Raw genomic sequence first — 283,402 nt, 5'->3', positions numbered from 1 at the left:
ACTCTACAGGAAGTGGGCTGGCTAGCTGACAGGCAACAGCAAGGGCACTGGCAGAGTGGCAGGGGTGGGACAGGAATGCTGTCACCCTGAGAGAGGACAGCAGGTTCATGTTCCATGGAACCACTGCCACTGCCACTTGCCGCCTCCTGTTATGCACCACCTTCTCCTGCAAGAAAGTGAGACGTGTGTCAGTGAGTGTCCTGTAGGATGTTTGGGTGATGGGCCTGTCATGGTTCAATAGCTGCCAGTGTGTGTGACCTGTGAATTGTGGGTGTGCGGCTTGCAACAGTGGTAACGTGTGAGGGTGAGAGAAAGCATCTGATTGGAAGAGTTGAGTACTCCTAGAATGAGTTTGTTGGTTTGTGGGTGATGGAGGGTGCAGTGCGAGGAGTGTTTACGGCTAGTGGTGCAGTTGATAGGAGATGCCACTTGACAGTTGGCCTCACTCACCTTAACCACTCGCGTCAAAGCATTGAACTTCTTCCTGCACTGCATCCATGTTTGCGTGCTATGCGCCTGGCATTGACTTCGTCCCCTACTGCCTCTTGAGCATATGTCTGGGGGGGGGCCTCTTGCTCCCCTGCAGATAGAGGATGTCCCTCCTTCTGTCCACCTCTTGTACCAAGGCCTCTAATGCATCAGCAGAGAACCTTGGTGCACGCACTCTCTTAGGCCTGGTACAAACTCAAACTGGCAGAATGGTAAGGTCTGGCATGCAGATTGGAGGATGTGGGATTTAGCAGTGTGCAACCTTTATTCAATGTTTTAACATAACTCAACAGTTTTTAAACATAGGGACAGAACCTGCATCTGTGTTTTAGTGTGTGATGTCTGATCTCCGTTCGGACTCCATGTGGACCCGTATCTTATATTTTGCAAATAAGAGGTGCAGGCTGCCTTTAAGATATGCTAACCACTCATGTGATATTGGCCCCCCCCACCCCCCTTGCTGGTGAGCAGCCACTCAACAGCGGAGCTAGGCCTGGCTGCTCGCAGATATCAGATAAACGAGCAGGCAGTACAAGTCCCATGTGCTGCCTGCATCTCAACGACGGGGCGCGGGTTAATCGCACACCACAACCCCCGCACCCAGATTAGGGGGTTATCGAATTTAACCTCCATGCATTCCCTAAATATGGAACTTTGCAATGAACGGCACTGCTTCTTGCACATGAATTCACAACATGCTGGGAGCTGTCATGATGCTTTTATGCTTCATCAGTCCAGTGCCTCAGCTCTATTTTAACAGCAGGGGCAAGTGGCAGGATGGCTGTTAGGTAACAAGCATGGCTCATGATGCCTCTTCATAGCAACGGTGCAGTCGCAGAGCGCTCCTGTGAAGCACACATGAAGGCAAGCATATTAATTGAGCAAGCCCCAGCGTTGTTCACAAGAATGTTCTGGTATGTGGATAGGTCCGGATGTGCCTTGCAGTATACGCCCAGCACCATGTCACAAATTGTGATAGCATTTTACAACTTTGCAATTGGGGAAGGACTGATAATGGATGTCTCAGAGAATGCCAGAGAGCCCGATGATGACACTAATGATGTTGAAGACCTGGCCCATGAGAAACAGGAAGCTAGACAGCTGAGAGACAGACTTAGACAGAAGCTTTGGCACAGCTTCACAGATGAATAAAGCCCATCAAAGATCTGCCTCCTGTCACCAACCTCTCTATGGTCTACGTATAATCCATTCTTCTCACAGCTAGTCATCACATCCTACTCCTGAGCCTCAACATCAGCACAAAACCTATCCTCAACAAGAGAACCAAACTCCAAGCAATTCTCACATAACATTTCTCTGTGATTTATTAGAACTATTTACAAAAACATTGCTTGTTTTTTTGTCACTGTGCACACCCCTTATAATCATCTATTCTAACATTCATTCTATGTGCCAACTGATGGCCCGGGGTCTAAGATGCAGACAGCTGCTGCAAAATACTATGAGCCTTTTGGGACAGAAGTGGCCCTCTCATGGTCCTCAGGTCCTGGGATGGATATGGGTTGCCTGGGCAGTCTGGTGCTGCACAAATGAAGGCTTCTGTGGGGAGTTGATGAGTGCTCACCACTGCCACCATCTCCATGGTGACCCCAGGAAGCAGCGGTAACACAGGTAGAAAGAAGGAAAATCCACCAGGACTCGGGCCCTGCCGCTCCCCCCCACCCCATTTTCCTGATGTTTCTACCTAATTTCAGGTAGGATTGTGGAGGAAAATTCACCCCCTCCCACACATTTCTTCGTTCATTGCCTCCACACCAAGTTGACTGACTTGCCTGGATCTCTCATGAAGTGGGGGTAGGTTTTCAGATGCTCTTGCAGCTGTTACTTTCTCCAGACTGCCCTGCAAAGAAGACCTTGCAGTCCCCTCTACCTCTGGCAACACTGGCGACCACTCACCCACCCTGCCATTGGGCTCTCCCTTGCACTCAGCAGCCCAGAGACACCCACTCATGCAGGTACAGATGGTGTAAGGCCGTGCAGCCCCCTCTATCTCTGGCAATCCCCCTCTGCCTCTTGGATGTTAGCACTCAGCAGGGCAGTGGAAAGGCCATGCAGATGCATCTGATGCTCTGCTAGTATCCTTTCCTTCATAGCAGGACCTGAGATCCTCATCCGTTTGCTGTGCAGCCGGGGGATAACATGTCTTGCATCTCCGCTCAACTACATCAGGTTCAACTTAGATATCCTCTGGCATCCTTGTGCCCTCTGCCTCACCATGTGTCAATTGCTCATTTACACTATCTGCGCCACCATGAGAAGGTGTCTCCGGGCTAATGGGTGCAAGGGAAAGGACGAATGACATGGTGGGTGAGTGCTCACCAGTCTTGCCAGAGGTAGATGGGATTGCAAAACATTCCCCTCAGCTATCCCCTGATGCAGCCTCTGGAGGCAAAAAAACCAGCACTGTTAGCATTAATGTGTTTGAGCAGCATTCTATCTTAATTATCTATTTTGTGAATTTCTTACGAGGAAAGCGGTGACTGGCGAAGAAATTGAAGAAAATATAGAAATAATAAAAAGGAAAGGTATTTAAATTAGGTGACCCCAGAATTTCTGACTCGATGAGATTCCTCCAATTCCAACCAGCATAAGTCCCACTCTGCCACCACATGAGAGTCCCGGGAATTCCCAGAACACACCATTTTCCCCAGTGGAATGGCAAAAATAGCCTTTAGGTAAATTTCTCAAATTCTATCTCCTGGTCAATAGGACCTCCGTGCCTGAATTACCCATATGCACTCCTGGTGCAGGAAGCTGTGCACTGGGAATATAAATTCATAAGATTTACCCTTATTTTTATGCAGGTGCTGAACTTTTTCTCAAAGAATTAAGAAGACCTGTGATAGATAATCTAGCACTTTAAATAACCTCATTGAGCTGCATGCTTTGGGCAATAATAATGCACCATTTTAACAAATGATTTGTTTGCTCAGTCCTTATAAGAACACTGTTTCAAGGATAGCTTGTATGAATAATTCAAAAGCAGTAAACTGTACAGTAGTTTATGAAGACTACAGGCATGCTTTGTAATAGCACTGTGAATAGAGTTGTTTTGAGTTATGTGTTAAACAAATGCAATATTTTGAATGGGGCTTTTGAGATTGCAGAGATTTACCGATGGGTATTTTATATTCTAGAAAGGCTTAACCTTACAATATTTTTATTAGCTTAATGCTGCAGAAATTCTGAACTCTGCTATATGTCTTCACAATTGAAGATACCCATATATTGATGCTCGCAATTACTACAGCAAAGATTACAAATCTTAAAAGACAAGCTTATGCACTGCTAATCATGACTGTGAATCAGTTGACCATTTAGTTTATTTGAATATATCTCCCACCACTTTTGAGAATGTACTTTGATTAATAACAGGAACTATTAGCAGGGAATAATACTGTAATAGATATGATGCAAGCTCATCAGTTGTACACTTGTTTTCATTTTTCTGTTGCTCTGACTGAGGTTATTTGTATATATAATTGCAAAGCTAAAGCTGGACAACATGACTACCCGTCCCTAGATTTTATTGCATTTTATTGTGTAAGATATGCAAAATGGTATATTATAAGCTGCCCCAAAATGCTTTTTCACACTGTCAAATAGTCATTATTCAGTTAATTAGAATGAGTTTCCAGCACAATTTCCAGACCATGAGGGCAGTACTGAAGATATTAATACTGTTCTTGAGAGATTATTTCATTCTTCAAGTGAAGGTACACCAACTAATAGAACCGTGCCATATTTACAACATTTATTATGTGGTGCAGAGACACAAGCACATAGGCCCCGAAAATGCCTGGGCAGCAATCCCAGCAGTTATATTTGGATTACACCCAGCGGTGCCCCCACAGTGCTGACCCTGCCAGAGTTTGTGTGGTCAGTGGGAGGGCACCCCACTTGCATGGGGCCAGCGGGTGCCAGCAATATTATTGGCTGCCTGCGTGCTCCATGCTGTCAGAAACTCCAAAGCCAGCTGCTATCAGTTGTGGGTGGGGGCGTTGCCTAGAACCCATCCTGAGACCCCATGCCATCCCCCCCCAACCCCGTGTCAGAGGGAAAATCCTATATATTTTTTAAAATGTGCATCTAAGGAGTCCAGGTCGCTTCACAGGTCTAGATCCTTCTCCGCCCCTTCCGGTGGGGACCACTTGCAGCCTTCTGGAGGGCAGTACATCTCATTTCACCTGGCATATTGGCATTCTATTTTTCATCAGGTCCCTCAGGACATGGGAAGTCCTATTGCAGGGATTCTTGACCCTTCAGACATAACTGGCCTTCTAAGAGGCAGGCAGAGGCTCTGCTCCTTACAGGGCCAACCAGGATTTCCCAACTAAGGTCAGGACCCGGCGCATCTGCAGGAAGGCAGCGGGGTCCCCTTTAAATATGCAGATTAGGGCCCGATGATAAAATCGAGATCCGATCTGCAATTTTAGTCCGAGGCTTGAGTGGGGGAGCAGTGCCAGCTTCCCCATCAGGTCAAACCTGCCGGGAGGTGGACTGTGGGCCAGGGAGGTAAGTAATTAAATTTAATTTTAGGTTTCCTTGGAGGCCACCCCACCCCCCCTCACCAGGAAGCCTCGGGTCTCCCTTGCCCCGGGTCACCCCGCCCCCCCCCCCTCGGAAAGTTGTGGGTTCAAGCCCCACTCCAGGGACTTGAGCACATAACCTAGGCTGACACTCCAGTGCAGTACTAATGGAGTGCTGCACTGTTGGAGGTGCTGTCTTTTGGATGAGATGTTAAACAACAGCCCCGTCTGTCCTCTCAGGTGGATATAAAAGGTTCCATGGCACTTTTCAAAAAGAAAAGCAGTGGAGTTCTATTAGTGTAATTGCCAACATTTATCCATCAACCATCACCACCAAAAAAAACCCTGATTAGCTGGTCATTGCTTTTTGCGGGACCTTGCTGTTTGAAAGTTGACATATTTTCCTCCATCATAACAGTGACTACACTTTAAAAGTCCTTAATTCACTGTGCAACCTTTTGGGATATCCTGAGGTTTTGAAAGGTGCTATATGAATGCAAGTTCTTTCTTTTTATCTGGAATCTCAAGGTAAAGTACAGTGCATGCAATTCAATGAAATTGCTATCAAGATTCTCTGAGAAAATGCTCAAGGTTGTTCCTTTTTTATAAGAATTTTGCTGCCCCATTTTGGATGTTCAATATGCATAGAAATAGCTGTTCGTAAGAAATGATTCCCATACTACTCTTATGCCTGCAGTTCCTGTAGCATTCGGGGATTCCAGTCAAAAGGTGAGGATCAACTATGCAGTGCATTCGTGATATTATACAACTATCCTTACCAAGAGAATATATAAAATTTCTGCGCCTTAGCTATTAATATTAAACAATTAAACTGACTAACATATGAGCGATTCATTTATATGTCACTACTTATCAAGATATATTGGGCGCTATATTGGGCCGTGTAGTGCCCGTTGTTTTGGCGCTACACAGCCTCTCCAACATCCAAGATGGATGCGCATGTACGTTGCCAGCATGATGTGCGCCGGACGCCATCTTGGTATAGGAGATGGCAGGGGTGTAGATAACGAACACTGGAATCATGTAAAGTAAGGAGAAAATGGATAAAATCAGTGTGCAACGCTGATTTAAAGTGATATATACCATTTTGCTCAACTCAACGCATAGTCTTAACCCCGACCATCTGAACATCTCAGAGTGCCTGGAGTACCCCCACCAGCACTATTTAAAGGGACCATGCAAGATTTACAGGTTAGTGGCTGGATTATTGTTTCTGGCTGCCGAGACATTTGTAACTGTTTTTGGAGGTCTCCTAGACTTGGCTACTAGGAGGCGGGGTTGTAGCCTAACATTTAGAGCCAGGACGTGCAGGAGTGAAGTTAGGAAATGCTTCTACACGCAAAGGGTGGGAGAAGTTTGGAAAGCTGTTCTGCAAACGACAATTGATGCTAGCTCAATTGTGAATTCTAAATCTGAGATTGATAGATTTCTGTGAACCAAGGGTATTAAGGGATATGGGGCTAAGGCAGGTATATGGAGTTAGGTCACAGGTCCACCATGATCTCAATGAATGGCGGAACAGGCTCGAGGGGCTAAATGCCACTGCCACTTGCTGCCTCCTGATAGAAAGAGGTACCTTCTCCTGCAAGAAAGAGGGACGTTTGTCTATCATGATTGAATAGCTGCCAGTGTGTGTGGCCTGTGAGTTGTGGGTGGGCAGCTTGAAACAGTGGTAATGTGTAAGGGTGCGAGGAAGCATCTGATCAGAAGAGTTGAGTACTGATGGAAAGAGTTCAGTGATGGAGGTGTAGTGCATGGAGCACTGGATGCAGCTAGTGGTGTAGTTGGTAGGAGACTCCACTTGACAGTTGACCTCACTCACCTTGATCACTCGTATCAAAGCACTGAACTACTTCCTGCACTGCATCCATATTCACGATGCTGTGCGCCTGGCCTTGACCTCGTCCCCACTGCCTCCCACTGCCTTTTGGATATATGTCTGGATGGCCTTTTGCCCCTCCCCCCCACCCCACTGCAGATATAGATGTCCCTCCTTCTGTCCACCTCTTGCATTAAGGCCTCTAGTGCATCAGCAGAGAACCTTGGTGCACGCCCTCTCGCAGGCCTGGTACAAATTCAAATCGGCAGATTGGTGAGGTCTGGCATGCAGATTGGAGGATGTGGGATTTAGTAGTGTGCAACCTTTATTCAATGTTTTAACATAACTCATCAGTTTGTAAACATAGGGACAGGAGCTGCATCTGTGTTTTACGTGTGCGATGTCTGATCTCCGTTCAGACTCCGTACAGACAGCAGACTGCTTTTTCAGCAAATAACAGGTACCAGCTACCTTTAAGAGATTTTTAAGAGACAGCCTGCCTTTAAGAGATTGGGGTTCCCCCTGCTGGTGGAAAGTATGAATTGCATTGAATCCTCGTGTCAACGGTGTTTCGGAACACTGCTTGAAGGTAAATCCTCAGGCCTCACGAAAGTCTCATCCTGCCTGCGGGGGAGCCAATGGGCGCGGGGTAATAGCAAATCGTGCTACCCCAGCCCAATAATGGGGCCTATTTTTCCCCCATTCTATTTCTAACATGTACAGCATGCTTTCAACTGAAATAGATTCACTTTAATAAGCATTTTAGTCCAAAATGCACAGGAAACAATCAGAGGAAATTGCCTGGTGCAGTCACTTTATCATTAAGATGTCAGACCTATTTGATTTTCATTTTCACTGGCATTTCTCCATGAGCTTTATTAAGATTTGTATTTGCATTTTCCCATTAAACAGCTTTAGTCTTTCCAATTTTAGAAAAGTTTTTTTTTAAAGTCGGAGGAAGTATAATGGTGCTACACTTGGACTATCAGAGCACCTTGCTTCAACCTCATACTCTATGAGGTGGAGGTTGGGCATCTTCCCAACAAGGACAAGAAAAAATCTGACATGTCTTCATTGGGTGGTGTCACATACCTGCTGATACTCAGTCAACAATGATACTGGCAGTGGGCTGATCAACTTCCTATTCAATATATTTAGATTCCTAAGCCTTGACTGATTCCCTGCATCGCTGAGCTTTATTAATTTGAAAACCTCAGTCTCATACTTTCCCCACTAGTCTTCTCTCCAATTAGAAGAGCCTATAATTCTGGAACCTATCTTATGTTTTGTTCTCTACCGCAACTCCCTCATCCAGGACATTGCTGCAGGAGTTCCTCAGGGCAGTGTCCTAGGCCCAACCATCTTCAGCTGCTTCATCAATGACCTTCCCTCCATCATAAGGTCAGAAATGGGAATGTTCACTGATGATTGCACAGTGTTCAGTTCCATTCGCAACCCCTCAGATAATGAAGCAGTCCGAGCCCGCATGCAGCAAGACCTGGACAACATCCAGGCTTGGGCTGATAAGTGGCAAGTAACATTCGCACCAGACAAGTGCAAGGAAATCACCACCTCCAACAAGAGAGAGTCGAACCACCTCCCCTTGACATTCAACGGCATAACCATTGCCAAATCCCCCACCATCAACATCCTGGGGGTCAGCATTGACCAGAAACTTAACTGGACCAGCCATATAAATACTGTGGCTACAAGAGCAGGTCAGAGGCTGGGTATTCTGCGGCGAGTGACTCACCTCCTGACTCCCCAAAGCCTTTCCACCATCTACAAGGCACAAGTCAGGAGTGTGATGGAATACTCTCCACTTGCCTGGATGAGTGCAGCTCCAACAACACTCAAGAAGCTCGACACCATCCAGGACAGAGCAGCCTGCTTGATTGGCACCCCATCCACCACCCTAAACATTCGCTCATTCACTCCCTTCACCACCGGTGCACAGTGGCTGCAGTGTGTACCATCCACAGGATGCACTGCAGCAACTCGCCAAGGCTTCTTCAACAGCACCTCCCAAACCCGCGACCTCTACCATCTAGAAGGACAAGGGCAGCAGGCACATGGGAACAACACCACCTGCACGTTCCCCTCCAAGTCACACACCAGCCTGACTTGGAAATATATCGCCGTTCCTTCATCGTCGCTGGGTCCAAATCCTGGAACTCCCGACCTAACAGCACTGTGGGAGAACCTTCACCACACGGACTGCAGCGGTTCAAGAAGGCGGCTCACCACCACCTTCTCAAGGGCAATTAGGGATGGACAATAAATGCTGGCCTTGCCAGCGATGCCCACATCCCATGAACAAATTAAAAAAAAACTGCATCTGCCAACTGACCGTCCACCTTCCCAAACAGTCTAAATCCTTCTGTAGCTTGTCTCCATCAATGTTAATTATATTAATCACTTTTGCTATTTTGGTGTCATCTTCAAACTTTGAAAATAAGCTACCAGTCCTCTCTTTCAGGTCATTTCTGAAAATGTTGACGAGCACCAGTTTTTTTTTTATTCGTTCACGGGATGTGGGCATCGCTGACAAGGCCGGCATTTATTGCCCATCCCTAATTGCCCTTGAGAAGGTGGTGGTGAGCCGCCTTCTTGAACCGCTGCAGTCCGTGTGGTGACGGTTCTCCCACAGTGCTGTTAGGAAGGGAGTTCCAGGATTTTGACCCAGCGACAATGAAGGAACGGCGATATATTTCCAAGTCGGGATGGTGTGTGACTTGGAGTGGAACGTGCAGGTGGTGTTGTTCCCATGCGCCTGCTGCCCTTGTCCTTCTAGGTGGTAGAGGTCGCGGGTTTGGGAGGTGCTGTCGAAGAAGCCTTGGCGAGTTGCTGCAGTGCATCCTGTGGATGGTGCACACTGCAGCCACAGTGCACCGGTGGTGAAGGGAGTGAATGTTTAGGGTGGTGGATGGGGTGCCAATCAAGCGGGCTGCTTTATCTTGGATGGTGTCGAGCTTCTTGAGTGTTGTTGGAGCTGCACTCATCCAGGCAAGTGGAGAGTATTCCATCACACTCCTGACTTGTGCCTTGTAGATGGTGGAAAGGCTTTGGGGAGTCAGGAGGTGAGTCACTCGCCGCAGAACACCCAGCCTCTGACCTGCTCTCATAGCCACAGTATTTATATGGCTGGTCCAATTAAGTTTCTGGTCAATGGTGACCCCCAGGATGTTGATGGTGGGGGATTCGGCGATGGTAATGCCGTTGAATGTCAAGGGGAGGTGGTTAGACTCTCTCTTGTTGGAGATGGTCATTGCCTGGCACTTATCTGGCGCGAATGTTACTTGCCACTTATCAGCCCAAGCCTGGATGTTGTCCAGGTCTTGCTGCATGCGGGCTCGGACTGCTTCATTATCTGAGGGGTTGCGAATGGAACTGAACACTGTGCAGTCATCAGCGAACATCCCCATTTCTGACCTTATGATGGAGGGAAGGTCATTGATGAAGCAGCTGAAGATGGTTGGGCTTCGGACACTGCCCTGAGGAACTCCTGCCCCGACAACATCCCAGCTGTAGTGCTGAAGACTTGTGCTCCAGAACTAGCTGTGCCTCTAGCCAAGCTGTTCCAGTACAGCTACAACACTGGCATCCAAATGACCGCGCCCTGCGAGAGCCCAACCTTAACACCCACCCCTCCCCCCTCCCCCTTCCCAATCCAAACTATTGCCCATTCACACGGGAGAAAAAAAGAGGGCATGTCCCCTTCTAGGAATGCACGATTTGATAAAAACAAATGGTTTGACCCAGATATCTACTGTGAGAAAGGTTTCCATTCAAAACATGGATTACAACTCACTGGAAAGGGAAACCATATTGAAGACGACTTCTTGAAGAGCTAGCTACCCATTTTAGTATCCAATCTTAATCGAGCTAGAGAAGTAGGAGAAGGAATTCATCCCAGGATATATTTCAGTTTTAATGCTAAGGGGGGTATAGGTAGTCCCAACTAACTTGTGCTTTTCGAGCTTATTTGAAGTAATTCCGTTCCTTTAGATAGGAATGACAGTTTTACAATACACAATATAATAAGCGCATGCTTAGCTGAACACTGTCAATTTTATTCAAAGCAGCCACATTCAGTCTACAAAAGTTTTTGCAGTTCAAACATTCATTTGAGCATTGTGTCTTCCAGTTAACTGTGCATGAGTAATGACTGCATATTTGTTCTGACAATGAAAGTTGTGAGACAGCATAAAAAACGTAAATAGCCTGTTCCTAGCTATCTTCTCCTCAGAGATAATTTGTCAGCTAATAGAACCAATTTATGTGTTGACATAAGTCTCCCTCTAGAATATTAATGATTTAATTCTTATAAGAAAGGGCTGCACATTGAACAAGAGGTACTTTGCAAATTGACAACTTGGGTGACATTTCCTATTGTTGCTACTAACCGCATATGGGTTGGGGGAGAGAGAACGCGATTTTCTATCTTCATCCACCACCTGCCTGGTAGCATGAAGCCAAACTAGTTTCAAATTCAGGCCTCATCTGCATTGGGCCAGCAAGTTGCCGAGAGGTGAATGAGTTCTGATGGTCAGTTTGCCGATCTATGGTGCAGTGGGCAGGCTGGGAGAGTGTGTGTTGGGGTGGCGGGGGGGGGGGGGCTGAAGTCCAGTGACTCCATAGCAGGATTCAGAAATGTTTTTGGTGTCTGTCTTGTGAGCAGCCTCCAGTGGTCCCTTTAAGGACCGCTGGTTAGGCCGCTCAAGGGGTGGTACCAATGGGTGGAACGTGCGTGGTACACGCTTGGTACTGAAAATTGCAAACGGGGTCACATAGCCGACATAGGACCCAAATTTGCATAATCAAGTAGGCTTCTGCCTCTTTTAGGTGAGAGTATCGGCTATCCATGTGCAGACTTGCCTAAAAATCACACTGAGCCGTTCTTTGGTGGCCAAGGGGTGGGCCACTTTTTAAAAAAATTCAACTGCTGGCTGCTCATTTTTCAGCAAAAATGGGGCAGCCGGGAGTTGAAAATTGCTCCTCAGAACATCTAAAATTTATTCTTAAATAATTCAGTACTGAGCTGTACTTGACCAAACTGTAAATCAGTCAAATCAAATGTAAAATATTGCGGATGCTGGAAATCTGAAATAAAAACAGAAAATGCTGGAAAAGCACAGCAAGTCAGGCAGCATCTGCGGAGAAAGAAACAGAATTAACGTTTCAGGTTGAAGACCTTTTGTCAGAACTCCCTATAGGTCAGCCAATCGGACAGTCTGTAAGATTTCTTTGTCACCAGTACCTGGTCAAACTGCTGCTTTCACTCACTGGCCTTGTATCTACATCAGTGAAGTGTTCAGTATTATTCTCACTGGCATAGAAGGTTTCATACATCACCTGTCCCTTTCTGTCAGATCTGCCACTGTATCTTGGTGCAGTCATGCCTGATGCCACGGCACTTACAAAAATTCAATTTCATTTGTGCTCCTAACATCTAAATTCAATATTACTGCTGCCTTACTGTCTCTCCAGTAGCTATTCCTTTGGTCCTTTGCCAAAGTTGTTTCTTATAATTGATGTGAATCTTCCTTGCTAGCTATCTTCTGTCCTGATGATACACTTGTTAGCTCTCAAAGAGCAAACTGACCTTTTTGGCTTTTTTCTTCAGATTTGAAGAATTCATTTAACACACTTGCCATTTCTGATCCTCCATAATACTTCTACTTAACCCAACTCTTAAAAAACATATCTGGTCTTTAACACGAGCTCCAATTTTCTTCTACTGGCACTGTCCATGGATAATTTTGGCAGGGCACATCAGAATCAGGCACACCTGGGTGCACTTGGGGGTGCATTATTGGGTGCAGCTATGAAGGGAACAGAAATCTGGATACTTCTGCAGATTTACATGCAGCAGCCTTGGCAACATAGAAAATAGAAGCAGGAGTCGGCCATTCGGCCCTTCAAACCTGCTCCACCATTCAATATGATCACGGCTGATCCTCTATCTCAATCCCATATTCCCGCTCTCTCCCCATACCCTGAGATAATTTGTGTCTAGAAACCCATCTATCTCCTTCTTAAATATATTCAGTGACTTGGCCTCCACAGCCTTCAGTGGTAGAGAATTCCACAGGTTCACCACCCTCTGAGTGAAGAAATTTCTCCTCATCTCAGTATTAAATGTCCTACCCCGTATCCTGAGACTGTGACCCCTTGTTCTAGACACCCCCCAGTCAGGGGAAACATCCTCCCTGCATCCAGTCTGTCTAGCCCTGTCAGAATTTTATATGTTTCAATGAGATCCCCTCTCATTCTTCTAAACTCGAGTGAATACAGGCCGAGTCGACCCAATCTCTCCTCATACGACAGTCCTGCCATCCCAGGAATCAGTCTGGTGAACCTTTGCTGCACTCCCTCTATGGCAAGTATATCCTCTCTTAGGTAAGGAGACCAAAACTGCTCACAATACTCCAGGTGTGATCTCACCAAGGCCCTGTATAACTGCAGTAAGACATCCTTGCTCCTGTACTCAAATCCTCTTGCAATGAAGGCCAACATACCATTTGCCTTCCTAACTGCTTGCTGCACCTGCATGTTTGCTTCCAGTGACCGATGTACAAGGACACCCAGGTCTCTTTGTACATCAACATTTCCCAATCTATCACCATTTAAATAATACTCTGCCTTTCTGTTTTTCCTTCTGAAGTGGATAACTTCACATTTATCCACGTAAAACTGCATCTGCCATGTATTTGCCCACTCATTCAACTTGTCTAAATCGCCTTGAAGCCTCTTTGCATCCTCCTCACAACTCACAATCCCACCTAGTTTTGTGTCATCAGCAAACTTGGAAATATTACATTTGGTTCCCTCATCCAAATCATTGATATATATTGTGAATAGCTGGGACCCAAGCACTGATCCCTGCGGTACCCTACTAGTCACTGCCTGCCATCCCGAAAAAGACCCGTTTATTCCTACTCTCTGTTTCCTGTCTGTTAATCAATTTTCAATCCATGTCAGTATATTACTCCCAATCCCATGTGCTTTAATTTTGCACACTAACCTCTTATGTGGGACTTTATCAAAGGCCTTCTGAAAATCCAAATACACCACATCCACTGGTTCTCCCTTATCTATTTTACCAGTTACATCCTCTAAAAACTCTAGTAGGTTTGTCAAACACGATTTCCCTTTCATAAATCCATGTTGACTTTGTCTAATCCCGTTGATATTTTCTAAGTGTCCTGTTATCACATCCTTTATAATAGACTCTAGCATTTTCCCTACTACTGATGTTAGGCTAACCGGTCTGTAGTTCCATGTTTTTTCTCTCCCTCCATTTTTAAATAGTGGGGTCACATTTGCCACCCTCCAATCTGCAGGAACTGTTCTATAATCTATAGAATTTTGGAAGATGACAACAAATGCATCCACTATTTCCATGGCTACACTGGGGTGCAGATTATCAGGCCCTGGGGATTTATAGGCTTTCAGTCCCATTAATTTCTCCAGCACTATTTTTTTACTAATACTAATTTCCTTTAATTCCTCCTTTTCACTAGTCCCTTGGTTCCCTCGCATTTCTGGGAATTTATTTGTATCCTCTTCCGTGAAGACAGAACCAAAGTATTTGTTTAATTGCTCTGCCATTTCAGTGTTCCCCATTATAAATTCTCCCGTTTCTGACTGTAAGGGACCTACATTTGTCTTCACTAATCTTTTTCTTTTTACATACTTGTAGAGGCTTTTACAGTCTGCTTTTATGTTCCTTGCAAGTTTACTCTCATTGTCTAGTTTTCCCCTCTTAATCAATCTCTTGGTCCTTTTTTTTCTGAATTCTAAACTGTTCCCAATCCTCAGGCTTGCTACTTTTTCTGGCAACTTTATATGACTCCTCTTTGGATCTAATACTATCCTTAATTTCTAGTTAGCCATGGTTGGGCCACTTTTTCTTTTGTGTTTTTGCGCCAGAAAGTATTGTATAATTGTTGCAATTCATGCATTCGTTCCTTAAATGTTAGCCATCTTAAAAGGGGCAGACACATTGGGAGCCCCATAAAAATCAATTTTTATGGATTTGAACAGTGTATTTTAAAACAGGCAGCAGCTGTTGAATTTTGAAATCCATTTTAGCCAGCCAGGAACTGTAATTTGCATTTATTTATCATATTGTTTATTTAAATGCATCATCTCCTGTGAATATGTACATGCTGCTGTACCAACGATTGGGATGGTAGGAACCCCAAGCAGGAGTCTGGGTGGCCCTGCAGACTGCCTCGGAGGGAGTTAGTCAAGCATTAAGTGGCGGAAGAGGAAAAAAACAAATATGGTATTAAGAATAATGGTGAGGCAATCAGAGGAGGGCGCTGGTTTGACAAGTGAGACTTGCCTTTCCATTCAAGGTAGTATGTCAGGGCGAGGCAGGATTTCCGCCCTGTTGCAGAGAAACAGTGGTTAGTGGTTCAGGGGATGGCCAGGTGGAATTATTCAGCAGCTGCCAAGGGTGATTGTCGTTGTTTCCCCTCATCTGCCTCCAAATAAGCCATATTGCAAAAGGTTGGAGGGGGAATAGTGCAGTGTCAAACATTGCCTCCATCACTGAGTATGAGACAGAATTCAATAATAGGCTGTGAATCAGCAAAACCATTTTTTAAATTCGAAATGCCAAATGTGAAAACATTTCTTGATAATATCAGCCTGCCACATAAAGCCCAAAACTACCTATCCAATAATTCAGGCAGCATAGCACCAGTTTCAAGGCCTACCCTTGTTCTGGACCTGGCCCTATTAGAGGAAATCTATGTGCAGATCTGACAACCATTTACATGTAATTTACCTTGGTGTACCCTCTGCAGGAACAGTCAGGTTCAGAAAGGTCTTAGTGGAAGTTTGGGTGCAGTGCTAATCAGGCACAGAGTGAGGGCCAAAGGGTTAGCATTTTCCTCTGTGTTGCATTTATTTTTCAGCTGCTATTTGAAAGTTGGGCAGAATAAAATTTAATTTCTGGTATCCAGTATTAACGGAGCTTAAAAAAAGTTGATTGGATCTCTTGTTTCTCAATTACTCTCGCACCACTTCAATACTTGCCACATTAATCTGTCGTTCTGTTTAGGTCTTGCAACATTTATCTTTTTTATAGAGATTATAGGGGCCAAAAATCTGTGGGTCTCAGCTGGTCTCAACTGACGTATCTCTCTACCTCTACCAATGACATGCCCGCTGACTGAGAGGCCAGGAACTCTAGTACTCCCGGTGATGGGAGACCCCACCTTGATTCCACCCCCTCCTACACCTGTGGTCTTATAAAGGGCAGACAGAGGCTCCACCCCTTACAAGGCCCTTCGAGATCCTCAATGTAAGGCTGGGACCTAGTGGCCCTGATGTTTACAGGGAGGCCGGGATGGGAGCGGGGGCGTGTGCCAGCGGCTGGGAAACCCGGAAAGACCGGGATGGCAGGAGGTCCTGCTGAATTTAACGGCAGGACCTCATTGAAATTTTTTTACTCCGTCTCCTGCACGGCAGCTGGCCAGATTGAGAGGCTGGCCGACTGGACGGTGGGAAAGCTTGCAGTATAAGGTTGCAGCTGGAGCCGGTTCCCGACAATCAAGAAAATTGGGGGTTGGTGGGAGGTGGGGGAGGGGGGGTTTGGACCGTGGCAGTGAGGGGGAGGGAGACGGGGACCGCGGCGGGGATGGAGATTGGGATCACGGAGGGAGAGGTGGGAGTGGTCGGCAGATCATGGGGGGGTGGGGGTGGGCCCGCAGATCACAGGGGCGGGGGGGCCCGCAGATCTCGGCAGAAGATGTACTTGAGGGGCTGGGGGAAGCACTCCTGCTCCTCCTGGTCCACAAGCAGCGCTGGAAAAGCACTTACTTGCTGGATCCAGCAGTTCTTGCCTCCCTTCAGTTGCTGGGTTTACCGAACCCTGGGAAACCCGGCCCGCAGCCGATAAGTTCAAATTGCTGCTAAAATCTGAGGAACGCAGCTTCATTTACATGTTCTAATTACTGACCCGCCTCTAGATTTGAGGTTAGGATCAGATCAACCATGATCGTATTGAATGGCGGAGCAGGCTCGAGGGGCAGATTGGCCTACTCCTGCTCCTATTTCTTATGTTCTTATGTTCTTACAGAGCAGGTTACTCGCACACCCCCCAAACCCACCGAGGTTAAACCGGAAGTAGACACGTTTGTGACGGGTTGGGGTTGGGTTTCACATTTTTAACAATTTAACCCCCTCCCACTGACCCACTCCCATCCATTGTGGAGGGGATTAAAATCCCCCCCACCCCCAGTGTATCCAGGAACCAGCACCCCATCCAGAGATATGGTAGAAATGCATCAGAGGGGCCATTGATTTTCAGCCCCATATATAGTATGTTCTTGCCATATCCTTTGGAATAGTCTGTATCATAGAATGATAGAATCTGACAGCACAGAAGGAGGCCATCTGGCCCACTGTGCCTGCGCCAGCTCTTTGAAAGACCTATCCAATTAGTCCCATTCTCCTGCTCTTTCCCCATAGCCCTGTAAAAATCAATTATTCTTCTACTTTATTTTATCTCATTTAATCCTTCCTACTATCTTTCTGTAGTTCTAAAATTTACTATCCTAAAGTTGTGCACCTCTGTAATGCCTTAGCCTTTAATATATCAAATCTAAATGATCCATGATCACTAAAGCCTGAAGCTCATGCTCTTGGAATTTTAGCACATGAATACTTATTTGTTCATCTGCTAATTTAAGGAGAAGTTAACCTACATAAATTATACAGGTTGGTGCCTCTTTAAAATAGTGGACAAAGAAATTTCATAAGAATGTGTTTTTTTTTTTTCGTTCACGGGATGTGGGCGTCGCTGGCGAGGCCAGCATTTATTACCCATCCATAATTGCCCTCGAGAAGGTGGTGGTGAGCCGCCTTCTTGAACCGCTGCAGTCCGTGTGGTGACGGTTCTCCCACAGTGCTGTTAGGAAGGGAGTTCCAGGATTTTGACCCAGCGACGATGAAGGAACGGCGATATATTTCCAAGTCGGGATGGTGTGTGACTTGGAGGGGAACGTGCAGGTGGTGTTGTTCCCATGTGCCTGCTGCTCTTGTCCTTCTAGGTGGTAGAGGTCGCGGGTTTGGGAGGTGCTGTCGAAGAAGCCTTGGCGAGTTGCTGCAGTGCATCCTGTGGATGGTACACACTGCAGCCACAGTGCGCCGGTGGTGAAGGGAGTGAATGTTTAGGGTGATGGATGGGGTGCCAATCAAGCGGGCTGCTTTATCTTGGATGGTGTCGAGCTTCTTGAGTGTTGTTGGAGCTGCACTCATCCAGGCAAGTAGAGAGTATTCCATCACACTCCTGACTTGTGCCTTGTAGATGGTGGAAAGGCTTTGGGGAGTCAGGAGGTGAGTCACTCGCCGCAGAACACCCAGCCTCTGACCTGCTCTCGTAGCCACAGTATTTATATGGCTGGTCCAGTTCAGTTTCTGGTCAATGGTGACCCCCAGGATGTTGATGGTGGGGGATTCGGCGATGGTAATGCCGTTGAATGTCAAGGGGAGGTGGTTAGACTTTCTCTTGTTGGAGATGGTCATTGCCTGGCACTTATCTGGCGCGAATGTTACTTGCCACTTATGAGCCCAAGCCTGGATGTTATCCAGGTCTTGCTGCATGCGGGCTCGGACTGCTTCATTATCTGAGGGGTTGCGAATGGAACTGAACACTGTGCAGTCATCAGCGAACATCCCCATTTCTGACCTTATGATGGAGGGAAGGTCATTGATGAAGCAGCTGAAGATGGTTGGGCCTAGGACACTGCCCTGAGGAACTCCTGCAGCAATGCCCTGGGGCTGAGATGATTGGCCTCCAACAACCACTACCATCTTCCTTTGTGCTAGGTATGACTCCAGCCACTGGAGAGTTTTCCCCCTGATTCCCATGGACTTCAATTTTACTAGGGCTCCTTGGTGCCACACTCGGTCAAATGCTGCCTTGATGTCAAGGGCAGTCACCCTCACCTCACCTCTGGAATTCAGCTCTTTTGTCCATGTTTGGACCAAGGCTGTAATGAGGTCTGGAGCCGAGTGGTCCTGGCGGAACCCAAACTGAGCATCGGTGAGCAGGTTATTGGTGAGTAAGTGTACATGATCTACTACTTGAAGGGTATAATTTCAAGGCATAAGTGCTTCCCACTTTCAGATTACTAATCAGTTTTGCTAGACTGTGTAAGGACAAACGGGGCAATGTGATTTTATTCTTCACTTAATTTGGGAATTATCTTTTTATATGCACACTAGGGACAAACTAGGGCACGGTAGTTCAGTGGTTATGTTATTGGATTAGTAATAAAGAAGTCTGGACTGACAATCTAGAGAACATGAGTTCAAACCCAACCATGGCAGTTTGAGAATTTGAATTCAGTTTTAAAAAAAACCTGGAATGAAGAGCTGGTATTAGTAAAAGTAACCATGTCGCTGTCAGATTGTCGTAAAAACCCAACTGTTTCTCTAATGCCCTTTAGGGAAGGAAACCTGCTGCCCTTACCTGGTCTGGTCTACATGTGATTCTAGTCCCACATCAATGTGGTTGACTCTCAGCTCTCTAGCAAGTTATTAAGTTGTATCAAACTCTACTACGAAGAATAAGAAGAATAAAACCGGACAGATCACTTGGCTGCGACCTAGGCATCGAATTAGGTCAAAACAAAGGTACACCCAGCCCAGTCGACCCTGCAAAGTCCTCCTCTCTATCATCTGTGGACTGGGGCCAAAGTTGGGAGAACTGTCCCACAGACTAGTCAAGCAACAGCCTGACATAGTCATACTCATAGAATTATGTCCCAGACTGCTCCTTCACCATTCCTGGGCATGTCCTGACACCCCCCCCCCTCCACCTCCCGGCAGAACAGACCCACCTGAGGTAAGGGTACAGTGAGAAACTGTCGAGTGGGTGTGGCCCTGGGAGTTCACAACATTGATTCCTGACCCCATTCAGTCTCATGTCTTCTGGTCAAATATAGGCTTGGAAACCTTCTGCCAATTACCCACCGTCCTCCTTCAGTTCTTCCATGTCAAACACCACTTGGAAGAAGTACTGAGGGTAGTAAGGGCACAGAATATACACTGGGTGGGGGATTTCAATGTCCATCACCAAGAGTGGCTAGTTAGCAGCACTGACCGAGCTGGCCAAGTCCTGAAGGACATAGCTGCTAAACTGGGCTTGCGGCAGGTGGTGAAAGAACCAACACGAGGAAATAACCGACTTGACCTCGTCCTCACCAATCTCCCTGTCACAAATGCATCAGTCCATGATGGTTTAGGAAGGAATGAGTACCTCACAGTCCTTGTGGAGACCAAGTCCCGTCTTTACACTGAGGACACCGTCCATCGTGTTGTGTGGCACAACCATCAAGCTAAGTGGGATAGATTCAGAACCAATCTAGCAGCTCAAATCTGGGCATCCATGAGACGCTGTGGACCATCAGCAGCAGAATTGTATTCCACCTTAATCTGTAATCTCATGGCCCAGCATATCCCTCATTCCTCCATCGCCATCAAGCCAGATGACTAATCCTGGTTCAATGAGGAGTGTAGAAGAGCATGGAGGAAGCACGACCTGGCATCGCTAAAAATGAGGTGCCAACCTGACGAACCATAACACAGGGCTACATGCATGCTAAACAGCAGATGCAGCATGCTACAGACAGAGCTAAACGATCCCACAACCAATCGATAAGGTCAAAGCTCTGCAGTCCTGCCACATCCAATCGCGAATGGGGTGGACAATTAAGCAACTAACAGGAGGAGGAGGCTCCATGAATATCCCCATCCTCAATGAAGACTGAAGTGTTTGTGATCATCTTCAGCCAGAAGTGCTGAGTGGACGATCCTGCTCGGTCTCCCCCTGACATTCACACCATCACAGATGCCAATCTACATGATATCAAGAAATGGCTGAGTGCACAGGACATAACAAAGGCTACATGCCCCGACAACATCCCGACTGCAGTGCAAGATCTGTGCTCCTGAACTAGCTGCGCCTCTAGACAAGCTGTTCCAGTTTAGCTACAACACTGGTATCTACCCAACAATGTGGAAAATTGCCCGGGTATGCCCGGTCCACAAAAAGCAGGACAAATCCAAGCTGGTCAATTACCACCCTATCAGCCTCCTCTCAATCATCGGCATAGTGATGGAAGGTATCGTCGACAGTGTTATCAAGCGGCACTTACTCATCAATAACCTGCTCACCGATGCTCAGTTTGGGTTCCGCCAGGACCACTCGGCTCCAGACCTCATTACAGCCTTGGTCCAAACATGGACAAAAGAGCTGAATTCCAGAGGTGAGGTGAGAGTGACTGCCCTTGACATCAAGGCAGCATTTGACCAAGTGTGGCACCAAGGAGCCCTAGTAAAACTGAAGTCAGTGGGGATCAGGGGGAAAACTCTCCAGTGGCTGGAGTCACACCTGGCACAAAGATGATTGTGGTTACATAGAATTACAAAGAATGTACAGCACAGAAACAGGCCATTTGGCCCAACAGTACTATGCCAATGTTTATGCTCCACACGAGCCACCTCCTCTCCACTTCATCTAATCCTATCAGCACATCCTTCCCTTCCTTTCTCCTTCATGTGTTTATCTAGCTTCCCCTTAAATGCATCTATGCACCTCAACTACTCCTTGTGGTAGCAAGTTCCACACTCTAACCACTCTCTGGGTGAAGAAGTTTCTCCTGAATTCCCTATTGGATTTATTAGTGGCTCTCTTATATTTATGGCCTCTAGTTCTGCTCTCCCCCGTAAGTGGAAACATCTTCTCTACATCTACTCTATCAAACCCTTTCATAATCGTAAAGACCTCTATCAGGTCACCCCTCAGTCTTCTCTTTTCTAGAGAAAAGAGCTCCAGCCTGATCAATCTTTCCTGATAGTTATAACCTCTCAGTTCTGGTATCATCCTTGTAAATCTTCTTTGCACCTTCTCCAGTGCCTCTATATCCGTTTTATAATATGGAGACCAGAACTGTTCACAGTACTCCAAGTGTGGTCTCACCAAGGTTCTTTACAAGTTTAACAAAAGTTCTCCGTTTTTCAATTCTATCCCTGTAGAAATGAACCCCAGTGCTTGATTTGCTTTTTAAAAATGGCCTTATTAACCTGCATCGCTACTTTTAGTGATTTGTGTATCTGTATCCACAGATTGCTCTGCTGGAGGCCAATCATCTCAGTCCTAGGACATTTTTTTTATTCATTCATGGGATGTGGGCATCGCTGGCGAGGCCGGCATTTATTGCCCATCCCTAATTGCCCTTGAGAAGGTGGTGGTGAGCCGCCTTCTTGAACCGCTGCAGTCCGTGTGGTGAAGGTTCTCCCACAGTGTTGTTGGGAAGGGAGTTCCAGGATTTTGACCCAGCAATGATGAAGGAACGGCGATATATTTCCAAGTCGGGATGGTGTGTGACTTGGAGGGGAACGCGCAGGTGGTGTTGTTCCCATGTACCTGCTGCTCTTGTCCTTCTAGGTGGTAGAGGTCGCGGGTTTGGGAGGTGCTGTTGAAGAAGCTTTGGCGAGTTGCTGCAATGCATCCTGTGGATGGTACACACTGCCACAGGAGTTTCTCAGGGCAGTGTCCTAGGCTCAGTTACCTTCAGCTGCTTCGTCAATAAGCTTTCCTCCATCATAAGGTCAGATGTGAGGCTGTTTGATAATGATACCGTTTGATAATGATACCACAGTGTTGAGCTCCATTCGCAATTCCTCAGACAACATCCAGGCTTACACTGATAAGTGGCAACTAATATTCGCATCACACAAGAGCCAGGCAATGACCATTTCCAACAAGAGAATCTAACCACTACCCCCGACACACAATGGCATTACTATCCCCAAATCCCCGCCATCAACATCCTGGGGGTCACTATTGATTAGAAACCTAACTGGACCAGTGGCATAAGTGCTGTGGCTTCTAGAGCAGGTCAGAGGCTGGGTAATCTGCAGCGAGTGGCTCACTTCCCGATTCCCCAAAGCCTCTCCACCACCTACAAGGCACAAGTCAGGAGTGCATGGAATACTCTCCACTTGCCTGGATGAGTGCAGCTGCAAGAACACTCAAGAAGATCGACACCATCCAGGACAAAGCAGCCCGCTTGATGGGCACCCCATCCACCAGGTTAAACACCCATTTCTTCCACCATCGGTGCCCTTTGACTGCAGTGTGTACTATCTACAGGATGCCCTGCAGCAAGCCCCAAGGCTTCTTTGGCAGAACCTCCCAAGCCCGCGACCTCTACCATCTAGAAGTTCAAGGACAGCAGGGAACCACATCACCTTCCAAGTTCCTCTCCAAGACACACACCATCCCAACTTGGAAATATATCGCCGTTCCTTTATCGTCACTGGGTCAAAATCCTAAAACTTCCTACCTAACAGCACTGTAGGGGAACCTTCACCACACGGACTGCAGCAGTTCAAGAAGTTGGCTCACCACCACCTTCCCATGGGCAACTAGGGATGGGCAATAAATGCTGGCCTTGCCAGTGGCGCCCATACATCGAGAATAAATAAAATAAAAATACAATTGAAATTTTATGTTTAATTTAGTGGGCTCTTTGTCCTAATAAGAAGTTCCAGGCATAAACCATGGCTTTATAATTTTAAAAAAAGGATAATTTTTTACATACCAGAAAAATACGGATGTAGAATCAAACAATATATACAGTCCATACACAATTGGGAGCAGAGAAAGTGCGAGATATTTAGGATTGCTTTAAGAAAAATGGAAAACTTTCCAACTCAAAAATGCATACCCTTATTAGAGAAAAAGGGTTGACTTAGGCTCTGAGGTCTGTTGAGGCCTTGAAGATGTCATGATGTCCATTAGCAGTGGAGTAGCACATGTTCTCGGGATAAGGACAGCTGTGGAGGTGAGTGGCTGGAGATGCAGCAGGGCAGAAACATAGAAAATAGGAGCCAGAGTAGGCCATTCGGCCCTTCTTCACCATTCAAAATGATCATGGCTGATTGTCTAACTCAGTACCCTCAGTACTCAGAGAGTACCTGGTCGTTTTATAGTTCCCTTTGAGGCGGTTGTTTGCCACCTCAGGAATTGGCTGACTCTCCCTTTATCCATTGTCTTTGCTGTGGTTCAGTTATGCAGGTTTCCATGGTATTTAGTCCTTTTGTATCAGCCATGAGATGTGACTCCTTTTGACTCGGCTGTAAAGCACTTTGGGACATTCTGAAGTTGTGGAAAGTGCTGTATAAATGCAAGTCAGCCTTTCTTTTTCAGCCAGTTTAGAAGCAATATTATTTTTCCCTTTTTATACAAAACTTTATTTTGTGATATATATTTTTTACTACAACTGCTAAATACTATGGATTGAAAGGACTACTTTCATGTGAATTTGTGTGTTAGTAATCAATTCTGATGGACTGTTAAACATTAAATTTAATATTAACATCTACTCTAGTACTCAGCTTTGCACGTTGTGTTGTCACTGATTACTTCAACGAAATTGGATATACATTGTACCCCTCCTTTTTGATTGTCCAAAGTTACTACTTTGCTGCCTAAGACACTGAAATTCCTCATGATTGGTCAATGGTGTCAAAGACCTTGGAGAGGTCGAGGAGAATGACGAAGGACAGACCACTGTTGCATAGCCCATTTGAATCGCAAAATTAAATTACAGATTTGAAATCACTTCCTAGTATTTATTTGTAGGCTGTATATGGTGACACCACTATTCCCAGCCAGAATGGAGATGATTGGCTCAATCATACCTGGAGACTGAGCTGCTGTAAGTGACTGGGATTGATTTTACGCACTTGAGTTCTGTTTGTTGCAGGTTGTAGAAGCACTTTTTAAATAGATTGTTAATAGACCTTGTTTGCTCTGCTGTTTGCTGAGTAAATAAACTTTGCTGTAAAGTTCACTGCTTGGCTGTAAGTCCTGCCCTGCCTCCAACTCATTGGCTGGCACAGTGGTGTCAATAGACACTGCCATTTGTATAATACTAGCTGATCTCCTGTAGTAATGCTCATGACAAGTCAAAGCATACACTGTGGGCACAGTGGATCACCCAGGTGTAGTGGATCACCCAGACACAATTGATCACCCGGGAGCATTGGATATCGGAAAAATTGGGTGGATCAGGGTGAACGCCTGTAACGAAACTGGCCTGATTTTCCTCGATAATTTAAATGGAAGGAAAATTGACCAGGTTCTTTTACAAACAGGTGTTCCAACATGCTGCATTTTCCAATATTCATTACGTCCAGATGATTGTGGTGCAGAGCCAAGAAAATCTCCCTAATTATTTCCAGGATAATATTAGTTTGAGGAAAATTAGAAATAAAACCCAAAAAGCTTTAAACTTGTTAATCCAGATTGTACTGCTCAGCAAGTTCACACTCACAGTATCTATATGATTTATAATAATTAATTACAGCAGAAATGATATCGTTTGATAATCAGTAAAAGGAATTTAACATTTATCATCTGCAGCTAATCTATTTTACTCAAACACAATGGCTAAATAACAAACTAGCAATCGGGCATTTGGAATGCTGTAATGTTAAATTTAATTAGCATTGTACAGTTGCAATTACAGTGCATAGCACACATTATATTAAATAATGGATGACAAGTGATAAATGAAATGGGCCCAGCTTATCCTATTAAATTGTAAGAACATATAATTATTATGCTCTCAGCCCTATTTATGTTATCTCTAATTGTTCTCCTGTCCTATAAAAACATGGAGGAATCGATCAGCAGCTCTAGCTGAACAAGGTTAAGAGAAGGTCTGACAGGGGTGTTAAGAATTATGAGGGGTGTTGATAAGGTAAATAGGAAAAAGTTATTTCCACTGATTGGTGAGTCGGTAACTCATAGGCATACATTTAAGATTATCACCAAAAATATATTTTGTTCAAAGAGGTATTTTCTTAATACACCAGCATGACTGGTATGAAGTTCCTGGATCATATGTTTCAAAATTTATGTGTATTTATCTTTAGTTATCTGGTCTTAACATTGCCTTCAGTAACCTCAGACTTCAGCCATATCCTTATTTTCAAACCTGTTTTACTTACACATCTGATACCCTGATTTTCAATATTTTCCAACTTTCTCATTTTCTTGCATTTTACCAGGCCTCCTTAGATATTTATATAGCCTTTGTTTCTTTACTGCCTTAAATCATAGAATCATAGAATCTTACAGCACAGAAGGAGGCCATTTGCCCCATCATGCCTGTGCCGACTCTTTAAAAGAACCATCCAATTAGTTCCACTCCCCTGTTCTTTCCCCTTAACTCTGCAATTTTTTCCTTTTCAAGTATTTATCTAATTTCCTTTTGAAAGTTACTATTGAATCTGCTTCTACCACCCTTTCAGGCAGTGCATTCCTGATTATTACAACTCGATGCATAAAAATTAATTCTCCTCATTTCCCTCTGATTCTTTTGCTATTTATCTTAAACCTGTGTCCTCTGGTTACCGACCCTCCCGCCAGTGGAAACAGCTTCTCCTTATTGACTATTAAAACCCCACATATTTTTTAAACACCTCTATTAAATATCCCCTTAACCATCTCTGCTCTAAGGGGACAATCCCAGTTTCTGTAGCCCCTCCGCATCCCTGGTATAATTCTGGTAAATCTCCTCTGTACCCTTTCCAAGGCTTTTTGACATCCTTCCTAAAGTGTGGTGCCCAGAATTAGACACAATACTCCAGCTGAGACCCAGCCAGTGATTTATAAAGCTTTAGCATAGCTTCCTGTTTTTTTTACTTCTTTTAAGCATGAGCTTTTAATGCTTGGTGAGTAGCTGCAGTGCATCCTGTAGATAGCACATACTGTCACCATACTGATTTGGTGGTGGAGGGAGTGGATATTGAGTTCAGTGGCAGACGTGCTGATCAAATGGTCTGCTTTGTCCAGAATAATGTCAAGTTTCTGAGTGTTACTTTGGTTGCACTCATCCAGGCAAGTGATGATCAATTCATCACACCCCTGACTACCCAGCCTCTGCCATTATCACATAGCCACAATATTGATATATCCCGCATTCCCTGCTCTGTCCAACTTGCTCTCTCTCCCCTCTCCCCTCCCCCCTCCCCCCCTTTCTACCTTTCCTCCACACCAGCTGGGTTTAGTGTACTGCTGTCATTGGTTGCTGCAGTGCAGCCACTTCTGCTGGGCTCCAGCCCTGCTCTGGCATCCTCCAATTCTCTTTCCATCCTCTTGGCTTCTAAACCCTGCTCCACCTTCACCCCCACCCCCCAGCTTCTAACCCTGTTGTACCTTCCCCCTTACTCCCATCCTCTATCTTTCTCCTCACCTCCAACCTCTAACCTTGCTCTACCTCCCCTGCCCCTCTCTGACCCCCCTCAACCTATCTCCACAGCTTCCAACCTCACTCTATCTTCCCCCTCGCTCTGCCCTGCTCCCCTCCGGCCGCTTCCAGACTCCATCAGCTCTGATCCTGTTACCTCCCACCCTCCAACCCCACTTGACCTGAAATTGCAATGGTCCTGACTCCCTATTTGCAATATTACAGGAGATCGACTGGAATATTTAAAAAAGGAAGGTTCACAGCTTAATAGTCGATATTCACAACCGTTCAATGTAAAGGCATAGTTTTCTCTCCAGGTGCAATGTGTAAGTAAGACGATAAACAGGTAAGAAAGATAGTCAGCAAGCAGAAACAGACGAAACAGGGAATTTCTAGCACAACTCTGCTTCTCGCTTCCATTGTGAAAGGTCTAAAAGGCAATTAATGAAAACAGATAAAAATGTAAAAATTTAAAATTGCAAATGCTGGAAATCAGAAAGGTAAAGTGCTTCGGAATTGACAGAAATCAGCATTTCTGACTTTTCATTTTTACCTATTGTTCTCTTCCCTCCCCATCCCTGTCACCCCCTCCCCTTCATATTATTCAGTCCCATTAAGGGGCTTGCTTATCATCCAGTTCTGATGTTTCAGATGTGGACAGATTTGCTTTGTATTTTCAAATGAAAACAATGGCTTGTTAAAGAATAATCATGATAAAATTGTACAGTTTACACAGCAAGAAATAAAAATGAAATTTGAATTCTGAACTCCCATTTCTAGCCAGGACTGAGGGGGAGTTTTAACCCTCAAGAACGGGTGGGTTGGAGGCAGGTGGGAGGTGAGACTAATAGGTTTCTCACGACTGCGACCACAACCCGGCTCCAACATGCCTACTTCCGGGTTTAACGTGGGCGCGTTTGGATGCGCGGACGGAACCGAATCACGGGGGTTGCACCCCCCAATTACAGCTGGCGGGCAGGTCATTAGCAGAGCAAGTAAAGTCGTTGAGATAGTTAAGCTGGGTTTTTTCCCATTGCGTCTGACACAAAACCGTCTCCAGCACGGGATTCCCGGGGCTTCTGAATCTCGCCAGTGAAACGGAGGTGAGATTCAGCTGCATTAATTTGGGTTTTTAAACCTGTGATTGCCCCATCTGAATAATAGGTCAGTTATTGCAGCTGGTGTCTCAGTTCACTCAGGCAAACATTTGGCTGGGAGTTCTTATATTAAGGCAGCTTTAGCAAAACTTTGGAGCCTTTCAAACTGACAAGATCAGGATGGCGGAGGGGTGGGGGGCCCAATGGATGTATTCGAGAAGACGTCTGAGGAGGAGGAAAATGACTATTCACGGTGGCGACCTCATGCAGTGTTGGAATCTGCAGATGCACAAGGAAGGTGCACAACAAAGATCTGGAGAACAGCAGAGAGGAGACCAAGAGAGGGACTGAGGTCGCAGGAGGCACTACCCACGTGAGGGTATACAGGCAGAGGCTGAGCTTCCTGGACCTGGTGGTCAGGCCACACTTGGAGAATTGTGCACAGTTCTGGCCTCCATATTGTAGAAAGGATATAGAGGCATTGGAGAAGGAGCATTAAAGATTCACAAGAACTGAGAGGATATCCTTATAAGGAAAGGCTGAACAGGCTGGGGGTCTTTTCTCTAGAAAATAAAAGGCTGAGGGGTGATCTGACAGAGATCTTTAAGATAATGAAAGGGTTTGATAGGGTAGACAGAGAAAATATTTCTGCTTGTGGGGAGTCCAAAACTAGAGGTCATAAATATAAAGTAGTCACTAATGAATCCAATAGGGAATTCAGGAGAAACTTCTTTACCCTAAGGGTGGTAAGAATGTGGAACTCGTTACCACAAGGAGTAGTTGAGGCAAATAGCATAGATACATTTAAGGAGAAGTGAGATAAACACATGAGGGAGAAAGGAATAGAAGGGTATCCCGCTAGGGTTAGACAAAGTAGGGAGAGAGGAGGCTCCTCCGGAGCATAAATGCCAGCATAGACCAGTTGGGCTGAATGGCCTGTTTCTGTGCTGTAGTTTCAATATAACTCGATGGCCTCTATGTGGAGTAGTGCCTACGCAGGCTCAGATTGAGTCGGCAGGTGGTCGCAGACATCTGCAGCCTCTTTGAGGAAGAGCTGCTCCCCACTGGACCTGGTGGCCACGCATTGCCCATCGTAGTAAAAGTCACCACTGCCCTCCATTTCTTTGTCTATGGGTCATTCCAGGGTGCCACCGGTCACATCTCCAGGGTGTGTCAGTCGGCTGCACATAACTGTATAAGGCTGGTGATGGATGGGTTGTTTGCCAGGGTGTCCGCTTACGTGAACTTCCCCCCCCAATGACAATAGCCAGAATGATTGGGCAGTCGGTTTTGCCTTGGTTTTCCATGAGTGCAGGACGCAATTGATTGCACACACATGGCAATACGAGGACCACCACATGAGTCAAGCGTTTTCATCATCCGAAAGGGTTATCACTTCATCAATGCACAGCTGGTGTGCTACCACAGGAAGAGATTTATGCAGGTGTACGTCAGATTCCCTGGCAGCTGTCAGGGTGTGGTCACACTGTGCCAGTCCAACATTCCAGATCTCTTCCAGGCAGGAGACAGACTTAAGGGCTGACTCGTTGGAGACAAAGGATACCCCCTGCAAACTTCACTCATGACACCTGTGAGGAATACCACCAGTGATGCACAAGAGCAATATAACCAGAGCTACATGACCAGCAGGTGTGCCATTGAGCAAGCGATTGCCATGGTGAAGATGCACTTTAGGTGCCTGGATAGGTCTGTAGGTGCCCTTCAGTAGTCGCCAGAGGGGGTCTCCAGAATAATCATGATGCGCTACGTCCTGCACAACATAGCGCAGCAGAGAGGTTTAGAGGTGGAGGAAGACGAAGGCGCTCGTCAATCATCCTCTGATGGCCACAACATTGAAGAAGAGGAAGAGGAGGAGCACTATGAAGATGGGGCACCCATCACCAGACCACCTGCGCACATTGCTGTCCGGGGTACCACGCATACATCCATTGCACATCCGATGGCTACCGTCATGTATTGGCATTCTCATCATGAAGCAAATGAGAGGGCCACTTAACACTCAGGACGCAATAATGACCAAGATGTGGAAGTGATGCTGATCAATAAATTTTATGTGCCAATATTAAAAAAAAGAAATTTCACAACATAACATTTCTTCAAACACCCTTGGTGAACTACAATTTCTTGAACTTATGCTTCCTGCCACTTCTATGTGGTGCATTCCCTGTGGCTTCAGCAGAGGTAGTGTCAGGCTGCTCAGATCACTGCCTTGACTGCTGCGATGCTCTTGGCCTATGACCTCTGGGTTTTGGAGCTTGTGAGGGCCCTGCCAAAGACTGCTCCACCTGCACCTGTTCAGGGGCAGACTCGGCCATTGAGACACGAGGCAGCATTGTGGGTACTAGTTGAGGGGTGGGGGGCAATGGATGAGACGTGGGAGTGCTTTGAGTGGAGTTTTCACTTCCATGTTCGCTCTCATTATCATCATTCTCTCGGGCCAACGCTACATCACTCCCACCACTCTGCTGGACAGCAGCTTGGTACACATCTGGGACATATTGTAAGGCCACGGATAAGGTATCTGTCATCATATTTAAGGTGCCAGACATCTCTTGCATGGCCATGGTCATAGCCTGCAGAGACTCATTTGAGAGCCGTGCTTGAAGATCCATAGAGGCGGCCACTCTCTCCATGGCAGACATTCTCGCGATTACCTGGGACAACAATCCACTAGTGTTGGAGTTGGACTCCTCCATCCTCTCCACTGTTGTGGAGAGTGTGCGTGGCACATTTTCCATTGCCTCGCAAAGGTGCAGCTGTACCTCAATCATTCTCATTCTCAACGATGGTCCCCGGGGTTCAGCATCTGTGTCCAGCTGAGCAGAGCTTGGAGAGGAGTGTGCCCTCAGACATTGACTCTCTACAGCTGCCCCTTCCACCTGTGTCTGCTCGTGATCACTTGTGAGTGGTGAATCACCAGATAACAACCCAACTATCTGTCTAACCTGACCCACTGAAGTGCCAGTATCTGCGCTGGTGCATGGATGTATGTCATGTGATGGTGCACCCTCAGAAGGAATGAGGTCCTCTGAGGAATCAATGTCTTCCATCTCCGCACATTTTGCTTATATGCGTGAAGGCCCTGGAAGACAACAGAAAGTGATAAGCATTAGTTCTGGCAAAGTAACAATCTTGCCAAACACCATACTCAGGTTTCTCATACTTCAGTCATTGATGAAATAAAGTCATCATGTGTGTGAAAGATGTTTAAGTTCTGCAAGTTCCCAGTCTCTCCAGTCTCTCCATCTCCGATAGGGATGCAGATGTGCCACTTATCTCCAGGGCCTCCTTTGCATTTGTCAGCTGGACTATTTGTGCAGGGCCTTCTCCGGTCCTCGCCCTCTCCCTTGCATTTTGTGCTCTCTTCTCCTACAAGGGGCGACAGAACAGAACTGTGAGTGACTGGCGGTCACGTATTCACCCGATGGATGCAGTGCATTGGGTGAGGGTGACAATGAGACAGATGGATCACATTGTATAAGGATTGAGGTGAGTGTCAGTGGTGGATGGATACATGGGAAGGTGAGAAAGTGCATAGAAAGTGAAGGATGGGTGCTGCTGAAACTTAAGTGGGTGTGAGGAGTGATGTGATGGAGTACGCTTGGCAAGACAGGGTGAGAGGGAGGATGTTGTACACCTCAGGATGCAGGTGAATCGGCAAATGTCCTCACTTTTCATGACCTAGTTGGGTCATTAAAATGCTTCCCACACTGCAGCCAAGACCTGGGCACCGTGCTTCTGCTGCTGACCTCTTCTGCCACCTTCAGCAACGCCTTCTTGGTGGCAGAACCAGGTTTCTTCCTTCCATTGCTTGGGTAAATTGTTTCCTTCCTGATTCTCACTGCACCCAGCAGTACTTCAAGGGAACCACCTGTGAACCTAGGTGCTGCCCTTGCTCTAGGTGAATCCCTGGCTTAATTTCTTCCTTTCTCCTCCAAAATCCACTTTTGCATTGGCCCTTTAAATAGTGGACTTCAGATCGGGTCGTGAGGGTGCACAGTACGGCCGCTGCGCAGCTTGGAGACGCGAAACCCTGAAGCAAAAATAATTGGCTTCAATTAAGTTGAGATCACAGATTCCGACGTCCTCACTTCACTTCCGGGTTTCCCCATGTGTAAATCTAACCCCTGCTCTCTTCCCGACTCCAGGTAAAAGTCATGCCCCAGAGGAGTCAGGCCGGGATGGGTCATGGCAACCAGCAAGAGTTGGGTTAGAGCATCATCTATTTCAGTCAAGAGTGTGAAATGAACATTGTTATGGGAGTGTTATTATTAGCTGGTTTTCTGTCATTCCATTTTGCAAACTTGTGGTGGCTGAAGTAAAATTGGAAGCAGCTGCCATTTTGAATTGTGTCCTTTTTTGTAGAAAGAAAGAAAGAAAGAAAAATATACTCATAAGAGTGGCTTTGTTCTTAGCTGTGAGTTAATTCATTTGAGTATGTGAGTTGCCACTCGGAGCTGGGTAGAGGTAGGGCTCCGATAGGAGCGGAGTCAGCCACATCCCCCCCCCCCACCCCCCGCCCCTGTTACCACAGCATCGTTGATTGTTTTTCAACTAAATGCCAGCTGTACTGGTACCTCCAAACCCTGAGCTTCAAAACTCAATATTCATTTCTATTTCTCCCCCTCCTGCCCAATTGCACAATAATATGAGATCTTAACAAGCTTTTCTTTTTGTTAATTGACTTTCAGTCCTTTTACAATTGGAGATACAGAATTGCACGAGAGATGTAATTTTTGGTCTGTTTCCCCTTATTACTGCTTTTACTGATTTCTTTACACATGTCTACTTTATACATTTTATACTTAGAGCAGAATACAAGCATATAGCTTTACCGATGAGAATTTACCTTTCTCAAACTGAGGGGCACAGGAACTCCTCCCTAAGCAATGTCACATGCTGATGCTATCAATATTCTCTCTTTAAACAAAATATATTAAAAAAATCAAAAGAAAAATCCAGAATACAAAGTAAACAGGATGTTGAAATTAAAAAGGCTAGATGTCTCACGCAGAATTAATTCCTCCCATCTGTGTTTCGGCACATGTGGTGCTCTTTTATCCTCTGAATATGATTTTTAAAATTTATGTGTACAGAAGGTGACTTGCCTGGTGCCAATTAAATTTTAAAACAAAAACTCGCATGGTGTGAAAAGTCTAATTATAACATTGTGCCCCATGCAAACAAACGTATCAAATAACGGTTTGAGAGCTGTTACGTTTTAAAAAATAGGATATTGCTCACAAAAATTAAAATGCATCAAATATTGAATCATATTGCACAAAAGGAGGCCATTTGGCCCATTGTGCCTGCTCTTTGAATGAGCTATCCAATTAGTCCCATTCCCCTGTTCTGTCCTTTTAGCCCTGCTATTTTTTCCTTTTCGGGTATATTTCCAATTCCCTTCTAAAAGTTACTACTGAGTCTGCTTCCACCACCTTTTCAGCAGTGCATTCCAGATCAAGACAACTCACTGAGTAAACAATTTTTCCTCATGTTCCCTAAGGTTCTTTTGCCAATTACCTGAAATCTGTGTCCTCAGGTTACCGACCCTCCTGCCAGTGGAGCAGTTTATCCTTATTTACTCCATCAAAATCCTTCGTTTTGAACACCTCTATTAAATCTCCCATTAACCTTCTCTGCTCTAAGGAGAACAATCCCAGCTTCTGCAGCCTCTCCACATATTTGAAGTCCCTCATCCCTGGTGCCATTCCAGTAAATATCCTCTGCACCCTCTTCAAAGTCTTGACATCCTTCCTAAAGTGTGGTGCCCAGAATTAGACACAATGGGCTCGATGTTACCAGGGCTGCAGGTTCGCGGCGGGGGGGCTATTGGGCTCGTGGGTAACACGCCCGGCGAAATCAGTCTGCCCCCCGCGCGATCGCAGCCTAATTGGATCCACTTACCTGGTCTTCCGGGTTCCCCACTGCTGATCTGCGCGTCGGGTGGACTGCGCATGCGCAGTAAGCTCTGTCAGCTGGAGGAGCTCTATTTAAAGGGGCAGTCCTCCACTGACAAATGCTGCAACAAATAGCAAAAATTACAGCATGGAGCAGCCCAGGGGGAAGGCTGCTCCCAGTTTAATGATGCCTCACTCCAGGTATCATTAGATGGGGTGAGGATGAAGGGGAGGACAGAGATCTTCCCCCCAGCGGGCGGGAGGAAGTGGCCTGCCTCTGCCACCAGGAAGGCCTGGCTCGAGGTGGCAGAGGAGGTCACCTGCACCACTAACATATCGCCCACCTGCATACAGTGCAGGAGGCGTTGCAATGACCTAAGTAGGTCAGCCAAAGTGAGTACACTTACTCATTCCCCTACACTCCGTCTGCCACATCACCGCCCCCACCTCACATCTCCTTCTGCACTGCCAACACTACTCAGTCACATCACCCCTCACACCCACTCAAACCTCACCCTCATCTTACCTGCACTTACTCACCTCGCCAGTACTCATCCCACCACTACCACTCATCCCAATCCTCATGGCTCTATCTCATACTCACCCTCTCATGCATCTCTTTCACGGTCAGCCTCACTCAACCTGCCACTACCTGTGCTGCAGCCACAGGGCATGCATCACATATGTGCAGTAGGAAGCGTAAGGCAAACGTGTCGTGAGCATGAAGGGAATGCACAGGGTGTTTGAGGGTTTGTCATGGTTTTTACTTATATTGAATTTCTGACCAACTCACATCACATATTATATTGGCACCACTACTGCCACGTCTTTGCGAACCTTGTCTGGTTTGTGCAATAATGTCCTTTCCTGAGGATCACAATGAAGACCCACAACTGATGACACCCATTGTGTCACTGCAGAGTGGGTGTAGGTGTATTTGCAGGGCTCTTTTATGCAGATGACTGAGAGACGTCGGCGATGTCCCCGGTGGCACCCTGGAAGGATGCGGAGGAGAAGTTGTTGAGGGCAGTGGTGACTTTGACAGCGACAGGTAAGAAGATGGTGCTCAGGCCAACTGGGAGCAGCTCGGCATGAAGGAGGCTGCAGATGTCCACGACTACATGTCGAGTGACTCTGAGCCTCCATGTGCACTGCTGCTCAGAGAGGTCCAGGGAGCTGAGCCTCGGTCTGTGGACCCTGTGGTGAGGGTAGTGCCCTCTGCGACGCATCTCTCTCTGCGGTTGCCCTCCCTCCTGCTCTGCAGGTGGATGTGTCACAGCACTGTGTTGTGGAGCTCCACGTGTCAGAGGTGGACGGCGTGGCCGGCGAGGCTGGTGATGCTGTTCGCCCTCCGTGGAGGTCATGACTGCAGCTACAGCGGCCCCCATCCGCAAGATGTACATCTGAGGGGGTCCGCAAGGTAGGTACATGTCTCCGGACCCCGGGGTAAGTGTGAAGTTGGTGAATTTTCTTGTCAGGAGGAGGGTGGTGGAGGCCAAACTTTGTCCCAAGTGACAGAGTGGCCTCCTGCAATGAGTGAGGGTCTCCCCCCACACCTGTCAAATAGACCTTTGCATCTGCCACAGGCTGACAGCTGCAACACGTCCATTTCAACTGGGAGTGTTTTCCCCAGTACGGGATACAGTCCCAGTTGTCTGTAAAATCCCACTCCTCCTCACATATTCACTTAATCAGGTCTGTTAATGACCTGAAATAGCTAGATAAATATTGTTAAGTGGCACCCCGCCGGCTTTAATAGCCCGCGGGAGACCCACCTGCGGGGGCTGCGCGCGCACGTCGGTGCGTCTGTGGGGAACCCGGAAGTGGGCGGGTTGGAGCCGGGCTCCGAACCCGCTCCAGGATTCCCCGATTTTCGGAGTCCCCCCCGCCAGGAACGCACCCGATAGCGAGTGCTAAAATGAAGCCCAATACTCCAGCAGAGGCCTACCCAATGACTTATAAAGGTTTAGCATAACCTCCTTGAATAGTAAAGAATACTGATAGCAACTAATAGCAAATTAAGATTAATGAAAAGAAGTCTGCGTTGAGTACAAATATCATTGTTACAGTGAGAAGTACTATATCCTGCTTCGGATCCAAACTACCAAAAAAAAGTGATATTGGTCTAGCTGGTGAGCTGATAAGAGCACAGTATCCAGCCTGAGTATCCATGGGCTGGGGATGGGAAAATCAGTCATTGTTCCAGTTCCTGATCTCATTATTGTTAACCTTACCAGAATATATATATATATATATATATATATATGCGCGCGCGGCGGGGAGAGAGAGAGCTAATGAGTGGCCTCTTAGCTAAAGTACTGGAGGGTTGCCAGTGCCTTGGAACATAGGAACAGGAGTAGGCCGTTCAGCCTTTCAAGCTTGTTCCACTACAACTCAGCAAGTGCCACTGCCGTCAGGAGAAGGGGGGATTTAGAAAGGGAGAAACATTTCCCTATGTTTAGATCGGTTTGCAAATTACGATCATTACATTTACCTCATGTTGACAGATATGCATGGCTTCTTTGTTTAAAACCAGTTCCTTCATGGGATCTCAAACTGTTGACCACTGACCCGAGCAATCTCACTAATGCCCCTTTGGATCAACATCTCGAATGCTTAATGAGAGACATGCATTGCTCCAGATGGTGGCTCCAGGGTCCCACATCAGAGTCTGTGGAGAATCCCCTTTATACACATAGCTCAATAATTTATAAAATTCAAATGATGGCACTAATTATCTGTTGCAACTGATTTAAAGAACATTATGTAAAAGATGGTTCTGACAGCAGCTCACAGTCCATCAGTGCCCTCTTTTATTGTTGCCTAAAATTCAGCCAAAATTTAAGTAGCAAAAGGCAATAGACTTGAGACCTACAATGGGCTGCTGTATCATGTGATTTTTTAAATAATGAATCATGATGTATATTAGTTTTTCAGCAAAGCTGGGCCATTCCAAGCTGTTGACATTCCTGATTGATAATTGTCTTTTCCATTCTCATTAGTGTAAATGATGCTTTTTTTTTATTCGTTCATGGGATGTGGGCGTCGCTGGCAAGACCAGCCTTTATTGCCCATCCCTAATTGCCCTTGAGAAGGTGGCGGTGAGCCGCCTTCTTGAACCGCTGCAGTCCGTGTGGTGAAGGTTCTCCCACAGTGCTGTCAGGTAGGGAATTCCAGGATTTGACCCAGCGACGATGAAGGAGCGACGATGAAGGAACGGCGATATATTTCCAAGTCGGGATGGTGTGTGACTTGGAGGGGAACGTGCAGGTGGTGTTGTTCCCATGTGCCTGCTGCTCTTGTCCTTCAAGGTGGTAGAGGTCGCGGGTTTTGGAGGTGTTGTCGAAGAAGCCTTGGCGAATTGCTGCAGTGCATCCTGTGGATGGTACACACTGCAGCCACTGTGCGCCGGTGGTGAAGGGAGTGAATGTTTAGGGTGGTGGATGGGATGCCAATCAAGCGGGCTGCTTTGTCCTGGATGGTGTCGAGCTTCTTGAGTGCTGTTGCAGCTGCACTCGTCCAGGCAAGTGGAGAGTATTCCATCACACTCCTGACTTGTGCCTTGTAGATGGTGGAAAGGCTTTGTGGAGTCAGGAGGTGAGTCACTCGCTGCAGAATACCCAGCCTATGACCTGCTCTTGTAGCCACAGTATTTACGTGGCTGGTCCAGTTATGTTTCTGGTCAATGGTGGCCCCCAGGGTGTTGATGGTGGGGGATTCAGCGATGGTAATGCTATTGAATGTCAAGGGAAGGTGGTTAGACTCTCTCTTGTTGGAGATGGTCATTGTCTGGCGCGAATGTTACTTGCCACTTATGAGCCCAAGCCTGGATGTTGTCCAGGTCTTGCTGCATCCGGGCACGGACTGCTTCATTATCTGAGGGGTTGCGAATAGAACTGAACACTGTGCAGTCATCAGCGAACATCCCCATTTCTGACCTTATGATGGAGGGAAGGTCATTGATGAAGCAGCTGAAGATGGTTGGGCCAAGGACACTGCCCTGAGGAACTCCTGCAGCAATGTCCTGGGGCTGAGACGATTGGCCTCCAACAACCACTACCATCTTCCTTTGTGCTAGGTATGACTCCAGCCACTGGAGAGTTTTCCCCCCTGATTCCCACTAACTTCAATTTTACTAGGGCTCCTTGGTGCCACACTCGGTCAAATGCTGCCTTGATGTCAAGGGCAGTCACTCTCACCTCACCTCTGGAATTCAGCTTTTTTGTCCATGTTTGACCAAGGCTGTAACGAGGTCTGGAGCCGAGTGGTCCTGGCTGAACCCAAACTGAGCATCGGTGAGCAGGTTATTGGTGAGTAAGTGCCGCTTGATAGCACTGTCGACGACACCTTCCATCACTTTGCTGATGATTGAGAGTAGACTGATGGGGCGGTAACTGGCCAGATTGGATTTGTCCTGCTTTTTGTGGACAGGACATACCTGGGCAATTTTCCACGTTGTCGGGTAGTTGCCAGTGTCGTAGCTGTACAAATTAACCAGACAACAATAATGAACGGCTCTTGTTTTAGCAGACTGGCGCCCTTTTGCGCTGTCCCGATCATAGGCAACGAGAGTTAATTACAAAATAAGAAAAAATTAACTCAGATAAAGGTACAAATATGATAATGATGCTTATTACAGAGTGTTTAGATCTACACTAAACAGCACATGATATGTGAGCACATTTGCCCCCCAACGCCATTAGTAAGACAGTTGTGCTTCCCGTGATGGGTGAATTTGCATCAAATTTGCTGATGAACTGAGTAGAATACACCACAGCGAACATAGCGATGAGTCAAAGGCGAACACAAGGTGCCAGGGCAGGACACAGAATGGAATAGGTTATTTAACGCTTCCATACAAGTAAAGGAGCTTAACAATTCGTACAGATTTCCCATCTTCATATTTGTACCTTTATCTGAGTTGATTCTAAATAGAGTTATTTTTTTTTCTTATTTTGTAATTAACTCTGGTTGCCTATGATCGGGACAGCGCAAAAGGGCGCCAGTCTGCTCAAACAAGAGGCGCTCATTATTGATGTCTGGTTAATTTCACTTCTGACAGACTGTCTCGTCAGTCAGTGAATCCGCCTGAGATCGCATTTATTTTCCACGCTCCGAACCCATTCTGTGCGATTCTAATGCCAGTTGAATTAGTTCAGTGAAAGTGACGATCGGCCTTCACATTTCCATGACCTGTTTTTAATTAATTTTTCTTCAGTTTTCTTTTAAAGGACTATAATTGGCTCCTAGTTTGCTCCTGAGTGGAGTGGGTTGCACGCTTTGCAGCCGACGCACAGTTTGATTTAATTATTCTCAGAATCAATTACCGGGGGGCACGTGGCTGACCCTGGAGTTTGAGAAACTGACACGAAACATTAGCTTCAAAAGTGATGCCGCCAAGTTTCTTAAATAAAGAGACACATCAAATTGAACAACAGAGTGGATCGGATCCGCTCAGGATTGGCCGTTGTACCCAGTACACAGGACCCTTGTTATGTAATTCAGGAAAATCCACTCTACCGAACTAAATCGGAACTTTTGAAAGGGGAGAGGGTGGAAATCACAGACTTTTGACCCGATCTTAATCGATCAACAATCTGATCATAGTGTTTTTTTGAGCATTTTGCTGCACTGCCTGGCTGTGTCAATTCCTCATCCATTTCTAAATCCTGCAGAACACTAGAACAATTACTGTACTATTCGGATGATGGTACAAATCATGAATAGAAATTGAATTCTGAGCCCATCAGCGCCAAACTGTAATGGTGTAAGTAGCAGCAGCGGTTAAAGTAGTGTTATTTCAGCAAATTCGCGATTGCCATTGATTTTCTTTGGGGGGAGGGACCAGGCGGAGCTATTGGGCCAAAATTTACTGTCAAAATAACGATGAGGTTAACAGCGCTCACCGTTATTTATGCGCAAATTGGACAGCAACTTCAGGCGAGCGCAGATGCACGGTTAAATGTGAAAATCCAGAAGTTACTGTCTGAGATGCTCCGCTCCCCCGTCAACTTCGTGAAAACCGCATCTCGCTGTCTGCCTCACCTTTGAAATACATTGAACGACGTGAAGCTCCTGTATTTTCACGGTGGATAGGAACTAAATTCATCACAGAAAGTTAGGGCTTGTCCATTTCAGCCTGAGTACCCTTTTTAACGGCCTGATAAGTCTTTATTACTGCCAAACAACCTCTCTGGCACTGAAAATTAATATTACAAGTATGGAGTCTCATTCCTTCAGCTTTTGATTGTTGTCCAAAATTTGTTTTTACGTTTTCTTTCTGTCTCTTTTATCTCTCTCTCTCTCTCTCTTAATCCAATCTTTCTTTCCCTCTCTTTATTTTGCTTCCTGTACCTGATTTGACTCTAATTCACTATTCTAACTTACACTTCCTGGTTCAGGCTCTGTGCTGCTCATTAACGATTCTTCAATCTGATTGGTGAAGGAGATACACAGTTGCTTGCCCTGTTCACACAGGTCCCAGATGCCCTGTAGAGGGCACCGCGCTGTTGGGATTTCTAACTTCCAGTGCAAAAGCTCATGGAAAGTATACGGGCAAGGGCAAGTCTAATGAACGGCAGGTACCGTATGTTCGCCGCGCACAGTAAATTCTGGCCCAACATAATTAACTTTCAACTCTTTCGGCGAGGGTCTCAGCAGAGCAGCGCAAAAGTCCCAGGATCTTGCCGTCTGGTTCTTTTACCAATTATCTTACATCCGTGTCCTCTGGTTACCGACTCTTCTGCCACTGGAAACAGTTTTCATGATTTTGAACATCTCTATCAAATCTCTCCTTAACCTTCTCTGTTCTAAGGAGAACAATCCCAGCTTCTCCTGTCTCTCCACATAACTGAAGTCCCTCATCCCTGATACCATTCTAGTAAATTTCCTCTGCACCCTCTCTAAGGCCTTGACATCCTTCCTAAAATGTAGTGCCCAGAATTGAACACAATACTCCAGCTGAGGCTAACCAGTGATTTACAAAGGATTAGCATAACTTGCATGTTTTTGTACTCTGTGCTTCTATTTATAAAGCCAATGATCCTATATACCTTTTTAACAGCCTTCTCAACTTGTTCTGTCACCTTCAAAGATGTATACATATACCCCCAGGTCTCTCTGTTCCTGCACCCCCTATAAAACTGTGTCAATTAGTTTACATTGCCTGTCCTCATTCTTCCTATTAAAATGAATCACTTCACAGGGTTAAATTTCATCTGCCATGTGTCTGCCCATTTCACCAGTCTGTCTATGTCCTCCTGAAGTCTGTTACTATCCTCTTCCCTCTTTACTACATTTCAGAGTTATTTTTAACTCATGGGGGCTGGGATTTCCAGGCCTGCTGATTCTTGCTGCATAAGGGGAGGCGAGAAGGCCCAGATCAGCAGGTAAGTGCCTTTATTGCACTGCTTGTGGGCCAGGAGAAGCAGGAATGTTTCCTCCAGGCCCAACAAGCCGACTTGCACACACACAATCGGCCGACCCCCTCCCCCATGTCTGACCCCCTGATGCCTCCCAACACCTCCCACAATGTCTGACCACCCCAAGATGACCGACCCCCCCCCCCCACCACCAATGACCGACCACCCCCACCTTCCTGATGACTAACCCCCTCCCCGATGTCCGGCCCCAAGCCTACTGACGTCAGGCTTTTCTGGCATCCACTGCCCGGTTGCTTTCCCATTCGACAAGCAGGCAGCCTGTCAATCTGGGTGGGAAACCTGCTGAAAAAAACGTAAAAGACATCCTAACGTCAAAATCGTCAGGATGTCCAGGAAACGCTTACTTCTGGGTTTCCCATCCGGACATGTGTTTAAATTGTCCTTAATTGTATAAGTCCAGATCTAGGTTAGATATCAGGAGGTGGTTCTTTTCCCAGAGAATAGTGGACCTCTGCAACAGGCTGCCGCCTTGTGCTGTGGACGCGAATTCCCTGAATTCCTTCAAGCGAGAGCTGGACTTGTTTCTGGCTGGGGCGGAGATCACCTCTTACAAAAGGTTGGTAATATAATGCATAGAATTATCAGGGCCAGAGTGATCTCCAGGACTGGTTTCACTCACCTAAGGGGTCGGAGAGTAATTTCCCAGTTCTTTTCCCCAAATTGGCCTGGGTTTTTATCTGGTTTTTCGCCTCCTCCAGGAGATGACATGGTTTTGGGTGGGGTGGGGAGTGTATGTATTGTGATACACAAGGTATCACAGTTGTGTGGGATAGGCTGGATGGACCAGAGGGTCTTTTCCTGTCCGTTATTGTTCATATGTTCACCTTCCACCCCACCAGCCTTCACATTCGAGGAATCATCCTCCGCCACCTCCAGCGTGATGCCACAACCAAACGCATTTTCCCCTTTCATCATTCCGAAGGGACCATTCCCTCCGTGATACCCTGGTCCACTCTTCCATCAACTACAAAATCTGCTCCCCTTCCCCCGGCACCTTCCCATTCAAGCGCATGAGATGCAGCACCTGCCCTTTCACCTGCAACCTTCCCCCCATCCAGAGCCCCAAACATTCCATCCAGGTGAAACAGTGATTTACTTGTTCTTCTTCCAACTTAGTATAATGTGTTCACTGCCCATGATGCGGTCTCCTCTACATAGAATCATAGAATGATACAACACAGAAGGTGGCCATTCAGCTCATCGTGTCTGTGCTGGCTCTACATTGGGGAGACCAAACGCACATTGGGTGACCGCTTTGCTGAACACCTCCATTCAGTCCACAGGCGTGACCCTGAGCTTCCGGTCACTTGCCACTTGAATTCTCCATCCCACTCCCACTCTGACCTTGGCCTCCTACACTGTTCAAATGAAGTTTAACGCAAGCTTGAGGAACAACATCTCATCTTTCTATTAGGCACTTTGCAGCCGTCCGGCCTTAACATCAAATTTAACAACTTTAGATCTTAACCACCGCTCCCATGTTCTCGGACAGCAGGTGCTGGTAATGGAGGATGGATACACGAGAGCCACTGGGAGAGGAAGAGATGTGGGCTGGTACTTGGGGTGGAGATCCCCTATTGTTACACAGCCAGCAGGGTGGTCCGCACCCCTGGGGTCTGCTCACCGTTCTCCGCCACATCTGTGGGCCACAGGAGCCATCTCCTCCTTGCCAGATTTTCCATGTTTCCCCCCCCCACCGCTATTCTGCTGTAACTATTTACACTTCCTCTGGACCCATCTTTTGTTTCTTTACTTGTTCCATAGCCACATCATCACTTTTGTCATTCAATCACTCATGTCCTCCATTCTATCCCCTTTATCCTTTCCTTTACCCCACCACCTTTCCCCTGGCTCTATACTTGCTTATTAACTGTTAATCTCTAACATTTCCCAGTTCTGATGAAAGGTCATCGACCTGAAACATCAACTCAGTTTCTCTCTCCACAGGTGCTGCCTGACCTGCTGAGTGTTTTCCAGTATTTTCTGTTTTTATTTTATATTTCTGAGACTACTAACTGGGGGTAATTTTAATTTCTGGCAATATATAAATGTGGCGATATTGGAATGGCCGCCCGTTTATTTGCCTCTCCTGATTTTCGGTTCTAAACGTAAATTGGAGGTGTGTATAACGGGTGGCCTATCCAATATCACCTCGTTTATACTGTCGCCAAAAGTTTATATTATCCCCACTATTTTTATTATATTATAGATAAATATTCTCAACATAGGAGCATACAAGGCTACGGACCAAATGCTGGAATATGGGATTAGAGTAGACAGGGCTGATGGCCGGCGCGGACACGATGGGCCGAAGGGCCTCTATCCGTGCTGTATGACTCTAAGACTCTATGAATATCAAAATTTGCTGATGACGCCAAATTTGGGGAGAGGAGGAGGAAGGAGTGTGGCAAATTTTGATAAGGATTGTGAAAGAATGCAAAAGGACACAGGGATAAAGGATGGGGTGATAGGTGTTGGGGCAGTTCAATGTAGAAAATTGTTAAATAAAACATTTTGGAAATAAGAACAAGGAAAGGTAATGATAAGATTTTAAATGGAGGAGAAAAAGCACTTTGTTGTGAAGATACATAAATAGATAAGGCAATAAATAGAGGCATAGAGTACAAAAGTAAGGAGGTAATGTTGAACTTATGCAAGAACCCAGACTGCTGTAGGAATATTTGTAATTCTGACTTTGTGCGATAGTGTAAAATGGGTGATAACGAATTGGCAGCTCGTATTACATCTCTCCCTATTATTATTTCCATTGAAGTCTCATTGGAAAAGTTTGGGCTTTTTTCACTAAAGTTGAGAAGGTTAAGGAGTGACTTCAAGATTATGAAATGTTGTCATAAGACAAGTAGTGACAGTTTCTACTGGTTAATGAGCTGTGAACAAGAGGACACAAATTTAACCCAATCACCAAAAGGATTAAAGAAAAATTATTACACTTCTTTACATGGATGGTGGTTAAAGTGTGGAATTATTGGCCACATACCATTATTGAAGCAGAGTTCATAAATTCTTTTACATCTCCATTACATCACCTAATTTATCTGATATTTCCTAAACAGTGGGATCAGCCAGATGGACTACAATGGTTCTTTCTGAACCTCCACAATGCTATATTCCTATGCTTCTATCCATTCTATACCTCTTTAAAAAGATATAAAACAAATAGTATAGGATAATTCTTTTTCTAAAGAGCTAACTTTAAAACACTTTTACTCACTTGCTTTCATCTTTTTCCTGCTGCCTCACACCTTCCATTTTGGAATTGGGAACAACTTCCATAAAAACTGCATTTTCTTTAGCACAATAAAGAAAACCCAAGGGGAAACCTACACCAAATGTCAGATGTTATGTGGTCAGGCATCACATGTCAGAATGTCATGTGGTCAGACTGTCACATGATCAAACCTCCAGGAAAGCCTCCAACCAGAATTGGCAACCCTAATTTGCCGACACTTCAAAAAGTAACTCATTGGCTACTTTGGGATATGCTGCGGACATGAAAGAAAACAATGGGGAAGACTTTCAATGGCTGCCCGCTTCTTGCCTGAAAAATGGGGGATGGCAGTTGAAAATCTGGAGACCTTGTGCACCCGTTCTCTTGCTCGAATTAACATTCAGGCAGGCATTTAAATGGGTGCCCAGCACTCCCGCCCAAAACAGGCGTGAGGCTGTTTAAGTTTGCAAATTGGAGTCCTTCGCTTGTTCTGGGTCTCCAATTGCAACTTTCAAGGAGAAATGGGTGAAGCATGCATGGTGCATGCAAGTCTCACTTTCTTCAGGTATTGGGAGGCTTCCCCCAAAAGGTAAGTTTATTTTGTTTTTTTAAAAAAATTTTTTGTGGGGCCAGGAGCGCTCTACTGGGCCCTACAAAAATCTTCTGGCCCGCTGCCAACCCATTCTCCCCTTCCGAACAGGCTGTGCCCACTGACCAGCTGATTATCCTCCTCTTCAGACAGGCACCTGTAGCTCATCGAGAAAATGTTGATAAGGCTCAAACCTGAAAGTGGTTCAGGGTCCTCCCGTCTGCTGTGTTGGGCAGGCGCACCGCTGATATCGCATCAATTCGGCACCCAACCCGAAGGTCTCCCCCATATATAAATGCACATTCTTTCCTTATCAATACTTAGACCCTCAGGCTTCCCATAGGGAGGAATATATTTTATCTTGTCTGAATTATCTGGGCAGGGGATAGAAACTAAATCCCTTGAAGCACAGTCTAAAGAAGTTCCTGATGTGTCAACCAATGAACAGAACTGATGGTGCCTATTTAAATGCCAGAAGATGCATCTTCTTTCTGACCAAAGCGAATACATTTGGATGCTAAAGCCAACTTGTTACAGGGAGGAGAAAAAAATCCAAAGGATCTATCGATCAATATCATTGAGCTAGCATATTTGTATGTACCCAATCCTTCGTAGACATTTTTTGAAAATTTCTGGCTAAGGCAAAATGAAAAGCATCACATGTCTGCTACTGGATTCTGTGGCTATCCAGAAGCAGAGCTATTAGACAAAGAAGAATTCTCAAGTGATTAGTTCTTTACACTTTCAAACTGCTGTTAGCTAATGTTAACAGCTGTGATTTGTCTTGTGTACAAATGGACCTCAAAGTGTATTAACATATTTATTGTTAGTAGATCTTTGGAACAATCGCCTGTCTTAATAAGGGATTTGTCCATAATTTTTAAAATATATTCCTACCAATTAATAAATCTGTTGGATCTTGTGGACAAGGCCAGAGTGAAATGGATCCCTTGTATTTGCAAGCAGGATATTAATCAGGGCCATCTCGCATAGATACTTAATACGTTCATACAAATTTCTTTTCTGTGCTATTTTAGCACGTGCTAACCCATTTGCAATAAATGCCCATGTTAAAATAGCACAGAGAAAAATTTTGTATGAGCACATTAACTATTTGTATGAGAATAGTGCCAATCAGAACTTTTACCCTATGCAGTAAATTTTGTGAGGCTCTGCTCCTGGCACAAAGTCTCACTTAGCAGGAGCGTGGATCAGAGAATCTAAAAAGAAATCTTGAGCAGCACATCACTGTCTTTCAACCATATTCATTTTCTTCAAAAAGGACCAACTGGTGTGTTAACCAACTGTGTCACAGAGTGATAGGATGTGGATTTTCACTCAGGATTTCTACACAGTATGTCTATCAAAGAACAGCATTGATTTAATATGAAACTCTTCCACAAAGAACTTGTGTCGATCAGAGGACGTGTTGCTCTTGCACATATCTGAGCAACCAGTTCAAGAGTAGCGTTGGCACAAGCCTTGGTACCGACTATCATCTTGGTCAAGTAACAATATATAGCAGGGGAGAAACTACAAAGGAGGAGAAAATACAATGTAATAGACAAAAAGGTGTTTGATGCTCTATTAAATTTTAATTTAAGGTTAGATATTACCTTTTGCAATTTTAACGTAAGAATACTTGATGCATTGATATGACATTTTACTGTTCACTGTTTTAATGGAAGCGTAAACTCATTTAAAATAAACAGATTAATATTGACATTAAATTGTGCAAAATATGAATGTATTATTTATAGACATTTACAGCATTGGAGATCATCACTTGCCCATTGTGTATGTGTTAGAGCAATTCAAAACTAACCTCAATGCTCTGCCCTCTCTCCATAGCCCCTATATCTTTCTCTGATTCAAATATTTATCTACCTTTCCCTTAAAAGGTACAAGGGTCTCTACCTCAATGATTCCCTGTGCCAACGTAATCCTTTCTGAGTAAAAAAAATTCTCTTAAGCTTCTTCCTCATTCTCTTAATGACAATTTTAATAACCAGAGGAGATAACTTTACCCTATTTACTCAATCAAAACTTTTTAGAATTTTTAAAACTTCAAATAAATGTCCTCTTATCCTCCTCTGCTCCAGCGGAAATAGTCCCAGTATCCCAAGTCTTTCCTCATAACTGTAGTTTTCCATTCCTGGCATCATCCTGGTGAATGTATTCTGTAAGCTCTCAATTTCTTTAATTTGCTTTCTATAATGGGGTATCCAAAACTACATACAGTACTCTAAGTGTGGCCTAAAAATTGTTTGTACAAAGTTATCTTTTCTCTTGTGCTCTGTGGGAGTGAACTTCCACGCCAGTTCTCCCAGTCATCAGCTGTAACTTCGGTGGTAGATCTGTGGAGGTGCCATTTACTCCATTTTTCCAGGGTTTCTGCGGGTCTTCCAGATGAGCAGGAGCTGGCCCATTGACATTCACTCCCAATAAAACCAAAAGTGCCAGTGACCTTTTTTATGGCTTTATCTACCTGGATTCTCACTTTCGAGCAATTATATACATTGAGACCGCAAAAAGTAATTTCATATTCTCAAGAAACTTTCCAAATTTTCCATTTTGTGACGTCACAGATCCTCTCCTGAAATTATTTACAATATATCCTACATTTCTAAAAAACTTATTTTCAGTGGTTGCTCTGTGACCCATTGATAGGGCAATTTATTAAAAGAAAATCAGCCTCTTCTTGTTCCAAAACTCCAATCAGATGTTCAAATATCTATTTAGAACAATGAATTCTCCTAAAGCCGTCTGTGAGATCAAGATGATTGGGGTATGGCTAAGGGTTACCATCAGTTTATAAAAGCAAGTTGGAACATCAGAAGTCTTTTTGATGTTTTTATTTTGGAAGGAAAGGGTAGTTGCCACAAGAGACTGTGCAGCCTTTCAATTCAATTAACAGAGATTGAATCGTTTAATGACTGCTGTTGTTCTTGTGATGGTTTTGGTAAGTAGGATTTCTGAAAAATTCAGTTAAAGTTCACCCTTTCAGACCTGTCAAGACTCATTTGTTTCAAAAATGTAATCTATTTTAGTGTATCTGAAAAGTACTCATAGCTCTATTTAATTAAACAGGTTTGCAATCAGTCTCATTTTTGTGATCATAAGTCTCACTCATTAATCTCCGTTGAGTTATTCACAGCTTCACATTTTGGGTTGCTGATGGCAACAATAGCATTGTTACTAATTAACTGCACACGATATTTGGATAAAAGGCTTTCTGTTTCATTATCCTTATTGTTTGTTGTATCACAGCTTAAACCAAAAAATGGTAAATGTAACTAAGCTGACAGTCCTTCTGTTTGAAGTCAACTAACTTTGCGTCCATCATCGCAGGGTTCCCAAAGCTTAATTGGACCGCTCAATGTCATAGTGAAATGTTAGTTTTTATAATAGTTTGAGGCTGATGTGATACATCCTTTGTGGGAAAATAAATTACAGCATCTCACAGTATTACCCTCTTGTAGAATGGTGTACTTCACGTAACCCTCCAACTGCTTCTCCATCACCAAGAAGAAAACATGCCCTGGAAGAACTACTCTGTCTTTACTCTCCAATATTTTGTTTAGGAATGGTAAGCATCTACACTAAAAATAGTACCAGTTTTTTTTCTCTCCGAGGGGATCGGAGGTGCATAGTTAGAAATAATATTGGCTATATCAACTGAGGTGAGATGAGAGGCCAGAGAACAGGACAACAAAATAACTTCAATGTGAGAGCCAGTTGAGTGGATGTTAAGCATAAGATAAAATCTCCATCCTTCAAGTACACTAATCTCCAGGAATCACCAGGTTCCTCTTCTTTGTCAGATCTTATCGGATCACAGATTTGTTTTTACCCTCACGGCTTCTATTTAATTGAGAAACGTCCCAACAGGAGATTCTCTAATACTGAAAATTACCATGCATAATTGCAACAAAATTGGAAACAAAAATATACTCATTTGAAGTTAGGAAAGAAAATGTAAATATTGGTACTTTGATATATTTTCCTTATTAAGTCAAAATGCTGCTGAATGAATACCTCAAAATATTAAACAAAAATTGAATTCCAAACTCATGTATTCAAAATTCTGTAACTTTATCCCAGAACATTAAAGATAGGAAGGGAATAGAAAATACAGGGTGGAATGAATGAAAATAAATACAAGTTAATTTAAACTTGTGTCAAATAGACAGGCTTTTTGTACTATTGAAGTTTAGGTAAATAATATTCCACTTCATTGATGTGGAAATTTAATCAAGACATTAAATAACAAGTTCTTAATCATAAGATGCCAACGGGTAATAACCGTTTAGTTTAATAACAACTCTTAGATATATATTTTTGTCATCAAAACAACAGTAGGTGAAACACTATCAAATCAACTTATAGTTCTATAGTGGTTACCACTAACATAATATGGGATCTGGTAAAATTTCTTCCCAGCAGGATTGTCAACAGCTCCAACATTTTGTTGAAAATTCATCAAGATTCACTAATTCACACTTTTCCCCATCACTGCTAAATGTTCCTTAGCAACAGTTTCCCCGACTGCCAATAAGGATACAACACCCATTAAAAAAAAAATCTGGATTGTAAGTAATCTATTTAATAACCTTGATTTTGATAGTTATTATTGCTTTCCTAGTATTGAGATCCATGGTTTCCTTGATGAAATGAGTTACAGCTCAGCTGTCTTGGGTTGTAAACACGGTATGTACAATGGTGTAATCACATCAATCATGCCTATTGGGATAACAGTGTATCAGCATAGCTTGAGAAAAGGCTCGTCAAGTCTGTTCATTCCACTGACAATGTGGCCTATAAAGTTTCTACTGAATGTATTTAGATTCCTGAGGAAAGCTTTAAACATTTTACCTAACCCTTGAACAGTGAAACTCCAGAATATCAAACAAACCTTCCAATCTACATTATTCAATCTTTGCTTTCCATAGATGACATTTCCATTTTCCCAGCAGCACAGGAACCCTTATATTCTGAAATGTGTTTGATCATCTCTGCTTGTTATTATAACCTTAAATTATATTCTTAGTCAGACATTTATCCAACTCTTTTTACAAGAGTTAATTGACACAGTTTTAACTGCTTTTGCTGAGAATCTGTTCCACATATTTGCCACGTAAGAAAAGAATAACAAATGGAAAACAGTGTCATTTTATTATAGACATGCAAAATACAATCCATGCATCTGCTGTTTTGAAAAATCCATCATTAGTAACAGATGGAGTCAATACTGCTCACTAGCAACTTTCCATAAATGTTCCAAAATGCTTTACAGTGTAAGAATATTAAGAAATTTAGTAAAATCTCAATAAACCTGTATAAAAAACAGATACTGATACGTTTCAAGGCGACATGCTGTTATGCAAAGTAGTCCATCTTGTAAAAATTTGTCAACAGTACAACAGCTTAAAGAGAATGCACGCCTTGTGGCTAAGCATGCAAAATGTTTTTCTCATTCATTTAAAAGTCACTGAGACGTGCTATACATCATAATTTGTACTAAGTAAAAGGTCACTAAAGTATTACGGTGCAAGTGTTCTGGAAGACTCGTAGTCTGACAGACATTTTGGTGGAATTGCTTTACCATTGTAGTAGTCTACCACTTGGTTGGGAACTTCAGCAAGGACGCTTTTTGCAAGAGCAGCGGGGGATGCCTGCAAAGAAAAGAAACAGATTATAGTCCTATCCTATTAAGGAATTAAAGGGGACTATTATGTAAGGGGGAAATTATACAAGGGCGGGGGGGGAATACTTTCAATGTGAAACTGTGCCCTAACGTATCAAAGTAGTTTAGAGCTTTTATATTTGCTAGAGGAATTCTGACTTTGTTTGACCTCATTACAGCCTCATGCAACATTTCAGATATGGCAGTAGGCAAAGAACTGTATAGCTAATGTTAGTAATGGATCTTTAAGTAACTGGCTTCCATCCAGTGAGTACTGATTAATCCAATTTGCATGCAATCCAAATGAATGAGATTTCTGAAATTTTATAGTTACAGTAATACCCATCGTGAAATTAAAATAGTCATTGAATGCTTGAGGTTGACATCCAGTACTGAAGAGGAGGCTAATCCCAGTGAGTAAAGACCTTAATACAAACTAATTCTCTGGAGTCTCTCAGAAATGAACCTGATGTTTGAGTCAGCTGAGTGATTCTTTACCATCTGTCAGGTCTCTAGTGGTCTCACATTTGTATTTTTCTTCCAAATAGGAGAGATCTTGAATAACTTTGGTATATTGGTTAAATGAGTGGAGTTCTTTACCTGTAAGGCTGCGTAGGACCCTCGATGCATGTACTGTGTAACCTACAAAGCAGCACACACTCAGTTTCTCTGTATTCTAACATGACCTGAGGAACTATATAAATACTTGTACAACTCAATAACAAAATAAAGTGAAGAAATGAGATTCGGCAATCACAACCCAGCTCTGCAGTTCAGCATGAACTCGTACTAAATTGTCACTGTCAATGGCAGAATCTATAAAGTTGACTGCTGCAGGAAATGTTAAAGTGTTGCAGCAGGGGGTGCTCCTTACGTGTTGGAAATAAGGCATGTTGTCAGGGCAGGATAGAGGGAGGATGTGCATGACACTGACACTGGATGCAAATATGGTCCTTAACTTAATTAGCACAAAAAAATGGGATTTGGAAACTTTGTAGATAGCTTTTTCTCTGAGTCACGGTCTTAAATAATTCCAAACTATCAAGACACATGCCCTTTGAAACTATACAGTCTGATGGGAAATAATGATGAATGGCAAATCAAAGTGCAAACATCAATAGCTCTGAGTTGGACAAGTTTTAAAATGTTTACACAATAGCTGGATTTACCTCAGACTAGATATCTCAGGTTTGGTATGGACTAGATCTAGATACACAAAGCTAGATCTGTATCTGTCCTGACATTTTACGTAGGGATTCAAATGATGATTTATAAAACAGATGCAAATAAAAGTTTGTCTCAGAATAGCAGACACAAATGTTTGATATAAACAATCATTTATTAATTACAACATCCTGAAAGGTGCTTTGAATATTCTGCAGGTATATTTATTACATTTTTTATTAATCAAAGTGGGAGATTCACATTCATTAGTCATGTATGCTCAAGGCAGTGATGTACAAATCATTAAATATTTACTTGTTCAGCATTATTAGTTATATGATTTAGTGCTTTAAATACTTTGATGTTTAGTTTTTGGAGGAAGCAAATATGGAAATTATTACTACAGTAACTTGCAAAACCTCATCCAGTCTGCAGTTCTGGGCCCCGATATTACCAGGGAGGCGGGATGGCAGCGGGGTGGGGGGGGGGGGGGGGGCGACTGGGCGCCTGGGTAACCCGTCCAGTAACATCCATCCGTTCGCCACGCGATCGCGGGTAAATTGAAGGCACTTACCGTGGCTTCCGGGTTTCCCGTCATCAACCTGCGCAGCGGGCGGACTGCGCACCCACATCACAGGCTGTCAGCTGGAGGAGCCCTATTAAAAGGGGCAGTCCTCCAATGCTGCTTCTGCAGCAACCAACCAAAAGTGCAGCATGGAGTAGTCCAGGGGAAAGGCTGCTCCCAAGTTTAACAATGCCTCACTCCAGGTCCTACTGGATGGGGTGAGGAAGAGAACGGAGATTTTCTACCTGGCAGATGGGAGGAAGTGGCCTGCCTCTGTCACCAAGGTGTGGCTCGAGGTGGCAGAGGAGGTCACCAGCAGCAGCAACGTCTCCCGCACCTGGATCCAGTGCAGGAAGCACTTCAATGACCTAACTAGGTCAGCCAAAGTGAGTACACTTACTCATTCTCCTACACTCCATCTTCCACATCACCGCCCCCCCCCCACAACTCCTTCTGCACTGCCAACACTACTCTGTCACATCACCCCTCACATCCACTCAAACCTCATCCTCAACTTACCTGCACTTACTCACCTCGCCAGTACTCATCCCACCACTACCACTCAACCCAATCCTCATACAATGTCATAGCTCTATCTCATACTAACCCTTTGATGCATCTCTTTCACGGTCAGCCTCACTCAAACCAATGCATTCAGCAGTTGGCCACGTCACCATCCCTCACTCACACCTCTCTACTTTCTTCCCTTATAGGAGAAGAGAGGCCAGAATGCACAGGAGAGGGCGAAGACCGGGTGGGGGGGGGCCGCAACATCAGGTCGTCCTCACGGACGCGGAGCAGGAGGCTCTTGAATTGAGCCACACCCTCGAGTGCCTGCCCATCGGGGACGCCGAGACTGCCACCCGACAAACGGCTGGTGACAGAACTTTAACATTGAGCACTCACAATAGCAAATGATGTTAACATGCCTTGCCATTTTCAGCACCTCAACATCTGTCATCATGCTTAATATTGGCTTCTGTTCTCTTACAGGGCCTTCAGCGACCGCTGTGATGGCAGAGGGCGATTTCTCAGAGGACCTGCCGGCCTCTGAGGGTGCACCGTCACATCTGAGTGAGCCATCCATCAGCGCAGATACACACACCTCGGTGGGTCCCCGTCCTCAGTTAGTTGGGGTTGCACGTGATGAGTCACCGCACACGTGCGCACGAGCAGACACTGGTGGCAGGGGCAGCTGTGGAGAGTCCGCCTCGGTGGGAGCATTCTTCTCCAGGCTCTGCTCAGCTGGACACAGATGCTGAACCCTGGGGGCCATTCTTTAAAAGTAGAATGGTCAAGGAGCAGCAGCACATTTGCGAGATGCTGGAACAGGTACCACGCGCACTCTCCACAATCGCGCAGAGGATGGAGGAGTCCAACTCCTGCATGAGTGGAATGGTGGCACAGGTACATGAGGGGATCTCTAAGATACTGTCACAGGGACATGAGGGCATCTCTGAGATAGTGTCGCGGGTAAGTGCGGGAATGTCTGTGATGGAGGGAAGGCTAGCCTCCATCGAGCTTCAAGCATGGCTCACCAATGAGGCCCTGACAACGGCCCTTCAGACTCAGGGTGAGTAACTTTCTGCCGCCTTAAACAGGCAGGCAGATACACTAGCACTGGCCTTACAAGGCTTCACACATGTCCTCCAAACTGTCGTCCAGCAGGGTGGTAGGAGTGATGTGGGCCTGGCCCAGGAGAGGGACGATGGTGAAAGGGGACATGGAAGTGGGGTCGCCACTCAAAGTGCTCCCACGTCTCACCTGTTGCCCCCCTTTCAACCAGTACCCGCAATGCTGCCTCCTCTCCAGGTGGCCGAGTCTGCCCCTGCACAGGTGGAGCAGTCTTTGGAGGGACCCTCACGGGCACCGGAACCTAGAGGGCGTCGGCCCAAAGCATCTAATCGGTCAGGGCATGGACAAGAGCAACCTGCCACTACCTCTGCTGCAGCCACAGGGGAAGCACCACGTAGGAGTAGTCGGAAGCGTAAGGCAAAGGTTTTGTGAGCACAAAGGGGATGCACAAGGGTGTTTGACGGTTTGTCATGTTTTTTATTTATATTTGATTTTTGTTAATGGCACATTAATTATTGTTATCGTCATCATTACTGCCACGACTTGGCCATTCTTGACTGGCTTGTGTAATAAATCCCTTTCATGAGGTTCACCATGAACACCTACACTTGATGCCACCCATTGGGTCACCCTACAGTGGGTTTATGTGTGGTTGCGTGACTATTTTGTGCAGGGGGTGGGGGAGGGGGCTGGAGTGGCCACTCCTCTGTCCAGGTGGTGAGGACTGGACTCTTCACACTGTCTGATTTTAGGAGAACCGTTCACATATCAGTGACTCCCTGGCCTCACAAGCAGCCAGGGGAGCCGCTGTTCTGCCCATGGTAGAAATGTGGCTGTAGTTATATTGACGCTGTTGCTCGGTGGTGGGGTTGCTCAGAGGTATCATGAGCCACGTTGCAGGGGGTATCCCTTGTCCCCGAGGAGCCAGACCTTGTGGGTGTTTGGTGCCTGGAAGAGGGGCGGGATGTTGGACTCTCGGAGGATGAAGGAATCGTGGCAGCTGCCAGGGTATCTGGCGCACACGTGAAGGAATCTCTTGTGGTGGTCACAGATGAGCAGAGTGTTGATGGAGTGATAGCCCTTCCTGTTGATGAACAGTCCTGGCTCGTGTGGAGGTGCTCGTATTGCTAGATGGGTGCAATCGATTACACCCTGCACCCGTGGGAAGCCAGCCACAGCGTGGAATCCCACTGCCCTCTCCGTCTGGCTGAGGTCATCCATGGGGAAATTGACATAGTGCGAGGCCCTGCGAAACAAGCCGTCGGTGACCTGCCTTATGCACTTGTGTGCAGACGACTGAGCGATCCCGGCGATGTCCCCGGTGGCACCCTGGAAGGATCCGAAGGTGAAGAAGGTGAAGGCAGTGGTGACTTTGACAGCGAAAGGTAAGAAGATGCTGCTCGGCCCAGCCGGGAGCAGCTCGGCATGAAGGAGGCTGCAGATATCCGAGACTATCTGGCGACTGACTCTGAGCCTCCGTATGCACTGCTCCTCAGGGAGGTTCAGGAATCTGAGCCTTGGTCTGTAGACCCTCTGGTTAGGGTAGTGCCTCCTGCGACGCTGCTCTCTCTGTTGTTGCCCTCCATGCTGTTGTGCAGGTGCCTGTGGTGCAGCACTGTGTTGTGGAGCTCCACGTGGCGGAGGTGGACGGCGTGCCTGGCGAGGCTGATGATGTTGCTTGTCCTTGGACGAAGTGATGAATGCAGCCATGGCGCCCTCTCATCCTGACGGTGTGAGTTTGAAGTGGTCCGCAAAGTAGGTAAATGTGTTTGCACAGCAGAGTTTAGGGTATAAATTAATAATTTTGAGTGGAAAGACAAAGGGTGTTGTAGCCAAAACTTTGTCTGAAGTGACAGAGTGCCCTGCTGCAATACATGAGGTATTCCCCCCACCTGTCAAATAATCCTTTGCATCTCCCACTGGCTGCTGGCTGAAACACGTCTGCTCCAACAGGGAGTGTTTCCCACAGCACGGGAAACACACTGAAGATCCTTCAAAATTGCACCCCTGCCAAAATCTCCAGTCAGTGAGGTCTCTCAAGTACCTCAACTACCTAAATATCTATCTAATTTATCATCCCGCCGGCTTTAATTGCCGGTGGGAGGCCTGCATGCGGTAGCTGCGCGTGCACCCGAACGTGTCATTGGGGCTCCGAACCTGCTCCGGGATTCCGCCATTTTCGGAGCCCCCCTCGCACCCGCTCGGCCATCCGAAAATTGGCCCCCTGGTGCCTTGCAACAATTGCCTCACATTTAGTCTATGTGCAAATGTGAGTTTGTTTTTAAATAAATTACAGCTTTTTACTTTTTTTTTCCCTCCCCTCTTTTGTAGGTTCTCTCAATACCATTCTCTCACCAAGAAGGCAGGTGAGAGACTTATCTCAGGCCAGTGCCAATGTTGCTTTATAACTAGTTGACAATGTGTGAGGAATGGTGAGCAAAATAACTTGTCCTCCAAACTTTCCCTCCTGTCTTGTAGGGTACTGCCTTGCTTTCCAATGTGGACATCTGTAGAATGGCATTAATCCCATTAAGACTGGGAGCTTGCTGCATGGAGAATCACACTTCCTGGTGCAAAAGGCATCAAGGGGTATGGGGAGAGAGCGGGAATTTGGTATTGAGATAGAGGATCAGCCATGATCATACTGAATGATGGAGCAGGCTTGAAGGGCCGAATGGCCTTCTCCTGTTCCTATTTTCTATGTTTCTATGCGTTAGTATACTAATATTGTGCTGCTTTGTGCCACCATGTGCAACATGGCCCTTTAATGAATAAATGCACTTATTAAAGGAATTAGTTAAGAAGGAGTATGCATCCCCAGCCTCGTGTAACCTTTGATCCCATCTCCCATAACCTTTAGTACTACTTTCTTTCTCTCTCAAGCATAAATGAATGCAAACACGCCTGTCTCTTTCCCCATCTTTCATGCTATCCCAAAATCTATATATCTCTCCATTCACATTTCTCTTTCAACCATAACTCTCCCCATCCCTTTTGCGACACACATTTCTCCCTCATTCCACTATCTCCTTCTCTCTACATCTCATTCTTCAATTTTTCTCTCTTCCCCCACTTTTCGCTATTTTTATTCTTAATCTCACTCTTTCCCCTTTTCATTTCTTCCTCCTCATCTGTCCCTTCCCTCCAACCCATCTCTCTCCTTTCTCACCATTCTGATCTATCTTTGCCTCTCTTTTTTTCCCCAATGTAACCCTAAACTCATCTTCCTCAGCTCTCCTTTCTGTCTCTCTTGCTGTATCTCTTTCTCTATCCCCTTCCCATCCTACATCTTTCATTCTGCATCTCATTCTTTACCCCCGCAGCCTCTTTATACGAACTGAAACCACAGCAGGCTCTCATCTAATGTTGCAACATATCACTCAGCCAAATGCAATTTTTAGTTGACTTTCTAAACACTTTTACCACCTAAACCCCATGTTAATTGGCGCCTGTAATATTGCAGGTGTGGCATGTGATTGGCTGTGTCCCTGTTTCCGTTTCAGGAAATGCATAGTATGGGTGCAGTGTTTAACAGCTACAAATGGGCTTTAGTAGGACTGCAGCAAATTTAAAAGGAATTGCAGTTTGACAGCAAGAGATCTCTGCACCTGGAGCCCTGATTGCTCTTATGCTCCTTGTAGTTAAAACACAGACTGCAAATAGCTAAATATAGTACAGACACTAGACGGGCGATTTTAACTCCCTCCTGATTGTCAGGAATCGAGCGGGGCAGCAGTTAAAATGGAATGGCTCCATGTCCCGCTCTGTTTCCGCCGATCTGCGATTTTAATGCCGTTGGTTTTGGTGGCGGATGAGGCTCTCGCTGGATTCCAGCAGGAGCCTCATTAATAAATGCAAATCAGAGTCCCACAACGTACATGGGACCCCCATGGAAGGTGAACCTGTCGAGAAACCAGCGGAGGCCACTTAAGGCAAGTTAAAAAGTCTGGGCATTTGCTGCTCCGCGTCTTCCCCCAACCCTCATTCCCCAGGAACCAGACTCTGCAAACAACCCTTCCCCTCCCGGAGTTATCTCGCTGCCAGCAGCATTCTGCCGGAAACAGCCGAAGCAGCTGACTGGCTGTATTTAAATGAGGCCCGGCTGTTAAAATCTGCCAGGCCTCTGACTCGTACTCCATGAGGGATTGCCATCCATTCCCCCCCGGCCTCCCACTGAGAGTTAAAATCGGCCCTTAGGTTTACGTGTCAGAATGTCACATGAGACTTTAACCACAAACAAGGTTGGCCATCCCACCCTTGGAAACTGACCACCCTGTCTTGCTGTCTGTCTTTCTGGCTGTTCTTATGCGTTAGAACCTGTCGAATATTGCAGGCAGCTCATATACCATCACAGTGACAAACAGGTACACATAGAGAGATATTGGGGGTGAATTTCAAATGCCAAATGCCTGTTTCTCATCTGAAAAATGAGCAGCTGGCAGTGGAAAATCAAATGGGTGTCAGTGGCACCTTGCCTGCTTGGAATGCTCCTCCTGGCCTCACAAAAACACTGCGGCCCATTGCCCACCGATGAACGGGCCTGTTCTCCACCCCCCCCCCCCGGCCGGTGGCCTCCCCCCACTTTTCCATTACTACTGTCTTCCAGCTTAGCTCGCCTGTGGAGCCGCTGGACTTCTCGACCCCCGGCGTGGCAAGCTTACCACCAGTGCTTATTGAGCGCTTGGCAACCTGCCTGAATTATGCTGGTGAGGCCTGAATCTGACAATGATTCGGGCCTCCGAATTCTGGCTTCAGGTGGCTGACGCGGCCACTCTGCCAACTTCACGCCTGTCTTGGGCGGCAGTTAAAAATTGCCCCCATTGAGCATAAACAGCTACATGCGGCTGCTGCTCCTGCTCTCCTTCCGATGTTAGCTGCCTGCTCCTGCTCTCCCACGATACTGGCTGGTTGCTCCACCTGTTCCCAATAAGGTGCAACATCGGAATGTCGGAGTCGTGCCATTCTGCTCTGATGGCAGAGAGGGGGGCTGGGAAAGCCCCAAAGAAACCTCTGGATCTTCTGCTCCCAATGGAGCAAACGGGCCTCTTTGGGGCAGTAATCAATCCCCTTTGCGATTGATTACCTTTCCCTGGTAAAGATTTGAGGCCTTTTTACAGGCTTCAATGGGAGTCGCATACAAAAAGGGACAATAGGAAAAGACCAGCTGGACTTTCTTTCCTCTCCAACCCCAGGAATTTTGGGGCCACAATTTTAATTTTTTTTCTGTCTGTGGTGAGATAGCAACTAGTATATTTGAGAGGTTAAAAGTAGACTTTGTTAACATGGTGCCTGACATAATTTGACATTCTTGATTAATTTTTATCCTTATTACTTATTACCAGCTATACATAAATCGATAATAAAGTCAACAAATCAGAACTAGCACAAACTGCCCCATGTTATATAGTCATAAATGCAAAAACTGAGCCCAACAGACTGTGCAATAATAGAGGACTGTGCAATAATACAGGGACGCTCCATATCATGGAGCCATTCCTGGGCCAAAGCTGGGGCTCCACTTCTTACTTACATGCTTGAAGTTCCTGAATGGCACAAACTGAACGATGTCTCGTAAAACGGGTTCACCCTTTGGCGATCGGAGAATGCCATCATCTCCATCGAGCATCTGCATGTCACTGAAGTCTGCGTTTCCAACCCCCACTATGATCACTGACATGGGAAGGTGGGAGGCATGAACAATGGCATCTCTGGTGTCAGCCATATCCGTGATCACTCCGTCCGTCAAAATCAGAAGGATGAAGTATTGCTGTTAAACAAAAGAAACATTCAGTAAAATCATTTGAGTTTCTTTTCCCTATATTCAGTATTGAGGAACATTCCCTCTGTGTTTTATGTATATCAAAATCATAAAAACTGTTTGTAAAGAATGCACTTATGATTTTTCTACACCCAGAGGAAATATTTCCCTTCAATCCATAACTAATTCCAGCCACACTCTTCACAGTTCTAGCTGTTCTTTTAACCTGTCTTTCTAAAATTATCTAATACAGGTTTAGAATGTTCCTATTTATCTCGTTTCCAACTGTTTGTACACTTTACGAACTGCAGTTAATTGTATGAAGTTCATAAGTGCTGCAGGAATAATGGCCCCGATTTTAACTCCCCCTGCCTGGCAGAAACTGGGTCGGGGGTGGGGGGAGGGGTTGGAGGGCAGTTAAAATGAGGGGAACAATTTAATCCCCCCCCCAACTGTTGAATTTTTATTTTTGATGCCTAATTTGACAATTGGAATTGTCCTATAAAATTGAATCAATTAGAAAGACCCATCCACAGCTCAGCTGCCAGCTGGAAGCAAGTACGGCACTCATTAAACACCATTTAATACTCGTCTCTCCCAAAAATTGGTGTATTATTACAAATACTTCACTAATTTTACAGTCATGGATAATACGATCGCCAATGTAATCATTGTAAACAGATTATCTAGGCTTCTGAATTGAAGATTAACTTGAGAGGTGTGTATTGATAGTAATTATAATTAAAGGAGATTTGAATTATTGAAATATAAACTGGGTTAAGGAAAAGTGCCCTAGCTGAAGATCTCCCCAGCATGCACCTGTTTATAAGGACTTGGGCTCCCACAAGGATCAAGGTGAGATGTGAACTACAACTCCCATGGTTCCCAGTGCTTTTGTGACCAGAAACCATTGGGGGTCATTTTAACTTTTATCGCCAGCGAACAGGTGAAAGCGAATCGTGAAAGAAAATCGGGCGAGGTGTAACACGTATCGCCGATTCGCTATCACCTGTTTTCCCCATTAATTAATAATTAATTAATACCCCCACTGTATTTTAACCCCCAAACATATTTATCATCAATTTATGACTGTCTCTAATACTGAAAGCTATTTATAAAAAAACTGTGCCTAATTAAACCAAGAATAAGCTGTATCCATCTGCTCCAGCTGTTTGGAATGTGGCATGAGGAGCGGTCACCTTGTAGTTGTGTTGTACGGTTCCGCTACAAGTGCCCAACTCTAAATACACAGGTAGTGATAAATGTTCTAATCATTATGAATTGTGGCCAGGAAACCCTTCTTCCTTTTGGGATTTTTGTCATCTTTTACTGAGAAGCTAGCAGTGAACATGGGACTTGGCCAAAGAGCCAAGTCATCCAACCATGGTGTGTTTATTAAAGTATGGCAACAACGCAGGCTTTGATCGGTGCAGTTAATTCTCCATTCAAAATGCGGGAGACTGGTTGTAGAATAGTTTATAAACTGTTCTTACATCTGTGGAATGAAAGTTTGAATTTAGCCCAGACCTATGAGATGAAAGTCTCCTCTCTTTGCTAGATGGAAGGGCTCTAGGGGAAATGCATTTCAGCAGTTTTAATCCCATATCTACAGGACACTGACTATAACTAACACTGAAAGAAAGCTTTAATATTGCACAAATAGCAATAAAATTTACAATTTCACTGAGGGACGACGTAAGAATGCCTGTTGTAAGAACTAGAACAAATCATTGTGAGATATTAGAGATTATTCTGAAGACAGATTGTCAGGGTAGGGCAGAGTAGAGGGAGCTTTACTCTGCAGCAAACTTCCGTACCAGGCCTGGGAATATTTGATGCTGACTATTGGAGAAGATTTCCACTTTTTACACTGTGTCGGGAACTCATCTGTGTGTTTACAAAGAACTTGTGTGTACATTGGCTACCCCTTATACCTAAAGGAAATCTTCCCTCAAAAGTCCAAAGTGGAAAGCCATTCCATTTTGCAGTGTTCACGTCTCTCCCCTTGGCAAGCACAACATATTGTTGTCCCCATCTCCCCCAAAAAGTTTACAATTAAAAAAAGTCAAAGTGCAAATGTTTCTACAAGTAGAAATATTATTCATATTTGTTATTCGTCATTGAAACTTTCCCGCTAACTACCCTGATGGCAAGATTTCCCGCTACAGGGAAATCTACTTTCCAAAAGCCGGGAAACTGCAAACCCGTTTATCTGGTGTGATTTTTATGCTCTCCATTTCTATAACCCCGATTTTAACTCGGGGTGCGAGTGTGGCGTGCGGTGCAACCTTGAAGCTCGGATGGCAGCGCTGGCATGAAGCCTGGGAGGTTTTAAACTTTGAGGCCTCATCTGCATCGTGGAGCTGAGTCTCCCGCCCAAACCTGGCGTGAATCACTATCTGGCCGGCGGGCGTGAGAGGGATTTCGGATGACAGGAGGCCACCGCCAAGGACCCAAGGGAATTGTTATTTAACATTTGGCAGCCTCAGGGACAACTGAAGAATTTTAAGCTGGGCAGGCCTAGCAACCTCTTTGCAAAAATTTTCAGAGGAGTCCTTTAATGCGGGGCTTTGATTGGTGCAGTTAATCCCCTAATTGGACCCCTAATTAACATATGCAAGGTCTGTTTTAGGCGGCCGTCCTGGGCGTCTACAAAATGGGCCTGATGAATTTAGCAGTGGCCCAAATGGAAGCGCAGATTGGGCGCGGGCTGTCCCACTACTGAATTTGTCAGCATTCTGTCCCTTAGCCAATTTTGTATCTATGCTGTCACTGTCCCTTTAATCTCATGGGCTTCAATTTTGCTAACAATTTACTTTATCGAATGCCTTTGAAAGTCCGTATACACAACATCAACCGCATTAGCCTCATCAACCCTCTTCGTTATTTCATCAAAGAACTCAATCAATTAGTCAAACATGATTTTCCTTTAACAAATCCGTGCTGACTTTCATTTATCAGTCTATACTTTTCCAAGTGCCAATTAATTTTGTCCCAGATTATTGTCTCTAAAAGTTTCCCCCCCACCGACGTTAGGCTGGCTGGCCTGTAATTGCCGGGTTTATCCCTCTCCCCTTTTTTGAACAGAGGTGTGACTCTTGCAATCCTCCAGTCTTCTGGTACCATCCCCATATCTAAGGAGGGTTGGAAGATTGTGGCTAAAGCCTCCGCAATTTTCACCTTTACTTCCCTCAGTAACCTAGGATGCATCCCATCTGGACCTGGTGATTTTTCTACTTTGAGTACTGTCAATCTTTTAAGTGCCTCCTTTTTATTTTTATCCTATCCAATATTACTACTACCTCTCGTTGCTACAGGTCATACATATAAATTCATAATTCCTTCCTCTTAAATAATGAAACCACATGGGCTTTACTCCAAGCCATAGGAACCAACCCAGACTTCAATGAGCTGTTGAATGTATTAGTTAGTAGCTCAAATCTACCCCCTCTCCTATTTCCCTGAGCACTCTTGGGATAAAAGGCATCAAATCCTGCAGCACTATCAATGTTAAATGCATTAATCGTAGCTGAAACCATTTATACGGTTACTTCTGATCAAGTAATTTTAGCTACACATAATAGTAGGACCATGGTGTTGTCTTTAGAAGTGAAAACTGATGCAAAATATCTTTTTGGTTATGAGCCATATCTTTATCTTCATAGCTAACCTGCCCTAATAAATCCCTCAAAGGAGTAATGTAGTCTTTAATTTCTTTTTACTTCTAATATAACTGAAAAAAGCCTTGCCATCGTCATTGCAATTGTCCGCTATTCTTTTCCCATTGTCCTCTACCATTCCTAATACTGGCTTTAATTATGCTCAGCTGCTTATTTATATTTGTCTCTACTTTTCTGACAATTGAACTTTTCATACAACGTGAAATACATTTTTTGGGTCCTTTCTCTATAGATCTCCCTATTTGTCCATTTGTGCTTGCCTTTACCTGATATACAAGAGTTTTGGAATGTGCGGATAGCAGGCGTAGTTCACTGTACATATCAGTCATGATTGGCCAAGGTTGATTTCGAATGGAAGCTGGATTGCAGTACAATGGGCTAGCTGTGCACTGCATGTAAAAAAACACTTCTCAAATCAACACTATTTAGCAGTTAGATAATTCAGAAACATAATTAACAGGTCAAACGGCGTGAGATAGAGTGGAGCCAGGAGAGATTAGTGAGAATGTAAAGCTAAAGGAGATACAATCTATTCTCTGAAGAATGCTGTCGACTGATTGCCTAATCACATTCTGTTCACACAAGGCCTTTTCCTACTCTTGGGGGTACAAACTCCTCTGTGCAGTATTTTAATAAAGCTATTAACTCATTCAAAATAAACCAAATCATTAAAATAGCGCATAGAATTTCCGCCCCTCACAGAGGGAGTTGCACTCTCTGTAACCTAATAGATAGCAGTTACAAAAAAAAAGATCATTAATTTTAACCATTGATGCACTTGATTTTCCTAAATCTGTCCCAGTAGGGGAGGAGCAAGTGGAATTAATTTTGGTGTGTGGGGCAAGAGGAGAAAATTGAAAACTCTGTTTTGGAGAAGCAACAGAACATTTCCTTTTGTTGTGTACTGTTTGAGACCCTGTGTAGTGTCCATGATGGTCACTTACCGTTGCCTCCTTGGTATGCACTTCCTCCGAGGCTGAACTGGCCACCTTCTGGATAATTGGGGCAATGTTTGTTGGTCCATAAAGCTGGATTTTTGGAAGGCACTTCTGATAGGCTTCTACAACTCCCTGTATACCTTGTAAAAAAGTATAGTTAAGAAGGAGAATGAGTATGTGGCAAAATCAATTGCTCTACACAATGGGCCCGATTTTAAAAGGAGGGCAGGAACTGTGCGAATGAGCCCCAAAGCGGGCGGCGCACCCACAGAGATCGGGAACGTGGAGGCTCTGCTGATCTTAATGGCAGAGCTTCTTTGACAATAAATGTTCCCAGAGTCCAACCCGAACCCATTACCTGGCTGGTGATTGGGAGTGGGAATTTGGCGGCGGGAAGCTGAAGCCGGGGACCCGTGGGAATGGTGCCCAGCAGTGAGTGGGAGGAGGGGTCTAGAGATTATCAGGGTGGGTGGGGGGGGGCACGGGCGATCGGGGTGAGGTCGGGGCTGAGGAGGCCCAAGTGCTCCGTGTGGGGGGAGCACTCCTGCTTCTCCTGACCCACAAGGCGTTCTGACAAAAATAATTTTTTTAAACTTACCTAGCCTCTTCTGGTCAGTGGGCGCCTCCCCCCGTGGGTCTGCTGTTGGGCTCCAGTGTGGGACTCCCCCAGACTTTTTGTTACGATCACATCGCAACGCCAATGGGTCACAACTTTTGAATATAAAGTAGGCCCCTGCCCTGCCTGTAGCGGGAGCATCGGCCGACTTGAAAGTTGGCGTAGCTGAAATAGGGATGGAGTGACCTCAGGCCGGTACGTCAACTCGGCTTAATCTTAACCCCTCCCACAAACCATTCTCATTGAGCGAAGGGGTTAAAATTGAGACCAATATTTTTCAGTACTTATCTACATCAATTTGAACTCTCATTCATAAAGTATTGGGGTGTGGAGATGGAAATTCCATCCGATGATACAAACATTTTGGACATGTATATCCATCAGGACACTGCATTTGGCTTTTGACAACTAAGAAAGATGCCAAAGGCATTTATAAGTATGTGAGAAGATTCTGCTGTTGGGGCTTACCTGCACATTCTGGGTTGTCTTCATTGAAGTTGATTGCAAAGTCATGGGAGACCTGGAAGTCATTAATTGAGAGGAAAAAAGGAATATTAAGAAGGTTGATGGATTAAAACTTAAGGTATTGTGAAATCTTCCAGTTAAAAACCAAGGAGCTTCATAGTTGCCTTAGGATTCCCCCTCCTCCCCCGATCGTGGACTTGCCGACCCCACCCCACCAATTTGTGCTTAACTTTCCAGGGACTGTTTCCGTGAGTCCCCGGCGGTGGATGATATCATTCCCGCCACCTTCGGGTGGGAGTCAGAGTTGGGGCACGTAAATGTGGCCCAGGAGTTAAAATCTCACAAGCTTCATGCTCGGTGGTGGGGGGGGGGTTCAGACGGTTCACCACCGGCTTCAGCATCCGCGCCCCGAGTTAAAATCAGCCCTTTAGAGATAGAATTGAAATATGTTTATTAAAGTTAAGGCCAAAGACAACAATGTGGTGGTACAAATCTTTGGAAGAGCTGGCTTTGGGAAACAACGTTTAAAAATAGAGCAGAAGAAAAATGGAATGTATTATATTGTATGAGGAAAGAGAATATATTGGGGGAAAAATTTGATAAGGGCCATTTTCGGGCGGGAGTAGTGTGATACGCTATTACCCCGCGCCCAATGGCCCCTATGCAGGCAGCACGTGAACTTCGTGCTGCCTACTAATTACCATATCTCCATGTAGCCAGCGCTACCTGTGCTGTTGAGAGGCTGCACAGAGAATGAGGAAGTTGGAAACGGGGCGTGCACAGCGCACGTCATCAGCAGCCTCCACCTCTTAAAGGTGCAGGTGCACATTTCAAATGGCAGGTACACAGTTTACTAGGAGAAGGGAAAAATGGCCACGAGGATAGCAGGACCAGCATGAGAGAGGGCTCCACGCTTCATCGATGATGCACTGGAGGCCCTGGTGGAAGGGGTGAACGAACGAAGGGCCAACATGTACCTGCAGGGTGGCAGGAGACCCTCCAGACTGCAGCTCCGGAGGCATTGGCAGGCTGTGGCGCAGGAAGTCAATGCCAGGAGCATTGCACCACGCACGTGGGTGCAGTACTGAAAGAAGTTCAATGATTTGACACGAGTGGTCAAGGTGAGTGAATGCAAGTGTCAAGTGGCACATCCTACCAACTGCACCACTGCTCCATGCATCACACTCCCCATCACCCACCCACCAACAAACACTGCCCATCCATACGCAATGCTGCACACGGCATGCTGCATCTCACCCGCACATAGTACCACACTTGCAGGCCACACAACCACCACTCACAGGTCACAAAAACTGGTAGCTATTCAACCATGACAGGCATATCACCCACACACCTTATAGGATACTCACTGACATACTGTCCCCTGTCTTGCAGGAGAAGGTGGCGCATAACAGCCGGCAGCAGGAGAGACCCGAGGGTGGACGGGCACGTTTACACGTCCTCACCCCTCTTGAGGAGACAGTGCTTAGGATCATTGGGCGGGCTGTCGCAGCAGCCATGACCACGTGCCATGCTGGAGGTCCCGATGAAGGGGGTCTCTGCATATCTAATGCTCCTTCTCCTTTCCCACATCTCGCTCCTCCCATAATCTTTTCTGACTCACGTGCTGCAGATGCTGTCAGCATGCACGTCTTACTTGCTCCTCTCCCCACTCCACAACTCAACCTGTTTCCCTTTGTCATTGTAGATCCCCAAGAACACGTGGCGGCACCGTCTGAGGAGGAGGAGGTGGAGGAGGAGGAGGAGGGGGACACTGAAGCCACACCGTCACTTGATCTGACACTTGCTTCCACCAGCTCAGAGGCTGACACTACGCGTCCTTTAGAGGCGAGGTTAGAGGAGGGATCTGCACATGGTGAGACACCGAGCACAAGTGTGCAGGAGTCGGGGCGGGGGGAACGGATACCACAGGTGCCAGCTTGCCGGAGGGCGAGGTCGCTCACTAGTTCTGCTGCAGAGGAGTCAGATGAGGACTTTGATGGGCCAGGCTATGGGCGTACACCACCAAATGCTTGGGGCACTGGAAAACCTGCCAGAAAGCCTGCGCACAATGAAAAGGGGCCTGGAGCAGTCCAGCTCCAACTTGGCACAGGGCTTTGCGCAGAGCTTGGAGCCCATCCTTTCCAACATGGAACGGGTGGTCACCTCCATCAGCGAACCTGTGGAACCCACCATGATGCAACGTCTGATGACCGATGTCACAGCTTCCATTGCAGCACAAACATCTGCCATCCAAGGTCTGATTGCTGCATTTGGAGCTCAGACTGCTGCTATCGTGGGTCTGGGGACCACTGTGGAACGGGACTTCCAGGGCGTCACAGCACTCCAGCAATCTGTTCTCCAGCTGATCACCCGGGAGAGTGGCAGTGGCGCCATGATAGTCGGACCTGCTGTCCTCTGTCAGGATGACAGCCGTCCTGCTCCCATCCCTGCCACTCCGCCAGTGCCCCAGTTGTTGCCTATTGGCCAGCCAGGCCAGACTGCTGCAGCCCATGCTGAGATGGTGCAGTCTGAAGACGGGCCCTCCCGGCCCAGAGCTGCTTGAGGTTGTCCTCTGATGCCATCTACACGCTCCTCCATTGAAGGCCAGCAGCCTTCGAACACCCATGCTCCAGCCACTGGGGAAACACCTCGTAGGAGCACTAGGATGGGTAAAGGCACACAGACACCAGGCACTAAGGGAATGCACAAGGGTAAATAGTTCTGTTCTGTTTCCATAATTTCATTTATTCATTGATAAATGTGACTTTGATTTTGCATTTGGTGGTGGTTTTTATTTATGCAATGAGCTGAGGGGGAAACCAATGTGTAATCAGATGGAGGGCGAGTTGATTGTCTTGTGGTAGAGGAAAGTTGGGGAATGTTGGACTGTTGGTGAGTTGGGGGATGTAGTTCACATTATTGATAGTGGGCACGGATCAGGCGAGAACGCAGAGCCCTTGCAGTCAAGGCGTGGGGTTCCTGTTGCACCCTTGCGTCTTCCTCCACTTCCTCTTCCGGCTCTACCCCCTCCTCCTCCTCCTCAGCCTCTGGCTCAGGGTCTTCTCTAATCATTGGTGGCAAAGGTTGGTCCCTCATGATGGCGAGATTGTGCAGCATACAGCATACCGCCACGAATCTTCCCACCCACTCTGTGGAATACTGCAGGGCTCCTCTAGACCGGTCCAGGCAGCGGAAGCGTTGTTTGAGGAGGCCGATGGTGTGCTCCACGATGTTGTGTGCGGCAGCATGCGTCTCCTTATAGGCCTGCTGTGCACGTATGCATGAGTTCCTGACCGGTGTCATGATCCACATCGTGGGGGGATAGCCCTTGTTCCCCAGTAGCCACCCTTTGACCTGCCGAGTCACGTAAAAGATTGCTGGTACATTGGACTGCTGCATGATGAAGGCATCGTGACTGCTCCCAGGGTAGCGGGCATCGACCTCCATGATCCGATGCATGTGGTCGCACACCAGCTGCACGTTCAGGGAGTGGAAGGCCTTTCGATTGACAAAGTCGGCTGAGTTGATGTGCGGGGCACGCAGGGCAATACGTGTGCAGTCAATAGCACCCTGCACCATGGGGAAGCCGGCAATGCGAGCGAACCCCTGTGCTCGCTCGTTCTGATTGTCTCTGTCGAGAGGGAAGGTGATGAACCTGTTCCTCATCTGGTACAGTGTGTCTGTGACCTCCCTTATGTAGCAGTGCACTGCATACTGCGAGATGTTGCACATGTCGCCAGCAGAGGCCTGAAATGATCCTGAGCTGTAGAAATTCAGCACCACGGTGACCTTCACAGCCACAGCAATGCTGTCCATGCCCTGCTCTGAGGCTGCAGTTGTGACCACACCAGTTGACAGATCTCGATACGGCTTCCTTGGTGAACCTTAGGCCTCGGGTGCAAGGTAAGAGAATTGGTCCCCGAAGGCCCTCATTGGGTAGGGCCTCCTGCTCAGTGACCTGCGCCTCCTCCTCCTCCCTCTACTCACAGATTGACCTGCTTTGCATGGTTTCTCTGCATGCTCCCAGTCGTGCACAATGCCCAGCGGGAGCCCTAGCAGACTGCCCGTGGATGCCAGGAATGTTGTTCAACCACGGTTGTAACTTTCCGAACTGTAAGGCAGTACCTGCCAAACCACTCTCAAATGTACTCTAGGAACTCTCAGTAAGAATAGGGACCTTCAGAAAATGCTTCCTACTCCACCAGCAGCCAGAAGCAATAATCCAGCAACTAACCAGCAACACCTGCATGGCCCCTTTAAATAGCACTGGTGGGGTGTCCTCCAGGCACTGTAAGAAACGTTCATCAGATAGTTGGGGTTAAGACTGTGCGTTGAGTTGAGCATTAAGGTCCAAAATGGTGTCTATCACTTTAAATTAGCGTTGCACACTGATTGCACGCATTTTCTCCCTACTTTTCATGCTTCCAGCGTTCGGAATTTGCGCATGAACTAACTCCTGTAACAAGATGGCGTCTGGTGCACGTCACACTGGAAACGTGTGTGCACATCCATGGCACCATCTTGGAGGTCAGAGAGGCCGTGTAGTGCCGAAACAACTGGCGCTACAGGGCCCAATTTAGAGCCCATTCTGTTTTTAAAGAAAGCGAAACATAGTTAGACCTAGATCACAATCAGATTAAAAGGACACTGAAAGCAAGGAGAAATAGTAAAAGGTACATGGAAACAAAAGATAGGGTGGATTGGGATTTGTACAAAAGTCAACTCAGTATAGTTAAAGCAAGTAATAGAAAAAGTGAGAGATTAGTGGAGAGACAAACTGCAGAGGGCAGCAAGAAGAACCAAATACAGTTTTACAGCAATGTTAATAGTAAAAGGAAAATTAAACAACAGGGAGAAAGACAGCATCCGTTAAAGGATAAATGGGATAAAACTTATGATCAGAATATGAAAGATTATATATAATCAAAGTCTCCTTTGTAGCTTTGTAGTATCACCAGCAAATTTAATATTATTACATGCTAGTAAATCTCCCATGGCATTGCCGTTGGTATTTGAAGAGTGCGACCCAGACGACGATTAGAGTTCCAGATAAAAATGAAAGGGGGAAAGTTGAAGAAAAAAGATGCAGTTATGATCTTAAACAAATAGTTTGAAAATTGAGAACTTACAGGAACTTCGAAGGCTGTAGCAGGACACAAGCCCCGATTTTAACTCCAGGCGGGTTTTGGCCGAGAGGGGAGCAGGATGAGTTAGAAACTCACCTGCTGCAGTAGGAAGATGCCCCGGACTATTTTAATTCTCAGGCCTCATTAACATGCTACCGGTCCATTTCCTGCCTGAAACAGGTGGGAAGTGGACTTGAAGCGGCTGCTGGCCTGCAGAAAATCAGGTTGCTGCCCGCTGGCATGCAGGTAGGTAGTTCCAGGAAAGTCTCGCGAGAGTGGGGGGCGGGGGGAAGAGTCGGGGGCAGCAGATGCCTCAGCTTTCCTTGTGACTTTCACTCTCTCTCTGTCTCTCTCACACAAGGGTGTCAGAAATTAGAATCTCTGGGGGGAGTTTTAACTCCCCCAGGATAGGCAGGAGAGGGTCGGGGGGCGGGGGGGGGGTTAAGTTTTTGAAAATGTGAAAGGCAACCCACCGCGAACACGCCTACTTTCAGTTTAACCAGGGTGGGTTGGGAGTCGGACAAGTAACCTGTTCTTGACAGGCAGGTCAGTAATTAGAATATGTTAATGAGGCTCCGTGAATTAGATTTTAGCAGCCATTTGGACTTAACTGCTGTGGGCCACGTTTCCCTCAGGAAACCCGCCAGCTAAAAGGGAGGTGAGAACAGCCGGATCCAGCAAGTAAGAGTTTTCCCAGCGCTGCTTGTAGGCTAGGAGGAGCCAGAGTGTTTCGCCCCAACCCCCCAAGTTAACCTGCAGTGATCTGCCTCCCTCCCCTTCATCGACGATCCGATTTCCCCCCGAATTCTCCAGACACCCTTCCCATGATCTGCCGAGTACCCCCCACCCCCCCCGTGATCTCTCCCTCCCTCTCTCCTCTCCGGTCCCCGGCTGTAGCCCTCTACAGCGGGCCTTCCCGGCAGCCAACCAGCCTCTCAATCTGGCCGGCTGCCCGGTGGGAAACGGAGAAAAAATTCAAATGAGGCCCTGCCATTAAATTTGGCAGGACCTCCGCCTTTCCCGTATTTCTGGGTTTCCCTGCTGCTGCCGCCAGTCGCCCCGTTCCCTCCCTGTAAATATCGGAGTCCCTGTCTCAGAGGTATAAGCTATTAACATTGACCTTTTACCATCAGCAAAACGCAGGCGAGGTAATAACTTGGCTTCAAAATTCAACTGGTGTTTGTTTTTTTTTGAAAATTGGAACTAACATTGCATGAAGAAAGTCACGTTCTTTCTTCCCTTCATTTTTCTCTTTCCAGAGAGAAACTCCAAAGAAAGAAGACTCATTGGCCCTGAAATTCCATGGGGAGGTTCTCTCAGGAGACTGCCAGAACCCCCCTGGAGAATCAGCAGAGCTCCCTTTCAGAAACATGCACATTGTAGGCTTGCAGCGGTAAACCCTACTTAGCATCCCACTTTTTAATTCTGTGATTTCACAAATTCAAGCAGGAAATGTGAATGTCAGCAGCGGGAGTAGATTTTTTTTATTATTAGGTGGTATAATGACAGGATGCAATTGGAAAGCACTTTAACAAGGGCAGGTGGCTCAGAAAATTGCTACACGCAGTAACATGAAGCTCTGCTGCTAAGTATTCTGCAGCATTGGGAACATTTGCAATTGGCTCTGGAAACTCCTGGGTTGTGGCAGTTTTTTTTTTAACATTCATAATTCACGTGGGAAATTCAAGTATGTAGAAACGATTTTTAAATTTCCTGTGTGAATTGCAAGCACTGATAATATTTCCACAAATCAAGAAACAACACAGATTCTGTTTCTCCATTCAGCACCTATCTCTATGCAATTTCTTTTCAGATAATACTTTCCGAGTGCTACAGAATCACATAAAGACCAATCATATTGTAATAAATCAGGAAGCTTTCTCTTGCTTTACAGAATGTGACAAATAAAATATTTAAAAAAAAATTCCCACTAGTCAACTTTCAGAATGGTTGTACCGTTTAATAGAATTTGATAAATGTATGGAATAGGCAGCGAATACCAGGTGCTGATAATATTTACTTAAACTAGCCCATGACAATTTTCTCATCGTGACAAAAAACATTAAACTGCATTAATTTCAAAAGTCATAAAGACTTAACTTACAAAGCTTGAGGCCCTCTAGTAACATAGGAAGAGGAGTTGGCCATTCAGCCCCTTAAGCCTATTCTGCCATTCAATTAGATCATGGCTGATCTGTATCTTAACTCCATCAACCCAACTTGATCCCATAACCCCTAATATCTTTACCTAACAAAATCTATCAATCTCAGTTTTCAAATTTCAATTGACCGAGCCTCAACAGCTTTTCTGAGCATTCCAGATTTCCACTACCCTTTGTATGATGAAGTGCTTCCTGACATCACCCCTGAACCCCTAGAAGGAAGTAAGTCCCATCCCTAGACAGGAATAAATTATATGAGTACAACAAACTCATTGCTCAACACCCATAGTGATATGCATAGATAACAATGGATATCTGTGAGCGATTAGAAGGCAATAATCTCATTGAAAGGAGTTAGCTAACATTATAGCCCACAAGAGTGATGGTTGGGTGATTTATTTTTAATAACAATCTGAACCCTGAGATTAGCTTGAAACCTTAAAGTCACTCCAGGGTATCTATTAAATTTATGAGGATGGGTATAAACCATGAGGATGAGGATATAAACCTTTACTTCTAGTAAAGGTTTATGCCCACAGCAGCTATCACCACCATCTTCTCAAGGGCAATTAGGGATGGGCAATAAATGCCGGCCTTGCCAGCGACGCCCACATCTCATGAACAAATAAAAAAAAAATCAATACACTCCACCCACTGCCGACTGCCATCCAACCCACTACCCTTTGCATCCCACTATCTATACAGGCCATTCCACCCATCCGTTCTCTATTCCATCCCACTATCTATACAGGCCATTCCACCCATCCGTTCTCTATTCCATCCCACTATCTATACAGGCCATTCCACCCATCCGTTCTCTATTCCATCCCACTATCTATACAGGCCATTCCACCCATCCGTTCTCTATTCCATCCCACTATCTATACAGGCCATTCCACCCATCCGTTCTCTATTCCATCCCACTATCTATACAGGCCATTCCACCCATCCGTTCTCTATTCCATCCCACTATCTATACAGGCCATTCCACCCATCCGTTCTCTATTCCATCCCACTATCTATACAGGCCATTCCACCCATCCGTTCTCTATTCCATCCCATTACCTGTGTGATAAAAATGTGGTATTTGTTACTTTTTGTTTAGTGGTTGTTCTTACAAATCCAGCCACATTACTGCTGCTCAGATTCCTCTACTATGGTTATTTCGATAGGATGTTGCAAATGTTGTCAGTTACAGGGTGGAGAGAGGCAGATAGTGTGAACTTGCATTTATATAGCACCTTTCACATCATCAGGATGTCTCAAGTAGCTTCACAATCAATTCATTACCTTTGAAGTGTAGTTACAGTTGTCATATAGGCAGCCAACTTGCACACAGCAAGGTCCCAAAAACAGCCATTTTTGTTTAATTTGTTCATGGAATGTGAATGATATTATGATTATGGTGTTAGGTAGGACTTTGACGAAGCAATGATGGAGGAACGGCAGTATATCTCCAAGTCAACTTCAGTTCATCCAAAATTCTGGTGTCCGTAAACTATCCCGCACCAAGTCCTGCTAAATCATTACCCCTGTCCTCCCTGATCTACATTGGCTTTAGGACCCCCAACACCTCCAATTCAAAATTCTCATCCTCGTGTTTAAATCCCTCATGGCCTCACCCCTCCCTATCTCTGTAACCTCCTCCATCTTACAACCTCCCTGCACCCCCCACCCCCCCACACCCGAGTTCTCCGTTCCTTTGACTCCGGCCTCTTTTGCATCCTCCCTTTCTTTGCCCCACCATTGGTGGCTGTGCCTTTAGTAGCCTAGGCCCCAAGATCCAGAATTTCTTCCCTAATGGCCTCTACCTCTCCATCTTCAAGACCCTCCTTAAAACCCACCTCTTTGACCAAGCATTTAGTCACCCCTCCTAAAATCTTCTTTGTTGGCTTGGCAGCCATTTTTTTCTGATTACACCATTGGGAAGTGCCTTGGGAGGTTTTTCTATGTTAAAGACTTTAAACAAAAGCAAGCTGTTGTTGTATTAAACAATCTTAGGCTCGCTCAGTGTTGTTAACTATATAATTGCTGCAAGTTTCTTAACTGATAGCTTTAATTGATTCCTAGGAATATCTTTGTTTAAAAAAAGAAAATGGGTGAATAGTGTGGAGGCAAGATGTGAAGAAGATAGTGAAATGCAGTAAAACATGGACAGATGGAATGGGCTGGGATAGTTAATGAGATGCACTGGATACTGGGATGGAGAGCATTGGGCGGTGGAATAGTTAATGAGACGTGTGAAACAGACCTCAGCTCCACATTCTATACATTTAAGACTAAATCTATATTCTATAGATTCTAGGCCAGTTCTGTATTCTATAGGTTCTAGACAAATTCTTCATTCTATACCTTTTAGATTCTTAACTTGTTCTGCACTATGTGTTTTTCTTGCTGCAATGCTGTAGTTAGAGTTAACTAAAATGGTAAATTCTCATCATTTTCACTACAGTATAAAGGGTGGGGTGAGTGCTTTTTCTCGTCCCACATAGAAGGAGATCTGGGAATGTGAAAGCAATAGAGCCAGAGGGTACAGCAAAAAACAACAGAAGAATTTAGATTAGTTACATAATTGTCAGGCATCGTACCCATAAATTTTCATTTAGATATACTTTAAATATCATAGGTAAGAAAAACCCAGATGATCAACTCAAATTGTGCCAGAAAAAGTAAGACCACAGGACATAAATTAGGAAAACACGTATCTGGAAGAACCTCTGTGCTCAAAAGGTGATAAATACTTGAAATAATCCACCAGATGGGGAAACAGGCAAAAACATTAGGGGCATTCAAATACAGCCAGCTAATATAATGGGAGAGATAGGGTATGATGCTTCAATGGGATAAGCAGCTTTTTCTTCTAGTCTTTTCTCATGTCCTCACTTACTGGGATGAATCTTCACTTTTACCGTGGAAAACGGGCGACAGCAAATCATCTGCCTGTTTTACACCCCGCCCGATTTTTGTCACCATTGAAGTTGGTGGAAACAAATCCGGATTCGGGGTGGGGTACGAAACGGGCGGCCGATCCATGATGACGATGAGAGAAAATTCACCCCACTCTCTTCTGAATTTATGGTAAGCAATTTTCAATTTATATTTCTAATAGCCTTTGTGAAGAAAGATAAGCAAGAGAGCCCTGTTTATAGACTCATGAAAATGATGTGTCAACAATGGCCGAAGAAGTGAAATATATAAATTGAGCACCTTTTCATAAGTCTCTGGTAAATTCTGTAAAAATTAGAGTGAACAATTTTTACAAGGGAGATTTTTTTCCATATAACAAGGTACATGCCTGGTGTAAAAACATTAACAGAAGCCTCCACTTTCATTATCCTGTAACATTCATCACTTGCTCACCGCACGGTTCGAAAGATGATAACAGTGAGATGATTTGGTGAGAATCTTTGGAAATTCCCATTTCTGAAATGAATTGGTTACAGTACTCACTTTAGAATCAGGTGGTATTCTTGCTCCAAATCCAAAGGCTGGAAACATTTTGTCACTGTAATGACATAAAAACATTAATCATTGAAATAAAATGAAACACTCCTGGCGAGGTCCCCACCAATATTCTTTTTAAAAATCAAAGTTACTCACGGAATTACCTCTTTTGGAGGGAGGGGGAAAGAATAGGGAATTACTTGCATTAAATAGTACATGTCCTCTTTAAACTGGCAGAACCAATTCCTGGAGGAACTTGCTTTGAAAACTTTCGGTAATGCATAAGGCAGAAAGTTTGCATTGCAAATGATGCAACACCTTCTGCAGCACCAGTGATTTCAATACATGAGACAGTATTCCTCATTTTCTTTTAGTTCATGCAGATGCTACAATCTTTTTTCATTAACTTATTTCTGAATATTTGTGGATGCTTTGGTTCATAATCTGGGAAAGTGGCATGTTCTTTTCCAGAAGCCAGTGCTTCCCTTAATATAACTCTTTCTAACTGTGCTTGTTGTGGGATATTAGCTCTAATTTTCTTCAGCTGTGTCTTGTGGGCATGGTCCACGTACAGTGGAGACGGGACCTATCCCCAAGTCTTTGCCAGTGCTGCTCTGAATTGGCCATGACAAGCTATACCAAAATGGCTGGGATCATTTTCCCTCCAATTTTCTCTTCCCCTACAAACAAGGGACGAGATTCCATTTGACAATTTCCAACAACAACACAGCTGGAATGTGAACGCATTGGAGTGGATGAATGTGTTCCATTTCTTCATGGTGCCAAACATCGGTACTTCGAGATAATGCATTTCTGTCTCATGTATTGTGACTTTCACAAAGTACTGACAGTGACATTCTGACTTTAAAAGCAGCCATTAAATAAACATGGCCACTGCTGACACTTTACAAAAGTACTGGCAATGGTGTACAAGTATGTGCCCTGCAATCAACAGGTTTTATTCCATAGTGTAAATTCAGTGAGGCACGATGCCTCATTGGACTGGAGTGTGAGTTGCAAAGAGGTCACTTAACATTAAAGGGACATTTTATAGATTTGTGTTGTCATTTTAATGGTTGGAAAATCATGGACAGTGCTTGCTGAAATTTCCAATTTGTGGTTAAGGCTTGGCGCATATTTGTTAAATTTCCCCCTAAGGGGGTGCGCCAGGAGCGTGGCATCCTCCGAGGCTGGCGGACAAGTCCCACAGGATTTTATGCCATTTTTCCCTCGTTCCCTTCTCACTTAAATCTCACCCTCGCACACTATGCATGGCAAATTGCTGCTGCTTAAATGCTAACCCTTGTCCCTTTCTTCCATTTCAGGTCCAAAAGCTCCACACAGCCCTCAGGGAGCAGAGGAAGATGAAGAGGACAGCACTGCAGAAGAGGAAGCATCACTCGACCTTACATTGCAGACACCTGCTCAGAGACTAGCACAGTGCATAGTTCAGAGGGTGGGCCAGAGGGGTTTGCATGGTGGAGATGCTCCTAGCACTCATGGGACTTGTCCGCCAGCCTCGCCAGACACCACGCTCCTGGCGCACCCCTTAGGGGGCAATGTCACAAGTTTGCGCTAAGCCTTCAGAGGGTGGGCCGGAGGGGTTTGCATGTGGAGATGCTCCTAGCACTCGTGCGCAGGAGAAAGGGCAGGGTGGAAAAGGATGGCCCAGGAAGCAGCTCACCAGAGGGAGAGCTCGCATCCTAGCCCTGCTGCAGAGGGTACAGATGAAGTCATTGAAAGCCCACCATACATAAGAAGACTGATGGCAATCCACACAGACCTTGCTAGTGCACTGGCCTTCTTGCCTGCGGGCTTGCGCACAATGTCGAAGAGTATGGAGGAGTCCTGCTCTCACTTGTGTGCTGTCTTTGTGTGCAGCCAGGTAGCCAGCTGGGCAGGACTGCCCTGGCTGAAGCTGAGTTCCAGCAGTCTGCAGCCGGGTCCTCACTTTGATTGCCTTGACAACGGGCAGTTGGAAAGATTATCTGTAATCACTAGGTATTGTTCTCTGACTATAAATGCGAAACGTTCAAGGAGTCCCACACTCACCTGACGAAGGAGATAATCTCCGAAAGCTTGTGATTTTCAAATAAAACTGTTGGACTATAACCTGGAGTTGTAAGATTCTTTACATTTGTCAACCCCAGTCCATCACCGGCATCTCCACATCATGGGTCCTCAATCGCCAGAGCTCCTCAAGGTCACCCATCACAGCCATCTCAGGTGCCCTCAGCAGAAGTTCAGCAGCCTTCCACCTCCCAAGCTGTAGCCACTGGGGAACCAACTCATAGGAGCACTGAAATGGGTAAACGAGCATACAACACAGGGACTGAGGGTTTACACAGGGGTGATTTGTAGAAAGGCATCAGTCATGTAACCATTTGCCAAATCAAGACGGGAGTCTTTTTGAGTATAGAATCATAGAATGACACAGCACAGATGGTGGCCATTTGGCCCATCGTGCATGTGCCGGCTCTTTGAAAGAGCTATCCAATTAGTCCCACTCCCCTGCTCTTTCCCCATAGCCCTGTAAATTTGCCCCCTTTAAGTATTTATCGAATTCCTTTTTGAAAGTTATTATTGAATCTGCTTCCACCACCCTTTCAGGCCGTGCATTCCAGATCGTAGCAACTTGGTGCAAAAATGTTTTTTCTCTGGTTCTTTTGCCAAATCTGTGTCCTTTGGTTACTGACCCTTCTGTTAGTGAAGTAAATGTTTTGTTTTCTTATAGCTGTTGATTTTCATAATCTTAGTGAGTGATGTAACAGGAACATGTGAAGTTGTACAGTTTGTAGGCATTGATATAGTGGGTGTTAGGACTGGGCCAGATGGAAAGTGGGACTGTTGGTGCTCTGGGCAGGAGGGGTATGGTTCAACAGAAACTCTCCTCAATAATCTGCTGTTTTACAGCTCTGGCAGCTTGCGTTATTGCTGGGCCATGCTCTTCCTCTGCATCCTCAGGTTCCTCAGCCCCTTCTGCATCTTCTTCCTCCATTTCTTCCTCCTCAGGAAGTTCCAAGGCGATTCCCCTTTGTATTATAAGATTGTGGAGCGAGCAGCAAACAATTATGAATCTTGATACTCGCTCTGGGCTGTACTGAAGGGCCCTTCTGAGCTGTCCAGATAGCGGAACCGTTGTTTCAGGACGCAAATGGTTTGCTCAATCAGAGCATGGCTCTCATTACCTAGGCACTCCGCATCTGTGTCCGGATTACTGAAGGACTCATGAGTCAGTTGGTATGGGGATACCCCTTGTCCCCCAGTAGTCAGCCTGCCACCCCATGGTCTGGGTGGAACAGAGGGAGTATTGAGGGCTGGTGCAGTATGAAAGTGTCATGACTACTGCCAGGAAACCAGGCACAGACCTGGATGAGTCGCTGTCTGTGGTAACATACAAGTTGAACATTGACTAAATGGAAGCCCTTTCTGTTGAAAAACAATGCTGGTTCATGATTGGGAGCACGCAGGGCTATGTCCGTGCAGTCGAGGATGCCCTGCACCTGTGGGAATCCAACAATGCGGGTAAATCCCAGTGTTCTTTCTTCCTGCTTGTCAGCCTCCATGGGGGAGCTAATGAACTGTTGTCACCTCACAAACAGTGCATCAGTGATCTACCAGATCACCGTGTGCACAGCAAACTGACTGGTGTTGCTGATGTCACCAGAAACAGTTTGGAAAGAGCCAGATGCGTAAAAATCTAGAGCCATAGCGACCTTCACTGCCACAGGCAGTGCAGTGCAAGCCCTGGTGTTGGACTCCAATCCTCGCTCCAACAGGTGGCACAGGTAACTGACTGTCTCCCTGTTGAATGCAACCGCCTCACACACTGCTCCTCTGTGAGGTCCAGGTATGTCTTCTGAAGACCCGCATCCTGAAAGGCCTCCTGCAGCCTTGCCTTGTTCGCCCTCTTCTTGCAGTCTGTGCAGGTCTTTGCTGCCTTCCTTAGTGCCGCTCCTCCTCTTGATTTGGGAGCCTCAAAGGTAAGACCAGCAGCATTCTTATGTTCAGCCATTGAGAATAAGCAAATCCTGTGAAAGAGTTCCGGCCTTCCACAGATTCTCTCTTCCAAAGCATTTCACAGGCAAATACTTACCAAAACAAACAACAACTTGATGGAAGAACACCCTGGAAGTCTAAAACAACTTACCAGATGCTTACCTTAATGGGGGTGAGGAAGCCTTTAAATACCACTTGTGAAGGCTGCTTGCTGACTGTTCCCGCCGTGGATTCCTGGGTGGGTTTAGGAAGTGACGCTTCAGGCATGCATGGACACCAATTTCATAAAAGGGTCCTGATTCAGGCGCACGACCCTTATTAACATGTTTCAGATAGGAGCCAGAGATGCCTATAAAGAACCCAAACCAACAGCGCGTCTTATGCATATCCGCCGCCGTTCCAGCGCGGGATGTCACGCTGCAAAATTCTACTTTGTGGTGCTCGTTTTAGACCAGGAAAACATGCGAAACAAATACCAATTTCTAGCCCAACATGTTCATCTCAAATTCTGCTACTTTAGCAGAGACATTGGGGGCGATTTTAGCCCTACCCGCCCGGTAGTAAAAATCGCCCGGGTTACTTTCACCGGAAAGCTGCTGGGAAGTCACCCTGTGCCGAATTTGAACCTACTCTGCTGAGCAGATGACATGGATACCCGCCTGAAGCTGATGGGGACCTTTTTTACATATGCATGTCAAGTCCCCATCGAGACCCAGCTGTAATTTTAACTGGATGACCTGAGTGGGGAAGCCGCTGTAGCTTTCCCACCAGGTGAAGATAGTGAGGTTGAGGAACTCCGGCCAAAAGAGGCCCAAAACAAGTAGGTTTTTGTACTTTCCTTGTGGGGCCAGGAGGAGCAGGAATGGGCGGTGGTCAGGCTCTGGGCCTCACGATTTTCCACCGTTTCCTGTCGACTTCCCGCATGGAATGAGTGGGAAGTCCGCTCGTGGGATTTATTAGATGAGGCCGGGGAGTTAAAATAGCCCAGGTCTCATTTCTGGAGCACCGGGTGAGTTTGCGACTCATCTCGCTACCCACCCGTCCGGAGTTAGAATCGGGGCCTTTGACTTGTTTAAAATAAAATAAAATAGCAAAGAGGAATCTCAGAAGAACAGATTAAGTGTTCATTATCCTACGACATAATTTCAAGACCATAGATTCATTTCAGTGTGCTCTGCCCATAATGCTGTGCTCCTGATATTTATCCTGAGACCCATTAAATTATCCTGTATAAATGATGTATAAGTAAGTGCGTTACACCTCAAGACTGATGCTGACAACAGATCAACATTCAGGACATTTTCCATACAATCTGACAAGACACAAGGCACCAGATATAATTAGAAACCCATTTCAACATGAAGAATGATGGTTGCAGCATTTTACATCTGCACTCCTCACTGGATGGGCATGAGTTTTAATCCCAAAGCCGCAACTTATTTCAGCTGGTTTTAGCTGCGCTTTAGATGATTGAGTTTTGTCAGTTCTTGGCAGTGTTTTCACGGTCCAGACCATGCTACACAATGCAGCTGGAAGGAAACTCACTGAAGTGAGTGGCACGCGATTGGGAGGGACAGAAGGTGGGAGGGAATGGAGTAAAAGCTAGCAAAGGGCACTTGGATTTTATTTATATTTATACATAAAATCCAATCAGTAATATTAAGCGTATCTGTTTCACATATCAATAGGTGGTTCTTTTCAATTGGGTCAGTGTTGTGAGAGAGCTGTGTGATATATTACATCACATTGTATGATTTAAAGAGGCACGAGCATCTGGCTGAGGCCTGCAAGACGATTAAGTAGTCAGTAGAAAGAGGAGAACCCAACAATTCGTGATTTCATGTTCCACTCAAATTAATCTTCATTTGTAAGTTCAAAGGAGTCAATTTTGATTTTTGGATGACTGACACTGGTTGGCCACCTGTTCCGGCGGTGAAGAGGTCCTGGCAATTTTGAGGCCCTGGTAGCCCAGTGCCCAGTGTCCCGATGCAGCTCATCAGATTGAGGCCTCTAGTTTGGGCGGAGAGCAAGGTAAGTTTGGGGGGGGGGGGGGGGGGGTGCAATCATAGAGGGTGGAGATCCCAGAGTGGCAGCGGCCCAGATTATTTTTGTGAGGCCCAGAGGAGCACTCCTGCTCTTCTGGAGCCCACAAAAATAATTCAACACTTATCTTTAACAGGCCTCTTCGGTTCCATCGCCCCGTGGAACTGTTGGAGTGTAAACAGCGCAGGCTCCGACCAGTTCTGACCTAAAATGGCAATCAAGGTCCTATTTATGTCATAGGACCCCGATTTCTACATTAGAGCGGGCCTATCGCCTGAAACAGGCGGGCGCTTTGGACACCCAGTGGGAGGCCCCTTTCAAAATGGAGCTGACCGCATCGCCGGTGTTAACAGGACGGAAAGGCTACCGACCCCATTTTGAGGCTGTTACTGCCCCGTTAACACCAGGCAGTGAAAATTGACTCCAAAACCTTGGAACTAACAAATGAAAGAAGAAAACAATGCACTCGAAAAAGTCATGCTGCACAAGATGCAGGATCAGCTGCAAGATGACCTTCCAAAGCATGTCTCCATGCTGGTGTGATTGTAGAGTTGCTAAAGCAACTGGTTTAAGGTTACACCATGAATTGTATCGCTTGTAAACCCTCTCAATGAGGCAACAATGGCCTTTAAGTATCATAACTGGTCAATGTATGGTGTGTACATAAAGAAATCCTATCAGGCAGAAGCACGGCGGAAAACTGTTAAAATTAATAACATTTTTGCCAAGTAATTTTATTCACTTAGCCGTTCTATTCTCTTATCTGTTATAACTGCTGTATCGAGTTTGGCAAGCAGCTAACAATGGAATGCAATCCAGATTGCAATTCCAGTACTGTAAAAACGGTCACACAGTTGTTGTGGATAACTGAATGTGTATTTACGTTATTTGCTTCATTACAATGGGTGGGCGACCCACTCCACCACTTTACTGTCCAAGTGGTGAAGGTGAAAATTACCCCCACTGTTTCTGAATGGCTCTATTTATTCATTAACCAATCAAATATTGGGGCTGAATTGACAGAAGATAATGAAATGCAGCAAGATTAAAGCAGTGGGCTTATCTGGCAGCACACACGATTATAAATGTTGTTCAACGAAACTACCAATAATCGATAAAGAGGGAAGGTGTCACATACACAATAGGATTTTTATTGATGCTTCATATCAGATTGCCTTTTCACTAATGGGCTTCTCACATATCTGTTGTTGGCCTAAACAATACCTGGATGACTCATAACTATATTTAGTCTTAATAGGTCACTGCACACACCAGATCATCCATCATTAGCCTCCATATCTAGTGCACCTAACCCTTGACCTAAGCTGGAGCAGTAAAGCCCTGCTGCGTCCGTGCGTGGTCTAGCAAGGACTGTGTCCCTGCTGGAAACTGGCCACCCCAAATTCTTGGCAGAGGGAAAAAAAACAGCCACTCTCTGATCCTCAGGTTTTTTTTTGCATCCAGGAACTGCTGTCCGGGACTGTGCCCACCGATGCTCTTAAGCACCGACTCTGCCGGAGTTTGCGGGGGTCAGTGGGAGGTCATCACATTTGCATGGGGCGAGTGGGTGCAAGCAGGCACTTACCAGCAGGCGCCTGCCCCATGCAGCTGGAAACTCCAGCACTCGCCTTTCCTCATGCCTTTATGAAACGTTTTGCGAAGGCTTTCTACCTTAAGGCTCTGTATAAATGCAAGTTTTTCTTGTTTTCATTCTTGTTCCTCCTATTCTCCAAAAACCCCACATATTCCATTTCACATTGTCTTTTCCCCTACAACTCACTGTGTTGAAATCATTGCACAGTATTCTAACCTAACTTGTTTTTTAACTCAGGACCGTAAAATGTGAAACTCCATTTCCTATTGTCTTACAATCTACAGGCTTTTAAAATTCAAACCTGGCTACACCCAATCACTGCTCAATTTATCCTGTCTATTCACCTAACCTTTCACCCTTGGTGGTGTCCTGAATTATGACACCTGGCCTTTCACTTTGGTTTCTCAATTCCAAACACAATGTAAATCCTTTCTACAGATACAGCCAGAGCCACAGCCACACATATTTGTGATAGGAAGGGTATTTTCAAAAGTTGAAAATTTGAACACACTGGGGGGACTTTTCCGCTTGTTATCACTAGTTTTGCATCCAGATTGGCCGAACCATGCAAAAGATCGAATTACGCGATCTTTTACACTGGTTCAAGATTCAATTTGCCCGAATCAGGCCCCGGCCACAAAATTGGCTATACCCCCAGTACGAAATTGCGAGATTCCGCTGAAATTATTCTTGTTATTAGATTTCTGGACTCTAGGGGAATCAAGGGATATGGGGATCGGGCAGGAAAGTGGAATTGAGATTGAAGATCAGCCATGATCTGATTGAATGGCAGAGCAGGCTCAAGGGGCCGTATGGCCTACTCCTGCTCTTATTTCTTATGCTCTTATGAAATCAGCCAGTCACAAAAGTCCGAATGATGGTTGGTAGCACTCTCGCCTCTGAGTCAGAAGGTTGGGGTTCAAATCCCACTGCAGAGACTTGAGCACAAAATCTTAGTTGACACTTCAGTGCAGTACTGAAGGTGTGCTGCACTGTCGGAGGTGCCGTCTTTCAGATGAGACGTTAAACCGGGGCCCCGTCTGCCCTCTCAGGCGGATGTAAAAGATATCATGGCACTATTTCAAGGAAGAACAGGGGGTTCTCTCAGTGTCCTGGTCAATATTTATCCCTCAAGCAATGCCACTAAAACAGATTATCTGGTCATCATCGCATTGCTGCTTGTGGGACTTTGCTGTGCACAAATTGGCTGCCGCATTTCCTACATTACAACAGTGACTACACTTCAAAAGCGCTTTGGGACGTCTTGAGGTCGTGAAAGGCACTATATGCAAGTTATTTTGCTTTCTTTCTTGGTGTGGGGAATGGAAGTGTTGCATTGGTGTAGTAGGGAATGCTTTTCTAAGGATTCAAGAGCAATGGAAAAGTGTAGCATAGATTCACTAGGATATTACCAGGGATGAGGGGTTACAGTTATGAAGGGTGACTTTAAAAGTTAGGGCTATTTTCATTAGAGCTGGGATAATTAAAGGGTGAACTGACAGTTGTCTTCAAGATAAGGAAGTGCTATGAGAAGGTAAATAGTGGTAGATTGTTTCAACTGGGAGGCGAGGTGGTAACAAATTTAAGATAATCATGAAAAAAAGTTAAAGCGTAGATTTCTACACAGAAGGTGGTCAGAATGTAGAATACTCTGTTAAAAACCACTGTTGAAGTAGAGTCCATAGATTCTTTTAAAAGGGATTTAGTTAGCTCCTTGGAAAGGAGGAATATTAAAGGGTATGAGAAGTGAGCAGGAGATTGGATTCAGATTTGATGGCTCATGGAGAAAAATACCAGCAAAGATTTGAAGGGCAAAATGGTCTGTTACCTTGCTGTACCACTCTATGATTGAATGGGGCACCCCTCCCACTTACTGTTGAATACATGCGTGCAGTCCCACTCAGAAGGAGAGATCTCCGAGGGGGGAGGGGCCTTTTAGAAATATAAAATCATTATGAAAGAGTTAAGGCCAATATCTAGCTGCTGCTATTGACTCTCATTTTCAAACTGGAATATCAGTTGGCACCAGATGCAGGGGGTAGATTTTTCTTGAGTGCCAAGTGTAATAAACTGGTAAACCCATTCCTTGTAAACGAGGATACAATTTTGTTAGACAGAGGAAATACAGCCCAGGAAGATCACAGACTTGACCAGCTCCTCCTTTCCTGGCAGTGGGATTTCCCACCGCTCACTAAATATGTAGCATGTCTCCTGTAACCAAAGCAGCTCCTAGTATCATCCACACCCTGCTGGAGAGGGAAGCAGGTTTCTTCTGTGTAATATGAGTAACAAAAATCATAAACTTCTTCCCCGCTCACCCACCATATTTTGAATCTAAAGAGACGCTATCCTCATGAATAAGTAAAAAGCATGTGTTTGTTTTTATTTTAAATCAGATTTAAATTCCTACAGTGTGTTGTCATTTATGAAAATTTACAGTGTAGTAAAGCTGCGTGTCAATTTTGTTGTGGTGACAGGATGCTGCCTTGTCACAAGATTTACACTACTCTGCCTATGAACAAATGAAAATGATTGAGGCAAACCATTGTCATTTGTTTACAGACATAATGGCATAAATCTTGTAAAAGTGCAGCATACAGTGTGTCATCAGCACACAGTGAAACCTCTGTCAATCCAAGATAAAGGTTTGCCAAATACTTTTTCATGATGGCAGCACCCCTTTAAATGAAAGGACCAGCTTCACCTCTATTTTCTTGCAAAAATAAGAAACTCTTAAAATATGAATACTGTTCCAGTTTAATGTCACTTAAGCATGTTGGAGTGAATACTTTACTCCCACGCTATGAAATGTGTTTGCTATCAGGAAGGCTGCTTCTGGCTGACATGCCGGAGTTTAGTTTTGATTTGCATTGTCCAGCTGAGTAAAGAAAATGCAACAGCCCGTTACTTGGTATTATCCTCACGAGTTCAGAGCTTTGACCTTGCTCGAGCACCTTACCTGTCATAGTCCTGGCAGATCTCACCCACGGCCACCAGTGCTTTCAGGTATTCATTGGGCTGGTACGGATGGATGTAGTGCAGGGAGCAGCTGTTTCTAGGGTCCCCGTTGGAGGCTGTAAAATCTATAGCGACCTGGAAAATAAACACACAGCTGTCACTAGCCTCTTCGTTACTGTGGTGTAGATATTCCTTGAGATGCCACATAACCCAACAGGGGAGACCTCTGGTGATATCATGGATTGGGACACCGGGTTACTGGCAGCATTCTCAATTCATAATGTCCACAGAGAGTGCATTCAGCACAAAATCTCTGTTCCCAGCCGGTATGTGACTAGCAGCTTGAAAGAAACACTGCAGCAAGGGAGGATTAAGAGTCAACAGAAAGTGTCCAGTTATCTCACATTATAACATTTAGGATAGTATCACAACTCAGTAAACTATTTTTCACTTCTAACTGTAAATTGAAGACAAATTCTGTGATCTATGGTAAGGGCTATATATGTGCTAACATTAATGTCCACCCGTACCAACCTAGTAAATAATCTCCTTTTGGATTTTTCTGCATACGGACAACAAATGGTTACATTTTCCTATGCAGTGAATCCTAATGGAAGAGCGCGTGTGTGCGTGTGTGTGTGTGTGTGTGTGTGTGTAAACATGTGTGCATGTGCATAGTTACATGAAAGTATGTGGGTATCATGAAGGGCAGGGTTGGGCTCGCCTGTCATGATCCCATGATGGAATTCGCTGCCAGGACTCACTGACCAAGCAGTATTGGAATGCTGCTGCCCCATGGAGTGTACATCACCACAAGATACTGTTTTTTTTGGGGCGGGGGGGGAAATGTGAGAAAACTGCAGGAGGAAGAACATAAGAGTTATGTGTCACCTACAAGGAAATGACTGCAATCATCTGTTGACAAAGATTATGAAAACTAATCCTTCAGATTTAAATGACAGACAATGGCGGATGTTCAGAAACCGTGGAAATTAGCAGGTTCACTAAATTGTGTCAGATTTTATTTGTAGAGAAGGGTTACATTGTGTGATTTTACCTGTCCACCAGTCATCTACAAATAGTCGTTATTTCTGGATATATCAACAAGTGTCAACAAAATCCCCGAGACCAGGAAACTAGCCAACAAAACGTCAGCTTCATATCATAGAAACCATCGTCACCTGAATATAAATCGGGCCGATGTACATTGGGATGCCTTGTCTGAGGAATGTTCTTTTTTAATTGACTACAAAACAACAGCTGGACCAAACTCTTAATACCTTCCTTCATTTCCCTTCCTATTAGCCTCAGGTCTGTGCCCCATTGCACAGCGCAGCGTTGAACAGGCAGCTGATGTTCTACATGGCACTGTGCACTCAGTGTTTGCTTCCCTTTTGTTTCTGACTGCCTGTGAGGGCCGTCCAAACCTCATGCTGGTCATTGATATCAAAGATCTCCACAGTCACCAGATATTCGGATGGAGTTGCTAAGGATTGCTGAAGCACACAGCGAACAATTTTGATGTTGCCTCAATCACTAGTTCGGCACTAAATCTTTGTGACAGACTTTTCACATCCCTTTCCTCTGAATATCAAACATCCTCACTGTGCCTGTGCCCAATATCAGAATCAGAGGATAATAAAGAACACATTAAAAGAGGAAATGGAAGTGGGATAAATATAAAGGAAATTGAGACAGATGTAATGTTGGTGGATAAAATTAATAAAGAACCAGACTGTGATAGTTCCCTGAATATCCCTTATTAATTGGTAATAAAATTCATCAACTCTGCAAGTTAAAAGCAAATGTAATTACATGCCTTTCAGCACACAGCAACCCTATATAAAAACCAGCATCAGTAGCCAAAATGTCAAATTTCCACTCGTGTAGAGTACCTGATAATTTTTCCAGACATAATGACGAATATATTATTCTACACAGTGCGATCTAACATTACAGTCTTTCTGTTTATAAAGGGTTTCTTCTCCTTCTCTCTGTGTGGGCTCTCCTCGCCATGTGCCATCTTCAGAGGAGGGGGAACAAGTGGGTGGCTGTCTAGCGCCCAGACCTCGCTTGTCAGTGCTGCTCTGAGACTGAATCGTGAACGTCACTGTCTCATATTCTGCAGGGGTCAGGCTGTAGGCAGCTCTGAATATGGAACTGCTTGAAATTAATTGAAAGAAGTGGACATTTTATTTGATGGAATCACAGGGCCTGTGGGGTGGAGCAGTGGCAGTACTAATTGGACCACCAATCTGCGGCACCACAGAATGGTGCAATGCAGGCTCATTCCTTTGCGCTGCAGAAATCAGTGACAAGATATGATCTGGAGCCCAGTCTCCACACTCTCAGCCACAGTCAGCCAGGTAGATAGGGGAGTCACAAACAATTCATACCTTCAAAAAAGCCAGCAATATTAACATACATGTAGCTATAATTACAATAGCAACAATATTAACAAAGGAACGAGACTGCTTTAAAGGGCCAAGTCGCCATGGCGAGAGACTTCTCAGGCAGGTTCAGTTCGTAGAGCTGCCTGCTCGATGATTTCGGTTGAAAGGTCACGTTGCTGGCTGCGTGTGGGATTCTGTGCTGAAGAAGAGGCTGTTATCTACTGCAATGTGAAATCTGCAACATTTTTTTTTTAGCTTTTAATCAAAGTATCAGAAAAGTAATTGGCAAAACCAGATGTTGCTGGATGAGGGGATTATATCACTGTACTGAGAATTACATTGCTCTTGTCTGAAATGTCTTGGAAAGCAATGGAGACAATTAAGGAAAAATGGTAGAATCAAAAATCTTCATTCAGGGGTGTCTGGGGGCAGTTTTACTTCAACTGATTCAAAATGCTGCAGAAACTCACGACATTATTCAACACAATGCAATAGACATTTAGAATGAAAAGGAGATACTTTGGTCTTGAAATTACAGAGTACAAATATTAAGATGCAAAAGCTTAACACATTCATGTGGCATTCCTCTGTCCACTATTTTATTGGAGGCTGTGACCCATTTACCTCAAATAGGTTAATGCCTCTGCTGAATTAGTGAAGGAACTTCATACAAATGTTAAGATTGGATTCGCACACTGTAATTTCAAGGTCTTTGTCACTGACTGCAACACTCAGATGATTCAGTCTCATTTAATTTGACAGTAGTTTTTACAGTGTGATTTCACTGTAATTGTAAAGAGTTTTGTTGACACCACCAACTGTTACTTCACACGATGAGGAAATGTCAATACAGAAGGCTCCAGAAGGCAAGATGCTTTACTTTTGTACGACTGGAGATTAGAGGGACAATTTTAACCAGCAGAAACAGGGCGGCCGGGGTGGGGGTTAAGGTTGTGTCTGAGGGCTCCCTGCACCCTCCCCACCCCTCCACCAGTTTCTGGCTGCGTGTTAAGCATTCGCCCCAGGCAAGTGGGTTGCTAATTAAGAAGGTCTAATGATATCATGGCCACCGCCACACTGCATTTTAACTCTAAATCGCGATGCCCTGCCCATTCTTGAACCTGCCAGCAAAACCGAGCAGGATTGGTGTCTGAGAGCTCCTGAAGCAGCGCAAAAAGGGCGCTCTCAGCTGCAGCTCACTGGATCGCAGGATATTTTGTTGTCTGGTTTACCAGGAGAGTTTCCAGCTCCCAGATCGCTTTTTGTACACTTTTGGTGTTTCACAACCTTTGAGTCAGGATTCTCTACTTACTATGGGTGCTATACTTGCTTCTTTCTTCTTGGAGGAGGGAGAGCAGCAGCCTCAGCAAACACCAGCATCTGGGCTTCAGAAGATAGCAGCTGAGGGGGGCCTGTGTGCCAGAGACAATACCCAGCACACAGGATCTACAGGTCAAGAGTCACTTTCCTGGACCTCTCTGAGGAGCAGTGCAGGAGGAGGCTGTGCTTCTCCAGGCAGATTGCCTCAGGCCTCTGCGATCTTGTGCAACACAGGTCCTGCTACCTGCTACCATCTGCCACTGGTAGCTGCTGCTGCTACCCATCGGTACTGGGTATTTCACTACGTGCAGACCCCTCTAGTTAACTATGTAGCCCACGCAGAGTGCCAGTGTCCAAGCTGGTGCCTGGGAGGGGTGAAGTGCCGATGACAGAGATGAAGAGGTGCACACATCCTTGCTGCTCTTGTAAGGACAATAAACTCCACATTGAACTCAGGTCCTGGGGGGGTGATGCTGTTGGCACTGTCCCTCTCAGCCACCTCTGTCCAGGCCTGCCTGACAGTGACCTTGGGAATGCTGTTGCAGTTGTTGAAGAAAACCTGCCTCCTGGCCCTCACTTCCTCCACTCGGAACTCAAGGGAGGCATCAGAAAAGCCCGGGGGGGGGGGGGGGGAGCGGGGGCAGCTCTTCTAATCATCTCTGTAGTCAACAAGTCTTCAAGAGTTGTTGAGCAAGGAATGCAAGCAAGGGATAGAACCTTGCTTTAAGAAGTGCATCCTCGCTTTAAATACAGTCGGGAAATGCCCCGTAAATTACGTGAGTCACTTGGGCAAGTTGCCTGATTCAGCAGGTGATCGGGAGGGCAGCCCACCCTTCGAACGTTAATGAGGCCCGGGAATTAAAATGGCCAGAACCTCGTGCCCACAACACCATGGTGGGCTTGCCGCCCGTCCTGCCCCAATCCCCACCCCAAGTTAAAATCGACTCTTAGGTCTCAGCTGCAAGCCGGTGAAGGCATTTCAGCATTAGCTAGAAATTAAAACAGAAGTCCATGCAGACAAGAATCTATCTACCTTACTGAACACTTCCCGCTGCCGGCCATTACCCAGAGAAGCCCTGACACTCATCATTGCAGTATAGACGCAGCTCCGCTCTTCTCACTAAAGGCAGCCTAACCCCTCCCTTACTCAACTCTCTCGAATTAAGACCACTGTGGCATTTTACATACATTTAGCTCAGTGTGCGTGAGCAGAACTGATTGGCCAACACAATCTCAACAGGTGGAAGATTCTACCTCAAAGATTGCTGAAAGCCACTTGATGATATAATGCTATCTGTCTGGCAGCCTTTTCCTCAGGCACTTATCACTCAAATATTCATGTCCATTAATATGTTTCAGCAGTTACAGCAAGACAGAATAGAGATGCATTGAATTTTGATTAAAAACTCTAATGAAGAGTCACTTACTGTAAACTGAATCTGACATCCGCCCATGATGTAATCAAGGAAGGAGTGCATCTTGTGAATCTGCAGGTTGGAAAGATCTTTAATATAATTACTTTCAGCAAGAGAATCAGAACTTTCATTCAGGCAGCTTTTAATGAAAACTACTACAGCGTTAAAACATTCCAAGATGCATTTAGGTCAGCGGCATTGCAGGACTGCTGGCGGGGCCAGTAGCACATGGGCATGTTTTTATTCATGTATGAATAGCAATTTGTAAAACTAAAATGGGGAATAAGAAAATAATAATTTAATGGACAGAATCCTCTTCAATATTTCAAAGTAAATAACAAGTACACAGAAATTGTATAACACACCCTCATTATGTAGAGTACAATAGTAACTAAAATAGTAGATGTCTATGAATGTAGTTTATATGGACTTCCAGAAGGCACAGAATAAGGTTCCACATAAGAGACTGAGAGCTAAAATTAAAGCTCATGGAATTGAAGGCAAATTATTGGCCTAGTTAGGAAATTGGTTAGGCAGTAGAAGACAGAAAGTAGGGATAATGGGTATGTACTCGAATTGGAAGGAAGTGACTAGTGTTGCCGCACAAGGATCTGTGCTGGGACCTCAACCATTCACTATATTTACTAATGACTTAGATAACACAATAGAGAGCCATATATCCAAGTTTGCTGATGACACAAAGATTGGTGGCATTGCAAGTAGTGTAGACAGGAGCATAAAATTACACAGAGACAGTGACAAAGTGAATGGGCAAAACTGTGGCAGATGGATTTCAACGCAGGTAAGTGTGAGGTCATCCATTTTGGACTTAAAAAGGATAGGTCCGAGCATTTTTTAAATGGTGAAAAGTTAGGAACAGTGGAGGTCCAAAGAGATTTAGAAGTCCATGGACACAGAGCACTAAAATATAGTAGTCAGGTACAAAAAATAATCAAATAGGCTAATGGAATGTTAGTCTTTAAAACTACAGGGCTAGAATATAAAGGGGAGGAAGTTTTGCTACAGCTATACAAAGCCCTGGTTAGACCACATCTAGGGTAATGTGCTCAGTTCTGGGCACCGTGCCTTAGAAAGGATGCATTGGCCTTAGAAGGAGTGCAGCGCAGATTCACCAGAATGTTACCAGGGCTCCAAGGGTTAGATTATGAGGAGAAATTACATAAACTAGGCTTGCATTTCCTGGAAAATAAAAGGTGATTTGATTGAGGCTTTTAGGATTTTGAAAGGAATTCACAGGGTAGCTAGAGAGAATTTTTTTCTGTTGGTGGGGGAGTACAGGACATGTGGACATAACCTTAAAATCAGAGCCAGGCCATTCAGGAGAAAAGTTAGGGAACACCTCTTCACGCAAAGGGTGATAGAAGTATGTAACTCTCTCCCACAAAAAGCAGTAGATGCTAGCTCAATTAATAATTTTAAATCTGACATATATAGATTTTTGCTAGCCAAAGGTATTAAGGGATATGGAGACAAGGCTGGTAAATGGAGTTAGGATACAGATCAGCCATGATCTCATTGAATGGCGGAACAGGCTCGAGGGGCTGAATGATCTACTCCTGTTCCTAATAGATGGCAGTCAGTAAGACAGAAGGGACCATTTTGATGAACAGTCCTAATAACAGCATTAGAATAATCCATGTGTGTGCGAGCATGCGTGCGTGTGTACATGCGTGTGTGCGTGTGTTTTTTAGGATACCAAAGCACTGCTTGACCTATTCTATTTGGTTGACACAAGGTCTTGTTTTGTGCAATCTGCTAAATATCGCAATTTGTTTCTCTAATAGTTTTCTGTCAGACCAGAGTAAGGACGCATCTGCATAGAAGTTTGAAAAGCCTTTGGAGTGTACAGTACAAACAGAACGCTAAAATGAAATAGTTCACTTGGAGGAAGTGAACTCCACACTACATTGCCCAGCTGATGGCAGATTATCAGCCATGGATGCAAATTCCTAAAAGCTGCTGTAGATGAGGAGGAGGAAATGGAAATGGTCTTAGAGAACATTGCCAGAAGCTGCTGACTCACCAGGCTAGAATAACGCCAAGCAAGGCATTATGGTAACATGGTTTCATGTGACACAGACTGAATTCTTTAACTGCATTAGGCTATATTGGCATTGTTTAATATTTTTAAAAAAGGAGGCACTGAGCCCTCGATGTAGTACCAGGATTATGGCTACAACCACCAGAAAGGCCCCAAAACCATCACCATTTATACTGGCCGACACATCTAGACTCTCAACGGCCGGGCAGATCTTAGTCCCCCAAATGACATGTAGGCCCGTTCACTCACCTTTTATCCTCCTGGACTTGGGCAACCTTTCTCTGGTTTCTACTTAGAGGGCTCCTTCAACCAAGTTTTGCTTTACATGGTGGTGGGGGGGGGGGGGGGGGGGAGAGGGGATTTAAAGATGAATTTGTCAACAGCATAATATCATTTGAAAAAGGAGAACAGGAATTTCTTCAGAAATGTCTGCAATAACATTCCGAAACCATCCCTTACAATATGATCCCAACACATCACTGTTGAAGAAATTGGATAGGATGGGTGACAACCTTGACTCACTTCTCTTTCGCGAGAAATAGGTTCCTTCTGCCCTTACATTGGTCTTGGAGCTGGAGTTTACATCTTGAATGAATCCTAGATTGGCCAAGTACTCCCATAGCTTATAGTTTTTTTTAAATGCGGGTCTCACAAGGCATTTGGTTGAAATTCTTAATGAAAGTAGATGAAAGCATTTTAAGTGCGTTTGTCTTGAATCTTCTTATAGTTTGCGACCTCATAAAAAGCCTCAATCTGCCTGTTGTTTTCTGATTATTCCATGGGCTGCCAATATTTGTGCCACAATAGCCCGAAGAACCACCTTACGACCCAGTCATAGCAGCAAGATTCCTCAGCTGTTATCATTTTCACTAAGATTCCCTTTCTAATGGATAAAAACACAAATTGTGCCAAATTCCTAAAAGCTAATCCAGACGAGGAGGAGAGGATGGAGGTCAGTGCCAGGAACTGCGGACTCACCTGTGTGCCAAACAGAACCCGATTCAACATCATCTGAAAGGGGGGCTCCAGGTCAGTCAGCAGCTCCTGGCAACGTTCTCCAAGACCATTTCCATTTCCTCCTCCTCATCTACAGCAGCTTTTAGGAATTTACATCCATGGCTGATAATCTGCCATTAGCTGGGCAACGTAGTGTGGAGTTCACTTCCTCCAAGTGAACTGTTTCATTAAAGCGTTCCGTTTGTACTGTACAGTCCAAAGGCTTTTCAAACCTCGATGCAGATGCGTCTTTACTCTGGTCTGTTGAATAAGTTGGCAGCTGAGTACAACGTTCTCTCAAGCCCCTGGGATGTTCTTACGGATTGGAGAACTTATTGCCATGTAATAGTACAGACAAAATCGAGATGTGAATTTAATGTAGCATAGAAGGGATTAAGATTTTCCATCAACTACCTGTGTATCTACTGCTGTCCACTCAGCACAGGACAGAGGAAGTTGAAAGACAGTATGTGGTACCACCATCTATCCATCATTTAGACTTCCCAGGGTAGATCTTGACTTTGTGCAATAGTGTAAAATGGGTGATAGCGAGTCGGCAGCCCGTTTTACATCTCTCCTGATTTTTATTTCTATTGACTTCAATTGACTGAAGTCTGTCACTATCCCTCCCACTGTTTACTACATTTCTGAGTTTTGTGTGAAACATTGCAAACATTGAAATTATGCCCTGTATACCAAAGTCCAGGTCAATAACACAGATCAAAAGAGCAGCGGTCCTAATATTGACCCCTGGGGGACACCACTGTATACTTCCTTCCAGTCTGAAAAACAACCGTTCACCACGACTCTCTGCTTTCTGTCCCTTAGCCAATGTCGAATCCACGCAATCACTGCCCCTTTAATCCCATGGGCTTCAATTTTATTAACAAGTCCATTATGAGTCCCCATTACAAGTCCCAGACTCTTCCATCATCATCCCTCGGTATGTCCTGTCCTACCGGCAGGACAGACCCAGCAGAGGTGGCGGTCCAGTGGAATACAGTCAGGAGGGAGTGGCCCTGGGAGTCCTCAACATTGACTCCGGACCCCATGAAATTTCATGGCATCAGGTCAAACATGGGCAAGGAAAACTCCTGCGGATTACCACCTACCGTCCTCCCTCAGATGATGAATCAGTACTCCTCCATGTTGAACATCACTTGGAGGAAACACTGAGGGTAGCAAGGGCACAGAATGTACTCTGGGTGGGGGACTTCAATGTCCATCACCAAGAGTGGCTCGGTAGCACCACTACTGACCGGGCTGGCCGAGTCCTGAAGGACATAGCTGCTGGACTGGGCCTGCGGCAGGTGGTGAGCGAACCAACATGAGGGAAAAACCTACTTGACGTCGTCATCACCAACCTACCTGTCGCAGATGCATCTGTCCATGACAGTATTCGTAGGAGTGACCACCACACTGTCCTTGTGGAGACGAAGTCCCGTCTTCCCACTGAGGACACCGTCCAACGTGTTGTGTGGCACTACCACCGTGCTAAATGGGATAGATTCAGAACAGATCTAGCAGCTCAAAACTGGGCATCCATGAGGCGCTGTGGGCCATCAGCAGCAGCAGAATTGTATTCCAGCACAATCTGTAACCTCATGGCCCGGCATATTCCTCACTCTACCATTACCAACAAGCCAGGGGATCAACCCTGGTTCAATGAGGAGTGTAGAAGAACATGCCAGGAGCAGCACCAGGCGTACCAATAAATGAGGTGCCAACCTGGTGAAGCTAAAACACAGTTCTACATGCATGCTAAACAGCGGAAGCAACATGCTATAGACAGAGCTAAGCGATTCCGCAACCAATGGATCAAAGCTCTGCTGTCCTGCCACACCCAGTCGTGAATGGTGGTAGACAATTAAACAACTAATGGGAGGAGGAGACTCTGTAAACATCCCCATCCTCAATGATGGCCGAGTCCAGCACGTGAGTGCAAAAGACAAGGCTGAAGCGTTTGCAACCATCTTCAGCCAAAAGTGCCGAGTGGATGATCCATCTCAGCCACCTCCCTGATATCCCCACCATCAGAGAAGCCAGTCTTCAGTCAATTCGATTCACTCCACGTGGTAACAAGAAATGGCTGAGTACACTGGATACAGCTGTTCCAATACAGCTACAACACTGGTATCTACCCAACAATGTGGAAAATTGCCCAGATATGTCCTGTCCACAAAAAGCAGGACAAATCTAATCCGGCCAATCACCGCCCCATCAGTCTACTCTCAATCATCAGCAAAGTGATGGAAGGTGTTGTCGACAGTGCTATCAAGCAGCACTTACTCACCAATAACCTGCTCACCGATGCTCAGTTTGGGTTCCTCCAGGACCACTCAGCTCCAGACCTCATTTCAGCTTTGGCCCAAACATGGACAAAAGGGCCGAATTCCAGAGGTGAGGTGAGAGTGACTGCCCTTGACATCAAGGCAGCATTTGACCGAGTGTGGCACCAAGGAGCCCTAGTAAAATTGAAATCAATGGGAATCAGGGGGAAAACTCTCTAGTGGCTGGAGTCATACCTAGCACAAAGGAAGATGGTAGTAGTTGTTGGAGGCCAATCATCTCAGCCCCAGGACATTGCTGTAGGAGTTCCTCAGGGCAGTGTCCTAGGCCCAACCATCTTCAGCTGCTTCATCAATGACCTTCCCTCCATCATAAGGTCAGAAATGGGGATGTTCGCTGATGATTGCACAGTGTTCAGTTCCATTCGCAACCCCTCAAATAATGAAGCAGTCCGAGCCTGCATGCAGCAAGACCTGGACAACATCCAAGCTTGGGCTGATAAGTGGCAAGTAACATTCACGCCAGACAAGTGCCAGGCAATGACCATCTCCAACAAGAGAGAGTCAAACCACCTCCCCTTGACATTCAACGACATTACCATCGCCGAATCTTCCGCCGTCAAGACCCTGGGGGTCACCATTGACCAGAAACTTAACTGGACCAGCCATATAAATACTGTGGCTACAAGAGCAGGTCAGAGGCTGGGTATTCTGCAGCGAGTGACTCACCTCCTGTCTCCCCAAAGCCTTTCCACAGGTCAGGAATGTGATGGAATACTCTCCACTTGCCAGGATGAATGCAGCTCCAACAACACTCAAGAAGCTCGAAACTATCCAGGACAAAGCAGCCCGCTTGATTGGCACCCCATCCACCACCCTAAACATTCACTCCCTTCACCACCGGCGCACAGTGGCTGCAGTGTGTACCATCCACAGGATGCACTGCAGCAACTCGCCAAGGCTTCTTCGACAGCACCTCTCAAACCCGCGACCTCTACCACCTAGAAGGATAAGGGCAGCAGGCACCTGGGAACAACACCACCTGCACGTTCCCCTCCAAGTCACACACCATCCCGACTTGGAAATATATTGCCGTTCCTTCATCGTCGCTGGGTCAAAATCCTGGAACTCCGGACCTAACAGCACTGTGGGCGATCCTTCACCACGCGGACTGCGGCGGTTCAAGAAGGCGGCTCACCGCCACCTTCTCAAGGGCAATTAGGGATGGGCAATAAATGCCGGCCTCGCCAGCGACACCCACATCCCATGATCGAATAAAAAAAATGTGGTACTTTATTAAGCACCTTTTGAAAGTCCATAAACACATGAACCGCACTGCCTTCATCAACCCTCTCCATTACTTCATCAAAGAGCTCAATCAAGTTAGTCAAACATGATTTATCTTTAACAAATCTGTGCTGGCTGTCATTTATTAACTCATATGTATCCAAGTGACAATTCATTTTGTCCCGAATTATTGTCTCTAAACATTTCCCCACCTCTGACATTAGGCTGACTGGCCAATAGTTGCCGGGTTTATCGCTCTCCCCTTTTTTGAACAGGAGTGCAACATTTGCAATCCTCCAGTCCTCTGGCACCACACCCATATGTACGGAGATTGGAAGATTATGGCCAGAGCCTCCACTATCTCTACCCTTGCTTCCCTCAGCAACCTAGGATGCATCCCATCTGGACCGGGTGACTTTTCTACTTTGAGTGCTGCCAACCTTTTAAGTACCTCCTCTTTATCTATTTTTATCCTATCCAATTTCTCTACTACCTCCTCCTTTACTGTGACATTAACTTCATTCTCTTCTTTTGTGAGCACAGAAGCAAAGTACTCATTCAGCACGTCAGTCATGCTCTCTGCCTCCACAAGATTTCTTTTTTGGTCTCTAATCAGCCCCATCATTCCTTTGACTATCTTGTTACTATTTATATGTTTTTAAAAGACTTTTGGGTTCCCTTTTATGTTACCTGCTAATCTATTCTCATACATTCTTTGTCCTTCTCATTTCCTTTTTCAGTTCTCCTCTATACTTTCTGTATTTAGCACAGTTCTCTATTGTATTATGAACCTAATATTTATCATAAGCATCCTTTTGTTTCATTTTAATCTCTATAAATCTTTCGTCATTCAGGTAGCTCCAACTTTGGGTGCCCTTCATTTCACCCTCGTGGGAATGTGTCTAGTCTATACCCAAAATATTTCTTCATTGAAAGCTGCCTATTGCTCATTTACAGTTTTACCTGCCAATCTTTGATTCCAATCTACTTGTGCAGAATCCCCTTTTAACTCACTGAAATTAGCCCTCCTCCAGTTAAGTATTTTCACATTTGATTTTTCCTTGTCCTTTTCCATAACTATTCTAAACCTATTGATATTGTGATCACTGTTTCCCAAATGCTCCCCACTGAATCATGCTCCACTTGCCCCACTTAATTCCCCAGAACCAGATCCAGTGCTGCTTCCTTCCTTGCTGGGCTGGGAACATACTAATCAAGAAAGTTCTCTTGTATGCATTTCATGAATTCCTTCCCCTCTTTTCCCTTAACACTGTTATTTTCCCAGTCTATATTAGGATAATTGAAGTGCTCCTTTATCACTACTCTAAAGTTCTTGCATCTTTCTGATATTTGCCTATCACCTTCCCAATACTTGGTGGCCGATAGTATACACCCAGCAGCATAATCGCTCCTCCATTGTTCCTTAATTCTAATCAAATAGATTCTGTCTTTGACCTCTCAACTACATAATCCTTTCCAGTGCTGTAACTGTATCTTTGATCAGTACTGCCAACCACCCTCTTCTTTTTTTTCTTTCCCTATCTTTCCTGAATACCTTGGAGCCAGGAATATTAAGTACCCAATCCTCCCCTTATTTGAGCCAGGTTTCTGTTATTGCCACCATATTATAATCCCATGTGGTAACTTGTGCCTGCAGCTCACCAACCTTATTTACCATGCTCCATGCTTTTACACACATGCACCCCAATCCCATCCTAGTTTGCCTTGCACTTCCCCTCTGTCTGATCCCTCCTATTTTTGAACTACGCTTTATTCCAATGCTGTTTGTCTCTCCCAGTCCTCTGTGCTCCTTGTTTCTCCTCTCTAATGCTTCATCCTGGTGCCCCTCTCCATGCCAAATTAGCTTAAACCCTCCCCCACATCATTAGTTAACCTCTCCGCCAGAGCATTGGTCCCAGCCCTGTTGAGGTGCAACCCGTCCATTCTGTACGGGTCCCTCCTGCCCCAGAACTGGTCTCAATGCCCCAGGAATCTGAAACCCTCCTTCCTGCACAATTTCTCCAGCATGCATTAACCTGCTTATCCTACTATTCCTACACTCACTAGTCTGTGGCACTGGGAATAATCCAGAGATTATCACCTTTGAGGTCCTGCTCTTTAAATATTTAACATCACAGCCGCTTGCTACCAACAGCAAAATCCAGCTAATTGCCCCTGTGTAATACTTTATGATTGTTATATCTTTAAAAGTTGCAATATTAGTGCTGAATATATTGATCACTTGCTGGTTGTCACTCGTGTTGTACTAGATGGAGTAAATGTCCCTGGTGTGGCATGTTTCAAATCCTTGTAAGGTCCCACAGAGATCCTTTCTTTTAAATGTTAATTTGTGGGGTTTTTAATAGAAGTAACCTGCAAAAAATGAGTTCAGGACATGCTATCTTCCTGTAAAACTAGATTATCAGCACTGTGGGCGTATGGATCACTATTAGGATCATTACAGCAGCAGGACTACAAGTCTGCCAGTGGAAATTTAGTTCCAATGTTCACTGCTTTGGCCATTTAGTTCCAATGTTCACTATTTTGTGCTACTGAATTATTCTCAGCCAATTTCCATACATTACTGTGTTTTTACATTGATGTGCAACTCCATGTCTGGCTTTACACAGGGCAGCATGAACTCTGAGATCGATTTCTGACTGTGCTGAAAAAGTGACTAAATTTGAAAAAAAACACAAAGACTGTGTTTACTCAGCCACTCAAGTGTCAGTAAGGATATTTTAAATGAAAAAAGAAAACAAAATTCTAGTATGAGGGTTGACATAAACTTGGCTTCTATTCCCTTGAGTATGGAAGATTGAGGGGTGATCCGATTAAGGTGTTCACAATGTTAAAAGGGTTCTATGGGATAAATACAGAGAAACTATTTCCTCTGATGGGGCAATCAAGAATGAGGGGACATAATCTTAAAATTAGAGCTAGGCTTTTTAGGAGGGAAATCAGGAAGTACTTTTTCACACAAAGGATAGTAGCAATTTGGAATTCTCTGCTCCCAAAACCTGTGGATACTGGGTCAATTAGAGCTTTCAAGACTGAGCTCAGTAGAATTTTGGTTAGGTAAGGTATCAAGGGATATGAAGCTAAGGTGGGTAAATGGACTTGAGGTACAAATCAGCCATAACCTAACTGAATGTCGGAGCAGACTCGAGGGGCTGAATGGCTTACTCCTGTTCCTACGTTCTTACATGGGAGGTCACAGCAACCATTACAACTATAAAAGTTTCAATTTTCCTCTAGTGCCTGGGTGCCAGTTAAACACAAAATTCTGCCCATTCTTTTTACTTTAATAGAAAGGGTTTGCATGACTCTAAAATGTGTTTCTGTAGCCCAAAGTTTATTTTGGTGGATGGAGTGGGTTGGGGGGCAAAGCAAACTGTATAAGATCCAGCCAGCCTCTGCATTGCAAACATCCCAGAAGGCAAGCAGCCGCTTTGCAAAATACCGACGATAAGCCTACTTCGCACCAGCACAAGTGATGTTTAATGGGATCATGATCAGTTTGTAATGTTTTAGATTTTCGTAACTGGTCATTTCTACATGCAACCAGAGGAGAACGAGAAAGCCTCACTTTACAGAGGTTGAGAATAACGATGCCAGAGTTCTTGTAATTTTTCTTCTTCACTTTGTATTTCTGATTGACGCATTCCCACTGAACCTGCAATCAAAGAAATTGGGACACAAGAATTATGTGGTTATGTTTTTTTTTCACCAATTAGAACTGTCAGTGAAGGAAAAATATCATAGGCAGCTAGTGAATTTGTATAAAACAAGTGTGAAAGGTCCAAACGTAAAGGTGCTTTTCTACCTGTCGGCCATCCATTGCCCCACGCATCTCTACAAATGTCGATGTAAACTCTCCGATAAAGTCGTGCTTACCATTCGAGTCCCAGTCCCAAACTATCAACTGAAAGACAAGAATAGATACATGAGTATGTTCACAGGCAGACAAAACCAAATAAAACAAACCCCATTCAGCTCAAAATCACTGAGCATGTCCTTTAGTAGATGAATTTAAAAGTGGTTACCTTCTTATAAAATACCAAGGTGATAATTTAAATATGTGCAGCCCATATAAAAAATGAACATGTATTACTCTTGGGTGAAACGAGGCAAGTTTGAGAACAACAGAGTGGCAAATTTTTCAGAGATTTGCTATAAAGTTTCTCCTTGTATCAAAGGGACTTACAGCCAAGAGGCTCCAGTGTGGTGGAGAAAGAAGATGTAACCACAAACCATTTGATTTCCCTTAACCATGAAGACTTGCATGCTTTCTTTATTCCGCAAACATGATCTTCAATGAGAACCAAAACAGAAAGCCGCCTCACCTAATGATTTTTGAAAAAAAGCTTTCTCGGTTCCCACAGTCACAGAGGCAACATTTGCTGACGTGAATTGTTCATGTCTTCAAAGGGGGAGGGCACACTCGTAGTTTGTTAGCTAGAACAATTTGTTTATTGACAGATGTCAGCTAATCTGCTATTAGCACCTAAGGTGCCAGCCATAGTAGCACTCGCCTCTGAGTCAGAAGGTTGTGGGTTCAAGTCCCACTCCAGAGACTTGAGCACAGAATCTAGGCTGACATTTCAGTGCAGTACCGAGGGAGTGCTGCACTGTTGGAGGTCTTTCAGATGAGACGTTAGATCGATGCCCTGTCTGCCCTCTCAGGTGGATGTTAAAGATCCCATGGCACTATTTCGAAGAAGAACAAGGGAGTTGCCAATATTTATCCCTCAACCACCATTACTAAAACAGATTATCTGATCATTATCACAGTGTTCTTTGTGGGAGCTTGCTGTGCGCAAATTGGCTGCTGCGTTTCCTACATTACAACAGCAAAAATGTTTCCTACATTGCAACTTCAAAAAGATTTCATTGTGTAAAGTGTAAAGCACTTTGGGACATCCTGAGGTTGTGAAAGTCTTTCTTTCTAATTCTGAATTTCACAGACATTACCAGCTTGTAGCACAGGTTAAGCAGTGAGTAATATTTTTCTTATTTGCCACTCCCCCCACCCTTGGCCAATCTTGTCCCTTTTTCTCCTGAAGGCACCATCTAATGCTGGACTATGATTGCATGGCACAGGTTACCCTCAAGTACCTTACTACATAACCGTCCTTTACACATGAGCATAGCAGCATAGGCTGTGGTGGGTTTCAATATGGATTACGGGGATCTTGTCCGGATTGTGGTCATTTTGGAATGGACTGCATGTCGTTGAGATGTTGACCCTGAATTTTTAGGGCTGTATGGAAGGACATGGTTTTGGATGCCCTAAAGGGCTAGTTAGCTGCAATTATGGGGAACTATGGATTACCGTGGTCTCCTATGAGCCTTGCTTGATTGCCTTAGGGAATCAGAAAGGAAATTCCAAGAGGTTTTCAAGAATTGTTCATTTTTTCTTCTCCCCCTTTCCCAGGAGATTACTTGGGCAGGGGTGGCTCAGTGGTGTGTGTGGTTACACCATTACTTGGGTGGGATAGGCTTGATGTACTGCTGTCCTGGCCGTGATCCATAGCTTAGCACCATGTAAGGAGGAAACTGGGGTCCTTTCTAGTCTATATGTCACAGTATCACACTGAACAGTGCACTTACCAACTGGGCCATCATGGGAGCTTTGTTGTGATGAATTCAGCACAAAATAAAGCAATGGAATACTATGAAATTACATCTATTATTATTTCCATGAATACCCATAACGTTAATTAATCACTGAATAATCCTGCAACATAGTAGACTAGCCCAGTAGACTTGGGCTAACTGGTCACTACAATCAGAATATTAATCAAATAAACCCTCTTGTGTTTGCGTGGCGAGATGTCACTCGGAAGATTCCTGCACATGTTGCAATAGATGGAGTAGCTGCTCTTGTCTGAAGGGAAAGCTTTTGGAGGGAGAGTCGACATTCTTAAGGTCCTTTCAGTGGCCGACGCAAGAGCAGCATCAGCCAAGTCTTGGGAGCGGATCACCCACCCACCCACTTTATCGTCTGGAGTTGGCGCATGTCCCAAGGAAACCAGAAAAGGACAGTTTGATGTTAAAGTGATATAATTCTATCAACATACATGCCAACCGTCCACTTTTTAGGCGGAAAGTCAGCATTTGGAGCCCCTATTTACATCGTCCATGCTTGTGGCTGTAAATCAGCAGGCAGCACAAACTACTCACCTTCTCCACCCCATCCTGCTCCTAACCAAGTCCGGTGGCTAATGCACCGGACAGGCCCTACTCCTCCTCTTCACGCACTTCCAGTGCTACTAATCCCAATTGTCCCTCTATAAACTGGAGGAGGAGGGTTTGTCCAGCACATTAACTATCGGCTTCAGGTAGGAGCAGGCGGGAAGGGAACAGACGCAAAGGGGAGGGAGGAGGGGCGTATGGCTAGATGAACAGACAGAATGTATGGCAAAGGGAGGGGAAGGGACAGAATGTAAAACAAGGGAAGGGGCAAGGAGCAGAATATGTGATAAGGAGGAAATGGATGGGGGAAGGGGAGCGAATGGCTGTGAAAAAGGGAGAGTGGATGGCAGTAAAGGGAAAAGGGATTGAGGAATCGAAGACAATGAAGAGGAAGATAAATGGAAAACAATAAAGGGAATGGGGAAATTGATGCTAATAAAGGGGAGAGGGAGAGGGAAAGGGGCACAGGCTGGGAAAGGTGCTTTGGGGGAAAAGAGAAAAGCTGGGAATGAGGCTTTGGGCGGGAAAGAAAGGAAAATGCCAACATTAACTCAGATGGAGCGGGAAGGGAGATTGCCAGAATACCAGCATAAACTGGAGGGGGGTGGTACTAGGGGGATGAAAGAACACCAGCCTGAACCCTCCCCTGAGAGTGGAAGAACGGTACCAGCTTAACTAGGTTAGGGAGAGAGAGAAGAGTGCCAGGTTGAATTGGCAAGGCAGCAGGAGGAGTGTGCCAGTATGTACTTTATTATGTCATTCAGCTATGCTACCTGCAAACATGTAGGCCTGCTGTGTTATAATCAGAGTATTACCTTCTGATGACGGAAAACTCAAAATCAATTACTTTCATTATAATTTTATAATGGGCCAGAACTTGCGCAAAGCAGCATGGCATCAATCACCTCTGCTCCTGCAAATTAAATTAATGAATGTGCTTACTGCGGGCTCTGTGGCGTTGACTTGCTTGAAGTTTTGAAAAATTGTGCGCAATCAACCCAGCCTCTGAGCAGGGTAAGTCGCTGCGCGTGGAATAGAAGACACGCCCACAAAATCTGTCAGGAAGAGAAGTCACACCCACAAGTAGGCAAGCAGACTTCATTCATTTAAAGTTAGTATTCTGAAAGTCATTGTAAACAAAAAAATTTAATTTTTTTAATAAAAAGCCAAAGAAATAATTTAATTAAATTAAAGAGACAGAAGGGAAAAGTAAAAAAATAAATGTTTAATTTTTAATTTTTTTTTAAATGACCAAAAACTATTAAAATAAGGAGTAATATGAGACTCCACATTATTAAAATTTAATTTTTAGTTGTTTAGCTGTCATAAAGAGTTATCGCACATTTAAAACTTAGTTTAGACCTGGTATTTTTAAGCGTACCCTTTAGTGGTGTAATTAGTTACTTTCTAGCAGGGCAGGTGAGCAAGTTTGTGATTTTTTACTGATTTCTCTGATTGTAGCGTGCGATGGCCCTTTAATTCGAAGCTGTTATATCACCAGCGAACCACCAGGAGCAAGTTCATGATTTCCGCATTTTAGTACGCATGTGCAAACGCGGAAAATTGGTCCTTCGATTCACCATAAAAAATGGAGAGCGCTATTGAGCTCCTCTGATATTTCGGGAGCAATTTCTGTCCCAGTATATATAAAAATAGTGGGCAAAGAAGATAGAAGGAACAATAATTGAGTGGGAGAGAGAACCAGGAATTTTTTGTTTTAAAACAACCAGGATTGGGCATTGAATCTAAGTAGCCATTTTCTCCGTATGCTTCCAAACTGATCCAGGTCTGACACATGGCTGAAGGTTGGTTTTCTGTCAATTTGAAGTTTTACTATATAAAATAGACAGTGGATTCATCTGACTTTAACTTGGTGCCTTTTCAATAGTAAGTGAAATATAAATGACATACCATGCAGTATAGGTTGGAGTTACAAGTCTTGCAGAAGAGAGTAGATTTGCATTCAAGGGACACTGGGATAGATTTTCATTTTTACCACATGAGCATTAAGCACTGCCTGGGCAGAGCGCAGAAAGGAAAAACTGGTGGGGAGGATTACAGTCTCCTTCGAAGTCTTTCACAAAAAACATTTTCAGAAAGACAGTATTCCTTTTCGGGGAAAGGGAAGGGAATAAGGAAGAAGAACAAAGAGAGCGAGGAAAAGGAAGAGAAGGGAAACGTGATGAGATGAATTAGAGCTGGAGCTTGCCAAGTCCATTGACATATTTTCTGTATCAACAACAAATCTGTTATTACGAAATCTTAGGCCTAGAAATTCGATGGCGCCCATAAATGAGCACACAATGCACCCGCCTGTTCACATGGTCACAGGGACCACCTGAAATTGGTGCTGCCACCTCATTACCATGACTCAGGTTTGCAGCCAGCACTAGCCCCGTTATTTATAAGCTCAACGCCTGGTTGGGGGGCTGGACACGGATGTCTCTGATGCCACTTAAAGGCAGCCAGCACCTCTTAAAGGGCAGGTGCACTCTGGCTGCGGACAGCAGGGAATGCTTGTAAGGAGATAAACGGCTGCAAGGCCTGCAGATTGGGCCCCCACGTTCTCTAATGTAGTTTTGGAGGTCCTGGTCCAGGCAGTGGATAAGTGGAGGGAGATCCTGTTCCCCCCACCATGGGGAGGAAGCCCTCCAGGCAACACCTTCATCGCCAGAGGGAAGAGATCGCAGAGGTCAATGACAGGAGCTTAGCTTCCGGGACATGGCTACAATGCCAGAAAAGTTTCACTGACCTCACCAGAGTTGTTAAGCTAAGAAAACTGCTCTCTTTCTCTCTGCTTCACTTCCATCATATCTAGTCTCACTACTCACAATACTCCCCTCTGTGGCAGGTCCTTATAACAGAGCAAATTTCAGGATTGCACTTTTTCATAATGAATACATTAAGCACTATAGTAAAATACTGCCCTAAAAACTAGATATCCGTTAGACATAAGCATCAACAGTGTACTCATCTCTTTCATTATTAAAATCCAAATCAAAGGCACAAATGCTGTACACCAGTATTGAATATTAAAATACTTGGTAAGTCTCAGATGGGCTGAGCTAGTAGCCTGTCTCCTATGAGTCAGAAGGCGATAGTTTCAAGCCCTACACCTGGGGCTCAATTTTAAACTTAAATTGCGGGTGCGTTGGGGGCAGGGGGGCTGTGAAAATTGCAAAAATGCAGAGCAGTTTCGGAAGCCGGCTCCAACCCACCGACCTCCGAGTTCCCCACAGACGTATCTGTGTGCGCACGAGCGTCCTGAATCCGGAGGTCCCACTGACAATTAAAGCTGGCGGTATGATAGTTAACCAAATGTACCTCATTGAGGTAATTAAGGACTTTACTTGTGACATATTAGGTCGTTAGAACGATTTTTAACTTACCTGGGCGGCTTTCCCATGGCTTCCGAATCACGCCTGGTGAAACCAGGTGTGAAGGGCCAGATCAGGCAAAAATAAACAAAATAAATTAAATAAAAAACCACTGCACAAAGTTAAAACACAAAAGCAACCTACCTTTCCACTCTGCTCCGATGTCCGATGTCTCCCTCTCCGATGTCCCTCTCAGCCCCCGATGTCCCTTTCCGATCTCCCCCTCTTCCTCTCTCCCCCCCGATTGTCCCCTCTCCCCCGATCTTCCCCTCTCCCCCCACCCGATCTTCCCCTGTCACCCACCACCAATCTACCCCTTTCCCCCCCACCCGATCTTCCCCTCTCCCCCCACCCGATCTTCCCGTCACCCACCACCAATCTACCCTTTCCCCCCACCCGATCTTCCCCTCTCCCCCGATGTTCCCCTGTCACCCACCACCAATCTACCCCTTTCCCCCCACCCGATCGTCCCCTCTCCCCACCGATCTTCCCCTCTCCCCCCACCCGATCTTCCCCTCTCCCCCCCCGATCTTCCCCTCTCCCCCCCCGATCTTCCCCTGTCACCCACCACCAATCTACCCCTTTCCCCCCACCCGATTTTCCCCTCTCCCACCCCCGATCTTTCCCTGTCCCCCACCACTGATCTTCCCCCCCGCCCGATCTTCCCCTCCTCCCCCCCCCGCCCGATCTTCCCCCCGCCTGATCTTCCCCTCTTCCCCCCCGCCCGATCTTCCCCCCGCCCAATCTTCCCCTCTTCCACTCGACCCCCCCGCCCGATCTTCCTTCTCCCCCCGCCCGATCTTCCCCTCTTCCCCCCCGCCCGTACTTCCCATCTCCCCCCGCCCGTACTTCCCCTCTCCCCCCGCCCGATCTTCCCCCCCGCCCGATCTTCCCCTCTACCCCCCCGCCCGATCTTCCCCTCTTCCCCCCTGTCCGAACTTCCCCTCTTCCCCTCTCCTCCCACCCGATCTTCCCCTCTTCCCCCCGCCCAATCTTCCCCTCTTCCCCCCTCGCCCGATCTTCCCCTCTTCCCCCCTCGCCCGATCTTCCCCTCTTCCCCCCTCGCCCGATCTTCCCCTCTTCCCCCCTCGCCCGATCGTCCCCTCTTCCCCCCTCGCCCGATCTTCCCTTCTTCCCCCCTCGCCCGATCTTCCTCTCTTCCCCCCGCCCGATCTTCCCCTCTCCCCTCCCCCCACATCTGTTCCAGCGCCGGATGAAGTCTTGCTCTCTCTCTCTCTCTCTCTCTCCCCCCCTCCTCAGCGTTGCAGCTCCTGTCGGTAGCCAGCCTGTCAATCAGGAGAGCTGCCGGGCGCGAATCCCAGAGAGAACTTTAATCACCACCAATTACATCGCGATCGTGTTGGAAAAGGTAAGTTTTTTTTAATTCGGGTTTGCCACGGGCTGCCAACCCGCCACCATTTTAAAATTGAGCCCCTGGTCTCAAACACACAATTAGGGCTGACACTTTAATCTACTACTGAGGGAGTGCTGCATTGTCAGAGCTGACGTCTTTTGGATGAGAAGTTAAATTGAGGCCCCCGCCTGCTTGCATAGGTTGATGTAAAAAATCCCTTGGCACCAATCAAAGTAGAACAGGGATACTTTGAGACCTTCCCCATTGTTAAGTTCACTATTTGGAAGTCAGACATGGGGTCATTTCTTCATTTGACCATACAGCTGTGCAATCCCGCACAAATTTATCATTAATGACCGTAACTAGGCCTTTACGAGCAGAAATCAGCTTTTTGTTGCTGAACTTTTGACTAATGCCTGTTGATTTGCTTTTAAGGAGGGTTGGAATACTCAGATTATCACTAACCACAGAATAGAATCATAGGCCTCGATTTTAACCCCGCCCCCGACGGGCAGGCCAGGGCCTGGCAAGAGGTTAAAATTCAAAAGAAAAAAAAAGTGAGATCTTGTATCCAAGCCACCGTGTTCCCGGCCACCGTAACATTTACGGCAGTAATTCAGGCTCTGGTCGAGGCTCCCGTTAAAGCCCTACTTAAGAGTCAAAAGTTGCAGCCCAATGATGTCTTCGGTGCCGCAACATAATTTTAAGGTCCACGCAGGAGGAGTCCCCGCAGTCTGCTGCCCGGCAACAGCAACACGGCAGGAGAAGCCAATTGGCCAGAAGAGGCCCAGGTAAGTTTAAAAACTTTTTCTGTCTTTAAATTGCTTGTGGGCCAGGAGTAGCAGGAGTGCTTCCCCTACTCCCCTCAAGGAGTCCAGGCACTCCCCCAATTTTCAGGGAATCCCCAGCACTGGCATTCCCCCCACTGATCTCTCAGCAAGAGGAAGCCCAAGCCTGCCCCTCCTACCATGAAGCCAGAAAATCCCCTCCACCCACTGACTGCCGGGGACCATTCTCACGAGTCACTGGCTACAGCCTCCTGCTGCCAGATTCTCACTGCCACCAACGAGCCGGGTAGACAATCTGGCCGGGTGTCAGGCAGACCTCTGCAAATATTTATTCAAATGAGGCTCTACCATTAAGATCGGCAGGGCCTCCACATCTCTGACCTTGCCGGGTACGTCGCCCGCTATTGTGCACCCGCGCACCCTACCCAAGCCCCTGTAAAAATCAAAGCCAGAGAATCATAGAATAATACAGCACAGAAGAAGCCCATTCGGCTCATTGTGCCTGTGCCAGCTCTTTGAAAGAGCTATCCAATTAGTCCCACTCCTACTGCAAATTTTTCTTCTTCTAGTATTTATCCAATTCCCTTTTGAAGGTAATTATTAAATCTGCATCCACCACCCTTTCAGGCAGTGAATTCCAGATCATTACAACTCGCTGCGTAAAATTTTTTTTCCTCATTTCTCCCCTGGATTTTTTGCCAATTATCTTAAATCTGTGTCCTCTGGTTACTGACTTTCCTGCCAGTGGAAACAGTTTCTCCCTATGTACTTTATCAAAATCCCTCATAATTTTGAACACCTCTATTAAATCTCCCCATAACCTCTCTGCTCTAAGGAGAACAACCCCAGCTTCTCTAGTCTCTCCACATAACTGAAGTCCCGCATCCTTGGTACCATTCTGGTAAATCTCCTCTCTACCCTTTCCAAGGCCTTGACATCCTTCCTAAAGTGTGGTGCCCAGAATTGGACACAATGCCCTAGCTGGAGCCTAACCTGTGATTTATAAAGGTTTACTATATCTTCCTTGCTTTTGTACTCTATGGTACTCTATACATGGTTGTGCACTTGAAGTGCCGTAACCTACAGGGCTACGGACCAAGTGCTGGAAAGTGGGATTAAGCTGGATAGCTCTTTTTAAGCCGGCAAAGACACAATGGGCCAAATGGCTTCCTTCTGTGCTGTAACTTTCTATGATTCTATGATGATTCTATACCTCTATTTATAAAGCCAAGGACCCCATACACTTTTTTAACCTTTTAAAATTGTACCATTTAATTTATATTGCCTCCTCGTTTTTCCTAATAGTCCTTATCAAGATTGCATGATGCTTTTTACTCATATATACTTTTTCATTAAATCGAATAAAGTAAATTATAGACCCTTTCATTAATCAGCAGATTTTGTTTGTTGCATGATATCAGTCAGCAGGTTTTTCTGACTTAATTTACATCAAGTACGTGGTATTTCATGAATTGGTGTATATTTTAATATTGATGGGCAAAACACAATTACATTTTAATAGGTTAATTAATGACGTTTCCTATTTACCAATGAGACAGTAAGCTGTTGCACACTTCCCATAAATGAAACCCACTATGTACTTCAAACCATCAGAAAGTAGTAGGAGCTTGTCAATTTGAGGAAAAGACTTTGCTGGGTTACCTAGAGGACTCGATTGTGACTGTGATGATGAATCACTTTTACCTGAAGACAGACAAAGCAGCAACATGATTGTATTGTAATGTAATAGAACTAGAACATATCAACCAGCACATACCCTTAGATAGTAATCAAATCCTCATACTGATGGATTTCAAAAGGCTCAATTTAAAAGATCTTCCCTAAGTCCCTCTTCCCTTGCAGCATTGGAGCTCAGTTTATTTGATGTCATTATGAAATAGTAGCAAACTACAGTCCACCAGTCTGTAGAAAATCCCTGTGGATACATTCTCCTCTGTTTGCATGCCATTCTGGAATATTATCTCATTTAACACGGTCCAATACTGTCCAACATTTAGTTCATAGCATCTAATTCTACTCTCTCCATTGCACTTTTCCCGGTGTGACTGTGCATTGGTCAAAAGTACATCCAGCAAGGTGCTTCCCACTGTGTTGTCCCAATCACTGAAGGTTCCATATTAGCCCTTTGTACTATGAAATAAATTTTACAGCATTGAGAAGATGCAATCCATAACTAGACTATTACATCAACACAGAAACAGGCCATTTGGCCCAACTGGTTTATGCCAACGTTTATGCTCCACACAAGCCCTGTGATATATACATATATCACTCTCTCACACACACACACACACACACACACATTTCAGCAGAGCTGATGTATTTAGATGAAAGATTCCCCCCACAATATGTAATTTTCTTAGTCCTATTTCACTGTCCTTTCCTCATATCCTTTTCAATTTTCTTTTTTCAAATATTTATCTACTCTCCTGTTAAAAGCTATTACGAATTCTGCTTCCACCACTGTTTCTGATAGGGAATTGCATGTGCTAACAACCTTCTGTATAAAAGAAATAATAATTCCCCTAAACTCTCTTTATTATTTTACTGATTATCTTTAATTTATGCCCTCTAGTTACTGACTCACTGACCGCTGGAAATAGTTTCTCCCAATTTATCTGATTAAAACCCGTCATAATTGTGTACGTCTCTATCAGATCTGCTTTTAAACTTCTTTGTTCTAATGAAAAGAGCCCCAGGTTCTTGTCTCTCTTCATAACTAAAGTCTCTCATCTCTGATATCATCTTAGTGAATCTCTTCTGTACCCTCTCCATGGCCTTGACATTCTTCCCAAAGTAAGGCAACTCAAAACTGGACACAATATTCTAACTGTGGCCTTAACAATGAATTGTATAGATTTAGCATTATATCTTTCCTTTTGTACTCTATACCCCTATTATAATAATCAAGGACCATACTCTTTTTAAAAAAAAAACTTGGCTGGGTGAATTTGTCCTGCCACTTTTAAGTATCTGAATCCCTAAGCCTCTCTGCTCCTCTAATCCTTTAAAAGTATATTTCCTCTTTAATTTTCCTCCCAAAATGTATCACCCCATATTTCACTGCATTAGATTTCATCTGACATCTATCTGCCCAATTTACTAACCTGTCTATATCCTCCAGAACTTGCGTAGTGTCGTTTTCACAGTTAACCAAGCTCCCTATTTTTGTGTTGTCTGTAAAGTTTGATATTGCATCCCTTACACCCAAGTCCTAGGGGACACCTGTTTTGCTTCCCCTTTACATTTTCTATGCTCTGCTTGATTTTCTTTTGCATTATTAGCCCTAGTTTATCCCATGCCTCTCTTTTTCAAGTCACGTTTCATGCACCATGGTCAGAGAAAAGGACATTGAGGTGGAAGGCAGGGAACGCCCCCCTCCCGCACATTATAATCCTTACGCTGGACCTGTGCCTACTGCAGGTACAGGCCCAGTGCTGCCGATTCGGGACAAATTCAAAGTAAAGACAAATTTCAGCAACCTCTGTATGGTGCACAGCCTCTTACGCCGAAATACAACGTAACAGGACATTATATACCACAGCAGCAAGCTCCAGTATTTTATAACCATTGGTCTGAACAGTCTTGATATCACTCCAGAGTGTCAATTAAATTTTCTAATACATACTGTGAACTTTATAGGAGTGCTTTTACTCAGTTTTTGCTGGAGTTGGCGTATAGGATTTATACTACCTGTCAAAGCAGACACTGAATGTGCTCTAGCTTTGTGTTAGTATATTGACAATCCATACTCTTAAGTTTGAATTATTGTCATGTAATCAAGATGCATGATAGTTTTATCTTTTCTTTGGTTTTATGTGTTTTCTATTTGCTATAAACACCCACAGTCTATATAAATGGAGAGTTAAATCTGCTTTCTCATATTGCATGCAGAGATTTATTTATTTATGTCAGTGTGGTATTGGAAGGGAGCAAAATTTATTTATCTATCGATCTGCAATGGGTAAGGAAAATACTATGTGTTTTCCAGAAATCTATTAAAAAACATTCATTTCATGATCTCTTTTTCCAAATGATTTTAGTGGAGGTGTGCACCCCTCCCCCTTTCAACAATTTAACCTTTGATCCACTGTGAGCAACATCACAAAAGATCTGCTAATATGGATGTATCGATTCACGGAATATTTCACAAACCATAATATATTCAGTTACAAATCTGGCATTTTTAATCTATGTGTGGAAATGCTACTGTAGTCACCAGAGAGTTAATATCTAAGATGACTGGAAATTATGTCGGTCCCAACCGATGCTTTATTTTTGTCTGCATTATGTGATGTTTATTCACTGATCCACACGTGTTATCTGTCACTACGCTCACTCTTCGTATTGCTCAAGTACTGGCACCAGTGGCAGGACTACCATTCACTTTCCATTCTGAGAACAATGTGTTTCCTCTACATTCTCACTTAGAGATGTCAACTTTAATACAGACTCACAGATTGTCGGTAAAACTCCGGCTGTCTGAATTTTCTGTCTGAAGTTTCCAAAACTTGACCTCTTCACCTCTTATGAGCTGCGCCAGGTCATTTGCAGCCTGAGTAAATTCTGGTGTACTAGTGTTTTTTTTATTCGTTCACGGGATGTGGGCGTTGCTGGCGAGGCCAGCATTTATTGCCCATCCCTAATTGCCCTTGAGAAGGTGGTGGTGAGCCGCCTTCTTGAACCGTTGCAGTCCGTGTGGTGAAGGTTCTCCCACAGTGCTGTTAGGAAGGGAAGTAAGGCAAGTAAGAAAATTGTTATGCTGTTTATGAATATTTATTGGATGGTTAAAATTATGCCAGAGGAAACAGTTTCTCCCTACTTGCTCTATCAAAACTCCTCATAATTTTGAATACCTCTATTAGATCTCCCCTTAACCTTCTCTGCTCGAAGGAGAACAATCCCAGCTTCTCCAGTCTCTCCACATAACTGAAGTCCTTCATCCCTGGTATCATCCTGGTAAACCTCCTCTATACCCTCTCCAAGGCCTTGACATCCTTCCCAAAGTGTGTGGTGCCCAGCATTATACGCAATACTTCAGCTGAGGCCTAACCAGTGATTTGTAAAGGTTTAGCACGACTTCCTTGCTTTTGTATTCAATGCCCCTATTTACAAAGCCAAGTATCCAATACACTTTCTTAACCGCCTTATCAATTTGCCCTGCCTCCTTCAAAGGTTTGTGAGTATCCACCCCCAGGTCCCTTTGCTCTTGCACACCCCCTTTAAAATAGGGTGACCACCTGCTGAGCCCGTGGGTGACAGGATGCAGGCTGGGATCCATCATTGTTAACATGTTAACAATCTCAGCCTTGATATTACGGAGAGATACAAAGGAGGGAATCTGACATTTCCCAGCAGGGAGGGAAGTAAACATCAATACGGGTTACACTGGTCTGGGTTCATACACCCCCTGCTGGCAGTTTACAGATTGGCTTTGACAGGTCCCGAGAGTTGGTTGCTCTCTCAGTTGAAATGCTGAGCATTGTCTATAAAAGCCAGTGCACATACAAACATAAATGTTTGCCGGGGAAATGGAGAAAAACAAATAAATACCTGAAATTAATTTTAATAAGGAAAAGGAAATGTTCACTGAGATTATTCTGACCCATCTCCTTTCCCAGAGTCTGGTATTTATTGCGTATTTCTAACTGTTGGCTCCAGATGCAGCTTAGAATTCCACATGCTTAGATTCACTTAGATTTAGAAAATGACTTCTCATATCAGACAAATAAATCTTCAGGATAGTCTTTATTGATTCTCATAAACCTTTCAATTCAGATTATAAATACACAGGGGATCCGTGGAATACAACTAGTGACTGACAGTGTAATTAGGCGATCACCCCTTTAGTTTTGAACTGGACTATGTGCGAGCGACAGAGTGTGAGTGAGGGAGGGGTGTGTGAGTGAGTGAGTGAGTGAGTGAGTGAGAAGTGTGAGTGAGGGAGGAGTGTGTGAGTGAGGGAGGAGTGTGTGAGTGAGGGAGGAGTGTGCGAGAGGGAGGAGTGTGCGAGTGAGGGAGGAGTGTGCGAGTGAGGGAGGAGTGTGCGAGTGAGGGAGGAGTGTGCGAGGGAGGAGTGTGCGAGTGAGGAGTGTGCGAGTGAGGAGTGTGCGAGTGAGTGAGGAGAGTGTGAGTGAGGAGTGAGAAGTGTGAGTGAGGAGTGAGTGAGGAATGTGTGAGTGAGTGAGGAAAGTGTGAGTGAGTGAGGAGCGTGAGTGAGTGAGGAGCGTGAGTGAGGGAGGAGCGTGAGTGAGGGAGGAGTATGGGTGAGGAGTGTGTGAGTGAGGAGTGTGTGAGTGAGGAGTTAGTGAGGAGTGAGTGAGTGAGGAGTGTGAGAGAGTGAGGAGTGTGTAAGTGAGGAGTGGGAGTGAGTGAGGGAGGAGTGAGTGAGGGAGGAGTGTGAGTGAGGGAGGAGTGTGAATGAGGGAGGAGTGTGAATGAGGGAGGAGTATGGGTGAGGGAGGAGTATGGGTGAGGAGTGAGAGTGAGGGAGGTGAGTGAGTGAGGAGAGTGTGAGTGAGGAGTGTGTGTGAGTGATGAGTAAGTGAGTGAGGAATGTGTGTGAGTGAGGAGTGAGTGAGTGAGGAGTGTGTGTGAGTGAGGGGTGTGTGAGTTAGTGAGGAGTGTGTGAAAGAGGGAGGAGTGTGAGTGAGGGAGGAGTGTGAGTGAGGGAGGAGTGTGAGAGTGAGGGAGGAGTGTGTGTGAGGGAGGAGTGTGTGAAAGAGGGAGGAGTGTGTGAAAGAGGGAGGAGTGTGTGAGTGAGGGAGGAGTGTGTGTGAGGGAGGAGTGTGCGAGGGAGGAGTGTGCGAGGGAGGAGTGTGCGAGGGAGGGAGGAGTGTGCGAGGGAGGAGTGTGCGAGGGAGGGAGGAGTGTGTGAGTGAGTGAGGAGAGTGTGTGAGTGAGGAGTGTGAGTGAGAGAGGAGTGTGTGAGTAAGTGATGAGTGAGTGAGGAATGTGTGAGTGAGTGAGCAATGTGTGAGTAAGTGAAGAGTGAGTGAGTGAGGAGTGTGAGTGAGTGAGGAGTGTGAGGAGTGTGAGTGAGTGAGGAGTGTTAGTGAGTGAGGGAGGAGTGTGAGTGAGGGAGGAGTGTGAGTGAGGGAGGAGTGTGAGTGAGGGAGGAGTATGGGTGAAGACTGTGTGAGTGAGGAGTGTGTGAGAGAGTGAGGAGTGTGTGAGACAGAGTAGTGTGTGAGAGAGGAGTGTGAGTGAGGAATGTGTGAGTGAGTGAGGAATGTGTGAGTGAGTGAGGAGTGTGAGTGTGTGAGTGAGTGAGGAGTGTGAGTGAGTGAGGAGTGTGAGTGAGTGAGGAGTGTGAGGAGTGTGAGTGAGGAGTGTGAGTGAGGAGTGTGAGTGAGGAGTGTGAGTGAGGGGGGAGTGTGAGTGAGGGAGGAGTATGGGTGAAGATTGTGTGAGTGAGGAGTGTGAGAGAGTGAGGAGTGTGTGTGAGTGAGGAGTGTGTGAGAGGGAGTGGAGTGTGTGAGTGAGTGAAGAGTGTGTGTGAGTGAGGAGTGTGTGAGACAGAGGAGTGTGTGAGACAGAGGAGTGTGTGAGAGAGAGGAGTATGTGAGTGAGGAGTGTGCGTGAGTGAGGAGTGCGTGAGTGAGGAGTGCGTGAGTGAGGAGTGCGTGAGTGAGGAGTGGGAGTGAATGAGGGAGGAGTGTGCGTGAGTGAGGAGTGTGCGTGAGTGAGGAGTGCATGAGTGAGGAGTGCGTGAGTGAGGAGTGGGAGTGAATGAGGGAGGAGTGTTAGTGAGGGAGGAGTGAGTGAGGGAGGAGTATGGGTGAGGGAGGCGTATGAGGGAGGAGTATGGGTGAGGAGTGTGAGGGAGGTGAGTGAGTGAGGGAGGAGTGTGAGTGAATGAGGGAGGAGTGTGAATGAGGGAGGAGTGTGAGTGAGTGAGGGAGGAGTGTGAGTGAGTGAGGGAGGAGTGTGAGTGAGTGAGGGAGGAGTGTGTGTGAGTGAGGGAGGTTCTGTTTTGGGCTGACTGAAATTGTTCAGTTTGTTGGGTTATGATCACTGTTGGGATTTGTGAGAAAGAAGACAAGTTTAGTGATTCTTGGCAGCATCAGCGTGACTGTATTAATGTGGTGTGACCTAACGTTTAGATGCCACATGCATGAGGTGTTGATAAGTGACACGGAAAGTCTACAATGTGGTGTGAGGTTACGGTTTCATATCCCGTGATGAAATGTTGCTTAGTAACTGCTGATCAAGCTTTATTTGAAAGTTATCAGGAGGGCTTTTTATGCAAAAGGCCATTGAACAATAAAACATTATTTAATGATTTTATTTTAACATTTACAGAATAAAAACCCTACTAACCTTTACACACTATCACAACTGATTAGGTAACAAGCATTCTGTCAACAAGACCGCCATCCTGGGATATTTATATTACAACTCTTCATTTACCCAGAGGTGCGGTGTCACAGTTTGATGAGATAATAACTGTCTGTTCGCAAACAGCAGATGTTGCTGAATTTAAAGCTGCACTGTTCCATAATCCTGACCTTAAAAAATGGTTTCAAAAGTGCATTCTTGGGACTTTGAAAAGAATGCTGGTACATGTGTGATAAGCCAGTCACTTGCATATCATACAGGAATTATATATACAGCATCTCCAACAGATGCACCATTGATGCAATTTGCCCTAATCTCAAATATCAGCTCCTCTACTAATGGGCTGCAGCTCACACAATCTACGGCATACAGCAGTCGACATTGAGACTTTCTTTAGCCATGCAGCAGCAGACGAGAGAAAACAATCAGCTTTTAACTGCTGCAGTAGCCACATTTCAGTATCTCATACCTTTCAGCTAGGCCCCGGACAACATCACTGTCAATAATGTCATCACTGTCAATAATGTTGTGTCACTGACCTGGTTGGGTGCACTGATCCCCAAGACAATGAGGAGAAGGAGGGGGGCTCCTTCTCACTGAGCTGGGACTTCCTCTTGCAACTTGTCCCAGAGCGGGGGAAACTCTTCTCATGCCAGATGAAGTGTCAGTCGGTCCCAATGCTTGAACTCATCACCATCTGTTAAGAAGACAGCCACTGTTCCCCTGTTCCATCGGGCCACCTGGGTATATTCCACTTGTTATTTTTGGCTGGACTGACAACTAAAAAGAACTCTGCTGCTTCATTTGCTTGCAGCACAGCAACTGTTTGATTTATACAGTGAATCTTGTAAATTAGGGACACCTAAGGGACTTGAATCAGGGTGTCCTTTATTTGGAGGTGTCTCTATTTTCAAAATGGTCATTGTTTGTACAGTAAACCAGATGATCCAAATATCCCGGGATTGGCTGTATCTCCTGCAATGTTCCTTCTTTTTTTCGCCCTCACCTGGGATCATGCCTAATTCTGGAGCCCTGCCAGCAGGATGTGATTTCAGTTCATTGAATTTCCCAATTCATTGTCATCCCGGGGTCCTTTTCCATTGAGGGAGGTATGTCCTGATCCTGGGATTTGCTACGTTGGCAGCCTGCACAGGGCGAGGTGGCTGCTGTAGAGTGTCTGGGAGATCCCAGCCAAATTGGGGTGATTAATGTCTTGCAGACCCCTGTCTGGGACCCCCTCCCTCCGTGTGCTGCAGTTGCTAATAGTTGAAAGTGCGCATCAGTTACCTGACGTACTGTTGGAGTGAGATGTGATGTTGCTTGGTGCAGTTCCCGGCTTTTGTGGAATGGGGAGTTCTTTACCCAGCATCCATAGTAGCAGAGAAACTGCCCTATCCTTGGGATAGATCCATGCAAGCATTCAATCCCAGAGATAGAGCGGTTTCTCTGCCACTATGGATGCTGGGTAAAGAGCTCCCCATTCAACAAAAGCTGTTTCTTCCATCCGCTGCGGTCTCACGCGCTGACCTGCGTGTCCCGTGTTTTAAATAGTATTGATGCACTGAAGGCTGTCAGTAGTTCGTAATTTGCGAGTGTCTGTGGTTTCAAGGTGCCGTTTGTATCGGTTACAATATAAGTTATTTGGGACTGTCGATAAGTGTCCGTTTTCTGCAGGTGTCCGTTTGTGCAGGTTTCTCTGTATCTTTCCGCCTTTGGAATAGGATTTTGGTGCATACAGTGCCACTGCTCTTGGATTACTTACCAAAATCATGTAATATATGTCAGGAGAGCACAGATTATATCAGCAATAGACTAACTAGAACAAACAACATCATTCTGTCCAGCTGTATCTGCCATCCAGGTTGGGTTTTTAAATGGTCTTGCAAACATCAAACTTGCTGATTTCTTGCTAATCTCTGCTTTTTGGGGGACTCTGCAAAGCTTCCCTGGCCTGCTCTGTTAAGCTGGTGTGCTCTGTAGTAAATCCAGCAGGTGTGATTAGCAATGCAAGGATGTCACATTTTTGTTTTGCCAGGTGGCAGACCCTTTTAAAATAAATAAAGTACATTGACCCAAGATCATTCCCAGACAATATCAGAAGTAAATTGAGAACTCCAATTCAGATTCATCCATGAATACCCGAATTTGGAACATTTCTGATCACTGCATGTTGGTCTGTTCCTTTTAAAAAAAAATATGGCCATGTGCATGTGCAGAAACACACAATTTTCTCTCTTTATGTCTTTTGCCATTTTATCTTGCATCGTAGTGGAGGTAGTGAGAGATGTGTGATGGATGAGCGACTCTGTCTGCAGCTGTAACCACATCAATAATGACCATTCTTTAAGAGCATGTATCCATTTTGCCCAGTTTTATTGTAACAGTGAGGGAAGAAGGATGCAACCAGATTCTTTGCCACTCAAGAGAGATTTGTCAGATCGACAGATTTCACTGCCTGTATTTTTGGACCTCTTAAGTCAAATTCAGAGCTGTGTCTTGAAGAAAACCAAATCTCACTCTTAAACACAAGTTTATCTGAAAAGATTTTGCAACAAAGGCGGCAAAAATATTTACTGAAGGTTTACTTACAAAGCCATTAAGATTTGGATGATAAAAATGTTATTTTCTTCTACAACAGGATTGCTGTTCTAGAACTGATCAGACTGCAATCTCCCTTCTGTGCCCACAACCTTAGGGATAGTGCAAAGAGAAGCAGCCAATCTCTTCATAATGTTAAGTACAAACAAGTCCATTGCAATAATCCTCATATAAGAACCTGTGCTTCCCCCCATCACCACATCAAACAGTTTCTTGAATGATTCCATAAGACCATAAAGGACATAAGAGATAGGAGCAGGAGTAGGCCATTTGGCCCTTCGAGCCTGCTCCGTCATTTAATGAGATCATGGCTGATCTGATTTTTACCTCAACTCCACGTTCCCGCCTTTTCCCCAAATCCTTTGACTCCCTTGATCATCAAAAATTTGTCTAACTCAGCCTTGAATGTATTCAATGACTCAGTCTCCACAGCTTTTCGGGGCAAAGAATTCCAAAGATTCACGACCCTCTAGGAGAAGAAATTCCTCCTCATTTCCATCTTAAATGGATGATCCCTTATTCTGAGATTATACCCCCTAATTTTAGATTCCCCCATGAGGGGTAACATCCTCTCAGCATCTACCCTATTGAGTCCCTTCAGAATCTTATATGTTTCAATAAGATCTCCTCTCATTCTTCTAAACTCCAATGAGTATAGACCCAACCTGTTCAATCTTTCCTCATAAGACAACCCTTCCATACCCGGAATCAACCTAGTGAACCTTCTCTGAACTGTCTCCAATGCAAGTATGTCCTTCCTTAAATAAGGGCACCAGAACTGTATGCAGTACTCCAGGTGTGGTCTCACCAACACCCTGTACAGTTGTAGCATGACTTCCCTGCTTTTATACTTCATCCCCCTAGAAATAAAGGCCAATATTCCGTTTGCTTTCCAGATTACCTGTTGTACCTGTATGTTGGCTTTTTGTGTTTCGTGTACGAGGACACCCAGATACCTCTGGGCTGCAGCATTTTGTAATATTTCTCCATTCAAATATTTTACTTTTTTATTTTTCCTCCCAAAGTGGATGACTTCACATTTTCCCACATTATATTCCATCTGCCAAATTTTTGCCCATTTGCTTAACCTGTCAATATCCCTTTGCAGACACACTGTGTTCTCCTCGCAACTTGCTTTTCCACCTATCTTTGTATCATCAGCAAATTTGGCCACAATACACTCTGTTCCCTCATCCAAGTCATTGATATATATTGTAAATAGTTGAGGCCCCAGCACTGATCCCTGCGGCACCCCACTAGTTACAGATTGCCATTTTGAAAATAACCCTTTTATCCTGACTCTTTGCTTTCTATTAGTTAGCCAATCCTCCATCCATGCCAGTATATAACCCCCAACACCATGAGCTCTTAATTCCAATATAATTGTCTCCACTCACCTATCAAGAAACCATTCTATGTTAGTCATCCTGTGTGAAGATATGCTTCCTGACATCAGTCCTGAACTTGGCTTTTGCCAGTTTGCACCATGTCACTTTTTTTCTGCAGTCATGATTTAATATACAATAGTCCTCACAATGAATCTTTTCCATTCTGATTAATAACTTAGGTACCAAAATAAGATGCCCTCTTCTTCATTCCTCATCAAGGCTGAAGAGTCCAAGCTTCTCTAGCCATTCTTTATAATGCTGCCCTCTAACACTACAAATCTTAATTTTTCATTTCTCTATATCCTGAATCTGTTTTGAATTTCATGTACATCATTCTGCCTCAGCAAAATATACTCCCTGGACAGACTTTTCTTTATCCTTCTTTCTTTCATTTATTCCATCTGACCTTTCAATGTTCAATTTTTCTCTCATGGTGAGCAAAGGTGAAACCTTGCTTATAATTTGTATACATTAGTGTTGCTTCTTACTAAGGAGGATGGGAAACAACTAGTGCCGCATGAAATACTCTTAACCTGGAGGGAAGCTTTCCACTATTTGTTATTTGTAGCTACATTGCAAATATGAGTCTATAAAGAACCAGTTTATGATTTTACAAATAAACAATGTAGGAAATCTTCCCCCGAGCCCTAGTGACCCAGGCAAAATATGCATAGCGGCAATCCTGCAATCAATATCAAAAACTATCACCGACTCTCTGAGTTGCTGAGGATTGCTGACCCATTCACCTGAGACAGTGAATCTGCATATCATTTATGTGCATTTTGGTACTAAACTAGTCAAGAACATTTTGTGTCAACTGCTTCAGCACTTCAATCTTCTCATGGCAGAAGATAATTATACAGCTAACAGTAAAAATGATGATGTGGAGATGCCGGTGATGGACTGGGGTTGACAATTGTAAACAATTTTACAACACCAAGTTATAGTCCAGCAATTTTATTTTAAATTCACAAGCTTTCGGAGGCTTCCTCCTTCGTCAGGTGAACGATGTGAAAATGAAATCCTCGAAATGAAATCGCATTTATAATTCACAGAACAATGCTTGGTGAGTACAGACAGTTTTTTCAACTGCCCGTTGCCAAGGCAATCAGTGTGCAGACAGACAGGTGTTACCTGCCAGGTCTCACAGAATATACAAATCACCAAAAAAAAACAAACAAAAAAAAAACAGAGATAGAGAGGTAGAAACATAGAAAAGACAGCAACTGACCCGTTATATTAAAAACAGATAACATTTGTTCGCTGGTGGGGTAACGTGTAGCGTGACATGAACCCAAGATCCCGGTTGAGGCCGTCCTCATGGGTGCGGAACTTGGCTATCAATTTCTGCTCGACGATTTTGCGTTGTCGTGTGTCTCGAAGGCCGCCTTGGAGTACGCTTACCCGAAGGTCGGTGGATGAATGTCCATGACTGCTGAAGTGTTCCCCGACTGGGAGGGAACCCTCCTGTTTGGCGATTGTTGCGCGGTGTCCGTTCATCCGTTGTCGCAGCGTCTGCATGGTCTCGCCAATGTACCATGCTCTGGGGCATCCTTTCCTGCAACGTATGAGGTAGACAACGTTGGCCGAGTCACAGGAGTATGAACCATGCACCTGGTGGGTGGTGTCCTCTCGTGTGATGGTGGTATCTGTGTCGATGATCTGGCATGTCTTGCAGAGGTTACCGCGGCAGGGTTGTGTGGTGTCGTGGACGCTGTTCTCTTGAAAGCTAGGTAATTTGCTGCGAACGATGGTCTGTTTGAGGTTGGGTGGCTGTTTAAAGGCGAGTAGTGGAGGTGTGGGGATGGCCATAGCGAGGTGTTTGTCCTCATTGATGACATGTTGAAGGCTGCGGAGAACATGGCGTAGTTTCTCCGCTCCGGGGAAGTACTGGACGACAAAGGGTACTCTGTTGGTTGCGTCCCGTGTTAGTCTCCTGAGGAGGTCTATGCGATTTTTTGCTGTGGCCCGTCGGAACTGTCGATCGATGAGTCGAGCGTCATATCCCGTTCTTACTAGGGCGTCTTTCAGCGTCTGTAGGTGTCCATCGCGTTCCTCCTCGTCTGAGCAGACCCTGTGTATTCGCAGGGCCTGTCCATAGGGGATGGCCTCTTTGACGTGGTTAGGGTGGAAGCTGTAAAAGTGGAGCATCGTGAGGTTGTCCGTGGGCTTGCGGTAGAGTGAGGTGCTGAGGTGCCCGTCTTTGATGGAGATTCGTGTGTCCAAGAAAGAAACTGATTCTGAGGAGTAGTCCATGGTGAGCTTGATGGTGGGATGGAACTTGTTGATATTATCGTGTAGTCTCTTTAGTGATTCCTTGCCGTGGGTCCATAGAAAGAAAATGTCGTCGATGTATCTGGTGTATAGTGTTGGTTGGAGGTCTTGTGCAGTGAAGAAGTCCTGCTCGAACTTGTGCATGAAAATGTTGGCAGCTCCTCAATTTAAGTGCGAGTTGCATAGAGGGGAGGTGGAGGAGGGAGGGGATAGGTGACCCAATGAGTTGGGCACTCTGTCCTTTTTCTCCCCTGACTTGGGTTTAAATCTGATACTCACCTTTCTCTACTTTATAAGATGTAGATCAGATCTATTAGACCTTTGCAGATAAATCTAAAACAATTTAGTTTTCAACTGTGTAGTCCAGTTCTGCCATCCTTGCATTTTAGGCTAATTTAACAGAGAATGAAGCATTGAAGGAGCTCACTATTGGAATGGATGGATTACTGCACTGTCGGACAGTTTGTAATGGACTTGATTGTGGGCAGCACTGAACAAATTCAAAACACAAATTAAACAGGATAGAATGTGAAATTAAAACTAATGGCCCATTTTTCCCACTGACTGAATACAGCTTTATTTGAGTATTCGTTTTTTCTTCCCACTAAAACAGGATTTCCATTATGCATGTCAATATCACAGGAAGTGCAATGTTGTGCTATTGATTTTGAGTTCTCATAGCTGTCAATAGGATATGATAACAAATGATTCTTGTTTTCATTCGCACTGAGCTACTAATGATTGTGGCTTGCGAGTGTATCTGCAACCTAACCAATAAGTGCTGAAAACTGTGCCGTGAGGTGACGGGTGAATTTTATGTTGTTTCTGTCTGGCTCACTAAGGTGGATATGTATTCATCCACATGTATTTGTGTTCACGTGTGTATTTCTTCATATGTGGCCCAACAGCCTAGTGATGGGATGCTGAACTTCCAAACCAAAGAGAAAAGGGTTTTGAGTTCCAGCCTCAAACTGTATTACAGCTTAATAAGGAGGATAAAAGGGTAACCTGACCATAAGTCTTATCTTATAATTTAAGTACATATTCAAGATCCTTACAGGCTATTTTCTTCTTCCTCCTTACTGGGTGCCAAAGTCATAGAATTCACCTGCTTTTCACTGGTCAAAGTTCGACAGTTCTTGTTCAGGCATAGCCAAAACAACACTGGATGTTAAGGGGAATCAGAGTTGGCTGGACTAGACCCACACAGCGGAAGTACCCCTCTTGTTTGCCAATCATAGGAGAATTACAGAGAAGTCCATGTTGCAGATCATCTCTCACCACACTGCCTTCATAGTAAGGCATGGCAAAGAACAATAACAATAGGAGGAATCAAACATATTGGATGTGAATATAATCTCAAGAGGCATTTCATAAGAAAGTGCATTTTAAGGAACAGAACTACTAAAGAGTACCATAGAATCAAGTGACAATAAATTGCAAGCAAAAAAAGAGCTAGAATTTATATAGCACCTTTCATGTCTTCAGGATATCCCAAAGTGTTTCACAGCCAAAGAATTACTTTTGAAGTGTACTCATTGTTGTTATGTAGGCAAACATAACAGCCAATTTGCACCGTGAGGTCTCACAAGCAGCAATGAGATAAATGACCAGGTCATCTCTTTTTATAATGTTAGTTGAAGGATAAATGCTGGCCAGGACAGGGGAGAATTCCCCTACTCTGCTTCAAATAGTGCCATGGGATCTTTTATGTCTGCCTGGGTCTCAGTTTAATGCCATGTCCTAAAGTCAGCACCTCCAACAGTGTAGCAATCTCTCGGTATTACACTTGAATTATCAGCCTAGTTTATATACTTAATGCAGGAACGAGGCTTGAACCCACAGAAAAAGTAAAGATGAAAAGCTTGGGGGTGGGGGAGGAAAGATATATTTACATTAACAATGAGTTAATTCTAGGTTTGACTGCCCTTTAAAAGATCAAAGTACCTCCTCCAGCAACCACTTCAACTGGACGTGTGAACTGTCAACGTAGCACTCTGAGCAGTCATTCTCTCTGGGTCGGTAATCATTAGGAAGCACAAGAGTGCGAAATGTTAGTTAATTATTTCCTGTCAGACAGCAATTAAATGCTGCCCCTAGGAAGTAGTCCAACAATTTTATTTGAAATAAAATTTTCAAATAAAATTGTTGGACTATAACCTGGTGTTGTAAGATTCTTTACATCTGTCAACCCCAGTCCATCACCGGCATCTCCACATCATGCCTAGGAAGTATGATGGGGATTCTGCACTATACACAATGGGAATAGTCTGTCTTACCGAAATACTCAGTCTTCTGCATAAAGATTTTAAAAAGTCAGATGTATATGGAAAAGTGCACATGAACCGTTTAAAAAAAAAATCAATTAATATAAATATGAATTCTGCCATGTGTCTAGATCAAACAACTTAAGGAAAGAAGTATAATGGGGTGAAATTCACCTAGGGTATTTGCATTAAATGAGCGATAGCAAATCGGTAGCTTGTTTTACATTCTGCCCATTTTTTTTTCCCGTTTAGAAAAGAAACTCGGGCAGAGTGCAAAATGGGCTGCTGATGGGCGATAGGCTATCGCCCAAGATCAACTGCACCCCCAATTATTTAGTGCAAAGTAGTAACAAACCAAAGATGGGTTTACAAGGAAAATGTACAAATTACCATCAAAGTATTTTAGAAACAATAAAGTAGAAATTCATCTCGAGTTCAATGAACAAGAAAATCGAGCGGAGTGTACCTATGTTACTTGATCAAAAATGAACCTGTAAACTTTTACAATTCCATTTTGGATTATCAACTTGATAGGTTGCAAGGATTTCTGGGAGAAGTTGTGCCGAAATAGTTCAGAACATGCTATACTGATAGGGCAGTGGTGTCCAAGCTTTTGTCTGCTTGGGCTGTATAGGTGGTTACCATGCAGCTCTGAGGGCCACACAAAGTTGAAATCCATGTTGCCATTAATATGCAAGCCTCTCAAATTGTTGATACTAACATATCTTGGTGCTCTAATTTAGGATTTATCCAACAATTCAGCTCTAAAAGCAGCCCTTTCGAAATCTCCAGATCCACAAAATTCAAAAAGAATAAACCAGCAAATAAGAAATATAAATATAAACAGAACTGAGTTGCCTGGGCTTTAAGGGGCAGATTGTTATTCCGTGGGCTGTGTGCTGCCTTCCAGCGATACAGGTTGGTTATCCCTTGCTTTAGGGATATGGTAGGGAACCCGTGGCTGAATAGGAATACTGGGGCACTGAGTAGAGCAACATGTAGGAAAAAGAATGTAACTAGTCAGTTGAGGTGTTTAACTGGGTTGGAGTCTGTAAATGAATCATGTAAAAAAAGCTCCTCTCTCAATTGACAGAATGCTCTTAAGTTTTTTGCCAGAAAGAATTAACAGGGAGCTCCTGAGAGAATTCCTGTATAATTCTGAGAAGCTTCTACTAATGGAGTTTATTCTGCCACTACAGGAATTGCTAACTAGATAGGAATTAGTATTCTTCAAGTAACACGAGAATGGATTTTCATGGATATTTGACATTCTTGTTCAGGCAGATAGTTTATTGTTTTCTGCTGTACATTGCAATATTAAACAGGTAAAAACATCCAGTAAATGGAACAGTTTTGTAATGAATAGTGTTCACTACCACACACAGGTCACCGTTCGTGTTTTATGCAGATATCAGCGTTTCGGGCCCAGTATCTGCTTGCCCGCCAACTTTAAATTTCCTGCACTCTTCTTGGATCACATGACGGACCAATGCGGCTCTGTTATTCTGTATACGTACTACCTGGTTGCTTGGCTTCCCACACTTGACGAGACGTATAGTTCTTGGTAGAGGAGAATATAGAGCTTCATAAGGATTTGACTGGATTTAAAGATTTTCTTGGCTGCCTCTTGGACTTTGAACAGCATGAAATTATGGCCAGAGGTCTTTCTCCTCTAAGGCAGAATTGTAGAAATTGCTGTGCACTATTGGAACTATAACTGAGACACTCAGCAGTTCAGGATGTAGGCCTTGCAACACGACCGTACTATTTTCCTCAGCCACTTCTGATAACCCTACTAAGTTATTCCTTCCTGGAATAATTTTCCAGGTCATCCAATTTGTCTTCTCATCTGCCCCTTTAATTTTAAGTGCTACGATTTCAATGCCAGGTAAAGATGATCTGACCTTTTATTGCACTGAAAGTGGGTGTCAGGATCAGACACGTCAACCTGCAAACCTGGCAAAAGCCAACCTTTTGCACCTGTCTAGTTGGAGAGGTCTACCTCTCCAACACCTCTCTCAACCCCTTCAGTACTTCTGTGCTGTCAGGCTGATTGTCCAATATCCAGTCTTGGATGAACTGAAATTATCTCCAGTTAAACACTGGGAAGACCTGAAGGGATTCGCAAAATTTCACATGTTCCCCCCACCCCGAAGATTTATTGGAGTTATTAAAGAAACCCTGGTGTGACTGTTTTAAAAAATCCAAGGTCTCTCAAAATGGCTGCAGTCAGACACATGGCCGAGGACCGGCAGATTTGAAATTGCATTCTCAACAACTTGGCAGGCTTCGTGTCTCAGACAGGTTTCTTTAAACAATGCAGCTGCATTCTAGACCTGAGGCAAGCTATCAACATGGCTGGCCAACACATCAAAATTCGAGCAGGAAGTGATCGCAGGACAAAAGGTGAACCATCAAGGTACATTCGGAACAATGGTAAAGCAGTTAGCGAACAGATCGATACAGGAAATGGCCATTAATGTAAATGGGCCAGAGATGGGGTCCTTTGTCTTAAGTTTTGTGCTTAAATCAAACAATGAAGCAAGCTGATAAGGTATGAAAAAACCTGTTACCAAGAGGGTATAACTGGGGCTGCCCAGGATATCTCTCTCTTGAGCTGTTCTCTTCGCCTCCTGGCTCGGGGTCCTGCTGTCTGCTAGCAACTAAGAAGGAAGGCCATCCAGAAAAAACCTCGCAAACGCAGCAGGAGGCCAGGCCTTTTTCATCTGTTTCACCGGTGAGCATTAATTTTCTGGCCGTCACAAGACAACCTAGCATAAGTGTAAGGTTGGGGGTTAAGGGATATTGCTAAACTTGTGATTTTAGAATTTTCCCTCGATGTGTCCGTTTCTTTCAACCCGATAAGTGTAAGACTGTATTACATCCATAGTGATTTCTTTATCTTCTGTATTATACTGTTTACCTTGTAGTTTTAGTTTTCTTATTAATAAACATTGGTTTTCCTTGTACCAATCCACTGGTCTGTTTGTCTGTCTTTGTTACCACTCGATAAGTCCTCAGCTCAGAATCAGGAAGGGGTAAGCGATTCGCAACCGCGCTGCGGGCAGGGCAGCTTAGGAAAACATAACTGGCTGACCTATTACAAGCCCGAGAAACAGTAAAAAAAGAAACCCCTTACAGAAATGGCGAGCCAGCCAGGAGCTGAGACGAAAGTGTGTAACAAGGCAGACAGTGGTGCGGAGGAGGAATCCGCAATGGAGATAAGGTTGTCTGCCTATGTGTGCGGCAAGGTAAATATCGCGAAAAAGTGGGTGGGCGATATGTTAAAGGCCGAGCGTCCCATAGATGCAGCCATCCAGTGGACAGCAAGTAAACAGTATAAGAAAGGTATTGAGAAGGCGGTCTGGCTCTTGTGTTTTAAAAAGCAGGTCTTGGTACTAGACCGTGCTGTAGCAGTACAAGCAGCCAAGATTAAACAGTTGACCCGAGAGCTGCAGGAAAAGACAGCAGCGGAAGAGAAAGGGGTAGCGGCGCTCGAGGCAATTAGCCAAGAAAGGGCGCAGATGGCAAGGGACCACCAGGCAAAGGTAGAGCGCCTGGAATACCAGATCGCTGAGCTCAAAAGTAGCACTAGAGGTAGAATGGAACACCTGGAATACCAGGTCAGAGAGGCGAGAGGCAGTGAGGCTAGGTTAATGGATAAGATCCACAGCCTCACGCAAGAATTAAAAGAGCAGGAGGAGAAAGTAGGCGAGGTAAAGGCAGCATATAAGCTGGCCTGCGCCCAGGGGTTTGAGGACGCAGATCATCGCCCCTGCAGGCAAGAAATAGAACGTTTGGGCATGACCTTAGCGAGCGCGAAGGGCATGGTATGCCTCCTTAGCCCGAAGGCGGGCCAGTCGGATTTTACCGGCAACCCAAGCAGGGAAGTCCCACAGGCAGCTCCCAGAACGACACTGGTTAGGGAACCAGAGGCTTCACGGCCATCACCCATAGCCCCGAGTTTTCAGGAGGTCTGGCAGCAAGGGGGGGTGGAGGATGAAGCATTAGGGGAGACCCAGAAAGCCCTGGTAGATAGACCAGGACCGGGACCAGTGTACCCCCTCCAACAACGGAGGTACGGCCCGCCCGCCGATGGCGAGGACCTAGGGGCCATCCAGAACCAGTTTGTAGTGCCGCATGGCACCCCACAGCTCAGGGCCATGGTTAGCCATATCCCTAAGCTTACAGTGGAGGGAGACCCCTCTCTACACTTCCGTGAGATAGAGCAGGCAGCGTGCATTAATGACTGCGATGAAGCAGAACAAGCAAAAATGCTGCTGTTTTCTCTGGGGGGTGACCTCCTCCAAACCTTATCAGATGAGTGCAAAAGGGGGCAGAAAGATTACGAGGAGTTAAAGGATGAGATATTGGAGGCCATGGGACTAAATGATGGGAGTCCATTCGCCCGGGTGGGAAAAACGGTACAGCTCCCTGGGGAGTCCCCACAGGCTTTCGCAGACAGGCTGTGGCCAGTCTACCGGAGCGCATGCCCGGGAATGCCAGGGCGGACACTCCTGAACAGAGATCAATTAGCCCACTGGCTCCGCTGTCTCATGACAAACTGCCTGCCCCAAATTCGAACACGAGCTGCGGCCTGGTTTGACCCCCGTAGCCCCCAGACCACCGAGGAAACAGTGATCCGCCAGCTCACGATAGCATTTAAAAATATCAGGGGTATCGAGACGCCCCAACCCAAGGGGAAAGTCCACGAGGTTAAATCAGGGGCCCAGCATAAAAGGGAATGACACCAGGAAGGGAATCGTCCCGCCCAGGCTAAGTTAAACTGCTTTGGGTGCGGGAAGAACGGCCACTGGCGGAAAGATTGTAAAAACCCCTGGAAGGATACTAAGGGAAAGAATCCCACCGCCCCAGCCCAAAAGGCAGCGACGGGGGAGGCAGAGACAGGAATTGCCCCCGCTGCCATGGAGTCATTTTTTGAGGCCATGCGATCTTTTATGGCCAGCCAGGGAAGAATAGCAGCCACTACCGGTGTGGTAGCTCCCTCAGCTCCCCCTGACGATGCCCCGCTATGACTAGAGAAGAAAGCGCAGATCGGTCAGCAGGAGGTGAAATTCCTGGGCCTGACCGTCCGCGCAGGGGAAAGAGCCATAGACAAGGCTAGGAGGGAAGCGGTCCAAGAGCTACCGTTCTCCAGTACTGTGGAGGCGAAAAAGCAGGCAGCTGGGATCCAACCCGAGGTTAGAAATCCCCAGCTCCCAGCAGCTCCCAGCTCACAGGCAGCACATGCAGGCGCAGTCACGTGCATCAGGGGAGGAGTCACCCAGACCCCTGTCCAAACCATTCCCCCTCTCTTCTGGGACTCAGGTGGGGAGGAGGAGGAGCCCGAGGCAGGTAGCCCCACCCCCGACCTAGGTTTTGAACCTGGAGAGGAAGACTCTCAGCCACCGGCAGCAGGCAGCGAAGGGTTGCCTGTCCCCAGCTCAGACTTGGGAAGGGAGGAGCCACAGGGGAAAAGCCCCCAGCCAGCGAGGACTGCGACCCACAGCAAGGGTCCGCTCGCCAGGGTAGCCCCACCAACCGCACTTCCTAGGTGGTCCCCTTGGACACCCCAGCCTAGGAAGACATGGTCGCCGGCTCCCCAGTTTAAAAGGGCTACCTCCCGCGTTAAAGTTAAGTCGAAAGACAAAGGTCCTCAGCCAGCAGTCGCGGGCTGTGAGGGACCGGAAGTAAAGGTCAGTACAGCCAAGCCGCAGGGAGCAGCCTGCAGCAGTCCTGACAGAATTTGAGCTGGCCGCTCGGAGACGGGCGGCGGATGTATATAACTTTAGCAGTTAAGTTTGTAGTTTTAAGTTAAGATGTATAGGTTTATTATAAGGTGTGGAACCGTAATGTAATTTTAAGATGGAACCGTTCCAGTGTTGTCAACGTGAGCCGAGGTCCAGGGACCCGCTCACACTTCACCCAAGCCAGGCAGCCTATAGGGAGCCAGGCTAGATGTTCTTTATCTTTTACAGGGAATGTTCGGAGGAGTGATCCTGCTCGCCCTGTCTGGGCTGAGCCTCGCGAGAAGGGGCGATACCGAGGACCACCACATCTTCGGATGCTCCGGAAAAACGGCGCCCCTCGCCCACGATGGGAGTGGCCTACGCGAGGCGGATGAAATCGCCTTGTACACTCACGAGGGGAGCTGGCCCGGATGGCTGGGGTCAAATTCGACCCAGTACTCGAGCCAGGCCGGTTTTTCATACAGGGAGACCTCCCTCCAGTGCCCGAGGATACGAATTATCACCCCAAGGATTAGCGTCACCGTGGGAAAAGGAATATGTTTGTCATGTAAAGGCAATGTTCCCCTGGATAGGTGGTGGTGGCTTAGGAAATTAAGTAAGGATATGGGGAACCCCAGGGTAGAGTGGGAAAGGTTAGGGAATAACACCCACAGGACCATCACAGGGACCCAGGGAGGGTTAAGTGTGTGCTGGGACAAATGGTGGGAACCGGATCAGGGGATCTATGTCTGTATGTGGGGTTCAGAGAAAGTCTGCCCCACAGGCATTTCCATCATTTTCCACAGCCAGTGGCAAGATGACGGGAGGAGGATGGACTGGAAATCGCGCCTGAGCGCATGCGTGATCCCATACTCCCCAATCTCGGTTAATGCCACTGAATTAGTAACCCGCCCCCGACAGCCCCTGCCCACGACTGTGACGTCACGTATGATAGTAGAGGGATGCCCCGCCACCACCAAGGGACCAGGGAACGGCTTGGTGCTAGTACCTACAGACCAGGCACTGTATCAAGGGGTGCACTACGCGGTAGCCTCCGTGATTTTAAACCTCACCGAGGTACACCTACCCGCGTGGTGCCCCTCAGAGACCGCACAGTTGTATCAAGCCCTCTTAAAAGAGATGTTCCGTAAATTTTATCAGTTTGATTTTTCAGACGTTGACAGAACCAGACTATACACCCATGAGCTTTTGGACGGGATTGGGAGACAAAGAAGGGGTGTTTTTAACGATGTCTTAACTGGTTTTAACACGGGGTCTTCTGTCATCAACAGCTTAGATGACATCGAGCTGCAGACCCAGATTAATGGTTTAAAAACTCAATTAAAGAAAATATTAATCGATGCGAATAAGGTGGTGGGTTCGGAACTGCACGAAGATCAGGCCATGACTCTCCACTTAAAGGAGATCATAGCGGAGCTGGAAAAGCATGCAAAGACGGTGAATGCGCTCATTAGGGAGGGTCGGAATGCGTCAGACCAGGCGGCGCAGAATGAAGTGTGCGTGCTGTATGGGGCATGGTTGCTGGGCGAGGCCCGCAGCAATCTGGAGGATTTAAAGCAAGGTTTAGTCCCCTCCTGGATCAGCAACAAACACCTCGCAGCCCTCCACCCTTTTGAGAATACATTAAGTCCGTGCCAGCTCCGCCTAGCTTCTGAGGCCTACCCAGTCCCAGTGGACTGTGGGCGTTCCAACCACACCATCATAGGGATAGTTGTAAGGATGCCAGTCATGGGCGGGACGGCCCGACCCGCGCCGGTGTACAGGGTGGAGAACATTGGTGTCATTCAGGGGGGCGCACACGTTCGTTTCACAGCGGTCCCGCCCTACGTCATAAAGTGGGAGCATGGTATGACGGGTACTGACCTCTCGGGGTGCCAGAGCCGGGGATCACACATAATCCTGTGTCCCCAGCACTTGAACGCCTATTCAAAACCGCAGTGCGGGTTCAGAGCTGCTGACGCGAAGCCTATAAACTGCACCATGGAAGCCATGGCACAAGGCCATGTTCCCCCACAGGTGGCATATATAGGAGGTGGGACATATTGCATCACCACAGCAGCGTCTCACTACCAGCATGGTCAGCACAGCTGGTGTGCGGTGAGTGACAGCAGTTTCTGCTTTAAACCCGAGGCAGAAGTTCAAGTGGCACAGATACGAATTGTCCCCATCCCTGAACCATCCACTGTTCACCTCACTGTGAAAGAGAATTTCACCAACCTCCAAAAGTATGTAGCCCACTTTGGCTATCAGATCCCCCCTCTCCCAGAACACCTCGTTAAATTATTAAAAGCAGTAGGGGTGTCCCAAAAACACTTTTACACGCTGGAACAGAAGACTGTCCAGATAGGGGCCGATATTCTGAGTATTACGACCCCACCCTGGTGGGACATCTTTGAGAATATAGAGGTCCCCTCCTGGATTCGTCTGGCATCACACGTGCTAGTAATCTGTCAGCTCGGGATCGTCCTCTACCTGGTTTGCGTCCAGTGTAGGAATAGGGGTCTCGAGGTAGTAGTTAGAACACAAAGGGTATGGAAGGACCAGTATGCTCGGGTAGACGAAACACCCGTGTGAGTTCGGGGACGCATCCCTTGCGAGCGATGGCAGCCTGTTTCATTATTTTAATAAAGATGGTCCCTTCCGTTTGTTGTTTTCAATAAAGTAATGTTTACGTTTTGATGTTATTTTGAATAAAGATTGTTCATTGTTGTGTAGTATAGTATGCGAAATAATGTTTCATCCCAAGTGGTGCAGGGGTATTTGGACCCCTCCGTGCTGGGATTGTTGTAATTCAACCTTGTTTTCTATCCGAATGCCTGCCATACACTGGGGTTCTCTCCAAGTAAGGGAATGTATGTGTCGAGGGATTAGGGATAGGTAAATAAAGGGGAAGGTTGTTTGCGACAGTCAGAAATCTTTGCTCACCTTGCATGGACACTTCAAGCAAGTTTAAGTATCCACAGGGGGGAGTGAAGGGATTCGCAAAATTTCACATGTTCCCCCCACCCCGAAGATTTATTGGAGTTATTAAAGAAACCCTGGTGTGACTGTTTTAAAAAATCCAAGGTCTCTCAAAATGGCTGCAGTCAGACACATGGCCGAGGACCGGCAGATTTGAAATTGCATTCTCAACAACTTGGCAGGCTTCGTGTCTCAGACAGATTTCTTTAAACAATGCAGCTGCATTCTAGACCTGAGGCAAGCTATCAACATGGCCGGCCAACACATCAAAATTCAAGCAGGAAGTGATCGCAGGACAAAAGGTGAACCATCAAGGTACATTCGGAACAATGGTAAAGCAGTTAGCAAACAGATCGATACAGGAAATGGCCATTAATGTAAATGGGCCAGAGATGGGGTCCTTTGTCTTACGTTTCGTGCTTAAATCAAACAATGAAGCAAGCTGATAAGGTATGAAAAAACCTGTTACCAAGAGGGTATAACTGGGGCTGCCCAGGATATCTCTCTCTTGAGCTGTTCTCTTCGCCTCCTGGCTCGGGATCCTGCTGTCTGCTAGCAACTAAGAAGGAAGGCCATCCAGAAAAAACCTCGCAAACGCAGCAGGAGGCCAGGCCTTTTTCATCTGTTTCACCGGTGAGCATTAATTTTCTGGCCGTCACAAGACAACCTAGCATAAGTGTAAGGTTGGGGGTTAAGGGATATTGCTAAACTTGTGATTTTAGAATTTTCCCTCGATGTGTCCGTTTCTTTCAACCCGATAAGTGTAAGACTGTATTACATCCATAGTGATTTCTTTATCTTCTGTATTATACTGTTTACCTTGTAGTTTTAGTTTTCTTATTAATAAACATTGGTTTTCCTTGTACCAATCCACTGGTCTGTTTGTCTGTCTTTGTTACCACTCGATAAGTCCTCAGCTCAGAATCAGGAAGGGGTAAGCGATTCGCAACCGCGCTGCGGGCAGGGCAGCTCAGGAAAACATAACTGGCTGACCTATTATAAGCCCGAGAAACAGTAAAAAAAGAAACCCCTTACAGACCGTAGCCATCATCTACAGCCCCTGCCACTAGCTCTGTACCTTTGTCATTTATTCCATCCCCTTTCCTAACCACTGTCTCAGGCTGAACCAAACAGTTTGCTGCCTCGATATCCTATTCGACCCCGAGCTAAGCTTCTGATCCCATATCCTTTCCATCAAAAGAACCACGTACTTCCACCTCTAACATCACCTGCTTGCACCCATACCTTAACCCATCTGCCTCATTCATACTTTTGTCACCTACAAACTCGACTGTCCCAATGCTCTCCTGGATGGCCTCCCATCCTCCACCCACCAGAGACATCAGCTCATCCAAAACTCTGCTGTCTGATTCCTAACCTGCACCAAGTTCTACGCGTTCATCAACTCTGTCCTTGCAATCCTATGTTGGCTCCCGGTCCCCAGCGCCTCAAATTTAAAAGTCGCATCCCTCTGTTTAAATCCCTCCATAGTTTCACCCCTCCCTATCTCTGTAACCTCCTTCTGGCTTACAACCTCCGCCCATATTCTCCATTCCTCTGACGCTGGCCTCTTTGTGCATCCCCACCATTAACAGCCGTTTCTTAAGCCACGTTGGCCCTATGCTCTGGAATTCCCTTTCCAAACAACTCTGCTTCTTCTCCTCTCTTTCCTCAAAATCATCTCTTTGACCAACTTTTTACCACCTGTCGTAATATTTCTTTTTTTGGCATGATGTCCATTTTTTCCTTACGCCTCTGGGAAGTGCCTTGTGACATTAAAAGGACTATATAAATGCAAGTTGTTATTTTGTTCTATTTTGTTTAATATTACTTAATATAAAAAGAGAGAGAGAGAGAAAAAGAAAGGGAGGGTGAAAGGTAGGGCCACAAAGCCAGAGCTCCCTGGATGACAAAAGAGATAGAGAGTAAGATGAAGCAGAAAAAGGGGGCATATGACAGATATCAGGTTGATAATACAAGTGAGAACCAGGCTGAACATAGAAAGTTCAGAGGGGAAGTGAAAAAGGAAATAAGAGGGGCAAATAGAGGGTATGAGAATAGACTGGCGGCTAACATAAAAGAGAATCCAAAAGTCTTCTATAGGCACATAAATAGTAAATGGGTGGTAAGAGGACGGGTGGGGCCGATTAGGGACTAAAAAGCAGATCCACGCATGGAGGAAGAGGGCATGGCTGAGGTACCAATTGAGTAATTTGCATCCATCTTTACCAAGGAAGAAGATGCTGCCAAAATCACAGTAAAAGAGGAGGTAGTTGAGATTCTGGATGAGCTAAAAATTGATAAAGAGGAGGTAGTAGAAAGGCTGGCTGTACTTAAAGTAGATAAGTCACCAGGTCCAGATGTGATGCATCTTAGGTTACTGTGGGAAGTAAGGGTAGACATTGCAGAGGTGCTGGCCATAATCCTCCAATCCTCCTTAGATATGGGGGTGGTGCCAGAGGACTGGAGAATTGCAAATGTTACACCCTTGTTCAAAAAAGGGTGTACAGATAAACCCGGCAACTACAGGCCAGTCAGTTTAACCTCGGTGGTGGGAAAGCTTTTGGAAATCATAATCTGGGACAAAATTAACAGTCACTTGGGCCAGTGCGGATTAATTAACGAAAGCCAACACAGATTTGTTAAAAGCAAATCGTGTTTAACTAACTTGATTGAGTTTTTTGATGAGGTAACAGAGAGGGTTGATGAGGGCAATGCGGTTAATGTGTTGTATATGGACTTTCAAAAGGCATTTGATAAAGTGCCACTGAATAGGCTAGTCAGCAAACTTGAAGCCCATGGAATAAAAGGGGCAGCGGCAGCATGGATGCAAAATTGGCTAAGTGACAGGAAACAGAGAGTAGTGGTGAACAGTTGATTTTCCGATTGGAGGAAGGTATACAGTGGTGTTCCCCAGTGGTCGGTACTAGGACCACTGCTTTTCTTGATATATATCAATGACTTGGACTTGGGTGTACAGGGCACAATTTCAAAATTTGCAGACGACACAAAATTTGGAAGTGTAGTGAACAGTGAGGAGGATAGTAATAGACTTCAAGAGGACATTGGCAGGCTGGTGGAATGGGCGGACACATGGCAGATGAAATTTAACGCAGAGAAGTATGAAGTGATATATTTTGGCAGGAAGAACAAGGAGAGGCAATATAAACTAAATGGTACAATTCTAAAAGGGGTACAGGAACAGAGAGACCTGGGGGTATATGTGCACAAATCTTTGAAGGTGATAGGACAGGTTGAGAAAGCGGTTAAAAAAGCATATGGGATCCTGGGCTTTATAAATAGAGGCATAGAGTACAAAAGTAAGGAAGTTATGTTGAACCTTTATAAAACTTCAGCCACAGCTGGAGTATTGTGTCCAATTCTGGGTACCACACTTTAGGAAGGATGTGAAGGTCTTAGAGAGGGTGCAGAAAAGATTTACTAGAATGATTCCAGGGATGAGGGGCTTCAGTTACTTCAATAGATAGATTGGAGAAGCTGGGGTTGTTCTCCTCAGAGCAGAGAAGGTTAAGAGGAAATTTGATAGAAGTGTTCAAAATCATGAAGGGTTTAGATAAAGTAAATAAAGAGAAACTGTTCCTATTGGCGGAAGGGTCGAGAACCAGAGGACACAGATTTAAGGTGATTGGCAAAAGAACCAAAGTTGATATGAGGAAAAACCTTTTTACACCGTGAGTTGTTATGATCTGGAATGGGCTGCCTGAAAGGGTGGTGGAAGCAGATTTAATCATGGCTTTCAAAAAAGAATTGGATAAATACTCAAAGGGAAAAAACTTGCAGGGATATGGGGAAAGAGCGGGGGAATGGGACTAACTGGATTGCTTTTACAAAGAGCTGGCACGGGCTCGATGGGCCAAATGGCCTCCTTCCGTGCTATAACCATTCTATGATTCTATGTGAGAGCGGAGAGAGAAAGAGAAAAAAAAAGTCTTATTCCTAGGAGTAATTACTTAATAATGATATTCAACTTATCAAGAGTCATACATCCTTCACCAGCATATCGTACCAAGTAATTGAGGGGACTTGCACCTCTATATATAATAAAAAATCACAAATGGTGAGGATGACTTTCAAAGCACTCTTTAATTAATTCAGTTATTATTGGCTGCTAAGGCGGCAAATTGATATGCCAAATTCTCCATGCAAAGCCTGAACTACTGTCACATTATTAGGCAATAAATCCCCACTCGGAAAGTCCTGCTTGCTTCAGCACTGTCAGATAGTACAGGCTTCGAATTTTCCGAGTTACATGCAAAAGGGGCAGCTGCATTCTATCTAAGATCATTCAATATCATTACTCTTGAAAAAAAATTAGCAGATTCAGCCTGCTCATTGACACTATCACTGATTACTAATTTAAATGAAACCAGCTGGATTTGGATGAACAATATCAAAATTGTATTTGTTTTAATGGGATGGATTTAAGAAGTTTATAGAAGCCAGAAGCTGACTTTCTGTAGCAATTTTTATTTGATTAAAACAGTCTATTATGTTGAATTATGCACCACCAGATGGTTAAGCAAATCTCTGTAGACAAATCCTTCTGGTGCATTTCAGCACTGCCACTGCCATCATTCATGTGTCAGGTTCTAAGATTAATGGATACTCAACCAATTGGTAATTAAAGGGGCTACTCTTTCCCTTCCTGCAAGCCTTCTTCATCACCTCAGGATTAGGACAATTTCTTTTTTTAAAGTTTTATAATCAGCACAAATTCTACTCTGAACCCCTTGCCACATGAGGAGAAGAATCCTTAAGTTACTGCCAATAATAAATTAAAATGAGGAAATACCAGGATACCATTATGGTGCAGTTTTCCTATTGGTACCAGTGTCATAAGGATGCTATTTTTTGATTAGTGTGAACAGGCAGCAGAGTGTGAAGAGGGAAAGCAGAGCTCTGCATGCATACATGCTCAGAGCTCTGCATGCATACATGCTCAGAGTTCCACCCACCAGCCTCCAACTCTCAGTGAAATGTTTCCAAGTTGATAACACCGCCATTTCTTTTCTATAATTAGTTTTAAAACAACTTTGGCAGTTTGTAGAAAACTTTAAAAATTAAAATTTCAAAATTTGGTTTTGCACTGGTTGCTCCCACACTGCTGGAAACTGCCAAATAATCATCAGTTCTGCAAAATAACACTGCAGCTATACTGCGTATTTTATATCCCCCGCGATAACTGTTCCTTTAATAGCAGCGAAAGACCAAGGTTGAAGTGATGTTGGAGCTATAACAGGATTAAACTGTGATCAGCTGAACCGCCACCTGAATGGGGATTTTACCATGCCCTGTCAGCGGCACCGCATTGAAGTTTTACACTGGTGCAAACGGAGAGGAACAGAATTAGATTGATTTATTTTTCATCCTTTCTGCAAATGGAGATACTGCGGGACCTTATGGCGGCCTATCTGGCAGAATTCCTGGAGGAGCCCGGAAATATCCCCAAATACACCCCCATGGAGACATGAGAAGGGAGGGAGGCAGGCAGAAGGTCCGAAGAGGTGGTAACCCACCACAGACAGGTTCTGCTCCAATTTCCGTGGCCAAGAAAGAGCGTAATTTCTGGGCCATTATGATACATTATTATAATAGGGGGAAAAAACGTACATTGGAGAAGTCAGGGACGAACAAACCGGAGTTGGTTCTTGGGATAGTCCTCCCTGATCGGACCCCAACTCATTAAGCTCAAAACTCTTAAATTTACTGAACAGAATGTCAATAATCGTTAAAACTCCTCCCAAGCAGTACCAGCCGCGCCAACTGCAATCTCGTCATCTGACTCAACCAAACCAGCCAGACTGGGATTTCAACTTTGAATTCGGTTTTGCTTTCACAAAGAGGTAAAGGTACTTGCATTTGTGGAGTGGCTTAGATTGGGAACTTGTTTCAAGTGAAAAATTAATATTGGGATGCAGCGATTGTTATGTGGACAAACACAGGAACCAATTTAATTCACAACCATATCCAACAGAAGCAACAAGATGAAGAACCAAAAGCAAAATACTGCGGATGCTGGAAATCTGAAATAAAAACAGAAAATGCTGGAGAAGCTCAGCAAGTGGGGCAGCATCTGTGGAGAAAGAAACAGAGTTAACCTTTCAGGTCAAAGATCTTTCGTCAGAACTGGAAGATGTTAAAAGAGTGACTGACTGAATTTGGATTCTATATAGCCATCGCCCTAGATCCAATTTGGATTATTCTATTTAGGATAAACAGCCTTAGGTGTAGGGATTAATATATAGCATCTGCTAAAAGTCATAAGGGAGTTCCATAGGTCTGCTACTAACATAACATTGCATTGCACAATACTCCACAAAGAGATGAAGAACCAGTTGTCTGTGGCTCTTTTGGTGGTATTGGCGGAGGGCCGAATGTTAGCTAGGATGGCAGAAGATCTCCCTGCTCTTCCTCAAATAGTTGTGTCTGTTCCCATGGCACTAAGTATAATGTCTCATTCAAGGTGTAGGGCGACCAATTGCACAAGAGCAATGCACCTCTGACAATGTAGCACTCCCTCAGTACTGGTGTGAAACTTAAACCCAGAACCTTCTGGCCCAGAAGCAAGATTGCATACAATTTTTGCCAAGCTAATTTTTATAGCTAATAATAAGTGTGCTACAGTCAGCAAATAGCAATTCTTGGGCTGAGGTACTCCCATACCGGAGAAGAACTTGGATTATTCTGTTTAGGATAAACAGCCTTAGGTTCAGGGATTAATATATAGCATCTGCTAAAAGTCATAAGGGAGTTCCATAGGTCAGCTACTAACACTGCATTGCACAATACTGCACAAAGAGCTACAGTTGTTTAATAAAATTGTAGTGCAACTGCCCTAGGAGGCAAATATCACAAACACACTCTTGAACACCCTCTTCACTGCAACACGCTCTGATATAACAAACACTGCTTACCACTCCCTAAAAGAGGAATCACATAGAATACCCACTTTATAATATACCTTTCAGTACAATATTGTCTGATATACAGCAATTAATACAGGGGACCGACTGAATTTGGATTCTGTATAATCATCGCCCTAGATCCAACCCCAACCCCACTTCCCGTTCTTCCAGGAAAGCAACAAGCTCCTGTATCCTGCAAACTTTCAGCTTTTGCTTTTAGCAGTGATAAGGTGCATCCGTCAAATCTTAACCACTGCACAATAAGAATGTAGATACATGGAATGGGAAACTGGACTCCAATCATGGCTTTGGGTGTAAAACAAGGTAAAAATTACCGACTTCACTGGGCTATGTTCCATGCCCCAGGGACACCCGATTCGCTATCGGCCGTTTTGCACTACTGCCCAAGACCAATTTCACCCCTATTCTTTACACCATGAAAAGAGACAGAATAGTGACTACAATTCAAAAAGTACTTCATTGGCTGTAAAGCACTTTGAGACGTCTTGAGGTCATGAAAGGCGCTATATAAGTGCAAGTCTTTCTTTTTTAAAAAATATTTTTCTCATGCAACAATACCCTTGTATTACTTGTCAACATAACAGTACAGGTGGCACAAACAACAGCAATAGTGCTGCAGAAAGAACATTTTCAGGACAAGTACATGTGATTGTATGTTGCTTTTTGGTGGGTTGAATTGATAAGCGGAAGAATCCAAATTAGGGCCTTAACACAATCCTGGAGGTGAAGTAGATGACCTGGAAAGCAGTCATAGGAGAGGTGAAATCAGGGAGGAGAAGCCACTGGGTTAGCAATTGTACTATGGAAATGATTTTTCTTGATACAGCATCCTCCACAAACGTCCTTCAATGGTCATCAAGTAATTGGTGTATATTCTGGGATACCGTTGAACATCAAGAGGTGAAATGGTCATGAGCAACTCTTGTCATTCATGAACTGTATTTGAAAACCCATGAAAAATGCTGATGTGATTTTTTTTTGCCGACCCACAATTAGAGAGCACCCGTCAAAGTTCATTAGCAATGTATCCAAATTCCTGACTACTTTGTTACTAAATTCCATTAAGCAGAACTAAATACTAAAACCTTCCTGTGAATGTTAAAAACAACGTACCCAGCAGTTCTTAAATATTCCAGCTTCAAGCAATGTTGAAAAGACTCAAGTAAACCAATAAAAATATTGTAACTCAGATGATTCCAAACAAACATTTTATTGGCTTCAATCACTTTGCTTATTCAATTAAAACAAATGGAAAGTTGATCTCCCTGCCTACAATCAAGATATACCTGGGAACAGTATATAATAGATCCAAACCACTTAGACCATAAATGTCTTTATACAGCCTTACTAATATAACTCAAAGTAATTTACTGAACAAGTAAACGCTGAGAGTTTCACAACAAATGGCTATTATGTAGTGAGGTTTATTTGGAAGTTGTGAAGGTGATGCAAAAATATCCTGGTAACCAATTCTTAGTTTCTTTTGCTTCCCGCTTCCCCCCTCCCCCCACTGCTAACAATTGATTCATCAAATGGATACTAGCTTGTACTGTTGGCTAAATTCAAAATGGTATCTGTAATAGTTAGCGTTCAGAAGTCTTGGGTATAGTGCACACTTCCTTTAATACATTTCCTATAACATTTCTGTCGTGCTTCTCAGTCACTCTTAATCATAGTCAGATTTATAATAATCTATAATAATCATGCCAAACTTATTCTAACCTAGGCAAAGTATGAACATACGAAATTGACGGGTATGAAAAGACCAACTGGTCCATCAGGCCTGCCCCATGCCACGATGGCCGGACCATCATGGTCAACACCATGGTGATATCTATGAAGACCTTCTATATGATGCGATCTCTGCCTCAAGTCAGGAACTGGTCCAGCTCCCTCTTGAAGGCATGCAGAGAGTCAGCACACCACCACACCAGCCAGCAATGTATTTCAGAGGCTCACAATTCTCTGGGAAAAGAGGAACCGCCTAACATCCAGTCTATTCCTCCTGTTCCATAGTTTAAACTCGTGTGCCCTGGTCCTCCCCAATCTGGTAAACTGGAATAATCTACCTATAGGGACCTTTTCCAATGTGGGGGGACCAAAACTAGGCACAGTACTCGAGATACAGTCTGACCAGTGACCTGTTTGGTGTCAAAATGGTGTCCTTTGATTTATACTGAATAGTTCACTGTTAGTTTTAGCTACAGTTTCTCTACATTGGTCATGAACCATTAGGGATCTGTACACAATAATACCAAGATCTTTTTCTCTCTCAACCTCTTTCAGTATAGTACAAATGATACGTGTTTTCTGTGTTGGCCCTACCAACATGCATGACACCGCATTTTGTTAAATTAAATGCCATTTGCCATTGTGTGGCCCACTTCCCTAGCACATCTAAATCTTTTTGGATTTGATTGCACTCCTCCACCGTCTTACCCCTTGCACAGATTTTGGTGTAATCTGCAAATTTACTTACCATACTCCCAACATAGGAACATAGGAATTTAGGAACAGGAGTAGGCCATTCAGCCCCTCGTGCCTGCTCCGCCATTTGATAAGATCATGGCTGATCTGTGATCTAACTCCATATACCTGCCTTTGGCCCATATCCCTTAATACCTTTGGTTGCCAAAAAGCTATCTATCTCAGATTTAAATTTAGCAATTGAGCTAGTATCAATTGCCGTTTACGGAAGAGAGTTCCAAACTTCGACCACCCTTTGTGTGTAGAAATGTTTTCTAATCTCACTCTGAAAGGTCTGGCTCTAATTTTTAGACTGTAGTTTCTCTCTATCCACCCTATCTGTTCCCCTTAATATCTTATAAACTTCGATCAGATCACTCCTTAACCTTCTAAACTCTAGAGAATACAACCCCAATTTGTGTAATCTCTCCTCGTAACTTAACCCTTGAACACCACTGTCCAGGTCATTAATAAAGACTGTGAAGAGTAGCGGGTCCAGGACTGATCCCTGGGGGACACCACTAGTAACATGTCTCCAAGCTGAATCACATCCGTTAACTACAACTTTTTGGCTGTGGGATTGGAGCCAATTCCTGATCCAACCATTCAAATTTTTACTGATACCACAAGATTCTATCTTGTGAAGTAACCTAGTGTGAGGTACCTTATCTAAGACTTCCTGAAAGTCCAGGTAGACAATGTCTAATGCATTTCCCTCATCTACTACCCTAATGACTTCCTCAAAAAGACTATCAAATTCGTTAGGCATGACCTATTTTTTCGTAAGCCATGTTGAGAATTTCTAATGGCCCCTTACCTTTCCCAATGATCATAAAGGGCATCTCTTATGATCCCCTTCTTGCATCTTCTCAATAATTGATGTCAGACTGATAGGCTTGTAGTTCCCTGGCTCTGATTTGTCCCCTTTTTTGAAAATAGGAACTACATGAGCTAGTTTCCAGCCTAAGGGAACTATCCCTGACTTTATTGAACTATTAAAGATACGGGCAAGGGGCTCACAGAGCTCCTGTCCCATCTCTTTAATTACCCTTGGATGGATATTATCCAGACCTGGAGCCCTATTAATTTTGAGCTTTCCTAACCTAAGATGACATTACTATCTATTTTAATATTAATAATGCTATTCAATACTGAGCACCCCTTATCTGGAACATAAGCTTCATCTACAGGAGTATATCCTGATGCAAAATAATCATTTAGCAGCTCTGCCATAGCCTGAAAATCCTTTAGTGGACTTCTGACATAGCTGAAAAAGCTTTTGCTATTACTGCTACATCTTTTCCAGAGACCTCTTGGCTACACTTATGGCTGTTTTTGTCTCCCTCAATTGCATGCAATACTTTCCCTGTTCTCCTGTCAATTTAATGCCTTAAGTGTGTAGAACTACTACTTACATCTGATTGGCCAATTCTAACATGAGTGATTCCAGCCGTGGCCCTCCCAAGTGCATCTCCCAACTCTAATTTACGATTAAGCTGCAGCATAACACTAATGTTGGGTAAATTGAAATCATCTTCATCAAGAACTCCCAGCTGCTTTTTATCTTAAGGTTGGAGGGATTCCTAAAGCAGAGGTGCAATAAAAATTCTCTTCATTAAAATATTGCAGGTACGTTTTTTTACTAACAGTTCAAGGGAGTGCAAGAGCAAGCACCCTCAGCTCCAGGACCAAACACTGCTGTTTGTCTCTCAGTAATTCTAATTTATTCCCTTAAACTTTTCATCCTGATACTCAAAACAGTGGTGCAGGCAAAATTCTCTTCTTTAAAATGCCCTGGGCAATTTTCCACTCGTGGTTGAAGGGAAAGCTGTCAGCGCTACCCAGAGCTGCACAATTGACACACGGCTGGGCTCTCAATCTCGACGTCATTGCCGCCCACTGACCATGACAAACGCACTAGTAGAAAGACAAGGATTTGCCTGCTCAATATAAGGAAATATAGGTTTAGAGGGAACTTAGAAGGTTTAGACTAAAAAGACTTAAATAGCTAAAACTTCTGTTGGAACTGCTGTCTTGTAAAATTTACTGCTCTTTGACCAAAATACTGTGTGCAAGATAGCTAGGGATTAACAGAGATAAAGAAAGATACCCTAAATATGCATGTCCGAGGTCAAGCAAGCGAGACCACAGATAAGCCTATCTAAACAGACAAGCCTAAATGGGTCTGTAAAGCACAGACTCCCTAGAATTAGGGAAACTCTCTGGAAGCAGTACTGAGGGGGACAACTGTTTTCAGATCTTGTGGGTCACAAAGAGAAACATGCTGAGACATGAAGCTGTCAACAAAGATGTTTTATTAGTCAGAGTCGTGTGTACTGGGGTAGTGTTGTAAAATGTTCATCACGAACCAGAGGAAGGAAGTGGATGTGAGATAACAAAGGGATCACAACTTTTCAGGGTATGAGGAGGCAACTCCGAATCAACTCAGAGTAGAAGAGAAGAAAGAAATTAGAAGCAAGAAGAGCGAGAGGCAATAGAAGCCAGAGGAGCGAGAAGCGGACATAACTTCTACGGGTAATATAATTCCTGTTCTGTACTGATAACTACTGCTTAGACACTTGCACGTGTTGACCCCTGTGTGAAGTTAATAAAGTATCACTATATCCAATTGGAGTCAGATCGAATCTTTATTTAGACCAACAACTCCTCAGAAGACTCCTTTAAAGAGGCACTGGGGGTGAAACTGGTCTTGGGCCGTCGCGCAAAAAAACGGGCGATAGCAAATCACAACATAAAAACACAGGAGGAGAAAGATAATCAGAAGCATGACACAAGAAACAGAGAGAGAGAGAACACAACTACAAGATGAGAAAGTCACAGCCATAAGCACAAACACATAAAAAAAAATCACAAAAGGGAAATCAATACACCAAAAGGGTCAGATACAAACAAGAGGCAAATACAACAAACCAAAAGCGGAGACGGACAGCCAACATACCAGAAAATGGCACTTATATAAATTTCATCCCTATCACCTGATGTAACGTGGGTGAAGCCATGATGGGTGCAATATGTGTTAATTGTATCCATATGATTTATATCAATTAGTGTTAAATGTATTCAGGTGGTGCATATCAATTGGGAACTCTCTTGTATCCATTTATAAGAGAGCTGATCTAGGGTGTGGTGTGGGTGTAATGTGGATCTCTGTGAATAAAGGCTTGGAAGCAACTGAAGACCAGGCTCTAGTATTCTATCCTTCACCACCTAGCTATCCAGTTTATTACAATATGTGTGAGTCCATAACTGCCTAGAACAGTGTACTAATGATATGGCAGACTTGCAATTTCATGTGCCTCTGAGCATCCATTCATTTCCTGCTCAGCTGTGGAATGTTGACTGAGCTGGGATGTAGGGCTGCTTTAGTTTTTTCTTGTTCTCTGTCCTTTTCTTGCTTTCGAGCAAAAGTCAGGAAGGGGATACAAAGAGGAAGCAGGGTCATCCCAGCTTCAACAGAGCAAGTGAAAGGGCCCTATTATGATTCAACAGAACTATTTTATAGTTTTATTCTTTTTTTTCCCTGAGGGGAGGTGCCTGGTCTCCACTTGGTCACGACCATGTGCGGCTGAATGGAAATCAGGAGCTCATGGCATGGAAAATTGCAGGTGTAATATCTGAGTCCCCATCACTGTAGTGCAGTGTGTTACAACATTCTGTACAGTGATCCTTGAATAACATTGGCCTAGATTAATGTCAGTAAAAATAAAAATACTGTGGGAGGTAAAGTTGGTGTGGGGACATATCGTATTAAAGCAGAAGTTAATGTAGATGAGAGTCGTTCCCTCCCACCTTTAATTGTGATTAAACTGCTCATTTACAGGAAATTAAAAATAAATAGCAGCACCTCACTGTCATGATTAAAAAAAAATGAAAATAAAATCAACGTTGGTAAATACAAAACCCAGTGCGGTACCGAGTCGTACACACCAAGAAGCTTCCAGATTTGATCCCTGGTTTGTAATAAGCAGTAGGGCACTTTCCTTGGTTTCAGCATCCTTGTACCGGAGAGGAGGGAAATGAACTAGATATCCCTGTTTCTAATGACTGGATTTGTTTATAAAAACAAGGGCTTTAGCAGTAACAGAACAAAAGGATATGAAGACCTTGATACACTTTTCAGGCACTACGGTAAACTATGATTGGTGCTGTACAACTACTACTACAAATCCTTGTTATACGCCAAAGGATTTTATTCACTTGGCTGATTATTTTTGAGCATTACAGTTAATACTTCATGTAATGGAAAATGAAGAAAAAACATGAAGGGAGGATCTATTCAAAACATTCAGAAAACATTTGATCAGAAGAGGAAAATTCATAGAGACTAAAGTCAGCAGTGCTGTGCTTTCTAATAGTTTTCCTCCAATGGCAACACCAACTTGCATTTAGATAGTGCCTTTAACGCAGTAAAACATCCCAAGGCAATTCTCAGGAGCATTATCAAACAAAATTTGACACCGAGCCACATAAGGACAAGTGACCAAATAGCTTGATCAAAGAGGTAGGCTTTAAGGAGCGTCTTAAAGGAGGAGAGGTGGAGAGGTAAAGAGGCAGAGAGGCTTGGGGAGGGAATTCCAGAGCTTAGGGCCTAGACAGTTGAAGGCATGGCTGCCAATGGTGGAGCGAAGAAAATCGGAGATGCACAAGAGGCCAGAATTGGAGGAGCACAGAGATCTCGGAGGGTTGTAGGACTGGAGGAGGTTACAGAGATAGGGAGGGGCAAGGCCATGGAGGGATTTGAAAACAAGCATGAGAATTTTACACAGGTGCTTACAAAATCATTCCAAAATAGGCTAAGCTCTACGCAAAGAAAACCTTTCTAAAAATGTATTCACACAGCCCTTTTAGAATGGATTTGAAAGCTGTGAATAGCTGTTGGGTCTCAGCAACACCATTTCTGAAGCAGAAATCAAAATGATTTGTGAAGATTTCCTGCTGGCTTTACTGAATCATCCGGTGAGTAGCTTTATAGCATGTGCCAGAAAAGCGATTTATCATTTTATAAATAAATTCTGGCACAGAGGAAACATTACTATTTACAGCTGAATGAAATCTATAGACTCTAAGAATCCGATTGGGACTGTCACACTTCAGCTAGTGACTTTTTCTTTAATTTACGACATGCAAAACAAAATCTGTGATGCTGCATAATCGCTTTTGAGAGCATATAATTAGAACGTGACGTACTAACTTATAGAAGTTTATGTTCCTTGAGCAATACGAAAAGCTATATTCAGTCAAGTATTTCATTACAAAACTCAAACAGGTGATGGTTTTACGGCCTTAAAAGGGAAAAAGGAGATTTGGATCACACTTCACAACATTCCTATTCATGGGAAATTTCTCTGTAACAGGTGTTACAAGAAAAAATCACCCTCCAGTACGTATATACATCTTATAAATGTAGCGCTAAATGATTTTAAGCCAGTAATAATTGAGATTTAGTCAGTGTTCTCTATCTACGCAACCAACTACAACCACAGCAAAAAACATCTTCCATTAACAGCAGCTTGAATATTCCAGCAGGGAGTTTGCTTTTAGTGCATATTAATTGTTCTGGGAGTTGGTGAGATAGAATACATTACTGTTCACCCGTTTGTTTTTAAATGGAATGGTTTGTCAAACATAATATAAGCACTTATCACAGCCAGGAGAAAATTTGAGATAATGGGCATGATTTTAGCTCAGAGCCAGGAACCCAGTGCATGCGTAAATATTCACGTGGGGAATCCGGAAGTCAAGTGAGTGCGTTGCATTCTGCGATGGCAACTCAATTGAAGGTAAGTATTTGTGCTTCCGGGTTTCCCACATGCCAGGCAGCCAGATTGACAGGAAGAGAAAGCAGTGGCGCATCAGAGAGGAGGGAGGGAGAGATCGTGGGGCTTGGAGAAGATGGGGGGGAGGTCCACCATCGGGGGGGGAGGGGGGGGGTTGGGAAAAAGGTCCACCGTCCGGGGGGGTTCCAGCCAATCGCAGGGGTCCTGTCGCGCCAGGTGAGCTTGTTGGGCCTGGATGAAGCACTCCTGCTCCTTCAGGCCCACATGCAGTGCAATAAAGGCATCACCTCATGGATCCAGCACGTCTTGCCTGCTTTCACCTGACGTGAATCGGAAGCAATGGGAATCCTGAACAGGTAAAGTTAAATTTGTTTTAAATTTCTAATACACAAAAAATTAAGTGCCTCGACTATCGCAATGAGGTACATTGCCTCTTTAACTATTGGCCCGCCGGCTTTAAGTGGGGATGGGACTTCCGGGTTTCTGTTGCGTGCACGCATCCTAACGCGCCAGGGTTAAACCCAGAAGTGGGTGCGTTGGAGCCGGGATGCGGTCCTGCTGAAGATTTCAACAATATTTACAACCCACCCGCCCCCAGCCCACAGCCCACAGCCCACTCGCTCTTGGAGGTTGAAATTATCCCCAGTATATACATAGCTTCATTAGCTTTATATTTCACTTTGTCATGCTGTGTCACTGATATTTTCAATGGTATATTTTAAATATCAGCACTGCTTGATTCACATTTAAATGAAGGAAAGTCAAGCAGATATCAAACAAAATTGGGGAAAAAGGAAAATCTAAGAAAATAAACTAAAAGTGAATTACTCAAGAGTTCGTTATGCTCACAAAACGCTGGCAGAAGTGCATTGTGTTATAGTTTTTAGACAATTCAATTCATTCTCTCTGCATGCTTCAGTTGCTTCACTCTTGTTAAAGAAAGAACTAACTCCAAGTGGGGAAAACACTCTTTCCATCGCAGGACTCGTACTGTCCTATTTTCTTCTTGGGATGCTTTGTCTCCAGTTCTTATTCCTCTGGACAGAGCCCATTGTATTTAACCATCCACCAATGTTATTACATCTCCGTCACTAAGGCCTGGTACTTCCTATGTAATGTGTCTGATATGTCAATACCTTAATAATCAGGTTAGAATATTTTATGCCTGACTTGCATAGGCACCATTAAAAAAAACTTCAGAAACCAGAGACATGTGATCTGGCTTTTCTATGGAAGAAAGTTTGGTTCAATTTAGAAGTCAGGATCAAAGGGTAAATCCAACACTCCTACACTCTGAGCAGAGAGCTACGCTCAAGGGGAGCATGGGTCAGAAATAGGGCTACAACCGTGTACAACTGATTCTCCAATCCACACTCCCTTCAAACGTGGCTACCTTCTGGGAGCTCAAGATTGCTGAATATACCTTTAAATCCAAAGCTTTTGCATCCCAAAATAGCAACAACTTGCATTTATATAGCGTCTTTAATGTAGTAAAACGTCCCAAGGTGCTTCACAGGAGCATTATCAGACAAGATTTAACACGGGCCACATAAAGAAATATTAGGACAGGTGGCTAAAAGCTTGGTCAAAGAAGTAAGTTTCAAGGAGCGACTTAAAGCAGGGGAGAGAGGTGGAGAGGTTTAGGGAGGGAATTCCAGAGCTTAGGGCCTAGGCAGCTAAAGGCACTGCCGCCAATGGTGGAGCGATTAAAATCGGGTTGGCGCAAGAGGTCAGAATTAATACATTGCTACGTACGTCATGCAGTAATGAATCCACATCCATTTAGTTCAATCCTACTCAGAGATGCAAATCACATAAATCAATTTACAGGGATCAGAACCTGAAGGAAAATGTTACAATAATTAACGTTTTTCTCGGCAGCACGCATGTGAATTATGCCCAGGAAACGTTGGATGAGTGTTGTATTTAAAGTTTAAACAATGAATCATGATACAATTATCTGATTCCTGTCGAAAGCAAAGATTTTATTTTAGTTCTGCAGGAACTGATCCATAAATAACAGTACGGGTTTCTGTTGTTAATCCCATCGGCTGAATCCAAATGAACTCACTGTAGTTCCATGCCCCGGTGATTCACGTGCCAAGATAATTGGATCAAGTCAGAGGAATGTCATTTACCCTGGCACAAAACATGGAGAAATTGTTCATGCCTATTTGAAAACGAACAGGGTAGAAATTGGGGCACCTGAATGGTGAGGCCCAAGGCAATCCCGATACTGTTCCTCGGGCCTCATTTCCATCAAGTGGGCAAGCTGCGGAGAGTAAGAGGCAGCTCGCCTGGCGAAGGGCCGTTGAAGATCGCAACACTAGCAGCGGCCCTCAGGTAAGTGAGGAAGGGGGGTGACCGGAGGTGGGGGGAGAATTGGTTGCAGTCGGGGGGGCGGAGAGTGGGAAACGGTAGCTGGTAAGGGGGGAGGGGGGCAGCAGCCCCTGCTCTATTAATATGGGGCTGGGTGGAGCGCTCCTGCTCCTCCCAGTTACACATTCAGGTAAGTATGAGGACCGTTGTGCTGTGCAAGTTCAGCACATGGTGAGTGAATCATTGGGGCATTCGAGAATCTACAACAGATCCTTCAAGAAGCGCAGCACCCTAAATTCATAATTTATTCCTGCCCACCCACCAGCTTAGTAGGCTGTGTGGCTAAATTTAAAAGTCAACATGTTTAAAGGATTATGCTCAGATCAAAAGGGATGGAGCCTTCAGCAGTCTCAGTTCCTGGAATGGCCTTTGCTGTAACCTTCACTGTCAGTCACCCTGCCCCGTCGCCCGGCGCCGCGCTGTCACCCTGCCCGGTCGCCCGGCGCCGCGCTGTCACCCTGCCCGGTCGCCCGCCGCCGTGCTGTCACCCTGCCCGGTCGCCCGCCGCCGTGCTGTCACCCTGCCCCGTCGCTCGCCGCCGCGCTGTCACCCTGCCCGGTTGCCCGCCGCCGCGCTGTCACCCTGCCCCGTCGCCCGGCGCCGCGCTGTCACCCTGCCCCGTCGCCGCGCTGTCACCCTGCCCGGTCGCCCGCCGCCGCGCTGTCACCCTGCCCCGTCGCCCAGCGCCGCGCTGTCACCCTGCCCCGTCGCCACGCTGTCACCCTGCCCGGTCGCCCGGCGCCGCGCTCTCACCCTGCCCGGTCGCCCGGCGCCGCGCTCTCACCCTGCCCGGTCGCCCGGCGCCGCGCTGTCACCCTGCCCGGTCGCCCGGCGCCGCGTTGTCACCCTGCCCCGTCGCCCGGCGCCGCGCTGTCACCCTGCCCCGTCGCCCTGCGCCGCGCTGTCACCCTGCCCCGTCGCCCGGCGCCGCGCTGTCACCCTGCCCGGTCGCCCGGCGCCGCGCTGTCACCCTGCCCCGTCGCCCGGTGCCGCGCTGTCACCCTGCCCGGTCGCCCAGTGCCGCGCTCTCACCCTGCCCGGTCGCCCGGCGCCGCGCTCTCACCCTGCCCGGTCGCCCGGCGCCGCGCTGTCACCCTGCCCGGTCGCCCGGCGCCGCGCTGTCACCCTGCCCGGTCGCCCGGCGCCGCGTTGTCACCCTGCCCCGTCGCCCGGCGCCGCGCTGTCACCCTGCCCGGTCGCCCGGCGCCGCGCTGTCACCCTGCCCGGTCGCCCGGCGCCGCGCTGTCACCCTGCCCGGTCGCCCGGCGCCGCGCTCTCACCCTGCCCGGTCGCCCGGCGCCGCGCTCTCACCCTGCCCGGTCGCCCGGCGCCGCGCTGTCACCCTGCCCGGTCGCCCGGCGCCGCGCTGTCACCCTGCCCCGTCGCCCGGTGCTGCGCTGTCACCCTGCCCGGTCGCCCGGCGCCGCGCTGTCACCCTGCCCGGTCGCCCGGCGCCGCGCTCTCACCCTGCCCGGTCGCCCGGCGCCGCGCTCTCACCCTGCCCGGTCGCCCGGCGCCGCGCTCTCACCCTGCCCGGTCGCCCGGCGCCGCGCTGTCACCCTGCCCGGTCGCCCGGCGCCGCGTTGTCACCCTGCCCCGTCGCCCGGCGCCGCGCTGTCACCCTGCCCCGTCGCCCTGCGCCGCGCTGTCACCCTGCCGCGTCGCCCGCCGCCGCGCTGTCACCTTGCCTCGTCGCCGCGCTGTCACCCTGCCACGTCGCCCGGCGCCGCGCTGTCACCCTGCCCGGTCGCCCGGCGCCGCGCTGTCACCCTGCCCCGTCGCCCGGCGCCGCGCTGTCACCCTGCCCCGTTGCCGCGCTGTCACCCTGCCCGGTCGCCCGACGCCGCGCTGTCACCCTGCCTCGTTGCCCGGCGCCGCGCTGTCACCCTGCCCCGTCGCCCGGCGCCGCGCTGTCACCCTGCCCCGTCGCCCGGCGCCGCGCTGTCACCCTGCAGCAGGGCCTAGAATTCTGTTTTTGACAAAGGGTCAGATTGCTTCTAACTTCAAAATTCAGAGCAAAACTCCACCTTATTTTACATTTATCAGAATAAATGCCCTGTTGCTGATTACAAAGAGTAATTCACCCTCCTCCTACGATCTTTTCGTACTTTTCGCCAAGAATTTATCCCATCAGGAAATATTTACGGATAGGAATTAATATTTGTGTTTCAATTTACCTCCCTTTTTTTTCTACAGTTACGCATCAGTTGTTCACCACTGATGTTGATACTCCAAAGACTTTATAGAGTTGCCTCCAAATGCAAGAACAGCACTGCAAAAAAAAACAACAACCTTGCTATTCGAGGCACCAAAAGCCCCCGAAAGAAAGGGCTTGCCTGGTGCTTCCAACCTTTGGGTGCCAGTAGCAGCAAATATAAAAAACAGCCAGCAGTAGCACAAAGGTTAGGTGCATTATTTTAGGCCTGCCTGCTGTGAGCAATGCACTGTTAGCACTGCTGGCCTAATTGGGTCTTCCGGTGAGATTAGGGAAAATCTCACCCAGACTGACAAAGTTGTAAGTGCAATGACACATAACACAAGCATTTTTCCCCCCGCCATTTATGCCTCTCAGTTGTTATTAGTAATGTTTTCGCCTGGTTGTCACACCATGCACTCTGGGTTTTCTAGTTTCATGGAAGCAGGCTGAAAACCATAATTCCCCATAATTCCCCATAATGCACCAGAATTCGCTCCCAAAATAACAGAGGAGCTCAACAGCGTTCTCAGTTTTTAGTGGTGAATTGAAGGAGCAAGTTCCCGTGTTTGTACACGCTCAGTGAGACGTGGAAATCCAGAACTTGCTCCGAGTGGTTCGTTGGTGATATGACAGCTTCGAATTAAAGGGCCATCACATGCTACAACCAGAGAAATCATCGAAAAAGCGCCAACTTGCTTATCTGCCCAACTAATTGTGACTAATTACACCATCAAACAGGTATGCTTAAAAATACCAGGTCTAAACTAAGTTTTAACAGTGTGGTTAGTCTTAATGACTAACAACTAAAAATTCACTTTTATAAATGTGGAGTCTCATATTACTCCTTATTTTAATAGTTTTTGGTCATTAAAAAAAAATTAAAAATTAAAAACTTTTTTTTTTACTTTTCCCTTCTGTCTCCAATTTAATTCAATTATTTCTTTGGCTTCTTACATAAAAAAAATAACTTTTCATTTGCAATGACATTCAGAATACTAACTTTAAATGAATGAAGTCTGCTTGCCTGCTTGAGCAACGCAACCTGAATCTGTGGGCGTGTCTTCTCTTCCTGACAGATTTTGTGGGCGTGTCTTCTCCTCACAGACTTTTCCAGCCGAGCGGCAACTCACACTGCTCAGAGGCTGGGTTGACGGCGCACATTTTGTTTAAAGTTCAAATTCAAGCAATTCACTGCCACAGAGCCCACAGTAAGTATTTTTGTTAATTAAATTCGCAGGAGCTGCAGTGAGCGTTGCCTCGCCGCTCTGCCTGATTTCTGGCCCAATGTATCTCTCTTTCTCTCAGACACACACACACACACACACACACACACACAACACTTTGCCTACAGGAACTATAACTCCTAGACCCTTTGCTACCTTGATGTCTTATGATGTGGGCTGCTGTGGTTCACACAGAGCGGTACGTTCACAGGAACAGGGTGAAATAAATCCTATGATGCACTTCCCTCACGCACCGATTTTGGATTTTGTCCAAACGGCTGGAAATCAGATGCATCCAGGCCAGGTGGAGATTCCAATTTAAAACCCAATCTCCAGACAAAATGGCAGGCTTATGTGGGCGAAACGCTTTGCAAGCATTTCTAACAATAAATATCCAATGTTACGGCCCTATTTTGTGACTTTTCTCTGAATTATGTTTTTGTATGTACTTGTTTTGTTCGAAATGTTACTTCTTGAAAGCTGCAATCAACTGAGTCAAGAACAAAAACAGTGTTTGAAAATTATTTGAGCAATTTAAGTGGGAAATAAGAAGTGAATCTTGTGCAGCAGAAAGGGATTTTGTATTGTCAGAATAACGTAGTAGAACTTTAAATTGCATCTGACCAGTGCTGGCCCTGACCTGGGAGTGCTTGAAGCAATTACTAGATGCAAGATAGAAAAGTAATCCATTCTGCAATACTGACATCCACCACCTTGATAAACACACAAACTGAAAATTATGCCAAAAGCACACCATTTAATAATTTGCTACATGTTGTTCATTCACTCTTTAGGATTGCATCAATTATTTCGCAAGTTCTCGGCTGAAAACCTTCAGCACAAACCTATAGCTGTCTGGAGGAATCACGTACAGAGCATGACAGGTACACAGAAAATGAAAGACGATAATTGCAGAGGAGGCAGGCAATGCTGTAACAGACCTCATTATTTCACAGTTCTTGTCAGGAGTATTGAGGATATCTGGGAGCATTAAGGATATCCTAGAGGATGGCCAGTTACTGCAGTTTGTTTCTGGTTCTGAAAGCCTACAGCTCTTGAGAATTGTGGTGTGAGTGAGTTAAAGCTCTTTCACAAATGGAAAAATGTCAGGCAGGGACACCAGGAAGATAGTCTAATCTGTGAAGACTGTTTCTAGTATTTCTTTGCATTTAAATCTGAACAATAATGCTGATCATTAAAGAAGGCAACTATGAATTAGTACTATTAATGGTAACTAGTAACCCATAAAGCTGCTCCTTGGAGTTTGGTTTTCAAAAATGAATTTAGTTTGGACACAATAGCCTAGAAATTTATTTGCTTGGCCTGCCGGCGTGATCTGGGGGCAGGGAACGATCCCTGCTCCCGAACGGGTAGGCCCGAGGCACATCTGATGTAGGGCCTCGTTCCTCTTTTAAAATGAGACCTGCTGCGCGTCCCCAGGCAGCAACCAGGACATTGGGAACGGGGGCGGTGGGGAGCAGCAGCTGACAGTGCAGTCCTGCACCTCCCGGCTCCAAATTCAGATAAGTATTTTTTTTAAACACTTACCTTTTTGGTGGCGGCCTGCAGTGGTTCCTTTAAGGACAGCCGGTTAGGCCACATGTAATCCTAGTTTGCCTGAATGCAGTCAGCCCACAGTAACCCAATTTTGCAAAGGGGGCCTCAAACAAAGGCAAAGGGCCAAACGGCTGTATCAGGCACAGGTCCTGGACGTCTTTTTTTTTGCCTATACCAATATGGTGGGCAGCACTTCCGCCTCATAATGAGCGTGTGCTTCCGGCCCCCAATATTGGAGACTTAGGCACCCATTTAACGCCAATGAATTTCTAGACCTATTTCTGGCAAATACTCAGCATAAACTGCAATAAAAACTCAGTCAGCTAGAGACTGAAGGCCCCATTCTATGCTGCCTAAAATACTTGTTTGCAGAACCCCACATCGGAGTCTCCTGTAAATGTGACATTTAAAAAAAATAATTTAAAATAAAACATCTATCATGAGACACTTTAGCACTTCACGGTAGATAACAGAGAAGCCCTCTGCCAGTCAATACTCATTACCACTAGTAGCGTACTTAATAGGGAGATGGTCTATCTGTCAGTATTTATCATTGCTAATATTTAATGGAAAGGTGCTCTGTCCATCAGCACTTAAAGTACTCTCCTCTAGAGTTACCTTGCCTTCTAAGGGTTCGACGTAAAGATTGGTCCTGTGCACAATGAAATTACTCGTCTGACCAACAGAATAATATTTCTTATCCCAAGTTATCCCAAGATAGCAAGACAGTAACTGGTTGATATGCATATTCATAGCTACAGTTATCAAGGTGATTGATAGTGATACAACTTTAGTTACTGATATTTTCACCACTCAAGAATGCTTCTCATTGAAAGGAAAATTGATGTCACAATTATACTATGGGTGGTGCGGAAACAGCTGAAGGTAAAGTGGAAAAGGATCTGGGGATGATCATGGATTTGGCACTTAAGAATCCTTACAGCAGCAATAAACAAAGTCCATGGGACGCTTCATTACATTACTGGATCAGTAGAGTGTATCGGAGAGTGTTGTACTGAAACTGTAAAGTGCCCTAGTCACATTGCATCTTGAGTATTTAGTTTTGATCATGAAGGCATGAAGAAAACACTCAAGCCCACCAGTATTTAAAGAAAGCAGAAAATGCTGAAAATACACAGCAAGTTGGTCAGCATCTCTAAGGAAAAAAGACGGGTTAACGTTTCGGATGTTAGAGCTTCATCAGAAATATTGCTGCCCTTTCACAGTCAAAAGAAAATCAATCCCGTCTTTTGGTTTACAGATGCTGACACGCATGCTGTTTATTTTCAGCTTTTTCATTTTATCAACATTTATATTACCAGATGATTCAGTGGAGGCTTGCATAACATTGTGAGGAAGTGTAATGCACAGTCGATTGGAACAGCAAGAAATCACAATGCCAAGTAGGTAGTTGGACGTGATATCCTCCAAACACTGTTGATATGACAAGAATTTGGCAACCTTCTGCTCAATTTAAATTTTAGTGCTTCACAGATTTTACCAATATGTGACAAATTACAACCTTAGAATACTACATCATTGGTCCACAAAGAAAATTGAGTGAGTCATTGTCTGAAACAGTGACCTCACTGGGCCAACCAGTTGGGTGTGGGCATATTCCCAAATAAAATGCACAGGTTTATAAACAATGTTTCAATTAATTTTGTTTGAATTTAAATTTCTATTCGTGAAGCAGAACCACACCCATTAGGTATGTGCTGGAAAAAACGCTCAGAGAGAGAAAAGGAAAGAAAAAGAGAACGACGGTTATGAAAGAGTATGAGTAGAAGGCAGCAGTGGTTGTCCATTTGCCAAGCATTGTGTAGTACAAGGGTCAAAGATTGAGCTCACTATCATACCTTTCATTATAACTGACCTACGGAAAGTAACTTTGGAGGTAGCAGACTGTCAAGCCAACCCAGTACAAGTGTTTGCCCTAAAAATAGAGTATCCTCAGGAATGGATGAGGCTATCTTAAACATTGAAATCTTTTTATTAAAAATAAACTTTTAAGTATGTCAAAATACTCCTTTAGTATCCTACTTGTTAATGTTGATATGCAAAGTATATAGACAGCTACAAAATGAAATGTTTAAAGCTAAGGATTAGTTATATTGAGTTTACAGTCATTGATTTCATTGCTTGAAGTAAAGCTAGTGGCCTGAAGAAATTAAAGTCTTCAGTCAGGAATTTCTTACTTGCAAGAAATAAATTCCCTTATTCAAACAAAAGTCTTATTTGAAGTACTAAAGTTAGTTATTTTGAAGAATTTTCAGGTACACATATTATCTACCAAGTTTTAGATGTTTTTGCAGGAGGGCCATCCCAGGCAGCGGCAGTCATTACCAGGAGCCACCTTCAGTATGATCACAACAGAATTGTTAACTCCTTATAAAATTCTTCATTTTCTGGGAACCTCTCTCAGACTCATTTCCCTGGGGACATTTTTTTCTCCACCAATGAACGATGAGCTGAGTACAGTCCAGGTGCTGGTTAAGAGTGTTTGGCTAGCTGACACCTCCCCTGTCTCTGCAAAGAGGCGAGTGGAATGGTGTGAATAAGAGAAACCTGCTGATCACATGGTGAGTCCTTCGATAGTCTCTACCAACATCTCAGGGTAAACACACCATCAGCGCTGCTGAACGATGCGACATGAACTAGATTCACAATTTGTATTTTTACGCAAATCATTAAATACTAATGCGATACAGTATGCCGTGAGTTGAAGTAAAAAATGTTTTATTAGAAATTCAGCTTGGTCTCGACCCCGACAGCGACCATTACACTGAAATTTGAGAGGTGTTCATTTTGTTAAGCTTACCTTTAGTTTGCGATCGTGATCTCCACTGCAGAGGGAATTTACAGACACTTTAAATGTTTTCCACATTGGATTTAGGTTATTCATGATGACCTGTGAAAGCAGAAAAAAAATCAGATATTGTATGGTCGTATGTAATACTCAGATCAGTTGAACTTTTCCTGCAGCTTTAGCAATTCAGTGTAACTCCACATTGTCTCTGGGCTAGCAGTCAGGATAAGCTGGATTGCAGATCTGAAGGGACTTCTATGTTTGTCAGCATACTGCTAAAATGATGACTCCTGTGCACTGTTCTCCCTGATTTATATTCTGATCTTCTGCTACTTGAGGTGGAATGGATCTACAGATGGAGACCCCCTCTCCCCGCAAAAATAAACATTACAGGTGGGAGACTGTAACAGGAAAGTTTAAATAATCATTAAGTAATGTACCATTTCATCAGCTCCTGCATTTCGATATCCATATATCGATGAAAGCCTATAGGACCAGCTCTTCACATATAGCAGCACATAACGGGAAGTGCTTTAGTCAATGGCATATCCCAAGACCAATGAAAATCTGGGTCTGCAATGCCATCGGACTCCAGAGAACATCTCATAAGAACATAAGAAATAAGAGCAGGAGTAGGCCATCCGGCCCCTCGAGCCTGCTCTGCCATTCAACAAGATCATGGCTGATCTTCCACCTCAATGCCATTTTCCTGCACCGTCCCCATATCCCTTGATGCCTTTAATATCTAGAAATCTATCGATCTCTGTTTTGAATGTACACACTGAGTGAGCCTCCACAGCCCCCTGGGGTAGAGAATTTCAAAGATTCACCACCCTCTGAGTGAAGAAATTTCTCCTCATCTCAGTCCTAAATGGCCTACCCATTATTCTGAGATTGTGACCCCTGGTTCTAGACTCCCCAGCCAAGGGAAACACCCTCCCTGCATCTACCCTGTCGAGCACGGTAAGAATTTTGTATGTTTCATTGAGATCACCTCTCATTCTTCTAAAATTCAGAGAATACAGACCTAGTCTACTCAATCTCTCCTCATACAACAATCCCACCATCCCAGGAATCAGTCTGGTGAACCTTTGTTGCACTCTCTCTATGGCAAGTATATCCTTTCTTAGGTAAGGAGACCAAAATTTACACATAATACTCCAGGTGCGGTCTCACCAAGGCCCTATATAATTGCAGTAAGACATCTTTACTCCTGTATTCAAATCCTCTTGTAATAAAAGCCAACATACCATTTGCCTTCCTAATTGCTTGCTGCACCTGCATGTTAGCTTTCAGTGACTCATGTACAAGGACACCCAGGTCCCTTTGTACATCAACATTTCCCAATCTATCACCATTTTAAAAAATACTCTGCATTTCTGTTTTTCCTACCAAAGTGGATATCTTCACATTTTTCCACATTATATTCCATCTGCTATGTTCTTGCCCACTCATTTAGCCTGTCTATATCCCCTTGAAGCCTCTTTGCATCCTCCTCACAACTCACATTCCCACCTAGTTTTGTGTCATCAGCAAACTTGGAAATATGACATTTAGTCCCCTCATCCAAATCATTGATATAGATTGTGAATAGCTGGGGCCCAAGCACCGATCCCTACGCTACCCCACTAGTCACAGTCTGCCAACCTGAAAAAGACCCGTTTATTTCCTTTATAATAAAGTGTGGTCAATGACAGAAAAACTGCCCATCCCCCATCAACCGTACTCCCCAAAGTAATAGCCTCTATAATGTAGGTTTTATTAAAGCCAACTGAAAAACAAGAACGTTTACTATCATTGCAAAAATAGGATAGATCAGAGTATTTTTTAAATGGTGAAAAGCTGGGAATAGTGGAGGTCCAAAGAGATTTAGGGGTCCATCCATGCAGATCACTAAAATGTAGCAATCAGGTACGAAAAATAATCAAACAGGCTAATGGAATGTTAGCCTTTATAACTAGAGGGCTAGAATATAAAGGGGAGGAAGTTTTGCTGCAGCTATACAAAGCCCTGGTTAGACCACATCTGGAGTATTGTGTACTGTTCTGGGCACCGCACCTTAGAAAGGATATATCGGCCTTGGAAGGAGTGCAGCGCAGATTCACCAGAATGTTACCAGGGCTCCAAGGGTTAGATTATAAGGAGAGATTACATAAACTAGGTTTGTATTTCCTGTAATACAGAATGTTAAGGGGTGATTTGACTAGGGCTTTTAGGACTTTGAATGGCGGAGCAGGCTCGAGGGGCCGATTGGCCTACTCCTGCTCCTATTTCTTATGTTCTTCTTATGAAAGGAATTGACAGGATAGATAGAGAGAAACTTTTGAAGCTGGTGGGGGAGTCTAGGACAAGGGACATAACCTTGAAATCAGAGCCAGGCCATTCAGGAGAGAAGTTGGGAAACAGATCTTCACACAAAGGGTGATAGAAGTGTGGAACTCTCTTCCCATAAAAAGCAGTAGATGCTAGCTCAATTAATAACTTTAGATCTGTATTGGGTATTGAGGGATATGGAGCCAAGGCGGGCGGATTGAGTTAGGATACAGATCAGTCATGATCTCACTGAATGATAGAACAGGCTCGAGGGGTCGAAGGGCCTACTATGTTCCTAAGAGGGATAATTTTAATCTGTCCAGGTTTTAACTCTTCTACTGATTCCAGTTTATTTCTGATTGTCACTATATATGATATATGTAACTTTAGCCACGAGCTCTAGTCATGGTCACCAAAACCACAGATTAATTTCTAATTTAACGCTAATTACAGAAAATCAAGCTACATGCAATTCTGCATGCGCAATATGTTTTCCAGACTTGTGCATGCAAAACAATCTGTGATGCAGTGAACATCCGACTTCTATAATTCACCCAAGTGGCCATTCCACATGTGTGAACCTAGATAGGTGCCTGCAGGTTATGTGACCATTGGAGCATCATAGCTAAGCTTAATCCTGTGCTCTTCCAATATCCATACACAATTACTTTCCACCCGGGATTGGTAGATGATAATCAGAAGCCTGGCCAATTTTTTCTCTCTCTGGTGCATGATAATATTATATATAAAATTTATAATTTCCCAAGGGTGGTAAGGCAAATGCAACAGCTCAGCTGTTTTTCTGGCTGAGATCAGCTACCTCTGCACAGACTAGGGATGGAACCTGGGATCTTCTTACTTTGTATGGTTCAGTTCCACACTTGCTTTTATCAAATGAGTCACCCGAGATGAAAAATTAATCATTTTAAATCTCCAAATCCTTTCCAATTAAATTGTATATGTCTTTACTCCTTTGCTTTTCAATACCAACAAACAATCCAACTATGGGGAGATATTTATGTTCAACTTTACGATTTTGCTGCAAATAATGAGCAGAGGAAATCTTCTTCATCCCTGCCCCATGAATTTACTCATTAAGAGACCGGGCTCAGCGACACAGAAGAAGGTGAAAAGCCAATTGTCTCACTTCACACATTTCGAAGGCCAATCACTCATGCCTGTTTTAAGCTTTTGCTCGGTTGCTTTCTGCTCATCTGCATCATTATTCCTCACCTTGATCCGCAAAAAATTCACACGCATTTAATCATTACATTTACTTGAAACATCCTGTAGTTTTCAGAGGATTGACAGCTGTGTCTGTGGGAAGACCTTCACTTCCTTTGATTAAGATACAAAGTTTGGTGCATTGGCTGGCTCCACCTGAGACAGGCATAATTTCAGAGAGTATTTCAAATCCTATACTATTACTGGGCATTCTCGCAGGATTCAAGTTTTTTGATTAAAATAACTCAGTTTGTAGCAAGCTTGCCAGATGCTTTTAAGGTCCATTCAAAGCATGAGCTGGGCTCTTCCTGATTCAACTGGGAGCAGACACACATGAGCTTAGTACCAAGGAAGGGAGAAGGTGGGATAATTTGTGTAGGTCTTGAACATGAACTTAAATGGCAAGACAAGATGGACGAAGGGAAAGGCCATCTCTCATTTCTATTTCCTTACAGTCTATGAACTGCATATGTTTGTGTTTAATTGAAAAAAAAATCAGAAATTACAGTACCTCTGTTCTGTGTACGAGCTGCTGGGTCCCATCATCATTCATCCTGAAGATTTCAAGAAATGGGTCTGATTTGCTGAAAAAGTCCTAAAAATGGAGTTTTCATCTTACTCAGATATAATAAGCACACAGCCGACAAATCCACTTAGTCACATTAATATAAATATTTGGATCTTGGAATTTATTCAACAGCTAATACAGGTTATGCCTATAATACTTCCACTGATCTCCTTAAGCTGAAGAATATCCTGTGCACAGTGTATTAGACTGGGAGTGAAGATAGCCAACTAACATAGCTGAATTCGCTAACCTGGGTTGGTTTTCTTGACCTTTGCCCCAAGGCACACACCTTTCCAGGCAGAAAGGTCAGGAAAAAAGGAAGCGGAGATTTGTTTCACTGGGCCTCCATCCCCTTTCCGTTGCCCTGGGATTCATACCACTCCCCCAGGGAGACAAAGGTGCAGGAGCTGCATACCAATGTAAATGAGGCGCTCCTGGTGTGCTGCCTAACTTTCCTTCTCGTTGGCCCATGGGACATCTAATTAAATGGGTACCTATTAAAAAAAAAAGCAGGTTTTGGGGCTAGTATTGAAATGCTCATGGACTGAAAGGTCTACAGGAGACCAGGGGTTGCAGCTTTAAGATTAAAGAGTCAAGTACGGTTTTACTACTTTAGAACCCCTCCCTACTCCCCTGGATGATTTCAGGCCCAGAGGCTGGTAGCCAAGAACACAGGAGCCTGCAGCTGCACTACAACCTCCTCCTAGTCTTGCTGGTTCTAGGGGGAGGGCCTGTGCCGGGGAGTGTCCCGAAGACATAGTAATGGCTCATTGCAGGAAGTCCAGTCACCCCTGGGCCTAGACACTACAGCAAACCACAGGTGCACTGCTCTTGTCCAGCATGGACTGGGGTATGGGGGGGCGGGGGAAAAATAGAAAAGATTTTGCCCCAATATCTTTATTTCTTCTAAAAAATAAAATGTAATTAAAAATCTGGTGTTTTTTTTTACTATTTTCCATTTCAAAAAGTCCATTGAAAATCAAGACTCTGCAAAAAATATTCTTTGTAAAGTATTGGTCAAAATAAGAGCATGTGATTCTATTATTCCATTTGTTGTACTCACAAATAGACATTACACTCGCCATGAATGGTATCACAGCTGTGCTTCCAGCAGTTGTGAACCCTCTATTCACATTTTAGAGCCTGTTTTCGCAAGTGATCCTATTCAATTGGATTAGCTAAAAAAACTCAGCCAATTTACATTATATAATTAACTTACATTATTATTAAATAAAGGAACAGATGATGTGGAGAACATTAAAGGCTGTAATTGATATGAGGGGTTCCAGTGATGTTGACAAGCTGCTTGAGTTGTGTCCGCAGATGATTACATAGTCATCAGCTGCACCTCTGTAACTCCCACTGGCTCTGTCAGTATTGGCGATACAAACACGGCAGTGAGTATTTCTGCTGGAAAAGTTAACTGAGGGCTAATTAGCTTTTATCAGCTCACGGTACCCTGGTTCATTCAATATGACAATCAGTAGATGGAAGGTTTAGTTTAATCACATATAATTTGTTAATTAAAGTACCTTAACATTGTATAAAAGTCTACACTTTCAATGAAAAGGCCATTATGACTCCGCCACATAACTCCCATACCAGCCCCAACAACGGAACATACATTGTAAAAAGAGGGAACATGGCCAAGCAGACAATATGTTGCATTAAATTGGTTGGTGCTGTACAATATTTCCCTGAATGAGTTGGCAGAATTACAGAATGGCAATCGATTTCCATTAGGAAAGTGGCAACTTTAAAATCACGTCTTGTTTTTAAATTCCTGCCCTCCCCGATGGAGCAGTAAAATACTTGTAAGGGGCAGATGGAAGTTTTATCCCTTACAAGGCAAAGAGGAACCTTCTATAAGTGGCAGAGAACTATTGTAACCTGGGGGGTTCCACCAGTCTCCCATTGGAGTTACAGTGGAAGATCCCCATGTGTCTGTGATATTAGCAGATTGTAATATTGCGTGATTTTGAGACTATCTATCGTTGCTGATTGGTCCATACTAATCATGTGACATTGCAGACCAATCACATTGTTGGTAATAAAATTAACCTATTTTCGTGCCGTGCTAGTTTCCCATTCATTAATTCTCCATTTCGGGCATTTGACTTACTCTGCTCAGCCTCTGCTCCCTCTCAGGTGATTCCTTCCTCCGTGCTCCAGCTCTGTTCTGCATACCCTCTGTGACCCACCCCAAATGCTCCAGATATTACTCGGTCAGCTCCCTCCCATGAAAGGCCTCCTTGAATGCTCCAGAATCTACTCACTCCTACCTTCCAAGCCCACCCCAAGTGGTGTGACTCTAGCTCCAAGACCTCCCTCCCCCACCCCAAACCCATTCTGAATTCTCTAGCCATCACACCCCATCACTCGATAAGGTGCCTGACAGTGATCGGCTCAAAAACAAGTCATTCCTGTGCCCCTCTCCCTGATACTGTGGCCAATAGCTTCTGGCCTGAAAATTACCCTCTTCTGCACCAATACTGGGACTATGGGTAACATTGCGGAAGAGTCCCTATTTAACATTAGAACACCAAACTCCACAATCCCTTGAAGAAAAAGCACCAAGAATTTAAAATGAAAACTTCTGGAAGCACTCCCCCAATGGGACTGGATTTCAGCACCAAACCACCCATTCTTTTACCTCAGTGGCAGGCCCAGTGCTTCCTGACCTGTGCCCTTTCCCCTAGCCTTGTAGATTAAGCTCATCCTCTAGCCTCCCCTGCTCTCAAAGAGCTACACCTCAGTACAGCTTACCATCTTTCACTATCATTAACAAAATTACTTAACACCAAGGCACACAGAAATACTTCAAGTAAAATAAAGTGGCTGTTTGAAGTAGCAATAATGTATTTCCACTTTGTTTAACAGGGTGATAGATTAATAGTTGGCTTCAAATATTCGAACATACCTCAGGTTAGATTTAATTACAGAATCTCATTCTGAGTGCAACATAATTGAAATGTTAGCCATGTGAATTATATATTGTGCAGTATTTAAAATAGTGAATGTGATTTTTATTCATTCAAGTAACTAAATCATGCATATAGTTATACTGAATGAACACAGGACTGTAAATATGATAAGAATCCATTGTCACTATTCATCGATTAATAAATAAACTAGTTGGCATGCAGGCTAATATCTGATTCATTTCCGTGTATGCATGTGTCAATAAGCTACAGTTGTTTGCCTCTTAGGCTATGGTTACTGCAATACAGACTTTAAAACAAAATCTGTAAGCAGCACTACTGGAGATAATTTAGTATTTTTTTTTAAAAATAGCTACATTACAAGGATAGAGCTAATGCAAGGAGTAAGGGGGGGATTCCACAATCTGCACTCCCAGTGGGGAGCAGCATTTGCAGGGAGCATATATCAGGAAATCATGGGTGCACAACTGGATCAGGGAATCATCCTTGTAATATAATCTCAGCATTCACTGTAATGGTTTATACCATTATCTGAAGACCTCAATTACTAATTGAGCCCTTTATAATAATTTCCAAGTCTCCATCATTATCTGCGTCTGATTGTAAATAAGCATTATTTAATATAATGTGATGTGACTGAAAAGTTACATTAAGTTGAAAGTACCACTGGATCATCAGTGAACTATTTACTTGAGCGAGTGAGGCTCCCAGTGTCCTGAGAGTATCACATGCCCTGGTACTTAGATTGTATCACTCCAAAGAGCTTTTCAAAATGCCGAAAGACAACAAGGGCAGCACATTGCAGTGCCAAAACGTTGTCAAGTGGAGTGATGGGATGCAATTACACAGTTACGATTCTCCCTCATGCCGAGGTTCCTGTGCAGCCAAAGGAAAAGTTGTTTTCATGCAGCAAAGGAGCAGTTATGCCGTCCCACTCTCACCTTCCTCCAAATGGCCAGGTTCAGAGCGGAATTGATAGAGGTCCGAGAGCAGGGGTAAAAACAGAAAATGCTCTGATGGAATAGTCACCTGCACAAATAAATTGCTGAAAGGCAACTGGTAAATAATTAGTTAAGCAGAAGGCTACATGTTTTTTTTTATTCGTTCATGAGATGTGGGCGTCACTGGCGAGGCCAGCATTTATTGCCCATCACTAATTGCCCTTGAGAAGGTGGTGGTGAGCCGCCTTCTTGAACCGCTGCAGTCCGTGTGGTGAAGGTTCCCCCACAGTGCTGTTAGGTACGGAGTTCCAGGATTTTGACCCAACGACGATGAAGGAACAGCGACATACTTCCAAGTCGGGATGGTGCATGACTTGGAGGGGAACATGCAGGCAGTGTTGTTCCCATGTGCCTGCTGCCCTCATCCTTCTAGGTGGTAGAGGTCGCTGTCGAAGAAGCCTTGGTGGATGGTACACACTGCAGCTACGGTGCTCTGGTGGTGAAGGGAGTGAATGTTTAGGGTGGTCAATGGGGTGCCAATCAAGCGAGCTGCTTTGTTCTGGATGGTGTCGAGCTTCTTGAGTGTTGTTGGAGCTGCACTCATCCAGGCTAGTGGAGAGTATTCCATCACATTCCTGACTTGTGCTTTGTAGATGGTGGAAAGGCTTTGGGGCATCAGGAGATGAGTCACTCGCCGCAGAATACCCAGCCTCTGACCTGTTCTTGTAGCCACAGTATTTATGTGGCTGGTCCAGTTAAGTTTCTGGTCAATGGTGACCCCCAAGATGTTGATGGTGGGGGATTCGGCGATGGTAATGCTATTGAATGTCAAGGTGAGGTGGTTAGACTCTCTCTTGTTGGAGATGGTCATTGCCTGGCACTTGTCTGGTGCAAATGTTAATTTCCACTTATCAGCCCAAGCCTGGATGTTGTCCAGGTTTTGCTGCATGTGGGCACGGACTGCTTCATTATCTGAGGGGTTGCGAATGGAACTGAACACTGTGCAATCATCAGCAAACATCCCCATTTCTGACCTTATGATGGAGGGAAGGTAATTGTTGAAGCAGCTGAAGATGGTTGGGCCTAGGACACTGCCCTGAGGAACTCCTGCAGCAATGTCCTGGGGCTGAGATGATTGGCCTCCAACAACCTCTACCATCTTCCTTTGTGCTGGGTATGACTTCAGCCACTGGAGAGTTTTCCCTCTGGTTTCCATTGACTTCAATTTTACTAGGGCTCCTTGGTGCCACACTCGGTCAAATGCTGCCTTGATGTCAAGGGCAGTCACTCTCACCTCACCTCTGGAATTCAGCTCTTTTGTCCATGTTTGGACCAAGGCTGTAATGAGGTCTGGAGCCGAGTGGTCCTGGCGGAACCCAAACTGAGCATCAGTGAGCAGGTTATTGGTGAGTAAGTGCCTCTTGATAGCACTGTCGACAACACCTTCCATCACTTTGCTGATGATTGAGAGTAGACTGATGGGGCGGTAATTGGCCGGATTGGATTTGTCCTGCTTTTTGTGGACAGGACAAACCTGGGCAATTTTCCACATTGTCGGGTAGATGCCAGTGTTGTAGCTGTACTGGAACAGTTTGGCTAGAGGGGCGGCTAGTTCTGGAGCACAAGTCTTCAGCACTACAGCTAGGATGTTGTCGGGGCCCATAGCTTTTGCTGTATCCAGTGCACTCAGCCGTTCCTTGATATCACGTGGAGTGAATCGAATTGGCTGAAAACTGGCTTCTGTGATGGTGGGGATATCGGGAGGAGGCCGAGATGGATCATCTACTCAGCACTTCTAGCTGAAGATGGTTGCAAACACTTCAGCCTGAAGATGGTTGCAAACGCTTCAGCCTTGTCTTTTGCACTCACGTGCTGGACTCCGCCATCATCGAGGATGGGGATGTTTACAGAGCCTCCTCCTCCAGTTAGTTGTTTAATTGTCCACCACCATTCATGCCGGGATGTGGCAGGACTGCAGAGCTTTGATCCATTGGCTGTGGAATCGCTTAGCTCTGTCTATAGCACGTTGCTTCCGTTGTTTGGCATGCATGTAGTCCTGTGTTGTAGCTTCACCAGGTTGACACCTCATTTTTAGGTACGCCTGGTGCTGCTCAATATGTCCAAGGTACCTACTCTCAATATTTACTCTTTCAATTAGCAAATTTTATAACTTTGTATACAAAATATGGGCCACATTAAAAAGAGCCCATAGACAACTTTCTTAGAAAGTGTATTTGGAAACAGCTCGTCACACTGAGAGCCATTCCATCATGCTACACCGGGCAGAAAGTCCCACGGGACAGAAACAGAAAGAATCAATATCGTTGTCACATTTTAATACAGAACCAAAAAAAAACTGTAAACAAAAAGTCAAGTTCTTCACAATGCGAACTATGTTTAATTTCATGTGGAATGGGCTGCAGAAAAAATAAAAATCTATTTTCCTGACAGCTTCAATAGGTTCAGTTAGGAAGGCAAAAATCAATTTGGTCAGCTTATTGATCGTCTGGTAAAAGCTGCCATGCCAATTGACAGTGTGTTCAGAAGGCCATAGAATGAGGACGGCCTGTAACTATTCTGCCATGTAGCAGTATTTTGTGTTAATCAAGTGTTTTGTGGTCATAAAGTTATACTGGCCACCGCCACCATTTTTCTTTTGCCACTGTCTAATTATGAACCACTTGTGGAGTTGCATCATCAGCACGGCTCCCTCGGTGATAAGAAAAAAAATCACAATGTTATTGAATCTAGAGATAAGAACGGATGCCATACTGACAGAGGCTCTTGTGAACAGGTGCATGGTACAAACATTCGGGAATATTCTCACTCCAATTTCTTCAAGAATAGGCATGATGTGGAGATGCCGGTGATGGACTGGGGTTGACAATTGTAAACAATTTTACAACACCAAGTTATAGTCCAACGATTTTATTTGAAATCTACAAGCTTTCAGAGGCTTCCTCCTTCCTCAGATAAATGTCAGGAATTCCTCGAAGCCTACGCATTTATAAATCAGAGAACAATACATGGTGATTACAGACTGCCCCTGCAACTGCCCGTTGCCAAGGCAATCACCGTGTTCAGACAGAGAGGTGTCACCTACAGAACCCCCGAATATACATTCAACAAAAAAAACAAACAGGAAAAAAAAGAGAGAGAGAGGCAGAAACATCCGGAAGGCAGAGAAAGCCAGCAAATGACTCGTTATATTAAAAACAGATAGCTTTTGTTCGCTGGTGGGCTTACGTGTAGCGTGACATGAACCCAAGATCCCGGTTGAGGCCGTCCTCATGGGTGCGGAACTTGGCTATCAATTTCTGCTCGACAATTTTGCGTTGTCGTGTGTCTCGAAGGCCGCGAGCAGAAATTGATAGCCAAGTTCCGCACCCATGAGGACGGCCTCAACCGGGATCTTGGGCTCATGTCACGCTACACGTAAGCCCACCAGCGAACAAAAGCTATCTGTTTTTAATATAACGGGTCATTTGCTGGCTTTCTCTGCCTTCCAGATGTTTCTGCCTCTCTCTCTCTCTGTTTTTTTTCCTGTTTGTTTTTGTTGAATGTATATTCAGGGGTTCTGTAGGTGACACCTCTCTGTCTGAACACGGTGATTGCCTTGGCAACGGGCAGTTGCAGGGGCAGTCTGTAATCACCATGTATTGTTCTCTGATTTATAAATGCGTAGGCTTCGAGGAATTCCTGACATTTACCTGAGGAAGGAGGAAGCCTCCGAAAGCTTGTAGATTTCAAATAAAATCGTTGGACTATAACTTGGTGTTGTAAAATTGTTTTCAAGAATAGGAACATTGGAACAGGGGTAGGCCATTCAGCCCCTCAAGCCTGCTCCACCATTCAATAAGATCATGGCTGATGTGTATCTCAACTCCATTTACCCGCCTTGGTTCCGGAACCCTTAATATCCTTGCCTAACAAAAATCTATCAATCTCAGTTTTGACATTTTCAATTGACCTAGCCTCGACAGCTTTGTGGGGAATGTGTTCCAGATTTCCACTACTTCTTGTGTGAAGAAGTGCCTTCTTCAGTAAGTGCTAGAAAGTAAACACTCGTAATAACATTTTTATCTATCGCATGGGTGCTTGAATGTTGTACACCTGCAATGGCAACTGCGCCTCATTTGTTTATACAAATCATGAATGCGTCTACTTCCTTATCACAGCCCATATTCTCCTCCCTGGTTTACCTGTGGACATTGCCAGTGCATCCAGGTGATTAAATTTTATGTACTGGTTTATATAACATGTCCATCGTCGGTTTTTACCCCCTAGCTGCAGACAAGCCATACCAACAGGTAATTACTCGGGTTCAGTCAGGTCTTATTTATGGTCAAAGTTTGTATCAAATGAAGACTTGAGAAAAAAAATGCAGAAAAAGGCCATTGACACGAGAGTCAGGCACTTCGCCAGGAGGATCATTTTTCCACAAAACTAAAGAGAAAAAAAAACATCACAGGCAAAATGTCAGAGGTGGACCTTTACTGGCTGCACTCAGTTGTGTCTGAATTAACATCTTAAGAGACCGTCGCCATTTTGAGGAGAGAAGGAGGTTGACGAGCTCAGCGTTGTTTTCACCAGACACAAGCGAGATAATGGTGCTTGCATGGTGTAATAATATTTTGTGACAGGAATTATGTAGTCACATCATGTATTTAGAAGCACCATTGGAAAGCTTGAACAAAGCCCTTATAAACATGTATAAAATTATAAATTAAATTGAACATGATGGAAATTGCAATTATGTGCACGGAGGCACAGAACCAGTCTGTGTACTGATAGCTCAAATACAGCTTTGCAGTTTCTAATACTGGATTGGTCCTATAAAATAACTTTTTTTCTAAGGAGAACAATCCCAGCTTCTCCAATCTCTCCACATAACTGAACTTGTCCTGCCACCTTTTTGAAGAGGTGACTAAAGTAGTGGAAGGGGAATGTCAATGGATGTTATTTATATGGACTGCCAGAAGGCATTTGATAAAGTCCCACATAAGAGACTGTTAGCTAAGATAGAAGCCCATGGAATCGAGGGAAAAGTACGGACTTGGTTAGGAAATTGGCTGAGCGAAAGGCGACAGAGAGTAGGGATAATGGGTAGGTAATCACATTGGCAGGATGTGACTAGTGGAGTCCCGCAGGGATCTGTCTTGGGGCCTCAATTATTCACAATATTTATTAACGACTTAGATGAAGGCATAGAAAGTCTCATATCTAAGTTTGCCGATGATACAAAGATTGTTGGCATTGTAAGCAGTGTAGATGAAAACATAAAATTACAAAGCGATATTGATAGATTAGGTGAATGGGCAAAACTGTGGCAAATGGAATTCAATGTAGACAAATGTGAGGTCATCCACTTTGGATCAAAAAGGATAGAACAGGGTACTTTCTAAATGGTAAAATGTTAAAAACAGTGGATGTCCAAAGGGACTTAGGGGTTCAGGTACATAGATCATTGAAGTGCCATGAACAGGTGCAGAAAATAATCAATAAGGCTAATGGAATGCTGGCCTTTATATCTAGAGGACTAGAGTACAAGGGGGCAGAAGTTATGCTGCAGCTATCCAAAACCCTGGTTAAACCGCACCTGGAGTACTGTGAGCCGTTCTGGGCACCGCACCTTCGGAAGGACATATTGACCTTGGAGGGAGTGCAGCGTAGGTTTACTAGAATGATACCCGGACTTCAAGGGTTAAGTTACGAGGAGAGATTACACAATTTGGGGTTGTATTCTCCAGAGTTTAGAAGGTGAAGGGGTGATCGAAGTTTATAAGATATTAAGGGGAACAGATAGGGTGGATAGAGAGAAATTATTTCCGCTGGTTGGGGATTCTAGGAGTAGGGGGCACAGTCTAAAAATTAGAGCCAGACCTTTCAGGAGCGAGATTAGAAAACATTTCTACACACAAAGGGTGGTAGAAGTTTGGAACTCTCTTCTGCAAATGGCAATTGATACTAGCTCAATTGCTAAATTTAAATCTGAGATAGATAGCTTTTTGGCAACCAAAGATATTAAAGGAAATGGGCCAAAGGCAGGTATATGGTGTTAGATCATAGATCAGCCATGATCTTATCAAATGGCGGAGCAGGCACGAGGGGCTGAATGGCCTACTCCTGTTCCTATATTCCTATGTTCCAAGATTTGTGAATTTGTACCCCCAGGTCCCTCTGCTCTTGCACCCCCCTCAAAATAGTATCATTTAGATTATACTGCCTCTCCATATTGTTTGCTAGAGATTTTTTTTAAATTGTCAAAACAGTTTGATCTGCAAATGAAGCATTTGTTTTTAGATTAGAACTTTTCTTTTTATTTTCTTACCTTATCATCTAGTTTTCTTGCACTAAATGTCAGCTCCACATAATCATCATTCCCTGACAATTCTTCTGCAATCACCTGCAGAGAGAAAATAAAATTAAATATGGTCAGAATCTGCAGAGTGCATCGTTGTATGAAGAATGGACAGGATTCATAGCGATGTCAAGGCAACGGAATGAAGATCAGACAAGGGTCAGGGCAAAATGTAGACGGGGTCAAGGATAAGCCAAGGCCCAATGAAAAACAGATACTGGTTCTAGGAGTGGTTGATGGGATGTGGTCTGAATTCACAAAGGAGTGGGCAGCCATGATGTATGTAAGGGGGTAGTGAATGGAAGTTAAAGAGAATTATATGAAGTATTTGCTGGACAATCATAAATCAGTGACCAAGTCATGTGACTGGCAATTAGTTTTGTTATCTGTATTGGTTGACCTTCAGCCTGTCACAATATGCCATTCTGCCATTGTAATTATGATTAACAGAACGTATGTTAAATCCGCAAAATGAGTTGGCCAATCATTTTCTTTGTGCAACAACAATTGGCAATCACTTATATTAATCACATATAGGAACTAACTTAATCTGACTGTTAAAATTATGTTCTTTATGAAGTTATTCATGTTTTTGCAACAGAGGTCAACAGAGCCAGCTCCAGGCTGGAGCTACACACCCTTTGCGTGGAGCTGGGCCCAATGCATGCCCACCTGACAGACAGACAAACTTGGCTCGGGAGCAAGACAGTGTGGATAAAACCCTAATTATTCACACAGGCAGGAAGTATTACCGTTTTATTTTTCCTTTGTGGCCTGTCACAGCAGTTCCTTTTCTGTGCAGACTCCACAGATACCATAAACCTAACTGGGCGCACAGCTTCTTCCTGAGAATCAGTTTTCAAAGTGGGTGTGAGGCATATGTGGTTGAACATGTCAAGACAACGCTGTGCAGGGGGAATGCCGCGGCATCAGTCTGTCACCAGCAGCCTGAGTTTTTATTTTATGTTTTGTGATTGATCTTTTTGCAAATATATTATCTACCCCGGGACAGTGAATAAAAGTGGGATAACAAGTTGATAAAGCTGCAAAAATATGGGATTCTTAGTTTTATAAATAGGGTATAGAATATAAAAGCAAAGGGGTAATGCTAAACCCATACAAATCATCAGTTAGGTTACAGTTAGATTACCATGCCCCCTAGTTTTGAGCACCTTACTTTAGGAAGGATATCAAGGCCCTGGGGAGGGTGCAGAAGAGATTCGCTATGATACCAGGGATAAGATGATTTAATTATGAGGAAAGACTAGAGAAATTGGGATGCTTTTCATTTGTACAAAGAAAGTAGAGGAGATTTGTTAGAGGTGATTAAAATTCTGAAAGGTTTTGATAAAAACTGAATCAGGAAAAACTATTTCCACTGGCCAATCAGTCATTGGCTAGAGGCTAGAAATTTAAGATAATCACCAAAAGAATGAATGTAGAGGCTAGGAGATTTCTTTTTCCCCCCCCAAAGGGTTGTTGGGACATGGAATAATCTGCCAGAAACAGTGATGGAAGCAGAATCAATAAAGAAAAGTTTAAAAGAGTATGTGAAAAGGACAGGGGAATGGGACAAAGTGAATAGTTCTTGCAGAGAGCCAGCACAGGTGCTAAGGCTGAATGGCTTCCTTCTGTGCTGTAAAATTCTACGATTCAGTGATTGATGACTTAGCTACTGTGAGAAGAGGGTCACCTTTGTCCCAAGACACTTATACTGATACACAGCAGCCAACCACTTCACGTATGCCTCTCACTCAGGTAGTACGTAGGAGGAGCAACTAGATCAGAGTTAAGGCTCCACACTTAATGCAAGGGCACGAAGGGGATGCATCATTTTAAGAAGCATTGGGCACATATTATGGACTGGATTTTCCTTTGTTAGCCCACCTGAAAATTCAAACTCAGTTGGATTTCTCTCCTCTCACCCTCACCACTGGCTGCCTCTTCTTCGCCTGCCATGCGCAAATGTCGGTGGGGTACCGGGGTTGGGTTCCTGGTGGAATTTCCTGCCGTCTGCCCCTCTTGCCAGCACCATCTGGACAAAGGTGGCAGTAAGCCTGGGTAAAAGGCAGGAAGGTCCCCATTGTTTTGAATAGAGGGAGAAGGCCGAGAAGAGGCCAATTCCAATTCAACCTCAAGCACTAACCTTTGTAGATCTGACTCAGTCTCAGTCATGGCTAATCTTTCTCTCTACAGCCAGCTCCAGAGGTCAATATCAGGAATCAACAGTTTGTGGGCTCATCCCACCACATCAACTCTTTACCCACAGGCCCCAGAGCTGTGATTTGCAGAAATTAAAAGGAACAAAGTTCAACGATCACCAGGTAACTATTCAAACTATGCATTTTAACAAACTGACCCCTGCTACAAAAATTAGTATCTGTTCATAGCAGGTGGTAGTACAGTCCCTACGGTTTATAGTGGGCGCGTTTGTGCTAACGCGGTTTGCCCGCTATATGAGGCGGTCAGTAAAACCTCAGTTGTTGTAAAGGGCACTTCTGTTCTGGGGGCTGATTAACAGACTCAAATGTAAGCAGCCCAGGTAACTGCACCTTAATGAGATGCCAAGAGCTGATTGAACTGCTGCTGGAAGACCTGACTTTGCCCAAAATAACTGGAGCCTTTAAATCGGCTTGTACTTGACATCTATGGGAACTGCTAGTCGACCAGTATAAACGGTTGCCTGCAGTAACCATGGACGATATAAGTGGTGGGGATTGTACTGAAATACTTTTAATATTCTGGCTTCTTTTTCTCTTATCTGTATGTTAAGAATGACTTGAGACAAGTTGGGAAAGAGAGCATGAAAGCATTAAACCATAACCATCATAAGCTCGAAATCTTTGCTAACAGATTTAAATGTTTAAATTGCTCAATCTTTCAGACAGTAAAAAATTAAATGTATCTAATTCCTAAGCCATAACAAAATAATGATGACTTTAGTATGTCAGGGTTTCCATCGCAATAAATGTTTCCCCATGTTTGATTAAACACCTTGGCCTTTGGCCAGCGTGTTTATAATCAGCATAGGATCTGTTTATTGCCCCACAAGGTTTAGACAAATGGAACAATCATTTAAGTAATCTCTGCACTGAAATGTCATTCAGGGTCTAAGCTCACTGCTGCGCGGTCTGAATGCCTCGAGACATCCCATTTCTGGGTAACTGTGTTCAGTGCAACATATTACAAATCAGAATGCCAAATACTGAGCCAACAGGTGATGCTGGGTGACACTTCTATTGCTGTAAAGTCAATGAACCCAAGATGCCTTAGCAAACACTAATGTCACTTTGTAAGAGTAATTCCAAACTAAAAATGTGAACGATGGGCATCTTCATCATTCTTCAATGATTGGATACGTGAGATTTGTAGTACCATAAATTTAGAACATCTGGCACATAACATTTCTGACCAGCATAGTAAGGTGACTGCAGGGGTCCTACTGAACATGTGTAAAGACTATAAAATACACATGATCATAATTACACCCACAACACTCGTCTCCAATATCCTCATAATGATTTATAATAGCTCTGTGTAATGTTTTGAGTCCTGCAATATTGACCAATAACCTCTCTTTTTCTATTCTATCAGCTGATATGCATATTTATTCAGTGTAGATTTTCCTGTGATCTTGTGAAAGTGACAAAAATAATTTCATTAAAAATGTCAAGAGCTGGTCTCCTCAGATGAGTAAAAATGTAAATGTTACAAATTAAAAATTAATTTGAATATGGGCAAATAACCAAAGATTGAAAAGGCAATCTGTTACTTATCTAAGTTTCCATCTAACTCCCACTGGAAATTCAGGGCATCACAGGAAATTATTCTATTGCCAAACTACATTTTACTATTAGATTGAACCAGCCCACGAGACATCAGGTGTGGCAAATGTCGATCTTCTGGCTGATTAACCTCCAATAGTGTTAATTTAATTTCTGTTCTTCCAATTGATCAGTCAATTTCAATGACTGAAATACTTTATTTTCAAAGTTGCATTATTAGTTAGATTTCAAGATTGCACACCTGTGACCACTTTTAAATGAGGATGCAGCCTACAGGCGAGGCAAATGGTTCAGGGAAATAGATTGTACCATTGAAATCAGTCTTTTCGGTTGCTAAAGAAGGATCAAAATAGGAACAATCAATAATTAGGGCTCCAGTTCAGATGAGCCGCTCACAAACGCTCATATCATACGAGACTTCGAATCATAATCCAGGCTGAGAGAGTGCTGCTTTGTTGGAGGGGCTGTCTTTCGGATGAGGCATGTGTACCTCTTCAGGTGAATGTAAGAAGATGATCAGTCAATTCTTTCAGTATCCTGGCCAACATTCATCTCTCAGCCAACACCACCAAAAATAGGTTAATCAGTCATACATCTCAATACTGTTCATCAGCAAATTGGCTGCCAGATCTGCCTACATAACAACACTGATTGCACTTCAAAGATAATTCATTGGCTGCGAAATGCTTTGGGACAGCCTGAGGTTGTGAAAGGCACTATATAAATGCATTATTTTTAAAAAGAGAAGTTATGTCAGGATGTGGGAGTTGTTGAGTATGCTGTCTCAAGGTTCAGTGTTGGGATCCCTAATGTTTCCAATGTTTGAGATTCAAGTTCTCCAACTCTGGTGACCTGTGCATCTCCTCTCACTTTGTAGGTCAGCCTTCAACCACTTTAGCCCCGCACTCTGGATCTTCCTCCCTAAACCATTCCGCCTCTCCTCTTTCTTCCTCACTTTTAAAAACATTCTCCATCGCATCTTTTTGACCAAGCTTTCAGTCACCCTTCCTAATCTGCATTGGGAGGAAGAATGAGGAGAGGCAATATAAACTAAATGGTACAATTTTAAAGGGGGTGCAGGAACAGTGAGACCTGGGGTTTCACATACACAAATCTTTGAAGGTGGCAGGACAAGTTGAGAAAGCATTAAAAAACCATACAGGATCTTTGACTTTATAAAGGCATAGAGTACAAAAGCAAGGAAGTTATGCTAAATCTTTGCACTGGTTGGGCCTCAACTAAAGTATTGTGTCCAATTCTGGGCACCACACTTTAGGAAGGATGTCAAGGTCTTGGAGAGGATGCAGAGGAGATTTACCAGAAAGATATCAGGGATGATGGACTTCAGTTATGAGGAGACCACTAGAGAAGATGGGGTTGTTCTCTTTAGAGAAGAGAAGATTAAGGGGCGATTTAACAGAGATGTTCAAAATTGTGAGGGGTTTTGATAGTGTAAATAAGGAGAAATTGTTTCCACTGGTAGGAGGGTCAGTAACTAGTAGGACACAGATTTAAGAATTGAGGGCAAATTATTGACCTGGTTAGGAAATTGGCTGAGCGGCAGGAGACTGGGAGTAGGGATAATGGGCAGGTACTCAAATTGGCAGGATGTGACTAATGGTGTCCCACAGGGATCTGTGTTGGGGCCTCAACTATTCACTGTATTTATTAACAACTTAGATGATGGGATGGAGAGCCAAATATCCAAGTTTGCCGATGACACAAAGATAGGCAGCATTGTAAGCAGTGTAGATGGAAGCATAAAATTACAGAGAGCTATTAATAGATTAATAGTCGGCAAGTGTGAGGTCACCCACTTTGGACCTAAAAAGAATAGATCAGAGTACTTTCTGAACAGTGAAAAGCTTGAAACAGTGGAGGTCTAAAGAGGCTTAGATGTACATAGATCATTAAAATGTCATGGACAGGTACAGAAAATATCAAAAAGGCTAATGGAATACTGGCCTGTATACCTAGAGGACTAGAATACAAGGGGGTAGAAGTTATGCTACAGCTATTCAAAGCCCTGGTTAGACCACACCTGGAGTACTGTGTTCAGTTCTGGGCACCGCATCTTAGGAAGGATATATTGGCCTTGGAGGGAGTGCAGTGTAGATTTACTAGAATGATACCTGAACTCTAAGGGTTAAATTACGAGGCGAGATTATACAAACTAGGCTTGTATTTCCTGGAATTTAGAAGATTAAGGGGTGATTTGATCAAAGTTTTCAAGATATTAAGGGGAATTGATAGAGTAGATAGAGAGAAACTATTTCCGCTGGTTGGGGATTCTAGGACTAGGAGAATTAGAGCCAGGACTTTAAGGAGTGAAGTTAGGAAACACTTCTACACGCAAAGGCTGGTGGAAGTTTTGGAACTCTCTTCTGCAAATGGCAGTTGATGCAAGCTCAATTGTCTATCTTCAATCTAATATTGATAGATTTTTGTTAACCAATTGTATTAAGCAATATGGGGCTAAGGTGGGTATATGGAGTTAGGTCACAGATCAGCCATGATCTCATTGAATGGCGGATCAGGCTTGAGGGGCTGAATGGCCTACTCCTGTTCCTATGTACCTATTATGTGTACTTATCGCTTACTATAACATTCAGTTTCATTGAAACGGTGTAAACATAGAAACATAGAAAATAGGAGCAACAGTAGGCCATTCGGCCCTTTGAGCCTGCTCCGCCATTCAACATGATCATGGCTGATCCTCTATCTCAATACCATATTCCCGCTCTCTCCCCCTACCCCATGATGCCTTCTGTGTCTAGAAATCTATCTAGTTCCTTCTTAAATATATTCAGTGACTTGGCCTCCACATTCTTTTGTGGTAGAGAATTCCATAGGTTCACCACCCTCCAAGTGAAGAAATTTCTCCTCATCTCAGTCCTAAATGTCCTACCCCGTATCCTGAGACTGTGACCCCTCGTTCTAGATCCCCCCCACTCCAGGCCAGGGGAAACATCCTCCCTGCATCCAGTCTGTCTAGCCCTGTCAGAATTTTATACGTTTCAATGAAATCCCCTCTCATTCTTCTAAACTCAAGTGAATACAGGCCTAGTCGACCCAATCTCTCCTCATACAACAGTCCTGCCATCCCAGGAATCAGTCTGGTGAACCTTCGCTGCACTCCCTCTATGGCAAGTATATCCTTTCTTAGGTAAGGAGATCAAAACTGCACACAATACTCCAGGTGTGGTCTCACCAAGGCCCTATATAACTGCAGTAAGACATCTTTGCTCCTGTACTCAAATCCTCTTGCAATGAAGGCCAACATACCATTTGCCTTCCTAACTGCTTGCTGCACCTGCATGTTTGCTTACAGTGACTGGTGTACAAGGACACCCAGGTCCCTTTGTACATCAACATTTCCCAACCTATCTCCATTTAAATAATACTTTGCTTTTCTATTTTTCCTTCCGAAATGGATAACTTCGCATTTATCCACATTATACTGCATCTGCCATGTATTTGCCCACTCACTCAACTTGTCTAAATCACCTTGAAGCACCTTTGCATCCTTCTTACAACTCACAATCCCAGCAAACCGAAATATTACATTTGGTTCCCTCATCCAAATCATTGATATATATTGTGAATAACTGGGGCCCAATCACTGATCCCTGCGGTACCCCACTAGTCACTGCCTGCCACCCCGAAAAAGACCCATTTATTCCTACTAAAAGGAAGAGGTTGAGGGGGGAGATCAGAGAGGGAGTGTGACGGGAAATTAAAATGGTAAGCGACCAGCAGGTCAGGGTCATGCTTGAGGACAGAGTGGAGCTGTTCAGCAAAGCGATCACTCAATCTGCGTTTGGTCTCCCCAATGTAGAGGAGACTGCATTGTGGGCAGAGAATACAGTATACTAAATTGAACAAAGTACAAGTAAACTGCTGTTTCATGTGGAAGGATTGTTTGGAGCCCTGGATGGTGGGAAGGGAAGAGGTGAAGGGGCAGGTGTTGCATCTACTGCGCTCGCAAGGGAAGGTGCAGTGGGGGGAGAGACTGGGTATTGGGGGTGATGAAAGAGTGGACCAGGGTGTCGCGGAGGGAGCGGGCCCTTCAGAATGCTGAAAGGGGAGGCGGGGGATGATGTGTTTGGTGGTGGGATCATGCTGAAGGTGGCGGAAATGGTGAAGGATGATCTGTTGAATGTGGAGGCTGGAAGGTGAGGACAAGGGGGACCCTATCATGGCTCTAGGAGTGAGGGGAAGGGGTGAGGGCAGAAATGCGGGCAATAGTATGGACAGGGTTGAGGACCCTGTCAACTACAGTGGAGGGGAATAATTGGTTGAGGAAAAAGGAAGACCTATCAGAAGCTGTGGAAGGTGCTATCGTCAGAGAAACTGGGAGAAGGGAATAGAGTCCTTCCAGGAAACGGGGAGGGGGGGGCGCGGGGTGGGAGGAAGCGTACTCAAAAGCACCTCCCAAACCCGCGACCTCTTCCACCTAGAAGGACAAGGGCAGCAGGCACATGGGAACAACACCACCTGCACGTTCCCCTCCAAGTCACACACCATCCCGACTTGGAAATATATCGTCGTTCCTTCATCGTCGCTGGGTCAAAATCCTGGAACTCCCTTCCTAACAGCATTGTGGGAGAGAGAACCCTCACTACACGGACTGCAGCGGTTCAAGAAGGCGGCTCACCACCGCTTTCTCAAGGGCAATTAGGGGTGGGCAATAAATGCTGGCCTTGCCAACGACGCCCACATTCTACGAATGAATAAAAAAAAAGCTGTGGGAGTCGATGGGCTTATAATAGATATTGGTTGTCAGCCTATCCCCAGAAATGGAGATAGAGGAAGGGAAGGGAAGTAGTTGACAGGGCCCTCAACCGTGTCCGTCCTATTTTAAAAACTTTAACTCTTTTTACATCTTCCAGTTCTGACAAAAGGTCTTCGACCTGAAACGTTAACTCTGTTACTTTCTCCACAGATGCTGCCTGACTCGCTGAGCTTCTCCAGCATTTTCTGTTTTTATTTCAGATTTCCAGCATCCGCAGTATTTTGCTTTTGATTTAAAATCCAGTATATACTTTACAATAAAAAAAGCAAAAGCAATCAGCCTTGTTTGAAAGCGTACAGGTCAGGTGAAATTTCTGCGGGGGTTTTCTCTAATTCCTGCCGTAATTCAGTGGAAGATTTGTTCACACTGTTTCTTCGGGCTTTCCACTGATCTTCCATCAAGGTTAAGGCGGGAGATCAGGGGAACGCCTATGGATATTTCACCCCTCAGTACTTTATATACTCATGTACAAAATTAGAAATTTATGTCCCCGCTTGGAGTTAAAGGTAGAGCATGCGGGGGTGATCATATACATGGGTTATATCCTTCCCAGGCAATTTCACTAAGAACACTGGTCCAAGTAGCACCGCTGTATCAGTTCATTCCCATCAGCTGTTGCTCTGCTTTGCTTCACCAGCCCTGTGACATTTAAATGGAAACTTGTCTTCCCAACTCCCACTGCTGATTTAAATTCAGAGACAATCCAGCAGGAGAAGAGAATTAAAGTCAGCAGCAGAAGGCAGGACTGAAATCAGGTGTGAAAGTTAGCATTTAAATATTGCAGCATGAAGAAGCACAGGCCAGTGGATGGGAACACACAGTTTGAAATGAGGAAGAATGGGCCGAAGATGTATCTGTGGAAGGCAGCCAATATGAAGTGAAGATTTTTGGGGGACCAAAGCTTTGCAATATTCACTTTTTTTTTTGCAAAGATTATGGAATTTTTCATTCTTTTTTAATGGAATTTTAAAAGTTGCAGCGGTCCTTATACACGAGCACGCACGGTGAACAGAATCTACTATACAGTCGAGTTTTTTAGCTATTATAGAGGAAAAGTGTCAAAAGGCAACAGGAAAATATAAATACTAAGTAATGGTGAGCTTGGTAGGCCCTAGGCACTACTGAATTAAAAAAGAATTAAAAGACGCAATCAACCAACTAGAGGGGAGATGAGGAGAATTTATTTCACGCAGCGAGTTGTAATGATCTGGAATACACTGCCTGAGAGGGTGGTAGAAGCAGATTCAATAATAACTTTCAAAAAGGAATTGTATAAATACTCGAAAAGGAAAAATTTGCAAGGCTATAGGGAAAGAGCAGGGGAGTGGGACTAACTGGAGAGCTCTTTCAAAGAGCCGGCACAGGCACGACGGGCCGAATGACCTCCTTCTTTGCTGTATGATTGTATTATTCTATAATATTGGTAACAAAAACAGGAAACAAAGAAAGGTCAGTCAGACCACTGAGCCCAGTCGTTTTGACAACCTGGCCCCGAACATCCAGAGTTTGCAGGGTCAGTGGGAGGGAATCTAATCTGCACGGGACTGACCTGCGACTGCATCACCACGAGTGCAGCTCGGGCACCCGCGGGCCCCATACAGGTGCAAAATCTGGTGCCTGGACAACTTTCAGGTGGAGGGATTAAATAATCCAGCACTTCTTTCATCGACAGTATCCCTACTTATTAACTAAAATCTTCACTCCCTGTCACGATCAGATATTCAACCAGACTGTGCTTATTTTAAAAGCAACAGAGCGCTGACCGTCTTAAACAGCCATGCGAGCTTGTCACTTCCCCCACCCCCCCCAACCCCACTGTCACCCCAAGTTAAAATCGGGGCCTAGGACTCGGAATGAAAAGCTAACCGATGACTCCAGTCAAGACCACAGTATACTTTTAAGGACAGCTAGCTGTGACCTTTTCTGTTATTTTTCTAAATGAGTGGCTTTGACTCAAAATGATGAAATTATTAATTCAGGCCGTGAATCCAAAATCAAACTTTTCTATGTATCGGCCAAGGATCTCATCTGGGACCAGAACAGTCCTTGGTGAAAAGTAATGCCATTAAATTGTGATATCTTCACGATGTTCAGTTAAAGCAGTTGAACTGTTGAGCTTCCTTCTAAGCTGCTATTCCTTATTAAAGACAGAATAATGGCGCTTGGCATATTGGGTTAAGAAACTTTACAACTTTCCGGACTCAACATTGATTTCAACAACTTCAGATCAGAACCACTGCTCCCATTTTTTTTGGACAGCAGGTGCGAAATGGTTCTGCTGTTTCTATTTCCAGCTCCTCTTTTGTTTCTTTACTTGTCCTATTACCACCCTCTTTGCCTTGTACCATCATCTCTATAGTCATTTAATGAGACCTGCTCTCCACCCTATCACAGACCTCTCCTTTCGTTCTTTCCTCCCCTTCTCCTTACCCCCCGCCCCACTTTGCCTGGCTCTGTACTTGCTTATAAACTGTTAAATCTCTAACTTCTTCCAGTTCTGATGAAAAGTCATCAACCTTGAAACATTAACTCTGTTTCTTGCTCCACTGATGACCTGCTGAATATTTCCAGCATTTTCTGTTTTTATTTCTGATTCCCAGTACCCGCAGTATTTTGCTTTTGTTTGAGTTAAGAAACTTTTGTTCACACAATTATTCTGAGCCAGGCACAAATTAATAGAGCCAGTACTCCCTAAAGTGAAGATGACAGTTTGCCCACTGATTCCAATTTAATTAGTTGAATTGAACTTGGCAGGAGTACCATACCATACCTCATCACTGAATGTTTAATGGACATTACATACTTCTGGATACCTACACTTGACTAGAAATCAGAACACCCTGTGCATAGCTTGTGTCACGTGTCCTTAATCTGTCTAACATGCAGTAGCAGCTTTGAAGAAAATTCTATAGTTTAATCACTGACCTGCGAGAGAATCACAATTTAAACAGCATTATTAAACTTCTCCCTTTACACAAAAAGCTCTTGTGGATCCCTGACAAGTGCCCATCCCAAGTCAGTAACTGAAATCAAAATCTCATCGTGACATACCAACTGCCACAAAAATTATTCCTTTCCCCCAGACCTTTGAAGGATTATTGCACACAAATACTATAGAGACACAACAGCAAACAAATCAGGAGCAAACAACTGACTGGGACTGCTTGTTAGAATAGGCAGAGGGTTAAAGATGCACAATGCGAAACTATTTAGAATTCTAAGGATGTAAAAATTAAACAATTAAAAATAGTCATTATGTGTTCCACCACAAAATGTATTTTCGAATCGGGATGTTAAACACAGAGCAACAACAAAAGCAAGCAGAACGTAATGAGACAAAGTAGTGACTGGAACAAAGAGAAGCAGAGTACAAGACAAAACAGCAGCTAGGACAAAAAAACCTCAACCATGTAAGGACAAAATACAAGGATAGCAATTAGAACAAAGGAAAACAAAACATTATGAGGTGAAACAGCAGGCAGAGATCTTAATTGGTGAAACTGAAAAAGTCAACAGTAACCTCAAAGAGGCAGAGAAGGGGAATTTGTAAATCACAACAAGCAAAATCAGAGATGGAACTGGAGTGTCACATGCTCAGATCATTGGCTGAGGAAGAAATTGAAGAAGTAAAAGAAACTCGCCACCAGGAAGGACAGTTAGAAGAGTGGACGAGGACCTCAAAAGTGAACATCGGTTAACAAGATTATTGTTACAATCTTAGGCCTTTGCCAAGTATTTCCCCTGTGCTCAGCACTCCCGTGGGCGAGCCCTCACCCCCTCCAGAGCAAAGTGTGACCTTCAACACACAATATCTGATAATGTAGCATTTCCCAGGGGTTGAACAGAACACCCTTGTTACTGTAATTAGCTCATTATTCTTTGAATTGTGGAATAATAAACACTATCAGACCAAGCAACTTTAGACTATAAACTACGTAACTGGTTTATTAAAGGCAAAAATGAATCAGTGACAGGAAATCAGTACAGCAAGTTTCACAATTACAGAATGTTTACCTTGTACTTCCTCAGATACAAAAATAATAAGACATGACCCTTGTTAACTCTCCTAATAATATTGAATCTGGACCAGGACCTGTAACATAAACTTATACTTAAGGTTTAGTCTATTCCTATGAATCTTCAGGTGTTTGCCTCTACATTGATAAACACTCAAGTTGGTGTAGTAATGTAATAGCTGCTTTTATTTCAGACTGTCTCGAATATTCTCTCTGGGTATAACAAACAAAATAAGAGACCCTGGAGTGTAGTTGCTACAGGATGCTAGCTCCCTTCAGAGGGCCCTCTAATATGTAAGTAAAGTACATATCACAAAGCACCCAGAAGAAGCGATGAATTGGGAGAAAGCTGCGACACTTATACCCAAATTAGGCAGCTTCTTGCTATAGAGCAGTCTGTCAAGTGCCCCCCCTTTCAGAAGCTTTCCATCTACTTCCAGGACAAAGCCAAGCTTTTAGAGTCTTATTTACAAACATCCACTCCCCCAACCATCAGTGCACTGTGGCTGCAGTGTGTACTATCTACAGGATGCACTGCAGCAACTCGCCAAGGCTTCTCCAGCAGTACCTCCCAAACCCGCGATCTCTACCACCTAGAAGAACAAGGGCAGCAGGTGCATGGGAATATCATCACCACTAAGTTCCCCTCCATATCACACACCATCCCGACTGGGACATGTATCACCATTCCTTCATTGTCGCTGGGTCAAAATCGTGGAACTCCCTTCCTAATAGCACTATGGGAGAACCTTCACCACATTGACTGCAGCGGTTCAAGAAGGCGGCTCACCACCACCTTCTCAAGGGCAATTAGGGATGGGCATTAAAGGCTGGCCTTGCTAGCGATGCCCACATCCCAAGGATGAATATTAAAAACTCTGCCTACCCCAATGTGACAATCAAAACTGATTAGCTTTGTCTCCTGCAGCTCGATAAACAATATTAAATGATTTCGTCACCTATGTGAACTTGCCAACTATCCTTATCAAGGCATTTTTTTTATTCGTTCATGGGATGTGGGCTTCGCTGGCAAGGCCGGCATTTATTGCCCATCCCTAATTGCCCTTGAGAAGGTGGTGGTGAGCCGCCTTCTTGAACCGCTGCAGTCCGTGTGGTGAAGGTTCTCCCACAATGCTGTTAGGAAGGGAGTTCCAGGATTTTGACCCAGCGACGATGAAGGAACAGCGATATATTTCCAAGTTGGGATGGTATGTGACTTGGAGGGGAACGTGCAGGTGGTGTTGTTCCCATGTGCCTGCTGTTCTTGTCCTTCTAGGTGGTAGAGGTCGTGGGTTTGGGAGGTGCTGTCGAAGAAGCCTTGGCGAGTTGCTGCAGTGCATCCTGTGGATGGTACACACTGCAGCCACAGTGCGCCGGTGGTGAAGGGAGCGAATGTTTAGGGTGGTGGATGGGGTGCCAATCAAGCGGGCTGCTTTGTCCTGGATGGTTTCGAGCTTCTTGAGTGTTGTTGGAGCTGCACTCATCCAAGCAAGTGGAGAGTACTCCATCACACTCTTGACTTGTGCCTTGCAGATGGTGGAAAGGCTTTGGGGAGTCAGGAGGTGAGTCACTCGCCACAGAATACCCAGCCTATGACCTGCTCTTGTAGCCACAGTATTTATATGGCTGGTCCAGTTAAGTTTCTGGTCAATGGTGACCCCCAGGATGTTGATGGTGGGGGATTCGGCGATGGTAATGGCGTTGAATGTCAAGGGAAGGTGGCTAGACTCTCTCTTGTTGGAGATGGTCATTGCCTGGCACTTGTCTGGTGCGAATGTTACTTGCCACTTATCAGCCCAAGTCTGATGTTGTCCAGGTCGTGCTGCATGCGGGCATGGACTGCTTCATTATTTGAGGGGTTGCGAATGGAACTGAACACTGTGCAATCATCAGCGAACATCCCCATTTCTGACCTTATGATGGAGGGAAGGCTATTGATGAAGCAGCTGAAGATGGTTGGGCCAAGGACACTGCCCTGAGGAACTCCTGCAGCAATGCCCTGGGGCTGAGATGATTGGCCTCCAACAACCACTACCATCTTCCTTTGTGCTAGGTATGACTCCAGCCACTGGAGAGTTTTCCCCCCAATTCCCATTGACTTCAATTTTACTGGGGCTCCTTGGTGCCACACTCGGTCAAATCTGCCTTGATGTCAAGGGCAGTCACTCTCACCTCACCTCGGGAATTCAGCTGTTTTGTCCATGATTGGACCAAGGCTGTAATGAGGTCTGGAGCCGAGTTGTCCTGGCGGAACCCAAACTGAGCATCGGTGAGCAGGTTATTGATGAGTAAGTGCCGCTTGATAGCACTGTCGACAACACCTTCCATCACTTTGCTGATGATTGAGAGTAGACTGATGGGCCGGTAATTGGCTGGATTGGATTTGTCCTGCTTTTTGTGGACAGGACATACCTGGGCAATTTTCCACATTGTCGGATAGATGCCAATGTTGTAGCTGTACTGGAACAGCTTGGCTAGAGGCGCAGCTAGTTCTGGAGCACAAGTCTTCAGCACTACAGCCGGGATCTTGTCGGGGCCCATAGCCTTTGCTGTATCCAGTGCACTCAGCCGTTTCTTGATATCACGTGGAGTGAATCGAATTGGCTGAAGACTGGCTTCTGTGATGGTGGGCATATCGAGAGGAGGCCGAAATGGATCATGCACTCGGCACTTCTGGCTGAAGATGGTTGCAAAGGCTTCAGCCTTGTCTTTTGCACTCATATGCTGGACTCCGCCATCATTGAGGATGGGGATGTTTGCAGAGCCTCCTCCTCACATTAGTTGTTTAATTGTCCACCACCATTCACGACTGGATGTGGCAGGACTGCAGAGCTTTGATCTGATCTGTTGGTTGTGGAATCGCTTAGTTCTGTCTATAGCATGTTGCTTCCGCTGTTTAGCATGCATGTCGTCCTGAGTTGTAGCTTCACCAGGTTGGCACCTCATTTTTAGGTATGCCTGGTGCTGCTCCTGGCATGCTCTTCTACACTCCTCATTGAACCAGGGTTGATCCCCTGGCTTATTGGTAATGGTAGAATGAGGAATATGCCGGGCCATGAGGTTACAGATTGTGCTGGAATACAATTCTGCTGCTGCCGATGGCCCACAGCGCCTCATGGATGCCCAATTTTGAGCTGCTAGATCTGTTCTGAATCTATCCCATTTAGCACGGTGGTAGTGCCACACAACACGTTGGATGGTGCCCTCAGTGCGAAGACGGGACTACGTCTCCACGAGGACTGTGCGGTGGTCACTCCTACCAATACTGTCATGGACAGATGCATTTGCGACAGGTGAGGATGAGGTGAGGATGAGGTCTAGTAAGTTTTTCCCTCGTGTTGGTTCGCTCACCACCTGCTGCAGGCCCAGTCTGGCAGCTATGTCCAAGACAGTAGTGATTTTGTTTTTGAAGTGACATTTTGCATATCAGACAGCAAATCGCGAATACAGAGAAAAGAATTCGGTAGAGAGACACAGACCGCTGAAAGATTCAAATTAACCTAACTACCAAAATCTCTTCAACAGACATCAAAGCTAGAGTGCTTTTAAACATTGGAAATGTGACAGCTCTCCCTATCCATCACAATTATGACATCTAAAATGCACTTCCCAGACAGAGAAACAGAACTGAAATAATTTAAAAATCAAAAGCAAATTAACCTTTAATGCAGGATATGAACAATGGCAAAAATAATTTATGCTCTTGAACCTCTTTAAAGGAAGAACATCTAAAAAATGGTTTTGAGCCTTTTATTGGTCAGCCAAATGGTGGACACTTGTAGAAACCCTTCACTCTGATCTAACAACAGCTACTGAGAAATGCACAAAGGCAGTTTGTATTTGCGTAATATGGAGTATATGCTCTCTGCCCATATCTACGTCCAAAGGGCTTGTCAAGAGCCAAGACTTAAAAATCCCAAGGTGGGACAGACTAACTGCTGGAGTCCAACCAGATTCAACCGTACAGCTTACCAACAGTGGTAACCTTACTGTTGCCTGTCCAGTTAAAAACACCCTACCAGTTATGCAATGTGTTGCGCGGTTATCTTGATTTGAGTGGGAACGATCCCAGCTCCCAGTAATAGGTCAACTCCCCCCAGGTCCAAGTATTAAATCAGGGTGATTGGTCAATTACCAGCAATGTCCTGCAGTAGTGTGGATCTGTCTCGTCCACCACAGAGGATTACATTGGTTCCAACCTTCCATTTCTTGTCATGTTATCATAGAGCTATTTCAATTCAAGAGACAGAAAGAAACTGTGGTCTTTTAGGAATTGGAAATAAACAAGGAGATCAGATGTAGTGATGTCAGCTTTACACAAAAAAATGTGCTCGTGAGGAACGAACCTTATTGCCAGATTCCTAATGACCCTTATCAGATGAAAGGACCACAAGTACCTTCCTGAAGCATAGAAATCCATGGACAGCTGCCACTTAAAAAATGCCCTTGCCAACAATATAGTGTACAGAACTTTTCTTCTTTCACTTCCATTTTGGAGAGCACAGTGCCCTCCTGTGGATAGGGGAACATCATTACTGTGCTCAAGTGAATAAGAAAGGAATTCTATAATCCCAATCAGCAGATTGGCACTGGACTAACAATGACTTCTCCCAAAGAGGAGGGCTATAAAGCCTAGTATAGAAAAAGGCAACCACTTGTTTACAAGTTGTCAAGGAGACAATCGTTCATATCCCAAATAGTGATTTATTCAATATTAAGGCCCAGTAAATTTAGCAACCTGAAAACCCAGATGCCCAATTATTTTCTTCAAATCTTCTTCCCTATCACTCCCACTCTGAATCTTGACTCGCACTGTGATACAATTCCTCACCCAAGTGTGCGCATAGACAGTAACTGACAGCAGGCATTTCTTTATCAAGGGAGCATCACAGCCAAGCCCCATTCAGTCCTCACCTGACATCCATTTTCCAGCAGGAGTTGCCTACTAACAATTCAGACCCATGGCTGCCTCCCCCTACCCCCCACCCTCATGGGCTGGGACAGAGAGGCAAACTGCAGTGTTCCCACTGCTGAGATCAGCTAACCTAGTACAGGCTAGCAACTGAATCAGGAAACCTCCTCGTCTGAACTGCTAAATACCACACCAAGTGGTGTATTTACCCACTAGTCCATCAGAGTTCAGAATCGTTGTATTTAATTAGCAGATAATAATCAAGCAGCATATAACTTACAATAATCTCCAGATTAGCCTAACAGGCAAACAGTATTAGAGGGAAGTTTCCAAGATCATCCATAGAGTTAAACAAGACAGAATTTCATAGAGGGTTCCGCTGTAATCCAAATGTAACTCCAGTCAAACCCACCAGAAATAGGCAGGGACACAGTTACAGTTGGTTCCCACTGACTCCAGGAGTTTCCAGTTGGTTTTATAGCAGGTAGAACCACCGCCTGTCCTTTAAAGGCCAATGATACAAAAAGGTTAGAGGCATGGGTTGGGGCAGGAGCTCCATATAGTGGCAATTCCTGCTTCCCTGGCTCAAAAAAGGGATCCACATACGCTGAGAGAAGAGGTGTACTGGTCTCCAGGTAGGTGCAAGAGGGCTGGGTCCAGGAAGCAGCCTAGACCCTCGAAGAAGTAGACTGCTAATTTGTTTTTAAAAACCTGCAACCGCCGTCTTTCGCAGGGGACTGAGGAGAGCTGGATGGGGTCTTGGGAGGAGGGAGTGGAAGTACATTGCCCCCAATAGTGGGCAATTACCAGACATTCTAGCCATATAGGGCAGGCAGGCACCATTGATGCGCCCACAGTCCACAGAACTAGGAAAAGTAACCTGCCATCAGATTGATCCCATTTATTCCTCCTTTATATGATGGGATTGAACTTTCAGCAAGAGCACTATTGGAGGACTTGGCAGAGTTGCCATCAAAGATGCTGAAATGATCCTTTAGCAAGGGATTTGTCAGCAGCAAAACTAAATAGCTCTTGTTGATGCTACTTGCATTAAGTCTGCTATCTTGGGTCTGGCTACAGGCAGGCTGGCCTCTCTGTCTCGCCATACAGGTGGTAACCTTACATTAACTGGGATTGTGCAGCTTTTCATCGTTGAATATGCCCGCAGTAAAAACAGGGTAGAATCAGCAGCATAGTAATCGCGTCAATTAAAGAACCTTTTCCACTGAGAGCAGCTCCATAATGTCAAATTGACATTAATGATTCCTCCCTCCAAAGAATTAAAATAATTGATATAATGCAAGGCAATAAAAGACATTCAATTTAGTAGCCTAAGGCAGCAGGGATCATCAGCAAGTAACTAACCAAACAATGCCAGCGACTAATACAGTCACAGTTCACTGATGCACAAGGAAGCTTAGATTCAGCAATCTGAGGTCTCCAGACTAACCACAGTAGGTCACCAAGAGGAAAAAATCATTTTCTCTTCAGCCCCTCATGCTGGTTAGGCTGCTGCCAGGGAGCAGGTAATTCGAGGCAAGGGAACACTGGGGTCAATGGCATCCTCAGCACTTTTTAAAAATCAGGCACACGGTTACAGGCCAGAACATTGCTGATCAGAACAAATTAAACTCAAAACACAGATGGTAAAGCACACAAGATGAGATTCCATTAGGGTTGCCAGCTCTCCAGGATTGTCCTGGAGTCAGCAGGAATTGAAGATTAATCTCCGGGACACTGCTGTGAGCAACCCTGGAGAAAAATGATAGGGGCATTGAAAAAAAGTATGTTTTTCATTTTCTTTGAACACTTTCATTTATTTGACATAAAAAATATTGGAGATGAGAGAAAAAAGTTGTTTCACAAACAGTCAAGATTAATCACATTGAGAAAAGAGGGGTCGATGTTAACACCCCTACGATGGGTGGGAGGGGGGTCGGGGGTAGGTTAAAAATTAAATATTGCTGAAACACGACCCCAACCCGCTGCGTACACGCCTGCCACCATTTTTACAGCGGCAGGTTGCAAGCCGTGTCTGTGTCCCGCTTTCAAGAGGCGGGGAAAGTCAGTATAATATTTAAATCAGGCTCCCACAGTGCAGTTGGGAGCCTGATTTAAATTTAACGCTGGCTGGCTGGGTTTCCCAGGGCTCGGGAAACCCGGCAATGAAATGGAGCCAGGAGCAGTCGAATCAAGCAGGAAAGTACTTCTTATAGCATTGCTTGTGAGCAAAGAGGAGCAGGAGCAAACCTTCTGCCAATCCCGGCCTCTTCTCGCTGTCGCAATCAGCCGAACCCCCCCACCGCCCAATTTCTGTCCCACAATTTGCCGAACCGCCCTCATCTACCCTGCCCTCCCTCAATCCCTCCCGATTGCCAGTCCGACCCCCACCCGCTTCAACCCACGATCCCTCCCTCCCTTATGATTGCCAGTCCAACCCCCACCCCTTTCAACTCACGATCTTTCCTGATTGCTGGGAACCGTCCCCATGTGAAGAGCAGGATGATGGTAGATTCAGGTCAACATAAATTGTAAAGTAGTACAATTTGGACTCAAGAATGGTGGAAGGAGTACAATCTAAATGTGGAAGCACTGCGAGGAAGTACATAAACAAAGGGATTTAAGGTTCCAGGTATGCGAGTTATGAAGAGCTAGCTTGCAATGCAAAAAGTGATCAAAAAGACTAATGGAATACTAGGCTTTATCACAAGAGATAAAGGGGCTGAAAGGAGGTGGGGCGGGGGCGGGGGGGGCGCAAAGAGGCACATCCCAGAATAATTGCTGGAGATCCCTTGATTATCATATAAATGGTGGGTGCCCACGCCAACAGGGGCACATTTAGGGTGCCTGCCAACTCTAACAGGCTAGAAAGTCTGGCACAACTTGTCGGTTGCAAAAAGGATGGGAAAAGGCATTTTCCAGAACGGTGTGCCTCCAGCACCCCCTTTTATAAGGGGGACGCATTTAAGTCATTTAGAGAAAAAAACTAACTTTCTGCTTGGGGGTCTAGGTCATGCTCCCAGGCAGGGCCCACTATTTGCCATTCATAACCGGGTCCCGACCGAATCGGCAGCCCTTCCATTGCGCTACTTCTCTCTCTGATCCTGAATCCTACAGAAATCAAATATTCAATGTGCTCCATTTTTGTTCCCCATTCTAGGCATGGACCGCACCGTATTGGCAGTTATGCATGCCAACTATGTGCATTTTCACTGATGAGTTTCTGCTGTCAGTGACTGGTAGGGATTGACTGTCAGGTGTTCAGAGTAGGCCAGCTCTGTAATGCATTGCTCTGGTAATCCAAAGGTGGAGGTGGAACCAGTCATCGGAGGTGTTCTTCTCCATTTTGATCAGGCGGTAACTTTTCCACCTGAATTCTTCATTTCCCTGGCACTATCGGGAATCTCTTCCCAAGCATTTCACTCACATGAATCAAATAAACCAAACTAATCTGAAAAAGCTCAACCCTTTTCAGCAGTCTGACTGAGAGGGGTTTCAATCGATTGTGCCACACTGATTCACTCCCATTTACTTCCGGTTTGGAAGAGCAGGGTGTCAAGGTGAGCAACTCTCAAACCTAGAGGAAGAACTGGAAAGAAAAAACTGAGGTGAGACTACAGATAAAGTAACTAAACAACAATAATGAAAGAATAAACTGATCATTGATCTGCCTTGTTAAAAATGATCAAAAAATCATTACACTAAGAAAAAGGTATGGAGACTTAATCCTATTTTTCTTTTATACACTTGCCACAGGATTTTCAGCCTATGATTCATGACACAACGCAGCAATCAGCCAATCTGCTTTTGAAAAAAGGCTGTAAAATACATATTGTCAAATCAATATGTACCATAATTGCACAGTGCCCGCTAGTCGTTCAATCACGTACACATAATGGTTTTCAGATAACTTCCTTTCATTGCAGAGGTGCTATTCCAATTGCTTGTTTGAAAATGAATGTCAATTTAAAATTATACATTCAAAAATATGAAGAAACAACTTCACAAGCTTGACATTGGAACTTTGCTAAATATTCTTTAAACGCAATAGGCCACCATTCATAAAGTTCAGTTACCTAAAATAATATGATCGCGCATTGAAATATCATTTTCATTAATATTTAACCACTTGAGATCCAACTGTGCTCCTAGTTTTCCAATTAACATCTCATTGTGGTACATATGAAAATTCCACTTTAAAAAAAGAAAGCTGTTACTGGTTCAAGCAACTTTTACAGCTACATTAGCACAAAGACACAGCATACACCAACCCCTCACAGTGCTACAGTGAGGCATAATGTGCCACAACTGCTGATAATGCATAAATCAGCAAAAGCTCTGCTTTACAGAGAAATAATATACAAAAATCATGCAATATTTTATACTGAAAAATCTAATCCCAGTTGTACAATTACGTACAAACATTTTTTTGTAAAAAACCTGCAATCATAAGTGAAAGCAAGTTATGTAGTGTGTATAAGAAATGCAAAAACAGTACAGAACACTTCCAAAGCTTCATAGACATGACTGTGTTCAGTCTAAATTAAACCACTTGTTTGTTAGTTTTTTTTAATTTGTTCATGGGATGTGGGCATCGCTGGCGAGGCCAGCATTTATTGCCCATCCCTAATTGTCCTTGAACTGCTGCAGTCCATGTGGTGAGGGTTCTCCCACAGTGCTGTTAGGAAGGGAGTTCCAGGATTTTGACCCAGCAACGATGAAGGAACGGCGATATATTTCCAAGTCGGGATGGTGTGTGACTTGGAGGGGAACGTGCAGATGGTGTTGTTCCCATGTGCCTGCTGCCCTTGTCCTTCTAGGTGGTAGAGGTCGCGGGTTTGGGAGGTGCTGTCGAAGAAGCCTTGGCGAGTTGCTGCAGTGCATCCTGTGGATGGTACACACTGCAGCCACAGTGCGCCAGTGGTGAAGGGAGTGAATGTTTAGAGTGGTGGATGGGGTGCCAATCAAGCGGGCTGCTTTGTCCTGGATGGTTTCGAGCTTCTTGTGTGTTCTTGGAGCTGCACTCATCCAGGCAAGTGGAGAGTATTCCATCACACTCCTGACTTGTGCCTTGTAGATGGTGGAAAGGCTTTGGGGAGTCAGGAGGTGAGTCACTCGCCACAGAATACCCAGCCTCTGACCTGCTCTTGTAGCCACAGTATTTATGTGGCTGGTCCAGTTAAGTTTCTGGTCAATGGTGACCCCCAGAATCTTGATGGTGGAGGATTCAGCAATAGTAATGCCGTTGAATGTCAAGGGGAGGTGGTTAGACTCTCTCTTGTTGGAGATATGGTCATTGCCTGGCACTTGTCTGGCGCAAATGCTACTTGCCACTTATCGGCCCAAGCCTGGATGTTGTCCAGGTCTTGCTGCATGCAGGCTCGGACTGCTTCATTATCTGAGGGGTTGCGAATGGAACTGAACATTGTGCAATCATCAGCGAACATCCTCATTTCTGACCTTATAATGGAGGGAAGGTCATTGATGAAGCAGCTGAAGATGGTTGGGCCTAGGACACTGCCCTGAGGAACTCCTGCAGCAATATCCTGGGGCTGAGATGATTGGCCTCCAACAACCACTACTATCTTCCTTTGTGCCAGATTATAACTACTCGCTGCATAAAAAAGCTTTTCCTCATGTCGCCTTTGGTTCTTTTGCCAATTGCCTTAAATCTGTGCCCTCTGGTCCTTGATCCTTCCACCAATGGGAACAGGGAGAGTTTTCCCCCTGATTCCCATTGACTTCAATTTTACTAGGGCTCCTTGGTGCCACACTCGGTCAAATCTGCCTTGATGTCAAGGGCAGTCACTCTCACCTCACCTCTGGAATTCAGCTCTTTTGTCCATGTTTGGACCAAGGCTGTAATGAGGTCTGGAGCCGAGTGGTCCTGGCGGAACCCAAACTGAGCATTGGTGAGCAGGTTATTGGTGAGTAAGTGCCGCTTGATAGCACTGTCGATGACACCTTCCATCACTTTGCTGATGATTGAGAGTAGACTGATGGGGCGGTAATTGGCCGGATTGTATTTGACTGACTTATATTTCTCTTTGCACTTGGTCTTCCTTCTGCGCTATCAATAAAATTAAATGTACATAAAATGCAGTAGGAAGTTTAACAAATTATAAAAATAATAAATAATATGGGTGAAAAAACAGCAGCAAATCCCTTCAGTGTTGTTGGTTAGTAAATGCGTGAGGCAGAATATTACAGTTTTGGTGTGTTGTCACTAACGCACTGAACACTTTTGTGTGACATTTTCCAGGGAGTTGCCATTGCTTCCTGGCACTAGAATTACATCTGCGTGCCAGGCAGAAGTGGCCTCATATGACACAGTAATATGAAAGAGGCTATTTTCCTCAGTTAAGAAGCAGCTACAAAAAATCATTTGAATTAAGGAGCAAAAAGGCAAATGGGAACCGCGGAACCATTGATCAATTGGGGGTCAGGGGTCTGTCAGTGAGTTTTTTTTTATGGCTTTCTTTTTTACAATTTACAATTATTTGTGATTATGTGACATTTGGATGCAATTCTGAAATGTTATAATTGACAGCAGGAAGGCCAAGATTGTGCACCCTGTAGTTTAGAATATAATAATGCTGACACCATTATTGGTTGCAGCACGGGGAACTGGACAATGTAAGTAAAGTCCTACCTATTTTATTTAAAATGGGGTTTTCAACTTTTGAAACCTCAAGCACGAGCTTATGCTACTGTTGTGGAGCCATATAAACCCTATTCACATGTGTACTTGAAGGGAAAGTGTTATAGCCTATAAATACATCAGCCAGAGTTACCTTTTCTGTAGTGTTGCTTATAGCAAGAAAGCTCCACCATGTCTGTATCATTTTTACAAGTGTGCAAATTGGCAATGCTGCTGGCTTTCAAGCATTGATGGTAATTTTATGACGAATGTAGGACTGTGGAATCGAATTCTTAGAAAATAAATTCTTAAGACAAGTCTGAAATCGTACACTGTAGATAATTTTTGCTGGCCTTCATCAGCTTAGTTTGGATGACGTATGTCTTTACACGTAATTCACAGAATCATAGAATTGTTACAGCACAGAAGGGGGCCATTTGGCCCATCGAGCCGGTGTTGATGTCAGCACTTCAACTGGAACTGGATAGTCTAATCTCACTCCCTTGCCTTCTCCCTGTATCCTTTTAAAATATTTATCCAATTCCCTTTTAAACTATGTTATAGCCTCTGGTTCAATCACCACTAGTGGTAAAACATTTCATGTTCTAATATTCCTCTGTGTGAAAAATATCTTCAAACATCTCCCTGATTGTTTTCTTACGATATTCGTGGGTCTATGCTCCTCTGTTACTGATTCAATAATCAGTAGAAATCCCTCTTAAAACCTTTCAAAATCCTGAAATACTCCATTAGATGCCCCCTTAACCTTCTTTGTTCCATAGAATCACAGAATCATAGAATAGTTACAGTACAAAGGAGGCCATTTGGTCCATTGAGTCTGTGCCAACTTTTTGTAAGAGCAATCCAGTTAGTTCCATTCCCCCGCTCTTTCCCTGTAGCCCTGCAATTTTTTCCCTTCAAGTATTTATCCAATTCCTTTTTGAAAGCCACCATTGAATCTGCTTCCACCACCCTTTCAGGCAGCGCATTCCAGATTATAACTACTCGCTGCATAAAAAAGCTTTTCCTCATGTCGCCTTTGGTTCTTTTGCCAATTGCCTTAAATCTGTGCCCTCTGGTCCTTGATCCTTCCACCAATGGGAACAGTTTCTCTTTATTTACTTTATCTAAACCCTTCATGATTTTGAACACTGCCATCAAATCTGCTCTTAACCTTCTCTGTTCAAAGGAGAACAACCCCAGCTTCTCCAGTCTATCCATATAACTGAAGTCCCTCATCCCTGAAACCATTCTAGTAAATCTTTTCAGCACCCTCTCTAAGGCCTTCACATCCTTCCTAAAGTGCAGTGCTCAGGATTGAACACAATATTCCAGTTGTGGCTGAACCAGTGTTTTATAAAGTTTCAACATAATTTCCTTGCTTTTGTACTCGATGCCTCTATTTATAAAGCCCAGGATCCCGTATGCTTTTCTAACTGCTTTCTCAACCTGTTCTGTCACCTTCAAAGATTTGTGCACATATACCCCCAGGTCTCTCTGTTCTTGCACCCCCTTTAGAATTGTACCCTTTAGTTTATATTGCCTTTCCTCGTTCTTCCTACCAAAATGTATCACACTTTAACGCACTTCTCTGCGATAAATTTCATCTGCCATGTGTCCGCCCATTTCACCAGCCTGCCACTGTCCTCTTGAAGTCTATCACTATCCTCCTCACTGTTTACTACACTTACAAGTTTTGTATAATCTGCAAATTCTGAAATTGTGCCCTGTACACCCAAGCCCAAGTCATTAATATATATCAATAAAAGCACTGGTCCCAGCACTGACCCCCGGGAAGCGCCACTGTATACCTTCCTCCAGTCCGCCAAACAACCGTTCACCACTGCTCTCTGTTTCCTGTCACTTAGCCAATTTCGTATCCATGCTGCCACTGCCTCTTTTATTCCATGGGCTTCAATTTTGCTGGCAAGCCTACTATGCGGCATTTTATCAAACACCTTTTGAAAGTCCATATACACAACATCAACCGTATTGCCCTCATCAACCCTCTCTGTTACCTCATTTAAAAACTCAATCAAGTTAGTTAAACACGATTCGCCTTTAATAAATCCGTGCTGGCTTTCCCTAATCAATCCACACTTGTCCAAGTGACTGTTAATTTTGTCATGGATTATCGTTTCTAAATGCATCCCTACCACCGAGGTTAAACTGACTGGCCTGTAGTTGTTGGGTTTGTCCTTACACCCTTTTTTGAAAAAGGGTGTAACATTTGCAATTCTCCAGTCCTCTGGCACCACCCCGGTTAATTGGAAGATTATGGCCAACACCTTTGCAATTTCCACCCTTACTTCCCTCAGCAACCTAGGATGCATCCCATCCGGACCAGGTGACTTATCTACTTTAAGTACAGCTAGCCTTTCTAGTACCTCCTCTATCAATTTTTAGCCCATCCAGTATCTCAACTACCTCCTCTTTTACTGTGACTTTGGCTGCATCTGTTTTTACAAAAGAAGAAGATGCTAAGAACTAATTTAATACCTCAGCCATGCCCCCTGCCTCCATGTGTAGATCTCCTTTTTGGTCCCTAATCGGTCCCACCCCTCCTCTTACTACCCTTTTACTATATGCCTATGGAAGGCTTTTGGATTCCCTTTTATGTTAGCCGCCAGTCTATTCTCATACTTTCTCTTCGACCCTCTTATTTCCTTTTTCACTTCTCCACTGTACTTTCTATATTCAGCCTGTTTCTCACTTGTATTGTCAACTTGACATGTCATACGCCCCTTTTTTTCTGCTTCATCTTACTCTCTATCTCTTTCGTCATCCAGGGAGCTCTGGCTTTTGTTGCCCTATCTTTCCCCCTCATGGGAATGTACCAAGACTGTACCCAAACCATCTCCTCTTTAAAGGTGACCCATTGATCCATTACAGTTTCGCCTGCCAATCTTTGATTCCAATTTACCCGGGCCAGATCCATTCTCAACCCACTGAAATTGGTCCTCCTCCAATTAAGTATTTTTACTCTAGATTGCTTCTTGTACTTTTGTATAACTAATCTAAACCTTATGATACTATGATCACTGTTCCCTAAATGTTCCCCCACTGAAACTTGCTCCACTTGACTCACCTCATTCCCCAGAACCAAATCCAGCAATGCCTCCTTCCTCGTTGGGCCGGAAACATAGTGATCAAGATAGTTCTCCTAAACTTCAGAAATTCATCCCCTTCTTTACTCTTTACACTATGACTATCCCAGTCTATATTAGGATAGTTGAAATCCCCCATTATCATTCCTCTATTGTTCTTGCACCTTGCTGTAATTTCCCTGCAAATTTGCTGCTCTATATCCTTCCCACTAGTTGGTGGCCTATAGTATACACCTAGTAGTGTAATGGCACCTCTATTGTTTCTTAACTCTAACCAAATAGATTCTGTCCTTGACCCCTCAAGGACATCCTCTTTCTCTCACACTGCAATATTCCCTTTAATCAATACTGTCACCAACCCCTCCTTTTTTTCCTTCCCTATCTTTTCTGAACACCTTCTATCCAGGAATATTTAGTACCCAATCCTGCCCTTTTTTGAGCCAGGTCCCTGTTATTGCCACTACATCATATTCCCAAGTGGCTATTTGTGCCTGCAGCTCACCAATCTTATTTACCATGCTTCGTGCGTTTACACACATGCACTCTAAACCTACCTTAGACCTTCTCATATTCTCTCTTAACTTGATCCTACCTAATACTTTATTATTTCTTACTATAATGCTATCTGTCTCTCCAAATCCTTTGTGCACCTTGTTTCTCCTTTCTAATGTTACATTCTGGTGCCCAACCCCCTGCCAAATTAGTTTAAACCCTCCCCCACAGCACTAGTGAGCCTCCCCACGAGGGCATTGGTCCCAACTCTGTTGAACAGGTCCCTCCTGCCCCAGAACTGGTCCCAATGCTGCAAGAATCTGAAGCCCTCCCTCCTGCAGCATGTCTCTAGCCATTCATTAACCTGCCTTCTCTTCCTATTTCTTTACTCACAAGTGCATGGCACTGGGAGTAATCCAGAGATTATTACCTTTGAGGTCCTGCTTTTTAACTCCCTCCCTAGCACCTGAAACTCTAGCTGCAGAACCTCATGGTTGAATAAACGCAAACTGAAGCTAATTGGTGACCTATGTTCATCCTGTGTTTTCTTAATACAAGTTGCAAGATCTCCTGAGATTTTAATCATGTTGATGGTGTCAGTAACAACACCTCCTGATATACCCACAGGGACATAACAATTAGGACAATCAGCAGCAACAGAATTGCAGACTATCAAAACTGATGAGAATTTTGAGTTCCACATTAATAAACATGGCTGGTATATTTTTGTCAAAATGAGATTTGTTCTTCCTGTCCAATCTAATTAGTGAACATATCTACAAGAGGGGTTGATGTTTTCACTTCATCAACTACTACTACAGCACAGAAAAACACCCAGAGTTTGACACAAAATGGCAATCCCACTCAGAGAGGACATGTGGATGGCTGGTCGGGGAAGTGCCTTTCTGAAGTGGGATTAAGACACCATGTTGGGACCTTTACTCTGCATTTGTTCTGGGAGTGCTTGGTGCGACACCGAGCACAAACGTTCCATTCCTCAGCATCAACATCCTTCACTTTCTTAAGTTAAAAAAAACCCAAAAGATATACATTTTAAAAACTGCAGACACAGTGCGAGGAAGAAAAATAGCAGAAAATATCACAGTTCGTCAGAAGACACTTGTATTAAATAAAAGCGACAGATGGAAAACCAGGGAGGGGAGTATTAATCATTGATCACACTTTCACTGAAAAAAGTGTAGTTTGCATTTAGATGCAACTCCACGACTAAATAGTTTCTCCTGAGTTACGTAGTATTAGATTCAAGCTCTGACAACACAGCCCTGATTTTCCGAATCTAGCAAAAATCTAATTGAGGTGTTTAAGATCATTAAAGGATTTGATAGCATAGATAGAGAGAAACTATTTCCTCTGGTGGGAACATGGGAGCATGGCCGTTAGAGCTCTGCCATTCAGGGGTGATGTCAGGAAGCACTTCTTCACACAAAGGGTAGTGGAAATCTGGAACTCTCTCCCTTAAAAAAGCTTTTGAGGCTAGGTCAATTGAAAATGTAAAAACTGAGATTGATAGATTTTTGTTAGGTAAGGGTATTAAGGACAGGGACCTAGGCGGGTAGATGGAGTTAAGATACAGATCAGCCATGATCTAACTGAATGGCGGAACAGGCTCGAGGGGCAGAATGGCCTACTCCTGTTTTTATGTGAAGTGCTGAAACATAGAAAATAGGAGCAGGAGTAGGCCATTCGTCCCTTCGAGCCTGCTCCGCCATTCAATATGATCATGGCTGAACCTCTATCTCAATACCATATTCCTGCTCTCTCCCCATACCCCTTGATGCCTTTTGTGTTTAGAAATCTATCTAGTTCCTTCTTAAATATATTCAGTGACTTGGCCTCCACAGCCTTCTGTGGTAGAGAATTCCATAGGTTCACCACCCTCTGAGTGAAGAAATTTCTCCTCAACTCAGTCCTAAATATCCTACCCTGTATCCTGAGACTGTGACCCCTCGTTCTGGACACCCCCACCCCCCACAGCCAGGGGAAACATCCTCCCTGCATCCAGTCTGTCCAGCCCTGCCAGAATATTACATATTTCAATGAGATCCCCTCTCATTCTTCTAAACTCGAGTGAATACAGGCCGAGTCGACCCAATCTCTCCTCATACGACAGTCCTGCCATCCCAGGAATCAGTCTGGTGAACCATCGCTGCACTCCCTCTATGGCAAGTATATCCTTTCTTAGGTAAGGAGTCCAAAACTGCACACAATACTCCAGGTGTGGTCTCACCAAGGCCCTGAATAACTGTAGTAAGACATCCTTGCTCCTATACTCAAATCCTCTTGCAATGAAGGCCAACATACCATTTGCCTTCCTAACTGCTTGCTGCACCTGCATGTTTGCTTTCAGTGACTGGTGTACAAGGACACCCGGGTCCCTATGTACATCAACATTTCCCAATCTATCACCATTTAAATAATACTCTGCCTTTCTGTTTTCCCTTCTGAAGTGGATAACTTCACATTTATCCACATTATACTGCATTTGCCATGTATTTGCCCACTCACTCAACTTGTCTAAATTGCCTTGAAGCCTCTTTATAAGACGATAAGAGATAGGAGCAGGAGTAGGCCATTCGGCCCCTCGAGCCTGCTCCGCCATTTAATGAGATCATGGCTGATCTGATTTTTACCTCAACTCCCCTTTTCCACCTTTTCCCCATATCCTTTGACTCCCTTGCTGATCAAAAATTTGTCGAACTCAGCCTGGAATGTATTCAATGACTCAGCCTCCACAGCTTTTTAGGGTAAAGAATTCCAAAGATTCATGACCCTCTGGGAGAAGAAATTCCTCCTCATTTCCTTCTTAAACAGGTGACCCCTTATTCTGAGACTATGCTCCCTCGTCTTAGATTCCCCCATGAGGGGTAACATCCTCTCAGCATCTACCCTATCGAGTCCCCTCAGAATCTTGTATGTTTCAATAAGATCTCCTCTCATTCTTCTAAACTCCAATGAGTATAGACCCAACCTGTTCAATCTTTCCTCATAAGACAATCCTTCCATACCTAGAATCAACCTGTAAACAATTTTACAACACCAAGTTATAGTCCAGCAATTTTATTTTAAATTCACAAGCTTTCGGAGGCTTCCTCCTTCCTCAGGTACATGTTCAGGAGCTCCTCGAAGCCTACGCATTTATACATATAGAACAATACATGGTGTTTACAGAATGCCCCTGCAACTGCCCGCTGCCAAGGCAATCACCGTGTTCAGACAGAGAGGTGTCACCTGCAGAACCCCCGAATACACATTCAACAAAAAAACAAACAGGAAAAAAAACAGAGAGAGGCAGAAACATCCGGAAGGCAGAGAAAGCCAGCAAATGACCCATTATATTAAAAACAGATAACATTTGTTCGCTGGTGGGGTAACGTGTAGCGTGACATGAACCCAAGATCCCGGTTGAGGCCGTCCTCATGGGTGCGGAACTTGGCTATCAATTTCTGCTCGACGATTTTGCGTTGTCGTGTGTCTCGAAGGCCGCCTTGGAGTACGCTTACCCGAAGGTCGGTGGATGAATGTCCATGACTGCTGAAGTGTTCCCCGACTGGGAGGGAACCCTCCTGTTTGGCGATTGTTGCGCGGTGTCCGTTCATCTGTTGTCGCAGCATCTGCATGGTCTCGCCAATGTACCATGCTCTGGGGCATCCTTTCCCGCAACGTATGAGGTAGACAACGTTGGCCGAGTCACAGGAGTATGAACCATGCACCTGGTGGGTGGTGTCCTCTCGTGTGATGGTGGTATCTGTGTCGATGATCTGGCATGTCTTGCAGAGGTTACCGTGGCAGGGTTGTGTGGTGTCGTGGACGCTGTTCTCTTGAAAGCTAGGTAATTTGCTGCGAACGATGGTCTGTTTGAGGTTGGGTGGCTGTTTAAAGGCGAGTAGTGGAGGTGTGGGGATGGCCATAGCGAGGTGTTTGTCCTCATTGATGACATGTTGAAGGCTGCGGAGAACATGGCGTAGTTTCTCCGCTCCGGGGAAGTACTGGACGACAAAGGGTACTCTGTTGGTTGCGTCCCGTGTTAGTCTCCTGAGGAGGTCTATGCGATTTTTTGCTGTGGCCCGTCGGAACTGTCGATCGATGAGTCGAGCGTCATATCCCGTTCTTACTAGGGCGTCAACCTAGTGAACCTTCTCTGAACTGCCTCCAATGCGAGTGTGTCCTTCCTTAAATACGGGCACCAGAACTGTACGCAGTACTCCAGGTGTGGTCTCACCAGCACCCTGTACAGTTATAGCGTGACTTCCCTGCTTTTATATTCCATACCCTAGAAATAAAGGCCAATATTCCGTTTGCCTTCCAGATTACCTGCTGCACCTGCATGTTGACTTTTTGTGTTTCATGTACGAGGACACCCATGTCCCCCTGTACCGCAGCATTTTGTAGTATTTCTCCATTCAAATAATATTTTACTTTTTTATTTTTCCTCCCAAAGTGGGTGACTTCACATTTTCCCACATTATATTCCATCTGCCAAATTTTTGCCCATTCGCTTAACCTGTCAATATCCCTTTGCAGACACTTTGTGTCCTCATCACAACTTGCTTTTCCATCAGTAAATTTGGCCACAAGACACTCTGTTCCTTCATCCAAATCATTGATCTATATTGTAAATAGCTGAGGCCCCAGCACTGATCCCTGCGGCACCCCACTAGTCACAGACTGCCATTTTGAAAATGACCCTTTTATCCCGACTCTTTGTTTTCTGTTAGTTAGCCAATCCTCTATCCATGCCAGTATATTACCCCCAACACCATGAGCTCTTATCTTGTGCAGTAATCTTTTATGTGGCACCTTATCGAATGCCTTTTTGAAATCCAAATATACTGCATCCATTGGTTCCCCTTTAATCACCCTGCCCGTTACTTCCTCAAAGAACTCCAATAAATTTGTCAGACATGATTTCCCCTTCATAAAACCATGTTGACTCTCCTTGATTGTGTTATGAGTCCTTGCATCCTCCTCACAACTCACAATCCCACCTAGTTTTGTGTCATCAGCAAACTTGGAAATATTACATTTGGTTCCCTCATCCAAATCATTGATATATATTGTGAATAGCTGGGGCTCAAGCACTGATCCCTGCGGTACCCCACTAGTCACCGCCTGCCACCCAGAAAAAGACCCGTTTATTCCGACTCTCTGTTTCCTGTCTGTTAACCAATTTTCAATCCATGCCAGTATATTACCACCAATCCCATGTGCTTTAATTTTGCACACCAACCTCTTATGTGGGACTTCATCAAAAGCCTTCTGAAAATCCAAATACACCACATCCACTGGTTCTTCCTAATCTATTCTACCAGTTACATCCGCAAAAAATTCCAGTTGGTTTGTCAAACACAATTTCCCTTTCATAAATCCATGTTGACTTTGACTAATGCTGTTGATATTTTCTAAGTGTCCTGTTATCACATCCTTTATAATAGACTCTAGCATTTTCCCTACTACTGATGTTAGGCTAACCGGTCTGTAATTCCCTGTTTTCTCTCTCCCTCCTTTTTTTAAATAGTGGGGTTACATTTGCCACCCTCCAACCTGTAGGAACTGTTCCATAATCTATAGAATTTTGGAAGATGACAACTAATGCATCCATTATTTCCATGGCTACTTCTTTTAGTACCCCTGGACGCAGATTATCAGGCCCTGGGGATTTATTGGCTTTCAGTCCCATTAATTTCTCCAGCACTATTTTTTTACGAATACTAATTTCCTTTAATTCCTCCTTCTCACTAGTCCCTTGGTTCCCTAGCATTTCTGGGAAGTTATTTGTGTCCTCTTCCGTGAAGACAAAACCAAAGTATTTGTTTAAACTGCTCTGCCATTTCCTTGTTCCCCATTATAAATTCTCCCGTTTCTGACTGTAAGGGACCTACATTTGTCTTCACTAATCCTTTTCTTTTTACATATTTGTAGAAGCTTTTACAGTCCACTTTTATGTTCCTTGCAAGTTTACTCTCATACTCTATTTTTCCCCTCTTAATCAATCTCTTGATCCTTTTTTGCTGAATTCTAATCTTCTCCCAATCCTCAGGCTTGCTAATTTTTCTGGCAACTTTATATGACTCCTCTTTGGATCTAATACTATCCTTAATTTCTTTTGTTAGCCATGGTTGGGCCGCATTTCCTTTTGTGTTTTTGCGCCAGAAAGGAATGTATAATTGTTGCAATTCATGCATTCGTTCCTTAAATGTTAGCCATTGCCTATCCACCGGGGAAGACAGAGAAAATGGCTTCCTTTTGAGCAGACAATTTTTTCTGCTGCTGATTCTTTGGTCTTTAAAAGGTGGATTAGGGCAGACACCACTGAAGTGCCCTTGCAGTTGCAGCACGTGCCCCAACCTTGCAAATGAACCCGTCCTTGCAATTTGACATGAGGGTCGTGACCTTGTGCTTGAGTGGTGGGGGGTGGGGGATAGGATTCCGTTCTGCCACATTTCCACTGGCGGAGCAAGCCCTCTGGAGTTCATCACTGGTTTGATGCAAAGATGGATGCATCCACAATGATATTCGAGAAGCTTGACACCGTCCAGGATAGAGCTGTCTGCTTGATTGGCACCCCTGTCACCAGGCTCGATAACCAGCCCCCTTCATCACCGGCTGCATCGTGCACACTCTACAGGATGCACTGCAGCAACTAACCAAGGTTACTTCACAGCACCTTCCGGCCCTTTCACCTCAACTACTGAGAAAAACAAGAGCACCAACATCATGGAAAAACCATGACTTTCAAGTTCCTCTCCAAATCACATACCATCCTGCCATTCTTTCACAGTCACTGGGTTAAAATCCTGGAATTCCCTACTAAATAGCATTGTGGGAGCACCACAAGGACTGCAGCGGTTCAAGGAGAAGGCCCACCACAACCTTCTCAGGACAACTAGAGATGGGCAATAAATGGAGCCATGCCAGTGTCGCCGACAAACTGAGAACAAATTTTTAAAAAAATGCACTGCAGACTGCCCGACGTGACAGATATTCCGTGGGGTGACTAAGAATGAACTGTTGGAAAGAAATCTTCATGCTGTGGTAATGTTTGGTTTTGTGAGAAAAACTGTCCCAATGTTGTCAGTGGGTCATCCTGAAGCAGACAGTACAACTCTGTGACAGCCTGTCTTGTGAGGCAGAAGTGGCGGAAACAGGTCTCCAACAACATTGCTTGGTCGTCCCGCCGACGATTCCTTGGGGGTTTTCACTCCCCCCCCACCCCAGCCAATCCAATATCGACCGTTTTACACCCCCGCCCGTCCAATATCGACCGTTTTACACTCCCGCCCATCCAATATCGACCGTTTCACACCCCCGCCCGTCCAATATCGACCGTTTCACACCCCCGCCCGTCCAATATCGACCGTTTCACACCCCCGCCCGTCCAATATCGACCGTTTTACACCCCCGCCCGTCCAATATCGACCGTTTTACACCCCCGCCCGTCCAATATCGGCCGATTTACACCCCCGCCCGTCCAATATCGACCGTTTTACACCCCCGCCCGTCCAATATCGACCGTTTTACACCCCCGCCCGTCCAATATCGACCGTTTCACACCCCCGCCCGTCCAATATCGGCCGATTTACACCCCCGCCCGTCCAATATCGACCGTTTTAAACCCCCGCCCGTCCAATATCGATCGTTTTACACCCCCGCCCGTCCAATATCGACCGTTTTACACCCCCGCCCGTCCAATATCGACCGTTTTACACCCCCGCCCGTCCAATATCGACCGTTTTACACCCCCGCCCGTCCAATATCGACCGTTTTACACCCCCGCCCGTCCAATATCGACCGTTTTACACCCCCGCCCGTCCAATATCGACCGTTTTACACCCCCGCCCGTCCAATATCGACCGTTTTAAACCCCCGCCCGTCCAATATCGACCGTTTTACACTCCCGCCCGTCCAATATCGACCGTTTCACACCCCCGCCCGTCCAATATCGATCGTTTTACACCCCCGCCCGTCCAATATCGACCGTTTTACACCCCCGCCCGTCCAATATCGACCGTTTTACACCCCTGCCCATCCAATATCGACCGTTTCACACCCCCGCCCGTCCAATATCGACCGTTTTACACCCCCGCCCATCCAATATCGACCGTTTTACACCCCCGCCCGTCCAATATCGACCGTTTTACACTCCCGCCCGTCCAATATCGACCGTTTTACACCCCCGCCCATCCAATATCGACCGTTTCACACCCCCGCCCATCCAATATCGACCGTTTTACACCCCCGCCCGTCCAATATCGGCCGTTTTAAACCCCCGCCCGTCCAATATCGACCGTTTTACACTCCCGCCCATCCAATATCGACCGTTTCACACCCCCGCCCATCCAATATCGACCGTTTTACACCCCCGCCCGTCCAATATCGGCCGTTTTAAACCCCCGCCCGTCCAATATCGACCGTTTTACACTCCCGCCCATCCAATATCGACCGTTTTACACCCCCGCCCATCCAATATCGACCGTTTTACACCCCCGCCCATCCAATATCGACCGTTTCACACCCCCGCCCGTCCAATATCGACCGTTTTACACCCCCGCCCGTCCAATATCGACCGTTTTACACCCCCGCCCATCCAATATCGACCGTTTTACACCCCCGCCCATCCAATATCGACCGTTTTACACCCCCGCCCGTCCAATATCGACCGTTTTACACCCCCGCCCGTCCAATATCGACCGTTTCACACCCCCGCCCGTCCAATATCGACCGTTTCACACCCCCGCCCGTCCAATATCGACCGTTTTACACCCCCGCCCGTCCAATATCGACCGTTTTACACCCCCGCCCATCCAATATCGACCGTTTCACACCCCCGCCCGTCCAATATCGACCGTTTCACACCCCCGCCCGTCCAATATCGGCCGATTTACACCCCCGCCCGTCCAATATCGACCGTTTTACACCCCCGCCCGTCCAATATCGACCGTTTTACACTCCCGCCCGTCCAATATCGACCGTTTTACACCCCCGCCCGTCCAATATCGACCGTTTTACACCCCCGCCCGTCCAATATCGACCGTTTTACACCCCCGCCCGTCCAATATCGGCCGTTTTACACCCCCGCCCGTCCAATATCGACCGTTTCACACCCCCGCCCGTCCAATATCGACCGTTTTACACTCCCGCCCGTCCAATATCGGCCGTTTTACACCCCCGCCCGTCCAATATCGACCGTTTCACACCCCCGCCCGTCCAATATCGACCGTTTTACACCCCCGCCCGTCCAATATCGACCGTTTTACACCCCCGCCCGTCCAATATCGACCGTTTTACACCCCCGCCCGTCCAATATCGGCCGTTTTACACCCCCGCCCGTCCAATATCGACCGTTTCACACCCCCGCCCGTCCAATATCGACCGTTTTACACTCCCGCCCGTCCAATATCGGCCGTTTTACACCCCCGCCCGTCCAATATCGACCGTTTCACACCCCCGCCCGTCCAATATCGACCGTTTTACACTCCCGCCCATCCAATAACGACCGTTCTACACACCCGCCCGTCCAATATCGACCGTTTTACACCCCCGCCCGTCCAATATCGACCGTTTTACACTCCCGCCCGTCCAATATCGACCGTTTTACACCCCCGCCCGTCCAATATCGACCGTTTTACACTCCCGCCCGTCCAATATCGACCGTTTTAAACCCCCGCCCGTCCAATATCGACCGTTTTACACTCCCGCCCGTCCAATATCGACCGTTTTACACCCCCGCCCGTCCAATATCGACCGTTTTACACCCCCGCCCGTCCAATATCGACCGTTTTAAACCCCCGCCCGTCCAATATCGACCGTTTTACACCCCCGCCCGTCCAATATCGACCGTTTTACACTCCCGCCCGTCCAATATCGACCGTTTTAAACCCCCGCCCTTCCAATATCGGCCGATTTACACCCCCGCCCGTCCAATATCGACCGTTTTACACCCCCGCCCGTCCAATATCGATCGTTTTACAACCCCGCCCGTCCAATATCGACCGTTTTACACCCCCGCCCTTCCAATATCGATCGTTTTACACCCCCGCCCGTCCAATATCGACCGTTTTACACTCCCGCCCGTCCAATATCGACCGTTTTACAGCCCCGCCCTTCCAATATCGATCGTTTTACACCCCCGCCCGTCCAATATCGACCGTTTTACACCCCCGCCCGTCCAATATCGACCGTTTTACACTCCCGCCCGTCCAATATCGACCGTTTTACACCCCCGCCCTTCCAATATCGATCGTTTTACACCCCCGCCCGTCCAATATCGACCGTTTTACACCCCCGCCCGTCCAATATCGACCGTTTTACACTCCCGCCCGTCCAATATCGACCGTTTTACACCCCCGCCCGTCCAATATTGATCGTTTTACACTCCCGCCCATCCAATATCGACCGTTTTACACTCCCGGCCGTCCAATATCGACCGTTTTACACTCCCGCCCGTCCAATATCGACCGTTTTAAACCCCCGCCCAACCAATATCGACCGTTTTACACACCCGCCCATCCAATATCGACCGTTTTACACCCCCGCCCATCCAATATCGACCGTTTTACACTCCCGCCCGTCCAATATCGACCGTTTTACACCCCCGCCCGTCCAATATCGACCGTTTTACACTCCCGCCCGTCCAATATCGACCGTTTTAAACCCCCGCCCGTCCAATATCGACCGTTTTAAACCCCCGCCCATCCAATATCGACCGTTTTACACACCCGCCCATCCAATATCGACCGTTTTACACTCCCGCCCGTCCAATATCGACCGTTTTACACACCCGCCCATCCAATATCGACCGTTTTACACCGCCGCCCAACCAATATCGACCGTTTTACACTCCCGCCCAACCAATATCGACCGTTTTACACACCCGCCCATCCAATATCGACCGTTTTACACTCCCGCCCGTCCAATATCGACCGTTTTACACTCCCGCCCGTCCAATATCGACCGTTTTAAACCCCCGCCCATCCAATATCGACCGTTTTACACCGCCGCCCGTCCAATATCGACCGTTTTACACCGCCGCCCGTCCAATATCGACCGTTTTACACTCCCGCCCGTCCAATATCGACCGTTTTAAACCCCGCCCGTCCAATATCGACCGTTTTACACTCCCGCCCGTCCAATATCGACCGTTTTACACCCCCGCCCGTCCAATATCGACCGTTTTACACCCCCGCCCATCCAATATCGACCGTTTTACACCGCCGCCCGTCCAATATCGACCGTTTTACACTCCCGCCCGTCCAATATCGACCGTTTTACACTCCCGCCCGTCCAATATCGACCGTTTTACACCCCCGCCCGTCCAATATCGACCGTTTTAAACCCCCGCCCATCCAATATCGACCGTTTTACACCCCCGCCCGTCCAATATCGGCCGTTTAACAGCCCCGCCTGTCCAATATCGGCCGTTTTACACTCCCGCCCGTCCAATATCGACCGTTTTACACCCCCGCCCGTCCAATATCGACCGTTTTACACTCCCGCCCGTCCAATATCGACCGTTTTACACCCCCGCCCGTCCAATATCGACCGTTTTACACTCCCGCCCGTCCAATATCGACCGTTTCACACCCCCGCCCGTCCAATATCGACCGTTTTAAACCCCGCCCGTCCAATATTGACCGTTTTACACCCCCGCCCGTCCAATATCAGCCATTTTACACCCCCGCCCATCCAATATCGACCGTTTTACACTCCCGCCCGTCCAATATCGACCGTTTTACACTCCCGCCCGTCCAATATCGACCGTTTTACACTCCCGCCCGTCCAATATCGACCGTTTTACACTCCCGCCCGTCCAATATCAGCCATTTTACACCCCCGCCCATCCAATATCAGCCATTTTACACCCCCGCCCATCCAATATCGACCGTTTTACACTCCCGCCCGTCCAATATCGACCGTTTTACACTCCCGCCCGTCCAATATTGGGCGTTTAACAGCCCCGCCCGTCCAATATCGACCATTTTACACTCCCGCCCGTCCAATATCGACCGTTTTACACTCCCGCCCGTCCAATATTGGGCGTTTTACACCGCCGCCCGTCCAATATCGACCGTTTTACACTCCCGCCCATCCAATATCGACCGTTTTACACTCCCGCCCGTCCAATAACGACCGTTCTACACACCCGCCCGTCCAATATCGACCGTTCTACACACCCGCCCGTCCAATATCGACCGTTTTACATTCCCGCCCATCCAATATCGACCGTTTTACACCCCCGCCCGTCCAATATCGACCGTTTTACACTCCCGCCCGTCCAATATCGACCGTTTTACACTCCCGCCCGTCCAATATCGACCGTTTTACACCCCCGCCCGTCCAATATCGACCGTTTTACACTCCCGCCCGTCCAATATCGACCGTTTTACACTCCCGCCCGTCCAATAACGACCGTTCTACACACCCGCCCATCCAATATCGACCGTTTTACACCCCCGCACATCCAATATCGACCGTTTTAAACCCCCGCCCATCTAATATCGACCATTTTACACTCCCGCCCATCCAATATCGACCGTTTTACACTCCCGCCCGTCCAATATCGACCGTTTCACACTCCCGCCCATCCAATATCGACCGTTTTACACTCCCGCCCGTCCAATATCGATCGTTTCACACTCCCGCCTGTCCAATATCGACCGTTTCACACTCCCGCCCATCCAATATCGACCGTTTCACACCCCCGCCCGTCCAATATCGACCGTTTTACACTCCCGCCCGTCCAATATCGACCGTTTCACACTCCCGCCCATCCAATATCGACCGTTTTACACTCCCGCCCGTCCAATATCGATCGTTTCACAGCCCCGCTCGTCCAATATCGGCCGTTTTGCACTCCCGCCCGTCCAATATCGACCGTTCTACACACCCGCCCATCCAATATCGACCGTTTTACACCCCCGCCCATCTAATATCGACCGTTTTACACCCCCGCCCGTCCAATATCGACTGTTTTACACCCCGCCCGTCCAATATCGACCGTTTTACACCCCCGCCCATCTAATATCGACCGTTTTACACTCCCGCCCGTCCAATATCGACCGTTCTACACACCCGCCCGTCCAATATCGACCGTTTTACACTCCCGCCCGTCCAATATCGACCGTTTTACACTCCCGCCCGTCCAATATCGGCCGTTTTAAACCCCCGCCCATCCAATATCGACCGTTTTACACTCCCGCCCGTCCAATATCGACCGCTTTAAACCCCCGCCCATCCAATATCGACCGTTTTACACTCCCGCCCGTCCAATATCGACCATTTTAAACCCCCGCCCATCCAATATCGACCGTTTTACACTCCCGCCCGTCCAATATCGACCGCTTTAAACCCCCGCCCGTCCAATATCGACCGTTTTACACCCCCGCCCATCCAATATCGACCGTTTTACACCCCCGCCCATCCAATATCGACCGTTTTAAACCCCCGCCCATCTAATATCGACCGTTTTACACCCCCGCCCGTCCAATATCGACCATTTTAAACCCCGCCCGTCCAATATCGAACGTTTTACACTCCCGCCCGTCCAATATCGACCATTTTACACTCCCGCCCGTCCAATATCGACCATTTTAAACCCCGCCCGTCCAATATCGAACGTTTTACACTCCCGCCCGTCCAATATCGACCATTTTACACTCCCGCCCGTCCAATATCGACCATTTTACACTCCCGCCCATCCAATATCGACCGTTTTACACTCCCGCCCGTCCAATATCGACCGTTTTAAACCCCCGCCCGTCCAATATCGACCATTTTACACTCCCGCCCATCCAATATCGACCGTTTTACACTCCCGCCCGTCCAATATCGACCGTTCTACACACCCGCCCATCCAATATCGACCGTTTTACACTCCCGCCCGTCCAATATCGACCATTTTACACTCACGCCCATCCAATATCGACCGTTTTAAACCCCCGCCCGTCCAATATCGACCATTTTACACTCCCGCCCATCCAATATCGGCCATTTTACACCCCCGCCCGTCCAATATCGACCGTTTTACACTCCCGCCCGTCCAATATCGACCGTTTTACACCCCCGCCCGTCCAATAACGACCGTTCTACACACCCGCCCATCCAATATCGACCGTTTTAAACCCCCGCCCGTCCAATATCGACCATTTTACACTCCCGCCCATCCAATATCGGCCATTTTACACCCCCGCCCGTCCAATATCGACCGTTTTACACTCCCGCCCGTCCAATATCGACCGTTTTACACTCCCGCCCGTCCAATATCGACCGTTTTACACTCCCGCCCGTCCAATATCGACCGTTTTACACTCCCGCCCGTCCAATATCGACCGTTTTACACTCCCGCCCGTCCAATATCGACCGTTTTACACTCCCGCCCTTCCAATATCGACCGTTTTACACCCCCGCACATCCAATATCGACCGTTTTACACCCCCGCCCGTCCAATATCGACCGTTTTACACTCCCGCCCATCCAATATCGGCCATTTTACACCCCCGCCCGTCCAATATCGACCGTTTTACACCCCCGCCCGTCCAATATCGACCATTTTACACTCCCGCCCGTCCAATATCGACCGTTCTACACTCCCGCCCGTCCAATATCGACCGTTTTACACTCCCGCCCATCCAATATCGACCGTTTTACACCCCCGCCCGTCCAATATCGACCATTTTACACTCCCGCCCGTCCAATATCGGCCGTTTTACACCCCCGCCCGTCCAATATCGACCGTTTTACACCCCCGCACATCCAATATCGACCATTTTACACTTCCGCCCGTCCAATATCGGCCGTTTTACACCCCCGCCCGTCCAATATCGACCGTTTTACACTCCCGCCCGTCCAATATCGACCGTTTTACACTCCCGCCCTTCCAATATCGACCGTTTTACACCCCCGCACATCCAATATCGACCATTTTACACTCCCGCACATCCAATATCGACCATTTTACACTCCCGCCCGTCCAATATCGACCGTTTTACACTCCTGCCGATCCAATATCGACCGTTTTACACCCCCGCCCGTCCAATATCGACCGTTTTACACTCCCGCCCGTCCAATATCGACCATTTTACACTCCCGCCCGTCCAATATCGACCATTTTACACTCCCGCCCGTCCAATATCGACCGTTTTACACTCCTGCCGATCCAATATCGACCGTTTTACGCTCCCGCCCACCCAATATTGACCGTTTTACACTCCCGCCCACCCAATATCGACTGTTTTACACCCCCACCGATCCAATATCGACCGTTTTACACTCCCGCCCACCCAATATCGACTGTTTTACACCCCCACCGATCCAATATCGGCCGTTTTACACCCCCACCGATCCAATATCGACCGTTTTACACCCCCGCCCATCCAATATCGACCGTTTTACACTCCTGCCCATCCAATATCGACCGTTTTACACCCCCGCCCTTCCAATATCGACCGTTTTACACTCCCGCCCACCCAATATCGACCGTTTTAAACCCCCGCCCGTCCAATATCGACCGCTTTACACCCCCACCGATCCAATATCACCTGACGAAAGAGAAAGCCTCCGAAAGCTTGTGATTTTCAAATAAAACTGTTGGACTATAGCCAGGTGTTGTAAGATTCCTTACCTATTTAGGGATACAGAGCGTTCGGAAAAGCTAGAGTCGACACAATAAAAGGGTGCTGATGTAGCCTTGTATGCAAGGACACCTGAGAAGTAAAAGCAATTGATCCTGTAGAAGGAGGAAAGTTACAGAATGAATTACGCTGGGTAGATATCTCTAGTGCAAAACAAAATCCAAGCCACCACTCGGAGTATGCTGCAGGCCTCTCGATCAGCTTAAGGAGGAGGGCAAATGCTCTGTGCAGAGATAGGAGAGGTATGAGCACAAGAAACTTATTTCAAACAGGAGACTTCAATTCACCAAATATAAACTGGGAAAAACCAAGGGGTAGATTTTCATTTTTACCACCTGGCTGTGAATTATCACCTAGGCAGAGCGCAGAGTGGACAAGCTGGTGGGGAGGATTGCACATCCCTTACAGAACCTGTCAGTCCAACCAATACAGAGCAGCAATGAACAAAACCAAAAGAATGATAAACAATCTAGCCAAACTGTAGAATTAGAAGTCAGACGAACTCGTGATCAAACAGAGTACTGCATCCAGTTCTGGATACGCGAGGGAGCCATTTGAGCACTGGAAGCTGTGCAGAGAAGAACGACGATGCCAATCCCTAATGTTAGAGCTCCGATTTATGAGGAAGGACTGGAGAAACTTAGGCCTTTCAGCCTGGAAAGATGGCAACTGAATCGTGATATCATTGAGGTACATGACGGTTAATGATCAATCCAGAATATTAAACTGCGAGACTAGGACAAGGTCACACAGGTTTACACTAGCACAAGGCAAATTTAGGGCTGATATCAGGCAACTGTTCACACAAAGGGTGATCAACACATGGAATGGACAACTACATAGTGTTGGGGAGGCAAACGCCCTGTAATCATTTAAGAAGCTGCAGAGAGGAGATCATAGGACGCTTGTGAACGGATGAATTAAGGGGGGTCGAATGGCCTTCCTCATTCATAAATTATCTTGTGTTGAAAGGCAGAGAATGTTTTGTCTATCGTCACCTTTAAAAGTGGTTGGGAAAAATATTAGATTGATAATGATGGAGGTTATTGGGATAAATATAGACTGAGATGATTGCAGAACACATTGATTTCTTTGCTGCGGACAAATCAGAATTTACAGCACAGACGATATCCACTGTGCCGGTGTTGATGTCAGCACTTCAACTGGAACTGGATAGTCTAATCTCACTCCCCTGCCTTCTCCCTGTATCCTTTTAAAATATTTATCCAATTCCCTTTTAAACTATGTTATAGCCTCTGGTTTAATCACCACTAGTGGTAAAACATTTCATGTTCTAATATTCCTCTGTGTGAAAAATATCTTCAAACATCTCCCTGATTGTTTTCTTACGATATTCGTGGGTCTATGCTCCTCTGTTACTGATTCAATAACCAGTAGAATTCCCTCTTAAAACCTTTCAAAATCCTGAAATACTCCATTAGATGCCCCATTAACCTTCTTTGTTCCAGAGAATCACAGAATCATAGAATAGTTACAGTACAAAGGAGGCCATTTAGCCCATTGAGTCCGTGCCGACTCTTTGTAAGAGCAATCCAGTTAGTTCCATTCCCCCGCTCTTTCCCCGTAGCCCTGCAATTTTTTCCCTTCAAGTATTTATCCAATTCCTTTTTGAAAGCCACCATTGAATCTGCTTCCACCACCCTTTCAGGCAGCGCATTCAAGATTATAATTACTCATGTCGCCTTTGGTTCTTTTGCTAATTGCCTTAAATCTGTGCCCTCTGGTCCTTGATCCTTCCGCCAATGGGAACAGTTTCTCTTTATTTACTTTATCTAAACCCTTCATGATTTTGAACACTGCTATCAAATCTGCTCTTAACCTTCTCTGCTCTAAGGAGAACAACCCCAGCTTCTCCAGTCTATCCACATAACTGAAGTCCCTCATCCCTGAAACCATTCTAGTAAATCTTTTCAGCACCCTCCCTAAGGCCTTCACATCCTTCCTAAAGTGCAGTGCTCAGGATTGAACACAATATTCCAGTTGCGGTCGAACCAGTGTTTTATAAAGTTTCAACATAATTTCCTTGCTTTTGTACTCTATGCCTCTATTTATAAAGACCAGGAGCCCGTATGCTTTTCTAACTGCTTTCTCAACCTGTCCTGCCACCTTCAAAGATTTGTGCACATATACTCCCAGGTCTCTCTGGTCCTGCATTCTCACTTAGCACTTCTCTGCGTTAACTTTCATCTGCCATTTCTCCTCTTGAAGTCTATTACTATCCTCTTCACTGTTTACGATACTTCCAAGTTGTGTATCATCCGCAAATTTTGAAATTGTGCCTGTTCACCCCAGTCCAACTCATTTATATCAAAAAAAGCAATGGTCCAAGTACCAACCCCTGGGAAACACCACTGCATACCTTCCTCCAGTCCGATAAACAACCGTTCACCACTACTCTCTCTTTCCTATCACTTAGCCAATTTTGTATGCATGCTGCCACTGCCCCTTTTATTCCATGGGCTTCAATTCTGCTGACAAGCCTACTATGTGGCACTTTATCAAACGCCTTTTGAAAGTCCATATACACAACATCAACCACATTGCCCTCATCTACCCTCTCTGTTACTTCATCAAAAAACTCAATCAAGTTAGTTAAACGCGATTTGCCTTTAACAAATCCGTGCTGGCTTTCCTTTATTAATCCACACTTGTCCAAGCAACTACTAATTTTGTCTTGGATTATCGTTTCTAAAAGCTTCCCCACCACTGAGGTTAAACCGACTGGCAAGTAGTTGCCGGGTTTATCCTTACACCCTGTTTTGAACAAGGGCGTAACATTTGCAATTCTCCAGTCCTCTGGCACCACCCCCATATCTAAGGATGATTGGAAGATTATGGCCAACACCACTGCAATTTCCAAAAAAATTCAAACGTTCATCATAGCAATTACGTCTCATTCTCGGCATAATTCTCGTGAATTTTCAATGTACTCTTTCCATGACTCTAAAATCAATACTCCACTGTGCTCTAACCAATGTCCTCTACAAATTCAATATCAGTCCCTTCTTTTATATTCAATGCTCATATGTATAAAATCCAGAATCCTATTTGTCTTCTTATGGTCTTTAGCTGCCCTGACAAGGGCAGCAGGCTCATGGGAACAACACCACCTGCACATTCCCCTCCAAGTCACACACCATCCCGACTTGGAAATATATCGTCGTTCCTTCATCGTCGTTGGGTCAAAATCCTGGAACTCCCTTCCTAACAGCACTGTGGGAGAACTTTCACCACACGGACTGCAGCGGTTTAAGAAGGCGGCTCACCACCACCTTCTCGAGGGCAATTAGGGATGGGCAATAAATGCCGGCCTTGCCAGCGACGCCCACATCCCATGAACGAATAAAAAACAATTCTCACCTTTAAAGATGTATTTGCACACCAAGATCTCTCTGTTAAAAGATTATGAAAGGGAAAGCGTGTGTGACAAATTTATTAGAATTTTTTGAGGATGTAACTAGCAAGGTAGATAAAGAGGAACCAGTGGATGTAGTATATTTGGATTTTCAAAAGGCATTCGATAAGGTGCCACATAAAAGGTTGTTACGCAAGATAAGGGCTCATGGGGTTGGGGGTAATATATTAGCATGGATAGATGATTGGTTAAAGGACAGAAAGCAGAGAGTAGGGATAAATGGGTCATTCTCAGGTTGGCAGGCTGTGACTAGTGGGGTGCCGCAAGGATTGGTGCTTGGGCCTCAGCTATTTACAATCTATAATAATGACTTAGGGAAAAGGACAGAGTGCAATGTATCTAAGTTTGCTGACAATACAAAGCTAAGTGGGAAAGTAAGCTGTGAGGAGGACACAAAGAGTCTGCAAAGGGATTTAGACAGGTTAAGTGAGTGGGCAAGAAGGTGGCAGATGGAGTGTAATGTGGGGAAAGGTGAGGTTATTCACTTTGGTAGGAAGAATAGGAAAACAAAATATTTTTTAAATGGTGAGAAACTATTAAATGTTGGTGTTCAGAGAGATTTGGGTGTCCTCATACAAGAAACACAAAAGTTAGCATGCAGGTACAGCAAGCAATTAGGCATAGTCACAGAATACGGGGGTCGGCCATTTAAGACTGCGATGAGGAGGAATTTCTTCATGCAGAGGGTCGTGAATCTTTGGAATTCTCTACCCAGAGCGCTGTGGATGCTCAGTCGTTGAGTATATTCAAGGCTGAGATAAATAGATTTTTGGACTCGAGGGGAATCAAGGGATATGGGGATTGGGCGGGAAAGTGGATTTGAGGTTGAAGATCAGCCATGATCTTACTGAATGGCGGAGCAGGCTCGAGGCGCCGTGTGGCCTACTCCTGCTCCTATTTCTTATGTTCTTATGTTTTAGGGATTCAATTTCTGCAGGACTTCTCCTGATCTATGCTGTTTCTCTGGGATTTCTGTGGATCGTCCACCAAAGTTGAGGCAGACAATCGGGAGAACCCCCATGGAAATTTGCCCCTTAGCATTTAAGGTATGTTTCCTTTCATTATTCTTTCTCCCAAAAAGTACTATATTTACAAATTTAGCTGCATTGAACTGCACCTACAACCTATTTGCCCATTCTGCTAATCAATCTATAGCTGCCTAAAATCTCCTCATAGTTTGCCATGTCCCCAACATTTGGTAATATTAGCAAACCATGATGCCATTCCTCTTATGTCTATGTAATATAATTGATATAAATGGTAGAAAAAGTGTTCCCTGTCCGGATCCCCGAGGCACACCACTGCTCTTATCCTGCCAATCTGAAAGGCATCCATTTATCCATACTTTTTGTTTTTTGTCCCTTAGTCATATTTCTATCCTTATGGCTACATTCCCTCCAATACAATGCACCTTAATTTTCATAAGTCTCTTTTGTGGCATCTAATTAAATTTCTTCTGAAAATCCATGCATACAATTGCATTCTCTCTATCCAAACATTTAAAAATTTGAATTAAATTGTACTTTACAGATTGATGCTGACTATCCCCAACGAGCCCATGCCTTTCTAAATGTTCACTAATTTCATCCTATACTATGGACTCTAAAGTGCCAATTTTATGAATGCGTGCTATCGGTGGGGAACCTCACCCACTGGGATGCCTGCGGGATGCACAATGTGAAATCGTGGGAACACTTCACTTTATGGATGAAAATTCATGGGGCGTGTACTTGCGATTTCCCAACATGCACTCCTTTACAGTAAGGCTCTCCATAAAGAACACACATTCATAAAATTGACTCTTGGAAATTTACCCTCAACCAAGGTAAAACTAAATAGCCATAATATCTTGGCTTATCCCTTTGCCATTTCTTGAATGGGGTGTAACATTTGCTACAGTGCTTAAGCACAATTCCTGTTTCCAAAGATGTTAGGAAAATGATGCTTAGTATCTCAACCACCTCTTCCCCAGCCTCCTTGCATACCATCTGGGCCTAGTGACTTTTCTACTTTTAATCCAATTAACTTTCTATAAGTGTCCGTTTGAATATCTGTCTCCAGTAGTGGCTCTTCCACATTCTCCTCAGGTACTCCTACTGTCCTTTGTGTTTAATTCCCCTTTTTCTTTCTTTATTTTCAATGTAAAACTAATTAGATTTTCCAAGTGTTCTCCGACCTTCAGGTCACTCACATGTTCTGCTTTTGTTACCCAGAAGCAGATCCAGCACTGTATCCTTCCTTGTTGGGAATGCAACATATTGATACGGTAGCATAGTGGTTATGTTACTGGACTAGTAATCCAGAGGGCTGGACTAATAATCCGGAATCATGAGTTCAAATCCTGCCACGGCAGCTGGGGAATTTAAATTCAATTAATTAAATAGCAATCTGGAATTAAAATACTAGTATCAGTAATGGTGGCCATGAAACTACCGGATTGTCGTAAAAACCCATCTGGTTCACTAATGCCCCTTTAGGGAAGGAAACCTGCCGTCCTTACCTGGTCTGGCCTATATGTGACTCCAAACGCACAGCAATGTGGTTGATTCTTAATTGCCCTCTGAAATGGCCGAGCAAGCCACTCAGTTGTAAAATCTCGATTAAAAAAAAAAGTCATAATAAGAATAAAACCGGATGGACCACCCGGCATCGGACACGACAGAGGCAAACCAAGCCCAGTTGACCCTGCAAAGTCCTCCTCAATAACATCTGGGGACTTGTGCCAAAATTGGGAGAGCTGTCCCACAGACACGTCAAGCAACAGCCAGACTCACAGAATCATACCTTTCAGCCAATGTCCCAGACTCTTCCATCACCATCCCTGGGTATGTCCTGTTCCACTGGCAGGACAGACCCACCAGAGGTGGTGGTACAGTGATATACAGTCAGGAGGGAGTGGTCCTGGGAGTCCTCAACATTGACTCTGGCCCCCAAGAAATCTCATGGCATCAGGTCAAACATGGGCAAGGAACGCTCCTGCTGATTACCACCTACTGCCCTCCCTCAGCTGATGAATCAGTCCTCCTCCATGTTGAACACCACTTGGAGGAAGCACTGAGGGTAGCAAGGGCACAGAATGTACTCTGGGTGGGGGACTTCAATGTCCATCACCAAGAGTGGCTCGGGAGCACTATGCTGACCGAGCTGGCTGAGTCCTGAAGGACATAGCTGCCAGACTGGGCCTGCGGCAGGTGGTGAGTGAACCAACAGGAGGAAAAAAACCTACTTGACCTCGTCCTCACCAATCTACCTGTCGCAAATGCATCTGTCCATGACAGTATTGGTACGCGTGACCACCGCACAGTCCTCGTGGAGATGAAGTCCCGTCTTCGCACTGAGGACACCATCCAACGTTATGTGTGGCACTAAAAACCGTGCTAGATGGGATAGATTCAGAACAGATCTGGCAGCTTAAGACTGGGCATCCATGAGGCACTGTGGGCCATCAGCAGCAGCAGAATTGTATTCCAGCACAATTTGTAACCTCATGGCCCGGCATATTCCTCACTCTACCATTACCAACTAGTCAGGGGATCAACTCTGGTTCAATGAGGAGTGTCGAAGAGCATGCCAGGAGCAGCACCAGGCAACACCGAAGAATGAGGTGCCAACCTGGTGAAGCTACAACTCAGGACAAAACAGTGGAAGCAACATGCTTTAGACAGAGCTAAGCGATTCCACAACCAACGGATCAGATCAAAGCTCTGCAGTCCTGCCACATCCAGTCGTGAATGGTGGTGGACAATTAAACAACTAACGGGAGGAGGAGGCTCTGTAAACATCCCCATCCTCAATGATGGCGGAGTCCAGCACGTGAGTGCAAAAGACAAGGCTGAAGCGTTTGCAACCATCTTCAGCCAGAAGTGCCGAGTGGAAGATCCATCTCGCCCTCCTCCCGATATACCCACCATCACAGAAGCCAGTCTTCAGCCAATTCGATTCACTCCACGTGATATCAAGAAACGGCTGAGTGCACTGGATACAGCAAAGGCAATGGGCCCTGACAACATCCCAGCTGTAGTGCTGAAGGCTTGTGCTCCAGAACTAGCTGCGCCTCTAGCCAAGCTGTTCCAGTTCAGCTACAACACTGGCATCTACCTGACAATGTGGAAAATTGCCCAGGTATGTCCTGTCCACAAAAAGCAGGACAAATCCAATCCGGCCAATTACCGCCCCATCAGTCTACTCTCAATCATCAGCAAAGCGATGGAAGGTGTCGTCGAAAGTGCTATCAAGTGGCACTTACTCACCAATAACATAAGAACATAAGAAATAGGAGCAGGAGTAGGCCAATCGGCCCCTCGAGCCTGCTCCGCCATTCAATAAGATCATGGCTGATCTGGTCCTAACCTCAAATCGAAAATCATGTCCAAATTCCTGCCCACTCGCCATAAACCCTAATTCCCTTTACTTCTTGGAAACTGTCTATTTCTGTTTTAAATTTATTTAATGATGTAGCTTCCACAGCTTCCTGGGGCAGCAAATTCCACAGACCTACCACCCTCTGAGTGAAGAAGTTTCTCCTCATCTCAGTTTTGAAAGAGCAGCCCCTTATTCTAAGATTATGCCCCCTAGTTCTAGTTTCACCCATCCTTGGGAACATCCTCACCGCATCCACCCGATCAAGCCCCTTCACAATCTTATATGTTTCAATAAGATCGCCTCTCATTCTTCTGAACTCCAATGAGTAGAGTCCCAATCTACTCAACCTCTCCTCATATGTCCACCCCCTCATCCCTGGGATTAACCGAGTGAACCTTCTTTGTACTGCCTCGAGGGCAAGTATGTCTTTTCTTAAGTATGGACACCAAAACTGTATGCAGTATTCCAGGTGCGGTCTCACCAATACCTTATATAACTGCAGCAATACCTCCCTGTTTTTATATTCTATCCCCCTAGCAATAAAAGCCAACATTCCGTTGGCCTTCTTGATCACCTGCTGCACCTGCATACTAACCTTTTGATTTTCTTGCACTAGGACCCCCAGATCCCTTTGTACTGCAGTACTTTCCAGTTTCTCGCCATTGAGATAATAACTTGCTCTCCGATTTTTCCTGCCAAAGTGCATAACCTGACATTTTCCAACATTGTATTGCATCTGACAAATCTCCGCCCACTCACCCAGCCTGTTTATATCCCCCTGCTCACCAATGCTCAGTTTGGGTTCCGCCAGGACCACTCAGCTCCAGACCTCATTACAGCCTTGGTGCAAACATGGACAAAAGAGCTGAATTCCAGAGGTGAGGTGAGAGTGACTGCCCTTGACCGAGTGTGGCACCAAGGAGCCCTAGTAAAATTGAAGTCAATGGGAATTGCGGCAAAACTCTCCAGTGGCTGGAGTCATACCTAGCACAAAGGAAGATGGTAGTGGTTGTTGGAAGCCAATCATCTCAGCCACAGGGCATTGCTGCAGGAGTTCCTCAGGGCAGTGTCCTAGGCCCAACCATCTTCAGCTGCTTCATCAATGACCTTCCCTCCATCAGAAGGTCAGAAATGGGGATGTTCGCTGATGATTGTACAGTGTTCAGTTTCATTCGCAACCCCTCAAATAATGAAGCAGTCCGAGCCCGCATGCAGCAAGACCTGGACAACATTCCGGATTGGGCTGATAAGTGGCAAGTAACATTCACGCCAGACAAGTGCCCGGCAATGACCATCTCCAACAAGAGAGAGTCTAACCACCTCATCTTGACATTCAACGCCATTACCATCGCCGAATCCCCCACCATCAACATCCTGGGGGTCATCATTGACCAGAAACTTATCTGGACCAGCCATATAAATACTGTGGCTACAAGAGCAGGTCAGAGGCTGGGTATTCTGTGGCGAGTGACTCACCTCCTGACTCCCCAATACCTTTCCACCATCTACAAGGCACAAGTCAGGAGTGTGATGGAATACTCTCCACTTACCTGGATGAGTGCTGCTCCAACAACACTCAAGAAGCTCGACACCATCCAGGACAAAGCAGCTCGCTTGATTGGCACCCCATCCACCACCCTAAACATTCACTCCCTTCACCACCGGCGCCCAGTGGCTGCAGTGTGTACCATCCACAGGATGCACTGCAGCAACTCGCCAAGGCTTCTTTGACAGCACCTCCCAAACCACGACCTCTACCACCTAGAAGGACAAGAGCAGCAGGTACATGGGAACAACACCACCTGCACGTTCCCCTCCAAGTCACACACCATCCCGACTTGGAAATATATCGCCGTTCCTTCATCGTCACTGGGTCAAAATCCTGGAACTCCCTTCCTAACAGCACAGTGGGAGAACCTTCACCACACGGACTGCAGCGGTTCAAGGTGGCGGCTCACCACCGCTTTCTCAAGGGCAATTAGGGATGGGCAATAAATGCCAGCCTTGCCAGCGATGCCCACATCCCATGAACGAATAAAAAAAAAGCATCCTTGATGCATTCTAAGTGCCCCTGCCCATTTTGACAATAAGCTTTTGTCTTATGCCAGTCTATTTTAGGATAGTTAAAGTCATCCATAATTACAACTCGGTTACCACTGCAAACCTCTCTAAATGACTTACAAATTTCATCTTCAATTTCTTTCCTATTATTTAGTGGTCTATAATGTATTCGCAGTGTACTCAGACAGACTCTGTGTAAGCACTGCCTTCAATAAATGCTTGCCTTTCCATGGCTGGCATCAAGTGTTTAATTGGTAAGCCCACCTCTCCTCCATTGCTTCCATCTATAAAATTTTCAGAAGATTATATGGTCAGGAATATTTAGTTCCTAGTCTCGCTTCATCTGAAGCCAAGTTCCTGTCAAAGCTATAACTTCATGTCCCTCTATATTAAACAACGCCTCTAGTTCACTGCCTTTATTGCTATCACACATTTACATTTAAACACTGAAATCCCAGCACATTCAGACTCCTTACATCATTTATTTTTATTTTCTTAACTATCTTACTCCTTATCCTTTCTCCATATCCTCCCTTGTGATTACTATTTTATACTTTTGCCCATTGTTATACTTATTTTTAGCCCCTCCAGCATGTTGTCTAAGTTTTCCCCCCCTCCCTGCCTTACTAGTGTAATCTTTTTCCAGTTTTATTTACCCTCTCTGCAAGGTCATTTGTACTGGTTCAGCTTAAGTGATTTCCACCCCATCTGTAAAGCCTCCCCAGCTTTTTTTTAAATTCATTCATGGAATGTGGGCATCACTGGCAAGGCCAGCCTTTGTTGCGCGTCCCTAATTGCCCTTGAGCTGGTGAGCTGTCTTCTTGAACCGCTGCAGTCCGTGTGGTGAAGATTCTCCCACAGTGCTGTTAGGTAGGAAGTTCCAGGATTTTGACCCAGTGACGATGAAGGAACAGATATAAATTTCAAATCAGGATGCTGTGTGACTTGGAGGGGAACGTACAGGTGGTGGTGTTCCCATGCGCCTGCTGCCCTTGTCCTTCTAGGTGGTAGAGGTCGCGGATTTTGGAGGTGCTGTTGAAGAATTCTTGGCGAGTTGCTGCAGTGCATCTTGTAGATGGTGCATACTGCAGCCACGGTGCGCCAGTGGTGGAGGGAGTGAATGTTTAGGGTGGTGGATGGGGTGCCAATCAAGCAGGCTGCTTTGTCCTGGGTGGTGTTGAGCTTCTTGAGTATTGTTGGAGCTGCACTCATCCAGGTAAGTGGAGAGTATTCCATCACACTCCTGACTTGTGTCTTGTAGATGGTGGAAAGGCTTTGGGGAGTCAGGAGGTGAGTCACTTGCCGCAGAATACCCAGCCTCTTACCTGCTCTTGTAGCCACAGTATTTATGTGGCTTGTCTAGTTAAGTTTCTAGTCAATGGTGACTCCCAGGATGTTGATGGTGGGGGATACGGCGATGGTAATGCCATTGAATGTCAAGGGGAGGTGATTAGACTCTCTCTTGTTGGAGACGGTCATTGCCTGGCAATTGTCTGGCACGAATGTTACCTATCAGCCCAAGCCTGGATGTTAGCCAGGTCGTGGTGCATGCGGGCACAGAATGCTTCATTATCTGAGGGGTTGCAAATGGAACTGAACACTGTGCAATCATCAGCAAACATCCCCACTTCTGACCTTATGATGGAGGGATGGTCACTGATGAAGCAGCTGAAGATGGTTGGGCCTAGGACACTGCCCTGAGGAACTCCTGCAGCAATGTCCTGGGGCTGAGATGATTGGCCTCCAACAACCACTACCATCTTCCTTTGTGCTAGGTATGACTCCAGCCACTGGAGAGTTCTCCCCCTGATTCCCATTGACTTCAATTTTACTGGGGCTCCTTGGTGCCACACTAGGTCAAATGCTGCCGTGATGTCAAGGGCAGTCACTCTCACCTCACCTCTGGAATTCAGCTCTTTTGTCAGCTTGCTCCAATCCCTGAGAAATCTGAAACCCTCTGTAAAAATATGGTTTAAAGCAAGCATGGTCAAGCATCCTGTCTTGCATAGCATCCAGACATTTAGCAACAGGGCAATGTTGGTTGGGGGATTAGTTCAGCATCTCTGAGTACATAAACAGCTTGCAAAACAGGGAAGAAGGAAGGATGACGTCAATATTCCATAGAATAGAAACATTGAAAGACTGCTTCAACAAGTTAGAATTATGAAGTGAAACAGAGCACACACGGCCATGAGACACAGATAAGGAAGAGGCCCACACATTCCAGAGGAGAATAACAGAGATGCAGTTTGAGGTGATTAGTTATGCTACGTAAAGCAGCTCATCTTGAGTTTGTAATGTGGCGTCAGCCTGGCAAGATAATTTATGACCAAGAGACAAGGCCAGAGATGTTTACGTGCAGAACAAAGCAGCTGAATAGTACAAAGATAGGGCATGCTCCCTCCCAAAATTTAGAGCTCTCAGGACAGTTGGAAATCCATAGCCAAGGGGCAGCCTTTGGAGGTTGAGTCTGATCATCCTGAGTCCGCGGGAACCAGGATGTATTACTTGCTTGTCATTTAATGTAAGCTGAAGACAGTGAATTTTAACACTGTTGTGAGTCAATATATATTCAAGTTTGTTGTTTAATAACCACTCGTGCCCAAATCACGTGGAAATTATTGTTGAAGGATTAACAACCCTTTGTTGCGACTGTAATGGGAAAGATCGGCTTACATTGGCATCCCTGGGTGGGCACGAGTTAAAGGTTTGAAAATAACAAGTGTTAAAAGGTTGACTGATTCTAGCCTGGAGGGAAAGAGATAAGTGGTTGGGACCAAGTTATTAAGAGGAAGCCAGCTCCTATACGTAGTTCGAACGGAGTTACTAAGAGGAATCCAACCCCTCAAAACCTTTAAAAGTATAACCATGGCAAATGCACGGGACGATTTATGTTCTACAATCCACACATATGATTGTGTGGATCATTACGGTCGTGTATACCATTGATAGAGCAAACAGAAAACCTAGAACAGGTTAAAAGTCTAACCAAAGAGAAGCATTTGAAAAAGGAAAATTGGAAAGCTGCGGTCATGCTATGGCAAGGAGAGGAAATCATAAACCTAAGAAAGCAATTAGAAACAGCGACCGATCACATCAAAATTTTGGAAAGCCTATTAGAGCAAAAAACCCAAGAAAGCACGACTTTGGCCATGTCAGTAGATTATCTTCAGGCTGAAGACTCAAAGAAATCCAGAAAGTTAGGAACGTGCAAAGCTGAGCAGGAAGAAAGTATGAAGAAACTAGTAAAGGAGAAGAAAATTAAAGAGGATTGGAAAACAGGAGTCTTGTTATTAAAAAAATGATAAAAAGGGAGAAAATAGAACATGAAAGTAAACTAGCAAGTAATGTAAAAATGGATTGTAAGAGCTTCTACAAGTATGTAAAAAGGAAGAATTTAGCAAAAGTAAACATTGGTCCCTTAGAAGCTGAGACAGGAGAAATTATAATGGGGAATCAGGAAATGGCAGATGCGTTAAACACATATTTTGTATCTGTCTTCACAGTAGAAGACACAAAAACCATACAAAAAGTAGTGGGGAACCAAGGAGTAAATGAAAGTGAGGAATTTAAAACAATTAATATCACTAGAGAAAGAGTACTGGACAAACTAATGGGACTAAAAGTCATCAAATTCCCTGGACCTGATGGCCTCGATCCTAGGGTTCTAAAAGAGGTGGCTGCAGAGATAGTGGATGCATTGGTTATGATCTTCCAAAATTCTGTAGATTCTGGAACGGTCCCAGTGGACTGAAAGGTAGCAAATGTTACCCTGTTATTCAAGAAGGGAGGGAGAGAAAACAGGGAACTACAGGCCAGTTAGCCTGACATCGGTCATCAGGAAAATGCTAGAATCCATCATTAAGGACGTGGTAGCAGGGCACTTAGAAAATCATAATATGATTAGGCAGAATCAACATGGTTTTATGAAAGGGAAATCATGCTTGACAAATTTATTAGAGTTTTTTGAGGATGTAACTAGCAGAGTAGATACAGGGGAACCAGTGGATGTCGTATATTTGGATTTTCAAAAGGCATTCGCTAAGTTGCCACGTAAGAGGTTGTTACACAAGGTAAGGGCTCATGAGGTTGGAGGTAATATATTAGTATGGATAGAGGGTTGGTTAAAGGACAGAAAACAGAGAAGGGATAAATGGGTCATTCTCAGGTTGGCAGGCTGTAACTAGTGGGGTGCCGCAAGGATCAGTGCTTGGGCCTCAACTATTTACAATCTATATTAACGACTTAGATGAAGGGACCGAGTTAATGTACTTAAGTTTGCTGACGATACAAAGCTAGGTGGGAAAGTAAGCTGTGAGGAGGACACAAAGAGTCTACAAAGGGATACAGACTGATTAAGTGAGTGGGCAAGAAGGTGGCAGATGGAGTGTAATGTGGGGAAATGTGAGGTTATTCACTTTGGTAGGAAGAATAGAAAACCAGAATATTTTTTAAATGGTGAGAAACTATTAAATGTTGGTGTTCAGAGAGATCTGGGTGTCCTGGTACAAGAAATACAAAAAGTTAGAATGCAGGTACAGCAGGCAATGAGGAAACTAAAAGGCATGTTGGGCTTTATTGCAAGAGGGTTGGAGTACAAGAGTAAGGAAGTCTTACTAAAGTTGTACAAGGCTTTAGTGGAGTACTGCACATAGTTTTGGTCTCCTTATCGAAGGAAGGATATACTTGACTTGGAGGTGGTGCATCGAAGGTTCACTAGATTAATTCCTGGGATGAGAGGGTTGTCCTATGAAGAGAGGTTGAGTAGAATTGGCCTATACTGTCTGCAGTTTAGAAGACTGAGAGGTGGTCTTATTGAAACATATAAGATTCTGAGGGGGCTTGACAGGGTAGATGCTGACAGATTGTTTCCCCTGGCTGGAGAGTCTAGAACTAGGGGGCATAATCGCAGAATAAGGGAACGGCCATTCAAGACTGAGATGAGGAGGAATTTCTTCACACAGAGGGTTGTGAATCTTTGGAATTCTCTACCCCAGAGGGCTGTGGATGTTGAGTCATTGAGTATGTTCAAGGCTGCGATCGATAGATTTTTGGACTCTAGGGAAATCAAGGGATATGGTGATAGGTCGGGAAAGTGGAGTTGAGGTCGAAGATCAGCCATGATCTGATTGACTGGCGGAGCAGGCTAAAGGGGCTGTAGGCCTACTCCTGCTCCTATTTCTTATGTTCAGCCAACAGAGTTAGGGAGGTTGAGAGAGGAAGTTGAAATTCTGAAGAGTAGGTTGAAAGATGAGTAAGAAAAGAACAAAAAGAAAGATGGATGGACCGGAGGTGAGGACACAGACTGTGAGCTTGAAACTTTGAGTCAGTACAGAATGAGTTAAATCACAAACATCAGGAATTGAAATTTGGTTTCAGTGAAAAAGGGTAGTCTGTGATGGAATCAAGGAGGAGAAAGGAAGTGTTAGAAGCTACAGAATGTGTTCTTTTATTTTTGGTGTACTGTCTCTTTAAAAAGCCTGTCCTCATTGAATGAGCTTTCTTTCCTCTGTTGCGGGCTACACCCATTTTTAATGCTTATGTGTTTTTCTTTTTTGTGTAATGTGACAATGATTTTATTTAGCAATAAAAGCTAACTTTTTCTTCAGTCATATTCAGTATTTTTGCAGTTTTTTGCAAAAGCGTGCCTGAAGAACGAACAAATCAAAAGATGATGTCATTTATTGGGTTTTAGTAAGCATGTGCAGTACTGATAATTTTATCTGTTCTGTCTTGCATTTAATGTTGATATTGCTGAATTAAAATTGGAGTTATTGAGGTTAAGCAACCTATTAAATTGTGAAAACCAGACTTTTATTGTGGTCATAGTGAAATTCTGGTTATTGTAAATTTAAATGTGAGAGAGTCTCAAATTCCAGACAAGAGATTATCACAAATGAAAATTGGCATTTTGAATTTCTTAAACGCTTAATATATTGAATTGATGTGTTTGGAGTTATATTGAGTATTAGTGAGCGTGAATTGATGTGTTTGGAGTTGTATTGAGTATTAGTGAGCATGAATTGATGTGTTTGGAGTTGTATTGAGTATTAGTGAGCATGAATTGATGTGTTTGGAGTTGTATTGAGTATTAGTGAGCGTGAATCGATGTGTTTGGAGTTGTATTGAGTATTAGTGAGCGTGAATTGATGTGTTTGGAGTTGTATTGAGTATTAGTGAGCATGAATTGGTGTGTTTGGAGTTGTATTGAGTATTAGTGAGCATGAATCGATGTGTTTGGAGTTGTATTGAGTATTAGTGAGCATGAATTGATGTGTTTGGAGTTGTATTGAGTATTAATGAGCATGAATTGATGTGTTTGGAGTTGTATTGAGTATTAGTGAGTGTGAATTGATGTGTTTGGAGTTGTATTGAGTATTAGTGAGCGTGAATTGATGTGTTTGGAGTTGTATTGAGTATTAGTGAGCATGAATCGATGTGTTTGGAGTTATATTGAGTATTAGTGAGCATGAATTGATGTGTTTGGAGTTGTATTGAGTATTAGTGAGCATGAATCGATGTGTTTGGAGTTATATTGAGTATTAGTGAGCATGAATTGATGTGTTTGGAGTTGTATTGAGTATTAGTGAATGTGAATTGATGTGTTTGGAGTTGTATTGAGTATTAATGAGTGTGAATTGATGTGTTTGGAGTTATATTGAGTATTAGTGAGCGTGAATTGATGTGTTTGGAGTTGTATTGAGTATTAGTGAGCATGAATTGATGTGTTTGGAGTTGTATTGAGTATTAGTGAGCATGAATTGATGTGTTTGGAGTTGTATTGAGTATTAATGAGTGTGAATTGATGTGTTTGGAGTTATATTGAGTATTAGTGAGCGTGAATTGATGTGTTTGGAGTTGTATTGAGTATTAATGAGTGTGAATTGATGTGTTTGGAGTTATATTGAGTATTAGTGAGCGTGAATTGATGTGTTTGGAGTTGTATTGAGTATTAGTGAGCATGAATTGATGTGTTTGGAGTTGTATTGAGTATTAGTGAGCATGAATTGATGTGTTTGGAGTTGTATTGAGTATTAGTGAGCGTGAATCGATGTGTTTGGAGTTGTATTGAGTATTAGTGAGCGTGAATTGATGTGTTTGGAGTTGTATTGAGTATTAGTGAGCATGAATTGGTGTGTTTGGAGTTGTATTGAGTATTAGTGAGCATGAATCGATGTGTTTGGAGTTGTATTGAGTATTAGTGAGCATGAATTGATGTGTTTGGAGTTGTATTGAGTATTAATGAGCATGAATTGATGTGTTTGGAGTTGTATTGAGTATTAGTGAGTGTGAATTGATGTGTTTGGAGTTGTATTGAGTATTAGTGAGCGTGAATTGATGTGTTTGGAGTTGTATTGAGTATTAGTGAGCATGAATCGATGTGTTTGGAGTTATATTGAGTATTAGTGAGCATGAATTGATGTGTTTGGAGTTGTATTGAGTATTAGTGAGCATGAATCGATGTGTTTGGAGTTATATTGAGTATTAGTGAGCATGAATTGATGTGTTTGGAGTTGTATTGAGTATTAGTGAATGTGAATTGATGTGTTTGGAGTTGTATTGAGTATTAATGAGCGTGAATTGATGTGTTTGGAGTTGTGTTGACAATCTGAGAGTGTGAATTGATGTGTTAGGAGTTATATTGAGTATTAGTGAGCGTGAATCGATGTGTTTGGAGTTGTATTGAGTATTAGTGAGCATGAATTGATGTGTTTGGAGTTGTATTGAGTATTAGTGAGCGTGAATTGATGTGTTTGGAGTTGTATTGAGTATTAGTGAGCATGAATCGATGTGTTTGGAGTTATATTGAGTATTAGTGAGCATGAATCGATGTGTTTGGAGTGATATTGAGTATTAGTGAGCATGAATTGATGTGTTTGGAGTTGTATTGAGTATTAGTGAGCATGAATTGATGTGTTTGGAGTTGTATTGAATATTAGTGAGCATGAATCGATGTGTTTGGAGTTATATTGAGTATTAGTGAGCATGAATTGATGTGTTTGGAGTTATATTGAGTATTAGTGAGCATGAATTGATGTGTTTGGAGTTATATTGAGTATTAGTGAGCATGAATTGATGTGTTTGGAGTTGTATTGAGTATTAGTGAGCGTGAATCGATGTGTTTGGAGTTATATTGAGTATTAGTGAGCATGAATCGATGTGTTTGGAGTTATATTGAGTATTAGTGAGCATGAATTGATGTGTTTGGAGTTGTATTGAGTATTAGTGAGCGTGAATTGATGTGTTTGGAGTTGTATTGAGTATTAGTGAGCGTGAATCGATGTGTTTGGAGTTGTATTGAGTATTAGTGAGCGTGAATTGATGTGTTTGGAGTTATACTGAGTATTAGTGAGTGTGAATTGATGTGTTTGGAGTTGTATTGAGTATTAGTGAGTGTGAATTGATGTGTTTGGAGTTGTATTGAGTATTAGTGAGTGTGAATTGATGTGTTTGGAGTTGTATTGAGTATTAGTGAGCATGAATTGATGTGTTTGGAGTTGTATTGAGTATTAGTGAGCATGAATTGATGTGTTTGGAGTTGTATTGAGTATTAGTGAGCGTGAATTGATGTGTTTGGAGTTGTATTGAGTATTAGTGAGCATGAATTGATGTGTTTGGAGTTGTATTGAGTATTAGTGAGCATGAATTGATGTGTTTGGAGTTGTATTGAGTATTAGTGAGCGTGAATTGATGTGTTTGGAGTTGTATTGAGTATTAGTGAGTGTGAATTGATGTGTTTGGAGTTGTATTGAGTATTAGTGAGCGTGAATTGATGTGTTTGGAGTTGTATTGAGTATTAGTGAGCATGAATCGATGTGTTTGGAGTTATATTGAGTATTAGTGAGCATGAATCGATGTGTTTGGAGTTATATTGAGTATTAGTGAGCATGAATTGATGTGTTTGGAGTTGCATTGAGTATTAGTGAGCGTGAATTGATGTGTTTGGAGTTGTACTGAGTATTAGTGAGTGTGAATTGATGTGTTTGGAGTTGTATTGAGTATTAGTGAGCGTGAATTGATGTGTTTGGAGTTATACTGAGTATTAGTGAGTGTGAATTGATGTGTTTGGAGTTGTACTGAGTATTAGTGAGTGTGAATTGATGTGTTTGGAGTTGTATTGAGTATTAGTGAGTGTGAATTGATGTGTTTGGAGTTGTATTGAGTATTAGTGAGTGTGAATTGATGTGTTTGGAGTTGTACTGAGTATTAGTGAGTGTGAATTGATGTGTTTGGAGTTGTATTGAGTATTAGTGAGTGTGAATTGATGTGTTTGGAGTTGTATTGAGTATTAGTGAGTGTGAATTGATGTGTTTGGTGTTGTATTGAGTATTAATGAGCGTGAATTGATGTGTTTGGAGTTGTATTGAGTATTAGTGAGTGTGAATTGATGTGTTTGGTGTTGTATTGAGTATTAGTGAGTGTGAATTGATGTGTTTGGAGTTGTATTGAGTATTAATGAGCGTGAATTGATGTGTTTGGAGTTGTGTTGACAATCTGCGAGCGTGAATTGATGTGTAAGGAGTTAATGTTGTGTGTAACTGTAATCGAAGAATGATACCTTGTTATACAAGACTAATTCAGTACAGGGCTTCCCAATTTTGAAAATTTTGAGATAATCATCTTGGTTTTACTGAAATGTGATAGCTGTTAAAAAAAAAATTAATGAGATGATCTCTATCTTGTATCTCTATGACAAGAATTGGGAAATGTCGTGTAGTTGGACTATCTAAGAGTTAATAAATTTTGGACACCTTTTACATAAATGCTAAATGCTTTAACAACAATTGGAATTTAATCTGCAACATTTGTAGATAAAAAGGCCAGGCACAAGTACTTTTCTTTTTTAAATAACTGAAATGAACTAAATGAAATGCTACCTTCCCTGACACAAATGTTTTAAAACAAAACTATGTGACAGCTGCATTGACTTACGCTGCGTGAGTCTGATGATATCCGTCATTTTTTCTGCAAAAAAGTTAACCCCTTCCAAGGACACCAACATCTGTTTTTAATTCACCAAGCAACAACCTTTGTATTTATTTAAAATAATTGGCATAATTTAATTGGATATTTCCCCACGGTGTTAGAATGAAATCATGAATTGACAAATTAATCCTTGGGCTCTCAAGAAGAGCCACATTGGATTTATTGTGTTTCCTTTTAAACAGGGAACAATGGTTTTCGGGATCGCAAAAGAGTTGGTACAGAAAGTGATCCAGTGGTGTTAAGAATTTAAGACCTTATCTGCAGACATCGGCAGATGTCAAATGTCACCGCAGGGTGACAATTTTGGACTGAGACTTAAGCGCTGTCAAAAATTGAAAATTACATAGAGAAGAAAAAGCCAAAATCAGTCTTAGTTAAATATAGAAGAGATTTGATCAAGAATAAACCAAGTTGCTTTTCCTCTTTTGAAAATGTTTTGATTTGTTTTGCTTTAACCCATTTATTTTCCGAGACAAGGTGCTTAAAGGAGGGGGATATATCCAAACATAATTACGAGCGCTTCTGTCTCTACTATAAAAGCGCCTAATTTGTTTGTGAAAGAATAAATAAGATAAATTGCTCAAGCATTCGAGAAGGGAATATTTAAAGGGGATAATCACATTTATTTAACATAACAAGGAGTCCAGTCTAAGTGGTTCCTGTCCAATGCTGTGTATCAAGGAAGAAAGTTTGAACATTGACAAAAAAATGTATTGAGACAAAATTATAAATATTGGACACTAAAATTCCTCCAGGACTCATGAATGAGATGAAATGGTCAATTGATAAATTTCCTTTGGAAGTGTTTGTGTCCTTGCCTATACAGAAATTGAGAAAACTGCATTTGATAGCTTGGCCACTAACCAAGACATTGGGACAATGAAGTGGTTAAATGTGGCTCAGGAGAGTGAGAAAACCTTTTAATAAAGGCACTGACACATTCTCCATAGAGAAACCATCTAATTAATGAAACAACCAGGATACAGCTAAACACACTAGTACCCATCAGAGGGATTGAAATTAAAGTGAAGAGGGACATTGAAATATCGATTTCCAAATTCAGGGTTAGGATCCTTTGAGTTAACAATGAAATTGGGACCGAGGCTAGGGAGCTACCCTGCCCAACCCTAAACTCAGGACCCAGTCGGGTGATGTTTGAAACTTGTGAATGGTTGTATAATGATGTATGATATGAAATTTTTCCTGTAATTCTTGATCTTTCTAGGATACATTTACCCAATGGTCCGTGTAACGAGACACCAACAGATGCTGTCCATAATTAATAAACAGGTTTTAGAAAAGAACTCTGGGAATGGTAACCAAAACAACCCTATACAGGAAAGTGATAACCGTAGAAAGAGGGATGTGGGGGAATGGCTAGGAATAGGAGCTGCAATGGGAACTGCAGCCTGGGACTGAATAGATGTAGAAAGCTTGTACGAGCACGACAAAGGAACGAGGAGGCAATTGAAGGACATTCTGAAGAGAGAGGAAGGTATGACAAGTCACTATCCCTAATTTCTGCTTCTCGCCCAGTGAGATAACCTGGACAGGTAATGCCGTCTTCATACCTGTCCCGACTCACAATGTTCCCAATGTTACTGTTGAGACAGGTCTACAAAAGGGGGTTCTACAAGCCAATCAGCAGTCAGTCACCCTATTCCTCTGCTATCCGGGAATCTCAAGCATATTTTGGAACGTACTGCTACATCTGAGAAACATCTGTTACATGTGCGACAAGACAACGAAAACACCAAAATGAGGGTAGATAGGTTGGGGAATGCAGGGTGGTGGGAGGTAGTATATAATACAGGACAGCATCCTTGGGCAAGAATGGTACTTATGCCTCTAGTAATTTTGGAAGCTATTCTGACTGTAATAACAATTATAATGATGTGCTGCAATAAAAGCTATGTGCGCCTATGCAAACCTAATACAAGTAAAATGTAATCTCAAGGTGATCTTAGGCAAGACCAAGAAGAAAGCTAAGGGATAAAGTGAAAATTGAACCAGAGTGGTTTCACTCAGGTTCAAAAGGAGGGAGATGTAAGAATATGGTTTAAAGCAAGCATGGTCAAGTGTCCTGTCTCGCATAGCATCCAGACATTTAGCAAGAGGACGATGTTGGTTGGGGGCGTAGTTCAGCGCCTCTCTGAGTACAAAGACAGTTTGCCAAGCAGGGAAGAAGGAAGGATGAGGTCAACATTCCATAGAATAGATAACATTGAAAGACTGCTTAAACAAGTTAGAATTATGAAGTGAAACAGAGCACACAAAGCCATGAGACAGGGATAAGGAAGAGGCCCACACATTGCGGAGGACAATAACAGCTTGTAAAACAGAGATGCAGTTTGAGGTGATTAGTTATGCTACGTAAAACAGCTCATCTTGAGTTTGTGAGGTGGCGTCAACCTGGCAGGATAATTTACGACCAAGAGACAAGGCCAGAGATGTTTACGTGCAGAACAAAGCAGCCGAATAGTATAAAGATAGGGCATGCTCCCTCCCAAAATTTAGAGCTCCCAGGACAGTCGGAAGTCCATAGCCAAGGGGCAGCCTTTGGAGGTTGAGTCTGATCATCCTGAGTCCGCGGGAACCAGGATGCATTACTTGCTTGTCATTTAATGTAAGCTGAAGGCAGTTGTATTATAACACTGTTGTGAGTCAATACATATCAAAGTTTGTTGTTCAATAACCACTCGTGCCCGAATCATGCAGATGTTATTGTTGAAGAACCCTTGTTGCAACAGTAATGGGAAAGATCTGTTTACATCCTCCCTTCTACACCATCCTTCAAGCCACAGATTCTGGCCTAGAATTCCGGGTATTAAACAGTCTCCTAACCCTCCAATATGGCGGGCAGGATAATACGAGCCAAAATTGCGCTGACCGTCATATTGATAAAGGTCAAAGAAAAAATCGGCGTGCAGTGCCCACGCCTGAAACGGGCGTTAGGCCCTTTGCATATGCAAATATAAGGCCTAACACCTATTTGAGGCCCCCACTGCAAGAATAGTTTGCCCCAAGGCAGCCGGTGCTGGACTGGCTGCAATCAGGAAAATCAGATCTACATGCAGCTTAACTGGCAGCCCATAATGGGACCACTGGTTCGGCCACAACCAATAAGGTAAGTTTGTAAAATATACATACCTGAATGTGGAACCGGGAGGAGTACTCCTCCTGACCCCACATTCAATGAGCGCACGCTGCTGCCGGCCACCAGTCCCTCCCCGATCACTGCCGGAAGCCGTTCCTCCCCACCCCCAATCGACGCCTGTCCCCATTGATTGCTGCCGCTCCCCCTCCCTGGTCGTTGCCGCTACCTCCTCCCCGGCCACTGCTACCTCATGAATCAAACGCCCCCCTTCCCAGTTGCCTCTTTTCCCAGTTGCCCCCCTTCCTCAGCTGGCAGTCGCCTGATCTTCCATCACACTTCGCCAGCGAGCTGCCTGTTGCTCTCCACAGCTTGCCGGCTCAATATAAATGAGGCCCAAGGCCCAATATCGGGGGCACCTTAGGCCTCACCATTCAACTACACTGCAGTGCCAAACTCTAGTTCAGGCCCAACTCCACTCATACAGTTGACCTTGTAATTCAACTGCCTCTCTCTTGTACAAAATACGTCAATCCACTCAAAACAACCCAATCACAGAGAGGGGTGCCAGCCATGGATGGCAGGAGGTCAGCATGGAGTGGTTGAAATGTGGGATGGGTAGAAATACTGAACTTTACCTGATTATTAACATAAGCCTGGAAATTACTGTCAGCAACATTGTTGTCCAAGCACTTAACCATTGGCATCAAATTCCTCTCCAATCCATTTAAAGTAAAAGTTTAAATCCTCTGCTAAATAGCAGGGAGAGGAATTTGTTATGAATGCATTAAGTGTTTGTGGGGTAACATTGCTCAAAGTAATTTCTGGGCTACAATTTGTGGAGGAAGCAAACGCAACAGACTGAATGGCATTTTCTCATTCTGATTAATTTCTCTTTCTTACGTTTCTTTTTCCCCCACAGAGAGGAACTGGCTTCAGCATTTGTGGTGTATCGTGTCAGGCCATGCAAGAACATATTTGGATACTCTTAAATTAATATTTTAAAGAGAGGCACAAGTGGAGCTTCATCCCACCAAATAAATGATCAAAACGGTCGTATCAAGTTCAGGTCAGCGGGGAGGTACCTGACTGTATCTGAAGATAATGAGCAGAATGCTCTTATAAAATGCTGAGCAACAAGGGAAAGATTTTATTTATACTTTACTGCAAAGGTGACGAGAAAGAGGAGAAAATTCTAAGGCCATCTTGAGCAGGATTATTATTTTCGAACACCTGTCATTTTTTAAATGACTCACTGGCCAGTGGGGATCATATCACCGTGGGTCCTGCTATAAAGATAATTCTGAACACTAGAGTGACCTACTGTTATCGATGACTTTCCTGCTGTATTTCCCTGTTTCAGAAGTGATTTGGAAAGCTTTCTCTGGGAAATAATCTGTAACAAAAGAAACAAGACAAATAAAATCACTTAGTTGAGACTAGAGAATGAAACAATAAAGGATTAGTATATTTTAAATTACATTAAATAGCTGCTACAGAAAAAAAACAACCATTATAAAATGTTGTTTTGTTCATGAAAATTGACCTTAAAGAGTGAATTTCATGATCGGTACTTATTTTTTTTTTAAATAAACAATTACAAAGATTTATGAAGAACTAGAACAACCCTTTCTTGTTTGTGTCCATTTCCACAATTCTGAATAGTTTTGTTTTGACACTGAGTTCCTGATGACATCATCAGGAAAACTAATTGGGAGGAGTTACTGAACCTGGCAGTGTGAGGGAGAGACATTTACACACACAGCTGAATGGCCACAACTGCCAAAGTGCTGAGTTAAAACACGATCTTCTTCTGAAGCTAGTCCAACTCCTTCATAACATGGTCTGGCAACTCCATGCAAACAGTCTCACCGTTGACAGTACTCATTGTTTAAACAAAAATACTCAAAAGTCAACTGAAGTGAATGACAAACAACAAAAGAGTGTAACAAATTCTTTGTGCCTCTGATTTTTTAAAAGTAATATAACAACATTTTTTAAAAAATCTACTCAGGGTTTTCTTCTGGTATTTTTCCAATTTTATCCTCAATTCAAGGCAGTAGATTTTACAAACTCACTCTCTCCTTCATGCGACGGCAGCACATGTTGGGAATTTAAGTGAGGGGGTCAATGTGCCCCACATCATTTTTCATCCACTGAACTTAATGGACGGAAAATCATGTAGGATCACTGAGCTTCTTGCCTGAATTTCCAATGTGCATTCCCAGCAGATGAAGCTCTGCGTTGAAAGCATGAACTTGTAAAGTCAACCTGGGCGACTCAGCAGCTGATGTTGTTCCATAGATGCAAACAGCCCTCCGCTACTTCACTTGCGTGGTCACTGTGGCATGTGGGCCTAATCAGTGAGTGCCAATAGGTTCTCTGACCTTGAGAGAGCATCACAGTCATGCCTGGTGTCCTCATGTGCATACCTTGCAGCAGCACTCATTGGACAGTGATCATGAGGGAGAACCCTGGCCAGATGTTCTCTTCTGTAGTGCCTCCATTGCCATCCCAGCTGAGATCAGCTAACAGCATAGAACCTTCCTGGTAAGTATGGCTTAGCATGACATCAATCCATTACCTTTACCCACAAGATCATCAGCAGGTAATTCACAGTCGCTTCTGCCTTTAAGTACAAAGGGTACAGAAAGCAGCATCAAGACTGATCCCAAGTGTGAAGAGGATGAACAATGAAGAAAGGTGAGAGAAACTCAAGCCTTCCTGTCTAGGATGCAAGGCAGCTAAAGAAGAAACCTCAAAATACATAGAATATGAAATGGTACAGATAAGGTAAACCTCGATTATTACTTGAAGTACATCAAGTAAATAGACCCAGAGGACAGAAGTGGAAATTAGTTAAATTTAGAACAGGTATCAGGAAAAACTTCTTGAATCAAAGGGTAATAAGTGTTTGGAATAATCTACCAATTATGATAATAGAGGCAAAAACACTGGAATTATTTAAAATATAATTAGATATCATAATGAGAGAGTGGATACACGAGAGGGATGAGCTTTTGGAACCGAATCACCTTTTCTCATCCCTGACTTTTATATGCTGTCGGTCACCCCTCTTAATATCTCCTTCTTGACTCGGCATCCATTTTTTTCCTTTTGCCTCTGTGAAGCACCTCGGGATGTTTTAGGTACTATATAAATGCAAGACATTACATGCACACTGCCAAACAGGGGTGGGAATCACTCCACAATTGTAAGAATACCTTCATTAGAGTTTAGGATTACTAGATAATGAGCTAATGGTCTGAACTCAGAAAGCTGTCGCCAAAGCTTGTGAATACAGGCCATCTATAAACAACTGTAACACACCAAACCAGCACTTAGCCTCCCTGTGCCCAAAGCAGGCCTATTCAATATTATGCTATTAAATATAAAAAGCTGAAGAACATACTGATATTTTTTCCCAATAATATTTAATGTGTAGAAAAATATCACCGAAAAAATGTGAAGGTGTAGTGAGATAAGCCAGTCACCAGAGGGCAACATCAATTTCTACTGTGTTACTAAGGGAGCTCACATTTTTTCTCTTAGAAGTCAGGAAGGAATCTCGGGGGGGGGGGGGGGGGGGAGAGAAGATGTTGGAGTGGGAGGAATGTGGGTTAAAAAGAAAGAGAGAGAGACAGAAACAGGGAGACAACCTGGTAAACCACCACAGAAAAACATTTGGCCTCCTGGGTTAATGGAATACACAGGTGTATGTGCCCTATAAAAGAAGGAGATTCAACAGGTAGACTGAATGCACAGGCTGAAGTCCACCAAGATCATCATATAAATTGGGTGGGTGACTCCTAGACCATCAGCAATGTTGAACAAATTAAACATATATAGAGTACCAGGGATATCAAACATGAACTACCAGGATGAATGGATCAGTACGTGCTGACTAGGCTGTGAGAAAGATCATATACAGAGTAAAGAGTTGCCAAGGTCAGGGACTGTACTTAGTAGATAAACTTGGATTTCCATTCAGTTTAAAGATCATTTCTGTTATCAGGAGGGAAGCCAAAGGATAGAGAGCGGATTCTCATAATTCTTATACTTCAGATATATCAAATAATTGTTTTTTTTAAGCTCCAGCCTTGCTCTTGCTCCACCTATCATTTCTGAAAAGGTTATTCCCATTACTGTGCCACAGTTGCTGGCATATTTAAGGGGTACAATCGACCCTGTTAGTTTTTCCTCCTCTTAGATAAAGCTCTCCTCTCGAATGCACAGTACACTGTCTAGCACCTGACTAAGAATTTGCCAAATTCCTTCACTGACTTCAGAGAATGTACATTGGCCCAGAATTTGCTGGAGCAGGGCATCTCACAGCATGGCGAGAGCTATGGGGTATCTGGGACCTTGGTGAACAATGGGACCAACAGTCTATCTCCTAACCAATAAAATTCAAAGATAAAGATAAAATAGAGCGAACGATGGAGAAGGAAATCGGGTGAATTAGAGTCAAATTAGATACAGAACGAGAAATAAAGTGAGGGAAAGAAAGATTGGATCGAGAGAGAGAAAAAAGAGACAGTAAGGAAAAGAAAAAAAATGTAAAAATTTAAAAAACCTCTACTAACAATTTACTACCTGCAAGAATAATACTCCACCATTTTAATTGTTCTGTTTCTGGGCCTCTGAAGTTGAGTGGCATTGCAGGAATATAAATCTCATCATTAAATGTGTCCTTATGTTGTTAAATACCAGCTCTAACTTTCTGCGGTGAAATTAATGTGTATTTACGGTGCAAATACAGCAATTTCTTGAAACTCACAGGGAGGTTAATGGTGAGATTTTTGCAAGGTTAACGGCGCAAATCGTCCAACAACTTGTGGCTATTCGCGACTCACAGGGTATCTCTTCCTTGCCAAAAATTGCTGGACGATTAATATTAATAACGGCAGCATTAAACTCACCATTATTTTGCCAGCAAATTCTGGCAGATTGACTTGGCATCGATTAACCCACTCATGACAGGCGAGAGGTCGTCGGTGTGAGGTGGGGGGGGGGGGGGAGGGAGAGAGGGATAAAGGGTTACACCCTATAAAACGGGGAAAGTGTCCCCAATCCTTTGCATACGCACCCGTTCTTATGGCATGTAGCGAGGCGTGCGACTGTCCCGTCTTGGAGAGGCGGACACTTCATTATCATATGTGAGTCAGCTTCCCACAGTGCAATTGGGAGCCTGATTTAAATTTAACGGTTGCCAGCCCAGGTTTCCCAGGGCTCAGGAAACCTGGCAGCGAAATGGAGAGGGGGGGCTGCCGGCTCCAGAAGGTATATGCTTTACACAGCACTCGTTGTGGGCCAGGAGGAGCAGGAGTGCTCCCCCTGGCAGCTCAAGCGAACCTTCGGCCTCCTTTCTGCCGATCGCGGCCACTCTGCAGCCCTTGTCGTAATTTGCGACGTCCCCTCTTCCCCCCACCACCCCACCGCCAGCCCCGATCTGAAACCTGCCCCGCGATCTGTCGACTGTCCTCTCCCCCCTCCCCCCCACCCCCTCAACTGAAGCCGGCCCCGTGATCACAGTTGATGGGGACTGTCCCCGAGGGTCCCTGGCTGCAGCCTCCTGCCACTGGTTTTCCCGCTTGGCAGCCTGTTAATCTGGCCGGCTGCCAGGCAGGTAATGGAAGAATAAAATTATAATGAGGTCCTGCTGTTAAATTAGACAGGACCTCCGCGTCCCCAGCCTCGACAGGTTTTCCCCTCCACTACCGTGCTCCCCGCACCCTCTCCGTGAATATCGGGGCCAAGGATTCTTAGTCATAACGTTTGATTAGGAGTGCAAGAATCTGCAGCTTGAGTTAGCAAATGGTACACAATGACTATTAGAAAAGGTCTTGTGATGCTAACCACCAGATTGCAGCTACAATCCGGTTTGCACGCAAGTCTGGAGGTCAGTCAGTGAAGTAGGTAGTATAGTGGGCTGACAAGGGTACAGATTTTGACAATGTTCTGGACTGGAAATGGTTAGCAGAACACTTAAGTGGCTATAATTGGTTGTAAATGAAGCAATGAGGCTTGTCAGTTAGAACACTCTCTTCTCACCTATGGGACCTGGAATTTGAATTTAAAGTGGTGAATATTTCTGCTGGTTAAAAAGAGTCCTATGTGAAATGATGCCCTCTACCCACTAGGACATCTCCATAAAATCTTCATTGTTTGGCTCAGACTTGCAGTAGAATCATAGAAAGGTTACAGCATGGAAGGAGGCCATTCTGTGCCAGCTCTGTGCAAGAGCAATCCAGCTAGTCCCACTCCCCCGCCCTATCCCCGTAGCCCTGCAAATTTTTTCCTTTCAAGTACTTATCCAGTTCCCTTTTGAAGGCCATGATTGAATCTGCCTCCACCATCTCCACAGGCAGTGCATTCCAGATCATAACTACTCGCTGTGTAAAAAAGTTTTTCCTCATGTCACCTTTGGTTCTTTCGCCAATCACCTTAAATCTATGTCCTCTGATTCTTGACCCTCCTGCCAATAGGAACAGTTTCTCTCTATCTACTCTGTCTAGACCCTTCATGATTTTGAATACCTCTATCAAATCTCCTCTCAACCTTCTCTCTTAAGGAGAACAATCCCAGCTTCTCCAGTCTATCCACGTAAATAAAGTCCCTCATCCCTGGAATCATTATAGTAAATCTCTTCTGCACCTCTCTAAGGACTTCACATCTTTCCCAAAGTGCAGTGCCCAGTACTGGACACAATACTCCAGCTGTGGCCAAACCAGTGCTTTCATCATGACTTCCTTGCTTTTGTACTCTATGCCTCTATTTATAAAAGCACAGGATCCCGTATGTTTTTTTAAAAATCGCTTTTCTCCATCTGCCCTGCCACCTTCAACGATTTGTGCACCCAGATCTCTCTGTTCCTGTACCCCTTTTAGAATTGTGCCTTCTAGTTTATATTGCCTCTCCTCATTCTTCCTACCGAAATGTGTCACCTCGCATCCTTCCACGTTAAATTTCATCTGCCACGTGTCTGCCCATGCCACCAGCCTATCACTATCCTCCTCACTGTTCACTACACTTCTAAGTTTTGTGTCATCTGCAAATTTGGAAACTGTGCCCTGTACACCCAAGTCCAAGTCATTAATATATATCAAGAAAAGCAGTGGTCCCAGTACCGACCCCTGGGGAACACCACTGTACACCTCCCTCCAGTCCGAAAAACAACCATTCACCACTAAACTCTGTTTCCTGTTACTTAGCCAATTCTGTATCCATGTTGCTACTGCCCCCTTTATCCCATCGGCTTCAATCTTGATGACAAGCCTATTATGCGGCAATTTATCAAACGCCTTTTGAAAGTCCATATACACAACATCAACCTCATTGCCCTCATCAACCCTCTCTGTTACCTCATCAAAAAACTCAATCAAGTTAATTAAACATGATTTGCCTTTAACAAATTTGTGCTGGCTTTCCCTAATCAATCTACACTTGTCCAAGTGACTTCCACTTCTGCCTCGCATTATCGTTTCTAAAAGTTTCCCCACCACCGAGGTTAAACTGACTGGCCTATAGTTTCTGGATTTATCCTTACACCCCTTTTTTAACAAGGGTGTAACACTTGCAATTCTCCAATCCTCTGGCGCCACCCCGTTGGAAGATTATGGCCAGTATCTCCGCAATTTCCACCTTTACTTCCCTCGGCAACCTAGGATGCATCCCATCCGGACCGGGTGACTTATCTACTTTAAGTACAGCCAGCCTTTCTAGTACCTCCTCTTTATCAATTTTTAGCCTATCCAGTATCTCAACTACATCTTCTTCCTTGGTAAAGACAGATGTAAAGTTCTCATTTAGTACTTCGGCCATGCCCACTGCTTCCTTTTTGGTCCCTAATCAGCCCCACCCCTTCTCTTACTACCCATTTACTGTTTTCATGCGTGTAGAAGATTTTTGGATTCCCTTTTATTTTAGTTGCCAGTCTATTCTCAAAGTCTCTCGTTGCCCCTCTTATTTCCTTTTTCACTTCCCCTCTGAACTTTCTATATTCAGCCTGGTTCTCACTTGTGTTATCAACCAGACATCTGTCATACGCCCCCTTTTTTCTGCTTCACCTTACTCTCTATCTCTTTTGTCATCCAGGGAGCTCTGGCTTTAGTTGCCCTACCTTTCTCCCTCATGGGAATGTATCTAGACTGTACCCGAACCATCTCCTCTTTAAATGTTGTTCAATTAAAGTTCTACCTGCCAATCTTTGATTCCAATTTACCCGGGCCAGATCTATTCTCATCCCACTGAAATTGGCCCTCCTCCAATTGAGTATTTTTACTTTAGCGTGGTCCATGTACTTTTCTGTAGTTATTCTAAAGCTTACGATACTATGATCACTGTTCCAAAAATGCTCCCCCACTGACACTTGCTCCACTTGGCCCATTCATTCCCCAGAACCAAGTCCAGCAATGCCTACTTCCTCGTTGGGCTGGAAACGTGCTGGTCAAGAAAGTTCTCCTCAACACACTTCAAAAATTCTCCCCCTCTTTGCCCCTTTTATTATTACTATCCCAGTCTATATTAGGATAGTAGAAGTCCCCCATTATCACTACTCTACGGCCTTTGCACCTCTCTGTAATTTCCCTGCAAATTTGCTCCTTTATATCCTTCCCACTAGTTGGTGGCCTAGAGAATACACCCAGTAGTGTAATGGCACCTCTATTGTTTCTTAACTCTAACCAAATAGATTCTGTCCTTGACCCCTCCAGGACATCCTCTCTCTCCAGCACTGCAATATTCTCCTTAATCAATACTGCCACCCCACCTCCTTTCTTTCCATCCCTATCTTTCCTGAACATCTTGTATCCAGGAATATTTAGTACCCAATCCTGCCCTTTCTTGAGCCAGGTCTGCGTTATTGCCACGGCATCATATTCCCATATGGCTATTCGTGCCTGCAGCTCACCAACCTTGTTTACCGCGCTTCGTGCATTTACACACATGCACTCTAAACCTATCTTAGACTTTCTTGTAATCTCTCAGTCTGATCCCACCTAATACCGTACTATTTCTTATTCTAGTGCTAACTTTCTCTCGCAATCCTTTGTGCAACTTGTTTCTCCTTTCCAATGCGACAACCTGGTGCCCATCCCCCTGCCAAATTAGTTTAAACCCTCCCCCACAGTACTAGTGAAACTCCCCGCGAGGACATTGGTCCCAGCTCCATTGAGGTGCAACCCGTCCGGCCTGTACAGGTCCCACCTCCCCCAGATCTGGTCCCAATGCCCCAGAAGTCTAAAGCCCTTCCTCCTGCACCATCTCTCCAGCCACGCATTTATCTGTTCTAACCTCCTATTTCTATACTCACTAGCGTGTGGCACTGGGAGTAATCCGGAGATTACTACCTTTGAGTTCCTGCTTTTTAATCTCTTTCCTAACTCCCTAAAATCTGCCTGAAAGACCTCATCCCTCTTTCTACCTATGTCGTTGGTACCGATATGGACCACAAGCTCTGGCTGTTCACCTTCCCCCTCCAGAATGTTCTGCAGCTGCTCAGTGACATCCTTGATCCTGGCACCAGGGCGGCAACATATCATCTTGGAATCAAGTCTGCGGCCGCAGAAACACCTGTCTGCTCCCCTAACTATAGAATCCCCTATCACTATTGGTCTCCTGACCTTTCTCCTTCCACCCTGTATAGCTAAGCCACCCATGGTGCTGTGGTCTTGGCTCTGGCTGCACTCCACAGAGGAACCCTCTCCCTCACCAGTATTCAGAAATGAATACTGATTAGAGAGTGAGATGCCCTCAGCGGACTCCTGTACTACCTGCCTGGTCCTCCTTGTCAGTCTGGCGGTCACCCAGTCCCTCTTTGCCTGCACTTTCTTAAGCTGTGGGGTGACCACCTCCTGAAACGTGCTATCTACCTCAGGAGGTCTCAGCCTCACGGTGATGCACTGCAGTGACGCCAGCTGTTGCTCAAGCTCCAAAACCCGGAGCTCGAGCTCCTCCAGCTGGTGACACTTCCTGCACATGTGGTTGTCCAGGACACGGGAAGCATCCTGGAGTTTCCACATGGCACAGGATGTGCATTTGGCGGGTCTGAGCTGCCCTGCAATGCCTCGATTTATTAGATTAATAACTAAACTGAACAAAAATAAACAAAGCCTTAAAAAAAGTACTCACCAGAAAAAGAAACATTCACCAGCTACCAACCAATCAGCTCTTTCCCTTGTGCTGACGTCACTTTTGATTTTCTTGCCTCACTCTTTATCCGCTCAGGTGATCCGAAGATGTTTAGTTTTTAAACGTTTTTATTCAATTGGTTATTTATAGTTTTATTAATCTAGTTAATAAACTAGTTTAAGTTATTCAATTTATTAAACTAACAGCAGTTTTATGCTGTAAACTGGCAAATTCATTCAGAAATGCTCTAAAGATGGCTGATGCAGGGAGAGGAAAGAATTCACACTGATACTGTAGATCTTCTCTGAGTTTGGAATTAAACATTATTAGAGAAGAGTAGAGGTCGCTTTGCTGTGATTCTGGCCTTGTTTTAGATGACATGGGAGCACTTGACAATGGATAAAATATTTAATTCCGAGCAATGATATGGCTCCTGGTGATAATCCAGGAAACAAATTCACCAAAAACATATTAATATTTCTAGTTCAACTACTGAAGCTATCAGCCAGTTTTATGTTGAGTATTTGAATCAGTTAATAGGCATAGTAGAGGTCACAATGCATCCCTCAACTAACAGCTCATTGCTCAATGAATACGAACAGTAAGATTTTTTTTAAAAACATGGAATGAGAAATAATATTCAGTCCATCAAGCATGCACCTTCCACAGACCATGCATAATCTATCCCGTCATGGACTGTATGCTTTTAAATCTCCCTAGGAAACGTTCTATAAATACTTGCTGATCTACAAAGGTAATGAAGCAAAACTCCAGAATATTCATCCATCCCTGCACCTCCACTATTCAACCCTAGCCCTCTGCCCTCCACTGTGGGACTGGAATCACTGAAGGACACTGGTGTACCAGCTGGGTTTTTGTGACAATCTTGCAGTCGACATCCTCATTTTCTGGCGGGTAGCCCCACATTGCAACGATGGGATCAGAACTCACAATCATAGCTTTTAGGCCATTTGTTAGACTTGAAATTGGAAGACGGTGCATTCCACTTCATCACTTTCCAACTGCCAGTAAAAAATACAACTGAGCTTGTCGGTAGTAAACTGGTCTTGAATTGCCAGGGCTGCTTTTGGAGCTGTCTTTCTCCCAAGTTCTGGAGAAAGAAGTTGCAGTAAAGTTGCCAGTCTATTTCTCCAGTATGTTTTGCCACTCACTTGGTGACAGAATGACAGAATTAAGCCACATGTTACTGAGCCGCTCCCATCTCTTCGATGTGTGCCGGGAGGATAAGCGACAAGTAAGAGGTTGCAAACAGCAGCCAATTGCAGAGCCATGGACTATGGAAATTAATTGAAATTAATCAAACAGTTCATCAAAATTATTCTGGAATGTTCAATCTCAGTATAAATTAGGCGAGACAGTGTAGTAGCGTGAGAAAATATTTTCAGTATGGAGGCGGGGACCATTATTAAATTGAATCCCACACTAAAGGCACGAAATCATTGTAAATAAATTATAGGGGAGATTTTCTATTTCAGCATCCCTGGCACAGAGCGACACACACTGGAAGCGCAGATAAGGAAATTATGGACTTCCAGCCCTTGATTTTCCATCCATTCATTTTAAAGGACTGAACAATCATGGGTTGGAGATGCGGGGGAAGGGTGGTGTGCACAATTTCATGGAAGTGCACTTCCAGCCAGCACAGTTCCAGGCTGGGTGTGCTGAAGCAGAAAATTTCCCCTTAAGGCATTATAAGGGATGCAGTTCAACTGAGGTGCAGTAACACACATTATGTAATAGCTACTGCAGGTTACTACTTTTGAGGTATTAAAAAGAAATCCCAGTGAAAGTAAACAATTCATATCTGTCGTGTTCCTTTAAATGGATAATCTCCCTTTCTGAAAACGAGACTCCCGCTGGACGAACACAGCAGCCGATCCTGCCGCCAACCTGGCCTTGGTGGGCGGCCTCTGGGCTGCCTTATTTTCTGCCGCATCCCGCCAACTACCCGGCTGAAATGGGTGGTAAGTCAGGAGCTAAAATGCCCCACGCCTCATTTCTGGAGCAGCGGATGAGTTTCTAAGTCACACCGATGCTCACCCACCAAAAAATGGCCCACAGTTAAAATCCAGCCTATTGTTCCACCTGTGCTAAGCAGATGGTAATTGATGCTCCAATGGCTTTAGCTGCTTAGCTTTCATTCTGAAACAATTCAGATACGATAGCTTCTCCTGTGCTAATTTTACTTGTGCTAATGCTACTCAGCGTGCGCTAGCACTAGCAATGCATGTAGGGGCACGTTGCCATAACAATTTCAATTAAAAGGCAGCTAAAAAGTCTGTGCTTGAACCCCGTGGGATTAGAGCAGTTATGCTGCTGTCCTGAGCCTGATGCTCTGGAAGAAATGGCCAGCCTGTACAGTAACTAGTGGGCAGGAGCTTGCTGGAGTGGGACATCTCACGATGTACGCCATTGGTTAGATATTTCCCTGCACCCTTCAGCTCAAAAACTTTTTGCGCCCTAACTTGCTGGAAGGACGAGCTGACAACGGTGCAGCGAGGGCAACGGGGCATCTGGGACCTCAGTGAATGGCGGGACCAACAGTCTATCTCCTTAACTAATGAGATTCAAGGATTGAGAAATAAATAGAGGAAGGACTGAGAAGGAGGGTGAATTAGAGTTAAATCAGGTACAGAAAGAAAGAAAGAGGGAAAGAAAGATTAGATTAAGATCAAATTCTTAATCTTTTTAAGGAAAAGTAAGAAAAAACATTTTAAAATTATAAAATTTGACATTTTTAAAACCTCCTAAAACAATTCACAACCTGAAGGAATGAGACTCCACAATTTAAATTGTTCAGTTTCTGAGCCAAAGATTGATTGGCAGTAATTAACAATTATCACTTTGTTAAAAGGGTACTTAAGCTGTTGATTACCAGACTTAACTTTCTGTGGTGAGTTTGATGGGCAATTAATGTGCAAATCCAGCAAGTTCTTAAAAATAACAGGGAGACTAAGGACGAGATACCGTTCGTGCAAAGCAAACGGCGGAGGGGCGTAAATCGACCAGCAAGTTTTGGAGATTAGCAACTCATGGCGTATCTCTTCATCCTCTCAACTTGCTGGCCGATTTGCACATTAATAAGGCACGCGTCGTCAACAGGCTGTTATTTTTTCATCAAGTTCCAGCCCAATGTTATGTTAAACACTCCACTCACTGGCATTTCAACTTATAGGCCGAGGTTTGCTGATTGTAACACCAACAGTAACCAATTAAAACAATTGCATTGCCATCAGCATTACGATTGGAAAACCTAAGCCCTGACATGTTAAAAGTGCTGGTAACTGCAGCAAGTTTTTTCATTAAAACTTTATTTTAAGAAAGGGCTCAACCTTGTTTTTTGTCATTTATTCTCTCCCTGTGCCACACAATATCTGTGGCCAAGGGGGTTGGGCAACCAACTTGTTAACAAACCACTGAGCCAGCTGCAAAGAACTACACAAGAATGGCCAGGATGAGTGCGCCTCTGATTTTCATCTCCGCCCTCTGGGAAACCAAATGGTTTCCCCACAGTGCTTCCCCACAGCAACGTGGTTGGGATGAGGAACTCAACAGTGTTCGGGATCACCAGCATGAATCCCCGCTCCAATGCTCCACAGCGCACAACCATGCCACCTGGTAGAACATTAAACTCACTAGGTGACAAGTTGATTTTCATAGGCCATGTGTTGGAGGTGTGCAGAGTACCAGGATGCTCATTTTCTAAAGCAGCACTGAGTGTGATAAATGCAGACACTTATCATGTTCAATGAAAATCCAGCAGTGTGCTTTCTGGGCAAGGTAACATTGTAATAGAAATAATTATGTTCAAGCTCACAGAAGAGACTCATTTTTGTATCTGATCAAAGGAAGGATTTATTCAATTTGTTGAAAATCGCATAAAATGTTTCTTCTTCACTTATTACAGAAGCATCAGTATGTACAGCTGAAAAATATGAATCTGGGAACAGTCACAGCAAGACCTTTCCAGAAAGTACTTTAAGTATGGTGAAGGAAAATAACTTTCTTTTTCTCTTCCGTTGCAGCAAATGGCTAAAGAATCAAACAATTACACACACAAAATGAATGGATAAAATACCGTGATAAAATCTAATACATTTCTACTCATACTCTACATCTTTATAATGAAATTTCTTGTGTCTGTCATCTAAATTGGGTCTGTTATCAGTAACGTCAAGCCACCAGTCAATGTAAGTGTCCTTCCTGATTGAATAAATGTTTTAAGTCACTGTTTTTCTTCTTTCTAATTGGTTATTCTCTACGTTTGCTATTTGCCTCTGAGTCAGAAGCTTATCGGTTCAAGCCCCACTCCTGAGACTTCAGCACATAATCTAGGCTGACATTTCAGTGCAGTACTGAGGGAATGCTGCACTGTCTTTTGGATGTGGCGTCTGCCCTCTCAGGTGGACGCAAGAGGTCCCATGGCACTGTTTAAAGAAAATCAGGAGAGTTTTCCTGGTATCCTGACTAACATTTATCCCTCAACCAACATCACTAAATAAAATTATCTGGCCATTTATCTTATTGCTGTTTGTGCACAAATTGGCTGCCATATTTGCCTGCATAACAATAGTGATTACACATCAAAAGTAATTCATTGGCTGTGAAGCGTTTTGGGAAATCCTGAGAATGTGAAAATCACTGTGTAAACGCAAGCTCTTTCACCAATCATATTACACAATAGCTCAGAATTTGCTGCAATGGAGCATCTCATAGCGTGCCCCATTAGACTTTTTCCCTCACCCGTCTGCCCTGTAACTTGTTGAAAGTACGAGCTGATTACGGCACGGCGAGGGCAATGGGGCATCTCGGACCTTGGTCAACAACTGAACAAACAGGGTATCGCTTTAATCAACGAGATTTAAGGATTAAGAAAGAAACAGAGGAATGACGGGGAAGGAAATAGGGTGAATTAGAGTCAAATCAGGTACAGAAAGAGAAATAGAGAGGGAAAGAAAGATTGGATTGCGAGAGAGAGAGAGAGAAAAAGAGACAGAAAGGAAAAGTAAGGAAAAAAATTTAACTTTTTTTTAAAATCTAAGAACTATTTACTACCTACAGGAATGAGACTCATTCCTGTAGTTTCAACTGTTCCCTTTCTGGGCCGGAGAGGACGAGTGGCATTGCAGGAATATAAATCTAGTCATTAAAAGGGTCCTTACGATGTTAAATACCAGCCCTAACTTTCTGCGGCGAGTTTAATTGGTAATTAATGTGCAAATGCAGCAACTTCTTGAAACTCATGGGGAAGTTGAGGGCGAGTTGCCGTGTTTGTGAGGCTAATGACAGAGCGGCGCAAATCATCTAGCAATTTGTGGCGATTCGCAACTCACGGCATATCTCTTCCTAGCCATAAATTGCTAAACGATTTACACATTAATAACAGCGAGCATATTAAACTCGCAGTTACTTTGCCAGCAAATTCTAGCCCATAATCTTTGTCCCAAAGTCCAATTTTCATCCTGATCACATTTAATCAAAAAGCACTTGCACAATTACAATTCAGAACAAAAATATAGTAGACATGACAGCTCCCACCTATCCCATTATATCCTTAAAAATACAATTTATAACATGAAACAAAATCAAAATACCCATCACATCTTCCAACCACTCCAACAATAACCCCCTCACCCATGTACAGCTCTACACGTTAACCCCATCCTCTCCCTGCCCTGGTACTTCATGGCCCAGACCTCCCAACTAAGCCCCGATGCTCTGAGCCAAACAATGCACATTCCAGCTACCACTAGCCACCACACAGCTCATCTCCATCACAATACATCCACAAACATTGAAATTGTACTATGAAGCTCATGCGACACAACCAAGGAACTGCAATACAACTCCCAAAAAGCTTGTGTAATTCCAGATATCAGACTGCCCTAATCCCTCACTGCCTCCTCCCCGCACTTCACCGCCCATTTTTGTCTTGCACCCATTCTGGATGCCTCTCAATCCTAAACCAGCTTTCCCAACATATAAGTCCTGGTCCAACCTGCTCTGGTTGTCCATACAACCCCATTCCCGCTGCTCTCCCTCCTAATATAATCCTGAACCTCCTGCCACTCTCCCATAGTCAATCCCAACCTCCAGTCACTCTCCCATACTTATTCCCAAACATAAGAAATAGGAGCAGGAGTAGGCCATATGGCTCCTAGAGCCTGTTCTGCCATTCAATAGGACCATGGCTGATCTTCTACCTTAACTCCACTTTCCCACCTGATCCCCATATCCCTTGATTCCCTTAGTGTCCAAAAATCTATCGATCTCGGTCTTGAATATATTCAATGACTGAGCATCCACAGCCCTCTTGGGTAGAGACTTCCAAATATTCACAACCCTCTGAGTGAAGAAACGTTTCCTCATCTTGGTCCTAAATGGCCGACCCCTTATCCTGAGACTATACCCTCTAGTTCTAGATCTCCTGCCATTCTCCCATACTCAATCCCCAAACTCCTGCTACTCTCCCATACTCAATCCCCAAACTCCTGCCACTCTCCTATACTCAATCCCCAAACTCCTGCCACTCTCCCATACTCAATCCCCAAACTCCTGCTATCTTTGTCTTAGCTTCACTCCTCGATCCAGCCCTGAGTCCCTAAACATTGCGAATAACATCTTTTCCTCCTTGCTGGCCCCTACACATTGCAGAGTTCCCTAGTTGCTCCCTTCCTTCTCTCGTGGGTGGACACCTTTTAAAAAAAAGACTAAGAAATGTAATTTCAAAAGATGAATACATTCATTACTAATATCTAACACAATCTCAACCCAAAAGAGCTTTGTTCACATTTTATGCTGTTAAGGATTAGATTCATATTTTACAAATATACACACAGGTTATTACAAAAATAATATAATTTTGCACAAATAACAATATTTTAAGGTAGGAAAAGCCCCAAGAAAATTTCCGGTGTAGGAGTCATTCTCCTTTTCCCCCCTCCATGATCTAGACCTTTGTCCATCTGCAATATAGATGAGGGAGCACAGAATTCTTTGTCTAGCTTGTCCTGAAGTGCTCCTCCATATAAATGTACAGGTTTTTACATCTACATAATCAATCGAGCTTGTGCAGATCTTCACTCTCATGGTTTGAGCACATTTGTCTTTGCTTCAACTTATTATACCAGAGGAGAATTTTTAGATGCCATGTTGTGTTTCTCTCCAGATAGCTTCTGCTCCTATGAAAAAAGTGTCCGGAACTGAACTGCGGTTTAATGAAACATGGGCCAGAGCTATAACTTGGTCCCGTAGGCAGTAAAGAAATATACACTATCTTTGCACCATTTTAGAATCACTCCATCGGCAGAACTAGTCTAGTCTTGGCAAGCTATGTGACAGAGTTCTGGTAAAATTAGTTGCAAGATTCGGCAACTACAACTTTCTCAGAAAATAGAAGCTTTGTAGCTACCCAGTACACATCTTCAGAGATGTTTATGGGCTGTAATCGATCATTCCATATAATTTATCAGTGGAATGACATTGATCTTCATGATCTCTGCTCTCGCCCATGGAGTAAAAGGAATTGCATTCTAGGTCACAATAGTATATTTTCTCAGTAAACACACCATTCCTTTCCCTTGGCAGCCTATTTGAGTTCCCAAGTATTGCATGCCCTTGAATAGGCAACTGAACAGAATTTTTCTCTTCTTTTCTCCCCTTTCCTCCTAATGTCACCAACAACTGTTGGTATGGTTCCACAGTGCCAACACTCCTCCAACACATTGTCCAAGTGGTCATTCATCATGTGTGAGCTAGTTGTGTATTGGCAAACCACAATCAACTGTGGGAGGCACCAGAACCAGACCTGATCCTGTTTCCCATGACACCCACGTACACAAACACTTTCCATCAGGAATCAGTAAATAGCAACCGGAAGCAGGAACACTGCCTGATTATTTCCCCTCGCCCAGATATGCAGAGGCCAGTTATAGTCCCTGATTATTGCTCTAGCTGAGCATCAGTTAATCCAGTAAACATCAAGAATCTAATTCAGGAGTTTCCACTAGGTGGGACCTGTACTCAGTAGGCACAAGGGGTGGCATATTTAAATGGAAATTAGACAGTAAGGGTGACATACTTGAGATGGGGTTGATCACTCTCTGGTATCATTTGATTTTGTACCCTGTGTGTTAATTCTTCTGTCTAGTTGAATAATGACGACAGTTGGCAACAAGGAATGCACATCAGAATATGGAATCATTTTTTTAGTATTCTTCCATTTACATGTGCTTCCTGGATATTGAATATTTATATCCTTGTTGCCAAAAGCTCAGGACCCAATAGGAACAAGAGTGGAGATCTGAAGCAACCACGCTTGGTTTCTCTTCTGAAGTTAAAGAGAATCCCAACAGACTGACTTGAACGCACATGGTTGTATTTTACTGTTTCTGCACCAGTAAGAAAAAGTTAGTCTGAAACTAAAAGTCTCCCTGTCAAATATCTTCTCCATGGTCAGAGAAAGGGTAATTGGCAGAAGTACATTAACAACATTTTGTGATATTGACGGCCGCAGGGGCCGCTGAAAAATTCAGAGCAGGGTAGGCCCGGCACCTGCTCCATTCATCCATAACAAATTTTGTAGAAGGGTCCATCAACATCATTAGGCCCCTCATTAGCATATGCAAGTGGCCTAATGCCTGTTTTAGTGATGTTGGTTGAGGGATAAATATTGGCCAGGGAAGAACTCATGCCAAAGAAATCCCCTGCTCTTCTTCAATCAGTGCCATGGTGTCTTTTACATCCACCAGAGATGGCGGACGGGGCCTTGGTTTAACATCTCATCTGAAAGATGGCATCTCCAACAGTGCAGCACTCCCTCAGTACTGCACTGAGATGGCAGCCTTGATTATATGCTCAAGTCTCTGGAGTGGGACTTGAACTCACATTCTTCTAACCCAGAGGTGAGAGTAATACCTCTGAGCCAAGGCCGACTTTATGCTAATAATTTATGTTCATTGCTGCACAGAAAACTCACAATGGGCAATGAAAGAAAATTCACATTCTGGTCGTATGTTTGAGATGCTTACCTGTCCAAGAGTGCATTCCATTCCTCCAAGGATGTCAGCGTCCTTCACCCCATTGTGTAAGTGATTACTGCCGATATCATGGACTTCAAACCTCAGTCTCTGAACCTCCTCAAAGTAAAAGTCCACTGTGAAAACTTTTGAAAAGACTGGATTGATGCAGGTACGGATAACTTCAGTCCTGTCAACCTGTTTAAGGAAGAAATGAAAACTCGGTCAGCTTGATGGGCCTTGCTAGTGCTCAAGAAGAAAGAGTGCACCATCCATAATACGAGACGTTAAGATTACATGCCCACATTTCCTACTCACAAACTACAGTGTAAAAATCAACAGGGAGCAAACTGGTTACAAACCCACGCATATGAGAGCAATGAATCAAAGATTAGCAATGAGGAAAATCTACCAAGAAAACAAAGGACATGTACCAATGATATTGTTCCAAATATTTTTTGAAAGTCCTTTCGCCCACTGCTTTGCTTTCTCTGCAGTGTAGAAACTTACTACTGGAAATAAGGTTGTTAAATGAAAAGATATTAAAAAATATGAAATTTACAAGAAAATAATTAAACGTACCTAAATGTAGCATTTCTATGTTTGAAATGTCTGTAACAACACGGTCAATTTTAACACGCCCACCTGGCGGAAACCAAGCTTTGTGGGGGGGGCAGTTAAAATGGAGCTCCTTTCCCGTCCTGATCGCAGCAAGAATATCTGCCCTAAACCACCGGGGTCCTCTTTAAATATGCAAATTGGGCTCTGATGACATTATCAAGGCCCGATCTGCTATTTTAACCCGAGGCCTGAGCAGGGAAGGCTTCTCCACCAGGCCAAACCTACCGAGAACAGCAGCCTGGGCCACAAGAGACCCAGCGTGAGTTTTTCAAATTTATTTTTGATTTCCTTGAAGACGAGAAGGAGCAGGAGTGTATAATAACAAGTGCTATACCATGAAAAATATAAAAGTGAGTAGGCCAGTCACATCACTGCAGCTCAGAAGTTACAGAGCTATTTGATATTGTTTGAATTTGACTTTGAGCATCATCAGTACTAATACATTATGTGGAATCGAAAAGTCACCTCTAAAATTCTTTGCCCATGAGCTATTTCTTCTGTTACTGATCAAACAGCATTGAGATTCCTGAAGATGCACTGAGATAAGAAATCCAAAACCAAGAAAGAAACTGAAATAATAATCCTGCCTTGGAGTTATATACCATTGAAGTCAGCTGTGATATGGAAGATACCCATCTATCAGTGCATGGTTATATCAAGAGATAACTGTAACAGTTCAGACTTCTCCCCCCTCACTTCTCTCGTGATTGCTCCAGTTTCCACAAGTAGACCGAATCCCTTATGAACTGAAATCTGCATCTTTATTCTCCATCATGTATGGGCTCGCATAGCCCAGATCTAACAATTAACCCTGAGTCACAGTATGGTGCCTTCTGGAGAATACATGGAATTCCCACATGTTCAGGTAACAGATGTCATCAATAGCTATTGACTAGTTTCAGTTAACTATATAGTTAATCTGAATTTATCTACTAACGGATGCAAGTACAACATAAAAGATTGGTTTAAAAGGATAGTGCATGAGACTATAAGAAACAAATTGCAGCTGAAACAACTTGTTTTCTAACTATCTGAAGGGAGTCTCACTAATTCAGTATCTACAGCTGCAGTACTAAGGGAGTGCTGCACTGTCGGAGGTGCTGTCTTTCGGATGAGACGTTAGACCAAGGCCCCGTTTGCCCTCTCAAGTGGAGAGGTAAAAGATCCCATGGTGCTATTTTGAAGAAGAGGAGGGGAGTTCTCCCTGGTGTCCTGGCCAAGATTTATCCCTCAACCAACATCACTTAAAAAAAATGATCTGGTCATCATCATATTGTTGTTTGTGGGCCCTTGCTGTGCAATTTGGCTGCTGCGTTTCCTACATTACAACAGTGACCACACTTCAAAAGTACTTCATTGGCTGTAAAGCGCTTTGGGATGTCCTGAGGTCGTGAAAGGAGCTATATAAATGCAAGTCTCTTTCTTTCTGGTGAGGTATTCTTTTCTAAAATAACCCATAAGGAGACACTGGGTTGCCCCAGTCATACCAACCGAAGACCAAACTTGGGTGCCCCCCTTCTAAAGAGGCACAACTAATAAAGAACTTACCCATAAAACCAAAGAAAATTTATAAAACTTAAATAATGTTATTGCTATTATCCACCATCCACTCTAGTCCCTGTGGTGCCCACCGGTCACGGAAGGTCTCAAGCATACCGGCCATCTGGGCACAGACAAGACTGCGGAAGAGGGGCAGGCAGCCAGAGTGACCGCCCCCCTGGGCCGCAGCTGGTGAGGTATTTCATTTTGTCATTCACCGTGCCTGGCAATAAACACAATATGGTACAGCCTTCACTTCTTTCCGTAAGACTTCATCTCATTCAATGCATACTGCTCTTTTCTTTGCAGGAAAAGGTGACATTCAACAAGTACCATCAACTGGTGGAGGATTGCAAAGCATTAAAGCCCTGATCACTTACAAGGATTTCATACATGAGATAACAAGATAATTACAGATGAGGAAGGTCATTCAGCACATCTTGGTTCATCCAGATAGAAAGATACTAAAGTCTCCATAATGCAGCGTCCTGCAGTTTCTTAAATGAATCCAGGGTTTTCACCAGCACCACCACTCTTTCCAGAAGTTCATTCCATGCATTGGTTATTCTTTTTGTGAATAACTTTCTGATATCTGTCCTGAATTTGTTTTTTTTCTACTTTGAAGGAAAGAAAAAATAACTTGCATTTCTATAGCACCTTTCATGACCTCAAGGCGTCCTAAACCACTTCACAGTCAATCAAGTACTTTTGAATTGTAGTCACTGTTGTGCTTTGGGGAAATGTGGCAGCCAATTCTCACACAGCAAGGTCGAACAAACACCAATGAGATAAACGATCGCATAATCTGTTTTAGTGATGTTAGTTGAGCGAATAACATGTGAGCCCTCGTCCTACTCATGCCATTCAAAGTAATTTGCCAGATTTACCGTTTCCATTCTGTTAACTGTCTTATATACCTCTATAAGATCACTTTTCGGATGCCTCCTTTCAAGACAGAAAATCCCAAGTTTTTCCCATCTTTCCTCACCGCTCAAGCCCTCGAACACGAGATCAGGCTCACGGGCTCTTCTCTGAAATGCATCCAGTGTGTGGATATCTCCCTTACACTTTGACTATTGTGACCAGTGCTGGTCACCAAAGTGTGGCCTGACCAGAGCACTGTGTAGTTTGATGATGACTTGCTCTGACTTGTATTTTCCTGTTTGGCTATATAATTCAGCATTCTATTTGTTTTGTTGATTGCTGCTCTCCATTTGTTGCTGAAATCCCACGTCATCTCTGAAGCTTCTACCAATGCCTGGCTGTTTTGTGCTCCTCCATTTCTTGGGACCTGTCTTGCCTCAACTGCCCATCTTTATCAAGCCCACTGGCCACACAAACTCTGCATGCTCCCACACTGCTCTGACTACTTAGTCCTCTGGGGTAGAGAATTCCCAGATTCACAACCCTCTGAGTGAAGAAATTCCTCCACATCTCAGTCCTAAATGGCCGACCCCTTATCCTGAGACTATGCCCCCTAGTTCTAAACTCTCTAGCCAGGGGAAACGTTCTCTTAGCAACCACCCTGTCAAGCCCCCTCATAATCTTATACGTTTCAATGAGATAACCTCTCATTCTTCTAAACTCCAGAGAGTATAGGCCCATTCTATACAATCTCTCCTCAGAGGACAACCCTCTCATCCCAGGAATCAATCTAATGAATCTTTGTTGCACCCCTTTCTAAGGCAAGTATACCCTTCCTTAGGTAGGGAGATCAAAACTGTACACAGTACTCCAGGTGTGGTCTCACCAGAGCACTATATAATTGCAGCAAGACCTCCTTACTCTTATATTTAAATAAGACCTCTGGATGCTACATTAATATAAAACAGCCTCCAAGAGACAATAAACTCTGTGTTCTTTTCTTGAGAATATCATAACCTCTACCAAAACTGCAGATGCTTGGATTCACTAACTTGTCAAATGCTGTAAAGACCTGTATTTCACGTAATCACATGGACAAGTGTTGTCGAAAGGGAAAGCTGATCTAAATATCTGAGTGTGGCAAGATCAGGGTATCAATGAAATCTGATACTTTTGTTATAATGAAATAGTTACAAATCAAGAAAACAGCAAAAAGCACACTGTATACGTACAGAAAAAAAATTATGATGCCATTAAAACAAAAAAACTTCACAAAACAAATCCCCAAGCTGTTTTTTTGTGTGTGCAAGAAGTCAATATAAAATTTATCAGTTGTACCTAAAATTCAATTGAAAACAACTCATTATAGGATAAATTCTGTGATGCTGCACTTGAAGGCAGTGTCGGCCAGAGCTAAAACCCTGTAGGCCTGTCTGCTCTGAGTCACGTACCCTGAGAGCACAGCTCCCCTGGGAGTGCAGGATCATGGCAGTTAGCTTCATATCTACCAGAATTAACTTAGAGATGATTTGCGGAACTACAGTGGTTGATTCTCATTATTTGTGTTCTCCATTGTCCGTAAGAAGTTTGTGGGAGTTAGAAGACAAGCAGGAATCTTAATACTCATTCTTGTAACAACCAAGGAAGATTGACATCTGACTTTAAAATACATTTTAATAGGATTAACTTGATTTATGGGTGCTTGCCATTGAATCAAACATGCATTATTAAAATAAATCTTTACTTTCTAATTATATCGCATTCATTGCAGCTATATAGCTGATATAATACAGGATGGGTCACTCGTTGAGATTCCTTTATATTGGTTCAATGGCTGGAAGGCTTCTCTACAGGAACACTGAAAAGAATATTTGCTGAAATGCCAGACCATAACTGCTTTATACAAAAGGGGTACAATTTGTATAGAACCTTGGTTAGACCACACTTGAATACTGTGTACAGTTTTGGTCTCCATATTATAAAAAGGATATAGAGGCATTGGAGAAGGTGCAAAAAAGATTCACAAGGATGATATCAAAACTGAGAGGATATCCTGATCAGGAAAGGCTGAACAGGCTGGGGCTCTTCTCTCTAGAAAAGAGAAGGCTGAGGGGTGACCTGATAGAGGTCTTTAAGTTAATGAAAGAGTTTGAAAAAAATGAAGAAAACGTTTCTTGTGAGGCAGTCCAAAACCAGAGTTCATCAATATAATATAGTCACCAATAAATCCAATAGGGAATTCAGGAGAAACTTCTTTACCCAAAAAGTGGTAAGAATGTGGAATATGCTACCACAAGGAATGGCCGAAGCAAATAGCATAGATGCATTTAAGGGGAAGCTAGATAAGCACATCAGGGAGAAAGGAATAGAAGGGCATCCTGATAGGGTTAGATGATGTAGGGAGGGAGAAGGCTCATGTGGCGCATAAACCAGTTGGGCTGAATGGCCTGTTTCTGTGCTATAATCTCAACATAATTCGATGTATGGCTCAATACTGCATCATTTGGTAGATTTACTTATTGACCCTTCAAGGGAGCCTCTGTCAATTTTCTGATATCCTACCAGATTATCTTAAGAGATCGACTCTGAATTTCTGCATCACCTGATCTACTGCTCTAACTTTGGTGAGAAGACTGCAAAAGGGCCAAAAACAGCCATTAACTACGTTTCTCCAGGGAATCCCCCAATCACCTGCCAAAGTTACAGCAGGAGATTGGGACAACCCCTGGAGAAATTCAGGGTCGTTATATTTAGTCAGTCCTCGTCCCATGCTGTTCTACAGGCTAGGTTTGGTAGATTTTTATTGTGTCTCCAAAACAGGAAGCCAGCTTCCTCAGTACCTCTTCTGCAACCTTCCAGAACCTACTGTTCCAAGAATCTTAGCTTCCTGGTTCTAGTAACTTTTAAAAGAGCATAGCAATGGAAGGAAGAAATGATCATTTGATCCATCAAGTCTACTCTTTCCAAAAACCGTATGCAGTCTGTACATTGGTCTCTACCCAACCCATTTGGAGTGAATTTGGTTTTTGCCAATAGCACAAAAACAGGCTCATAGCGATATGCCAGCCGATTTTCTTTATCATTGAGTTCAAAAAGATGCTAATGATACATTTAATTAAATGCTTCAGCTTGGAATCTATTCCACATATCCTTGATTCTGTGAGGGAAAAATAATCCATTTAATCACAAAGTGTTGCTTGATGATAGGAATATAAAATTAACGAGCCTGCATCACTGTTAATTGACCCGCCCGCATTTACATTTTCTATTTTTTCAACGCTTTTAAAAACCTGGATCATGTCTCCTGTCAATTTTCTTTTATTTTCCCTAATGGAAACAAGTTCAGTTCTGCGACTCTCTTTGTAACTTCAAGTTCTAAGTCTCAAAGTCAGCTTTGAAGTTCTTCAAATCCTTCCCACCTTAATATCCTTGTGAAGGTATGATGTGGAGATGCCGGTGATGGACTGGGGTTGACAATTGTAAACAATTTTACAACACCAAGTTATAGTCCAGCAATTTTATTTTAAATTCACAAGCTTTCGGAGGCTACCTCCTTCCTCAGGTGAACGATGTGGAAAACAATGTTTTCCACATCGTTCACCTGAGGAAGGAGGTAGCCTCCGAAAGCTTGTGAATTTAAAATAAAATTGCTGGACTATAACTTGGTGTTGTAAAATTGTTTACAATTGTGAAGGTAGAGTGCCTAAAACTGCACCATAGGCTAGAAATTGCAGTTGGCATAAAATGTAATTCAAAAAAGAGGGCAACAATTTTGAGGATCTGTGGATTTGCATGATTCCTACCCATTGAATGTCTGCCAGTATATTGTTAAAGGAGATTTGAGTTGGTGATAAGTTAAGCTTGTTGTCCTTGTTAATTGAGAGATTACAAATTTTTAAAGGGGAGCCCACAAAATTGGTCGTTTCATGCATTACACGTCCATGCACTGATCTCACCCGTATAAAATGAGCATTAGAACTCAAGCAGGTTCTCACAAGTCGAGAATGAGAAGGCATCTGTAGCAGTTTCAATCAGTTTGTTCAGTCTGAAAGTTCAAAATGGGATTTGCCTGTCATTTGATTTAATGGAGGAAGGCGAGCAGGAAGAGAGAAGGGCTACCAGAAATGTCAGGTGGTACCAGAGATGTAACATCTGCACTGTTAACATGCTACTCATCACATCTACGGGCCCAGGCACAGCTGCCTAGTAATGACTGAGTAGCATCCCTTCTAGAAACTCAGTTTCACAGGAATACAGTTACAGAACAGTGCCATTTACTTAGTAACACCTGCAGACAATTTTGAACATAGGAATTTGCAGTGACCATGAAGGTGACTATGACGCTCAATGTTTATCTGTTCAGCTCTTTCCAGGCCACCACAGGGGATATCTGCAGTGTCTGCCAATTTTGCTGTCCACAAATGATTTATTCATCATGGCCAACACCTTCGTCTCCTTTCCTACTGACCTGAAACAGTAGCATGATGGCATTGCTTAATTTTACCAGACTGCTGACTTTCCAACTGTACAGGGGGTAACTGATGAAACTCATGCAGCCACCTGAGCCCCTCACCACAATGCAATGGTATATGTGGAAATAAAGGGCTCCCATGGCATCGATGTGCAGCTTGTCAATGACTAACACCATATCCTGCAGCTCCACGCTTGTTTCGCAGGTAGCAGCCACAGTAGTTTTATTTTGCGCCAACCATCTGTATCAGGCTGATTTGATGGTGAAGAGAGACTGGAAGCATGGCTCCTCGGAGACCAAGACTACCCTCTGGCTAACGATACCCTTGTAGCAGTCATGGACATATGCAGAGAGCACACACAAAGCCCATGGAACCATCCTGACATGCCACTGAGGGCTCAGTTGTAGATTCCCCTCAGGTTGCCAAATACTCTATGGAACACTGTAGTAGAGTCAGCTATTCAACCATGACTGCACAGATGCAGCTAGTGGACTCCTTCATATTCCTAATCCTGAGGGGAATTTTATACAGACTCAAGTGGCTCCTGTAAATGATCCTGCTCAACTATCAAGTGCCTTTTTTAAGTAGATCCTGTGAGGACAGAATCCCCAGGCACTGCAACTGAGAAAGGAGCCTTGTTGCCTCTTGTCTGTCGCCACCTCTTACGTTTGCTCGCTTGTGAACTGCGACTCACTCAGTTCTACTTCATCAAGCTCACTATCTATATCCTCTGAGGTGTGTGTCCCTGTTCTGGTGCTTGGTAATGGTAGTGAGAGTGATGCAAGGCAAGGTGCTATGAAGTACTGACTTGCTCAGAGACACTGGCTATGCTCTTCCGGGCCTACTAAACAAAAAAGGAACAAATGTCAAAATATCAAAATGCAGCTGCAACTAAGTACCTTCAAACAATCCTTGCTTTGTAATATACTTTGTGTGATGTTTTCGTATTGGAATATATGGCTGCATGTCAATGGGCTCAATTTTGAAATGGTGGCAGGTTGGCAGCAGTGTGGGGGGAGGGGACAAGGAGGGTGAAGGTGTTGTGGCAAACCCAGATTAAAAAAAAACTTAAATTTTCCGACGCGATCACGATGTAATCGATGATGATTAAAGTTCTTTCCGGGTTTCGGGCCTGGCAGCTCAATTGACAGGCTGGCTGCCGACGGGAGCTGCAACGTGAGGTTGGGAGGGGTTGGGGGGGGGGGGAAGATCGGCAGGGGAGAGGGAGGGGGGAAGAGGGGGAGATCGGAGAGGGACATCGGGGGCTGAGAGGGACATCAGAGAAGGAGACATCGGAGCAGAGTGAAAAGGGTGTTCTTTTTAAACTTTGTGCAATGGTTTTTCATTTAATTTATTTAGTTTATCTTTGTCTGATCCGGCCCTGCGGTTTCACCAGACGTGAATCGGAAGCTGTGGGAAAGCCGCCCAGGTAAGTTTAAAATCGTTTTTAACTACCTAATATGTCAGAAGTAAAGTGCCTTAAGTACCTCAATGAGGTACATTTGGTTCTTTAACTATCATCCCGCCGGCTTTAATTGCCGGTGGGACTTCCGGATTCGGGAGGCGGGCGCGCACACAAGTGCGTCTGTGGGAAACTCAGAAGTCGGGGGGTTGCAGCCGGCTTCTGAACCCGCTGGGGATTTTTGCCATTTTCGGAGCCCACCGCCCCCAACACACCCGCAATTTAATTGTAAAATTGAGCCCAATGTGTGAATTGGGAACCAACACATAGGGGTCTAAATTCCTTAGTGGCCCGATTCCGGCAGTGCGCAGGAACGGAGAGGCCCGAGGGACGAAGTAAATTTATTCTCAGGCTTCATCAGAATAAATCAGATGAGCTGTGGGTGCCAATCAGACACCCCGACACAGCTCGCCTGTCGTGGCCATACCAATTTCATCCCATGCCGAGGCCCAGAATCCGGAGGGGGGCGGGGGAAAGAGGCGATCGGAAAGGCGAGCCAGCATCACTCTACAGTTGTTTTGTGGAGCCAGGAGGAGCGCTCCTGCTCTTTCCGACTTTACAAAATACATACATTTTCCAATTTGTTTTTAAGTGGCCTCCAGTGCTACTGTTAAGAGCTGATTAGGCTGGTCAAGCCCTGGAAATGTCAATTGGAGCTGGTGCATCGTAAGCTCTGACTAGGGCGAATCAATTTACCAATCCGGGTCTGAAATGAATGCAGGAGTCTCATTTCAGGCAGCTACCTGGGCTACCTAAAAAAAAGACTCTAACCAATTTAACGGTGGCCTAAACTCCCATGCAGATTGGATGTGGGGCCTCTGCCCTGCTAACTTGGTTACTGGTGCGCCCATTTTAGGCTTATAAAGCGGGCGCAACAATGTTAAATTTAGAGCCCATAAAGAGCAGGATGAGGCAGGTTGTGAACTTGAGGGAGGCCTCCAGCTTGACCCTCGTCTAATATCCCAATTTATAGTCAAATGCCCTTTCGATCTATCGGCAGAAGATTAGCTTTATTGATAACAGCTCTGTTATGCCTTCAGTAAATGATCAATAATCATCCTTTTCCATTTTTAATAGATAACTCTTCACTTTGTACTTGCGTTTCCCATTTCAATGTGTATAAGTTTACCTTTACCCATATCTTCAAATAATTAGCCCATCCACTAATTGATCCAGATTCCTTTGCAAGCTATCCATGTCTTATACTAGACACCATGCAGCATATTATGCCAACAGTATTACCCACAGTAACATATAGGGGTCATCAGCTTAATTTTCAGCCAGTTTGAGCTTCTTAGGACAGTTACTGAAAACATGTTTTCATCTAAAAGCTTAATTTACTAAGGGCAGTGCATTTATATTCATGAATATACTAAATCAGATTTTATTGTAACAAATGAGGAAAATTGTCCCACATTTAACTCATAAACAGACATAATGGTCACAAACAAGACGATCCCCAAGGCATTTCACAAACAATTAGCAATAATTGGGGACAGGCAATTTAGGTAATGTTGGTAGGGGCAGATGCAGGAGTTAAGGAGCGGTATAGGCTGGTTTAAAACTGGATCGGTTTGGTTGATCATCTTTGACCAAATCTGAAAAGGTTCATTTCTGTAATTACCAATTAACACTAATTATATGTATCTAGCAAAAACCCAAAATATACCAGTTTCTAGTAAACTCAAGGAATAATGTAAAGGGACTGCATAGTTTGTTTATTCCACATTACGATATGCACAATATGAATAGGGTTGCCAACTCTAGTTGGATGTCTTCCTGGAGGTTTCATCACATGATCTCCTACCTCCAACCACCCACCAAGTCAAACAGCACTTTTTTTATCCCCATCTCCAATATTTTTATAACTAATAAAAGGAAAGTATTCAAAGAAAATTTTTTAAACTTTTTTTTAAAAATTCCTCTATGATTTCTCTTCCGGTTTGCTCGCGGCAGTGTCCGGGAGACTAATCTTTAATTCCTGGACACGCCAGGACAATCCTGGAGGGTTGCAAACCCTCAATATAAAGCTGGCAGAAAATTATATGACAGTCATGGTATGACGTCCGGTTGCATTTTGAAACATGCAGCATGGATTAGGAACTATCACGTGCACTCTTTGCTGAGCAGCAGACACAGATAACAAATGTTTCTAATGGTATGGGAAAGAACTGGACAACTGGGAGACAGCGAGGGTAAATTTCCTCAGGGCTTCACCTGTTCTGTCACTGTGAATTTGGCGGAAGTTCAGCTGAAACCCTGCTGGCGCACAGATAGGGGGCGCCTGCAAAAGTTACATCAGCAGAGTGGGAGAAACCCCCAGAAAATTCACCCCCACTCTCTACAAGAGGCAGGGTGGGAAGAGCAAAGGCTGAATGAGGATGGAAGGCACCTTTTGTTGGGCTGCTGAACAATGCGAGTCCTAAATTCACCTTTGCAGAGAGTAGAAGAACGTTCTCTGAAGTGGAACCTACGGCCTTGAAGTTAAGCTATGTCATATTAACCTATGAGTGCTGAACGTATTGGTTCATCTGTCAGTATTTTAACAGAAGTGTCAGCCACTATTCTAAACAGGTTATGGCCTCTGTTAAAAAAGTGGACAAACAGGAGTAGGCCATTCAACCCCTCGAGCCTGTTCCGCCATTGAATTAGATCATGGCTGATCTGTACCTCAACTCCATTACCCCCTTTTGTCTATTTCCCTTAATACCCTTACCCAACAAAAATCTATCGATTTCAGTCTTGAAAATTTCAACTAGCCTAGCCTCAACAACTTGTTGGGGGAAGAGAGTTCCAGATTTCCATTACCCTTTCATACGAACACATTAAGTGTCAGTGCACTAATATTTCACAGTGTAATTTGAAGACCTAAATACTACAAGGTGCAAATATCAACTGTGAACCAATGCAGGGCATTAACAAACCACTGGAAAAGTAATAGTGTATGTGGGATGATTGCACCACTTATAATTATCATTCATGCAGTTCATAATATATTTTCCTCAGATGAGCTACTAACTGCACTCACTGTCTGATCAGGATTTCAGATCATGGTATCTGACTTACGGAACATCTTGATGAAATGATTGTGAAGCATTCCTGAACAGCTATGAAATATTCATGAATTTTTATTCCGGATTCTCTGCAAACATTCATTAATGGTCTTCGGGCAAAGTTAGGGCACATTCAGGAATGGCTGAGTGTCACCTTTTGAATTCATTAACATTTATGACCATTTTAGTGATGGTAACATTCAACTTCATGTAGGTTCTTGAATATTTGTTTCGAAATGTTTAGAGCGCCCATGAACTGTCATTGATAATTAAGTGAATCATGAACTTTATCTGAAGGTGAATGGTGGGCCTAGAAAATCCAGAACCATTGACAATGCTGACGTTTGCAGGGGCGGGGGAAGAGATCACGAGTAGCAGACCTTTGGTGGTTTGGGGGTGCATCATAGAATGCCCTCCGCAAAGAGGCCGGAAATGTTGGTGGGAGCTTGTGGTCTGGGCGGTGGGGGAGGGTGAGAGGATGCAGGGTTGCCCCCAACCCCCAGGAAAAGAGAAGAAGCTTCCCACAATGGCCCTGGGTCAGAGCGTCATTTGTAATATTTAAAAGAGAACTTACGCCTCTCATCTTCAGGAAGCCTGGCTCCAAATCTGCTTTGTACCCCCAGGCAGCTCCATAACCGCCCCTGTCAGTGAGACCAGAAATCTTTACACTGGCTCAATGCCGGGTCCTGACTGAGGCCCAGAGCACAGGAACACCTAACTGAGGGAGTCCCCTACCCTCAGCCCTGTCCCTTTTACACCGATGACCTCTTAGGGGCAGGCAGAGGCTCCAACCCCATTCCAAAAACTTCATCCAGTGGCCGGGACCTAGCAATGCAGGTGCTGGTAAAGTCTGTGGCCATTTCAGCAGATTCCAATTAGAGTTAGGCTGTGGGTGCACAAGAACAGCCATGCATTTTGCACCATGGCACTTTGCAGTCCAATATCCAAATTCAAGGCAATGTATGCAAATTCCTATTCGTTTTAGTGCGAAAGCATGAACAAAATTAAATTTTAAAAAAGGATACTATTTGATGAATGCTTGGCTCAATGGTTACTGTGGCTTTTTAAAAAAATTCGTTCATGGGATGTGGGCGTCGCTGGCGAGGCCAGCATTTATTGCCCATCCCTAATTGCCCTTGAGAAGGTGGTGGTGAGCCGCCTTCTTGAACCGCTGCAGTCCGTGTGGTGAAGGTTCTCCCACAGTGCTGTTAGGAAGGGAGTTCCAGGATTTTGACCCAGCGACGATGAAGGAACGGCAATATATTTCCAAGTCGGGATGGTGTGTGACTTGGAGGGGAACGTGCAGGTGGTGTTGCTCCCATGCGCCTGCTGCCCTTGTCCTTCTAGGTGGTAGAGGTCGCGGGTTTGGGGGTGCTGTCGAAGAAGCCTTGGCGAGTTGCTGCAGTGCATCCTGTGGGTGGTACACACTGCAGCCACTGTGCGCCGGTGGTGAAGGGAGTGAATGTTTAGGGTGGTGGATGGAGTGCCAATCAAGTGGGCTGCTTTGTCCTGGATGGTGTCGAGCTTCTTGAGTGTTGTTGGAGCTGCACTCATCCAGGCAAGTGGAGAGTATTCCATCACACTCCTGACTTGTGCCTTGTAGATGGTGGAAAGGCTTTGAGGAGTCAGGAGGTGAGTCACTCATCGCAGAATACCCAGCCTCTGACCTGCTCTTGTAGCCACAGTATTTATATGGCTGGTCCAGTTAAGTTTCTGGTCAATGGTGACCCCCAGGATGTTGATGGTGGGGGATTCGGCGATGGTAATGCCGTTGAATGTCAAGGGGAGGTGGTTAGACTCTCTCTTGTTGGAGATGGTCATTGCCTGGCACTTGTCTGGCGCAAATGTTACTTGCCACTTATCAGCCCAAGCCTGGGTGTTGTCCAGGTCTTGCTGCATGCGGGATCGGACTGCTTTATTATTTGAGGAGTTGCGAATGGAACTGAACACTGTGCAATCATCAGAGAACATCCCCATTTCTGACCTTACGATGGAGGAAAGATCATTGATGAAGCAGCTGAAGATGTTTGGGCCTAGGACACTGCCCTGAGGAACTCCTGCAGCAATGTCCTGGGGCTGAGATGATTGGCCTCCAACAACCACTGCCATCTTCCTTTGTGCTAGGTATGACTCCAGCCACTGGAGAGTTTTCCCCCTGATTCCCATTGACTTCAATTTTACGAGGGCTCCTTGGTGCCACACTCGGTCAAATGCTGCCTTGATGTCAAGGGCAGTCACTCTCACCTCACCTCTGGAATTCAGCTCTTTTGTCCATGTTTGCACCAAGGCTATAATGAGGTCTGGAGCCGAGTGGTCCTGGCGGAACCCAAACTGAGCATCGGTGAGCAGGTTATTGGTGAGTAAGTGCCGCTTGATAGCACTGTCAACGACACCTTCCATCACTTTGCTGATGATTGAGAGTAGACTGATGGGGCGGTAATTGGCCGGATTGGATTTGTCCTGCTTTTTGTGAACAGGACATACCTGGGCAATTTTCCACATTGTCGGGTAGATGCCAGTGTTGTAGCTGTACTGGAACAGCTTGGCTAGAGGCGCAGCTAGTTCTGCAGCACAAGTCTTCAGCACTACAGCTGGGATGTTGTCGGGGCCCATAGCCTTTGCTGTATCCAATGCACTCAGCCGTTTCTTGATATCATGTGGAGTGAATCGAATTGGCTGAAGACTGGCTTCTGTGATGGTGGGGATATCGGGAGGAGGCCGAGATGGATCGTCCACTCAGCACTTCTGGCTGAAGATGGTTGCAAACGCTTCAACCTTGTCTTTTGCACTCACGTGCTGGACTCCGCCATCTTTGAGGATGGGGATGTTTGCAGAGCCTCCTCTTCCCGTTAGTTGTTTAATTGTCCACCACCATTCACGACTGGATGTGTCAGGACAGCAGAGCTTTGATCTGATCTGTTGGTTGTGAAATCGCTTAGCTCTATCTATAGCATGTTGCTTCCACTGTTTAGCATGCATGTAGTCCTGAGTTGTAGCTTCACCAGGTTGGCACCTCATTTTTAGGTACGCCTGGTGCTGCTGCTGGCATGCTCTTCTACACTCTTCATTGAACCAGGGCTGATCCCCTGGCTTGTTGGTAATGATAGAGTGAGGAATATGCTGGGCCATGAGGTTGCAGATTGTGCTGGAATACAATTCTGCTGCTGCTGATGGCCCACAGCGCCTCATGGATGTCCAGTTTTGAGCGACTAGATCTGTTCTGAATCTATCCCATTTAGCACGGTGGTAGTGCTACACAACACATTGGGTGGTGTCCTCAGTGTGAAGACGGGACTACGTCTCCACAAGGACTGTGCGATGGTCACTCCTACCAATACTGTCATGGACAGATGCATCTGCAACAGGTGGATTGGTGAGGACGAGGTCAAGTAAGTTTTTCCCTCGTGTTGGTTCGCTCACCACCTGCCGCAGGCAATATCAAATAAGTTCTTCTCGCCAAAGGCATGTTGAAAAAAGACTGAACTAAACAAATCCGTAAAACGTCATAACACAAATGATTGATACAGAAGATTTTACTGGCGTGATCTAGTTTTCTTACAGAATCAGCATAAGTGACTTATGGCTGTAACTGAAAGGCTTGAAAACTGAATTTGGAACAAATGCAAATTAATTGAGCTGTGAATGTTCTCACGTGGTTTGATTTTAAGCAATTTATTGAACAATTAATTCTCTGGAATGTCAACACAAAAACTGTTGTGCACAGAGATAAGACGTGGCTGCAGTGGAAAATATCACAACAGTATCCTTGTAACACAGTCCCAATAAACGGAACATGTGATTAAATGTTGACACCCACCAGTATATGTCACTGGATCATTTCGAAGTGGCATCTAAATAGTACTGGGAAAAAAAACATACTACGAGTTTGTCTGGTACGGCATTTGCAAATGTAAAAGTACTGAATAGATTAAAACTGATTCTCGTAGGCCTGTGTGAATCACATCAGATTTCTTGTTTTATGACACTTCTGAGGAAGATAGTATTGCCTCCACTTTTAGGTTACCTACTAATTGCAAGATGCAGTGACACTCCAGAAGCTCCAACACAAATCCACTTCTCTGCAGCTCTGCCTCAAAGGTTTGGAAAATGTCACAATCACCTCCATTCAATGCAGAATTGTACCTATGCAAATATGAGTCTAACAAGGCCTGGGGCTCAGACGATGACCACTAGATAAGAGGATGATTGGGGAGACTTATGCAGGTAGGCACGCATGAGCCCTCAAGTTGCAGTAGAATCTGTGACGGTCAACTTAAATTGTTGTACTGAATATACCATGGAGTTTATATATAGAAATTAAACATGTCCTTCATGTAATAACTACACAAATTTCAGTCTCCCTGAAGGGAGAGGCTGGAGAAGATGTGCCCCGAATGCTGTACTGCTATATACATTCCAGTCATGCCCCATATTCAAACATTATGGACAATGGTCTGCTCATTAGAGAATGAAAGTGAGCACAGCTTATCTTCATAGCACAACAAACATTTGAGTAAGACACCTGTGGGATATAAGTAAATCAAAGTGGTTGTCATATGCCCTTCACCTAGAGCCAGAGAAATACTGGACAATCTGGATCCTTTTCCTGGAGGCCCACATGATACAATCTCTACCATCAATGCCTTAACTTTCGCACGGAACAGGACCTACCGGTAAAACTGGACCAATGAGAGACCACCCGTCCCAAGTATTGTAAAGGGTGATTCCCTCGACCAGAACATCCATAAACCACCAAAGTACTTCTAAGACCCTCACAACTATGTCAACAAACTCAAGATATGCTATAAGCCTTCTATGTATGCAAGTACTATGCAAACAGAATTCCCCTCCATTAAATTAACCTGGTATATAATCCAATAAACAAAGCATTTATGCAGTATCATAAGTATTTTCCAGGAAACTAAGGCAGTGGAGTGTTCACAACCTTGGCGTCCTATTTGACCCTGAACTGAGCTACTGACCCCATATCCTTTCCATCACCACCGACTTTCACCTCCTTAATATCGCCCGTCTCCATCCCGCCTCAGTGTATCTGCTGCTGAAACTCTTATCCGTGCTTTTGTTACCTCCAGTCTTGACTATGCTCTCCTTGCCGGCCTCCCATCTTCCACCATCCATAAACTTGAGCTCATCCAAAACTCTGCTGTTTGTATCCTGACTTGCATCAAGTCCTGTCCCGTTCACTCATCACCCCTGACCTACATTGGCTCCCGGTCCAGCATCACCTCAATTTTAAAATCCCTCCATAGCCTCGCCCCTCCCTATATCTGTAACCTCCTTCGGCCCTACAACCCTGCAAGAACTCTGCATTCATTCAATTCTGGCCTCTTGTGCATCCCCGATTTCCTTTGCCACTCTATTGGCAGCTATGCCTTCAGCTGCCTATGCCCTAAGTTCTGGAATTCCCTCCCTAAGCCTCTCCACCTCTCTCCTCCTTTAAGACGTTCCTTAAAATCTATCTCTTTGATCAAGCTTTTGGTCACCTGTCCTAATATCTCCTTAATTGGATTGACTGTCAAATTTTTGTCTGATAACGCTTGTGTGTGTGTGTGTGTGTGTGTGTGTTACAAATTGGATAGTCAGGTGGTGAAGGCTAGACTACGAGAATTTGGTCTTCAGTTACTTCACGCCTTTATTCACAGAGATCCACATTACACCCACACTACACCCTCGATCAGCTCTCTTATAAATGAATACAAGAGCATTCCCAATTGATATGCACCACCTGAATACAACTAACATTAATTGATATAAATTACATGGATACAATTAACACTGTGAAACACCTTGGGACATTTTACTATGTTAAAGGTACTATATAAATGCAAGTTGTTGTTGCTGTTGTGGTAGAGCTGTGGAAGTGAAATAAACCTTCATGGATACCTCACATCGTTAAGTAGCTGCACTCACACAGCAAGGATATTGATCTGGCTAGTAACAACATAATTTAAAATTCAGAATAATTATGGGAATTGATTTGTAAAAGTCTTTCCAAAAGCAGAAAAATAAAGTGAAACTATCTGATTTGTTGCTGTGCTCAGCAGTTCTCTGACAGTAGGTCCGCGTGTGGCTGCAGTGTTTTAACAATGAGCCTAATAGCACAATTTAGCACTCATTAGCCCAACTCCCCCTATATTATCAGGTTCATTATTTAAAATATTCATGGGGGTTTTCTATCACTTGAGTAGCTTTTGTTTTGAAGCAGAGTATAGCAAGAAGCATCAATATAAATACTCAATGGAGATCGAAAATACAGGAGTGTAGAGCTACATAAATATGTTTGTGCACTCGTTTGAAAGACGCAATGAACAGTCCAATAAACGGAGAATCATGCTGCAATATACTGCACTGTCATTTGAGTGGTGGCATTGTAAGCAGTGTGGATGAAAACATAAAATTACAAAGCGATATTGATAGATTAGGTGAATGGGCAAAACTGTGGCAGATGGAATTCAATGTAGACAAATGTGAGGTCATCCACTTTGGATCAAAAAAGGATAGAACAGGGTACTTTCTAAATGGTAAAAAGTTAAAAACAGTGGATGTCCAAAGGAACTTCGGGGTTCAGGTACATAGATCATTGAAGTGTCATGAACTGGTGCAGAAAATAATCAATAAGGCTAATGGAATGCTGGCCTTTATATCTAGAGGACTAGAGTACAAGGGGACAGAAGTTATGCTGCAGCTATACAAAACCCTGGTTAGACCGCACCTGGAGTACTGTGAGCAGTTCTGGGCACCGCACCTTTGGAAGGACATATTGGCTTTGGAGGGAGTGCAGCGTAGGTTTACTAGAATGATACCAGGACTTCAAGGGTTAAGTTACGAGGGGAGATTACACGAATTGGGGTGTATTCTCTAGAGTTTAGAAGATTAAGGGGTGATCTGATCGAAGTTTATAAGATATTAAGGGGAATGGATAGGGTGGATAGAGAGAAACTATTTCCGCTGGTTGGGGATTTTAGGAGTTGGGGGCACAGTCTAAAAATTAGAGCCAGATTAGAAAACATTTCTACACACAAAGGGTGGTAGAAGTTTGGAACTCTCTTCCGCAAACGGCAATTGATACTAGCTCAATTGCTAAATTTAAATGTGAGATAGATAGCTTTTTGGCAACCAAAGTTATTAAGGGATATGGGCCAAAGGCAGGTATATGGAGTTAGATCACAGATCAGCCATGATCTTATCAAATGGCGGAGCAGGCACGAGGGGCTGAATGGCCTACTCCTGTTCCTATGAGACCAATACCTGCAGAGTACAGTTTGCAACCAGCAACACCCGAGTTGTGTTGTGAATCGTACTCTGATTGCCAAGGAAGAGCTCTGCATGTGAGCTTACATGCATGGGCAGAACTTTGCTTCCCATCAGATACATTTTGAATGTTCTGAAAGCATAGGCAGGGATATTCATAATATTTGTTTGATCCATTTAATCTTATAACGTGTTCAGGAGATCTAACTTTTTAAACCCAGCTTGACACTGAACTGTGGCATCGAGCCCAAACAGCGTGGGATTGCCCCTCCAACCCTTCCAATCATGGCACAAAAGTAGTAGTGTAGCTCTGCTGTTAGAGGATTCTTGGTTGTGATATTTATTCACTGGGTGATCTGGTTGATACTGTTCATATGTTATAGTGCTGGGTCTGGCCATTAAATAAATATCAAGTTAGACAGGTCCAGTCTCAAGCTGAACCAGACTGTTTGCAATCTCGGCGACCGATTTGACCCTGAGCCGAGCTTCCGACCCCATATCCTCTACATCATAAAGACCGCCTACTTCCACCTCCATCATATCGCCTGTCTCTGCCCCTGCCTCAGCCCATCTGCTGCCAAAACCCTCATCCATGCTTTTGTTACCTCCAGACTTGACTATTCCAATGCTTTTTTTTGCTGGCCTTCCATCTTTCATCCTCCATAAACTTAACCTCATCCAAAACTCTGTTGCCCGTTTCCTAACGTGCACCAAGTCCCATTCACCCTCAGTGACCTACATTGGCTCCTGATACAACAATAGCAGTGTTTTCCGTTGTCTTTGGTAGAAGTAGAAGTCTTTCTTCGTCTCTGTATTAATCAGAAGTCTACTTTTATTTCCTCTATTCTTCTTCTGTACGAATTTTCACCTAGCAACTGTAAGAGGTATCCTTATCAGTACAAGGTACCTTTAATGACAGAGGGTCAGAGGTTAGAAGCTACATCAGCTTGTTACAGGCAGAGTTAAAAGTGCCACTTAATTGCAAGTAGACCGAGTTTGAGAAAGGTGAGAGGGAAGCCAGCCCAGATATCATCACTCATGTGTAAGGTGGGATCACTCAGAATTGAAGATCTAAATGAAGCAGATAATCCCGCCATTAAGGAGTTTGTTTACTCAATACCCCTGAAGCTAATGCCTGCATCTCAGGGAACAGAAGAGTTTGGCCCAACCACATTGCTCAGAAGGATGAGGTTGTGTAAGCGCTGAATTGTGTTAATCACACATGTAGACTTGAGCTATTTGATAAACGAGCTATAAAACACTGGTTAGGCCTCAGCTGGAGTATTTTGTTCAGTTCTGGGCACCACACTTTAGGAAGGATGTCAAGGCCTTAGATAGGGTGCAGACGAGATTTACTAGAATGGTGCCAGGGATGAGGGACTTCAATTATGTGGAGAGATTGGAGAAGCTGAGGTTGTTCTCCTTAGCACAGAGAAGGTTAAGGGGAAATTTGATAGAGGTGTTCAAAATCATGAACGGTTTTGACAGAGTAAATAAGGAGAAACTGTTTCAAGTGGCAGAAGGGTCGGTAACCAGAGGACACAGATCTAAGGTGATCGGCAAAAGAGCCAGAGGCGACATGAGGAAACATTTTTTACGCAGCAAGTTGTAATGATCTGGAATGCACTGCCTGAAAGGGTGGTGGAAGCAAATTCAATAGTAACTTTCAAAAGGGAATTGGATAAATACTTGAGGGGAAAAAATTTACAGGGCTATGGGGAAAGAGCAGGGAAATGGGACTAATTGGATTGCTCTTTCAAAGAGCCGGCACATGCGCGATGGGCTGAACGGCCTCCTCCTGTGCTGTACTGCTATGATATTCAAAGTTATTAACTATCTATGGAATTACTCTTAAAGTAATCACACCAATTAAGAACCTTAAACTCTGGTTACTGCTATAATTAATACGCTAAATACATTAGCATTGATTTATAGTGATACACTGAATTGTCTGTGTAACCTTTGCTACTCGTTTCGTTTAGTAACTCTGTCCATTAATGATTTGCTACTCAATTGCTTGGTAACACTGATTACATTTATACATGTCTATTAACCGTTTGTATACCCAGCTTTAACTTTAAGTTGTGATTTCTGACCAATAAATAATGTTGAGTGCATAACTCTTTCTTGCCAAACCATCAAGAAGCCAGGCTGGCTTCTTCCTTGATGGTTTGGCAAGAAAGAGTTAGTTCACTGACTCACCAGCTCGAGGGTTAGTAAATTAAATTCATTTTGATCCAAACAGGTTTGTGTAAAACAAGCCAAATCAGGCAATACTCATCCCTGGACTTATGCTGAGAGGTAAGACCCCAGATGGTTCCTTAGTAAGGAGTTAAAGAAGGGAATTAAGGATCTGACTGCTCCTCAGCATATATTTGTTAGCTTTCTTACAGCATCATAGGTTAGACTTATACCATTGACGATGAGTGGTGGGAAACTTATCCCCATGTACATCTGTGATGTAATTACATCATTGGAATATCACCAGAAAAAAATAGGTCATTTACATACTGCACGATTGGATTGTTTTCAACTCCTTACATTGAATACATCGAAGTTACAACACAGAAACAGGCCATTTGGTCCAACCAGT

The 283,402-nt window shown here is 44.6% G+C and overlaps 1 protein-coding gene across 1 annotated transcript; it reads right to left on the bottom strand.

Annotated features, from left to right (window-relative positions):
* Positions 1 to 50,824: 50,824 nt before the first annotated feature.
* Positions 50,825 to 269,198, bottom strand: LOC137332008 (copine-4-like). The gene is made up of 16 exons (XM_067995755.1): positions 269,019 to 269,198; positions 262,373 to 262,435; positions 261,539 to 261,724; positions 243,682 to 243,753; positions 175,994 to 176,068; positions 165,723 to 165,806; positions 161,687 to 161,776; positions 102,809 to 102,907; positions 102,572 to 102,658; positions 92,362 to 92,421; positions 87,223 to 87,356; positions 76,634 to 76,688; positions 65,896 to 65,947; positions 64,818 to 64,951; positions 59,966 to 60,202; positions 50,825 to 51,120 (listed from the first exon to the last, which is right to left on the bottom strand). The coding sequence occupies exons 1-16, from the start codon at positions 269,196 to 269,198 to the stop codon at positions 50,989 to 50,991; spliced, it is 1,740 nt and encodes a 579-aa protein (XP_067851856.1). The 3' UTR covers positions 50,825 to 50,988.
* Positions 269,199 to 283,402: the final 14,204 nt, after the last annotated feature.

This window comes from Heptranchias perlo, chromosome 2, assembly GCF_035084215.1.
Source record: "Heptranchias perlo isolate sHepPer1 chromosome 2, sHepPer1.hap1, whole genome shotgun sequence".
Lineage (NCBI taxonomy): Eukaryota > Metazoa > Chordata > Chondrichthyes > Hexanchiformes > Hexanchidae > Heptranchias > Heptranchias perlo.
This window is presented reverse-complemented; position numbering and strand designations above follow the sequence as displayed.

Excerpts from the sequence above, each read along its gene's own strand:
- LOC137332008 (XM_067995755.1), bottom strand. The coding sequence starts at position 269,198 with ATGGTGTTAGTCATTGACAAGCTGCACATCGATGCCATGGGAGCCCTT. Across the intron at positions 243,754-261,538 it reads TGGAATGCACTCTTGGACAG|ATTATTTCCCAGAGAAAGCT; the intron begins GTAAGCATCTCA and ends CTTTTGTTACAG. Across the intron at positions 176,069-243,681 it reads CAGGAAAGTCATCGATAACA|GTGATTGCAGAAGAATTGTC; the intron begins GTAGGTCACTCT and ends TTCTCTCTGCAG.